The 243,793-nt window shown below is 36.2% G+C and overlaps 3 protein-coding genes across 6 annotated transcripts; 1 reads left to right on the forward strand and 2 right to left on the reverse strand.

The window, feature by feature from the left end:
* Nucleotides 1-114,426: 114,426 nt before the first annotated feature.
* C5H3orf38 (chromosome 5 C3orf38 homolog) lies at nucleotides 114,427-120,584 on the reverse strand. The gene is made up of 3 exons (XM_059063785.2): nucleotides 120,009-120,584; nucleotides 116,926-117,164; nucleotides 114,427-115,445 (listed from the first exon to the last, which is right to left on the reverse strand). Exons 1-3 carry the CDS (start codon nucleotides 120,133-120,135, stop codon nucleotides 114,873-114,875), a joined length of 939 nt encoding a protein of 312 aa, XP_058919768.1. The 5' UTR covers nucleotides 120,136-120,584; the 3' UTR covers nucleotides 114,427-114,872.
* Nucleotides 120,585-125,804: 5,220 nt separating this feature from the next.
* Nucleotides 125,805-221,080, reverse strand: ZNF654 (zinc finger protein 654). Of its 3 annotated transcripts, XM_059063781.2 has the most exons (9): nucleotides 220,293-221,080; nucleotides 198,146-198,291; nucleotides 160,847-160,928; nucleotides 145,626-145,761; nucleotides 142,725-142,927; nucleotides 141,992-142,131; nucleotides 135,219-135,360; nucleotides 129,094-131,437; nucleotides 125,805-128,499 (listed from the first exon to the last, which is right to left on the reverse strand). In XM_059063781.2, exons 1-9 carry the CDS (start codon nucleotides 220,479-220,481, stop codon nucleotides 128,492-128,494), a joined length of 3,390 nt encoding a protein of 1,129 aa, XP_058919764.1. In that variant the 5' UTR covers nucleotides 220,482-221,080; the 3' UTR covers nucleotides 125,805-128,491. The 3 variants fall into 3 exon arrangements, with proteins under 3 accessions (XP_058919764.1, XP_066890980.1, XP_058919763.1); XM_067034879.1 differs by lacking the exon at nucleotides 145,626-145,761 and having other exon boundaries at nucleotides 220,293-221,052; XM_059063780.2 differs by lacking the exon at nucleotides 125,805-128,499 and having other exon boundaries at nucleotides 128,866-131,437; nucleotides 220,293-220,604.
* On the forward strand, nucleotides 220,790-224,507 carry CGGBP1 (CGG triplet repeat binding protein 1). 2 transcript variants are annotated; one of them, XM_059063789.2, is made up of 3 exons: nucleotides 220,790-220,988; nucleotides 221,581-221,785; nucleotides 223,923-224,507. In XM_059063789.2, the coding sequence occupies exon 3, from the start codon at nucleotides 223,942-223,944 to the stop codon at nucleotides 224,443-224,445; it is 504 nt and encodes a 167-aa protein (XP_058919772.1). In that variant the 5' UTR covers nucleotides 220,790-220,988; nucleotides 221,581-221,785; nucleotides 223,923-223,941; the 3' UTR covers nucleotides 224,446-224,507. The 2 variants fall into 2 exon arrangements, with proteins under 2 accessions (XP_058919772.1, XP_066890981.1); XM_067034880.1 differs by having other exon boundaries at nucleotides 220,802-220,988; nucleotides 221,581-221,752.
* Nucleotides 224,508-243,793: the final 19,286 nt, after the last annotated feature.

Genomic DNA, 243,793 nt, shown 5'->3' on the forward strand with positions numbered 1-243,793 from the left:
TTTTAGAAACGCCAGAACACTTGATTGCATCAAGCTCTAATGCGCACTACATATTTTAAAGGCATAACTAGCAATCCAGAAAAACAATTATGCATAATTATAAGTAATTTAATAATCATATGAGTCAAATCTTTCAAGTTTCCTTACACTCGCTTGTCTGCATTTGAAACTTGAAAGAATTTTGCATTTAATTTTTATGACTTGAAAGAAGATAAGCTAAAATGCATCTACCAACTAATGAAATAGAAACAACAAACTCAGGCACTAAAAAAGAGCCAGTAAGTATAATCTCATAAATAATGAAGTAAACATGTGTTATTTATTCATTACTAAGCTTTAGTTAATAAGTATAGCCTTTACTCTGTTATAGGCAAATACATATAATTTTATATAATTTTTAAAATTATATATGTTAATTATGCTTATCTCCATGAGGTTATTGAGGCTCAGAAAATGTAGGCAACTTTCCCACGTTCATGTAGCAAACCACAGTGGGAAGTCAGGAGATTGATTCCAACAGTGATGTTCTTAGTCACCCTTCTAGAATCCCTCACATAAGATTTTGAGAAATAGAAACTTAAAATAGCTGTAACACTTTCTGAATATGTATGTGTGACAACTAGTAGTTCAAGTTCTCAGTAACTTTATATCACCAAAAGAAATGTATAGTATAATTTATGAATTGATAAACTAGATTTATCAGATATCCTTGATTCTACAACATATGTGTTTAAGCTCCAGCATTTTCTGTATTTTGCCTTGTGGTCGAAGTCAAAGGAACCTTCCCATCTCCAGACAGGGTATTTCTCTAGCTTTTGAGAACTTACCCAGTATAAGAGGCATCTGATTCTTGTCTTCGGTAGCACAAGAATGTGGTTACATTTTAACTAAAATTTGAACTACTAATTATGAGGAAATTATCCCAAGAATATTTAATTTTCATTAAAAAGCAGCATTGAAATAAAAATCATCTGTTTCCTCATCTATAATATGTTATAGGGCAGTTTTCATCAAATTGTTACAAAGATTAAGTGTAAAGGCTTAGAATGGCGCTGGGTGTGTAATAGGTACTCAATAAATGTTTGCTGTTCTATGACATTGCTAATTCTGAGACAGAGGAGGAGGATGCAGAAAAGCATGGAAATCAGCTGCAGGATATAAACCTATGAAAGAGAAGAAAGAACATTTCAGCAGAGGCATAAGCTAGTTAATTTTCTGTATGGCAATAACCAAGTGCTTTACGGGACCTAGAAATGGGTGATACTTCCAAGGAAATAAAACTGTTTCATATTGAAATTGAAACATATCCAAAAATGTCATCTCAAACTCATGTAGTTTAAAGTACGACTCAAGTTTTCTCCCCCCAAAGATCTTCCACTTACTCCCTTTTCTCAAAGAGCATGGTACCTACACCATTCCCTGTGCTGTTAGCACTTACAGCAAATTGAATAGTGTCCCCACCCACGTCCATATTCATGTTCACCTCAGATTGTGGCCTTATTGGAAACAGAGGCTTACAGATGTAATTAGTTAAGATGAGGCCATGCTGGATTAGCATGGGCCCTAAATACAATGACTTAGGTCCTTATTACAAGAGGAGAGGATGTACAAAGGCACAGGAAAGAAGGCCATGTGAAGACTGAGGTAGATTGGAATGATGCAGCTATAAGCCAAGGAATGTCAAGGAATGCTGGGAGCCACAAGAAGCTATGAAGAGGCAAGGAAAGATTCTTCTCCAGAGGCTTCATAGGGAGAGTTGCCCTGCCCACACCTTAATTGCTGACTTTTAGCCTCCTGATCTGTGAAAGAATAAATTTCAGTTGTTTTAAGCCACAAAGTTTGTGGTATTTTGTTACAGCAGCCCTAGAAAACTAATACACCACCTCTGCATGTTCACTCCAATGGGTATCCTGCCTAAACACTCTCTTCTATCCCAATGGATTCATCCAACCCCTCTCTGAACCTCAGTGCAGACCTCATTGACTTCCCCTGATCTCATTAAACGTCTCTTCTCAACAGCTAAAGCCTATGAATCCATCCCTCACAATTTAGCAACACGTTGTCAACCCTTTAAGGGGAGAACCAAATCTCATATTTGTTTAGCACCACAGTGTCCAGCACTTACACAGTGCTCAACAAAAGTGACTAAGTCCAGGACACAGGCTCTGAATAAGATTAAGAGCACAGTCTCTGGGACCAGACAACTAGGGCTCAGATTTTGGCTTTGCCGATTATAAATCTATCATGTCGAACAACCTCTCATGTGTCTTCTCTGTGCCTCACTTGCCTTATGTGTAAAATGGAGATGATAGCAGTACTTATGTTGTAAGGTTGTTCTAAGAGACTGAGCAAGTTAACACTACAAAGCCCTTAGAACGGTTCCTAGTGCATAGTAAGTACATGAAGCTATTATCTTTTTTATTAGAATTATTAACATATCCAGAGAAAATACATATTAAAATGCATCTGTTTTAGACTGGGTGTAGACAGATGGCTGAAAAGGAGCCATAAGTGAATCAAGTAAGCATAAAGAATTAGTCAAGTGTTTTGCTCTTCAAAACTCCCAATTATTTCCTGTTATAATCAGAAAAGGCATTGTTTTTGGAGGAATCAACTAAAACATTTCTTTTCCTAGGAGTGTGATGGTTAATACTGTGTCTTTCAATTTCACTGGGCTAAAGGGTGTCAAGGTAGCTGGTAAAAACATTATTTCTGGGTGTGTCTGTGAGGGTGTTTCAAGAAGAGATTAGCATCTGAATTGGAGAACTAAATAAAGACCTTCACTAATGCACATGTGAGTTTCATCCAATTCATTGAGAGCCTGAATAGAACAAAAAGGTGGAGGAAAGCCAAATTTGCTCTCTTGGCTTGAGCTGGGATATCCATCTTCTCCTGCCCTTGGATATCAGCACTCCTGGTTCTTGGGCCTTCAGATTGGGACCGGGATTTACATAATTGGCTCCCTGCTTCTCAGGCCTTTTGACTCAGACTGAATTATACCACTGGTTTCCTGGTCCTTCCGCTTGCAGATAGCACAGATAGTAGCACTTCTTGGCCTCCATAATTGCATGAACATTTCCTACAATAAATCTCCTCATTCATAGATAGACAGATAGATAGATCCTATTGGTTTTGTTTCCCTGGAGAACATTGATTAATACCTTGCCCTTCTCAGAAGATATTAGCCAATATTCCAAGTATCCTCATATAGCTTATTAATGCCAAGACCGCTTGTCTCCACTCAGGAACTGCCCTTATCTATAATATCTTCTTTCCCACAGGCAAATCCTACTCCCTCTCCTAATGCCAATCTCCTACCTGGACTTAATTACTTTCCCAATTACTCAAGCCCACCCTAATCCTTTCTTCCTGTGAAGACTTCTAATACACAATAACACATAATTCAGCACACATATACTGATAATCTATAATTTTATGTACATATATTATCTTTCCACTAAACTGTAAGTTTAAGAGAAGAACCAGCAATTTTAGCAACAGACTGATTCTAAAGTCCATTCTCTTGATTATATTCATGTGTTTAAATCTGCATTTCTTACATAGTGGTAAATGCTTTAATACAGTAAGAACATTCTAGACATTACAATATTTTTCCTAGGCCACGTAAGTAAACTTTGCTTTTTAAAAAATTGGGAAGGAGTAATTTATTTGCTGTATTTGACCCAAATAAAAATTTTGTTTGACAATATGTACAGGCTGATATTTTGCTATTTGATAGCTATGTTTATAGAAAAATAATGAGAAAGAGAAGGTTGTAAGAAAAATCCCAGAAGGAAAGTTTCAGAGAAATGAAATCATTTAGACTAAAGAAAGGAAGTAAGATGGATGAAATAAATAAGGTTAGTGTTATATTTGGTAAAAACTTGAGCTTAAATTTCTGCAGAAAGGATAAGAAGGTAAGATATAAGAAAAAAATTTATAAAGATGTAAATTTATAAAACATAAAACCAAGAGAGAAAGAGACAAAGATTCTCATCTTTTAAAACTACTAAGGAGACTAATTATCTGAACAAGATAGTTTCCTGTTCTTCCTAAAAGCCTGGGGATGGGTAAGAAGCTCTATTCTGTAAATCCTGAATTCCACTTGAAAGAAACATATATTAAACATGTTTGGTTTTTAAAATAAAACTATCATCTGTAATTTTATTCCTGCTGCTTTTCCTCAGAGAGTGATGATTACAATCAATTCTTTAACCTTTTTAATTACAGGAAAATGGGCAGCTTAATTACATATCACGGGGTAAAGTTCAGTGGGAAAGCAGCCGCAGTGGTTGGAATTCAGGTAAAAGAGCAATAAAGGCATTGTAAAGAAAAACAGTACTCATCAAGTCAAGTAAGCTATAAGAAAAGGCAATCAGACAAGTAGAAAGGGAAAATATCCATCTATATTTGTTTAATTTGATATTTTAATTAATTAACAAACTTAGGGAAAGACTCAAAATATCGCAAAACCTATCAAATTTTGAATAGAGTAATGCTTCACAAATTTTTGACGACAGAGATGTTGTCATATTCCCTGTTCTACTCTCATCCCCTAGCACAATCCTTGGAACTTCTGCTGCAGCTAAAGAAAATTCAGATGCATGGTAGCCACATACAACCTAAATCCATAGAGGAAGCTTGGAAGCGTCAGTGCAGCAATATAGAGGTCATAAAAACAACACTCTTAAAGCTCAACATTTTACTCATTGGCAGCCCTTGAATCTATGTCAACCAAGGAAGGAGCGGATTTCATTCACTCATTTATAAGTATTTGTTGCATTTAAACCCATTATGCACCAAGCACAGCTCTAAGTACTGAGGATACAACAGTGCACAAGTGGAAGGGCTAGCCTTAGGTACAAGCACAAAACATTCATCCATATTAACAAGAGGGATAGCAGAGTTTATGGGTACAGATGCTGGTTGATTAGCTGGTGTGGAGATGAGAAATAGCTCTTCAACTTGCCTTTGTTTTCTCAGTGAAGTAGGAGGCAGATTCATCAGCTGAAAGAAGAAGAGAGGGGAAAGTATGGAAGGTTTAGGAGAGAGGAGAGTGTGAAACAGCCATCTTAGAGAGTAGAAGAGTCAATGTCTAGGAAATGAAGTCCAACTGCAGGCTGTGCCAAGGGCTCACAGAGTCATGAACTAATGAGAAATCACTCAGCATGGTTGGGTACTTTCTTCCAGCTACATTCAGTCATTCAAGAGGAGGCACAGAGAGCCATAGTCAGATTTAACCAGAATTTTGGTTTTATCAGACAAGTACTGCAAATGGAGAGAGGAGTAAAGAGTCCATGTATAAGAAAAGGAATGAAAAGGAATAGCTCTAACATTTATGTGTAAATTCACTTAATAAACATTAATTAAAATTAATTGTATTTCTACTTTTATTTATGTTTATTTATTGTCTTATTAACAATATTTTTGGTTGGTACCTGACACTTCCTAGAGTATGATGGAACTTTGTGTATACCAAAAAAAAAAAAAAAACTTAATACACTATGTGAGGCAGAAGATAAGCACAAGAATAGCTGGAAAATAAAATCGGACTTGGGAACAAAGGAAAGATCAGGGCTGACTGAATGGCAGGAGGTTGGAGAAACTATTGTTTGGTGGAAAATTTAAGAAAAATGATTAAGTCCTATGTGATTCAGAAGCACACATGAGAGAGGGCAAGGTGACTTCTCATCAAAGTTAGTAGGGGCAGGAAATCAGAGCCAGAAGTGAATTTGATAATTTACAAAAACCTCAGGCACACTAATGGTCTTCCTACAAAGAGCGAAATGACAGTTACGTTAAGCGAATGAGGATCATAACACCCAGGATGACTATTTTCCCTGGAGTTACATGGTTAACATTTATGAAACTGTTTTCTTGACCCACAAAATGAAGGTTATTAAACCAGACATTTAGGTTCACTTTCAGCTCTTATTTTCTGTAAAACTAAGGTTTTCCAGGAAAAAAAGAGAGTTAATTAGCCCTTAGTCCCTACCCCCAACCTTAAATCAACAAACTGAATATAACCCAACTTGAGTTCATTGCTACATCCTTAACTGCTCCCTGTTCCCGCTGGGATATATGTCTTAATGGAGAAAGGGCAACTCTCCAGCTGTCCCTATAAGCTTGTTTAAAGTGATTATCACTGAGTGAAAGGGGCATCAGGAGGCAATCACAATCAGGAGATAGTTCTCCAAAAGACAGGGCTCCTGGAATAAAGTCACATGGCTTTGTGGGCAGTACACTCTGCTGGCCCTAACCAGTTATTTCTGCCTTGTAAGTATAATTTTCCTGCCTTGAGTGATTAAGTGAATATGAATGTTCCAAAAGGTTAATTGTATGGTACAGGAGTAAATGTTACATCACTAGCTCTTTGTTTATCTTAGAATTCTAACACCACTTCTTGAAAATGTAAAGCTGCATATTTTCTATAACTAATTAACAAAGAAGCTGATTAAAAGTCATGTACTTCATCTACTAGATGCAACATCTGGGTGAAGGATTTAAGAATTAAGATAGTTTCCAGGTGAAATGAAACAGATTCTTTACAGAAAAGAATCTTATACAGCTACAATATTTACAATGCTTTTATCAAGACATTAAAACAGAAGCAGATGCTTCTCTGTAATTCTAAAATATTAGTTACACATGGTATAATGCATTGCAGAAAACATAATAATAATAATGGATGATAGTAGGACAGAGCAGTTTTCTCCTGGAGTTGGATACAAAACAGATACCAGATATTTTTGATGTAAAACTTAATACAGATGGGACAATCATAAATGTGTTGCAAAGTAAATATCACACCAGAGAGATAAGAGAAAGTATCTTTTTTTTTTATAAACACCAATGTTGAGGAGGATGGTATAATGCATATACTTATTCTTAATAAGTATGAATTATTTTAAGCATTAATCATATAACTATTCTTAAAATAGTCTTGGTGATGTGCTTATATACTACTTATACTTAAAAGCCTATTCTAAATCTGTTTTGTGGGTTCATGTCATGAAACGTCGTATAGCTATGACTGAATTAAGAGTGGGCTCCTTATTCTAAGTACTTGACCCCAGTGCTTATTATCCATACAAGTTGAAAACCAGTTCTGTGTGAATGTATGCGCATGCTGAGCGTAGCCTCAAATTTGAGCAAAAAAGTACTACTTGGAGTAACCTACTGTTGGAAAAGTCAGTCTCCTTGTGTGCAGTCTTTGACCCCAGAGGGCCACATAAGAATGGACCTTGGATATATGTATAACTGAATCACTTTGCTGTACACCTGAAACTAACACAGCATTGTAAGTCAACTATACTTCGAAAGTAAAATAAAATAAAATAAAGAGTGGACCTTGGGCATGGCACACTTCCTTACCAAGATATGACAAACCCTCACTGCCTGTGCCGGGCAGATCACTTTGTGTGGGAATAGCTTTTCCCATTGTAGACTCAGTGTATGCTCCTCTGTTTTGCTTAAGCACTGCATCTTATTGCACCCGCCCAACCCCATAACTATACCTGTCCTCCACAGGGAGGGAACAGGCTCTTCCACTGGAGCTCAGGAGGTGTAGGTAAATTGCTCTGCATGGGTTGCCTGGAGAGACCCACTGGCCTTGGGGGACCGACACCCACCACTAAAGGTGATCTTACCCTGCCTCTTCTCTCTGTAAGTAAAGCATTGCTCCATCCAGTGCTTGATGCGTTGTATTTTCCTCAGTGACCTCAATACCAAGAGGCAATGAGCAGAAGTATATGAACTTCTCTTCCTGTTGGTTGGCATAGTGATGAGCATTGCTGTCTTCCATATAGTTGGAGTCCTCCCCTGAGAGTGGTAACCCATGTGTGGTGTTCTGCTCAATACTATATATCACATGTCAGGCAGTGTCAGTTAAACCCTCTTTGCCCAATAAGATCTATATAATATTGCCTCAAACCTTAAATCCACATGCTGTGGGTGAACTTTGTGTAGAGCCCTACCCCAATTTCCTAGTTGTTCTCCTGAGCAACTAAGCCTCCAGTCTCCAGCCTTTACATTTTCTTCCATGTCTGATATCAAACTCAGACCCTTCCTTGATTTCCACAAAAAGTCCCATTTTACACAAGCATCTGGGAGAGATTAGACTTTACTGAAGGTTTAGCAGGAAGATAAAAAGTAAGTTTACAGCATGGCAACACCAACATTTAAATCAAACATTAGACATCCAAGTTCCCAAATGGATCTTTGGTAAACCCACTACTGGGGAATTTGCACTGGCCCTTAACTGTAAGCAATTCCTTTCTCACAACATCTCAGTGGACCTGTCCTCTCACTCCTTTTGCTTGCCTCTGCTCCCATGTGGTAGTGCAGAGCAGATGAAATAGCTCTTGATTCTTCAGTTTTCTCCATTCATGCCACCATTTCTCATGTTCTACCTTGAGTGTTCTCACAAACAAAGACAGGTCCTTTCTAAATAGGAAAATTGGTGTAAGTTATTAGTACATGTTAATTTCATATATAGGCAAGTTTAATATCAAGTCATGTCATAATTAGAGATCAACAGTATCACTTTTAATGACTGCATAATATTTCACAATTAGTTATTCACCCAATCACTTTTTATAGCTATATAATTTATTTTCCATCTGTCCTTACTTCAATTAACATCTTTGAACAAATATTGCAAATATTTTCTTAGGTTATTTAGAAAGCAGATGAAAATTTTTACTTGATAAATTCCTGTCCTAAAATAGAATAGGCAGAGGTTTATTCCTCCAAATGAAATTATCTGATCAGTCACCTCTGCACTCTGATTTTAAAATATACACCTCTCTCTTCCTTCTTCCCATGTTTAAGAATATTTATTGACCTCCAAGACCAGGCAAACTACCTGTGAACAGTAGTCTATACTACCAATATTTCCATTGAAACACTGGTGATACGTATTTCTACAACTCTTCAATTAATTTTTCCTTTGAAAACATGAAACATTAATAGTTGCACAAATATTTAAATATTAACCATTAAATCTGTTCAAATGAAATGAAACCCCTTCTATTCAAAATGGTAAATTGATCTTCTTAAATGTCAACCATTGTCAATCACTGCTTAATCCAGGCTTGGGTTTTCCAAAGTCTAAGTTGCTTTCTTACTTTACTTTTTTTCAAATACACAGAACTTTCAGGGCCAACCTTAGCATTTTTATTAAATGACCTGTATCAGTTAGGGTTCTCCAGAGAAAAAGAACCAGTAGGAGATATACATATATTCCTATATATAGAGATGATCCTAACTTCTTCAGAAGTCATTATAGATCCCATATCCACTTCTCCATATTCACTTTTGTTATTAGTTTGAGTGTTCACTTTTCACATTCCTCTTTAAACACAGACTGCAAACTTTAAATAGTCAAAACACATCACAGTTAATAAATACCAACAGTATATGTTTTAAAATTCCAATACAGAAACTGTTTCATAGATTTAATGTTTGTTTCTTTCTTCTTCTGCATTTTAGATATCAGTTGAGTCTGACATCAGTATTATCCCAGCAACCCTCTCAATTCTTTCTGATTTTGAAACATGTCTATTTCATAAAGAGGCTTTGTAGAAAAACACTGAGTCTGTTTTAAATTTTTTCAATCTTTGAAGACCAAAGGTCTCAAAGAAGTTTTCTAAAAACTGTTTATACAATTATCATCTTCCTAGTTACCACAGCCCAAAAGTCAAAAGAAGCGTCCCTTTGCCAATTACTCATAATTAGTTCCAGGATCCACAGTAATCTCAAATCCAGAATAGAATCAATCTCTTGCCTCCTCATCCTTACTCCTTTTCCAGTGTTCCCATGTCTGTGAAATGCACCACCACTTACATTTGACCAAGACAGAAAATTGGAAATTGCCCTGGATTCTGCCGTTCCTTAACCACCTTACTCACTCACTCACCAATAAATGCTGATTACACTATTTCAAGACTCTAAATCTCTTTTCTTTTTCTAATCCCACAGTTACTGTCTTAGTTCAGGTCTTCATTGTCTTTTGCCTATATTTTAACACCAGCACCTGGCCTCCTTGCTTCTGATACTTATGCACTGTCCCCATCCCATCTCCCATCCATTCCCCACCCAACAGGAAAGGTGATTTTTCAAAAAATCAAAAATGAAAGGAACAAACAAGCAATGCAGTCAGATGATGCAATTCTATTTAAAATTCTTGAATTCTTCTCCATTTTCCACAGACCCAAGGCCAAGCTCTTCAGCATAGCAAGAAACTCCCTCATAACTTTGCCACTATGACACCTTCAGTCTCAACATTCATTATTATCCATTTCAATTCTTGATCTACCATTAGAGAGAAATCCATGGCCAAAGATCAGTGATGACTCCTTTATCCTTTCAGACTCTAAAATTAATAAATGATTACATTTATAAGCAAAATTTAAATGTGTGTATCAGTAAAAGTGTTACCAACCAAGCCTTTTATTTTATATATAAAATAGCCTTAAGTAATAGGTTTTAAATGACTGCTTTCTCGGCCTATTTATTTAATATTTTTTTCTCTTAAATTATTTCAAAAGTCAAAAATGAAGTTATCATTTCCTCTTGCATCATCTTAAAAGAGGTGGAGTAAGAATGTTGGTTCACAACCGCAGGAGTTTCCCCAGTGAAACCTTAAACTAGCCCTGTACACAGAGAGTAAGGAGAGACTGAGGAGAGAGGCGGGTGACTCCACATTGATAGGTGGTAGTTTTAATAAGTAAAAGAAATTACATATGAGGCTTGTCTTGGGTGGCTATAGAACAAGTAGATTCCCACACCCACCCAGCAGAATCTTAAAAGTTCAAATAGAGGCTTTAACTGGGTTCAGTCACATATACCATACAGATGGTCTCAACACCACATTGCTCTCTCAAGGCCTCAAGGCTGCATTCTTGAAAACAGCTTCCACTGTGGGAACTGTGGACAGAAATTACACTTTAAGGACAGTGGGGGAGTGAGAGGAGCCTCCAACCGCCCAGGTCCAGCTCACAGGTCAACCAGCGGTTATGTCTTTTAGATGACCTCCTCCAACAAAGAGATATTCTTCACCTGGGTATTGCCCCAAAAAAGGTCTTAAGTGGCTTTTCTCCATGTAGTATTCTGATTCTCTTGAGACGGTATGTGGCCCCAGAACTGAGGTGTAAAAAAGGAAAGTCTTTGAGGTTCTCTCAAGGTAGTACCACCACAGAAAATTATTTCCTCTTGTTAACAAACACATTTAACTTACACTTGAGAATTATATATATAATATATATAATTATTTATACATATATATAAAGAGAGAGAGATTGTTGACATTTAGACACTATTATAGCCATTTGATAGAGTTTAATATAATTTTTAAATAGAAGTTTAAATTTTCTAGCAATTAATTTGTATTGTACTTTACAAAAGTATCAGTCCAAGACAGAATGGACATATAACATTAAAAAACAAAAAAAAAAGCAAAGATCTGGACTTCACTGAAGATGATAGTTTGAGAAGCTCTGTTCTAACATGCTTTTAACTCTGCCAACACACCAAACACCTAGAGTTTGGCTTTGCGTCTACTCAATTATCATTAGCATTTGTTTCAATCTACTAATAAACCTCTCCAGAATGGTCTCTTCCATAGGTGAGTGTCTACCACAGATACTCTCAATGGCCCAGGGTCTACCACAGATACTGTCCAAGTGTCTTATTGGGTGTTATGAATTAGGAGTCCAATCCTGGGCTCCACAGACAGCCCATCTCAGAAGGGGTGATCAGTGTTGTTTAGGCTGTCACCTACAACTGCAGAAGAGCTTACCAAACATGTGATAAATTGTGTCAGTTCCCACCAAAAGAAATGATATTAAATTCCAAGTCCTGCATACTACTGGCAGGGATAATTTGGAAATGAATTTGTAACTCTAGCCCTGAAAACCAACAGTCATCATCACAGTCATCATAGTATTAGATGATCTATTCTCAAAAAGAAAAATATCAAAGGCTTTTTCATTCTAAATGACTGCTGAGTCTTATAATTCTCACTTACCCACCCAACTACCTATACCATACTGCTTGAGTCCTTTGCCCCTTCTTCTCCCTTTTCTGGCTTTACTCCCCAGAAGTTAACCATCACAATTGGATTAAAGAGAGTTTTTATTCACATTAACTCTTTCTGGGAATGTCACCAAGATGACAACATAGGAGTCTCCTGAATTCCCCTCCTTCCATGGATGCACCAAATATACAGCCACACACAAATCAATTCCCTATAGAGAAGTCCAGAAACTACTTGAGTGGTTCCTACACATCTGGCAACTGAGAAAATACCCACAAAGGCTGAGATACACTCTCATCATGAGCCCCACCTCTGGAACAGTGCCTTACAGTCAGAAGGGAACTCACACTTCCAGATTCTCCCTGGGAACCAAAGGGTTTGGACCCCATATCTAGTGTTCCAGCTATAAAGCCTGCCACCAAGGGACTAGCTCCAAAATCACCTAGTCTGAAAGCCAATGGGGATTGCATCACAAGTCTCACAGGACTATAGCAAACAAAGAAGCAGTTGTTAACAGTCAGGGGACACTCCCCATGGCTATTCTCACCAGGCTCAGTGCAGAGGGATCAGACAAAAATTCCCTCTCCCAGTTTTTACCTGAAAGGGGTTTGACTACATATTTCACCAGCTGCCACATGAGGGTCTAGCTCCTAATTAGCCTGCAACTAGGTACTGACTGAGATCCTCCCCAGAGCCGGAAAGAGCAGGTGGGCACTTCCCCCACCTTCTCCCTCTGGTTTACTCCAACAATAAAACAGAGTCACCAGCTTCTTCTTAGAAGGAAGGAGTTTGTCTAGACATCTAACACCCCAGCTTTCATAGCCACCACCTGAGGGATTTGTACCCCAAATCACCTAGCTCTGATAGTCAACAGGGACTTGCATTCACAAGTCCAATGGGACTCTAACAAACTAAGAAGCAGTTGTTAAATGGACTTATGAACACTCCGCACAGCTATCTCCCCTAAGCACAGAGGGAGCAGGCAAAAACACCCATGTTCCAGTTTCCTGGAGCGGGTCTGACTGCATACTCTTCCAGGTGCCACCTGAGGACCAGTGTGTAGATCCCTGCTTTCTTCCTCTGCTCACTCCAACAATAAAACCCAGTCACCAGCTTCTCCCTGGAAGAAGCTTGTCCACACATATGTTTCCACAACTTTTCCTGCTGCCACCCAGGGACAAGTCCTCAAATTCCTTAGCTCTGATAGCCAACAGGAGTCAGTATTTATGATCTCATAGGACCACATTAAACAACAGAAAAGCAGCTTTCAAATGGGCACTCAAGTACTTGCTACGGGATGTACCCTGGACTCAGCACAAAGAAAGCAGACAAAAATGTCCACCTCCATTTTCTCTCTAGAAAGGATTTCACTGCATACATTCACAGCTGCTGCCTAGGGTTCTGCTTTCTAATCAACCTGCATATGAAAGCTGACCGGGATCCTCCCGGGATAGAGCTGGTGAGTACATCACCCTCTGTCTCCTCCTTACTAGTTCCAACAGTACAATCAAGTCTCAAGCTTCTTCCTGAAAGGAGCTTGACCACACATTTAACACCCCAAGTGTTACAGCTACCACCTGAGGGACTGGATCTCACATAACCTAGCTCTGGGAACTAATGGGGCTCAGCATGCACAAATCCCCTGGAATTATACAAAACAAAGAGGCAGTTCTATTTGTGTGCACAAGCTCTCCCAGCAACTATTTCCCCTGTCTCAGCACAGAGAAAGTAAACAAAAACACCCAGATCCCAATTTCTCCCCAGTGGGGGCTAGGATATATATGTAACCTTCTGACTTTCCCAGCTGCTACCTGAAGATAGGACTTCTAATTAGCTTGCATCAGAGAGCTAAAAGAGCAGGGGATTCTTAATCCTTTAGGGGCAAAATCAGTATACAAAAATCAATTGCATTTCTATACACTAACAACTAACTACCTGAAAAAGAAATTAAGAAAATAATCCCATCTACAATAGCATGAATAATAATAAAATACTTAGAAATAAATTTAATCAAGGAGGTGAAAGATCTGTACACTGACAACTGTAAAACACTGATGAAAGAATTGAGGAAGACACAAATAAATGGAAAGATATCCCATGCTTATGGATTGGAGGAACTAGTACTGTTAAAATATCTATACTATCTGCAGTGATCTACAGATTCAGTGTAATCCTTATAAAAATTCCAATGGCATTTTTCACAGAAACAGAAAAACAAGTGCTAAAATTAGTATGTAACCACAAAAGACCCCAAACAGCCAAAGCAATCCTGAGAAAGGAAAACAAAACTGGAGACATCACACATCCCGATTTCAAACTATATTACAAAGCTATGTAATTAAAATAGTATGGTATTGGCATAAAAAGCAACACAAAGATCAATAGAAGAGAATCAAGAATGCAGAAAAAAATTACAAGCTTATTTGTTCAGTTTTTACGAGGCTTCTGACTATATACGATGGAGAAAAATAGCCTTTTCAACAAATAGAGTTGGGAAAACTGGATATCCACATGCAAAAGAATGAAAAGTGGATCCCTATTTTACATCATACACAACTCAGCTCAAAATGGATTAAGACTTGAATGTAAGATCTGAAACCATAAAACTCCTAGAAGAAAACATAAGAGGCAAGAGTACCTTGATATCAGTCTTGGCAATGATTTTTTTTTTATTTGACACCAAAAAGAAAGGAAATAAAAGTGAAAATAATCAAGTAGGACTACATCCAACTAAAAAGCTTCTGCATAGCAAGGGAAACCATTAGCAACATGAAAGGCAACCCATGGAATGGGAGAAAATATTTGCAAACCACATAGCCAATAAGGGGTTAATATCCACACTATACAAGGAACTCATACAAAGCAATAGCAAAACACCAAATAATCCAACTTTTTAAATGGGCAAATAGAAATATCTGTACTTCCATGTTCACTGCAGCATTATTCATTATATGAAAGTCAAGGTATGGAAACAACCTGTGTCTCCAGAAATGAACAGATAAAGAAAATGTGATATTTGTGATATAATGATACAAATATGATACAACAGAATATTGCTTACCCTTATAAACAAAATAAATCTTGCAACTTGCAACAACGTGGAGGAAACTGGAAGACATTATGCTAAGTGAAATAAACCAGAGAAAGAGACAAATACTACATAGTATCACTTATATGTGGAATCTAAATTTAAAAAAAAAAAAAGTTAAACTCATGGAGTAGAATGGTGGTTGCCAGGGGATGAAGGGTGGGGAAAATAAGGAGAGGTTGGTAAAAGGATACAAACTTTCATTAACAACACAAAAAAGGTCCAAGGCTCTAATGAATAATGTGGTGACTATAACTGATAATACAGAACTATTGATATATAACTGAAATTTTCCAAGAGAGTAAAACTTAAATGCCCCCCTTACAAAAAAAAATGTAAATATGTGAGGTGATGGATGTGTTCATTAACTTAATTATGGAAATCCTTTCACAATATATATGTATATCAAATCATCACATTATATACTTTAAATATATTATAATTTTATTTGTCAGATAAAAAATATATCTGTCTGGTAATTCTTGAAGATATAAATTCCTGTCCTGCTTTAATCAGTGATTTTACATCAAATTGTTACCCTAGATTTTTAATAAGAATGCATTAACTGATTTTATGTTATTTTTTAAACTAATGGTTCCCTTCAAGTCCAATAAACAAGGCAAATTGGCTTCCATCTCCTTGTGTTTTAAAAATGTAAAAGAAGTTCCAGAGTGTCTAATGTCCATTTTATTGGGTGCCTTCGTGATAGGTTGACCAAATATACTAGTATATCTGGCCCATTTATTGGCTAGATGTCACTTATGTTCTGTTTTTCTACCCCATGAATCTATCCATCATGGAAGATTGTAATGGAAGAGATAGCACCATTAATTGAAATCCAATCAAAAATCCAGATATTTATTCTTATTGTACCAACTTAGGTCCCATGCCCACAACTAAACCAGAGAGATGGAATGCAGTGGTTAGTTTAATATCAGCTTCCCCTAAACATCATGGTTCTACAAATCTGTACTAAGAAAAGAGTGGAGACAACTGGGTGCTAGGGAGGCAATTAAACAGTGTCTGCTACTCAGATATTTCCTAAATGTGGACTGTAAGTATCTTGAGAGCAGATACTTGTCTAATTCACTATCACATTTCCAGATCATGGTACAGAGCATGTAACACCGTAGGCCTTCCATAAATGTCTTACATTATGTAGGTATGCTGGTGTGTATGGATGGATAGATGGATGATGGAATAATGAGGTTAATTATCTCTATCCCTGGTAAAATGTTTTTCAAAAACCTAGGATAAAGAGACTTGGTGAATCATGTTTCATCATTATAATTAATTGACCTTCTCAACTACTAGGAGAAAATAATCAAAATGATGCATTTTCCATACATAAATTTAGATATAAGTTAATTTAGAATTAATGTCCCAACTCAATAGTTTATACAGGTTAACATTAGCTGAGGTCATGGTCCATGATCCTACTTATACCTTACCTCATATTACATTCTTTTACTTAATTATCATCAAATGTCTGACTAAACAAGAGACATGAGCCATTCCTTGGAACAACCTGTGGTGAATTAAGCAGTTTCCTTATGTGAGTACTATCAGTAGAAAATATCCTGCTTTTGTGACAAAGGAAGAATGATATCTGAGGAAGATCAATGATGTATTTTGGTTGATTTTAATTGTCATAAGATTATGTAATGTAGAAATAGGCAATTCCATTTTCATTAGAGGATCAGACTTCTGTTTGATAACTAGATATTTGGCAAAATAGATTTCTCTGGGCCACATTCAGGACCCCAGATATCTTCAAGTAACTTCAGAACATTGGGAACCAGAGAAAATGCCTATGTGGGGACTGTAACACTCTTGTCTCCTTAAGTTCTCATTAAAACTGAAACCTTGGTGAACACTGTGGTAACCTCCATACATAACAAAGAGATACGGCAGTAGATTCCCAGATAATTGGTTTAGAAACAAGATGTCAAGCTATTGGTTTTAATATCTTATTTAAGATTTCAGTACCTTGCCTGAATAGAAGCAACTGTTGAATTGAACGTAATGTAAAATGAACATAGCGAAGCACTTCTCTTTAGTTTTATTTTGGATATACCGTTGAAACAGAAGATTTCATATGGAAGGCAGTAAATTATAAGGTTAGTTCTGAGCTCTAACACCAAGAATATCTAGTTCCCGGGCTTCCCTGGTGGCGCAGGGGCTAAGAATCCGCCTGTCGATGCAGGGGACACGGGTTCATGCCCCGGTTCGGGAAGATCCCACATGCCGTGGAGCGGCTGGGCCCGTGAGCCATGGCCACTGAGCCTGTGCGTCCGGAGCCTGTGCTCCGCAACGGGAGAGGCCACAACAGTGAGAGGCCCGCGTACCACAAAAAAAAAAAAAAAAAAATAGAATATCTAGTTCCCAACTGAGGCACCAGTTTGGAAAATTTCTGCGTGGGGCAAAAGGAATAGACACAGTGGTGTGAATGTGGGGATTTCATATTCCATTTAGACAATTTTGGAGCTCTCACAGTGTTAGGAATGTGGAGTTATGTTACATAACCAACACTTGTAGAACTTGTGTGGCCCTAAGAGCCCTATGGTAGACAGACAGGTTACAGAGGAGGCCTATAAGACCCCAAAGACCCTCATCAGGTGAGAAAACATTTCGAGGCCTTACCCAAAGAGAGGGCCCCTCCAGAGTTTAAATAGGCTGCCGATTAAATAGTTTATAGTAGGCTTGATATTATGCTATCTTCCTCATTGACAAACCACTCCACATTTAAGATTCACCTTCATGAATCACCTAATAAATGCTATTACCTCTGTGATAATCTACATGTGATTAACTTAATTTACACCTTTAGACTTGACCCAGGCTCCCTGTGAGAAATAAAAAATAGTGTAGAATTCTGTCTGGGTTTAGAGCCAAGGTTAATTCTCACACTTTTGCTTTGACCTCCAGGAGTAGGGGAGATGTTAGTTGAGAATAGGAGAATCAGGATTAGAAGCTCCTCCAGTTTCCTGGGTCAAAGTCCTTCTGGCCAGACCCGCTTCATCCGAAAATTCAGTGCTAGTGCCATTGACTCCAAAGCTGGGATAATTGCTAGATTTTACTATTTGTGTTCCTACTCAGTGGTATGGCACCTCTTCTCCTTTAGTTTCTTGACCTAAAATTGTCTCTAACATTCACTGTATTGGTGGAAATCAAACAGCTCATTACAAGGGGCAAACCGGCAAGTGATTGTTATGATCCTTCCACTATTAGTGCCTTAAATTTCACCATGGGGGCTTCCCTGGTGGCACAGTGGTTGAGAATCCGCCTGCCGATGCAGGAGACACGGGTTCGTGCCCTGGTCCGGGAAGATCCCACATGCCGCGGAGCGGCTGGGCCCGTGAGCCATGGCCGCTGAGCCTGTGCGTCCGGAGCCTGTGCTCCGCAACGGGAGAGGCCACAACAGTGAGAGGCCCGCATACCGCAAAAAAAAAAAAAAAAAAAAAAAAAAAAAAAAAAAAATTTCACCATGGGCACAACTTGATCTCCATCCCATGCAAGGCAGGCTGGGAGCTAAATCTCATGACTACATGATATTGAAATAACCTCAAAGTCATTATTAGAATTATAGCATTAAGTTATTATTAGTTAATATTATGTGTATCATATGTTTCAGAAGAATAGCATCTCTTTTGCATTTTATCTATGTGATTTCCATTTCTAAGAATAAATGAATGATTTACTTAAATGTCATTTTTATTCATTCTTACACATGAAAATGTTAAATTAGTAGTGTGTATTATAAGATTTCTATATTTAGCAGATACATAAAACATTAAAATCTATAATACCCATATACAGCAAAACAACATTCTGTCCTAAGTTGCAACTCTAATATCTAACTTTATCCCTCTTGATATTTATGACAGAAAATTTATACTGAATAAGAGCTGTAAGTTTTTAAACAGAACAGTAACTCTAAGTGTAAGAAAATATGTAAAATCATTCATTTCATTTGGTTGGAAACACTATGGAAAATCTTCCCATGAGTACTTAATCTGAGCCTGAGGAATTATGAAGTCAACCATCCTCATTAACATAGTTTTTAAGGGGTGTGTGTGTGTGTGTGTGTGTGTGTGTGTGTGTTTGTGTGTAAAGAAAGTATGGTCAAGAAAATGAATAAAAGATTCATAAAATCGTGGAGAAAAACCTAAAGAAATTGGTCATACTTTTTAAATTGAAACAATAAAATTAACATTTATAAATGACCTGTTATAAAAAAATAAAATACATAATCCCTATGTATCTTCCTGCTGCAATATAACAGAATCAATGTAGCTATGCCAAATCCCTTGCTTTTGACTAAAAAATAAAACAGCCTTTTTAAATGAATAGGATCAACATCTTGAAGAAGTTCCACAGTGATCTGCTGTGTGCCTTAATTTTAATTAAAAAACCAAATGAATAGCATAATCGAAGCGAAGAATCAGCATTAATCTTTAAATCAAAAGGATTTACAATGAGATTATAATTAATTACATGCCAAAAAATATCTTATTGAATAGGGTGGTGACCTCAGTTACTTTGTTTAATCACTGAAACAATTCAATCTCCAAATAAGAATTTGGATCAATTCCAAACATATCCAATTAAGATTATCAATTCACTAAGAACAATGACAATAAACCTCAAAAATAAACTCTTTAAAAACTTTTCTTTTTGATTAATGTATCTGTACCAATTTATTTAGGTCCTTAAGGAAAACAATTTTGGCAGTTGGACCCTGCTGTCCCCAGAATGCCTGGGGGCAAACATTTCCATAAATAATCGTGTTGATTTTCTGTTCTATTACTGAGCACATCAGTTGTCACTCATTAAACCCATGTGCAGCAGACCAAAGTAAAAAAATGCTATTCTTGTTATCTTGAACGCATTCTGGACAGCAGCAGATTAACAGATTTTTATCCTAAGGATTTGGCAAAAGCCTTTAGAATTCTGATATGTTCTTACATGCATGCTTCTAACTGAGACTTTTGTCTCTCAAGTTCTACAACAATACCATAAGGGTTCTCTGGGAAAAAATTGTATTGCCAAAAGATTATAATTCATTCCTCTGGACACCTGCAGGACTGTTACATACAGATGACTCAGAAACTGAAAATAAGAATGAATCATTTCTGGCATCTTATAAATAAAAATGTGTTTTACTAATGCAAAGCAACTTTCCACTTACCATTGAATGACCCTGAAAAGACATTTATGAGAAGACATTTTATTTTTTCAAATGTCTATTTTTTTTTTCACATGAAATGACAAGTGCTTCTAAGTACTCTAATTGCAAAATGCTGAATCGATTACAGAAGTTTCCAAGCAGCCCCATTCAATGAACTTCAGAGGGAAACCAAAGCAAGCATTTTCTAACCAAGACAGGGGATAAGGAAGCCAGCCTATTTTTCTTAATTTTTGTACTTGCTGATACAGTTATATATCTTTGAGACTGAAACTGTTTTTTAAATCATAATTAGTATCCTCAACTAGTCAAAAAGTAATATTTCTTGAGTTCCCCTCGATGCACAGTGCTCTCATGATGCACTGACTGTCAACTTCTCCCCAGAATTCTGCCCAAATCATCTGACTTTAGCTTCAGTCTTGGCATTTGGACCATCTTAGAACTAAAGCACTGCTGGCATTCCTGAAGTTGTGCCTGATCAATGACAGGTGTTTGACATATCTAATCACTATAACAATGTCAGTAATGTAAATAAGACGTGTCATTCAGATTTACTGTCATGCTCTGAAAATTTATGTTCAAATATAGATAAAAGCATTCTAGATGTAATCTGAACAAAACAATCTTAGGTGCTTTATATGCTGAAACTCTTGTCACTCAGTTGAAGTACAGTTCATTAACATTGTCAAAATTAGTTGCAAAAATAATAGTCAATGATAATAGCTGACAAATTGGTTTTAAAAGGTTAAGAAGTTTCCTCAACATCCATTTATGATCAAAACTCTCCAGGTGGCCTTAAAAACCTAAAAACACAGCTACCATATGATCCATTGAGATTGTCATAATAAGTGAAATCAGACAGAGACAAATATCATATGATATCACTTTAAAAAATGATACAAGTGAACTTATATACAAAACAGAAACAGACCCACAGACATAGAGAAAATAAAAAAAACTTATGGTTACCAAAAGGGAAAGTCAGGGAGGGATAAATTAGGAGTCTAGGATTAACATACACACACTACTGTATATAAAGTAGATAACCAACAAGGACCTACTATATAGCACAGTGAACTATATTCAAAATTTTACAATAACCGGTAAAGGAAAAGAATCTGAAAAAGAATATATATATATATATATATATATATATATATATATGAATAAAACGGGCATCAATTCACTATACACTTGAAATTAACACAACATTGTAAATCAACTATACTTCAATCAAAAAAAAAAAAAAAAAAAAAACCCAACCAACCAACCCAGCTCTCCAGGCGGGACTTCCTGGCCTCCTCTTCCCAGCAGCCATTTTGCCACTCTGGGTCTGTTCTGTCGTCCTACCCACCCACCCACCCCCGCCCCCGGACTGGGTCTGGACTGGTGTGAGGAGACTGAGAAAGTGCCAGAGGAGCCAGCTTCCCCCCTTCCCCACCCCCACAGAGACGGGTCTGAGGCCAGGAGACACAGCCTGGGGCGCCTGCTCCAGGCCAGTCCCTGCTTCTTTCCCGCTGCTTCAGCCCCACCCCACCCCACAGATTCCGATGGCTGCGCAAAGGGACCCGCCTCAGGGAAACCCTTGGCGGGACATTCACGCCTTCATCCCACCCACCAGACACTAAAGCCCACAGTGCGGGTCGCCTGCTCACGTGCCTGCAGCCCCGTCCCAGTGTCCAGAACAGTAAGGCAGTCGTAGATGGGACCCTATTTGTGACAAACAGTGTGACGGTGCGTTGGAAAGGGTTACAGGCAGAGAGACTTGCACGTGTAAAGGTTTGGAGGTCGGACTGAGGCCGGAGGATTAGGGAAACCTGGATGCATCTTGTCTACAAGAAACAGAGTGAGGCCGAGTGGCACCGGATTGGCAGAGAGGTTATTCCTTGGGAGAGCCTTGGAGGCCATGGAGGGTAGTGGACACATAATGTGTTAGGGTTTTAAAAGTTATCAAAATGCTGTTGGAAGAGGGGATAGACTGGAATGTGGGTGCTGGGGACAGTGAGGCACAGAGAACTAGAGTCCTTGTTCAAGATCAGAGATATGGTAAGAAGCAGCTCTGAGGACTGAAACACAGAGGTTAATAAATTAACTGGTGGTCACCAGGTTCCAATCATGGATGAGGATACAGGAGAGTCCTGCACACATGGAGCCCAGCCATAGTTACCTTCCTTTTCCCACAGGTGCCAAAGGTTGAAAAAGCACTTAGGGATCCTACACAAGGCAGGAGAGGGTGTCTCAGTCCCTCACTGGTAATGACACTACCAGTAGGGTGTCTGGGTATTGTGGTGTCTTGAGACTCTTCCCTTAATATATTCTCAGTGTTTGGATATGGGGGCCCTGAGGGTGTCCCCAAGCCCTGGGTCCTGAGTGCAGGACAAGGTTAAATAGAGGTATTCCCATTCCAGACAACAAGTATAAACTGGTATGGAAGGTTATCCCAGGAACAGATAACAGCATGTGCAAATGCTTGGAGGTGTGACCGAGCTGGGTACAGGGTACAGCAGGTCTCCATCTTTCTTTTAAGTATGAAGAGCAGGGGATCAGTAATCAGGCCTTTGATGTGGCTATCTAAGAAGTTTGGCATCATTTATGGAGGTGATGAGAGGTTTGGATAACAGGAAGTAGGTGGTTCTAACCAGGTTTTAGTAGGCTCCATCTGGCTGGAGAGAAGAGAAAAGTCTATGGAGTTAAGGAAGGAAGCAGGGAGCCCAGGAGGAGGTTACTGTTGTAATCCAGATGAACGTTGAAGGACCAGAATTGTGGCCGAGGTGATGGGACACAAGTTGGGATCCTAGGTACATTTTTAATGAAGACCAAGTCGATTTTTGAATGTCTTAGATGAGAGAGAAAAAGAGAGAGGTTAAGGAGGACTCCATAGTTTTTGGTTCTAGCAGCTGAAGCAATGTATCCTTCATCAACTTGGATGTGGCAGTTGTCAATAGGTTTATTTCCTTGGGAATATCAGAAGTTTTGTTTTGGCGCTGTTAAGTGTCTGAGATGTTTCAGAGAACAGTGAGTGGAGACATCAAATGGGCAGCTGGACACACATGTGAAATTTGGGGTGAGGCTCAGGATGGAGACTTTGAAAAGTGATGGCTATTTTAAGAACCAGAGTAGAGCTGTGGGTGACATTTCAAAGGTGGAATGCAGGTTATAGTGTTAATGCTATTAGGTCAGAAAGACCAGGGTGAAAAAAATAATCTAGAAATAGAGAACATACCTCAACATTATAAAGGTCATGTATCACAAACCCATGGCTAACATCATACTCAACAGCAAAAAACAGCTGAAAGCATTGACTCTAAGACCAGGAACAAAACAAGGATGCTTGCTCTCACAACTTTTATTCAACATAGTTTTGGAAGTACTAGCCACAGCAGTCAAAAATAAAAAGAAATAAAAGGAATACAAGTTGGAAAGGAAGAAGTAAAACTGTCACTGTTTATAGATGACATGATACTATACATAGAAAATCGTAAAGACACCACCAGAAGACTACTAGTGCTCATCAATGAATTCAGTAAAGTTGCAGGATACAAAATTAATATACAGAAATCTGTTGCATTTCTATACACTAGCAATGAAATATCAGAAAGAGAAACGAAGGAAACAATCCCATTTACCATCCCATCAAAAAGAATAAAATACCTAGGAATAAACCTAAGGAGGCAAAAGACGTATACTCTGAAAACTATAAGATGGTGATGAAAGAAATTGAAGATGAAACAAACATATGGAAAGATATACCATGTTCTTGGATTGGAAGAATCAATATTATTAAAGTGACCATACTACCCAAGGCAATCTACAGATTCAATGCAATCCCTGACAAATTATCAATGGTATTTTTCACAGAACTAGAACAAATCATTTTAAAATTTGTATGGAAACACAAAAGATTCCAAATAGCCAAAACAATCTTGAGAAAGAAGAATGGAGCTGGAAGAATCATGCTCCTTGACTTCAGACTATACTACAAAGCTATAGTAATCAAAACAGTATGGTACTGGCACAAAAACAAACACATAGATCTATGGAACAGGATAGACAGCCTAGAAATAAACCCATGCACTTATGGTCAATTAATCTATAACAAAGGCAAGAATATACAATGGAGAAAAGACAGTCTTTCCTCAATAAGTAGTGCTAGGAAAACTGGACAGCTACATGTAAAAGAGTGATATTAGAACATTCTCTAACACCATATACAAAAATAAATTCAAAGTGGATCAAAGACCTAAATGTAAGACTGGATACTATAAAACTCCTAGAGGAAAACATAGGTAGAACACTTTGACAAAAACTGCAGCAATATTTTTTTGATCTGTCTCCTACAGTAATAGAAAGAAAAGCAAAAATAAACAAATAAGACCTAATTAAACTTAAAAGCTTTTGCACAGCAAAGGAAACCATCAACAAAATGAAAAGACAACCTATGGAATGGAAGAAAATATTTGCAAATGAAGTTACTGACAAGGGATTAATTTCCAATATATAAACAGCTTATACTCAATATAAAAAAAAAGAACCCAGTCAAGAATGGGCAGAAGGCCTAAATAGAAATTTCTCCAAAGAAGACATATAGATGGCCAACAGCCACATGAAAAGATGCTCAATGTCACTAATTATTGGAGAAATGCAAATCAAAACTACAATGAGGTATCACCTCACACCAGTCAGAATGGTCATCATCAAAAAGTCTACAAATAGGGCTTCCCTGGTGGCGCAGTGGTTGAGAGTCCACCTCCTGATGCAGGGGACACGAGTTCGTGCCCTGGTCTGGGAAGATCCCACGTGCCACGGAGCAGCTAGGTCCGTGAGCCATGGCTGCTGAGACTGTGAGTCAGGAACCAGTGCTCCGCAACAGGAGAGGCCACAACAGTGAGAAGCCCGTGTACCGCAAAAAAAAAAAAAAAAAAAAAAAAAAAAAGTCTACAAATAATAAATGCTGAAGAGGGTGTGGAGAAAAGGGAACCCTGTTGGTGGAAATGTAAATTGGTGCAGCCACTATGGAATACAGTCTGGAGGTTTCTTTAAAAACTAAAAATAAAGCTATCATATGATCCAGCAATCCCACTCCTGGGCATATATCTGGAAAAGATGAAAACTCTAATTTGAAAAGACATATTCACCCTAGTGTTCATAGCTGCACTATTTACAATAGCCAAGACATGGAAACATGGAAGCAACTTAATTTTACATTGACAGATGAATGGATAAAGAAGATGTGGTGTATATATATAAAATACTATTCAGCCATGAAAAAGAATGAAATAATGCCATTTGTAGCAACATGGATGGACCTAGAGATTATCATACTAAGTGAAGTAAGTCAGACAGAGAAAGACAAATATCGTATGATATCACTTATATGTGGAATATTAAAAAATGATACAAACGAACTTATTTATAAAACAGAAATAAACTCACAGACATAGAAAACAAACTTATAGTTACCAAAGGGGAAAGGAGGGTAGGGGAAGGGATAAATTAGAAGTTTGGAATTAACAGATACACACTACTATACATAAAATAGATAAACAAAAAGGACCTACTACATAGCACAGGGACCTATGTCCAATATCTTGTAAGAACCTATAATGGAAAAGAATATGAAAAAGAATATATGTATATAAATTAAAGTCATATCAATCTGATTTTGATTGTAAGAAGAGATTCATTATAAGAATTATGAAAATGGGGCTTCCCTGGTGGCAGAGTGGTTGGGAATCCACCTGCCAATGCAGGGGACACGGGTTTGAGCCCTGCTCTGGGAAGATCCCACATGTCACAGAGTAACTCAACCCGTGCACCACAACTGAAGCCCGTGTGCCTAGAGCCCATGCTCTGCGACAAGAGGAGCCACCACAATGAGTAGCCCATGCACTGCAATGAAGAGTAACCCCTGCTCACTGTAACTAGAGGAAGCCTGCAAGCACCAATGAAGACCCAATGCAGCCAAAAATAAATAAATAAAATAAATAAATCTATTTTAAAAAAGAATTATGAAAATAATGATGTGATATAGGAATTAGGGCTTATATGATTAAAGAAGGAGTTGGGGAGTAGACATCTGCAAGGATGAAGCCAAGACATCAGGAACAGTTATTCATTCTGTCATCCTGAAGCCCTGGAGTATGAAGAAGCTGCAGCTTACAGGGAATTTTGAGACATCACTACACCATGACCATGAAAGGAGAGCTCATAAGTCTATCCACAAGGCCACCACATTAAAAGAATCGTACACCATGATCAAGTGGGATTTATCCCAGGGATGCAAGGATTCTTCAATATAAGCAGATCAATCAATGTGATACATCATATTAACAAATTGAAGAATAAAAACCATATAATCATATCAATAGATGCAGAAAAAGCTTTTGACAAAATTCAACACCAATTTATGATAAAAACTCTCCAGAAAGTGGACATAGAGGGTACCTACCTCAACATAATAAAGGCCATATACAACAAACCCACAGCAAACATCATTCTCAATGGTGAAAAACTGAAAACATTTCCTCTAAGATCAGGAATAAGACAAGGATGTCCACTCTCACCACTATTATTCAACATAGCTTTGGAAGTCCTAGCCACAACAATCAAAGAAGAAAAAGAAATAAAAGGAATACAAATCAGAAAAGAAGAAGTAAAACTGTCACTGTTTCCAGAAGACATGATGCTATACATAGAGAATCCTAAAGATGCCACCAGAAAACTACTAGAGCTAATCAATGAATTTGGTAAAGTTTCAGGATAGAAAATTAATGCACAGAAATCTCTTGCATTCCTATACACTAATGATGAAAAATCTGAAAGAGAAATTCAGGAAACACTCCAATTTACCATTGCTACAAAAAGAATAAAATACCTAGGAATAAACTTACCTAGGGAGACAAAAGACCTGTATGCAGAAAACTATAAGACACTGATGAAAGAAATTAAAGATGAAACCAACAGATGGAGAGATATACCATGTTCTTGGATGGGAAGAATCAATATTGTGAAAATGATTATGCTAACCAAAGCAATCTACAGATTCAATGCAATCCCTATCAAATTTCCAGTGACATTTTTTACAGAACTAGAACAAAAAAAAAATCTTAAAATTTGTATGGAGACAAAAAAGACCTCGAATAGCTGAAGTAGTCTTGTGGGAAAAAAGTGGAGCTGGAGCAATCAGACTCCCTGACTTGACTATACTACAAAGCTACCGTAATCAAGACAATATGGTACTGGCACAAAAACAGAAACATAGATCAATGGAACAAGATAGAAAGCCCAGAGATAAACCCACGAACCTATGGTCAACTAATCAATGACAAAGGAGGCAATGATATACAATGGAGAAAAGACAGTCTCTTCATAAGTGGTGCTGGGAAAACTGTACAGCTACATGTAAAAGAATGAAATCAGAACACTCCCTAACACCATACACAAAAATAAACTCAAAATGGATTAGAGACCTAAATGTAAGAATGGACACTATAAAACCCTTAGAGGAAAACATAGAAAGAACACTCTTTGACATAAATCACAGCAAGATCTTTTTTGATCCACCTCCTAGAATAATGGAAATAAAAACAAAAATAAACAAATGGGACCTACTGAAACTTAAAAGCTTTTGCAAAGCAAAGAAAACTATAAGCAAGACAAGAAGACAACCCTCAGAATGGGAGAAACTATTTGCAAATGAATCAACAGACAAAGGATTATCTCCAAAATATATAAACAGCACATGCAGCTCAATAGTTTAAAAAACCAAACCCAATCCCAAAATGGGCAGAAGACCTAAATAGACATTTCTCCAAAGAAGACATACAGATGGCCAAGAAGTACATGAAAAGCTGCTCAACATCACTAATTATTAGAGAAATGTGAATCAAAACTACAATGAGATATCACGTCACACCAGTCAGAATGGGCATCATCAGAAAATCTACAAACAACAAATGCTGGAGAGGGTGTGGAGAAAAGGGAACCCTCTTGCACTGTTGGTGAGAAGGTAAATTGATACAAACAACATGGAGAAAGTATGGAGGCTCCTTAAAAAACTAAAAATAGAATTACTATATGATCCAGCAATCCCACTACTGGGCATATACCCAGAGAAAACCATAATTCAAAAAGACACATACACCCCAGTGTTCATTGCAGCACTATTTACAACAGCCAGGTCATGGAAGCAACCTAAATGCCCATTGACAGATAAATGGGTAAAGAAGTAGTGGTACATATATACAATGAAATGTTACCCAGCCATAAAAAGGAATGAAATGGGGTCATTTGTTGAGACGTGGATGGATCTAGAGACTGTCATACAGAGTGAAGTAAGTCAGAAAGAGAAAAACAAATATGTATATTAACGCATATATGTGGAACCTAGAAAAATGGTACAGATGAACCAGTTTGCAGAGCAGAAATTGAGACACAGATGTAGAGAACAAATGTATGGACACCAAAGGACGAAAGTGGCAGGGGGGTGGGGGTGGGGGTGTGATGAATTGGGCGATTGGGATTGACATTTATACACTGATGTGTATAAAATTGATGACTAATAAGAACCTGCTGTATAAAAAAATAAAATAAAATTCAAAAATTTTTTTAAAAAGTAACTTGTTAGACACTTGTTAAAGATTAAGGCTCTTTTAAGATGTCTTAAGTTCATTTTATAAAATGTAACTATAAAACATTTTCTTGAATTATATTCTGTTGGATACGAAAAGATTAATGATATTGCTAATATGCCAGTTGAAAGAAAGTATGTATTTAGTACCTAAAACATGGCCAGTGTGACTAAATGCGCCATCTGATAGTTAAGAGGTTAGAGAAATTACCATTCTGGTTCCACAATGTTGAACTTTTAAAATTTGACTCCTAAAGATTTTAATAATCATAATAGTAAACATTTAAAATAAAATTTCATTTATTCTTAAATTTCACAAGTTCATTCTATTATGGTGATATTTGCATTTGTCCTTGACTTTGGGAAATTATAGATCTTATCACCCCATCATTGAATATTTTGCAAAAAATTGCATTTTAGCGTACATCTGTAAAATCATATCAACACAGTTCAACTAGATTTTTTGGTGCTTTATGTGGATATAAATATCCTACATCCTTTCTTTTTAAAACAGAATTATTTCTTCAGTGTTACCACGTTCATGATACCTCCCCACTGATCATACAGCCAGAGCTTTCTACTTTCAAAATTCTCTTTTCTTATAATTATTTATGTCTATCTTCTCATCTCTCCTGCTAATCAGAAGGTGGTTTGATGGCAAGAACATTACTTTTGTCCCATTTCCATCCCCAACAGGAGTCATGAATCAGCAACCTGCATGGCAAATTCAGTCTGCAAATACATTTAATTTGATTAGCATAATGTGTGTGTGTGTGTGTGTGTGTGTGTGTGTGTTCCCATACAATTGTTTTCAAGTATATTCAAGGCATTGTGCAACCATCATCACAATCTAATTTTTGAACAATTTCATCACGCCAAAAAGAAACCTGTATCCATCAACAGATATCCCCTTCCTTTCCCCCACAGACCTAGGTAACCACTAATTTATTTTCAATCTCTATAGATTTGACTCTTCTGGTTATTCCATATAATGGAATCCTACTATGTGGATTCATCTGTTACTGGATTCCTTTACTGAGCATAATATAATGTTTTCAGATCCACCCACATTGTATCATATATCAGTACTTTATTATTTATATTGCAAAATAATATTCTGTTTATTAATATACCACATTTTATTTAACCATTCATCAGTCAACAGACATTTGGGTTGTTTCCACTTTTTGGCTGTTATCGATAATGCTTCTATGAACATCTGTATACAAATTCTTGAGTGAACATGTTTTCATTTCTCTTGGGTATATTCCTAGGAGGGGAACAGCTAGATCATGTGGTAACTCTATATTTAACCTTTTGAGAGACTGCCAGACTGTTTTACAAAGTGGTTACGTCATTTTTACATCCCCACCAGCAGGGTATGAGTGTTCTAGTTTCTCTAGATCCTCACCAATTCTTGTTATTATCTGACTTTTTTGATTCTAGCTATCCTAGTATGTATGAAGTGGTAACTCACTGTGATTTTAATTTTCAATTCCCTAATTATTAATAACGTTAAACATGGTTTCTTGTGCTTATTGGCTATTTATATACGTTCTTCGGAAAAATGTCTATACAGGTACCTTGTCCAATTTTTAATGGATTTTTTGTCTTTTTTTCAATATTGAGTTATTAACAATTCTTTATGTATTTCTTTTCTACATGTAAGTCTCTTACCAGATACATGATTTTCTCCCATTCTATGGGTTGTCCTTTCACTTTCTTGATGGTATTATTATTATATTTTTTTGAGGTATGCGGGCCTCTCAATGTTGTGGCCTCTCCCGTTGCGGAGCACGGGCTCCGGACGCGCAGGCCCAGCAGCCACGGCTCACGGGCCCAGCCGCTCCGTGGCATGTGGGATCTTCCCGGACCGGGGCACAAACCCATGTCCCCTGCATCGGCAGGTGGACTCTCAACCACTGCGCCACCAGGGAGCCCTTGATGGTATTATTTGTAACACATTTTTAAAAATAAGGTTTAGTGTACCTATTTTTTTCTTTTGTCACTTATGCTTTTCATGTTATACCTAACCCAAAGCCACAAAGATTTACCCCTATATTTTCTTATAAGAGCTTTAAAAGTTTTAACTCTTTCATTTAGGTCTATGATCCATTTAAAGTTACTTTTTGTGTATAATGTGAGGTGGGAGTCTAATGTCATTCTTTTGCATGTAAATATCCAGTTAGTCATCCCAGCATCCCTTGTTGAAAGATTATCCTTTCCCCACTGAATTTTCTTGGCACCCTTGTCAAAAATCAATTGTCCAAAATGTGAGGGTTTATTTCTGTACTCTTAATTCTATTTGATGATTTAGATGTCCATTCTTATGCCCATACCACACTGTCTTGAGTACTGTAGCCTTGTAGCAAGTTTTTAAGTCAGAAATGTGAGTTCTCAAACTTTGTTATTCTCTTTGTTATTCTTTTTCAAAATTTTTGGGCTACTCTGGAAATCTTGCATTTCATTGGAATTTTAAGATTAGCTTGTCAAGTTTGCAAAGAAGTCAGCTGGATTTCTGTAAGTCAGTTTGAGGAGTATTACTCTTTTAAGAAAATTAAATCTCCCATTAGCTTGTGGTATCTTTCCATTATTTAGGACTTCTTTAATTTCTTTTTTTCAGTTCTCATGTACAGGTCTTGAACTTCTTTTGTTAAATCTATTTCTACATGTTTTATTTTTTTGATGATATTGTTAAGTAGAATCATTTTCTTAATGTTATTTTTAAATTGTCCAGTACAAGTGCATATAAATACAAATGATTTTTGTATATTGATCTGCATCCTGTAACTTTGCTGGAGACTCATTTATTAGTCCTAATAGTTTAATTTTTTAGTGAATTCCTTAGAATTTTCTATATAAAAGAGTATATCATTTGCAAATAGACAGTTTTACTTCTTTTTTTCCAAACTGTCTGCCTTTTGTTTCTTTTCCTTGCCTAATTACCTTGGCTAGAACCACCAGTGTAATGTTGAATAAATGACATACTATTTTAAAATCAAGAAGTTTCACATTTAAAAATCTGATATTTTATATTCTTTTGAAAAACCAGAAGACCTGAAAAGTACTGCACTTAACAGGAGCTGAGTAGTGGCTCCAGTTTAAGTGAGACATGTGCTTTCCACCTGACCAAGTCCCCACCATTCCCTATTGCCTAATACTTGACCAACTTCACTAATCTGTTCATTGCCTGATCCTGTAGGCATTGGAGTTTGTAAATTCTGCCTTGTAAAGATTAATGTTGTACCTTATTCATATTATACATTTAGTGTATATTTATTAACTGAAGCACAGAAAGACTCATAAATGAATGAACAAATGAATTTTTATATCTGAGTGAAAGAATTCCTACTTCCCTTAGCTGAAGTTTCCCAAGCAACTAGATCCAATTGTTTATAATTCCCCATTTTTCATTCTACCATATATTTCTTGTCAGATCCATAGATCCATTATGACTGTTTTTGTTAGTATCTACTCTTTGCTTATATTATTAGAAAACTTAACTAAGTTAGTATCTTTTTAAATATAAAATTCCTTTATTTTGAAATTGAAACGGTGCAATGAAGTGGTTTGCGGCTGAAACAACCTTCGTGGGAAAGAAAAATGGAGTGCTCATCCATCGAAAGAACAAACCCCCAAAAGTCTGACCCAGCTGCCTCATCTTCCCAGGACAAGGCAAAGAACAGATTTTAAAAAGGAGGAACAGTCCAGTCAAAACCAGACTGCTGATGGCCAGCAGCTTTCCAGTAAAATTCCATTTTCAAAGTTGCCACAATTACAGAATAGTGTAGCACTTACTTTTAAAAACAGTCAAAAGCAGGAGTACCCCCTCCCACCTTCACCCTGATTCCCATTTTAAAAAATAAAATTTTCACTATCCTGAGTAATCAGGACTGATTACTAATTCACTTTGCTTCAGGGGAGGAGGATCTTTGACTTATTCTGGTTTCTGAGATCTGGATCAAGATTCTGGAGAAAGGGGACAGTCCAAATACTGATACAGGATATTTATTCATTACGCTAACTTATCACCTGCTGAAATTCATTTTGAACATCTTTGCATAGCAGTGAGTTACATAAAATTTTCATAGAAATGCTACAAGTGGCCCTTCAACCCCTAAAGGGAATGTGATGAGTCAACTTAAGCACCCCCAACACACACAAAGCCTTGGTTCTTGGTGGGGGTGATTGAAGTCACCTGGTTGGGAGGAGAAAGGGGTGACAAGCACAGGTGGTTCTTACAGCAGGAATAGGGTTGGAGTGAGGCAAGTGAGGGACAGACTAAAAGCTCTACCTATTAGAATAGTGCATTATTTTAAACAAGTGAAAGAAATTGCCAATGAGTGAAACCTATTTACAAGGAAAAAAAAGAAAATTTGGGGAAATTAAAACAATCCAGTGGTCACTGGGAAGGTTCTTTTTTTTTTATGTTTTGAAAGTAATGCAAAAATTTTAAGGAAATTTCTTTTTCCTTTGAAAAAAGAAATCGTTCCCTCCATCCCCCAACCTAAGCAAGTGGAGTTGTCACTACTAATTTATTTATATTGTTCATTTGCTAAGGGGTAGACAAAATAAAAGTGAAATGGGGTTTCTATGAAGAGGTCCATTAGAGGCTGGGGAGGGGCTGGGTTTGCCCAGTGGAACTCCTCAGCTACAAAGGTGCCTGAGCGAGTCCAGAAGACCTGGCCCTCAGACTCTCTCAGGGCAAAGTCCTGCTCCACTTCTTCTAAAGTGAATTGTCCCCTTGAAGACTAAGAGGGGGTACAGTGGAGGTGGAGCATCTCAAAGAAACCCTGTTGAAGTGGTCTTAGCTCTGGTTTCCCCAGGCTTCAAACCCCAGATTTCACCTCCTCTGGGAGAAGAGAAGGGGCAATTTCTTCTCTCACCCTTTGGTCCAACAAAGATATAGTACATGAGAGATGGACAACGTGGAGGGAAAGGGGTGAAACATAGAACCCCAGGGCAAGGAAGGTAGAAAGGGTGGACCTAATGGCCAGCCGTCCCACCAAAACTAATGTGAGAGGGGGATCCTCGAAGGTCTGTCTATTCCCAAAGGATGAACATTTTGTGGTACAAGCTTCAACTTACTTCTCCTGGCTGGGAGTCACACCCTCTACACCAAGTGCCTCTCCTTGGTTCTAATGTTATTATAAGGATTGAGGTAGTTAATTATTTTTACCAGTAGTGTCCATCACCTGTGGTTACTCAAAACACATGCTCCCAAGGAGCTTTCTGCTATCACATTTAAGGGGAAAAAAATTCTTTATTTTCTTTTGTCCTGTCTAAAGTTTAGATTCAACCATATTAAGGTACCAGTAATGGCGCCATCAGACTGTGCAGCAAGGAGGTGCAGAGGGCCCAGGGTCAGGTTTGGGGTCTTGGTCCTCACCCTCTAAATCCACCTTTGGTCCTCAGGCCTCCTCTCTCTCCCATGCCAGATAAAGAAGCCGTATGAACCCAAAGGAAGGAAACTGAAGTTTTCAGCTAAATATAAAGGGAATGTTCTGCATCTAAATCATCAAGTTATTTGGAAGGGAAATAGTTTTATGTCCCCTGGCATCGATACAGATTTTTTTTCAATCTTCCTACAATTACTGTGTCAAGCTGTGCTATTTTCCACCTACCAGTTGTCAACAAACACGCAAACAGTTGCATGGTTTCAGGACCTCCCCTTAAACACTCCATGGGAAAGAAACGATGAGAGGTAGGAGGAAAGGGTTGACTTGAGGCACCAGCTCCTCCTGTGAATGAGAAAGCTCAGGTGGACCCTCTGGGGCTCTGTGAGGTCCAAATAAATTGCTGCTGGTTCCCAGTTTGGCAGGGGGTGTGTCTGGGGTGGGAGGAGGGGAGGGCACCCTTGAGAGCGAACTAATGCCTCTCCTCACTGGACAGGATCATTTTTATTATTTGAGCAGAATCTTGCCAGTAAGACTACACATGAATACCATTTTCTCAGACAAGCTACTATGGCAATCCTCAGATTGCCTTTACTGTCCGGTTACCCAAACATGTGTTTGAAATTACTGTTTCATTCCTTGGGGATAGGACAAATTGTTCACTGTAGATTAGACACTTAAAATACATTTGTTTTACCTGCGTCACATCTTTATGGAAACTTTCCCAGGATTGAATTTGCAAGAATCCATGACTGGCATTTATCATAGTTATCAAGCATAATGAAATCTAAACGAATATGACTTCATCTACCATATCAGTCCCAAGGGCTCTATTTCATATTCTGAAGGTCCAGGTTGTGAATACTGCTTGTAGCTGCAGCGCAGTTACTATCGGTTAGAGATTCCAGTTTGAGAGAAGTCAGTTTAGTTTATTTCAAGGCCATTTTAAGTTTGGTTGATCAGTTTCTGCTTCATTTAAAATAAAATCTCTTCAAAACCATTTAACTTTAAATCTTTAACGATTTTATTTTCAAGGAAAGAAAATGGTAATGATATAGTTAATAAAGTTATTTATTCTAAGCTTATTATTAAAAAATAATACTTCAGAAGGGGGAATTGCATGAAGGCAATCAAAAGGTATGAACTTTCAGTTACAAGACAGTTACTAGGGGTGCAATGTACAACATGATGACTGTAGTTAACACTGCTTGTACGGCATATCTGAAAGTTGTGAAGAGAATATATCCTAAGAGTTCTCATCACAAGGAAAAAATATTTTTTTCTTATTCTTTTTTTGTATCTATACGAGATGATGGATAGTAAACTAAACTTATTGTGGTAATCATTTCACAATATATGTAAGTCAAACCATTACACTATACACTTTACACTTATACAGTGCTGTATGTCAACTATACCTCAATAAAATTATGGGAAGAGAAGAATTGTACTTCACTATTGAGACATAATCTTATAAAGGGTTGGAAATCCCAAAATCTGAGCCAGACCAATACTATGCTTGAAATCTGGGTTTCCCAACAGCAGCAGCATCGACATCTTTGCTGTGAGGGGCTGTCCTGTGCATTGTAGGTGATTAATAGAATCACTGGCCTCTATGCATTAGATGCCAGTAGCACCCTCTGCTTAGTGTAACAACTAGACATGTCTCCAGACTTTGGCAAATGTCCCTGAGGGGTCAAAATCATCCACAATTGAGAACCCTGTCTAAAGAAAGAGCTAAGATGTTTTCAGGGTAGAAGTGGGAGCATCTGCATGGACTGCGTTCCACATAAAAGGCCTATCCTTCAATAATCCTAGAGTAGACACATGTGTCCCCTGTCTAATCTGGGTGGTTTCACGCAAGTCCAACTTCATTTACCACTGAGTCTACTAGTTTGAACAGACTCTAGGAAGATGTAGTTCAAGATCCTCACCTCCAAGGCAAAGTTAGAGGACACTGACCAAGGTACGTGCTTTTCTTCTGAGGAAAGCTATTCACCAGATTAGAAATTGTTCTTATACTTTGTGTTAATGGGCAACAAAGTGTGCATTCATTGTGTGAGCTAAAGCTGGGTACTGCATTATGAATCTTTTCATTCATCACACAGATAGAGTAGTTCACAGTGTTTTTTTAGGTGTCCTGCACTGTATAATGTGCTAACAAACAAAAAACAGAAAAATCATCAGAAATTGTCACTACCTTCAAGAAGCTAATAATCAACTCAGGAGCTATTCTGGTCTGGTTTCATTTCAGCATCACTCCTGCTAACCACCACCCTCCACTGCCCTTGTTTATAGATCCTGGCCTCACACAGGGAAACATATACACATGTTCCTGCGGCAGTTGTCCGTTTATTCTGAAAGGCAGAGTTCATTTTTCTGACATCTCAGTCCTGCTTGAATTGACCCCCACAGGTCCCTTAATTTCACAGAGCTATCCTGATCATGCACTTACTTCAACTCTTCTTACCACTGAAGAGTGATTCCCTCGCTTTGTACCAATCTTTTGATTTATGTTTTTGTGAAACCATGAGCATAGAGAGCAAATGTTAAAAAATAGAAAAAAGGGATTGTTCATAATAGTCAGAATCCACCCTTAGATTGTAAATTCACATGCTGAACAGTTAAATGTTAGTAGGTACCTGGAGTACTGTGTTGAAAAGGATTCTCTGGCAAATGAAACATGGATTTGGTTTCTGGCATATGCAGAATGCTATGGGAACTCAGAAGAGGGAAGTCCTTTTCTCTGCAGGAGATGTGAGGGACGGTCTTTAAAAAAAAAAAATGACATTTCGCAAAGTTCCAATTCTCTACGTGTTACTGGAGAACATTATAGGCAGAAGGAAATGCACTGCAAAAAGTTGCAGCAAGTTCAAGCAGCAATTCAAGGCATGTAGGTTGGGTCTGGGGGCAGGTTGAGAATATTGTGGGAAATAGGGCCAGAAAGTTAGAAATTAAAAAGGAGGGGGACTTCCCTGGTGATACGGTGGTTAAGAATCCACCTGTCAATGCAGGGGACATGAGTTTGAGCCCTGGTCCGGGAAGATCCCACATGCCACAGAAGAACTAAAGCCCGCATGCCACAACTACTGAGCCTGCGCTCTAGAGCCTGGGAGCCACAACTACTGAAGCCTGCACACTTAGAGCCCATGCTCCGCAACAAGGGAAACAACCACGATGAGAAGCCCCCGCACCACAATGAAGAGTAACCCCTGCTTGCCGCACCTAGAGAAAGTCCGCATGCAGCAACGAAGACCCAATGCAGCCAAAAACTTTTTTTAAATAATTAATTTTTTTTTTTTAAAAAAAGGAGGGGACTTCCCTGGCGGTCCAGTGGTTAATACTTCGCCTTCCAAAGTGGGGAGTGTGGGTTCAATCCCTGGTCAGGGAGCTAAGATCCCACATGCCTCACAGTCAAAAAACCAAAACATAAAACAGAAGCAGTATTGTAACAAATTCAATACAGACTTTTAAAATGGTCCACATGAAAAAAATCTTTTTAAAAAAAGGAGGAAACCAGATTTTGTAAAAATGTATCACTCAGGCAGCAGTGTAAAGAATGAGCTGAGGAGATAAGTTTTCTTGTCTGTAATGACCATGTTACCTTCTTCAAGAGAGTCCATCTGGTAGCGTATTGCAAAGGACTCAGAAACTGAAGATCGGCATTTCAACAGCATCTAAATTGATATAATTTCTTATTTACATATAAAAGAGATAACAACATAAAACCCGCTCTAATGGCAAGAGCTAAGTGTGAAGATGGTGCTATTTACGCCTATGATGAGAATGGTAGATAATATTTAATTCAATATATAGCCATCTCTGATTCTAAGCACTTTATTCTCAGAACTACTAACTCACTTCATCCTCATATGGCAAATTTCAAAAAGGCCACAAATTCCACCCATCCTTGAATGTATGCTTCTTTGTGTTGTGAATTCCCACTCCTCCTATCAAGGGATAGAGTCTGTCTCTCCACCCCTTTAATTTGGGCTTGACCAGGTGACTTTCTTTAATCAAAAGGCATTAGCAAACATCATGCAAGCAGAGGCTTAAAAATGGACTTGTTCTCTTTTGCTGCTCTGAGAGCACCATGTGGAGAAACCTGGGTTAGCCTGTTGGATGATGAGACACATTCTGACGCGTAAATAAAACCACCGTAAGCCATCCATGTTCAGTCAAGCCTCTCCAGATCAGAAGAACCTTCTAGCCAATCCATAGAGTAGTAGACATAATAAATGTTGATTGTATTGAACCATTAAGTTTTGGATAGTTTTTTACACAACAGAAGCTTACTGATAAACCTCACTGCAATCCTGGGAGATGGGTACTAATATTTTTGAAAAAAGTTGAGACATAAAAAGACTAGGTAACCTGCTCATGAGTATAGAGCTAACAAATGATAAAGACCAGAATTTGAACCCAGGCTCTAGACTGATGTATACATTTTTGGGTGTTTGATCTGCTTGGCTAGAAGAATCTGCGTAGTGTTTTCTTAATTAAAGAAATTAAGATTTTGCTAGTACTTTTAAGTAAAATGGGGGTGGAGGAGACATACAAGACATTCTGGGATAAAATAATCCACTAGGTTTGTCATCAAGGAATATATGAGTTAACGAGAAGATTGATAACTGTATTGCTGCAGTTGTCAAAAACAGTAATTCATAGCCTGTCAGTCAACTACAAGACTCAGTAGTCTGCAGGGTCATCTATGTGGGCCATTGTCAGTCCATGGACCTATTAACATTATGATATTACAGTCTGGCATGGATGTATTTATTATATACCTCCATGAAATGTTATCAAAATGCCTCACAGTTCTTCATATTCACTCTTTCTTTCTTTCTTATTTGGTGGTGGCAGGTGAGAGGGATTTAGTACCATGCCACAGTCCTAGACCCTAAGTGATTGAGACACACTGCAACCAAGGTACAGCAAAAAATCCCCCCCCCCAATCTAAACCTGATGGAACGGAAAATAAGAAGTTCCATGATAATTAAAAAGATAGCAGTAGGAATGCTGTAAAGCATAGGCACCACAAAGAATGCAGAGTTATACCATAAAGGTAAAAAGGAGCAAATTTTGATTTATTGAGCTATAATTCCACTGAGGGTTTCTGGTGACTCCAGTTTCACACTTGTGATTATAGTAGTCCCAGAACCCTTCAATAGAGTGATTTCCTGAAATGCACAGCTGCCTCTTATTTATTTTATTAACTTTACATAAAAACCATGAGAGCACAGCTTTTACTGTATTTGACTATGATTGGCCTTGTCTTTTCAAGTTTGGGGTGGAAGGGGAAAGAAAACATAAAATGCAATGAGAACATTTAAAAACTAAAACTTTCAAAGGAGTGATAAGTAGAAAGACTTTTTGCTTGAGGTTATAATTTAGCAGTGAAATTTCCTCAGACTAGTATATGATAATTGATTATATTTCAAAACAGATCAAAATCTGGATTTTATACCATGAAGGACAGTTGTACAATATGCAAACACCTAGTTGAAAAGACAGGAAAATTGCTGAACTTCTTGGTTATAACCTTGTTATTAAGGAGTAAGGTAATGTAATTTGTTATAGAATCTATTGTGATCCACTCAATTTTTTTCAAGTGTCTAGAATACATCTGAAAATATTTTTTGAAGTAATCATATTCCAAAATGTCACTGCAAAGACTATTATCTTTAAAACATAAACCATTAGAGTCTGATCCCAGACTCTGGAGCTAAAACAGTACACTAGAATGGAAAAATCAGTTCACTGAGAAGAAAAATTTAAATTAAAAATATATAACTATTCACTAAACTAGTGACACTTTTTTTATAGTTTTGGGATAAATTTGCATCTTTTAATAAATCCTAAAGAAGCTCTTTTGGATAAGATCTCTAGCCATGCAATATAATTATAAAATAATTAGTGCAAGTAAACCATGATATAGTGTTAATGCCAGAGTATTTTGTTGCTTAACTGAACAAGGGTATAATCAGAAATTCTTCAGAAAGTCCAGCATATGGAGCTTATAGCTCTTCAATTATGTCAACATTTATTAGTTAAATAGAAATCACAAATCTTCTTTAAGGAAGTGAGCCCAGATGCCTGCAATTAATATTTCTCAGCCCCACAGAAGATACTATAACTTAATTCCCAATGTCTTTACTTTCATAGGCTAAAAAATCACAAATTATGTCATTAGAAACAGCAATGGTTAACCAGAATTTCGTTGTAATGTATTTTTGTTAGCTGAAGTTAATTGGAGCCAAATGAGTAGAGCAATGTTGTAAGGGCACAAAGTGAGATCCTGTGTCTTTAGGAACCGAAATAAATGAGGGTAATCAGTGGTGTATGCAGACCATACTGCATTCAATTAATATGAATAGGATGGCAGTCAGCTGGGAAGTGCCACAGATCATAATGGGTTCTGGTGGGCAGCAGATGTCTTATTACGCTGTATAAACACAAACAGTGTGCCAGACTGAAGCAGATCAAATAACGGGAAATCAGGGAACCAGGAGCTCAAATGGAGGGTGTTACAAATTTCTCTGTTGCAATTTTACAGAGCATGGTCTGGTCTAGATTGTCAATTTGTGTGTGTGTTGGGTAGTAGGATGCCCAGAAGTCATCTTTTTCAAAGATGAAAAATGTAGCTCAGGTAAGATAAAACTACTACTGTATTCCAACCATGGCAACAATTATTTTCACCCACATACCTATATAATTAGCATAAGAATTATTTTAAGCTTGTATTTGATTTTTACAATAAATTTTGATCTAAAATATAACAATTTCTGGAAGAATTTCTTGATATATTGGCATTCAGTTCTTAGGGGATAAAAGTTATAGCTTGAGTATCATTAGCACAGTATCTTTCGGAAGTGTCTCTTTTTATAATGGACATTTTTGTTGAGTTCCCTTTTCAAAATGAAACAGCATTAAACACAATTTGAAGCTATTTTGAGCACAACATATTTAAATTTGTCACAATTATGTTGGAATTAAGATGTTTTCTCCTATTTTAAACATTCCGACTTAGAGATGCCAACCCTATTGTCATCATTAAGCATGTGTCTGTTAGGTATGTATGTGTTCCAACAGCCACTGAATTAAACAATGAAATTTCAAATAAGTTCATATTGTTATCATTAAAGCAATCTTAGATTCACCACCAACTCTGTGACTTCTTGACTGAGTGTCAGCCTCTCTGGGTTTCAGTTTACTCCCCTTAAGATGAGAGACTAGTTTGGATAACCTCTAAGGTTTTTCCAGCTCTTGGAGTCTGTGTAAACTGAGAACCAGTCAAGCCGTATGAAACCACTAATAATTCAGGCAGAATGGCCTTTTTTAATTTTCATCTTTATAGCTGAGAATATTTCTGAGGCTTCTAAAGCTCTATTCATGAGTCATTCCAGGAAGTGTAAGAGTTAGAGAGCAAGCCAAATTATATATAATTATTACAGAAAAATTACAAAATACAGGCGAGAGAGGAACATATAAACCAGCCACAATCTTAACTCTAGAATAGTAACATTCTTAAGATCTTAGTGAATGGAAGAAGGGAAGAGGGTAGAAGAGTGGTGGAAGAGATGGGGGGGAAGAAGAGACAGATGGTGAAGGCAATAAAGATAATAAATGATGTAACTGTTATAGATGTGTATATAGATATGACACGTATAGACACAAGTGATGTAAGATGATATAGATAGAGCATACAATTATCATTTTTGAACTTGATTTGACACTTAAATATTTTCTTATGTTATTAAAGGTTTTTCAAAAGCAACAAAGGACTGGTAAACATATATATGCTATATATAGATATATTCCATGTGTGAGAGTTTATATAAATGTATGTATATTGACTTGTGTGATTTTTTTTTCCTTTTTTTTTTTCTTTTGGCCACACAGCATGTGGGATCTTAGTTCCCCTATCAGGGACTGAACCCATGCCCCCTGAAGTGGAAGCATAGAGTCTTAACCACTGGACCACCAGGGAAGTCTCTGACTTGTGTAATTTTATAGCAAATATCCTGTAGCTAAATTTTTATATATATCATAATTTTAGGTTAAATTCCCAGACATAAAAGATAGTATAGGAATGCTATGTAAAATTTTAAGACTTGACAGTTCATAAAAGCATTAATGAATACCTTATTAAGGATCTGAGGGACAGTTAGGATAAAATTATGTCATCCCTAATACAAAGGGAAGTGGGACATGAGGAAGTCTCTTGTCCTCTCTTGACCTTAATGATTTTAAGGTTAGAGGTCTGTCTCCTGAAGAGAGCTTCAGGATAGTTGCGCTGAGGTATAAGAAGTTGAGGTCACTTGTGACATGTCCTGATCCAGGGCAAGAGCAGCCATCCTCACCTGATTCATCCCCAGTCAGTTCTGGATGGAAAGGAAGCAGGACAAGTAGAACAGGGCCATGGAGGCCAATCTTCAAGATCATTTTAGCAGTTCTTCATTTATTCCAAAGAAGAAAGCAACAAAGCTAGCAGAAGCAAGAACTGCAAGAATGTAGACAGGTCTTTCAATAAACTCATAAAAGTAAACTACACTCTTGATTTTTAATTTCCAGGCTCCTTGCCCCAACTGAAAAATGAATAGCTTCTCAAATTCACCTCCTGATTTTAGTGTTTCATCTTTGGAGACTTCCATGACTTTCAAAGGGTTACATTCACTGACATTTATTTTTCTGATATTTAAAAATCAAATTTCAAGATATTTTCTGATCAGAAGGTCATCAGTTATGACATTTTGCACTGCAGGGTTGAGAATGGAAATGGAAAGCATACCCCTCACCTGGGGGCGGCTAGGTGAGGCCTTCTGGTTTCTAGGGTTTATGACCCCATCTTGAGGGGTTCCTTCCTGTCACCCCCATCCCACTAGATATCTAGGGTCTTGCCTTCATTTTCTTAGACTAACAGTTATCCTTGAGCACCTGCAGGGGAGGGGCATTGAAGGTGAACAGTAAGAGGAAGTTCATTTTTTTTGTCCTCCTCTTCTCCTGCCCTCAAACCTTATCTAAGTTCCGAATCCTACTTCTTTTGGGGTAAACACCAAAGAGTTAATATTCTACATTAAGTGTTTGAGCCTTCCTTTCCTGTAAGGCAGTGATTAATTTTAGTAGTAGCCAGACTGCCTCAGTAGGTCCATGAGAAAGCATGAATGTCATTATTCACTAGAAGACATATACGGGTTGGAAGTATATTCATGCAGGTCACCAAATCTGTCTGGGAAAGGACCCAGTGATGCTGGGTCTCCCAAAGCCCAGAATAGAGGCAGTGCTCTAAAGGAGTGTGGAGAGAGCTGATTTGTGAGGAAAAAGAAGAAAAAAAAAGAACCAGAGCATGGAGAAGATCTCAGCATTAAGAGACAGAAGAGCAATAGTCAGATGTATTATCTTATGCCTGGATGGGGTGGGATGGGTGAATTGTTTTAAGACCTTCACTGTTCCACAGAAAGCGTTATGATCACTGGCTCCAACTGGACAGGACCGATGGTACCTAGAGTGCTGGACGTGTTTCTGGAGGAAGTTTCAAAGAAGTCACAGTAAGTGAAGGAAACTCCAGGAACCACCCATGGAAAAGAAAAAGGAAAGTAGCCATGCAAGTACAGGGTAATTAGCAGAACACACTCGCAGAAGCCACGTGTTCAGTTTCTTCCCTGCAGCCTACCCCTCTCTGGAAAGATTTCTTTTTAATCAAGGATGAAATTTGTAAGAATTGTTTTGGGCAATAGAATTTAGAGTGCTGTATTTCTTTTTTTATTTCTTGTATGTGTATATATTAATTCTAAATACAGACTTACAATGAAGCATTATACCCAGCCGCCTCCCTGTAGAGAAGTCGGAAATCTGCTGAAGTGTCTACTTTCCAGAAGACTATCCTAGATTTCTGAGAAAGAACTGCCATTTAAGAGGGGTTTTAGCCTCCAAAAAAAAAAAAAAAAACCACACAGGTCTTTCGTGTCAATGGCTTTTTTGTCATAAACACTGATAGAAACTCAATCAGAAAGGAAAACTAAAATTTTTTTAATGCCTATATAATTTTATGATATGAGGGACCTGAATATGTGTAGCAGTGAAAGGAAACTAAGAACTTTATAATAGTGAATTTGTTAAGCAAGATGGGTAATTCAACCTAATGACTGAAAAGAGTAACAGTCGATGTCATCCCTTAGGATTGCCAAGAGACAATGTGACTACTTGAAAATAAAACCCTTTAGAATAATGATGACTCTAAACAAGGGAATAGCACATATCTTTGTGTACAGCTTTATGCTACAAGTAATTGGAATCTTAAATTTGAGGGTATTTTTTGATCCCACCTTACATAAGAAGTCTGCAGGCTGGTTGACTCAATAACATGATGATGTCATAAAAAATCCAGGTTCTTTCTATTTGTCTTTTCCCATTGGCCAAAAATGCTGAAGTTCCAGGGGTTACATGTATTAACATTCAGAGGCAGAAAAATGAAGCATAAATTAATTTTTGCTTTTTATGAGTGAAGATACGGTGTCTCAGTAACCCCCTGTAGCAGTCTGTACCTACTCAAAAGAGACATCACCCAGTAGGTTAAACATGGGAAGTTTTATATAAGAATTATTAACTAAAATAAAACAGAAACTATAAAATATAAGGAATCTCTATATGGTATCCTAGCACTAAGGGGAAGCCCTCGAGGAGCTCCAGCCTTGCTGAAGAAGGCATGCTTCAGGACAGCAGGGAAATTGGCCCATCTGGAGCTGCTGGTCAAATCATAGGCAGCCCTGCCCAGTGCAGGCCGGGGAGCAGGGGGTCACTTACCCATGGTATGGGTGGCCAGTGGGGGTCTGCGCTCCCTTGTGTGGGGTGGGGAAAGGCAGCTAGAGAAAACCTTCAAAGGGCAGGGCTGGCAGGGAGGGGCTTGCAGAGGGAGCTTTCTGTATGCATTCTCCCCCTCCCAGGACCCACTCTTTGGGTCCCAGGTAGCTGCACACAAGCCAGCCAGGTTATGGCCAGACGGAGGCTACAAGGACACAGAGAGATGGTGTTCTGGGCCTGGGGTTCAGGCAGGTCTCACCCAAATTCCCCCCACCCCCAGTTCAGGCTCTAAATTGCAGAAGCCTCTTTCTCCTGCAATGTCTCTCCAGCGGCCTCTACTGAAAAAGCTTATGATCATACTCACTTTAAAGGGGAAATGGTTACAGGAATTCCGTTATTATAGAGTGAATGTCCAAGAGTGCGTTCAGAGCTGAGAGACAATAAATTAGAAACTGACACAGCCCCGGATGGCTTTCCCTCATATCACCCTGGCCAGAAGTGCATGACATGCACATGCCTAAACCAATAACTGGAGGGAATTAATCACCATATATGGCTTAGGCTAATCAAGATTTACCTCCCTAGGGCTGGAAGGGAGCTTTCTTTCTGGAGCACAAGACCCACAAGGCCAGTCAGGGCTCTGCCTTCAGGAAGAAGCCTGAGATCGGACATGGGCAGACAACCCACAGTGTGTGCTATCCCATGCACCCCTTCTGTTTCAATGGTTTGGGATACCCCCGGTCAGAAAATGAATGGCAGAAACCTAGAGTCTATTTTTTTTTAATTTTTAAGTGGTCTCTGAAACATAATAACTATAGCAAAAGCAGATGATACCCAAGAGCAGAATCTTATAGTATTTAAGGAGCTGAGTTAGAAGATTCTATGTAAGTTTTTCATGATGTGAAAATTATCATTGTCTAGAAACTAGAGGCTTGTTATAAGAAGCAAAAATGTTAATCTTTGCTTGATATGAAAGGAGAATGGGAGAAACTTCAAGTATCCATCAAAAAAGTCTCTAATTCTCACTTACAGAATCTCCAGAAACTATTTCATTATCCAACCACCATCATCCTAGCCCTCTGATAGAACTTGGTTTTTCCTTTTATTACTTGCTGATCTCGCTGCTCTGTTGCACACTCATTTGTCTTGAGTGACCTCATCTTTCTCTTCCTTACCCTGCTTCCTCCATATGTTAAATTCACATTTACCACCATACACTTTTATAGCCATACCTTCTGTCCCCATTCAAAGGGAGTTGCACCAAAGGCACGCTTGATGGTGAGAGTGTTGTTGGTCACAATGTTACTATTCTAGAAATTACATCTGCTCAATCTGAAACATTATTTGGTGAATAATGCTCTTACCTGTGAAAAAGAATTAAATATATGGAGAAACAGACATTGTAGTCCATACACAATTTCATTTTTTAAAAGGGACTTTTTAACTTAATATACTACCACTTTCAATGGGATAAAGTTAACCTTACATTAAAAAATTCAAGTTGCTTTTCCTGCTAAAGAATTATCTCCTGGCAGCTCAATCAGTAGTCACCTCTAACACATGATAGGAATAATCCATTTAGAGAAAGCTACAAGAATTCACCACTGAGAGTCATATTTCTGGATGACATGTAACAAAGCTTTTGTAGCAGGCCAGTGTCATTTCCTTGAAGGCTGATGTGGGATATTGTTGCAGAAGAATATTCAAAATCTGCCAAGACCTTCCTGAAGAACAGTATAACACCTTTATTTCAGTGATTACACCTACTTTGGGAGAAGGGACATTGTATTTATTCACAAATATTGAGTATTGAGTTGAGTATATTCAAGACTTCAAAGCTTAACAATTAAGTTCTATTTGGATGTGTGACAATATTCAGACCTCATTTAACACATAACTAGAAAGTGTAGGAAGTTCTAAGTAAAATTTGGCTTAAAGATCTTATATTGGAACAGATACAAAATCTTAAATGTATCCTGCAACTGACTCAGGCTCAGCACCTCAATTTCCCCGGTGCAGGAAGAGATGAGTGTCAGATCTAGGCTGAGATATGAGAGGGGTTCATCCCTCTGAGCAACCACCTTCTTCCCTATAGGCGCTCACTATTACACCTGGTCTGGGACGTGCTCTCAGTTACAGAATTTTCCTTCACTTTCCTCCCATCTTGATAGTCAAACACTCCAATTACCATATCCTTTCTCAAACAGAAGTTGAGAAGAAAGGACCCAAACAATATTGGGGGGGAGTGAAGGTGGAAGAAAAGATTGTCCCTGCTTCACGGTAATCAGGCAGCCTTTGTCATATAGCTGAGCAGCTAGAAACACAAGCTCTGGGGCCTGTGACTGCCTGGATTCAAATTCTGTGTTTGATCACATGTTATCCATACAACCTTGATGGTATTATTTAACTTCTTTGTGTTTCAATTCGCTCTTCTTCAAAATGCAGATAAAAATCATACCTACTTGGCATGGTTATTCTTAGATTAAATGATTTGATACACAGAAAGTTCTTAAAATAATGCCTGGGACAAAGTAAGTGTATATCAAGTCAATGCAGAATAGTTTTCAAAATGGGGGATAAAAAAGTTGCTTGAAATATACAAGAAGTTTACATAATTTGAGTGTAAATAATTTATGAATATAAAAGTTTTCATTAATTTTGACTAGTAAGGCAAATGAGCAATTAAATGATTGAAATACTGAATTATATATTAAGAAATTTTTAATTTGCACATAATTATTTGTCCAATTTTGACAAGTGCTTTTGTAAAATTTTAAATACATTGCATTTTGCGAATTGTGCTATTCAATTAAATGAATATTTATTGAACAACTACTGTGTGTAAAGTTATTCCAATTTTCTATTATCATTGGAAAAACCTCCTCAACACTTAGTGACATTATATAGTAATTAATTTATTATGCTCATTATGTTGTGGATCAGGAATTTGGGCAGATCACAGTGGTAATGGTTTGTCTCTGCTGCATAATAGCTGAGGTCTCAGCTGGGCTGAGATAGTTAAAACAGCTCAACTAAGGCCATATGTCTAGAGCCTTATTTCTGGCTGACTGCTGGGTTTCTCAATTCTCCTCCACATCACATCTGCTAAGGTTGCAGTGTTCAGGTGGCTTCTTCACTCAAGTCCTATTCCTGGCACTGGGATGGCTGAAATAGATGGGGATGTCCAGGTATCTCTCTCTTCATGTAGCCTCTCCATGTGACTAGCTTGGGCTTCCTTAGAGCATGGACTTCTCATTCTTAGACTTCTCATTTAATGGTTCATGGATCTAAGAGCAAGTGTTCCAAGAAGCCAGACTAGAAGCTGCAAAGCTTTTAATGACTGATCTCAGAAGCCCCAAGACATTACTTTGGCCACATTCTGTTGTTCAGTAAGTCACTAATGCTAGCACAAAATCAAGGGGAAGAAAATTAGAAATGGGGAAAAAAAGCAAATAATTTGTATTTTTAAATCCATCTCAAGTCAATAAGTCATTGACTTTATATATTTTTCAAGCTACTGCCCATGACAGTCAACCATCTCAAAAGCATTGTTTACTAGGCTGTATCTACTCACTCCTTAGTAGCCCCCATTATACCACTAAAACTTTTCATGAAAAAGCCATTAATGACTTCCATGTTCTCAAATAAACTGGAAAATTTCAGTATCATTTATGTTGATTTCCAAGTCGTTTTTAACACAGTTAACACTTTCTTCAAAGATTCTCTCCCCTAGGTTTTTTGACACCATACTCTGGTTTTCCTCCTATTTCTCTGACTGTTTCTTCTTAGTGTTTTTACTTCCTCCCTTTTTTCCACTCGTGTCCCTCTTCTTCATCACCATCACCATATCCCCACACACACGCATGTAAGTTGTTACTTCTGTTTTAACTAGTACTCAATCCATTTATGTATCTTTATTTCTACTGCTCCTAATATAGTCAAAGCCCAAACTTTCTAGCACCTGATTTCCTGCATCCTAATTGGTCTCCCCCAATGCCTTCTTCTGTCTTTTAATCTGTTTTTCAAATTACACTCTGAATGATGATTTGAAGATTGAAGACCCTTGGATTATTTCCCAATGAATTTAAAATACAATTTAAAATCTTACAAAGTCCTGCCTCACCCCATTTCATGACACTCTCCCCTTTGCTGACTTTCTTTCATTTCTTCAACCTACCATGCTCTTAACATCTTAGGATCTTTCTCCATACTCACCTCTCCAGGTGGAAAATGCCATCCCTCCCTCCATTGCATTTGTGTCCTGGCTAACTCCTACTCACCCTACTCACTCCCACTCACCAAGATCTCAGCTTACATATCATCACCTCAGAGACAACCTCATCTCTCTACCTAAAATAGGTCTTCCCACAATTCTTTATCATTTTTCTTCATAAAATATTACTAATTGTAATTGAATAGTTGCTTATTTTATTTCTTTAATATTGTCTCCAGTAAGTAGGATGTAAGTTTGATGAGGGCAGGAATACTATTTTTTTTCTATAATTATTGATATAATAGTGATAATTTTTCTCTCTGGATTCACATTACTTGATGTATATTCTGGATATAGGACTAGCTATGACTTTGGGTAAGTCATCTAATTTCTTATGCTTCTGTCCTCTTATCACAAAAATGTGGATAATAGTAAAATCTGTCTAATAGGGTTGTGGTAAGGACTTAATGAAATAATACATGTTAAGATCTGGCACACAGCATAATGTGCTCAATAAATATTTCCATTGGTATTTCTATTATTATCTCTGGCACAGTGCCTAGAACACAGTTGGTGCTCAATAAGCATTTAATTATGGGATGAATGGTGAAAATTAAACATTGTTTTAGAGAAAGTACTATATTTCTATGTGATGTTCTATATTTTATTTATATACATTTTAGATATTTTAAAAGATATTTTGGAAGATAAGGTAGTAGTGTGTAAAAGAACTAAGGGAAAATTATTCTTTTTATATCAGGCTAAACATTTCCCTTTTTTCAATGCCTGCTCTGTATAAAACTAAAATATGTCTTAATTATCTCTTTACAGATCATGTAAAGGTTAATTCCAATTAGTCCAAGTTGAATATTTACACATTTTGAATTAATGGCATTCTGATGGAGTTTTTCTGTATGTGTAGTTTATTCTAAACTAAAAGTAAGTTATATGTGCTGATAAATCATTAAGTTTGATTCATTTAAACATTTTTAATGAAATAATTGAATAAAATTTCTCATGAATAGAGTATCTTCATGGAATTATATATTATGATAAGACAAAAATTGACCTGTGAAATTAAAAGAAAAAAAAGTTACCTATTTAAAAATGAAAAGGGAAAGAAGGAAAAGGGTTCATTTCTCCATGGCATAATTAATGTTACTAATTTATAATATAGCTTGGTTTTAATATTCTAGGGAAAGATTCATAGATGATAATCAGACTAGATTCATAGGGGCCAGTATAATAACAATATTAAATTAAAAAAACAAAAAGCACTAATGCTTATACAATATTCCTTAAAAATAGTAAATTGAATATCATTAAAATTAGTTTTACATTATAATCACAGGACACTCATTATAAGGCTCTTCCAATAATCCATAATTTTCCAACTCTCATAACTTTTAAATAACTTTTGTCCCTTTCCCTTACCACCAAATTTCCTATGAGAAAATAGAAATGGGAATTCACTCAAATTACAGCTCAATATCTTAAAATTTTTCAAATCAATTATTTATCCATTACTAAGCAGAAAAAATAATACTGCTATTTATGGTTAAATCCAGAAACAGATTTACTCATACATTTTTTAGTCAGATTTACTCTTTTTTTTTAGTAATTCAATTTCATATTTTATTTCAGAATTAAATCCATTAATATTTCTGAAGGACATATTCAGGGGATTGAATTCATGTGTATACATTTGAATGTGTCTAATATGAAATTTTGTTCAAGTATAATGGTTTATATTATTAAGCATGATTTGTCCAAATTTTGTTGCAAAAAATTCTTCCTATGAGAGTTTTTTATAGCATTCTTAAGACCACAAGGTGTGGGGCAGGGAGGTTGGAGAGGAGTATATATACATTTGGTAAGAAAATCTTAGAAAAGGTCCACTCATTTTATTAAGAAATATTTTCTTAAGTAAGCAGTATTTTCCAATTCACTGTTTTTCTCTTAAACCGTAGAAAATCATGGCAATCCAATATTTCATTTTTATGCTTCTCCTTGAGAATGTCTAGGAATGGTAAATTATTTTATCTCATTACAGCCCTTTGGCCAACATATATGCAATTTATTGGGATCATGAGAATAGTTGCATAAGATGTTTGTGGCTTCATTGTCTTCAAATTTACCAAAAATGTTTCCATATTCATTTTGTTAAATATCATCCTAAGTGATTTTTACTCTAATTCTTTGAAAATTACTGATTCCTGCATTGTTAACTCTCATTTAATCAGGGCATTCTGGTACCTGCAGATCCAATAGGAAGGACAATCCCATCCTGCCTTTCTTTCTTACTGGTTCACTCTGTGACCCACCACCTCACTACCCCATTGCTGACATCACACAGGTGTGGCAGGCAAAATTTCTAAAATGCAACCCCGCTGCCACCCCGCCTGTGGCAGACACACAGAGAGATGTCTCCCCGTAACCCCCAGAGCCTGTGAATATGATGAGGTATCATTCCTGCGATTATGTTGTGCTCTGTGGTACAGTTGACTTTAAGAAGGGGAGATTATCCAGGTGAGTCTGATTTGATCACACAAGCCTTTTAAAGCAGAAAGCTTTCTCCAGCTGATGGCAGAAGAGCAAGTCAGCGAGATCTGAAGCGTGAGGACTTGCTGTTATGAGGGTGGAAGGAGCCTCCTAAGAAGGGTTGCAGATGGCCCTATGGAGATAAGAACAGCTGCTCACTGATGGCCAACAAAGAAATGGGGACCTCTCTGTTATAACTGCATGGAACTAAGTTTTGCCAATAACAGGAATTATGGGGAGACATTGCGCTCCAGTTAAGAACAAATCCTGCGGATACCCTGTGTTCAGCCTTGTGAGACCCTGAGCGGAGAACCCAGACACGTCATCCCAGAGTTCTGACTTACAGAACTGTGAGTAATAAATGGGCTTTGTTTTAAACTGCTAAATGTGGGGTAATTAGTTATACAGCAATAGAAAACTAATTCAACTAGGAACAACCTTAATGTTCACCTAGTGATTCACTGAACTTACATGATGATTTGGGTCTCTAACAAAGTACTTAAATTTGTCATATGGTGATATCCTAACCACTAAGCCAGCATGCACATTATAGCAACTATAGATCGCACTGGTCTTTTAGGTTCCTTTTCAACAGCAATACAAATTTTATTATTTTAAAAACAAACATTGAACAAAATCTCCAGCGTTATAGTCTAACAAGTACGTAATTTATTAATATATGTCTGAAGGTTGAAGAAACATTGATTGAAGCTACTTTCTTAGAAGGGAGATTTCGTTTTCACCCCAGATAGACCCATATTAGGAATCATTTTTAATAGTTTGATAATACTGCTTGTCAGCGGCAATATACGTTCTTCTTCTAAAATGCACCTTTATCATCCAAAATATTGTTTATGATTGCCCACATGTGCCTGCCACACATCTGTTTTCAGCTTTTCTATCCCTACTCTTGGATTCCACTCTAGCTTTTCAATGCATTGATTTCTTAAAATTTCACCAACCACAAATTAACCACCCATCCCCCCCTCCTCCCATTTCCAAATGATTATCCACACCTGAAGACTTTACAACTTACAGTACTTCTCTGCTTGTCTGGCATTTCTTTTAAGACTATTTTCAATAATCCCAGCATCTTAAAGCAATTTAAAAAAATAGAGATGGATGTGAACGACTTATTAGCAGTCCAGATGAAAGAAATTAACCATTGATTTAATGTGAAAGATGAATAGAAGGTGAAATAAAAAATAACACCAAAGTTTCAAGAGTAGATGACTTGAAGGAAGAGTATGCCAGTAACAATAACCAAAAAAAAAAGGAAATGCAGAAGAAAAAGCAATTCTGGAAGGAAACAGTGAGTTGATTTTGGATATATTGGGATGTTTATTCAAATACTAAAAGGAGAGATTTGTACCATAAGATTTAAAATGTAACCTTATTTTACAACTTTATACTAAATCCTAATCTCCTCTCCCAAACTTTGGATTCTTCAACCCTTTATTATTAAATAAATCTGTATTCTTTACACCTAGAAACTTATTTTCATTTGTATATAATAAACTATTCTTAAACTATACTTAATGTGAGTATAAGCCCATCTGCTCATTTAAGAAATCATCTTCTATTATATTTCTCTTTGTAATTCAGGGAGTGACAATCTTCTTTAGGGAATATTCTTCCAAACTTTATAGCTAGTTTGCTATTGTGACCAAGCAAGGAAATTTCACTTCCAAGTGTAACCACAAACCCAGCTACTTCCCTCTGTAAACTATTGTTCCAACATATTTCAGCCTGAAATTTTCCAGCTGTGCTCAAGGGCTTGTCACAACCACATGGAAACTATTTATTGGGGCTTATTTTTAATTACAGCCTTTACTCTTTTTTGGTTCTTCAGATATTTCTGCTCCCAAGGTTACATGATGCTCTAGAGACATAACATTAGTGACACCACCACTGTATGATATTCTACAATAAGGAATATCATTGGACAGATGGAAGCATTACCATAGAATTTGGATTTGTTTTTGTAGTTTATTCAGAAAGATGTCCATATTACCATTAATGTGTGTGCTTTGAACTCATCAGATGTTATTCATCTGGTTAGATGCCTATAAATATGCCACACAACTAGGATCCCACAAACTGTCATGCTAAGCAAGATCCATACCCTTAATGACAGAAGTGGTAACATGCATTACACAGCCTTCCATCAGGAAAATGTAGTAAAGAACATTGTGTAATATGTCTATCTTAAGAAGCAAGCTTCTAATGACTGATGCATCTTACTGGCAAAGCTTTCAAGCAGACTCTCAAGTGAAGTCATGTTTATTTCTCATAAATGACCAAAAATAACCAGAAAGTTCAATAAGGCAGATATAAATGTTTTCAGTTCAGTCTAAAATAATCATAGTGGATATATTCTTAGTTATACCTCAAATTATTAGAATCTCAAAAGTTCTGGTTAATTCTAAAGTAAATCTAGAATTTGTGTATTCCAAGAAGGGTTAAAGAGATTCAAGATGTAATCTATCCAATCAGGACTCAGGGCCCACTGTACTTCTTAAGGACTATTCCAGAATTGACCAAGAAGATTAAAATGATTACTATGCTCCAGATATCCCAATAGAGGATCCGCCAGTGACATTTGCCTTAACTGTTTAGAGCCTTTTAGTTAAAAGTGTCCATACACTATCATCAGCATATATTTTTTTTTCAGTGAAGTGTGTATGAGGAAAGAGGTGGAGTGAAAATAGTGTTTATTACTGAAAATTAATTAATGTAGAAGTGTTGCTTATACAAGGTAGTTAATCATATAGGGTAATTCCCTTTAGGGTAATTCCCTTTCTACAGATGATGAATCTGAGGTTCAGAAACACAAAATGACTTTCCAGTAAGGGTTGAGCAAGACACTTGAAAACAAGTATCTTGTTTTCATTTTGATTCTAATTCCCATACTTCTTCAACTATAAACCACAGTGCTCTCAAACTTATCACATTATTAATAGAATTTTTGTTTGAAAAATTACTATTGCCAGAGTTAAATAGCATAAATAACTATGCTATAAAACAATGGTTTTCAAGGTTAGGGTTTCCTAAGTAGCAGCAGCTGCATCACCTGAGAAATTGTTAAAAATGTACACACAGCCTTAAGCTCTGGTCCTAATGAATCAAAGTCTCAGGGAGTGAGCCTTGGCAATCTGTTTTAACAAGGCCTCCAGCTGATTCTGAGACACACTCAAGTTTGAGCTCTAGAACAGTAATTTTCAATATTTGTGCATCATCACCTGTACAACTTTTTAAACTCAGATGCACTCTTTACAGTTACTTGCATCTGTGTAATTCTCACTTACACAAAAGGTTAAGTGACATTGCTATAGAATGTTCGTGAGAACAGTGAAATTCAATTGTTTAACAAAGAGCTTCATTATTTTCACATGTTTGGTCAATCTAAAGATACATTACAGCAGTGGTTCTCAACTGGCGGCAATTTTCCACAATGTATTTCACAACATTTTCACTATTGTGAGACTGAATTTTATTTGTAAGGATTTCATGTCAGATTTTAATTAAATATAATTTTTAGGTTTGGGGGGCTGTGAGTAGAACCACAGTATGACATAATATATTTAGATTAACAAGATATATATATATATATATATATATATATATATATATATATCTTGCCTTCTAGATATATCTAGACTTGACTTCTATCTATCTAGGCTCTACATATGGTTATAGAGATATGAAGTCTTTGAAGAATAATATGAACAAGTGTAGGGTAAAACACCAACCAGAGTGGAAAAGCCTCATTGAATATACTGGTTTCATGGACTGAATTGTGTTCCCCCAATATTCAAATATTGGAAGCCTAACCCCCAATGTAAGTGTGTGTGGAGATAGGACATTCAAGGAAATAATTAAGGTTTAATGAGATCATTTAAGGAAATATTTAAGGTTAAATGAGGTCATAAGGGTGGGACCCTAATCCAGTAGTACTGGTGTCCTTATATATAAGAAGATAGGAGACACACTAAAGAGTTCAGTCTGCCTCAGAACATGCACAGAGAAAAAGCTATATGACAACACAGTAAGAAGGTGTCTATTTACAAGCCAGGAAGAGAACTCTCACCAGAAACCAACCCTTTCAGCACCTTGATCTTGGACTTCTAGGCTCTAGAACTGTGAGAAAATAAATCTATGTTATTTAAGCTACCCAGTCTGTGGTATTCTGTTATCACAGCTCAAGCAGACTAATACACTGGGTGTCTATAGGGTCTCCAGAAAAGACTACTTTTTATATTGGGGATAAACTAGTCCTAAAGAATGGCTACATTTACCCACTCAAAAATGACTTAAAAGCAGGGTTTGAATGAACCAAACTTATTTGTAAGTAATGTAACTTGCCAGAACAAAGTACAGAACTTGTTAAAGGAATGCAACAAAATCTAGCACTCAACAACCAGAAATTGACCATGTCTAGCATCCAATCAAAAATTACTAAATGGGACTTCCCTGGTGGGTGGCTCAGTGGTTGGGAGTCTGCCTGCCGATGCAGGGGACGCAGGTTCATGTCCCGGTCTGGGGGGATCCCACATGCCGCAGAGTGGCTGGACCCATGAGCCATGGCCGCTGAGCCTGCACGTCCAGAGCTTGTGCTCCGCAATGGAAGAGGCCACAACAGGGAGAGGCCCACGTACCACAAAAAAAAAAAAAAAAAAAAATTACTAAATGCACCAAGAAGTAGAAAAATATAAATCTTTTTTTTAAGCGTATGTTTAAAATTGCCTAGGCTTTTTAAAATATTTATTTATTTATTTATGTATTTTGGCTGCACTGGGATCTTTGCTGTGGCATGTGGAATCTTTAGTTGCAGCACACATGCAAGATATAGTTGCCTGACTAGGGATTGAACCTGGACCCCCTGCATTGGGAGCATGTAGTCTTACCCACTGGATCACCAGAGAAGTCCGAGGAAAACATAAATCTTAACCCAGAAGAAAAAAGGAATCAATCAATATAAACAGACCAAGGAATAACAGAGATGATGAAATTAGTGGACAAAGACTTTAAAGCAACTAAAGACTTTGTAAATATGCTCAGAATTTAAAAGAGAACATAAATATAATAAGGAAAGAATTGGAAGATATAAAAAATACTCAAATGAGACTTCCAGAAATGAAAAATGCTTTGTCATGAACATTTCACTAGATGGGTTGTCAGCAAATTAAACAGGAGAGAAAAAGAAAAGTAAATGGAAGACATTGCAATAGAAACTATGCCCCCGAAAAGCACAGAGAAAAAAAAAAAGGAACAGAGCCTCACTGTCCTGTGGGACAATATCAAGCAGCCTAACCTCTGTTGATCGTATCTCCAAGTAGGGGAAAAAATGTGAAAGAAAAGGGTAGAATAGAAAAAATATTTGAAAAGAATGACAATTTTTTTCCAAGTTTGATAAAAACTGTAAACCCACAGACTCAAATAGCTGAATAAATCCCAAGAAAGATAAAGAAAAAAGGAAACTATGCTGAGAACATCATAATTGATGAAAACAAGTAATAAAGAGAAAACCTTAAAAGCAGCCAGAGGTGAGGAAAGATTCATTATGTATAGAGGGCAATGATAAGAATGATTTTAGACTTCTCATTGTCAAAAATAAGAATGAAGCTACATTTTAACATCCTGAAAGAAAACAAAAAGTCAACCTAGAATCTTGTACCCTGAATAAATATCTTTTAAAACTAAAATTGAAATGAAAAACTTTTCAAAAAAGCTGAGAGAATTCATAGTTAACAGTCAGGAATTAGGAAGAATGATAATGGAATAGAACAGGCAGAAGAAAAATGCTACCAGATGAAAACTTGAATATACACGAAAGAAAGAAGAATATCTCAAAAATGATATGTGGGCAAATGCAAAAGACCTTCATCATCAATTTTAATTTATTTAAAATGTCATTTTAAAAAATGTTAAACATGGGCTTCCCTGGTGGCGCAGTGGTTGAGAATCCGCCTGCCGATGCAGGGGACACGGGTTCATGCCCTGGTCCGGGAAGATCCCACGTGCCGCGGAGCGGCTGGGCCCGTGAGCCATGGCCGCGGAGCCTGTGCGTCCGGAGCCTGTGCTCCGCAACGGGAGAGGCCACAACAGTGAGGCCCGCATACCACAAAAAAAAAAAAAAAAAAAAAAAAAAAAAAAAAAAATGTTAAACAAATTTATCACTCCAAACCTGTATGTTTTTGAAGCAAGTTTCCCATGCATTTATTTCTGTAAATTTTTTACTTTTTACCCTGAGGGTGGATTGCAAGTAGAGTCAATTTGAGAGAACTCTGTATCTTAATTTCATTGCTGTAATTATTATCCACTCTTTATCATTCTGTTTCTTTTTCCTTTATGTTGCAGCTTTGTAGCCTGTGAGTGTGGATGACATTTAACTATTTTAACATGTAGCCAATTCTGAAGCACCTTCAGTCACTTCAACACATAACAATCACTCTCCAAGACACGCTGTGTGGTAATGTAGGTGCTGGAATTCTCCGCCGGCAAAAGAATGTAAATAGTTTACAAAGAGTGACATAGCAAATTCATTCAATAGGGAAGAGCCTAGGCTTTCTCACTGTCTGCCAGAAGATACTCAGCTCAGTTTTAAGGATCTACATTCCTGCAAATTATGTACTGAACACCATCGTTGGGAATTTTTTGTTCTTTTTTTTCCCTGAATAATAAATTCAATGAACATTGCTAAAATACAGTTTAGTAGTTTAATGATCCAACTGTTTTTCAAATAAAGGTAAAGTCCATTCAACTATCAAATTACACAAATTCATGGCTGAATGGAGAATTATGTTGTAGTAAAAAAGTGAAATATTATCACCAGAATCAAACATATTTTCAAAGGGATTTTTTTTTTTAATCCAAAAAGCTCTAATCCTTAAACTTTAAGCATCTCTTGTGCAAGGTATTTTCTGGGAAAATAAATATAAAATTGAAGAAAGAAGGAAACTAGTAAAAATAAAAATCCTTAAAGTTTTTAATGTTCAGTGTTAGAATTTACATAGTATAGCAGGAAGCAAAAAGCTAATCTTCTTGTTCTCTTTCTTATAAACCCTCCAGTGGCGTCCCACAGAATCTGGAACAAAATCTACTAATCCTTGTCATTTCATTCACCAGCCTTAATGCTCTGGCCTCTGCTGACAGGACAGGTCATCTCCTGCCATTCTCAGCTCTCCATGCTCAACAGGTTCAAGCCCTGTTGACCTAGTAACATCCTTTCAGTCTGTTGACCTTGCCAAACTCCTTCCCCCTGAGGACCTCCCCAAATGCTGTTCCCTCTGCCTGGAACACGTTCCACCTGGATAACTTCACCTCCCTCCTTCCTCTCTTCTCATTTGTATCAATTTAAAATATTTTATTATATTATTTATTTTCCCTTCATTATGTTTAATTCACATAGTAATTATGTCTTTTTATATCTTTGCAACGGCGTTGTATTCCAGTAGGGAGGTATCATGTTTTTGTCTCTCCCTGAACATCCAGAAAGTATGCCTGGCACAGAGTAGGAACTTCATGTTTGTGAAATGAGTGAACAGCTTGATTTGCACATGAATTCATGAATGCTTTTTACCACAAATGCCATTTCATTCTTAGATGAAACCCACAAACTGTGGTGGTATTTGCTATTATTTTATATGCTCTAGTGGGTCTTTCAAGAACACTCTATATTGAAATTGATTCATTTGGCATTACATGGATTCCTAGTTGTAATAGGGAGGAACAGTTAAAAGCATCATATGTGAACATTTAGGGGTACCAGATGCATAGAAATTCTAATGTTCCTTCCCAAAGTGTGCCATACACATGTGAACTTACACTAGAAAATGGAAGCACTCGTTTATGATAAGATGTTATAAAGTGGAAAGGAAAATCGGAGTAGGTAGTGGAAATCCCGGTTCAATATGAGAACTCAGCATTCCGCTGGCATGGCAAGGCGAATCTGTGTCACAACATCTCCACACTGTGGCCAAATCCAGAATCATTTACTACTCTGTGGGAACATAAGCTTTTCATGCTTAAGTAAGAGTAATGCACCCAAGCATTCATTTAATATTAAACGGAACTAATTTGAATAGTTTCTTGAAAATTAATCTTTCAGAATTTTATTAGTACCCCTTAATCATCATGGCTTAATGTCACACTGGCATAGTTTACTGTGGCTGCTTTTCTAATGGCCCACTCCTCTGTCTTTCATCCTACTCATATCCAAAAGCAATTTTTTAAAAAAACTCAAATACACGATTTAGAAAAAAATTGGAACTATATTATATCTCTCTTCCTCTATTTTAACAGTAATTTCCTTTATTAACCATTACTCCTTTCCCCCAAAATTATCTACTATACAATAACCTGAGTTCTGAACTTAAGCTTAAATTTTATGGTTATTTCAAATCTTTGTGCCATTACATTGAATATTTAAGATCTACTGTTTTCATATATACTCACTTCAAAGTGCCTTTGTCCACACCCCTCTACTTCTAGTATTGAGTGAGAAGTAAAGAGATATCCTAAATGAAGGGAAAAGGGAGAAAAATCTAGCTAAATTTCCCAATCCTGCTTGGTCAGCCTTTCTGATGACAAAAAAATTTGAGTTGAAGTGAACTCTTAAAGCATCTGGCACTTGATAATGAGTTTGACTGCTTTGTTTAAAAATATTAATCTATAGGGCTTCCCTGGTGGCGCAGTGGTTGAGAGTCCGCCTGACAATGCAGGGGACGCGGGTTCGTGCCCCGGTCCGGGAAGATCCCACATGCCGCGGAGCGGCTGGGCCCGTGAGCCATGGCCGCTGAGCCTGCGCGTCCGGAGCCTGTGCTCCGCAACCGGAGAGGCCACAACATTGAGAGGCCCGCGTACCGCAAAAAAAAAAAAATAAAAAATAAAAAATAAAAAAAAATATTAATCTATAAAATCCCTTGATTGGCTTGTCTGTTAGTACTTTTACTACATAATAGAGAAAAGGCATTTTGTTAACTAAAATTCCTCATTCTTCCTTCATCCAACATTGACAACTTTCTATATTAGATTCTGTAGATGGCACAGTAAAGATTTTTTCCAAGTATGTACTCCTAGAGGGATGGAACAATGCTATCACCTCCTTTTGTTTCCTATAAGCTCCTAATATAATTTGATATCTATAGTGGAAATCTAATAATATTAGAATGACTAAACAGGCCGATAATTGTTTAATCATTTTGTTATGTGTTGGTCTTTGTAACTGAATCATATATGATGTGTTAACATGCCGTGTGACTTTTACCTAGTTTCTTAATTTTTCTGGGATTTTCATTACTCATATGTCAAATTTAATTTGGTTAAATTAGGTTAATTTTCTCTAAGGCCTCTTCCAGATTTAAGATGCTATGGTGATTCTGCATGTGAAAATAATAATAATTTTATTAAGAATTATAAGTAATAACAAATATAATTTTTTAGCCAAATGCCTAATATTTAGGATTTACTATGACATTTTTTAGAGAAATACTTGAAGGAGAAAGCTACTGTAAGTCTGTAAAAATATGAACTGGACCATACAAATGTTATTGATAAAAGACTTGAGTACATGGAATACCAAAATTATATTGTTATATCCGAGGAACTGGTTGTGTCATATGCTGACAGATTAATTAGTTAAAAAGAAAAACACAAACTAACCCCATTAATTCAATGGATGTAGCTAAAATATGTGAACATAATAGGCATTATCACTAAAATTCCTGGCACAAAGTCATTTTTAAAACCGTAGGGCTTTAGGGGACTTCCTTGGCTGTCTAGTAGTTAAGATGCCACACTTCCACTGCAAGGGGCACGGATTTGATCCCTGGTCAGGAACTATGATCCCACATGCCCCGCGGCAAGGCCAAAAAGTTAGAAAACCAAAATCTTAGAGCTTTGGACGACACTTCTGTCAGTGGGAACAATGAAGCTAGATTGTTTGACTATACTTCATTCGTCCTGTAACTGTTTCTGGAAACTATTGTTTGGTAAATGCCCTGAAGATGAGAAAATCCCTACAAGAGTGATAAATAGGAAGAGAAGTAAGAAACAATCAAAGAATTGGAATCAAATTACATAATTAGTTAAAATAGCATTAGAAATGCTTTAAAACTAAGTTATAATCAGAACTTCGTTAGAGTTTTTAAACAATGCATTACATTTTTAGCCTTTCTTTTAAAACTATTCTCTCAATAGGCACCGGTGACCTATGAATCTTCAAATTCAGTTCTAGTTCCTTAGCACCACTTATGCAGCTCTACCTGGTTCTTTTTCAGCATCCTAAAAATAGTCATTCCCGAAGGTTCTATCCCACCAATATTTCCTTGTTTTTTTAGGATGTTACATGTGTTTTAATATCATCATTGACCAGATACATGGTTCTCAGCTGCCTTCTCAATATCTCTGTAAGGAATATATAAAATTCAATGTGTTTAAAACTGAACTTTCTTTTCAAAACCAGCACATCCTTCTGATATTTCTGTTTCTATTACTGTCCTTGTAGTTATCTGTGAATCTTACATGGCATCCCCACACCCCATGCTCAATCAGACTCTGAATCTTTTCATTCTTATCTTAATACTCTTTCTCACAACGATCTCTTCTTTCCCACTTCCAGTGCCACCCTCCTAGCTACAGGTACCTCTCTATCATCTCTTGCCTGGAATCTTGCAGTGGTTTCTTAAGTATGCTTCACATATCAGATTCATCATTTTTACAATACAAGTCTTGATTTATTCTGTACCATTTTAGTATTTCTAAAGCACACAGCAAATCTTATACTTTCCTGCTGAAAAGCCCTGTATGTATCTTTCCACTCTATGGGAACAATATAGAAAACCCTAATGGTCAAAGCTTTTCCTGAGCTTCCTAAATTACATTTCCTCCTGTTCTCTACCTGTCTCCATGTTCAAGTGGAACCGAGCCATCTCCAGTTCTCTACGGTTGCTCTTGGTTTCAGGCAGAAGCTCAAGGTGTTATCTTCCCCTGTAGTGCCCTCTTCACTTCCATCCCAGCCTTTCACCCCTTTGCTGCTTTGACCAGCTCATTACCTTCCTTGATTCCGTCTGGTCAGAGTTTACTTCCCCACCCTCCTCCAATTATTCCTTCAGAAAATTCCTTCCAATATTCATGTTTTTGAACTGTTTCAAATATATAAGAAGATACAGAGAAGAATATAACTAACAAAGAATTGAAAACATAGCTGAGGATCTCAGAACGCTTTCCCAAAGGAATTCTTCTCCCTCTCTCTGAGGTAACAATAATCATAATCATAATTTTGGTATTTTTCATTCATGTGCATTCATTATAATTTATATGTATATATGTAAATATATATACACATACATAACAAATATTTATATATAAATGTATATTTCTAATATATTCTAAACAATATGTAATACAGCTTTTCATTTTTTAAAATGTATTACAATGATGTCATGTTATTCATCTTATCCTATGATTTAGGGGGATTTGGTGGGATGGGGGTGATGAACATTTAGCCTTGCTGATACATGTAATCCTAACTCATTTATTTTTATTAATATAGAGTATTCCATCATCATTATATACAATTTTTTATCCATTCTCCATGTTGACATTCAAACTTTCTCTGCTTTTCTTTTAATATTAACAGAAAAGTTGTTAAAACAATTTCCTTGTACATATATTCAAGAGGTTTTTTTCTGAGTTTATAGGCCTAGAAGTTAAATTTTGGACTTGTAGGATTTGTTCCAATATTCACTTCCAGCATTGTTCCCTTTGTTCCACATTCTCACCAAAACTTGGTATATTCAGGGTTTTTCAACTTTTGTTAATCTGAGAGATGCAGCTTCTTTCTTATTGTGGTTTTAATTTGTACCCTCCAGATTATTAACTAACTTTAACAAATTTTTTTCTTTTTATTTTAATTAATTTTTATTGGAGTATAGTTGCTTTACAATGTGTTAGTTTCTACTGTACAGCAAAATGAATCAGCTATATATATACATATATCCCCTCTGTTCTGGATTTCCTTCCCATTTAGGTCAACACAGTGCATTAAGTAGACTTCCTGTGCTATACAGTATGTTCTCATTAGTTGTGTATTTTATACATAGTATCAATAGTGTATATGTGTCAAATCCAATCTCCCAATTCCTCCCCCTCTTAGTATCCATACGTTTGTTCTCTACATCTGTGTCTCTATTTCTGCTTTGCAAATAAGATCATCTATACCATTTTTCTAGATTCCACATATATGTGTTAGTATATGATATTTGTTTTTCTCTTTCTGACTTCAGACCATATGACACTCTCTAGGTCCATCCATGTCTCTACAGATGACCCAATTTCATCCTTTCATTGTGTATATGTACCACATCTTCTTTATCCATTCATCTGTTGATGAACACTTAGGTTGCTTCCATGTCCTGGCTATTGTAAATAGTGCTGTAGTGAACATTGGGGAACATGTGTCTTTTTTGAATTATGGTTTTCTCAGGGTATATGCCCAGGAGTGGGATTGCTGGGTCATATGGTAGTTCTATTTTTAGTTTTTAAGGAACCTCCATACTGTTCTCCATAGTGGCTGTATCAATTTACATTCCCACTAACAGTGCAAGAGGGTTCCCTTTTCTCCACACCCTCACCAGCATTTATTGTTTGTAGATTTTTTGATGATGATGATTCTGACTAGTGTGAGGTGATACCTCATTGTAGTTTTGATGTGCATTTCTCTAATAATTAGTGAAGTTGAGCATCTTTTCATATGTCTGTTGGCCATCTGTATGTATTCTTTGGAGAAATGTCTATTTAGGTCTTCTGCCCATATTTTGATTAGGTTTTCTTTTTTTTTTTACATTGAGCTGCATGAGCTGCTTGAATATTTTGGAGATTACTCCTTTGTCAGTTGCTTTGTTTGCAACTATTTATAGTTGCAAACAAATACAACTATTTATAGTTGTTTGCAAACAACTATTTTTTGTTTGCAAATATTTTCTCCCATTCTGAGGGTTGTCTTTTCATCTTATTTATGGTTTCCTTTGCTGTACAAAAGCTTTTAAGTTTCATTAGGTCCCATTTGTTTATTTTTGCTTTTATTTTCATTCCTCTAGGAGGTGGGTCAAAAAAGACCTTGCTGCAATTTATGTCAAAGGGTTCTACCTATGTTTTCCTTTAAGAGTTTTATAGTGTCCAGCCTTACACTTAGGTCTATAATCCATTTTGAGTTATTTTTGTGTATGGTGTTAGGGAGTGTTCTAATTTCATTCTTTTATATGTAGTGTCCAGTTTTCCCAGCACCACTTATAGAAGAAGCTGTTTTTTCTCCATTGTATATTTTTGCCTCCTTTGCCATAGATTAGGTGACCATAGGTGTGTGGGTTTATCTATGGGCTCTCTATTCTGTTCCACTGATCTGTATTTCTGTGTCTGTGTCAGTACCATACTATCTTGATTACTGCAGCTTTGTAGTACAGTCTGAAGTCAGGGAGCCTGATTCCTCGAGCTCCATTTTTCTTTCTCAAGATTGCTTTGACTATTCAGGGTCTTTTGTGTTTCCATATAAATTATAAAAATTTTTTGTTCTAGTTCTGTGAAAAATGCCATTGGTAATTTGATAGGGATTGCACTGAATCTGTAGATTGCTTTGGATAGTAGAGTCATTTTCACAATATTGATTCTTCCAATCCAAGAACATGGTATATCTCTCCATCTGTTTGTGTTGTGTTTGATTTCTTTCACCAGTATCAATTTTCTGAGTACAGGTCTTTTGCCTCCTTAGGTAGGTTTATTCTTGGTATTTTATTCTTTTTGTTGCAATAGCAAATGGAATTGTTTCCTTAATTTTTCTTACTTTTCACTGTTAGCATATAGGAATGCAAGAGATTTCTGTGTATTAATTTTGTATCCTGTGACTTACTAAATTGATTGATTAGCTCTAGTAGTTTTCTGGTGGCATCTTTAGGATTTTCTATGTATAGTATCATGTCATCTGTAACCAGTGACAGTTTTACTTCTTCTTTTCCAATCTGGATTCCTTTTACTTCTTTTTCTTCTCTGATTGCTGTGGCTAGAACTTCCAAAAGTATATTGAATAGTAGTGGCAAGAATGGACATCCTTATCTTGTTCCTGACCTTAGAAGAAATGCTTTCAGTTTTTCACCGTTGAGAATAATGTTTGCTGTGGGTTTGTCATATACAGCCTTTATTATGTTGAGGTAGGTTTCCTCTGTGCCCATTTTCTGGAGAGTTTTTAATCATAAATGGTGTTGAATTTTTTCAAAATCTTTTTCTGCATCTACTGAGAAGATCATATGGCATTTATTTTTCACTTTGTTAATATGATGTATCACATTGATTGATTTGTGTATATTGATGAATCCTTGTATCCCTTGGATAAATCTCACTTGATCATGGTGTATGATTCTTTTAATGTGTTGTTGGATTTGGTTTGCCAGTATTTTGCTAAGGATTTTTGCATCTAAGTTCATCAGTGATATTGGCCTGTAATTGTCTTTTTTTGTGATATCTTTGTCTGATTTTGGTATCAGGGTGATGGTAGCCTCATAGAATGAGTTTGGGAATGTTCCACCATCTGCAATTTTTTGGAAAAGTTTGAGAAGGCTAGGTGTTAGCTCTTCTCTGAATGTTTGATAGAATTAACCTGTGAAGCCAACTGGTCCTGGACTTTTGTTTGTTGGAAAATTTTTAATCACACTGTTAATTTCAGTGCTTGTGATTTGTCTGTATTTTCTATTTCTTCCTGGTTCAGTCTCAGAGGTTGTGCTTTTCTAAGAATTTGTGCATTTCTTCCAGGCTGTCCATTTTATTGGCATATAGTTGCTTGTACTCATCTCTCATGATCCTTTTTATCTCTGCAGTGGCAGTTATTACTTCTCCTTTTTCATTTTTAATTCTGTTGATTTGAGTCTTCTCCCTTTTTTTCTTGATGAGTCTGGGTTAAGATTTATCAATTTTGTTTATCTTCTCAAAGAACCAGCTTTAATTTTATTGACCTTGGCTCTTACTTTCTTCGTTTCTCTTTCATTTATTTCTGTTCTGAACTTTATGAATTCTTTCATTCTACTAACTTTGGGTTTTATTTGTTCTTTTTTCTCTAATTGTTTTAGGTATAAGGTTAGATTGTTTATTTGAGATTTTTCTTGTTTCTTGAGGTAGGATTGTATTGCTATAAACTCCCTCTTAGAACTGCTTTTGCTGCATCCCATAGGTTTTTTTTTTTTTTTTTTTTTTTTTTTTTTTTTTTTTTTTTTTTTTTTTTTTTTTTTGTGGTACGCGGGCCTCTCACTGTTGTGGCCTCTCACATCGCGGAGCACAGGCTCCGGACACGCAGGCTCAGCGACCATGGCTCACGGGCCCAGCCGCTCCGCGGCATGTGGGATCTTCCCGGACCGGGGCACGAACCCGTGTCCCCTGCATCGGCAGGCGGACTCTCAACCACTGCGCCACCAGGGAAGCCCCCCCATAGGTTTTTGGTCATCGTGTTTTCATTGTAATTTGTTTCTAAGTATATTTTTTTTATTTTCTCTTTGATATCTTCAGTGATCTCTCAGTTATTTAGTAATGTATTGTTTAGCCTCCATGTGTTTGTACTTTTTACCATTTTTTTTCCTGTAATTGATTTCTAATCTCATAGCATTGTGGTTAGAAAAGATGCTTGATACGATTTCAGTTTTCTTAAATTTACTGAGGATTGATTTGTGACCCAGGCTGTGATCTGTCCTGGAGAATGTTCCATGAGCACTTGAAAAGAAAGTGTATTCTGCCACTTTCAGGTGGAATGTCCTATAAATATCAATTAAGTCTATTTGGTTATTGTGTCATTTAAAGCTTGTGTTTCCTTATTTATTTTCTGTCTGGATGATCTGTCCATTGGTGCAAGTGGGATGTTAAAGTCCCCCAGTATTATTGTGTTATTGTCAATTTCCCCTTTTATAGCTATTAGCATTTGCCTTATGTATTGAGGTGCTTCTATGTTGGGTATATAAATACAATTGTTGTATCTTCTTCTTGGATTGATCCCTTGATCATTCTGTAGTGTCTTTCCTTGTCTCTCATAATAGTCTTTGTTTTAAGGTCTATCTTGTCTGATATGAGTATTGCTACCCCAGCTTTCTTTTGATTCCCATTTGGATGGAATATCTTTTTCCATCCCCTCACTTTCAGTCTGTATGTGTCCCTAGGTCTGAAGTGGGTCTCTTGTAGACAACATATATATGGGTCTTGGTTTTCTATCCATTCAGCTAGTGTGTGTCTTTTGGTGGAGCAGTTAATCCATTTACATGTAAGGTAATTATAGATGTGTATATTCCTGTTACGATTTTCTTAATTGTTTTGAGTTTGTTCTTACAGGTCTTTTCCTTCTCTTGTGTTTCCCACCTAGAAAAGTTCCTTTAGCATTTGTTGTAAAGTTGGTTTGGTGGTACTGAATTCTCTTAGCTTTTGCTTGTCTGTAAAGCTTTTGATTTCTCCATCAAATCTGAATGAGATTGTTGCTGGGTAGAGTAATCTTGCTGATAGATTTATTTCCTTTCATCACTTTAAATACATCCTGCCACTCCCTTCTGGTCTGCAGAGTTTCTGCTGAAAAATCAGCTGATAACCTTATGGGGATTCCCTTGTAGGTTATTTGTTGATTTTTCCCTTGCTGCTTTTAATATTTTTTCTTTGTATTTAATTTTTATTAGTTTGATTAATATGTGTCTGGGCATGTTTCTTCTTGGATTTATCCTTTATGGGACTTTCTGTGCTTTCTAGACTTGGGTGACTATTTCCTTTCCCATGTTAGGGAATTTTCCTACTATAATCTCTTCAAATATTTTCACATGCCCTTTCCCTTTCTCTTCTTCTTCTGGGACCCCTATAATTTGAATGTTGGTGCATTTAATGTCCCAGAGGTCTCTGAGACTGTCCTCATTTCTTTTCATTCTTTTTTCTTCATTCTGCTCCTTGGCAGTTATTTTCACCATTCTGTCTTCCAGCTCACTTATCTGTTCTTCTTCCTCAGTTATTCTACTATTGTTTCCTTCTAGTATATTTTTCATTTCAGTTATTGTGTTATCACTGATTGTTTGTTCATAGTTCTTCTAGGTCCTTGTTAAACATTTCTTGTATCTTCTCAAGCCGTGCCTCCATCTATTTCTGAGATCGTGGATCATCTTTACTATCATTACTCTGAATTCTTTTTCAGGTAGATTGCCTATTTCCTCTTCATTTATTTGGTTTTGTGGGATTTTACCTTGTTCCTTCATCTGCAACATATTTCACTGTCTTTTGATTTTGTCTAACCTACTGTGATTGTGGTCTCCCTTCCACAGGCTGCTGGGTCATAGTTTCTCTTGCTTCTGTTGTCTATTCCCTGGTGAGTGAGGTTGGACACGGGACTTGTGTAGGCTTCCTGGTAGGAGGGACTCATGCCTGTGATCTGATGTGTGGAGCTGAGTCTTTTCCCTCTGAAGGGCAGGACCGTGTCAGGTGGTATGTTTTGACATCTGTCAGCTTAGTATGACTTTAGGCAGCCTGTCTGCTGATGGGTGGGGCTGTGTTCCTGTCTTGCTGGTTGTATGGCATAAGGTGTCCAGCACTGGAGCCTGCAGGCAGTTGTATGGGGCCAGAGCATGGTGTTGATATGGATACCTCCAGGAGCACACACACCTATTAATATTCCCTGGGCCTTGGAATTCTCTGGTGGTCCAGAGTCCTGGACTTGAAGTTCCCACCCTGGAGGCCCAGGCCCAACCCTGGCTAGGGAAGCAAGAGCCCACAGGCCACACAGTGCAGCCAGAGAAAAAAGAAAGAAAAGGAAGAAAAGAAAACAGACATATGAAACCCAAGACAAATAGCAAAATGGCAAACAAACAGCAGCAACAACAACACACACACGCAGAAAAAAGAAAAAGAAACAAGCAAATAAGAGAACAAATAAACAGAAGAACTCAAAAAGAGAACAGTCAGTAAGGACTAAACTAAGAAAAACAAAAAATGAGGACTAAAACAAAAACAGAAAGTAGACAAACAAAGAAAAAGCAAAGAAAACATAAAATATATACATAAAAAGAATCAAAAAAATAAAGAAAAGAAATAAATTTAAAAAATAAAATACAAAGAAAAAAGACAAGAAAAAACCACAAAACAACTAAAAAGTTAAGTAAAAATAGAAAACTAAAAAATAGATATTTTAAAAAATAGAAAAAAATCAAAATTAAAAATAAAAGGTAAACAATAATAAAGCAACAACACCAACAACTGAACAAAATGAAACAAACAAAAAAAGAATAATAGTAATAAGAATATTTTCCTGGGGCCTCCTCTGTCAATGTCCTTGTTCCCACAGTGAGCCAAAGCCAATCCCCACCTCCCCAGGAGGTCTTCCAATACCTCTAGGTAGGTCTTTGGACTGGCTGTGGGGACAGCTCAGACTCTGAACTGGCCTGACTCCTGTGTGTACTTGCCCTCCAATGTCCACTGCTACAAAGGCTAAACCTGTCTCAGTTATGGGAACACTCATTGTCTATTCAGGTATTCCACAGATGCAGGGTTAACTAAGCTGATCTCAGGGATTTAATCTCCAGTTTATGCAGCTGCACAGAAAGATTCCTGTTCTCTTCCTTAGTTGCATTGCCCCTGGGGCTCAGCTTTGGTTTTGACCCCACCTCTGCATGTGCACCACCCTCAGGCATCTGTTCCTTACCCAGGTGAAAAGGAGCAAAAGCAGCAGCTTCTTGGGGCACAGTTACTCACTCAAGACAGGGAGGGGTGTGGCAGCCACAATTGAGGTTTATGTGAGTTGCCTGCAGGGGTGGAACCAGCAGATAGTTACAACAGACTGTGGTGTGCTTGCTCTAGTGGGAGTCCCTCCAAGTGCCCACAGAGGCAGGAGCTGGCGTGTGGGGGCCATGGTGACCCCATCCCCTGCGTACCTTTCAACAGTGGCACCTCACTTTCCAGGCAGACCACACTTCCTCTAGGGGAATTCCCAACCTCACATCCTCTCACTCCCATCTCCTCTGCTGTATCCACACAGCCAAGAGCACTCCTCTCCCTAGATCTGTTCTCCCAACTCCACACTTTAGCACTCAGCCTCTGCCACCATCGGCGGACTCTCACCCCAGGCAGGGGTACCCAGGGCTGATTCCCAAGGAGGCTTTGGGATGGGCGACACTCAGGATCCCGGAGCCCATACGCAGAGGAGATCCCGGCCCAAGGGGTGGGCAGGTCCACTCAGATGGGAGCCCCTCCCAGTGCCCATGGAGGAGGCCGAAGGAGCTGGCAGGTGGGGAGAGGGGTTATAACGGCAGCTCCACCCCTTGAGAGCCACTCAACAATGACACCTTGTTTTTATGGTGTCCCAGGCTTTTTCCAAAGACTTTCCCAGTTGTGGAGCTCCTTACTCCTGTCCCTTCAGGCTATATTTTCACAGCCAACAGCTGTCCCCTCCCTGGGTCCATGCTCCAAACCCCACTTTCCAGCACCCAGCCCCCCTTCACAACTGGCAACTAATGACTCAAGCTGGAATGTGCAGAGCTGCAGTGTAGACCATGTGTGCAGTTCTTACTTTGTCCTGTCTTCCACAGACCATCTGTGGTGTTCTCCTTTGATCCCCCAAAGGTCCTTTTCTGTCCCAGTTAACTTCCCCACTGTGAGGGAGATTTTTGAATGCAGAGACCTCTCCTCCCCTTCAGCTTCCTGCCAGGGTCGCTGGTCCCTTTTTTGATTCCTTTTTTCTTTTTTTCACCCTACCCAGTTGCAAGGGGATTTTTCTTGTCCTTTTACAATTCTCAGGTCTTCTGTTAATGTTCAGCAGGTGCTCTATGAGAACTGTTCCATTTGTAGATGTATTCTTGATGTACTTGTGAGGAGCGACGAATTCTGCATCCTCCTATTCTGCCATCTTGACTACTCCCCTAACTTCAACAAGTTTATTAGTCACTTGTCTTCTCCTAAAAATTGCCTATTCATCAATTTTACCAAGTTTTCAATTGAATTTATCTTTTCCTTAAGATCTTTTAAAATTCTGGATGCTAGCCTTTATCACTCTTTTACTTTCAAATATCTTTGCTCAACTTTAGCTTATCTTTTTAGTTTTTTATATTTTCATTAGATAAACAGAATTTTTAAAATATTACTATAGCTAATATTGATTAGTGTCCAATAATGCCTCACATAAATAATTGTATGTATTTGTAGTCAATTTAACCATCTTCTCCCTTGTGGTTTGTGCTATTATGCCTTGTCTAATAAATACTTCTTTATTTGTAGTTAAATGTGTTCTCCTTTATTTTCTTCTGAGAGATTGAAGTTTTTTCTTTTCTCTTTTGTTTGGTTAAACCATATGGAAGTGACTTCTATAGGAGTTAGAGTGGTCGGTCATTTGTTTTCATATGGATCATCTGTGATACTAATAGCTAAAAAAAATGTTTTATCAAGTCTGAACATCTTTTACTTTTAACTGACAATTTAATCCATTTACATTTATTATGGCTATTGATATATTTGGACTTATTGCTAATATTTTATTTTGTGATTTCTAATTGTCCTGCTTTTCTCTTGGATTTTAACCTCACTTTCTGTTGACTTCATGTGTCCCCTCATTTTACTTCATGAAAATTGTAAATTAAATTCAATTTAGTTGTTACCCTTAAAATTGTAACATGTATAATTACATGAATTCTAAAGTTAATCAATATTTCTATTCTCCTCCTAAAAAACTAAAGGATTTTAAATGTCTTGTTGGCCATATTTCCAGAAAAGAAACGCTGAAAAGTATTTGCTACTTCTTGTATAGCTAGTACCTTAAACTTCCTAATAGTATAGTTATTTGACTATATAGTATCCAATAGATTGTAAATTCCTTTAGAATATATATACATCCTCATTTTTTTCTCCCTCTTAGTACCTTTAAAGACTACTTGCATAAAGAAAATGTCCATAATATATTTGCTGTTGAAGATTTATGGCTGGCTGTCCTAATTCTCCCTGGAGGACACAAAACCTAAAATGTGCCAAGCTTTGGGTGATATAAAAATAAAATGGATTAAACATATTAGGTTGTTATCATTAATATATTATTCACCACATTTACCTACAGTAGAAGAAGTATGAGAGCAGGATGTCATAGATTTTAAGGGAATAAAAAGTTTCAAGGAAGTTTTCCAACTCTACTAAGTCAGCAAAAAGATCTAGTAAGAGAAAAAAATCTAAACCTTTTTTAAAATTTGCAGTTAAAATGGTCACTGATGACCTTGTCAAGAGGAATTTTAAGAGGAATAGTTAGAAGACAAATTGCAGTAGGTGAAGTAAATGCAAGGTAAAGAAGAAAAGGAAAAAATACAGAGTATGGTTTCCAGAAGCTTAGGTGTGACAGGAAAGAAATAATGAGGTAGCATTGAGAATATCTAATAGCTTTTTTTTCAGATATTGAGAATATTTTAAATTCAGTAACTAGCATATTTTGTGCAACTCTCTAGGCATGGGAGATCATTTGAAGTTTACTTATGTACATATGATATCTTGCTTACTCACTTGTAGCATGAAAACAAGATTCATGTGTTTTCATCTTTGCATACTCCATATACTAACACAGTATCCTATACATAGATAGTGTTCAATACCTATTTGATGAAGAAACCAGTTTCCTGGATGTCCTTAACCCAGATGATTCCCAAGCATAATGTTTTATACGCTTTGCCAATTATGACTAGAGTTAGTTCCTTCAGGTTTTTGATCCAAGACTATTATGAAGGGAAAATTTCCTTCAACTCTGTGAGTAATATAAAAGTGAAAAATGCACGTATCATTTCTAAATTATATTTTCACCTATATCCTCCAGGCTGAGTAAGTGAGTTTCTAGGAGTAAAAGTGCTAGCAAATATAACAGGCACTGAAATGATTATGGTGCCTATGGAGGTGCCAACCTTATCAATCCAGGAAGATCTTACCATCCCAGCACAATTATTTATTCCAGCTAAACACAGATATCAGAATAATTGAGTTTTCTATATGAGTAGAAGTATTTTAAACTTTAATTTGCATGGTAAAAGTCATATGTTCACATATAGAATTCATTCTTATACCTAGTTCAAAGCTCAGTTCAGGTGGGCAGGTTGTATAAAGTTTCTATGGATCTACATTTGGAAATGTAAAGGGATGTATGAGAACATGGTATAGAAGATGACTTGCTGCCCATTTCTTATTTAAACACCTCAAACCCTAACATTATCCTCTATAGCTTTTAGTAATTATGTCATCAGGTACTAGGGCCATACCTTGGGCTCCAATAGAGTTAACAAGGGTCAGAAGTTTTCAAAATGAGTCCCTAGATAGACATCTTACCCTAGGTAAGACAGTCTTACCACAGAACTAAGAAATCCAAATTTCTTCGGGGACTGAGTGAGGCAGCAATCTGTGTTACAACAAACCATCCAGATAATCGAAATGCACACTGAAGTTTGAGCACCACTGCTCTAGTGGATGAAATGGGTTTTAATTACAAAGTGGCAGATTTCCACTCAACATAAAATTTTTATAACATATATATAACTTCTAGTAATATCCTTTAAATAAGTTCATTAGGAAAACGTCTAAACAAATTCAAAAGTAGGCAGGATAATAATCCCCATTTACCATTCACCCAGCTAAAACATCCATAATTTTTTCAATAATTACCTAATCTATTCTGTTTAATCTTATTAGATGTAACAATAGTGTAATTGTTTTGTTAGCAAATTCCCCCTCCATAAAAAAAAAAAAATTACAGTAGTTCCCCCTTATCCATGGTACTGATTTCTGAGGTTTCAGTTACCCATGTTCAACTGTGGCCCAAAAATATTAAATGGAAAATTCCAGAAATAAGCAACTCCTAAGTTTCAAATTGTGTGCCTTCTGAACAGCATGATGAAATCTGCAGCCATCCCTCTCTGATGGTGAAACATCCCTTTGTCCAGAGTATCCCACCTGTTAGTCACTTAAAAGCCATCTCAGTTATCAGATCAACTGTCACGGTATCTTAGTGCTGGTGCTAAAGTGACTTAGTTTACCTAATAATGGCCCCAAAGCACAAGAGTAGTGATACTGACAATTCAGATATGCCAAAGAGAAGAGATGAAATGCTTCCTCTATGTGAAAAGGAAAAAGTTATTGACTTAATAAGGAAAGAAAAAAATTGAATGCTGAGGTTGCTAAGATCTACGGGAAGAACAGATCTTCATAGACAACATGAACTCGTGAAGAAAGAAAAAGAAATTTGTGCTAGTTTTGATGATGCACCTCAAACTGCCAGCCATAGTGTGCAATAATTCCTCTTCCATCTTAACCAAGCACTTAAATTTATACAATAAGATATTTAGAGAGAGAAGGAAGGAGAAAGATCACCTTCACATAATTTTTATTGCAGTATATTGTTATACTTGTTCTATTTTATTATTAATTATTGTTGTTAATCTCTTACTGTGCCTAATTTATAAATTAACTTTGTCATAGGTATTTATGCATAGGAAAAAACATGATTTGGTACTATCCACTGGGGGGTCTTAGAACGAATCTCCTGTGGATAAAGGAGGACTACTGTATTTGTTGAAGTATTTAAGGGTGAAATGATATATGTGGGATTTGCTTATAAAAGAAATAACTTATAATAATTATAGTTGCCTGCACATTAAAAGAGCTATCTAAGGATATAGTGACTTCCCTTTTACCAAATATGGTCTAAGAAATTTGGGTGACTATCCATAAAAAATGCTGTAGAAAGAATTTCTGCATTACTTTTTAGGGGGGAATAGATAATCTCTAAGACCTCTTCAGACTCTAAACCATATAATTATATGATGAAATACATTATTTATATTAAATGTGATTTTAATTAGAGATATTTAAATTACCAAGATAAGTTTCTCATTGAAATCACAAGTAATAGAAAACATAAACAAATATCTATTCAAATGTAAATGTTAGACATAAATAATGACATTAACTAAAAAGTCTATTTATACATTATAATTATATTAGAAATACAGTTTTCAAATTATTAAACCAAGTCTTACATAAAATCACTATAATCATGGAGGATTTACTTCATAAATAATCATCTCCCAATACCAGAGGCACTATATAATATATCTACATTACAAACTGTTGAAAGATACAGACCACATTCATGAAACACAATAAAATTTATAGTCAAATATAAAACACATGTTACTGAATAATTGACCATATTCACAAATGCCAACTTTGTGGTTCAAGGACATGGCCCCCTTTGAAGAACATAGCAAGGAGATTGCATTTCCCATGAAGCACAAAAGACATCTAGATCTGAGATGATGGTTGGATTTTACTTCTCTTTCTACCGTCAATTGATTAGGAATGGTGCCTGGAAAAATGTATTCAAGAATGTGTGACCTCCTTTGAGCTCAGTGGGAAAGAATGGGAAGATTGATTACTGGTGTCCACTACAGGTTGGGGGTATAGGAGGGTGGAGGAGTTTGGAATCAAGTATTTGCCAATCCTGTTGTAGACCGTTAAACATTTACTTTCTATAAATCTTCTTTACCCACCTCTATCACCTTGACCAACTATAAAATCTCTCACTCATATTTAAATTGTTAGCCATTCTTCCAGAATAATCTTATTCCAGCAAAGTAATGGTTATTTTGAGTGGGCAAAATCCTTTTTTATTTTTCCTTGAGATTTGCATAAAGCAGGGTGGCATTCCAGAGCTTCCTTTCAGCAGATAGCCTGCATCCGTCATCAGTAAAACACAGAAAACCTTAATTTGGAAAAGAAAAACCAGAATGATGTGGATAATAATAGTACCCTCCCCCTACAAAAAAATGCTGATTCAGTCTCTCTCCTTCTATCTGGGTCCCATGATGCCCCTTGACTTCTCCTGAGTAGTGATTACAATTTCCCCTTGTTGCAGCCACCAGTGCAGCTGTTAACTCCCACTGCTGGCATCTGCCCCAGCACCCCCTCTAGTCCTTGCCCAGCTAACCACTTCTGGCATAGATGACTCCCCTCATGGCAATCATAGTTATTCCTTGTGGCAGACCTGTCAGTCAAAAGAGAACATGGGAAATCATGTTCAGAAAGACATGGCACAACACAGAAAGACTTATCACTGTGTTGCTTTAAATGATAAACTCCCATACTGCACTTATTTTCTGACATTCTAGTTACCTACAATTCCCAGAAACTGAATTCTTGATAAAAGAGAAGTCAGAAAATAAGGCAATTCATATATAATTGTGAAAGCAAGGAAGGCCAAGACTTTCTGAGTTAAGATTGACTGATCCCTCAAGATTGATCCCTCAAGTGAAGCTTTTTGTACTTTGGTAAATAAAATTTTGCTTTTTTTGGTAAATGTCTTATCTGGCCTCTGTTATGAATATTTTCACTTGAACTTCATGCTCAAAGTCTACCTGAAAGATGTTTCTTTACAGCCTCATCAAAAAGAACCTACTTTCTCTCCTACAGTTCTCTTATCAGTCAGCATGAAGATGACCATTCTCCCTCACTCCTCCCTGAAAACACTCAGCTCTGAATCTCAAGCCATTAAACTATGCAAAACAATGCCCTACTTGTTGCAATGATCTACGTATCCTAAGGCACTCCCCTTCTTTAATAATTATATTTTTATTATTGAAGTATAGTTGATTTACAATATTGTGTTAGTTACAGCTGTACAGCAAAGTGATTCAAGTTTTGGGTTTTTTTGTCTGTTTTGATTTTTGCAGATTATATTCTATTATAGATTAACAAGATATTGGGTATAATACCCTGTGCCATACAGTAAATCCCTGCTGTTTATCTATTTTATGTATAGTAGTTTGTATCTGTTAATCCCATATTCCTAATTTGTTCCTCCTCCCCTCCCTCTCCCCTTTGGTAATGACGGGTTTCTTTTCTATGTCTGTGAATCAGTTTCTGTTTTGCATATAAATCCATTTGTATTATTTTTTAGATCCCACATATGAGTGATATCATGTAGCATTTGTCTTTCTCTGACTTATTTCACTAAGCATAATATTCTCTAGGTCTATCCACATTCCTGCAAATGGCAATATTTTCTTTTTTATGGCTGAGTAATATTCCATTGTGTGTATATATATATATATATATATACCACTTCTTCTTAAGTCAATCATCTGTGGACAGACACTTGGGTTGCTTCCATGTGTTGGCTAAATATTGCTGCTATGAACATTGGGGTGCAAGTATCTCTTCAAATTAGAGTTTTACTTTTTTCTGGATATATACCCAAGAATGGTATTGCTGGATCATATGGTGGCTCTACTTTTAGTCTTTTAAGGAACCTCCATACAGTTTTCCATAGTGGCTGCACCAAATTATATTCCCACCAACAGTGTACAATGATTCTCTTTTCTCCACACCCTCACCAGCATTTATTATTTGTAGATTTTTGTTGATAGCCATTGTGACTAGTACGAGGTGATACCTCACTGTGGTTTTGATTTACATTTCTCTAACAATTAGCAATGTTGAGCATCTTTTTATGTGCCTATTGTTCATCTATATGTCTTCTTTGGAGAAATGTCTATTTAGGTCTTCTGCCTACATTTGATTGGATCGTTGGCTTTTTTGATATTGAGTTGTATGAGCTGTTTGTATATTTTGGAAATTAACCCCTTGTCAGTAGCATCACTTGCAAATATAATCTCCCATTCCATAGGTTGTGTTTTTGTTTGTGTGAAGGTTTCCTTTTCTGTACAAAAGCTTTTAAATTTGATTAGGTCCCATTCATTTTTACCTTAACTTCTTTTGCCTTGGAAGACTGATCTAAGAAAATATTGCTACAATTTATGTCAGAGAATGTGTTGCTGGTGTTCTCTCCTAAGAGTCATATGTGGTCTGAAATTGTTCATCAAAGAATTTTTCTTCCTTGTAGTGTCTTTGTCTGGTTTTGGTATCAGGGTGATGGTGGCTTCATAGAATGAATTTATGAGTGTTCCCTCCTCTTCAATATTTTGGAGTAGTTTGAGCAGAATAGGTATAAGATCTTCTTTGTATATTTGGAAGAATTTTCCAGTGAACCCATCTGGCCCTGGACTTTTGTTTGGAGGAAGTTATTATTATTATAGATTCTAGTTAACTTCTAGTGATCAGTCTGTTCAAATTAAATGTTTCTTCTAGACTCAGTTTTGGCAGGCTATATGTTTCCAGAAACTTGTCCATTTCTTCTAGGTTGTTCAATTTGCTGACATACAACCATTCGTAGTATTCTCTAAAGATTTTTGTATTTCTGTGGCATCAGTTTTTATTTCTTTTTTTTCGTTTCTTATTTGGTTTATTTGGGTCTTCTCTCTTTTGTTCTTGGTGAGCCTGGCTAGAGCTTTGTTTATTTATTTATCTTTTCAAAAACCAGCTCTTGGTTTCATTGATCTTTCCTACTCTTATTTTTTTTTATCTGTTTTATTTATTTCCTCTCTGATCTTTATTTTTTCCTTCCTTTAGCTGACTTTGGGTTTTGTTTGTTCTTCTTTATCTAATTCTTTTTGGTGGTAGATTAGGTTGTTTATTTGAGATTTTTCTTGTTTCTTTAGAAAGATCTGTATCACTATGAATTTCCCATCCCATAGATTTTGTAGTGTTATGTGTTCATTTTCATTTGTCTTGAGGAATTTTCTGATTTCTTCTTTGATTTCATACGTATTCCCACTGGGTTTTTAATAGCATGTTTTTTAGTCTCCATTTGTTTGTTGTTTTCCCATTTTTCTTTCTGTGGCTGATTTCTAGTTTCATACCATTGTGGTCAGAAAAGATGCTTGAGATAATTTGTATCCTTTTAAATGTGTTGAGGCTTGTTTTGTGACATAGTATGTGGTCTATCCTAGAGAATGTTCCATGCTTGCTTGAAAAGAATGTGTATTCTGGGTTTTTGTGGGGATTTTTTGAAGTAGTGTTTTATAGGTATCAGCTAAGTCCAACTGATCTATTGTGTCACTTAAGACCTCTGCTGCCTTATGGATTTTCTGTTTGGATGATCTCTCTATTGATGTCCTACTATTATTGTAATATTATCCATTTCTCCCTTTATGTCTGTTAGTATTTGCTTTACATATTTAGGTGCTCCTGTGTTGGGTGCATATGTTAATGAGCATAATATCTTCTTTTTGCATTGATCTCTTTATCACTATACAATGTCCTTCTTTGTCTTTTTTTCTTTTTTTAATTTTTTTTTTTTTTTTTTTTTGGCCACACTGCGCAGTATGAGGGATATTAGTCCCCTGACACCAGGGATTGAACCTGCTCCATGCAGTGGAAACATGGGGTCTTAAGGCTGGACCACCAGAGAAGTCCCAAATGTCCTTCTTTGTCTGTTTTTATAGCCTTTGTTTTAATGTCTATTTTTTCTGATATGAGTATTGTTACCCCCACTTTCTTGCCATTTCTATTTGTATGAAATATCTTTTTCCATCCCCTCACTTTCAGTGTGTGTGTCTTTTGCCCTGAAATGAGTCATAAAGCTTCAAACACATTCTAAAGGATCTACATTTTTTATTCCCCTCTCCCACATTTTGTGATTTTGATGTCCTACTTTACAGCTTCGTGCTTATTCTTTTACGGTTAATTGTAGATATGATCGCTTTCATTTTTTCTTGTTAATTTCAGTTAAAATCTCTGAACTTTTTTTATTAAAGTTGATTTACAATATTGTGTAGTTTCAGCTATACACCAAAGTGATTCAGTTATATATTTTTTCAGATTATTTTCCATTATAGGTTATTTCAAGATATTGAATATAGTTCTCTGTGTTGTACATTAAATCCTTCTTGGTTATCTGTTTTATACATATATATTGTACTTGTTATTACCATACTCTTAATTTATTTTGCCGCCCTTCCCCTTTGGTAACCATAAGTTTATCTGTAATGTCTGTGAGTCTATTTCCATTTTGCTTTTGCAATTTTATTGATTATTTTTCAAATATATGTACTGGCTTATTTAAATGATCTTCAATCCTTTTTAAAAAAATTTATTGGAGCATATTTGATTTACAGTGTTATGTTTTAATCCTTCTCTATATTTGCCTTTCCTATTGTGATTTTTTTCCCTTTTCTATAGATTTTTGTTCCTTTTCTATTTAGAGAAGACCTTTCAATATATTTTTTAGCATAAGTTTAGTATTGATGAATTCTTTTAGTTCTTGCTTGTCTGAGAAATTATCTCTTTCTATTCTAAATTATAATCTTGCTGGGTAGAGTATCCTAGGTTGCAGATTTTCCCCTTTCAGGACTTTGAATGTATCATGCCACTCCCTTCTGTCCTGCAAAATTTCTGCAGAGAAATCTGCTAATAGCCTTATGGCAGTTCCTTGTAAATGACTCTGTTTTTCTCTTGCTGCCTTTAGAATCCTCTCTTTTTGTTTAACTTTTGACATTTTAATTACAATATGTTTGGTGTGGGTCTGTTTGGTGTCATCTTCTTTGGGACCCTCTGTTCTTCCTGTACCTGAATATCTGTTTCCTTCTTTAGGGAAAGTTTTCAGCCATAATTTCTTCAAATACATTTTCAATCCCTTTTTCTTTCTCTTCTCCTTCTGATACTTATTTTGGATTGGTTGACAAGGTTTATATCATCCCATAGATCTTGTATGTTGCTTTCCTTTTTTGTTTCATTTGTCTTTCTGTCTGATGTTCTGATTGAGTGACTTCCATTATTCTATCTCTGGGTCACTTATTCATTCCTCTGTGTCATTTAGTCTGCTATTCATTGCTTCTAAATTGTTTTTTATCTTGGCAGTTGAATTGTCTAATTTTTATTTGTTAATCTTTATAGCTTCTATTTCCTTGTTACAGTGATCTGCATTTCTATCAATAATCTTTCTTAATTTCTTTAGCATTTTTATTACCTCCTTTTTGAACTTGGGGTGTAGTAGACTGAGTTCTGTTTCACTATTTGTTCTTTCAAGGGATTTTACTTGTTCTTTCAATTGGCAGTAGTTCCTCTGGCTTTTCATTTTATTTAACTTTCTCTGTCTTTATGAATTTAGGAGAAACGGTTATCTATTTTGGTCTTGAAGGGGTGTTTTTATGTGGGAGCATCTCTGTGTTGCTGTGTGTGTCCAATATTTTCTACATGAGGGCTCGTTTTGGTATGGATGCCAGCCACATCTTTCCTCAGTGTGATGGACACTATCCCCTTGATGGGTGATTGGTATTGTGGTGTTTAGAACCTGAACTGGATGTGAGGCCAGGCTTCATCTTTCCTCTGAGGCTGTCACCACCCTGTCTAGGGCAGAGTCAGCTCCCCAGCTGTTGGGGTAGAAGTCCTGTGGGTGGGCTGGGTCAAGCTCCATTGCCCTTGACTGCATGCCCCACCTCAAAGGAGGTGATTGGTGAAGCAAGTGAGGCCCGTGAAATCACAGCAAATCTACGCACCACTGGTATAGGCATCTGCAGTTTTACCCAGAAGCAGCCTAAGGTTGCACCCTTTTCTGTTGTGTTCATCCCAGATCTAGTGCAAGGCTGAGGTGTAGATTAGGCTGGGTGTCAGGGTGTTGTGGCTGCAGAAATTGAGGTGGCTGTCCTGCTGCCTGGGCTCTGGGCTGCCTCTGTGACAGATTTCTTCCATGACCTGTCTACCCCAGAGCTAGGGCTAAGCTGCAGAGTGGAGTAGGCAGAGCCAGGATGCTCTCACTGGGAAATGAATCTCTGTGTATGCCTGCCCAGGGACTGTCAGGCTGAGATTCAGTGGTTATTTGCTGCACATTCTTGTGGCACTGCCCAGTGTTCATGCTGACAATGGGCTCTGTGGCTCCACCCAGATCACATCCTAGGCACTTTGGCCTCTTACTGTGTAACTACATAAAGTCCTCTGTCTTCCTGACAGTGCTTAGCCACTGCATGTTCTATGGCACTACCCAGCGCATGCACTGACAACGTCTGCCTGGCTCAACCTGCCACCTCCATGTGTGGGCTGATCATAATCTCTAGGGCTCACCCCAGGTGCCCCAGTCTCTCTGTGTAGCTAGATCAAACTTTGCCCTGATCTAGCACCAGGCTGTGGTGTGGAGTAAGCAAGGCCAAGGCATTTGCTTCTTTGGGTTGGGAAGTGTGGTGAGGTGGCAGCCACCAGTGCAAGGCTCTTTCTGCCTTGACTGTTAGCAAGCCAGCATATGCAAACTCCTTGCAAGTAGAGTCTAGGCTTCTCCAGCCCTTCTATTGGTCTCACCAGATTTCTCAGTGGGCAAAGGAGCTTTGTTCCTCCATACAGGACCCCATTACTGGGATGCCTAGATTATGGGTCTACATGCCCCCTTCCCTGGGCTAGGGTCTTCCCATGTGGACCATCTCTTCCTTAGAGATACCTCCCAGGGGTGCAAGTCCCAACCTGATGCCTCTTTTTTTTTTTTTGTCCTACCCAGTTACATGAAGATCTTTCTTGCAGCTTTGGTTGTATGGGAGATCTGCCAGTTTGCAATTAGTTTTCTGTGAGAATTGTTCTACATATAGGTGTACTTTTAATGTGTTTGTGGGGAGAGGTGAGCTCCACATCCTCTTACTCTGTCATCTTGATGACATTTTTTTGTCTCCTTTGTTCACTGCTTTCATTCACCACCAAGAATAGTGCTTAGATCATAGTAGGCACAGAATAAATTCTTAGTGAATAAATGATTTAATAGATGACTAAGTTAACAACATTGCATTCAAGAGGGGAATGTTGTGATTGGTTTGTTAATTTCACATTTGGCGAGGTGCCTCATTATAAACATAGTTCTGTATAACAGATTTGGGTCAAATAATGTGTACTAGACCTGGGATAAAATTCAGATTAAAATATATTTAATATTATATTACTATTAGTTATTAATAATAAGTACTAGAGTTAATTTTTTACATTTCTTTTCATTCCCAAATCACCACTGAGCTCCAGATACACACTACCTTATATTTATACCATTGTTTTAGTCTTCTAACTTGCTCCTCTACTTCAGTTGTTAAGACTGTATTTTAATCTATTTTACATACTGCTGCCAAATTAATCTTTCTGAAGAACACTATGACAGTCATTCCCTGGCTCAGAAAATTGCTGCATCATCACAATGCCTAATGTAAAGTCTCTCAAGCTGGCCCTCATCCACCTCTACAGACTTTTCTTCTACTACTTATACTTCATCACCTTGCACTCCCACCACTGAGCCTTTGTGAGTGTCAACAAGTCAGCCTATAAAGTTGATTTTCTACATCAGAAATAGGCAAACATTTTGTATTAAGGATCAGATAACAAATATTTTAGGCTTTGCTAACCATATGGTCTCTGTTACAACTACTCAACTCTGTGCTGTAGAGCAAAATGAGCCCAACAATAAATGAATAACCATAGATGTACTCCAGTAACATTTGAATTTCACATAATGTTCATGTGTTACCAAATATTATTTTTAATTTTTTAAAAATGAGCCCAACAATAAATGAATAAGCATAGATGTACTCCAGTAACATTTGAATTTCACATAATGTTCATGTGTTACCAAATATTATTTTTAATTTTTTAAAACTATTTAAAAATAGTAAAACCATTCTTAGCTTGAGGTATTATACAGAACAGATGTTGGGTGAGCTTTGGTTCTGGGGCCAGTTTGCCACCCTCTCTTCTACATGGATGTAAATCCTGCTGTTCATTTACAGTTCTGTCTATTCTGTGTATGCTTCCAAATTGTTAGTACCAACTGTGCTATCTTCTCCTTATTAAATTTTCTTCTGCTTATATAACAAAAATGACCATATAGTATACCTCTGTGTAACCCCAGCACCACATTATGCCAATACTAGGCACTCAGCATTTGCTGTTTGCTGTCACTACTGATAATAACTTTGATGAATGTTAGTCACATCACACTTAACCTTGCCACATTAAAAAAATATAAAACATCTGTTATTTTTAAAAACTATTTTTATATGTAGCTTATTTCTTTCATCTTAAGACATTTCCTCACCACACACACACACACCATTATGTAACATTTATGACTTTAATTGTTTGTTTGTTTGTTTTTTTACTCTATATATCCATTGAGTGTGATGCCAGTTTTTGGCATCAAAAAGTAATTGAATCAGTGGTGCAGCTTACAATCAATGGAATCTTACAATCGGACAATTACAGGACACTCCAATTCTAGTCAGAAAAATAAAAAATCTTCTTCTTACAAATTTTTTTTGTTTTGATTTTGAGCTTAGCAGACCACAGCTTCCTAGACTTAGGAATATGGTGTTTTTTGTTTTTTTTTTTAAACATCTTTATTTGAGTATAACTGTTTTACAATAGTGTGTTAGTTTCTCCTTTACAACAAAGTGAATCAGTTATACATATACATATGTTCCCATAACTCTTCCCTCTTGTGTCACCCTCCCTCCCACCGTCCCTATCCCACCCCTCTATATGGTCACAAAGTACAGAGGTGAACTCCCTGTGCTGTGCTGCAGCTTCCCACTAGCTATCTAATTTACATTTGGTAGTGTGTATATGTCCCTGCCACTCTCTCACATCGTCACAGCTTACCCTTCCCCCTCCCCATATCCTCAAGTCCATGCTCTAGTAGGTCTGTGTTTTATTCCCATCCTACCACTAATCTCTTCATGACATTTTTTTTTTTTAGATTCCATATATATGTGTTAGCATACGGTATTTGTTTTTATCCTTCTGACTTACTTCACTCTGTATGACAGACTCCAGGTCTATCCACCTCATTACAAATAACTCAGTTTCATTTCTTTTATGGCTGAGTAATATTCCGTTGTATATATGTGCCACATCTTCCTTATCCATTCATCTGTTGATGGACACTTAGGTTGCTTCCATGTCCTGGCTATCGTAAATAGAGCTGCAATAAACATTTTGGTACATGACTCTTTTTGAATTATGGTTTTCTCAGGGTATATAGGAATACGGTTTTGATTTGAAATATTCTATAGAGTACTCAGATTTTGTCCTACTTTTAGTTTCAGAAAATATTACCAGTCTGAAGCACAAGTGAAAGTGGTTTTCCTCCCAAACATCTCTGAGTCAATGAAATGAAAGCCAAGTAGAAAAGATATAAAGTCCTGCCCTTCAAACTTGTTTGCTTGTATATTCCCTAAAAAAAAAAAATGCTTGCAAAATTTATTCCCTCACAAATTTTGAGTTGACATCTGAAATATTTCATTATATTAAATAGTTGAAAAGATGTAATTTCCATTTTTGAAATGTGTTCATTTTTTAAAATGTATCCAACTCCATTGTGTTCTCTACCCACCAGTATCTATTTAAACATTTACAAACAAACTCCTTTAACAGCTAGAAATTTTACTTGCACTATTTTAATTTGTAGTTTTTTTTCTACTTTCCTGTATTGAAGTATAGTTGATTTATAATGTTTCAGGTGTATAAGAGTGATTCAGTTATATATAAGTATTCTTTTTCAGATTATTTTCCATTATAGTTATTATAAAATATTGAATATAGTTCCATGTACTATATGGTAGGTCCTTGTTTATCTATTTTTCCCTGTACTATACAGTAGGTCCTTGTTGTTTGTCTATTTTATATATAGTAGTGTGTATCTGTTAATCCAAAATCCCTAATTTATCCCTATCCCCATTTCACCTTCAGTAATCATAAATTTGTTTTCTATGTCTATGAGTCTGTATCTGTTTTGTAAATAAGTTCCTTTGTATCATTTTTTTAGATTCCACATATAAGTGATATCATATGTTATTTGCCTTTATCTAATTTGCTTCACTCAGTCTGATAATCTCTAGGTCCATCCACGTTGCTGCAGATGTCATTATTTCATTCTTTTTTATGTCTAATATTGCAGTGTGTGTGTGTGTGTGTGTGTGTGTGTGTGTGTGTGTATATATAAATTTGTATTTTATTCCAGTTGTCCCACAGAATTTTATCCCAATGTGATATATTTTATGATTTAAAAACCTATTAATCACTGTATAACACATCTATGCAAGAAAAATATAATCACAATTTTAAAAAATTTTACTACAGTGTTTTAAGTATTAACATGTCTTCTGAATTGAGTTATTATAATTTTCAGTATTATATAATTGGTCAAAATAATATAACTAATTCACACTGGAAATCCATAATTTAATGAGATGGGTTTATTTCACATATAAATCAGTATGTCATCAATTCTATTTTTTTATATAAGCATGAGAAATCATGCTTACACTAATCAGTAAAGAGGAATGAAATTATATTTTGAACCCCAATATTCTGAACATTTTCTAAGTAAAGATTTGTACATTTTAGTGTATATAAATTTTAGATCAAAAGGAAAAAAATCAGATGGTAATTTATTGCCAAGATTCATTTTAATAAATGATCTATCAGATGAAAACTTAATTCAGTTTTTCTTTAATTTTGTTGAAAACAAATAATTTTAATGAAAGTTTAGCAACCACCTGACTTGCAAAGCTTTTGTTGAATGATAATTGTAGTGAATGATAATTGTAGTGATTTCCTTTCCCTATACCAATATCAATTAATTCAAAATTCTCTGTAGTTAGCACCCAAACGTTTTGATACCATAGGGTAATGTACTACAGTCAGGCTCAGGAGAAATGAGAAGTAGGTCTTTCTTTGGTAAAGGGGAGAATGGTAACTGTAAAAGGAAGGTTGGAAAAAAAGGAAATGGTACAGTCCCTAGACCACAGGCGCATGGTCAGTTAGTATAGGGAGAGGGCAGGAAATTGAGGATAAGGAAATTGATTGCCTTAAAACCCTTTATAACAGCTTAAATTTTGGGAGTCTTCAGGTACTCTCAGAAGTAGTACATTTTCCTGTTGAAAGTCCGCTAGTACAAAGCCAATTCTATGACATAGACATAGAACACTCAGAGAAAAGCCTTGGCCACAAGATGTCACTAAAATACCACACATTCTACTTTAAGATACTATTGCAAGCTCCTTTCCTTCAGAATAATCAGCAACAGCATTTGAGTTCTAAACAAGAGGAGGATAAAGTACCCCTGATTCCTTCTTAATTTTCCAAGGAAAAAAATGTGTTACAGAAAGAAAGGATGATGAAGACAGGCAAGTTAGTTTTGCAATATTATTTCATGCTATCTGAGCCTATACAAATTTGTTTCTGAAAAATGTAATCCAATATGTTTAAATGGAATTAAAATTTAATAATTTAAAGTAGGGTACTCTAAAATGGAACATCGAATAACATTTTATTAAAATCCTCAGAAAATTTATACATCTTATAAGTGAAAATAAACCGTTACATTAAATTTCCTAAGGTATATTTGATTTATCTGTTTATTCATCTACATAGTTCTATGCAGTCCCTAAAACTTTTTATAATTCAAGTCCATTTAGACTTGAAAAATTAGCTATAGCTTAGTTATTCAAGAGTGGTGTATATTTATAGTACTCATTATACTTTATGTATTTTGATACCTTGCTTATTGGCATGCTACGTTTATTACCAGTAAAAGTTAATCACTATGCAAAGTCTAGCAGTTGGGACCAGAAGTATTTTAAAGGTACCTCTGTGCAGTTCTTGGTACTTTCCCTAATGTGCAAGCCCAAGAATTTAAAAAGATCCAGCCTTACAAAGACTAACTTATAAAATGAAGAAAGACATCACAGCACACCATCTGAATGTAGGGATAGACATAAGATATATTTACCCATTTAATATTTATGATAATGAATGGATGCTTTATTTTGGCTAGGAAATAACAAAGAAGATAAAAATCATCTGATGAAAATATACCCTCCCACCAATACATCATGCAAAAACATGCCCTTGCTCTACATACATCTAAAAGAAAGAATGTATACTGATCAATGATGATGTTCTGAAAATGTTGGTAATCGTAATTCATAAAATGTGAACAAAAGAAAATAAGAATTTTTTGTCATTTTTAACTTTTTTATTGACGTAGAGTTTCAGTTGTACAGCAAAGTGATTCAGGTTTGGTTTTGTTTGGTTTGGTTTTGGTTTTGGGGTTTTTTGCAGATTATATTCCATTATAGGTTATTATAAGATACTGAGTGTAATGCCCTGTGCTATATAGTAAACCTTTCTTGTTTATCTATTTTATATATAGTAGTTTATATCTGTTAAACCCATACTTCTAATTTGTTCCTCTTTCCTCCCCCTCCCCTTTGATAACCATAAGTTTGTTTTCTAAGTCTGTGAGTCTGTTTCTGTTTGGTGTATAGCTTCATTAGTATTATTTTTTAGATTCCACATATGAGTTATGTCATATAGCATTTGTCTTTCTCTGATTTATTTCACTAAGCATAATATTCTGTAGGTCCATTCACATTGCTGCAAATGGCAATATTTCATTCTTTTTCATGGCTGAGTAGTATTCCATTGTATATATATACCACTTCTTCCTAAGCCAATTGTCTATTGTGGACACTTTAGGTTGCTTCTATGTCTTAGCTATTGAAATGGTGTTGCTATGAACATTAGGGTGCATGTATCTTTTCAAATTAGAGTTTTCATATTTCCCAGATATATACCCAGGAGTGGGATTTACTGGATCATATGGTAATTGTATTTTTAGTTTTTAAAGTAACCTCCATATAGTTTTCCATAGTGGCTGCACCAATTTAAATTCCCACCAACAGTGTAAGAGGGTTCCCTTTTCTCCATACCCTCTCCAGCATTTATTATTTGTAGACTTTTTGATGATAGCTTTCTGACTGGTGTGAGGTGATATCTCATTGTGGTTTTGATTTGCATTTCTCCAGTAATTAGTGATGTTGAGCATCCTTTCATGTGCCTGTTGGCCATCTGTATGTCTTCTTTGGAGAAATGTATATTTAGGTCTTCTGCACATTTTTTGATTTAGTTGTTTTTTCAATATTGAGTTGTATGAGCTGTCTGTATATTTTGGATTTTAACCCCTTGTTGGTAGCATTGTTTGCAAATATTTTCACCCATTTCATAGGCTGCCTTTTCATTTTGTTGTTGATTTTCTTTGCTGTGCAAAAGCTCTTAAATTGTATTAGGTCCCAGTTTATTTTACTTTTATTTCTTTAGCCTTGAGAGACTAACCTAAGAAAATATTGCTGTGATTTATGTCAGAATGTTTTGCCTGTGTTCTATTCTATGAGTCTTACAGTGTCGTGTCTTAGAAAGGTCTTTATACCATTTCTAGTTTATTTTTGCACATGGTGTGAGGGAGTGTTCTAATTTCATTGATTTACATGTAGCTTTCCCAGCACTAATTACTAAAGAGACTGTCTTTCCTCCATTGTCTATTCTTGCCTTCTCTGCTGTAGATTAACTGACCATAGGTGTGTGGGTTTATTTCTCAGCTCTCTTTCTGTTCCGTTGATCTATGTGTCTGTTTTTGTGCCAGTACCACACAACTGTAGTTCTTTAGTCTGAAGTCTAGAAGGGTTATGCCTCCAGCTTTGCTTTTCCCTTGGGATTGCTTTGGTAATTCTGGGTCCTTTGTGGTTCCATAAAAAATTTAGGATTACTTGTTCCAATTGTGTGAAAAATATCATTCAGGTTTTGATGGGGATTGCATTAAATCTGTAGATTGCTTTGGGTAGTAGGACCACTATAACAATATTAATTCTTCCAATCCAAAAGCATGGGATATTTTTCTATTTCTTTGAATCATCTTCAATTTCCTTTATCAGTCAGCGTTTTATAATTTTCAGCATGTAGTTCTTTCACATCCTTGTTTAAGTTTATTCCTAGGTTTACTTACTTATTTTTTGATGCAATTTTAAGCAGGATTGTCTTTCTACTTTCTCTTTCTAAAACTTCATTGCTAGTGTAAAGAAATGCAACAGACTTTTGTATATTAACCTTGTATCCTTCAACCTTGCTGAATTCATTTGTTAGTTCTAATAGCTTTTGTGTGGAGACTTTAGAGTTCTCAATATAGAGTATCATGTCATCTGCAAATAGTGGCAGTTTTACCTCTTTTGTTCTAATTTGGATACCTTTTATTTCTTTTTCTTTTTGGATTGCTGTCACTAGGACTTACAATACTGTTGTTTTTTTTTTTTAATATTTATTTAATGATTTTGGCTGCAGCGGGTCTTAGTTTTGGCACATGGATCTTCACTGAGGCATGCGGGATCTTTAGTTGCAGCGTGCAGACTTCTTATTTGTGGCATGAATGCAGGATCTAGTTCCCTGACCAGAGGTGGAACCCAGGGCCCCCACATTGGAAGCACAGAATCTTACCCACTGGACAACCAGGGAAGTCCCTCAGTACTATGTTTAATAGAAGCTATGAGAGTAGGTATCCTTGTCATTTCCTGAATTTAGTGGGAAGGCTTTAAATTTTTCACCATTGAGTATTATGTTGGCTGTGGGTTTGTCATAAATGGCTTTTATTATGTTGAGATATATTCCCTCTGTATCCACTTGGGTAAGAGTTTTTATCAGGAATGGATGTTGAATTTTGTCAGATGATTTTTCTGCATCTTACTGAGATCATGTGTCTTTTGTCTTCCATTTTGTTTATGTGGTGTATCATGATGATTGATTTGTGTATGTTAAACCATCCTTATGATACTGGAATGAATCCAACTTGATCATGGTATATGATATTTTTTATGTATTGTTGGATTCAGTTTGCTAATATTTTATTGAGGATTTTTGCATCTATATTCATCAGAGAATTTGGCCTGTAATTTTCTTTTTTGTGTGTGTTTGGTTTTGGTATCAGAGTAATGGTGGCCTCATAGAATGAATTTGGGAGTGTTCCATCTTCTTCAATTTTTTGGAATATTCTGAGCAGGATAGGTACAAATTCTTCTTTGTATGTTTGGTAGAATTCCCTAGTGAAGCCACCTGGTCTTGGATGTTGGTTTGGAGGGAATATTTTTATTACAGATTCCACTTCACTTCTAGTGATCTGTCTGTTCAAATTATCTGTTTTTTCTTGACTCAGTCTTGGCAGGCTGTATTTTTCTAGAAACTTGTCCACTTCCTATAGGTTGTCCATTTTGTTGGCATATAACTGTTCATAGTATTCTCTTATGATTTTTTTGTACCTCTGTGATATTGGTTGTTATTTCTCCTTTTTATTTCCTATTTTGTTCATTTGGGTTTTCTCGTTTCTTCTAGTGAGCACAGCTAAAATTTTGTCAATTTTATCTTTTCAAAAAAAAAATAACAGCTCTTGGTTTCATTGATCCTTCTATTGTCTTTTTGATCTCTGTTTTATTTATTTCCTCTCTGATCTTTATTCTTTCCTTCCTTCTGCTGACTTTGTGCTACACTTGTTCTTTTTCTAATTTTTTTAGGTGGTAGGTTAGGTTGCTTATTTAAGGTTTTACTTGTTTCTTGAGGGCGGCCTGTATCACTATGAACTTAACTCTTAGAACTGCTTTTGCTGCAACCCATACATTTTGTAAGGTTATCTTTTCATTTTCATTTGTCTCGAGGTATTTTCTGATTTCTTCTTTGATTTCATTATTGACCCATTAGTCATGCTGTTTAGTATCCACGTTTCTTCTTTTCCCATTTTTCTTTCGGTAGTTGATTTCTAGTTTCATATGCTCATGGTCAGAAAATATTATTGAGATTATTTCTCTCCTCTTAAGTGTGTTGAGGCTTGTTTTGTGAACTAGTATGTGTTCTATCCTGGAGAACTTTTCATGTACTATTGAAAAGAATGCATATTATGCTTCTTTTGGATGTAGTGTCCTGTGGATATCAATTAAGTCTAACTGGTCTACTGTGTCATTTAGAACCTCTGTTTCCTCAATGATTTTCTGACTGGATGGTCTATCCATAGATACAGGTAGGAGTGTTGAAGTCTCCTTTTATTATTGTTATTGTCTGTTTCTCCCTTTATGTCTATTAATATTTGCTATTTATATTTAGGTGCACCTGTATTGGATGCATATATGGTAATGAGTGTAATATCTTCTTGTATTGATCCCTTTATCATTATATAATGCCCTTCTTTGTTGTTCTTTATGGCCTTTGTTTTAAGGTCTATTTTGCCTGATATGAGTATTGTTACCCCTGATTTTTTTGTCATTTCAATTTGCATGAAATATCTTTTTCTATCCCCTTACTTTCAGTCTGCCAATGCAGGAGGTTTCGTCAATATATAATATAGATACACAGTGCACAGTAGGGGGGGAGAGGAGGCCAAAGGGCAGAGAAAAAAATTTGTTTAAACTTTTCTTGTCTTGCCACAAAATATGAATTTTATTTCACAATTTTCCCCTTTTGATCATTAATTGTTTGATAGAAAGCTGTAGGTGATCAAATGTCTGGTCCCTCAATGCCAGGGTTGTTGTTTGCCTGCCCTGGGGTCCATCATGTCCCTCCATGCTGGTCCTAATAGCTCAGTTCTCTCCTTTCGAGGGAGTTATACTAGCAGAATGTTGAGCAAGGAGTGACATGCAACTCTAGGTTGTCCAATAAGACTTAAGCCAGTTTCCCTTGTATGTGCATTGTATATGTCCATTATTTTATAGAGAACCATAGATATGATCTATTTTCAAGTTCTTTAGACATCATCATCTTTGTACGAATAGAGACACACAGTGTGAAAGGGAAGAAATTATCACTTATAAGTTCCACAAACTGTAACTTAAATTGGTAGTAGGAGCAACTATATCATTAGCAAAGATTTAAGTCATATTCCTCTGGAACCAAACCATTTTCCTAGTATTTCCCCTATCTGGGAAGAGGGTTGTTCGAAGCAGAAATTTGACACTTCTTGTGTCATAAGATGAATTAACAAATATCGTGGCCAAATGGTCATACCATTGGAAAACTGACAGAAACCAGAGAGCTCAATTAAAGATTGACATCACAGACTGGCAGGGGCTCTTTCCAAGGCTACCCATAGATAACTGTGAGTCCAACAGAAACTATGTAGCTTCCTAACCAACCTGGAGAGAACCAAGGTTACAAACTTGTTCCATAAATCCATTGGGATTTTTATTAGGAGCCACCCAATATTCAAAATGTAATTAAAAGAAGTATTTATGGCTAGACTCAGAATAGGCATCATTCATTAATTGGCCTGGTAAGAGAGTCTCACTTAGTGATATTGGTGGTAACATTAGTTTGCACAATGCTAGGGTTTCTTTCTTTTAAAATAAAATTTCCAAGGACCATCCAATTAGAGTTTTGGAAAGGAGAACTCCACCAAAGCAACCAGGGAGTACTGGACGTTGGTAATTGGCCACAAACCCAACAATTGGATTAATTTTTAAAACTTGCATATGACTGAGCCAAAGAAATACATGTGATTCACAAGCAAAACTGTGAGCAGTTGTCAAAGAAATCAGTATACAGGCCTGGTTCAGCATCTTGGGTCAGCTGTCTACTTCAGATGTCGTTGTCTTCTTGTCCTCGTTGGGTAGTGCTGTTCTTAGTCAAAGTCAGAAACAAGAATTGTAGTTCATTCAGGAGAGGCCTGATACAGTCCCTTCTGACATGGCTGTAAAGAGTCCTTTATATGATGTCTTTTCTGATATGCATAATCTCCTTGTTGCAGGTCAGAGCACATCTGATCTTCATCCAAAATTAGATTACTGTAATAAATTTTGGAAACAAACTTAAGTGTCCTTTTAAATAACTGAATTTGGGCTTCCCTGGTGGCACAGTGGTTGAGAGTCCGCCTGCCGATGCAGGGGACACGGGTTCGTGCCCCGGTCCGGGAAGATCCCACATGCCGCAGAGAGGCTGGGCCCGTGAGCCGTGGCCTCCGAGCCTGCGTGTCCGGAGCCTGTGCTCCGCAACGGGAGAGGCCACAACAGTGAGAGGCCCACGTACCGCAAAAAAAACAAAAAAAAAAAAAACAAAAAAAAATGCTTATAAATAACTGAATTTTACAAGGAGCTATCTGGGAAGTGAGTGGTGTTATCTAGTAAATACAGACCTCAACTAAGAAAATTAGAATTTAATTGTCACTGAAACATAATCTTTTTATCTCTAAAATTACCCTCATACTACCAAATATCATTAACTGACCACATAGACTCTTTTAAATTAGCTGTGTTGGAACTTTTCATAAAGAATCTCAGATTGAGCTTTTAAAAAACCCTCAAGGCTAAGAAAGCCAGGCAAAGGCTGTGTCAAGGATTCTGCCTGTGATATCCTATAGGTTTGGGTGATAGATTTGGACAAATCCTTCTCCTCTCGAGGTCCCCAAAATATCTTGAGATTCCTGAACCAGTTAGGAGGTGGCCTTCTTTATATACCTGAGAAAGCTGCTGGGAACCTAAAGTTTACAAATTCTGGAGAGATCAGGTAGAGAGAAAAGATAAATGTTTCATTTCTACTTACAGAGGTATAATTTAAAGGTTTTCTTATATCTAGAAAATACAGATTAAAAACTAGTAATATTTCAGACAAAAACCAAAAATTATAACCATACTCATACGTTTGCTCAGTCTTACATAAATAACCATTGATCTTAATCTTGTTAACAGTTTTATGAAGCCATCAGGTTTTCCACTAGAGTTCTTTAATTTCTTACCCAGTTCACTGGTATAATATGAAAGTTATCAGAAATCTGTACTTGTCAAAAATTCTTTTCTATGAATCTTCTTGAAGATGAAGCATTTTGCAAAAGTGTTGGAGTAGAATAATAACTGTCTGTGAATGACAAAATACTTTAAAATACAATGTTAAAGATCTGATTGCAATGCAACTGACAAAGAAACTTGGTTACAGCTGTGACATGAAACAATTTTTCAGGTAATTACTAAAATTATGACTGATATCATTTACCAGGACATACCAGAATTTTAGGAGTTCCATGTAATTTCTAGAATATCTATATTAATAATAATGTTTACCCATAAAATACAACCTAAGAAGTTTCATCACCAGTTATTTGACAATGCTTCCCATGTAATTTAACATACCAAATAAGTGTAATTAGTTTAATATTCCTCTGTCTTAGATGGCAAGAAAACAAATATTTTGAGGTGTTCCAGGTACCCTTTGGAAAACCTCAAAATTAGCCATAGGTCAGACAAACTTCATTTAGAATTTAATCTTTGGTAAGGCTGTCAAAAATATCAAAAAGTTTTATATCTCTTTGTTAAATAGAATCATAGGTCACTGTGAAACAATATCCATTGATTTAACCAAAGTGACAAAGATTTCAGTGGCAAATACCAATCACTTAAAGGCAAAGAACCTCACACAAAAGAAGAATTCTAAGAAAACTTTGTTCTCTTAACAGATAGAGAACTAAACTCCAGTCTTGCACCAGCCTACTCTTAATAACAAAATCTGTTTACATAATTAAATTTAATGCAATCTTAACTTATCCTGACCATGTACAAAACTGTTTTCTCTGTGTTCCTTTTCCACAAACCTTCTACAACTTCTTTTATCCATATTATTTTGTCCCTTATTTTCTTTTCCATTCAGAAACAACTAGATCTAGGACAAAACCACCTTTCTTTCCTTTAACAAAATGCATTTCCATTTCTCATACCTTCTTTGCTGAAAACACACATCCCACTTTCCTTGCATACTGAAATGTTTCCCATAAGGAAAATTCTTAACCTTAAAACCTTAATCTCTAGTGAAAATCCAAAAGCAAGTAATTATAAACTGTTTGTCACACCAGCAATTCCTGATTGGCACTTATGTGAATGTATTTTATAACCTCTAGAAACATACAACTTCTCAGAATTTCTTTCCTCAATGTGGTACAAGACATGTATGTAATATACTCAAACATCTTTAATTTCTCATAAGAAGATAAAAGTAGGTAAACTTAGACCTGCCCAGCAATTAATGTTCCAGTATTTTATCCAAGTTGAAATGACCCAGATAGTGAATGAATTCTCATAATTTAACTTAGTTTCAAGTTACCCAAATCTGGAGATACTGTCCTTAAAGCAGACATTCACAAAACACAATTATTCCTAAAGAGTTTACTTAAAAGCCCTTATCTCATTTACCTATATTTTATTTACTTAAAAGTTTCATCATATTATTATTTTTCTTGACAAATTTTGCTGACATATTTTGTAACAAGAATAATATTTGATTTCTAGTAAACGTAGATACAATAAAAGCATTATACTTAATGTTGATGGCTCTAAAGACGTCTGTACTAATTAAATTAACAAGCTTAAGCTACCATTAATACCAGACATTAATTCAGTACTGAATATTTTTCAGATTATGTGAACCTGAAATTCATTCTGGCCAGTTTCTTTTATATTTCTGAGTATTTGAGCCCTTATTTCTCTTTAAGCCAATTAAATATAGCTCTTTTACAAATTAATTTTGGCAGTACCATGCATCTACAACACACATGTATAAACACATACAAACACAAACAGACACAAGGACCTCATAGTTCACATTCCAAAAGTTCAGCCAGGAATCAGGTACAACAATATAAAACCCATCAGTTAAGAGATTGGATTCAAGTTGTGTTTCTGGCAGATGAAACAAATCAACGTCACCTGTCTAGATGGCTAAACCATTTTAAACTAGTATTTATGGAAAAGACACTTAAGATTTCTATTTGTCCTTGACCAGTCAAGATCCAAATTACCTACACCCTTTCCCCAAATTTGCATTTTAAAACGATGGTTGAGATAAGCGTTCCTGTTGAAGACCAGGTAGAAATTTTGCATCTCAAAGACATAGGAGGAGAAAGGCAAGTTCGTTCTAGGAAGACTTTCTTCCCTTAAGGTCAGAAAAAAAAATTTTTTTTTTCCCAATACTTACAAGCCTATTAAGATAGATAGGGGAGTTTTGGGGAGTGGTAAAACGATTGGTGAGCTTTAGGATTATTCCTGGAGTTACAACTCCGGTCCTGTAAAGAGTAGATTTGGGTGTTTTTGTTTGTTTGTTTGTTTTAATTTTATTGAAGTATAATTGATTTACAATGTTGTGTTAATTTCTGCTGGTATAGCAAAGTGACTCAGTTATACATACATGTGTACATATGTATGTATGTATATGTGTATATATGTATTCTTTTTCATATTCTTTTCCATTATGGTTTACCACAGGATATTGAATATAGTTCCCCTGTGCTATACAGTCAAACCTTATTTTTACCCATCCTATAAATACTAGTTTGCCTCTGCTAATCCCAAGCTTCCAGTCCTTCCCTCCCCCACCCCCCTCCCCCTTGGAAACCACAAGTCTGTTCTATATGTCTGTGAGTTTGTTTCTGTTTCATAGATATGTTCATTTGTGTCATATTTTAGATTCCACATATTAGTGATATCATAAGGTATTTGAATTTCTCTTTATGACTTACTTTGCTTACTATGATAACCTCTAGGTCCATCCGTGTTACTGCAAATGGCATTATTTCATTCTTTTTTATGGTCAGTAATATTCTATTATATATATATATATATATATATACCACATCTTTATCCATTCATCTGTTGATGGACATTTAGGTTGTTTCCATGTCTTGGCTATTGAAAATAGTGCTGCTATGAACATAAGGGTGAATGTATCTTTTTGAATTATAGTTTTGTCTGGGTATATGCCCAGGAGTTGGATTGCTGGGTCATATGGCAACTCTATTTTTAGTTTTTTAAGGAACGTCCATACTGTTTTCCACAGTGGCTGCCCCAATTTACATTCCCACCAACAGTGTAGAAGGGTTCCCTTTTCTCCACACCTTCTCCAGCATTTATTGTGTGTAGAGTTTTTGATGATGGCCATCTGAGTGGTGTGAGTTGGTACCTCATTATAGAAATGTCTATTTAGGTCTTCTGCCAATTTTTCAAGTGGTTTTTTGTTTTTTAGTTATTGAGTTGTATGAGCTGTTTGTATATTTTGGAAATTAAGCTCTTGTCGGTCACATCATTTGCAAATATTTTCTCCCAGTCTGTAGGTTGTCTTCTCATTTTGTTTAAGGTTTAAGGTTTCCTTTCCTGTACAGAAGCTTGTAAGTTTGATTAGGTGCCATTTGTTTATTTTTGCTTTTATTTCCATTGCTTTGGGAGACTGACCTAACTAAACATTGGTACTATTTATATCAGAGAATATTTGCCTATGTTCTCTTCTAGTTTTATGGTGTGATGTCTTATATTTAAGTCATTGAGCCATTTTGAGTTTATTTCTGTGTATGGTGTGATTATGTGTTCTAATTTCATTGACTTACATGTGGCTGTTCAACTTTTCCAATACAACTTGCTGAAGAGACTGTCTTTTCCGCATTGTATATTCTTGCCTCCTTCATTGAAAATTAATTGTCCGTAAGTGTGTGGGCTTATTTTTGGGCTCTCTATTCTGTTCCATTGATCCATATGTCTGTTTTTGTGCAATACCATGCTGTTTTGATTACTGTAGCTTTGTAGTATTGTCTGAAGTCTGGGAGGGTTATGCCTCCTGTTTTGTTCTTTTTCCTCAGGATTGTTTTGGTAGTTCTGGGTCTTTTATAGTTCATATAAATTTTAGGATTATTTGTTCTAGTTCTGTGAAAAATGTCATGGGTAATTTGATAGGGATTATATAAAATCTTCAGATTGCTTTGAGTAGTATGGCCATTTTAACAATATTAATTCTTCCAATCCAAGAATATGGGATATCTTTCCATTTCTTAGAATCATCTTCAGCTTCCTTTATTAATCTCAGCATATAAGTCTTTCACCTTCTTGGTGAGGTTTTCTTCTAAGTATTTAATTTTTTTTTTTTTTTTTTTTTTGCTGTGATTTTAAAAGGTATTATTTGTTTACATTCCCTGATATTTCATTGTTAGTGTAAAGAAATGCAACCAATTTCTGTATGTTAATCTTGTAGCCTGATACCTTGTTGAATTCGTTTATCAGTTTTAGTAGTTTTTGTGTGAAATCTTTAGGGTTTTCTCTATATAGTATCATGTCATCTGCATATAATGACAGTTTTACCTATTCCCTTACCAATTTGAGCAACTTTTATTTCTTTTTCTTGTCTGATTGCTGTGGGTGGGACTTCCAATACTATGTTGAAGAGAAATGGTGAGAGTGGACATCCTTGTCTTGTTACAGATTTTAGTGGGAAGGCTTTCAGTTTTTCACCATTGAGTATTATACTGGCTGTGGGTTTGTCATAAATAGTTTTAATTATGTTGACATATGTTCCCTCTATACCCACTTTAGTAAGAGTTTTTATCATGATTGGATGTTGAATTTTTTTTAAGGCATGTTTGAATATTTATTTGGTTGCACTGGGTCTTAGTTGTGGCAGGTGGGCTCCTTAGTTGTGGCACGTGAACTCTTAGTTGTGGCATGCATGTGGAATCTAGTTCCCTGACCAGGGATCGAACCCAGGCCTCCTGCATTGGGAGCTTGGAGTCTTATCCACTGCGCCACCAGGGAAGTCCCTGGATGTTGAATTTTATGGAATGCTTTTCCTGCATCTGATTGAGATAATCATGTGCTTTTTTTTCTTTTGTTGATGTGGTGCATCACATTGATTGATTTATAAAACAGGAAGAGTTGGTTTTTTCCTCAAAGAATCAGGTGGCCATCTCAATGATATCAAAGGACTGACATATCCATTCACCTGTGTTGGAATGTTTTATTTTTCCTCATTTAGCTTAGGGGAGAGCCCCCCACCCCCGCCCCCTGCCACGAAAGAAAAAAAATTCTTATCAGGCTCTGAATATCAGCTATGGTCACTTTAGTCAGATCTGTGGCCACCCATTTTGGTAATTCATTTTCAAACAATTTTGAAGATTCTCCCTGGGTTTAAGACATTCTTTACTGTGGCCCTCAGATCAGCCTTTGATCTGAAGGGGCTTCCTTCTCTTACAGCCTCATGTGGTCCCATTTCGAAAGGTAACCATTTAATAATGTCTTCAGAGTGGAAAGGCAATTGGACAGAATATTACTAGAATGAGTACTTAAATAAAGAAGGATAGAGGGGAGCAGTAGTTAAAGTTTTAAGTACCTTTTATATCATTAATTGTTCATTATAGACTTCTACAACAAATCTTTCAATGAGGCTCTTTTGGAATTTTGGAGCCTTTGGGGGCTTTCACATACCAGTTAGGATAGGTACTATAGTTTAAGATAAGAGTGTTATTGAACTCAGGTTGGGCTGCTCACCACTCAAAAGCCCGTACTCCAGAGGTAAGTGTTGGTTGGAAAGGAAAGGAGCCAGCAACCTGGGGAGAAGGCGAACCCATATCCAAAAGCAAACTCTGAAGATTAGGCTTGACCATGAAAGTTTTTAAAGGGAGAAAGGAAAGTTAATCATTTGGGGAAGGAGTCAGAATCTTCATTATCTTCCATTCAGTGCAGACTTTCTTCTGATTGGTTGGTGATGGGATAACAGTGTTCCTGGAATCCTGTGCTCAGCTTGAAGTTACCATCCTCCATCTGGGTGGGAGCCTTAGTTCTCGTAGAAGAACTCTAAGATATTGTTATGTATATCTCTTGAGAAGGAACTGGAATGCTGCTTTACCACTGAATTATTGTTTCTTGATTGTTCTTCCTTTGTTTCTGCATTCCCTCCCTTCCCTGATAAGCAACTTATTGAATCTGCTCTTTGGAACTCAGGGAAAGTCAGTGAGGCTGAGTGAAGCCTATTTCCTACAAACAAGAAACAGGGGACATGGAAAGGATTTGTACCTGGGAGGGCTCCACAGGGTCCTGCTCAGTATCAAGAGCTCTCTAAAATTTTAACAATTTAGATGTTGCACCAATTCAAAGGATCCATGGAGCTAGCCATACAAATATTTCTCCCTGCTAATCTAATTTTAGAAAAAAGAAAGACACTTACCACTGTTGTTTCCAGTAGACCCTACAGGCACAGATCCAGAAAACTGCTGGTTTTAACTGCACTCTCAAAAACTTTTTGGAGTGTCAAAAGAACCCCAACTTGACCATTTCAGGGCCCGATTTCCTTTAGTTTCCAGTTAAGTACTTGCAAAGGTACAGAAACCCAGCCGATATTCCCATAGGTGACTATTTGCATGGGAGCTGTTTGGCCTTTGAGGCACAATTTCCCAGTATTAATTTCATAGTCTAATTCAGATATGAGATATGATCTGAACAACTTTCTGAAGACAGTGTGATCGATTGTACGTGTGATGCTTCTGAATCTAGCTCCCCAGTGAGTTATATCTGGGTCAATTTGATTTCTTTTACATGGCTCAATTTCTCCCTATGACAGCCTAAAACCATCATGGGTGCTCAGAGCACTAGGTTATCAGTCTCTGTTGTACCCCGCTGATGAACAGTATTTACTTAACGGTTGCGGTGGGGTTCCTCTATAGGACCGTGCCACATCAGGAGGATTGATCCTCAGACACTTTGCTATGTCCTCAGTCTCCTGACGATGCCTGTGGCCAGAAGGGCCAAAATGTCCCTGTATTCTTCAGAGCTGAATAACTTAAATAACTTCACTTAAGTCTTAAGTGAAAACTAGCCCAAATAAAATTTTGGGGATCATCACCCAAACAGTGAGATCCAAATATTTGAGAACTCACCAGAACTGAGGAGTACCGAGAAGCCGGTTGGGCACAATGGGCCCATGCTGGTGCCGAGCACCGGTTCCGGGTAGACTCCAGGTATCCTCTGGTGGGTGTTTCTGATCTCCTGCAGGCTCCACCAAGCATATGTCAACGAAAAGTTAATCAGTCAATACAAGAAAGAAATGAAAAAATTTATTTGAGCCAAATTTGAGGATTATAGCCAGGAAGAGCATCTCAGAAAGCTCTGAGAACTGTCTGCCCGTTAGAAGTCAAGGAACAGTTATATAACATACAGTCAAGGCAAAGTTTGAGGCAGATGGCTGTACGTTAAATGATGGACTGTTGACAGTTTACACAATCCAGATCTAACTGCCATGTGGCCCCTTGCGAGATCAAGAAGGAATGTTGTCTTGTTGATGCTAGGAGAATGTTGCTCTTTATGGTTGACCAGGTATTTGCCGATGGGGGAGGTTTGGTTGATGCGTAATACAGATGCACAATGCACAGTAGAGGAGAGAGAGGAGGTCAAAGGGCAGAGAAATTTTTTTATGTTTAAATTCTTCTTGTCTTGCCATAAAATATGATTTTTATTTCACAGCCAGCACCTGCACACTTTTCACGAGTGGAGTCTAGGTTCTCCAGCCTTTCTATCTGTCCCAGTGGTTGTCCCAGCAGCCAAGGGCGATTGTCTCCTTTGTGTAGAACCCCACAACTGGGATGCCCAGTCTGACTTTTCACGAGTGGAGTCTAGGTTCTCCAGCCTTTCTATCTGTCCCAGTGGTTGTCCCAGCAGCCAAGGGCGATTGTCTCCTTTGTGTAGAACCCCACAACTGGGATGCCCAGTCTGTGGCTCAACCTGTTTGCTCCCTGGGGTGAGGGTCCACCCATGAAGACCTTTTCTTCCTTTCAGATTCCTTGCAGGGACAGAGGTCCCAACCCTATGCCTCTTTTCCATCCTACCCAGTATGTGGAGATCTTTCTTACAGCTTCGGTTGTATAGGAGTTCTGCCAGTTTCCAGTTAGTTTTCCATGAGAATTGTTCTGCATGTGGATGTATTTTTGATCTGTTTGTTGGGGAATGTAAGCTACACATTCTCCTACTCCGCCATCTTGATCTGAGCCACGAAAATAAGTTATTTAAATTTTTTCACTCCAGTACTGAAAATATTTCAAAGTAGCTTTATTTGGGTAGAAAGTAAAAGGAGATAGTGAAATGATCTCTGTCAAATTGCCAGAATATGGGGGTTATGAAAGGACAGAAAATAAGAGCATTGAATCATTGCTAAAAAAAAAATGCAGGTAATGATTTCAGTTAAATTGTTGGTGAGAAAAGGTGGTTATTGCTTTTTTTTTTTAAAGTATATAAAGTGAGGTCAGTATAAGCTTTTAGTGTACAACTAGTTGAACCTCTGTTAAGAATGATGTATAAGGGACTTCCCTGGCAGTCCGGTGGTTGAGACTCTGTACTTCCAATGCAAGGGGCGCGGGTTCGATCCCTGGTTGGGGAACTAAGATCTCACATGCCGCACGGTGCAGCCAAAAAAATTAAAAAAAAAAAAAAAAAAGATATATAAGCAATCTTATATTTTCCCACAATTCTGTTCTATATTACCATGTTCATATGAAAGAGGAAGCTTGTCACTGCTGTGGTATTCTAAGAATAGGCGTGTGATACACAAAACCTCTTGTTTTTATGATCCACATATAAAATTATTTTTTAGTCATATACTTTCTCTCACAATAATCCTCTTACCTTGAATCACCAAAAGAAAAATCTCCCTGCAGATGATGTTAAATGGGTTCCCAATCTGTCTTTTGCATTCAGCTCAGGAAAGAGTTCTTTCATGTTATATTGCAGTATTTGGATGTGGTTTTAAAGAAGTACTCTAATATACTATATTTCTACATTAAGCCAAGAAAATGAGATGGGGGCTAGGTGGGGATAAAGCTCTGTACAACTAAGCCATTTGCACAAGAGTTGTGTACTCTTAAAATAATCTGATCTCTTTGCCATTACAATTCACATTATGGACCTGAGGGATGTCTCTTCAAGATAGTAGGTCGACTGGTTGATATGCCACATGAGCAAGGCATCTAAAATCAATGAAAAGCCCTTTACTGACATTAACAGTGTCTCAAAGAAATACTTTTAACCTCTGCTCTTATCTCAAACCTCATGTGAACACCTTTCCTCTAAAAAGGCAGTATCGAGGAAAAAGTTTTGTTTAACCTCCTGCCCAGTTTTTCATGCAGTGTTATAAAAGTAAATGGTGTAGACTTAAGAGATAAAATTTGGTATATTCTTTCCCCTTCAGCACTGGATCAACATCTTGACAGTTTACTGTTGATAATTAACTGTTCTTTTAAGAAGGTGATGAGTTGTTTGGCTTTTTTGCATAACACTTTCATTTACCTAACCACCATCTTCATTGCTACCCAAATAGCTGGTGTTTATCATTAAAGATCATGATACATCCTTTCTAGTCTTCACCAAAATTTATTTTCCAGTGTAATCTTGTTTTCTATATTCACAATTTTTCAGGGATGAATATGACAAGTTGTTAAGGACTTCTCCCTTAATATATGTAACACATACACCAAATAATGATCCAGACACTGCACATCAGTGGTTCTGTCTGCAAAATAAAACATCCTCTAGAACACATATGAAAAGAATTACTCTTCCATGTCACTGAATTATGAAATTTTCTGATAGAATTTTTCCAGTAGCTTTTTTGTTCTCTGATAAATTTGTTATTAATGGTGATACTTTTTTATAACCTCTCAACAAGTTTTTTATCCTTATTATTACCTTCTGTTATAGATTTGATATTTGAATTGAGTCTACAAGTTCAGACCCACATGTAATGGATTGCTTCATGGTTGTTAGAGGCTAGTGTTATTATTATATTATTATATATATAAAAATCTATGTTATTTCTGAGGATTACATCTGATGGCAGGAAACAAGGGACAGATGGATATAATCATTAAGGGATGCTAAAATGTGCCTTACTGTCCAAGTGATTGAGCTAAGATGGGAGACCCTTCTAAGGCAGGGACTCCAGTCATTAAAGTAAGGTGGCTTCACACCACCGGGTGCTGAGTGAGCCCTGTGAGCCAGGTGCCTGGGACAGAAACTGGCAACGGTATCTTACACTGGCTTTAAGGAATGCAACTCAGGATGATGCCTCGATAATTTTGGACTCTTCTCCATCTTGCATAACAAATTTTAAACTGAGATGTATTTTTTTTTTTTTTTTTTTTTTGCGGTATGCGGGCCTCTCACTGTTGTGGCCTCTCCCGTTGCGGAGCACAGGCTCCGGACGCACAGGCCCAGCGGCCATGGCTCATGGGCTCAGTTGCTTCGCGGCACGTGGGATCTTCCCGGACCAGGGCACGAACCCGTGTCTCCCGCATAGGCAGGCGGATTCTCAACCACTGCGCCACCAGGGAAGCCCCGAGATGTATTATTTTATAATTATCCAGAAAATAAAAAATTACCTAACTAAATTTATTTATGAGAGAAATCTATGTGCTTTAAAAAGGATGTGAAAACTTTGGCGACATGCAAATATTTGATAGGCTGTGTGCTACTGACCAGTGGTAAATGGATTGCAGTCCAAAAAAAATTTAGGATGTTTATCATTGTCCTTCCTTATATGGTTCAGTTGATGGTTTGAAGACATCACACTCACAGAATCTCCTGCACAGTATATACAGATGTTTAACTCTGCATTCACACTGAAGTTCTACTATTTACATTATGGAATTTTTATGAATGGTGGTATTTGTACTATTTTATCATTTTTCAGTAGGTCGTTTATGTGAATTGGGAATAAAGGAATATCTATTGTAAAGTGCAAGTTTAATAAACATGAAAATTAATAGGAAAGTACATTAGTGAACACCTCATTGACTTCATGTTGGCTAGAGTAAATTGACCAACACAGTATACATATGTACCTAATGAATGTACATTAAGAACAGAACACCGTTTAAAAAATTGAGATTTTTATGAAAATCTTACATTTAAAATTTGTGAAATATGTGCAAAAAATTACAAAATACATGTGAAAAAAAATGTTTCAGTGCATTTTTTTCCTTCTGAACTGTGAAACTGTTTAGTAGGGTCTCCATTCTTTTAGCAGCATTGCTCTGATCTGAAGGATAGGATTTTACCTACAATTTAGATTAAGCACCAAAAGAGGACAATAGTTAAAGTAGTAAGAGTGTATTAATGAGGTATCACAGAGAAGCACTTTCTAATAGAATAAATTCTTTATTAAACAGTAAAATTACTTTATACAAGTTAAAGTGAGAAAAACATAAACTAGAAGAAACAATAAGCTACTTTATGTACTGACTGTCTTCTGTTAAAAATACCTGGTACATAGTAAGTGCTCAATAAATGTTTACCAAATTCAAAGAACATTTAAGAGAAAACACTGATATGTTACTTAAAATCTACTTGTTTCCTCAGTCTAAAACTCTTGCTCTAGTATAAGGCTGCTCTTAGAATTAAAATAATGGCTTATTCTACAATTCTCTTAATTTCTAGGAGTCTACTGTTCAGTGATTTTAATTGTTCTATTACTAGTTCCAGCATTAAAGGACCTGACGTGCTAAAATTTTCTATCGTTATCTAGTTTCTGCACTCTAAACTAATTTTATCATAAAGCTGTACTTCTCTAATCAATACAGTCAGTACAGCAAAACCTCTTATCTGCTCAACAACTGTTTTTCCATTACACTTCCTAGAATAACTTTCAGTGATTTTAAGAGCAGTGTCCATCCAGGGCCATGCTTCCTACAGAAAAATCCTACCCCAAATCTGCCGCTTGTCTCCAATGTCACTCTTAAATATTTGCCAACTCCTACTACTCAATCTCTTGGATTCATCTATATTTGATTATTTTATTAACATCTTTATTTTTACTAGGGATTGCTGGCAGTCTATAATTTGGCATTCTGTCAACCACTTTAAACTCTCCTTGACTAATACATGGACATATATTTTAACCATATGCAACAAAGCAAAAAAGTTGTACAGAACACCAATTTTTCAAATAACTTAAGCATTTCTAGTGATTAGAACGCAGGACAGTATTTTAAAGGCTTCATACTTTTCCCTTTTCTATTCTAGATATGATCTGTAATGTTTTAATCTTTTTATTTCCTCTGTAAATAGAAACACACTATACACATATCCTTAAAAATGTTTGAAAAACACATTTTTCATTCTTTGTTTTTTCAATGAGCATGATTTATGAGGAAGCAAAATAATAAAAGAATTTCCTTAATAATGAACTACAAATTCACTTAAAAGTAATATTCTTAAGTTGCTGAGAAGGCATACACTCACAAAATCGTGTAACCTGTAAGAAAATTGTTCCAGACCTTAGAAATCATCTAACTGGTTCATTTTTACATGTGAAGAAAAGAGGAATCGAGTTTAAATCCTTTCAAAATAAGGGAGTAGCAAAAGTCAGACTGGAAATAAAGTGAGAGAAAAAAATAGGCTTTGTAGTTTAAAAAGAAAATAAAACAAACCAAAAAAAAAAAAAAAAAGCCAGAGGAAAAAAATCTCTACAACAAAACGACATTAACTTCAGCACATTACTTAACTTTTTGGGCTTCAGTTTCTTCATCTTTTACAAAAGCATAAGGCTTTAATAATACTATCTACCAAAGAGTGTTGTTGATTTGAGTTCATATGTCATTATTCAGGAAAATAACTGTCTTTATTCATTGAACAAGTATTCACTGAGTACCTAATATATATGCTAGGTATTGTCTTAAGCAGATAGGCAGAGGACTAGAAATATATAAGGCTCTGAATAAAAAGTAGCATTTGTTCCCTTACTTATATCTTTAATAAACATTATTGAATACCTTGTTTCTGTGCAAAGCAGTGGAAGTACAATGAAAAGTAAACCAGCCCCTGCTCTCAGCTTAAAATCTTAGTAGGGGGGGCTTCCCTGGTGGTGCAGTGGTTGAGAGTACGCCTGCCAATGCAGGGGACACAGGTTCGTGCCCCGGTCTGGGAAGATCCCACATGCCGCGGAGCGGCTGGGCCCGTGAGCCGTGGCCGCTGAGCCTGCGCGTCCGGAGCCTGCGCTCAGCAACGGGAGAGGCCACAACAGTGGCCACAGAGGCCACAACCGCAAAAAAAAAAAAAAAAAATCTTAGTAGGGGAAATTCATAAATTAGCAATAATATCTAAAGTGCTAAAACTGAAACGAGGTGCTCTGATAAATATTAACAAGAGAGTCCAATTAGAGAGGAGAAAACATTTAAGCCAAATCCTCAAAGATGAAAATGAAGCAGGCATGCAAAACCTGGGGAAAGATTATTCTAGACAATCTACACAAAACTCCTAAAGAGAAAAAATGCTTGACTTCTTGAGAAATTTTTAGTTTTTAAACTCCATTTCTATCAGGGTCCTTTTCTTTCTTCAATATATTAGACTGTCTGCAACAACAAAAAAACTAAATTCTACAACTTTGGATACTTCCCAGTAAAAGCAAAGGGCTAAGTAAGCACAAGATAAATACAAAGACTAGCAATAGATGTTGGCTGGACCAAACAATGTGTGAAAATGAATGGAATCAAAGCTAAATAGTGATAAAAAGCAGATTATGAAATCTGGACTTTATTTTGGAGGTAACGTAACACCAATGAAATTTCTAAGCATGGAAGATATGATGAAAGCTGTAGTACTTTAAGGAAGTTTAATGTCACAAATATGCAAGAAATATTAAAGCAAAGAAATAAATTATATAAGTCAAGGTTTAGGTAGAGGGTCTAATTACAGCAGCTGAAATAGAAAATACTGCAGATATGCTACATCCAGATGTGGTAAACTGAACGTGTGAAACAAAGACTATTTCTGAGGCCGAAAGCACAATGGTGTCAAACAGGAAGGAAAGAGAACCATAGATTGGGGTAATACAGTGAGTTTAAGAAATATGATATTAAATTGTTACATACTTTTAATTTCCCAATTACCCAGTTTATTCTTTTTCATAAGTAAAACTGTCATACATGAACATTATCTTTCCTCCAAGTAGTTTTATATCACTAAACAATCAACTTGAGGTATAATTAAAAAAGGATGCAGTATATGCATGAACACTCCTACCTAATCCAGATAAACAACTCAAAGGCATCTTTGCTTTGGAAACAGTGCCAGCAAATGACAATTAAGTCAAAAAGGATTCATCAAAAAACTACTGTAGGGACTGCCCTGGCGATCCAGTGGTTAAGACTCTGAGCTTCCACTGCAGGGGGCTCGGGTTCAAATCCTGGTAGGGAAAGAAAATCCCGCATGCCTCACAACGCAGCCAAAAGACAAAAAAACACTTACTGGAGGGCTTCCCTGGTGGCGCAGTGGTTGAGAATCTGACTGTCAATGCAGGTTCGAGCCCTGGTCTGGGAAGATTCCACATGCCGCGGAGCAACTAAGCCTGTGCACCACAACTAGAGGCCGCGACAGTGGGAGGCCCGCGCACCGCGATGAAGAGTGGCCCCTGCTCGCTGCAACTAAAGAAAGCCCTCGCGCAGAAACGAAGACACAACACAGCCGAAAATAAACTAACTAATAAATAAAATTAAAAAAAAAAAAAACGAGATGAGAGGCAATATGTGTAGTAGTTACTTACCACTTGGCTCTCAGGCTCTAAAACCTGGGGGGGGGGGGGTGTTTTTTTTCTTTTCTTTTTTTTTTTTTTTTTACAAACCCTTGCGTTGAGCGCTGACTTTCAACAGATCCGCAGCGAGGGAGCTGCTCTGCTACGTAGGAAACCCCGACCCAGAAGCAGGTCGTCTACGAATGGTTTAGCACCAGGTTCCCCACGAACGTGCGGTGCGTGATGGGCGAGGGGGCGGCCGCCTTTCCGGCCGCACCCCGTGTCCCAGGACGAAGGGCTCTCCGCACCGGACGCCGGTCCCGGCGCACGCCGCGCCCCCGGGGACGCGTGCAGCGGCCCGCCGGCGGGGACGGCGGGGGACCGGCTATCCGAGGCCAACCGAGGCTCCCGCGGCGCTGCCGTATCGTTCCGCCTGGGCGGGATTCTGATTTACAGGCGTTCAGTCATAATCCCACAGATTAAAACCTGGGTTTAAATCTAGGCTCTACCATCAGCTATGAAAGCTTAGGAAGTTACTTCAACCCTGTTAAAGAGTGATAGCTGTCCACAGGATTAAATGAATTAATACAGGCAACATGCACAGAAAAGTAACTGCCATATAATAAGCACCCCAAATTTAAGCAATTATTTATCCTGTGCAAAGCCCAGTGGGGAAAAGACTGAGAAATAAGTAGGAATCACAAGTTCTAGGAACAACTTAGGGAGGCAAAAGTACCTTACACGTAACAACTTGAGCACAATTAGTATAGTAAAAGATCAGAGATAGAAAAGGCTAATTCAAGTTTATGAAACTAAATGCTTCAAGCAAAAAGGCTTTCCTAAGTAGGTACTGATTTTTTTCTTCAGAAAATATCACATCAGACAAGTAACACAGTTGGCAGTGGACAGCAGGAGATTCCTTCAATCCTTAAATTCATTAATTGAAATGTAACTAATTTCATACTTGAGATTTAGGGTGCCTAAAAACTGAAGATGAACACTGCTAACCAAAGAACCCTCACTAAATGACTCACTGAAAAGGTAAATAAGATTAAGGCCAGTGATTCTATTAACATTACATGACTAACAGAAGTAACTCTGGAGCTTCTGGTTTAATATTTTGGAGTACATTATAACTCACAGTAAACATCATACTCAATTTTAATATTAACACTTTACTGAAAGACTACAGGAAAGGTTCAAACTAGAAAAAGTGAAGCTGAAAGGATTTAGTGCACTGACACAGTTCTGAAATCATTTTCCTTCCAACTCTAGCAAAGGGCCTAATGTAGTTCTCATTTTAAGACATCTAAACCCAGAGATTGAGATTTGAATTCAACATGAGAAGTTGAGGTAAATCAACTTATTGATGTATTATTTCATCTTATGCTTGATTCAGTGACTTACAGATTGTAGATGCTCAATAAATATATGCATAGAAACTTAAAGAGAACCCAGATCCATAAGTCTTATTTCCCAGCATTACAGCTGGGCTGTGTACCTTCAAACTGGCTATATACAAAGGTTATAAATAGGGTTGGGGAGGAGAGGGGGAGGGAGCTGATCACAAATATAGACCCTTCAAAAGAAATGTTCGTATTTTTAAAATCTTTCATTAGAATTAGCAATATGCAATCATTACCAAATAAACATCTACTTAGGATAAAGTTTTATAAAGATCTTGAGAACATTATTTAATGTTTTTTTTCACATTTTTATCACTTTCTCCAAAGCATGTTCATTGAACTTGTCTTGTCCAAATAAAATGAATTCTGCATTAATGTTTCACTTGACAGTACTGCAGTAGGTTTTGCCTTAATATCTAACATCTACTGAAAAACAAAATACAAACAACTATCATAAACTGACAGACTTTCTAGAGATTCTTTCATTAGTAAGATTTAGTCCTCTAGCTTAAGGACTCTGGCAAGGGCACAAAAGTTTCTAAAATTAATTTTAATTTTTAATACAGTAGAGTAGTAGTCTGGGGGAAATAAAATTATTATGGCAGGATTTGAATATGGAGCATAAGGATCCCTGTTAGGACTCACAGATGTGCTTCAGGGAAGTCCAAGAACTCAATGAAATATGCAAAAATTGTAATACTATATGCAAACTTATTGTTTCTAGAAAGAATAATATAGCTCTTTTTCAAAAGGTCAATGACCATCCCCTGCAACCCCAAAAAAACAGTGAAAAGGGCATCTAAATTTGTGAAAATAGATGCTGAGAAAAACATCAAGGTATGGTTCACTCATTTTTATGACCTTTTAAGCCATTTTGTTAAAACACAATGTTTCTGATTATCTCGTTTAGTTAAACCATTATTCTTTAAATCCTTTTCTGGGGTGCTACTACAATTTCTTACTGGGACTAAGTAACTAGCTTTCCTTTAGCATAAAAATGTTGCCTTTCTGAAAACCCAAGAATGTTTTCCTGTGTTTGCCATTTTCAAGTTGATTTAATAAATTAGATATGGCTTTTTTTCTATTATTTGGTATTTCAGTAAGACACATGAAATACGTTTTTTGGTATTTTGGATATTAGTAAAACATCCCAATACAACTACTATTTTTAAGTTTTTAACAAAAAAGGATATTGCTGTATACTGTTAGCTATAGCAAATCAGCCTCCAGTAAATAAAGACCGGGTGTCCCCTGGTTTGACCACCCAATTACTATGAATTATGTGTGGAGTTAGTTGTATTCTTTACTACTTGACTCCACAAACTTCACAAATACCAGCTGAATATAATGAAGTAAGAGACAAAGCTGTAGTCTTTACTATTCCCTAACATAAACAGAGTAGTGAGTGGTAGTAAAAGTAGCATTCAATCTGCACTGTGCTTTTTGGACCTTCTCAAAGGCCTGACCAAGCTTTAAGCTTCATGGGCAAATTTCAGTTCTTCTAGGTCTTCTTTCTCTGAACAGGAAGTATACACTTTTCCCTTATAATGGTTTCTAGGTAACTTAGGGCTCTCCAGTATATCCTACTCTGACCTTGGGCTTTTGAAAGTCAGTAAATTTTAATGGAAAATTAAAATTATCCTAAATCTTAGTTTGGGGTCTAAAAGTTTGTGTATTCACGTACTAAAGTCAAACATGATATAACCCCAAAACCAAGACTAATGACTAGAACCAAAGACAAAATCTACATGCAAAAATGTCTTTTATACAGTATATAAGCTTCTTTTGCTCATTCATTCACCCATTCACTTAGACATTAGGTCCTACTGTGTGCCCAGCTGTGGGGATTCAAAGGAAATAAAATATAGCTCTAATTCTCATTTGGTCCAGAAAGATTTCATTTTTAAGGGTGATTAAAAGAACATGCAGATTACAGCCTTCCTTGGGCATTACACATTCAAAAATTCAATACTGAACATATCTACAGGTAATTTCTGTCCATCCTGGCCATCTTTGGTATTATTTCTTGATAATAATACTTGACATCAATAGCACAAAGAAAACAAATGGGAATAATCTCAAATTTTATCCTTTACTTTGTACATTTATCAATTACACATTATAATGATACTTCAAACTTAAAAAGATAATGGGTTTAAATCTAAACCAAAAACTATGCTTACAGCAGAAAAAGGGATTTCCCTCCTTTATTAAGTTCTTATTTTAGGACATATCAATTTGTACTCCTCGTAAGAGGCACAGGACTAAAAAAAAAAAGATCAATTTTTTCCTCCTGCTTCCAAAATTTTATCAGTTACCCTAGATGATCATGAGCAGAGTTAAAGTTTAAAAAATTAATATGAACAATACCTCATCACATTTCCCAGTTGAATTTTTTCCAAATGGCATTTTTGTAAATTAAAATTACTAATTAAATTCAGATTCAGCAAGTAGCTGCTGGGTGATGAGGAATTTAAACTTGAAACCAACTGTGTAAGCTGGCAACTTAACCTTGTAACTCAAACAAAGTAAAACAAATTAAGAGGTTAAAAAAATCCTAATAATTTTAATTCATGATGTGGGAGTATATCTCAATATATGTATTAATTTTTTTGTCACCTCGTCTAAGATCATTCAAGAGAAAACTCAGTAACTCATTTAAATTAGGAACTGGGCAAACCTTTAAAAAAATGTCAATAGTATGTTTCCTTTATATGCTATTATAATAAATGCTCTATAAAAATGTTTGCTAAAATTTTAGATAAAGAAAAAAGTCTGTTTTGAGAACAGTACTTATCATTGCCCAAAACTGTTCAGAAAGTTGCAGATTTTAAGATACTTAGCTTGGACAACAGCAGATAACTCTGAAAAATGTTCCTCAAATATCTTAAAAGGAAAATTAAATTTTTTTCCACCAGCTAAATTACTGGACTTTTTGTATAAGAATGTCATTAAAGTTTTCTAAAATGAGAGGTTACTCATTTTAGAAAGTGAGCTTACTCATTTACTGAGTTTACAGTAAACATCTCTAAAATTTGTATTTTTTAAGCAATACTGTCATGAGATGCATTTGTAAAATTACCCAGATTTAGACAAAAGTAAATGAGAAAATTAAAAGGGAAAGCCTTGAACACTATTTATTTTTTCCCGCATGACAAGTACAGATATTAGCAGAATATCCACCAAGTAAAATGAAAATTTTAACTGGTTTCTAAGGCACACAGTTAGTTACAACATCTAAAGTGGGATTTATTTGATGAATTGCATGAAGACTTCAGAACATTTGCTGCAACTCACGTAGAAAGAGGCAAGTGTTCACATAACATGTTAGCCTGTAGTCAAGAAAGACTTTTCAACTAAAATGTCAATCCCCGAATCTGAAATCAGTTAGACATTACTGATGTAGTATTTGGAAGAAATTCTGTATAGATTTTTCAGACTGAAATATAGTACTCAATGCTTCAAGGACTAGGTAAAATTAGTTCTCTTTTGTTCAACAGTGCCTCATTTCCACTAGATAAAGTTTGGTCTTCCAGTCCCACTATCCAATGCCTGCCTTACATTGAGTCATCCTTCGCTGGACCACACAAAGTGTTTACATTATAAAAGGCTTCTAGATCACTTGGTTCAAGTGTAATAGCTGGTTTCATTAATGTTCCAGGAGCAAGGGAATGCTCTCCAATAATTCTCAGGTTGATAAATTTGATTTTCCAAGTATTCTCCACAAAAGGGCAGCGGATGAGCCCAAAAATTTGTTCAAAAATGCCCAAACAACTGTTCCCTCGGTGGACAGTCCCAGCAACTCCAACCATAACTAGACCATGGGGAGAAGCAGCACATTTCAGTCCATTGGAATCTAGGTTAGGACTGAGAAAAAGATATTCTTCTTTCACTAGTGACAGCAGACGAAGGCTCACAATTTCTGCTCCATGGTAGTCTATCACATTTTGTTCAGATGTGTTGTAATAAAACCTAAGCTTGACATCATGCCAGAAGTGCTGTGGCCCCCATTCATCTTGAGGTGGTCCCAGAAGAGGATTCTGAGAATTAAGAAGTTCAAAGAACCACTGACAGAATTCTTCACCTAATCGACGAAAATCAACATTTTCAGCTTTTTTATCTTCTTTCTCCTGTTGATTAATAAAACCAACGTTTATTCTTGTATCTATTTTCTGTCTTGCCTGTTTCATAGCTAACTTTTAGGGTACTAATTATAGCAGAAAGGAAATGAACTACCTGTGAACTCACTGAACCCATCTTGCACAGTAAATTATTTCTCAAAACAGGGAGGTCATTTTAGAATTTCTCAGCTTAAACTTCTGAAAATTCCTCTAAGAAAGTAAGGTTCAAATTCTCTTAAAATATCAGCATGAATTAAGAGCCAATAATAAGGATTTACATAAGCATTTTCTCTTGATTGTGGCAGTGATTTCACAGGTGTGTTATTTGTCAAAACTTTCAAACTGTATGCTTTAAATGAATACACTTCACTGTGGTATATTTTATATGCAGCAAAGTTTATAATAAACACATCTTTAAACAGACATTTCTAATATGATTGAAATAGCTTATCTTCTATGATTGGGATTATTTTATACTATTTCTTTCCACATGAATATTGCAAAAATACACCTGATAGGCTAGATTTTATTCAACAATGTATTACAGAACACAGTACCTCATCTAGATGGTGAAAGATCTTGTATTTACTGGGCACATGCTATTACTGAATGTACTGGGCACTGTGCTTGGCACTTAAGTGCTATTTACTTCTTTTTCCACAAGCTTTATAACACAGATATTATCGTTATGCCCGTTTTATAAACAAGGCTCACAAAGGTCCTTACTTGCTCATTTACAGCTAGTATACAGCAGAACCTAATATAAAGTCACATCTATATGATTTTAAAATCAACATTCTTTTCAGTACATTAAGGAAAGCTTAGAAGTTCCTTTCCTAATGTGAAGGCAAACCTCTCTCACTGTAAAATACCATTATTTCAATATGGGTATGTAGTTTAAAAACTGCAAGTTACCTAAAGGTTCAATTGATATTTAAATATTCACACAATATTTAAGATGTACAGTGGAGATAAAAATAAATATGATTAGCCAATATCAGCTGGAGGAAATTACTAAAACAGGACTTTTTTCTAGCTAACAAATAAAAAAATTTTTTTTAATTTAAGTTTCTTTCATGAAATTTTTGCAATTTAATACCAAAGAAAGTCTTTCAAAATGAGAAAGGGCTTACAACAGCATTCTTCTAAAGTGGAAAAAAGAAATTGGAGAAACAGAGGCTAAATTAAAATTAAATTGATCCTGTAGTCTATCCATTCTCTTTAAAAATCAACAGTCCCCATTTGATAAAGGGATACAAAACATTTTTTCTCACAAATCAATAGAATATTACATATATATTACTAAATATCAAAAATACTTTGTCTCAGGTGCTTTACTGCTCTTTCTTTAGGATGCAAAAGATAGAAAGTAAAGCTAAAATTATTTAAAAAAAAAAACAACATTAACCACATCATTCCAGATCTAGGATTATCTAAAGATTTTTACACAGAACTACAGTTCAGGATATGACTATAGGGTCTGTTTTACCTGTTCAAAGAGTCTAATGTCCGCTGCCTTAACTGGCTCTGGCGTTTCCTTCAATTTCAGTTGTGACTGCTTTTTCCAGTAATCCTTTGCATGCTGAATAAGATTGTGTTTTTCAGTAGCTGGAGGTATAATAACCCCCTGTGTTACCAAGTACTTGAATATGATTTCTCGGTGGACTTTTTTACGCCTCAAAAGTTCTTCTACACTTTGACTGTACACTAATATTGCATGAATGGCATCTAAAAGAAAATTATGAAGATTAATAGAAAATCATGAGTCACTTGTAAATTTGTCCAAGGTCAGCAGAAACTCTATCAAATAATATTTATAAACTCTTGTCATGGCATTATTGCTTTTGTACAAGATGGTTATCATTTCTAAAAACCAGGAAGTGAGGGCTTCCCTGGTGGCGCAGTGGTTGAGAATCTGCCTGCCAATGCAGTGAACACGGGGTCGAGCCCTGGTCTGGGAAGATCCCACATGCCGCGGATAAACTGGGCCCGTGAGCCATAACTACTGAGCTTGCGCGTCTGGAGCCGGTGCTCCGCGACAGTGCGAGGCCTGCGCACCGCGATGAAGAGTGGCCCGCGCTTGCCGCAACTAGAGAAAGCCCTCGCACAGAAACGAAGACCCAACACAGCCAAAAATAAATAAATGTATTATTTTTTAAAAAAACAAAAAACAAACCAGGAAGTGGGTTGTCAAGTTTGGGATTTTAAAAAAATTTCTTTAAACTATAAATTTCCCCACCTAAAATTCCTCCTTCCTTTCACTTCTCATACGAGATTGTGAATTTAAGCATTTTCTTTTCAAGAATGGTTGTATTTTAAGAAAAAATTTTAATAAGGTCAGTGGAACTAAATTCATTTACAATCCTTAAAATATAGGTAAAATTACAATACTTTTCAACCTCCTCACTCTACAGATAACGAAAGTCAGGGATACATGAGGTATCAACAATCATACTTCTAAGAAGTGGCAGAACCAAGACTCTTAATTTTAAAGAACTTCTATTAAACAACAGACTAAAGATTATTTTTACATATGTGAGGTATACAGAATGGTAATAAAATGAACTCCTATATACACACGACACAGCTGAAGACACAGGAATGAGGCCTCATTTTACCTCTCCCTACTGAATGCTATTCCCTCTCTCTCCTCGCTCACCTCACGTGTAGCTACTCTCCAAAATTTTATCATTCCCTCGATTTTCTTTTATTTTTTCTTCTATTTTTCTTTTTTTTTTTTTTTTTTTTGGCCACTCTGCCGGGCTTGCAGGATCTTAGTTCATTGACCAGGGATAGAACCAGGGCCCCCCAGCAATGGAAGCTCAGAGTCCTAACTACTGCACCACCAGAGAATTCCCTCGATTTTCTTTAGAGTTGTACAGCATAACTATGTATCCCTACAAAATATAGTTTGGTATTTCTTTGAATGTTCTATAAATCTAATCCATCAATATATATAGTCTTCTATAATTAACTTTTAATGTTTCTGAGATTAATCTATGTGGCTAGACACAGCTGTAAATTCATTTTCAGAGCTGTACCATAGGTAATTATAGACTATACCACAAGGTATCTGTCCTTTTGTTTATAGACTTTTATTATGTGTATCCAATTACAAATACTATTACTTTGGACATTTCCACACTTGTCTCCCAGCCCAGACGGGCAAGCAGCATGAGCATCACCTGGAGCTTGTTAGAAATGTGGAATTTCTGGGCTCACTCCAAAACTACTGAATCAGAACCTGCATTTTAACAAGATCACTGAGGGACACATAGGCACATTCAAGTTTGAGAAGCTCAGGTAAGTAACCTTCCATTTTAGGAGATAATATCGAACTTGTTTTCCAAAGTACTAGTTCTAATTTACACTCCCCCAGTAGTTATCAACGACATACTTCACAAGATCAACAACACCTGAAGTTTTTACATTTAGTTTTTGCCAACTTGGTACATGTGAAAGACACCATGTAGTTTTGGTTTTCATTTCATTGCTTTCTAAAGATGTTGAGAATCTTTCAATATGCTTATTATTTTTTCCTCTCTGAGAAATAACTTCAAATCATTTAACATTTTGGTACTGGGTAGTTTCCTTTCTTGTTTGCTTTTGGATCCACCATCAATTAAATTCAGCAATTTTATCTATTACAATTTTAAATTCACATTCACCAAGACTGTTAGAAGGCGGTTAGCATGTAAAATATATAAATGCCAAAGAACTAACATTAAGTTTAAAATTATTTTCAGTCTAAATTCTTAGAAATTTATTCACTTAGTGTTCCTAGTTCACTTTCAAATTAATGACCTTAAATGGCGGAAATGTTAAAAGCAGAGAAAGACAGTTTTAAAAGACAGACTCTTCTGTAGATACTTAAGTCATATGCTAATACAGGAGGAGGACATTTTCTCATTTTAAACTAAAATTCAGCAAATTTAAAATAAAACTAGCCAGGTAATATACAACATCATAAAAGCTTAAGCTACTCATTACATTACAACCAGACTGAATATTTATAATCCATGAAATCTACTCTACCGAAATGTTTATTTGGCTCTGAAAGTAATGTAGTCCTAGTACACAGAATCATCTCTGAAAAACTCTGGATCCAAAAAGAGACATGGATTGATCCTATCTGCTCTTTTATCACGGTAATTATTTCACGGAGCAGACTGATAAAAAGTGTTTATGATATCCTCCCCCAAGCTTGAAGAAAATGAGCAGCGGCTGACACTCCTCAGCTGATCGAAACTGAAAACGGAAAACACCCTGGCTCCCCGGAAATCTTCAACAAACAAACAAAAACACTATTCACGTACTCTGCATCTTCGAAACAAGCATTTGCCCACAACGTATAATGACTAAAACCTGGAAGCAGCGCCATTTTCAGCGTGCATCTGAAGCAACAGAGCAGCTATAGGGCCCGAGATTCCCGAGGGTTCCGCACAAGCGCAAACCCGGACGGGCTGGGAAGGAGGCCTACCAACGGCCTCCACTCACACGCTCCCGCCAGCTGGGGGCCGGGTGAGGCCTGGGGAGGGACGGCCGCCCTTGGGGAGAAGGGTCTATCTTTACCTTGGCGGTCCTCAGGCTGCACCAGGCGGTTGGTGATGGTATCGCATAGGGCCATGATTTCGTCGTTGTCCAACAGACCGAGCAGGTTACGACAGCCCTCCATCTCTGGGTAGCTGAGCCCCGACATCTCTACCCCCAGAAATGGGGGAGAGGACGCCAATAACTTCGCCCCCTTAGGCCCACTGGGCCGGAGCCGTGGCAACAGGTACCGGAAATGCACTTCCCGTTGTTCGCAGCCAAAGGGCCTCGGGTATTCCAGAGCCGTGGGCGGAAGTGATCGTTAATGAGGGAACTAAGGGAACGCGGTGTGGTTCCGGGCTCTCGGGGACTGAGTGGAGTCCCACGGATCTCACTTCAGGGCAACTCTGCATTTACACCGGGAACATCGACCTTTCACAAGGGAAAACGAACCCTGAACTCCTCAGGAGTCCCTCCTCCGAAAGAACGCCTGGGAGGGCTGCACAAGGAAGGTGCGCGGAAAGCCGGCGGCGGCTCCAGCGAAAGACAAGCTCCCGTGATGCCGCGGGGCCGACCAATGGAGGCTCCTCCTCCCCGCCTTTGGGCCGGGACCTCGGGAGCGCTCGAAAGTTCTCTACGGCCACTTCTGCGTTGGGAGCACCTGTAGTTTGATATTCTTTAATTACGTAGTTCTGTGTTAAAACAGTTTGGTTTTGTTTAACATTATACTTGGAAAAGTTAAGTGGAAAAAAATCACCTATCCTGTGCCACGCCTGCCCGCCTTGCAGCTGACTTAAACTCCCCAACAAGCTGCGGTCCGCTGTTGCTTCCCTTCTTATCCTCGCCGGCTTGGCTTTAGGCGAGGCAGTATCGCGAATAGTTTAAGGTTGGAGTCTTTGAAAGCCAGATTACCAGCGTTTTATCCTGTCATTTACTGTGACCGAGAGCAAGCTCTTTGGTCTTCCAGTTTTCTGTCTCGAAACGGATCTATTAGAGATACCTACCTCATAGGGTTGTTGAAGCGCAGGGAGGGGGTGAAGAACTGTGCCTGGCGCCTAGAAAGAGCCCAGTATATATTAGCTATTGTTACCACTGTTGTCGACATTCACGAGAGGGAAACTTCAGACTTCACCGCATTTTCAATGGCTTCTGTCTCCTTCCATTGTTTTAGCCCTATTTTAGATTTGTTAACATTAGATTATTGCCAGTTAGTAGCTGAAATGTTCACACCCGCAGATACATGTGAGCAGATTTAACTTTTTTAAAAAATCACAGCTAAATATCAGTCAAAATGAACTGTAAATACAGTCTTTAAAATAAGGCATTCCAACCATGGTTAAACTGATTTGCCAGTGGATGTTATTGGGGGTACCATGTACTCATCAGATACCAATTCTTCATTTGTCATTAAGCATTGAGTGCCTCCTATGCTAGATATTGAAAATTCCGAGAAATGACACAGACCCTCCTTCAAGGAGCTTTTGGGAGTGTTGCAAATAAAGAGATAAGTGCTCATAATACTGGTGTGGAACCAAATGGAAGAAGACATGCCCAACTTTTTCATTCGTTCATTTTTTAAAAATGTGTTTACTGAGCATGATTTGCCAGACACTGTTCTTTATGCTGTGAACAAATCCAAGTCCTTTGGAGCTTGTATTCTAGTGGAAGGAAATAATAGACAATAAACATAAAATAAACTATATACTATGGCAGGAAATTCTATGGAGAGAAATCAAAAGAGAGGGATGGAGGAGAGGATGTTGCTGTTTTATACAGGCTGTGAAGAAAGGCTTCTCTAAGTGATATTGAAGGAAAGACCTGAAAAAGTGAGAAACTGAACCACAGAAGAGTGTTCTAGGAAGAAGCAAAAGTAGAGGTTCTGAGGAAAGAACAGAGTGCTTGGCATGCAGGAGGAGGCCAGGAGGCTGAAGCAGCTTGTGCAAAGAGGAAGCATTGAGTGGTGAGGTTGGAGTTGTCAAGATTGATCTAGAGCAGGGTTTCTCAACCGTGGCACTACTAACATTTTGGGCAGGATAATTCTTTGTTGTGGGTCTGTCCCACAACATTGTAGGATGCTTCAGCATCCCTGACCTCTCCCCACTAGATGCCAGTAGCACCTCCTCCCCGCTACCAAAAATACCTTGTTCCTCAAATGTTTCCTGGGGGGGGGGCAAAATTCCCCAAGTTGAGAACCACTGATGTAGAACCACTTGTCCAAAAGTGCTTTCTGAGATGAAAATATTCTGCATCTGAGCTAATACAGTAACTATCGGGCACATATGGTTATTGAGCTCTTGTAATGTGGCTAGTAGAGCTCAGCTGACTTGTGGCTAGTGGCTACTGTATCAGTGCAGTCTAGAGTCTTGCAGCCCATTGTAAAAACTTTGGCTTTTATCTTTTATCTCTCTCTGCATTTCCTATTATTCTCTGTCTCTCGCTCCAGACCAGTGGTTCCCTTGCTATTTTGTTCCTTAAACTTGCCATGCAGATCCTTGCCTCAGAGCCTTTGCTCTTGCTATTCAGCCTAGCACATTTTCCCCTCAGATATGAGTGGCTCTCTTTCCTTTACTTCATTCATTAATTTCCCTGCTCAACAGTTTTCAGAGGTGGTATCATCATATCTTAATCATCCTGTTTAAACACCACCAACAATGCCATGCTTACTTATACTTTCCCTACACACTTAATTCTTCTGTATAGCACTTATATTGTACTTGTTCCCTCTCCCTACCCCCCCGGTAGAATGTGAGTTCTGAGATTCAGGGATTTTTATTTTTATTTTTCAATTGTCTATTACAGAGGCTGGCACATAGTAGGTATGCAATAAATATTTGTTGAATAAATGAATGAATTGTAAAGCCATTGAAGGATTTTAAACTGAGGAATGGCATGATCTGACTTGTTTCAAACTATCATTTTGGCTGCTGGTGTCTAGAACAGACTGCCAGAAGGGCAAGGGTAGAGGCTGGGAACCCAACTAGAAGATTAATACAGTAGTCCAGGTGAGAGTGAAGGACACGATAATGAGTCAGGGATGACTGCAAGGATTTAGTTTGGGCAACTGGAGTTGCTGTTTACTGAGAGGAGGAAGACTGGGAGAAATAGGTTTCAATAGAGAAATCCAGAATTGTCAAGAGATTAGGCTTTCTGGAGAGTGCGGTGATGCCCAAGAAGATTAAGCAAAGAATGAGGAGTGGGGCAGAAAAAGAATTATAGGTCAAGGGAGCAGTAGCGAAAAATGCATGGAATAAAACAGCATGGCTGTTTTTGGCTGGAACCAAGAGAAAGTTAGTAAAATCATTAACAGGAAAGCCTCAGCACCAGGCCCTTCAGGAGCTTAATTCTTAACCTTGTAAGAACGGCTCTCCCCTTTTAACAGATGTGGAAGTCTGAGCTCAGTGGGATACACTTAATTGCTTTAAAACTATCATGCTGGAATTTGAATATAGCTAATCTCCACACATCTTTGAGCTGTTTTCATTAAATTACATTGTGGTCGTTTCAATCACTGAATACTTTGAAAACAAAGTTCTCTAGATTAGAATAGTTTGGGGGTATTAGATCTGTTAAAATATCTATTCATTCAACAGTAGTTATTTAAGTACCTATTAATAGGGGACTTCTTTAAATGTCCTGGAAATTGAGTTTCTAAGTCTCTATAAATTTAATACTTTCTGAAGAAACTTGTTGCTTTAGATCTGTGGTTTTCAAACCTTAGTGTGTATCAAAACCACCTGGAGGACTTGTTAAACGACAGATTGGTCCCTCACCTGATCAAAAATTTAGCATTTTTTTTTGAGGGGGGGCGGCGGGCACGCCTCGTGGCTTATGGGATCTTAGTTCCCTGATCCCTGGGGACATAGCAGTGAAAGCGCAGAGTCCTAACCACTGGACCGCCAGGGAACTCCCCCAAATTTAGCATTTCTAACAAGTTCTCAGGTGATAGCGATTCTGCTCTTCTAGGAACCACACTCTTAAGAATCATTGCTAGTAGAAGAGAATGGAACATCAAACAGCCATGTCTGTTCCAGACTTCATCCTTTGTGAAATCACTGATCCTTAGGCAAGACTAACCCTCTCCATCTGGATATATTAGATCTACTCATGCTGTACAATTTGTAGGGAAAACTGCATGGCAGAATGGAAACTGCATGGCAGGATTTTAGGAGGAAACATCGACTTTTCAGTTCTACCTCTCCATTTACTAGCTGTGTGACTAGTCAAGTTATATAACCTTTCTGAACCTTGGTGTCTAAAAAGCATTGTTCATATCTACCTTTGGGTTGTTTTAACAATAAGAGGTATCACATATAAAGTAACCTGGTACACAATAATTTCTTCTCCAGTTGCAGCACCCATAAATAAGGCATGAACCTCTCTTTTAGTTTTTATTCCATGTAATATTGGATTGCCTCCATTTTAAATATTGAGATACAGCCCAAACTTCTGGCCTTGTTATCAGTTGATTCTTGAAATTAGTATGGATCTTATGCTACGAAAGCAATCTAATTTATCTTGGAAGTGTATTTAATATTTGATTGCTTCCCAGCATTTCTCAAATTTCAGAAAAAAAATGGAAAGTCTAGATAACCCCAATGACTTTATCTAAATACCTCAATACATTTATTTGTCTAAGATCATATGACCATAAATCATAGATGGAGAATTCTAGATCTCAGCTCTAGAATGTTTCAGTAACTTTCTCATAGTTTTTCAAAGCATAACATTTGTAATATGTACAAATCACCATAATTAACACAATATCTGTTCATTTGCAGTGCTCTCATCGCATCAAAGAGTTTCTCTCTACTTCAGCCCCAAGCTGCAAGTTATAGCAAAAAGTGTAGGAGGTTTTCCTTTGTTAGTGAGCCAGAAGAGTAGGAGCCCTCATGCCCAAGGACCCCACTTTTAGATACAGATTACTAATTGGCTTGAACATTTTCCCATTGAAATACTTTGTAGGAAGTAATTTTCATAATTTACATCTTATTTCAAAGCGACTTCACAGTCTTTAAGTTCCACCAGAGGCTCTTCATCTCTGAAGAATTACCAGTGCAGATCAGTCCATCCACTGTCTTGGAGAGTTCTGATATTTGTTTTCCACCTACTAAGTTTCCAGAGGGTACTATTTCACACTGAAACCACTTACCTGAAATGACTTTAGTAACTAGTGTTCTATCAACTTGTAATTCCTGCATATGGACATTAGTTTAAACAATATCTAAAAATATCTATTTTTTGTAGACTTTTAGAGTTTGCTATGTTCTTTAAAATCACTCAATAATCTGAATATGGTAACATTAACTGAAATACCTCATTCTCTTATGAAACATAATAGAAATTTCTTATTTAACATATACCTTAAGCCTAATTCCTTTTGAAGTAATGTGCTACATAAAACTGAACAACTTCATTACCAACAAGGACAATGTTTTATTGAACAAATCTATGTACAGTACAAAAAATTTCTTGAAATGAGACACTATTGTTGATTTATTGCAGTTCAATGGCTCAGTTTTAATTTGTAATCTTATAAAATGCAAAGTAAAATAATTTAATGTTCAACAAGGAAGCACAAATTTCCTTTCTTGCTGAATCTGTAATATCTTTCACATATTAACAATTCCAAAATGCATATGCAGCATTTAGTCATTCTGAAATGGTGTTTTACAGTACCAAATAAATTAAAAAATAAACACTACCATCCCTTTTAGGTTTTTCACCCATACTACAGTTTGAACCAAACATAAAAGGAGTACAGATGAACCTTCAAGTGTGATTTAAAAAGAATCACAAGTTCAATGTTATGTTTTCACTATATAATTGGTGGTTTATTAAAAAAAAAAAAAAAAAAAAAAAAAGAATATGGCTGAAGCCCAAAGTACCAGTGCCCCTGTCCACAAAGGTTCTCCTTTTCTATCTTCTCCATAATATCTGAGCAGCAAAAATTCAGATTTGCTATTTTTTTGACCTTACTGAAACATAGCAGAAAGTTAATATTTAATGTTTCAAAGGAAATTTTTATTTGAAAATGAAGGATTGAAACTTGGTCCATGTAAGATAAACACATCCTTAAAATAGGAGTAGAAAAGAAAAAGAGAAGAATCTGAGGAACAAGAAGAAAAGCTTCCTTGTCTTCTGAATCCCACATTGGAACTGTTGTAAGTTTATGCACCCCGTAAAAGCAAAATGATGTAAGTTTATGTTTTATAAGGCATACATAAGAAAATGTACACATTCCTTCAATAGCAATTATTTGATAAGTATATAAAGAGGTTAGAACAATGTGGTCACATAGAATTTTATAAAACATTCCTTGATCTAGTTATGTATAAACCAATTTCATCTCAGTCTTTCAGAAAGTTTTCCCTTACCAACACGAAAGTAGAAACAAAGCCTCAAAGACAAAAAAATAACAAGTGGAATATGTTTAAAACATCTTGGTATGAACTGCAAAATGAATGAAAATAATTTGCAGACATGGATTTATGTCAATAGTTACAACTTATAAAAAATAAAAAGTTAAAAATGTGATAAAATGTTAAGCTGTGATTTTAAACATCTGGAAAATGTACAAAGCAGAAATATTTCAAAATAACTTCATTGTCCATATGATCTAGTTTCCAAATACTTTTAATTACATGATGTATTTTAGACTGAACTGAAATAGAACTCAAATATTATATTTTTAGTATCAGGAAGTATGGAAAACATTTTTTTCTTTAGTTGACCTTAAAGGATTTAAAAGCCTTATGGAGTTGTTTACTTATGTTATTTAAATGTAAATTCCACAGCCTAATGTAGGCTACATAACAAAACAAAAACCTGATTTGATTGATATGGACTTATGACTATCAATTGCATAGTAGTGAATGCCTATGATAAATAAACTAATAAAATTGGGTAGTTTTTTAGATATCTGATTTATCATGACCTGCAAATCCTAATTTAATAAAGCCTGGATGCTACCCTGGAAGAAAAGTCACACTTCCTTAGTAACTTCATTCAAGAAGCTTTAATATCCAGAAATTTATAATAGTAGGGTCTGATGAGATTATATACTTTGAACAAGAATGTATCAGTTGGAATAACTGGAATATCTGGTTGACATTGGTACATTAATAGCTCTGTTTTTGAGAATTTGCCTTTGCATTTTTGTTCATTTTACCCCTGTTATAGATTAACACACTGTTAGGTAAAAGGAAGTCTTTAAGCTTCCTCTTTTAAAGACTATACAAGTGGAACACATCTGAGAGGGTATTTTTAAAAAGCTTTTTGTTTTAACGATTTATTAAGTTAAAATCTTCCTTAGGAAAATTACTGGTCATCAAAGAAAATAAATGCATCAATATATCTTACTGTGTTCTTGCTGTGCAAATTTTTGTGTAAATATTTCTTTTTATATATAAAAATTACTATTCAGACCAAATTCATCAGAAATAAATAAGAAAGCATGAGTAATATGGCTTATTTTAGAATTAACTCTCCTAATTGAATAAAACCAATGAATTCTTGATCGGATTCTTAGCTGCATTTTTTTTAATAGTCAGTTATTTTTATAGGACTGTACTTAGATAACTCACATTAATGTCTAAAGGACCTTACTATGAATCATCAAGCAATGTCCTAACACTACTCTATATACAAACAGAAATATCCCAGTGTGCTTATACCATTATTCACATTGAAGAATTTGCAATTCAGTGTTTTCTTTCAACTAAGATAGCCTTAATGGTCTTAGATCCTCCCATCTCTTCCCAGAGTTACTGATAATATGTTTTCTATTGACGCTGCTGCCTTTTAAATATAACTCATTGGTATTATAAAAATGAAAAGTGGAAGGTTCTGTCAAGAGCTTATTAGCAAAGCACTGTTGTTTTGTCTTCTTTTGTTTGTTAATTTTAAATGCTGGCATGTCATTCATTGAACTTTGACCTAATCAATCATCTGGAAACAAGGTACAATCTTTTATAGCTAGGATGGTGATAAATCGTTTTACTTTCATCTTATCAATCAGTTTCTAAGTAATAATAAACCAAACAGAAATGGTTCCTTAAAGCATGTTTGACCAGAAAGGAGGAATAATCTGATTAGGCATGACAAGAAAACAAACCCTATTTGTGGAATACTTTTGTTTATTGTAAACCACCCCCCCCCCTTTTTTATAATGGGTTTTTCCCTTTCTGTAAGGCCATAGCTGGTTATTCTTTTTGACTAGTTGCCTGCATATGTTTCTCACATAAGCGAAACTGAACATGCTGCTGTTAATCATCATCGACTTCTTAAAAAAATGTGGTTTTTCTGGATAACTGGTACTTTGGGAGTTTTGTAATAACCCTTTTGGAGTCTAAACCAGCACATCTCTGTGGGTTCATTCTAGAAAATGTGCTTTGTCTTTATCTTTAGTAATCCAAGACCGCTCTAAAATTAAGGCCATCAGGGAAATAGCAAACTGATGATGCATTTTCTTGTAGTGCTTTTTGCACACTACTGCTTGATCGACAGATCGCTCTGAAACATTTTTATCAGGCACCTGTAAAACAGAACACGTCTGTTAATTCATATTTATAGATGTTCATCTAGTATTCTAAGTTAGATTTCCTGTTTATTTATACCCTTACTCATTTAAAGAATATTAATATTAGTAGAAAGGCAAACTCTTCTTTTGCTCAGTTTTATTTTTCAATTATTTTCTGGTTCTTTCTTATTTTTGTTTTTGTAATAGAGGCTCAACTTGGTTTACATCTCTGGCATGCAGATGAAAAACATTTCTATCATAATTACTTTGTTTTTAGATCTCTAATTACATAAAACTTGGAATGAAGAAAAGCCTCAGATACAGTTAAAAAGTATGATCCAAAAGTATGAAAAAACTGTGTTCAAAGTTCTGGCTTCCACAAGTTCAAAGGTGTATGCCTATGCAAATTACTTGTGAATGTCAGTTGCTTGATCTATAAAACAGGAATAGTGATAGCACCTCATGGTGGTTGTATGGATTAAAGGAAATAATGTATGGGGTAGTGCTTTATTACCTGTGTTATATAAATGTTAATTTTTTTAACCTTACAAAGATTTATGGCATTTTCTATTTCTATAGATATACCTGCTGAGAAGACAGAAGACTTACTTTCATCATCTGAATCAAATCCAAAGAGTGTCTGACATTTCTTTTGTGCAAGGTGAGCCTCAAGTGCTTCTGCATTACAGTAGGTGGTCAGGCATTTGCCACATCTTAATCTTTTCACTGATTTTTTACAAACGTTATCTTGATCAGAACAGGCATCTACCCTATCAGTCAGAAATTTTCTGCGTTTTGGCATACTAAGGTACCGTTCATCAAGGTAACTGGGAGGCAATGGTCTGACATATGGCTTTGTTAAAATTAAGCCATATGAAGTATGTTCACTCGTCTGATTTGGTTTGGAAGGTGCCTGAGGTACTGGCAGGGTACTGTGTTCTTGTGGTACAACACTAGGTAAAATGGAACCGTTTTCTGTCCTGATTCTATTTGTATCAATTTTCAAAGCAGGATCTGAGGAAACTAAAGGTGTTTGCTCTATTCCACTGTGTCCATTGACTAAATCACTAATACAGTTATTTTCAGAATTTGGCTCTATGTCAGGCATCTTTTGGTCTGTCAAGCTTATATCAGAAACAGTGTGATCAGAATGTTCATTTCCATTCTGAACTAAATGGTCTGTTTTCTTTTCCATACTTTCTATACATGTCTTTGGTTCTGTAGGATCTTTCCTTGATTTGCTAGTAGAAATTGGTAGACTAACAGTTTGTTTCTCATTACTAGATGAGTCTTTTTCCTGATGATTAGATTTTGACTCTGTTAGAACATCCCAAAGAATAGCTTCACTTGGTTGTGCAGATGATTCTGGTGTTTTACTTAAATAGTGCTGAGCTTCATGTTCATATAGCAGAGGAAGATCTTCAAAAAGCTCATGGCATTCTGGAAAACTACACTGAGCTTGAAATATCTTGTGACTTTTTGTGTGCTGAGCAAGTTGGATTGGCAGCTTAAATGACTCATTGCAATTAAAATGCAAACAAAAGTACACATTTGGATAGCTGTGTCTATTAAGGTGATCTATAAAATGTTGAGAATCTTCAAACTGCCTTTGACAAAATTTGCATTTTCCTTTGCTCCACTTCATTACTGTTTGCCGCACATTTAAATCAGTTGGATGTACAGTCCTTGCATGCTTATTTAGAAATCCAATTCTTTTAAATATCCTGACACAGCCAAGAGCGGGGCACTTAAAGTTTCCTTCTTGATCTGTCGCATATATGTCTTTTGGATGGCACACGGTTCCATTGATTTTATGAAGTACAGACGTTTCCTGATTCAGGTCGTAATCATCTTCTTCATAATCACCTTCTTCGTCTTCTTCCTCCTCATAGTCATCCACACATACAGGTAATGGCTCTGAGACATTATTTAAAGAAGTATCAGGATTGCCATTTTCAGTAATATTTTCAATAACATCTTCCAATACACTTCCGGGAATTTCAATGAATTCACCCACATGTGAAGGGATGACATCTTTGTTTCCATCACTGGAACAGGTAATAGTCTCTACTTCCAAATCCTTATTATCAGACTTCCCATTTTCAAATGAAATGAAAGTATCAGAACAATTGATTTCTTCCAAAGCAGGATTTTCCTGATCCTCCTGTTGAGCTGCAGCAAGTTGCTGTCTCTGTATTTTCTTAACATGATTCTTTAAATGCTTCTGCATAAGTCCTCTGTTTCTAAATTTTCTACCACAAATCACACATGAAAAACTGCCCTTTTTCTGATGAGCCTGGGCATGCCTTACAATGTGACCACCTAGAAATTCCTTGTTACATAACATACACCGATGCCTTGGGACATTGTGATCTACTCTGGAAGCGTTAAGAGCTGTGAGGTTTTTCTTTGCATTAATATGACCTTTTGGTTGCACTCCAGATATGTCATCAGGATCAAGCTCTCCAGTGCTCTGATCTGTAAGAGAGTCAAGTCCTTCATCTAAACCTTGCTGTTCCACTGCCTTTTTTACATTACCTGTAGAATTTTCCAGTGTACTTTCATTTAGAAATCTAACTGCTGATTTATCACTCAGTAATGCTACACAGTTTTTCTTAATCATTATGAAGTTCCAGAATTCAGGATCAAAAAACAATCCCTTTTTCAAAATTGGAAGTAATTCAAAACGAACACGATTTTGAACACTACTTGTGCCTTCATTATATTCTTCATCTGGACGTTTGTAAAGCTCTTCAACAGTATGATAAGCTTCCAAGGAGCGCTCAAGAAAAAATATTGAGAGTGCACAAATCCTGAGAATCTCCAAATCATTTGGCAAAAAATGTGCAATTGTTTTATAAATTAGACATTTAGTTTTGGGATCATCATGAAGGTCTAGCTGTAGAGCACAACCACATATTTCAACACAAATTTGTAAGCCTTCTTCTTCAACCTGTAAAAAGAAAAATATTACTGCTACTTCTTAAAAAAATTATTAACACTTACTAGTTTATCTTTTTAAAATATTGGGCTGGCCAAAAAGTTCTATAATATCGTATGGAAAAACTCGAACAAACTTTCTGGCCAACCCAATACAACTCTGAAATGAAAGCTAACTAAACACAGTATTCTAAATGTGCAATTTTCTTCAATGGGTTAGCCATGTTTAACTACTTTTTAACATATAAATAAATCTTTTTTAACTTGAGAATAACCTGGAAAAGATAGTATTTTAGCTTCCAATTTATTTAATTTTCAAGTCTAACAAGCCCTACTGACCATAATACAAAATGCTTCATAACCTTATGGTTATTAAAATATAAAATGCTTCATGAACTTATGGTGATTCAAGTTTCTTACATATCTAGGCCCCTGTTTTAAGGTACCAATCTTACATTCTGTGGCAGAAGGGTTAAATTATATGTATTTAAAAACACAGTTATCCTGCTGTAAAATACATAGATATGTGTATGGTCAAATTTTTATCATGGCCTCATAATTAAGTATAAAACTGAAATACATTTATTTGCTTTTGTAAAATATTTTTCAAGCCCTGATGTTATCTTTCACAGTAGTCTTTTTTTTTTAAGTCAGTAATACAAATTAATCAAGTTCCTATGAACAAATGCATTTTTATTTCCTACCTGTTCAGGGAGTATTGCAGATGTTTGTCACCTAACAATTTTCAGTTATCAGTTATGATAGTTTGACTATATGGATTTTTTTCTATGTCACATATGTACCACTTTTAAATAGTAATGATCCTTTATTGCTATATTTTAAAAGCAGTTGTATTAGGAAGAACTTTGTAAATAAATACTTAAAACTCAAAAAAAAAAAAAAAACAAAACAAAACAAACAAAAAAAACACAGTTATCAATTTTTGATGTTAAAAAAATACTAAAGTAAAAAAAAAAAGAACTGCTTATGGAAACTTTCATAAAGCTGCACTAAATAATATTACTTACTGTACTTATTAAGTAACATTATTTATCCATATAAGGGGAGAAGTGTAATCCACATGAAGAAGGCAATTACAAACTTTCCAAATCTAATAAGGTATCAGAATAATGAACCTACTGGAAGTTATCTGAAAAGTATTCAAGCTTTGAAACTTTTACTGATGACTCAAAGATAACTGCATCAGCTTTTAGTTGGGAATTTGTTGTCTATCCACCTTAATTCAAGTTATAAATAATGCCTCTAGAATGATCTAAATGCTTGTTTGAATAGAAAGAGATAAAATAATAATATGTCTTTTACAGTTGTGTCTGTGTATCATATTGCCTGCATATGGTATATTACAGATGACAGGGAGGAACACTACCTTGCCAGCCTCATGTCCTCTTAGTTCCTTATGTGCTGTGCAACCCTTACTTACAGTTCCACAAGCAGACCTTAACTCTGCATATCACTTTACCTCGCTGGTAAATTCCTACCTATCTCCTATTCATTCTTTGAGAATCAATTCTGCCTTGAAAGTGTTTCTGATTCATTTTGGCCCCTACCCTGGGGTAGTTAAAAACATTCTCTATTCTTTCCACTGCAAATAATGTATACTTATTTCTAAAAAGCATGCAATATTGTTTTATAATTGTCTATGCCCCTACTTCTTGACTTGGAATTCCTAAATCACAGAGACAGTATCTCATCTTTTGTATCCTTCTGTGGTTAACATAGGAGTTGGCATACAGTGACCTTTGAATAAATGTTTGCAGAATGAATGAGATCAGATATATTCCACTGAGTTAGTCTCCTATAAATCCACCATTTCCAGCTTGGAATCCTTTTCTGAATTCAAATTTCTCATTTCTATAATTGTCAGTTATAAAACCTACCTAGATTTTCCAGATATAGCAAATTCAAATACACTGCTTCAAAACAATTTATTCTCTTTGTCCAATGTTCTATCTACATCCTCTCTTTCCTTATGAAATTATAATGTACTCACAGTTGCTGAGGTTTAAAAATTTCAGGATCATCACAAAAGGGAACAGGCTACTTTCTTACCTGAAAGCCTTTAACAATTCCAGTATATTTATGGACTGACATTTCAATTTTTAGAGTAGCATTCAGTCCCTTTAGGATCTATAGCAACCCCACCCCCAACCCCAAAGAAACTAAACTCTTCGATTAGTTTAATCATTCACACACTTCCCCATTTCTGTGCCACCCTATTAATGCCACTGGACAGTTGTGAGAACCAAATAATAAAATGAGGAGAGGGGGCTCTGTAAACTACAAAATCCTCTACAAATATTAGTATTATCCTCCTCTATCATTTAAAACCCAGCTGAAAGCATCTTCCTCTGTGAAGCCTTTTCAGATATGCTATCTGTAATGTCTCCTTCTGAACTCACACAGCATTGCCTGTGCCTCTTAGCACTGAGGCATGTGAATGATTTATTCCATTAGATAAAAATGTTTTTAATAGTGTATAAGAAATTAAGCAAATTTTAAATATTTATTTCATCTTTGAATTTTTCCTCTTATCATGTATTCTTAGGTTGACCACACATGTGAAAACGAGAGAGCTCTATGATAATTGGCTGAACTTCACCTATATTGTAAAATTTCCATAACAAATTTTTGGTACAAATGAGAATCATATGTTAAAAAAACAGAGATAGATAAATTTTTTTTTAAGTTTTACAGGTAATCCTGATGTACTTCATATATTAAGAAGTATTCTATAGCATAGTTTGTTTTTTTCCTTGTTTTTTTGGTGGGGAGAGAGGTCAACTTTGACGATGCATTTAAAAGACATTTCACTCTTTAATAATGAAGCTATTAATGCAGTCAGCAAAATAAATAGGAAATAAAACAAAACAAAACCCTCTGATATAATGCTTTTTATCACGGGAATATGATCACTACATGGTCATACATCTAATGAGTGATGTGATAATGAATGTAATAAATGCATAAATATGTAAACAAATTAAAATATATTATTTAATGGATGCCTCCTTATATATTTAAAAGTAACTCACATAAAGATTCAGTTAAATGGAGCTACCTAAAATGTAAGGTAGCTTTATCTTTCCTATCTTTGTATTCAAAGTTCTGTTAATACTTGAGGAGAAAAAGTAAAAGGATCTGTAGGATCTACTTTCATGTCTATGTAAGAATCATATGTAGAATTGTACTCACTTGCCAGTGGCCCATGAAAAACTTGCTTCAGAACTATTTTTAAAAACAGGTAATGGGTTTTTACTATTATTTTAAATAAACACTTTAAAAATTTGTCCTTAGGTTTCAAAAATGTCTCAGAACTCATTATTCCTTTTTACCTAAACACCAAATGTAAAACTATGAACTGTATTTCTCTATGATAGTGAACAGGTATTAGCTATAGTTACAGAAAGTTCATTTGCAAATTAGTTAAGATTCTACATACAGGATTTAGAATAATGTTAAAAGTGCCAGGCTTATTTAATTATAAGAAAAGAGATAATAGCTTCTTATGGAAGCAGTTGTTCCCATACTAAACTTAATGTAACACTAAATTTCTTTTCTCTTTTTTCAGTTATTTTCATTTATGCATACTCTTTGTACCATGTTGGGAGTTTGAGGTGGGGGGGGGGAGGCTATAATATATGGAGAATGTGGCCTTAAAATCCTCCTTTTCTTCAATTACATTATCAAATAAATTTTACCACAAGAGATTCAAGTTTCAGTGAACTGTCATTTAAATTTAATTTAAAATGAAGGGATAAATATATACTATTTACCTCATCTTTAATGATTTTCATGAAAGGAAATATGACTCTCACATTAGTTGCTGTTCTTAAAAGCTGGTAGCATTGATCTACAAAAACTTGTTTTGAAGGATTAGACTTTAGCTGAAGTTTACTCCATATGAAAATCAACTCCCTGTAAATGAGAAAAAAAGAGAAATATCAAAAATACAGTTTATTCAAATACAGATATTAGCTGTCTTTCCCTGATTCTGTAGTGCCCTGGCTGGGATGTATACAAAGTGGGTGTAAATGGATATTAAGTTAACTTCCAAGCTACTTCCGCTACCTATTTGGGACTTATAGAAGCTAGGAGAAAAGGTGAGATTAGAAATTGCAATTTGCTGTATGGAATGCATTCTAATTATATGCCAACAAACCTAAGGCATCTCTAGTACTTGATCAAAACAAGTTCTAATCTCAGTATACCAATATTAATGATATTGCTTAAAAAATTTAACTTTGACCCTTAATTAATACCCACTTGCAAATTTAGAAATCAATGTTGTAGAATTTCTGCAAAGAAGAAATGGTTCATACTTTTCAATCTATTAAGATACCAAAAGCACTACAGATTAAAAGTGTAAGTATATGATAGTACTGATTCTGAAATTTTATGTTTTATATCATCTACTCTTCCATTAAGATGTAGTATTTTAAACAGACAAGCTATGGACCATTTAAAGTATTTCACAGGTAGATTCTTTTCTAAAATATGGCCAAGGTTATTAGATGAACAAGGTAGGAGCAGTGGGTTTTGAGGCAAAGGAAATCATAAGATATAATTGTTACATTTGGATATCACATTTTAGCAAATTAGAATTCCTTGAAAAGTGTCATAAAAGTTACATAAAACATCATAATCTAAAATGTATTAAAATAATTGATGAAAATGTTTAAAAAAAGTGATATACTGAGAATGTACTTTGAACCCAGCACATACAGCTATTAAATCTAAGGACAGCTTGACTACTATCATGAAGGTATGCATACTCTATTTAGAGAGACAACACAGAACACAAAACAAAAAATGATGGCAAGCAACACAGAAAGTAAAACCAAAATTCCTCTTACATTTCACACTAGCTGTGTGGGTGTTCCTAAGTTTTCATCCAACACTCACTTTTTTTTTGCACACATATTCCTTTGGAAAGCTCACCAGGTTTCACACCATGTTCCCAAATCTCTAGCTCTGAATTCTTTCCTAGTTTCTATAACTAGATATTTCAACTTAGATTGATTTCTATCACTTTAATGCATTTAGACCAAATCAAATTCCTGCAATATTGATTATCTTTTCCTAGATCAATGACACTAAACATTCCTCTTACCTGTCTGGTTCTAACCTGCTTGTTTTTCATAGTCTTTTTATTTTTATTATATTTTTGCCCACAGTTATATCATTCTTTCTCAATGCTACCACGTTAGGCCCTTTAATTTTCCATATGTACTTCTATAGGGGTTGCTAAACTGATCTGCTTCCAGCCTCCCAGATTATTTCATTTAGTACTTGTTCAATATGCCTTGTGACGTTAAAAGCAACAGAAACATGGGCTTTGGTGTCAGAGGGATCAGGATTTGAATCCTGAGCATTCTTTCTAGGTTGGTTTCCTCAATGTCAGTTAATGTGCTTCATTTATTCTCATTTTTTGTTGTGCTGATTGCTCTACTTGGAAAATATTTATTTCTAAGATAAGCTTATCTTTCAGAGTCCATATGAAGTGCCTCTTCTTCATGAAAACTTTCATGAATACCCCAAACTAAAGTGATAACTACTTCAGAACAGATCTTATCTCTCTTATTGATTTAATGCCTTTCATATACTTCCTTGTTTATAAGTCCTGTTTCCCCAACTATTAATACATTGTAAATCTTCTCAATGACACATTATATAGTGGAGGTAGTGAAAAAGAACAGGAGACTGGGAATAAGAGACCTACATTTCAATAGGGCATTACATACCAACTGAGATGGTACTGCCCGCCAGTTCACAGTGAACCACCATTTTCTAAGAACAGCCCGAATACACAGGGTTGGAACCTCAGTGGCCATGCCTCGTAAGTGACCCTCCTCACTCTCCTTAAAATATTAATTCAGGGATGGGAAACTGACCCCAATTAAGTAGGTCAGAATCCCTGGAATGTTCTCAACTCTAAACTATGAAGCCTGGGGACTGTTGGCATTCTTCTGCTCTGCAACAGGAAAGACTGAAGCCAAATGGCAGAACAGAGATACTTTTAAAAAACCCCAGCAATCTCAACGTCCCTGTTAGCAATTATCTTTGAGGACCACCTATAACCCTGCCCTTTTTGTGGCTCACGTCATACCCCAGTATACATTCAATAAATACTACCTTTTCCCTGAACTAGTTAGACATAGGATGTTATCACTTGGAAACTGACTAGTATAAATTCCAACTCCATTTTGTTACTAGCTGTGTGGCTTTTATCTCTTTTATCCACAGTTTTCTTATACATAAAAAGAATTAAAGAGAGATAAGTGAAAACACCTAGATGAAATGTCTGGTATATACTGATGTTTAATAAATTGCTCAGATAGTCTTCTTTGTGAAGACCAAAGGGAAAGTTTAATGAAGCTTATGTTTTCCTTTCCAAAAAAGGGTCCTTAAAAAAGAAACAACACAGCACTGATTTGGTGTACAAACACATTTCCCAAGTAGATAACTGCTAATATAACCACCAAGTTATCTAGCTGCAGAGAGACGATAATAAGGTCTATAGCCACCCTTACCACATAGATTTTTTTTCATACTATATCCATTTTATAGTAAGTAATGTTTAATAGCAGAGGCTGCCTGGGTTTGAATCATTATTTACTAGTTGAATGGTTTGGGTATAATATTATCTACCCCATAAGATTGCTGGAGTAAATGAGATAATGCATATATAAAGCATAGACTAATGGAAGCACTCAGCAAATATAAGCAGCTGCTATTATTATAATATTCTTATTATTATCGATGGTGAGAGAACTGGATTAGTAGCTTGCTTCATTGGCTTGAGACAGAGCAAAACTGGACTGTGATCAGGTTTTGTCCTCAGAGAGGGGAGATGAAGAGTAAGCTGAAGACCAAGATGAAACAGACAACACGGACCTTAAAAGCTGGAAAGAATCCTGCTCTTCAAGTTACAGTGAAAATCAACTTTTTCGGACCCCAGCACTCAAAAATATAAAGGAGAGAGGTAGAAGAAATAAGAGGGCAGGCGATCAGAACTCAGCCTACTCAGAAGGAAGGACAAAGAAGCAGGCTAAAGAATCCTTTTCAGTTAGGCAGCTGGGAGTCACACACCCAGCTTCTATTCTTAGAAGGTGACTGGGGCCAGGAGTAGGAAAGACAGGCACGTTCTATTTTTAAAGTTCTTCCCTAAAGAGTAGAAATTGGTTAGCCAAGAGAAGAAGAAAATAAAATGTTTTCCTGGTCCTTTTTGGTTTGTTTATACTTGATTCCAGTTTACTTATGAGTGTGTTAAAATGAAAACAATGGATATTCTGTTTAAATAGTTTAATATAGCCAAGGGTAGAGAACATTCCTATCACCATAGGAAAAGATATACTATAATAGTAATGACTATATCCTGTTTCAAAATAACTACATATCAAGAAATGATAATACTTTGAAAACTATTTAGAAGTGTATGTCTTACCATCGTCTCCCGATCCTCTCCTCTATTTGTAATTTCCATTTACATGGTAAACTTCTGAATAAAAATTTGTATATTCTACGAGTACAGTCCCATAGAAGATAAGTCAACTAGTTTCTAGACTAATTAATAGTTTCTATTAATTAGCTATTTGACTCTATCTCTGAATCTGAAGATTTTAATCTATAAAATCTATAATGTATTAAATAAGTTTATCTTTAAACCCCCTTTAAGCTATTGTTTTAAGTATCTAAGAACTTAAAATTTGAAAGCATTTATTAAAAAATGTTTATAGCCCATATCATTTCATATTATGATGTTAGGCACATGAAACCTAGTTTTCTCTTAAGAATTAATGACATGTCAAAGTGGTAGGGTTTTTTTTCTTTTGTGTGTGTGTACTGGGGTAGGGGAGGCAGAAATTATTAGAATCTTTTCTAATTATTATTCATAATTTCATCTAATAGCACTTAAGGGTTGGTACTAAAAATACTCTCAAACCACATTCTAAATTACATGATTGCTAGATAAATTTGATGCTTCATAATATTCTGCTCATAATTTTTTTTCTACTAATAATTTTTAAGTGGTATTAAAAATGCTTAGAAAAACTAATAGTCACATAATACCATTTATATTAGTGTCTCCAAAATGAGTTACTTAGGTGTAAGTCTAGTAAAATATGTATAAGATTTACATGAGGAAAAAATCTAGCAAAATATGTATAAGATCTACATGAGGAAAACTACAAAACTCTGATGAATGAAATCAAAGGACTAAATAAATGGAGATATATTCCATGTTCATAGACAGGAGGGCTCAATATTGTCAAGTTATTCATTTTTCTCAACTTAATCTACAGATTCAATCCCAATCTAAATCCCAGCAGGTTATTTTATGGATATGGACAAACTGTTTATGTGCAGAGACAAAAGACCCAGAATAGCTAATACAATACTGAAGAAGAACAAATTTGGAGGAATGATACTACCCAACTTCAGGACTTAATATAAACTAACATAATGAAGACAGAGTTGTACTGGTGAAAGAAGAGACATATAGATCAATGGAAGAGAACAGAGAGCTAGAAATAGACCCACATAAATATAGTCAACTGTTCTTTGACAAAGGAGCAAAGGCAATACAATGGAGCAAAGATAGTCTTTTCAAGAAATGGTGCTAGAACAACTAGACATCCACATTAAAAAAAAAAAGAGTCTAGACACAGACCTTACACCCTTCACAAATATTAACTAAAAATGGATCATGGTCTAAACAGAAAACACAGAACTACAAAACTCCTAGAAGATAACATAGGAGAATACCTAGATGACCTTGCGTATGTTGATGCCTTTTTAGATATAACACCAAAGACATGATCCATGAAAGAAATAATTGATAAGCTGGACTTCATTAAGATTGAAAACTTCTCTGTGAAAGACAATATCAAGAGAATTAAAAGACAAGCCGCAGACTGGGAGAAAATATTTGTAAAAGACCCATCCAATAAAGGACTGTTATCCATAATATACAAAGAACTTTTAAAACTCGACAATAAGAAAACAAACAACCCAATTAAAAAATGGGCCAAAGACCTTAACAGACACCTCACCAAAGAAGATATACAGATAGCAAATAAGCATATGAAGAGATGCTCCACATCATATGTCATCAGGGAAATGCAAATTAAAACGAGATACCACTACACATCTATTAGAATGGCCAAAATCTGGGACACGAATAACAAATGCTGGTGAGGATGTGGAGCAACAGGAAATCTCAAACACTGCTAGTGGAAATGAAACATGGTACAGCCACTCTGGAAGACAGTTTGGCAGTTTCTTACAAAACTAAACATACTCTTACCATATGTTCCAGCAATCGTGCTCCTTGGTATTTACCCAAAGGAGGTGAAAATTTATGTCCACACATAAACCTGCACACAGATGTTTATAGCAGCTTTATTCATAACTGCCAAATCTTGGAGGCAACCAAGATGTCCTTTAGTAGATGATGGATAAATAAACTGTGGTACATCCAGGCAATGGAATATTATTCAGCACTAAAAAGAAATGAGCTATCAAGCTATGAAAAGATGCAGAGGAACCTTAAATGCATATTACTAAGTGAAAAAGGCCAATCTGAAAAGGCTACATACTGTATGATTCCAACTATATGATATTTTGGAAAAGGCAGAACTATGGAGATAGTAAAAAAGAAAAAAAAAAATCAGTTGTTTCCAGAGGTGGTGGCAGGGGTGGGAGGGAGAGATGAATAGGCAGAGCACAGAGGATTTTTAGGGCATACTCTGTGTGATATTATAGTGATGGATATATGTCATTATATATTTGTCCAAATCCATAGAAAATTAACACCAACAGTGAACCCTAAAGGTAAACTGTGGACTCTGGGTAATTAACATGTGTCAATATAGGTTCATTCTTAGTAAAAAATGCACAATTTGGTGAGTGATCTTGATAATGGGGGAGGAAATGCCTTTGTGGGGGCAGGGAATATATAGGGAATGCCTGTACCTCCCTCTCAATTTTGTTGTAAAACTTAAAACTGCTCCGACAAATGAACTCTTAAAAAAAATTAAAAATAACACTCTAAATTTAATTTAAAACATAACTATTGGGCTTCCCCGGTGGCATAGTGGTTGAGAGTCCGCCTGCCGATGCAGGGGACACGGGTTCGTGCCCCAGTGTGGGAAGATCCCACATGCCGTGGAGCGGCTGGGCCCGTGAGCCATGGCCGCTGAGCCTGCACGTCTGGAGCCTGTGCTCTGCAACGGGAGAGGCCACAACAGTGAGAGCCCCGTGTACCGGAATAAAAAAACAAACAAACAAACAAAAAACATAACTATTTTATTGTAACACATTCCTTAAATATCAACACTATCAATTATTGGTACGTGATCATTTAATTTTTTAATCCTTATAACAGGTCTTACAACCTATCATTTTTTGCACAATAAATGTGGGGGGAAAAGTGGCTTAACATTTTCACATAACTTTAAAAAATATATAAAGTACAAATTCTGCTAACCAATTCTCCTTCTGTACCCCATCCCACCATTTCAATTTATATATTAGGAACACTTACCAGATGCAGTACATATCCCCATTCTGGAGCTGTGGAATAAGAAAGGATTCACAGAGTTGCAAGGCTAACATAGTCTTGCCTTCTTTTTCAGTGTTACAGATGATATCAATTCCACTCTTACAATCAGTTTTCAGTAAATGCTATAAGAGAAAAAAAAAAACCAGTTTGTATCATTAAAAATATCTAGAAAGATAGGTGTAATAAATGTTTAAATTAAACATTCAGAAGAAATTAGATTTCTAGTTTTCTTCTACAAAGACAATGATGAATTGTACAGAGATATTTTCATGTTTTCATAGTTTCACTATATAGAACCTACAGTTTACAATGACTACTTTTAATCTCAATGTCCACAGCTTGTAGGTATGTAGGGTCCATATTCGAAAAAGGGTCTTTCATCTTTAAAAAAAACAAAATAACAAACATATGCATTTAATTTCTTAGGATTTTATTTAAAATGCAAAATCATAATGCTTCTCAGTTTTTATTTAACCTCTGTCACACCAGAAGCTCACTCAACATGAATAATGCTTATCAACAAAAATTTTAATTTCATCATGTTAATATCAGACTCTAATTCAATATGAGCTTAAAGAATGGTGCCAAAGGGAACATCTAGATAATGTAATCTTAAAACCTTTGATATTACTGTAAAAGGAATTTAACAAGAATGGGATACTTTTATTTTGGTAAGGTTAAAATGTTAATAGGCAAACATAATCTCAAACAATACCTCCCGGAATAGGTGATCTTCTACAGGTGACATAAACAGACATGTGAAGAGTGCTTGATGGAAGTACAAGTCTTTACTGATTTCTGGGTGATTTACACAACATTTAATAAGAGCCATTGCTTCAGGTATGCGTTCACAAGCAATTAGATATCTGGCACGTAGTTCAAAGAATAGTGGATTTTCAGAACTTAAATATTTGTTCACTATATTAAAAAGAAAACAGACTCTTATTACTCTCATGAAAAGACTGTCTCAAACTTTGTTGACACCTTAGCGCTAACGTGGTATCTAATTAAATCAACTATTTAATTATATAATATTTTTCTTATTAGGAGTTTATTTGTGAAAAGAACGTTCAGTTAAATAAATGGAAGTAAGAGACACCAAAACTGTGCCCAAGAAATATTTGCTGATTCTTTCTCAGTCTAAAAAGTAAGCAAAATTTAAAAAACAAAAAAACCCATGAAATATTCTTTTTTTGTGTTCACTAATGTTAAAATATGTTTCAAATGACATGGGATCTGGAATTTCTTTCTAGTCTAAGATTATGTACTTTATCTTCTTACTGACCAATATTTTCATTCCTATAAGATTAAAAGGCTAAATTATAATTTGTCATTAAACCATATTAATTCAGATTAATTATAGAGAAAGATAATCTGAATTAATGAAAAAGTTCAATCATAAAAGAAATATATTTTATTACTTTCAAACAAAAAAATTAAGTTACAAGTAGTGCCAAACAGGACTGCTTATTAATATATGCCCATGTGTCACTAAGGATAATTACTAATTAATACTTGCTTTTACACAATTTTAAAATATATAAAAACCTTTATCTATATAAGTTCATTTAGACCTAACAACAACCTCATGACAGGTATAATATTAATACTTGTTTTACAGATCACAAAACTGAGTCTCAGAGAGGTCAAATGACTTGCCCAAGGACACAGAATTAATTAAATAAGTGGCAGAGCAGGAACTGGAACCCATATTTCATGATTTCAAATCCAAAAATCTTTTAATTAGTTATATATGTTTAATCAGTAGCTTCTGAAATGCCTATGAATAATGTTTTATTTGGGCTTCAACATTTGCCTTGCAATTCTGTTTATACTATATGATAAGCAGACAATGATTTTGTATAATTAATGCAAAGATAAACTTCAGACTGATCTTTACCCTGATGATCACCAACTAGAGTACAGTCATCTACATTAATGAGGTTCTAGAGCAACTTTTCCCAAAGTGAGGTATGCTAGTGTAAGTATAAAAGGAATATGTATGAAAGGACTATATACATATTATAACTGTATATATTGAGGCCATCAGCCCTCACACCAACAAGCAACAGGTTTCTTCTAGCTCCTACTGAAAGGAGCCTAAAAGCTACCCTAAAATCCCAAACTCTCCTCCCCTGTTCTCATTCCCTATGATTGTCTTTGCCTAGCTCCTGTCCCCTCTGGCCACATTCTCCAGTTTCCTCAGATTCCTTCAAGGCTGTCACCCTTGCCTTCCCTATATTTGTTGGTTCATACTTTTCCTCAATGAGCTGAATCTTCCTCCTCTGATCTAACTACTACCTCCCTCTTCAGTTTTTTTCTTTTGTTTTTATTCCTTTCCAAGACCCTCACATCAAGTGCTAGTCTCCTTTGTATCCTTTATATTTATACCACACTGCTGTCACATATACCTTAGCTCTTTCCTTCTAGTCTTGTTCTACCTCCCATCTCATTCCACCACTGCTTCTCCTGGTCTTATCTCTTTTTTCATCTTCTCTAACATCTCTTCTAGTCCTCTACACTTGTATCTGGGGTCAGCTTGCTCTTAAGCCCTAGAATCATAGCCCCTTCTCCATTCAGTTCTACTCACAACCCACCCCACTCCTTTACCTGGGACAAATGGAAAGATCCAAACCTGCTCAGGCAATTGATGGTGTGAAATGTCTTCTCACCAGACCAATATCTGAATGGTTCCAGCTGGCAGGTCTTGTCTTTCCCTTTGGCCATGTTATAACTGCACTCCATAGGCTCTCTCCATGTTCTTAAATGTGTCCACACTTTTGTGCTTATTCACTACTGCTGAGCCTACATTCTAAGTTTTGGTGACCCAAATGTTCTGGGGCTCAGGAATAATATGGCAAATGTTTTTTTTAAAAGAATTAACTAGAAATAGTTGACAGAGCTTCCTGCCTTCAAAAGCAGATTTTGGCTCACAGGAACCACTGTGTATCTAGGTTGGAGAGGAAGTGATGTCCAGAAGGTATGCAGGTGGTAAGGGGATGAGATAAAAACTTAACTTCTATTAATGAATGAAGTTTGGGAAATATTGTGCTAGAGTATTTGGAATCGAAATTTACTTACTCATTTAATTAGTCACTCATTCACTTATGCATTCATCATATGGTCATTCATTCAGTAAACAAATATTTATACTGAGCACTGGCTAGGTGTAGGATATATGGTAGTGTATATCAAAACAAAAGCTGAAGGAGTTCCATCCTTCACAGAGTTTCCTGTATAAGGGAGATTCCATGTGCTTAAGCAGGGTGTGTTTTTTTTGTTTTTTGTTTTAAAGGGTGTTCCTACTTAAATAGATTTTAAAAAACATAACTGAAGTAAAAACAAACTCTGTAAAAGGCATGGGGATACTAAATATGTTAACACTCTGAATTCCCAGTTTAATAGGAAATTACTAGAAATAATTGTACCTAATCTTATGTCAAATCACTCTTGGGCTGGGTTAATATAACAAATTAAACACACTTCATGTGAAAATACATTACTCTTATTCAGTATTATAAAATAAAGAAAAATCACTATTACTGCTCTAGTTAGAAAATGAAATTGTATTTGCTTCTCACAAATGTTGGTTTAGAGTTTGAGTCTCCTGAAGTACCTATCTCCTGAGATGCTGGCTGGGCTTTTAGAACAGCTTGCAACACTGGATCTTCCCATGGGCCACCATCTCTAATGATTCGAGTCACCAGTTCCAGATTCACATTTCCATATCTGCGGAGGTGATTCTGGCATTCCTAGGAGAGAAAAATCATTTTGGCTTTGTGAATTTAAAGGGGTTAAAAACTAAACTTGATCATCATTGTCAGTAAAATGACTGATGGTCAGTGAGGCAGCTGTTAAACTACAGAAGAGAAAGGGTTGCTTTAGTAACCTAATTAGGGTGCAAAACCCCATTAGTACACAAATAGGCTTTAATGCCAAAGGTTACACAGTTTATACATAATTGGACTTAGAAAATCCCATTATAACAGGGATGAAGTGTAACCTAAGGGAAAAACATATGGGATGCATCATTTCTAGGAAAAGAACCAGGCTGCAAAAACCTAATGGAAAAACTTACAGGATGCATCATTCCTAGGAAAAGAACCAGGTTGCAAAAATGTAAAACATGTACGTTCAGTTATGTGAGGGTTCATAAAATTTCTGTTAACAATGGCAGGCCTAACAATAAGAAGGTAATAGAGAGGTCCCTGTCCAATGCAGATTCTGGTTGGCAGGTAGGTACAGGTTTCTGTCCCTGATCCCAAATGTAGAATCTTAGGTGTAGCAGAAGGCTGGAAGATGGAAATTCTATTCCACTTTGTTGTGTAAGTAGATTTATAGTCTTGGGATGAGAAATGACAGGCTGAGGGAATGAATCCAGGCTATAATATTAAGACTTTGTATTAGGTTTAAGATAAAGACACTATTGATAAGTTGAGCATTAACTGATAATTTGTCTATGCATTTTGGGGGATTTTTTAAAAAAAATATTTGAAATGTTTTAGAGAATCTGTTATCTTAGACTTGTGATTAAAATATGAAATATGTAACAAGTTTGTAAACAATGTTTAATATTTAGGAGAACTTGGTTTACTGAATTTATAAATTTATTAGACTTAGATTTACAAGATTTAATCATTTGATTATGATGCTTTGATTCATTATATACTTTGTTAGGTGTTTTTAAAAATGTTTCATGGAATTTAATTTGATAATTTAAGAAGATTAACTGAAGGCCTAGTGAAGGTATGGATAGATTTATTTTTTTAATGAATAAATTGAGCTTAAGTCCTTAAGAAAAAACTAGATATTAAAATTGGCAATGCTAAAAACTGGAATAAACTGCATCAATTAAAATACAAGCAACTGTCAGAATTTCTTTCTGTGCTAAAAAATCCCTCAGACATGAAAAACTTAGTAACAGTTATAAAGTGAAGCTTCAGGATAAAACCATATATATTTACAAATTTTATTTATCAGATGAATCATTAGGCTACATATTCAAAGTGGCAGTGAACACTTTGCTTTTATTAAATTGTCATGCTCTTTCATCGTTTCAACGTTCCAAAGTGATATCTATATGCCACTTTTCATTCATTGTTAAAATACATGAAAGAAGTTTTGTTTTATAAGAGAACAAGGCAGTAGAAGAAATCAAGTTTCAAGATGAAGAATCATTCAGAGAAGCCAAAGGATCATTAAGTCAAAACATGAAAGTAAGTATCTTCTAAAAGTTACTTAGGGAATTCCCAAATTAAAATAAGCAAGCAAGCAAACAAAAACCCTATAACCAAATGGGCAAGTTACTTAACCTCTCTGCTCCTTCAGTTAACTCCTCTACAAAACGGACACTAAAAACACCTACTTCATAGGATTGTTGTGAGGGTTAAATAATACACAGTACTGAAAAGTGCTTAGGACAATGCATAAGTACTTAATAAATGTTAGCTATTTTTTTCTATTTTTTAAGATTCTGAATAAATATTTTTAGGACACCCAACTTCCTTAGCATAAAATTAATTTCTACATTTCCATGTGTCAGCATATTATATAGCACTCATAAAAATATGGTATAAAGTTATTGATCAGCCATGATTTTTTTTAACACATGGAACATAGTAATTATCTGTGGCAATGACTTCATGGTTAAAAACAATCATAGATTTCAAATCTCAAGGTAAACAAACTCCTAAATTACTCTAGACATAAATATTGCTGCCCATACAAATTAAACTACTGCAAGCTGGCTTTTGGTCCAGTCAAAGAACAAGAAATAAAGTGAGCTGGATGCCAGCCCATGAATCACTGATGAGGCTTTAGCTCTGATGCTGAGCTCTTGGACAATCTTTCTTTCTAGCTGTGTTAGGATAGCTGAGGCACCAATCATACAGCCATTAGTGCTGTGAGACCTAGAACTAGACTTGGGCCTTAAGTCAAGATATGGTGAAATAGGTCTATTGCTAATTTCTTAAACTTGGCTGAAAATAAGAAACTCTTGGAGGTCCTGTTAAAAAATGATTCCCAGACCCCAATTCAAACCTACTGAATCAAGGTTTCTAGGAGAAAACCCTGATAATCTGTATATTTAACAATCCCTACCCCACAGTCAACTCTGACATACTTTTTGATTGTATTGGGTTGGCCAAGAAGTTCCTTCGGTTTTAAAGTAAAGACAAATTTTTCATTTTCACGAAGAACTTTATTTACCATTTTATTCCACTACCTTCTGACATTTTTCAGGCAACTTCATAATTCCATTTTGCCAAAACTTTTTATCTTTTTGAGCAAAGAACTGTTCCAGGCGCCTTTTATAGTCTTCCAGGGACTTGAAATTTTTTCCATTAAGAGAATTTTGTAAAGACCGAAATAAATGGAAATCCAAAGGTGCAATGCCTGGTGAATACGGCAGATGAATCAGAAATTCCCAGCCACTGTAACAGTTTTTGCCTGGTCATCAAAGAAACATGCAGTCTTGCATTCACCTGATGGAAGATTATGTGTTTCTGTTGACTTTCTGGATGCTTTTTGTCGAGTGCTGCTTTCAGTTGGTCTAACTGGTAGCAGTACTTGTTGGAATTAATCGTTTCGTTTTCCAGAAGGAGCTCATAATAGAGGACTCTCTTCCAATCCCACCATATACACAACCTTCTTTGGATGAAGACCAGCCTTTGGTTTGGTTGGTGCTGGTTCATTTCGCTTGCCCCACAATCTCTTCCGTTCCACATTATTGTACAGTATTCACTTTTCATCGCCCATCACAATTTGTTTTAAAAACAGAACGTTTTCATTACATTTAAGTAGGGAATCACATCTTGAAATACAGTCAAGAAGGTTTTTTTTGCTTAACTTATGTGGAATGCAAACATCAAAGCGATGAATATAACCAAGCTGGTGCAAATGATCTTCAACACTTGATTTGGATATTTTGAGTGTGTCGGCTATCTCCTGCATGGTATAACGTTCATTGTTCTCAATTAATGTCTCAATTTGATCGCTATCAACTTCAACTGGCCTACCTGACCACGGAGCATCATCCAGAGAGAAATTGCCAGCACAAGACTTCACAAACCACTTTTGACACATTTGATCAGTCACGGCACCTTCTCCATACACTGCACAAAATTTTTTTCACATTTCAGTTGCATTTTTACCTTTCTTGAAATATTAAAGCATAATATGCCAAAAATGTTGCTTTTTTCTTCCATCTTCAATATTAAAACGGCTATACAGAAATTCACCAATTTTGATAAGTTTTTTTTAAACACACGATGATATGACAGCTGGCACAATACAAGCTAACAAAATTGTTTCAAATGAAGTTAAAGACAACTAAGCACTACTAGCTACTAGAGCCATCTTACAGAAAAAACTGAACTTTTTGGCAAACCCAATCTCTCCTACATTTGGAGTGCCCTTTCATAATTTTTTTTTTTTTTTTTTTTTTTTTTTTGCGGTACACAGGCCTCTCACTGTTGTGGGCTCTCCCGTTAAGGAGCACAGGCTCCGGACGCGCAGGCTCAGCAGCCATGGCTCACGGGCCCAGCCGCTCCGAGGCATGTGGGATCTTCCTGGACCGGGGCACGAACCCGTATCCCCTGCATTGGCAGGCGGACTCTCAACCACTGCGCCACCAGGGAAGCCCCATAAATGTTCATACTGTAAATTATATACCTGTACTCTTACCAATCCTTCTATTAAAGATTAGTAAATTAGCTTAAATTCATTTTTCTAATATAAAAATTAAAAATGAAAGTTTTGTTTTTTGTGTGCGTGCACTCCTTGAGTCAAGTACACCATATTTTGGAGACAACTTCCATGGGGAAATAACTCTGGATAGGAAATAGAGATGAAAGAAAGGTTTCACTTTTGTCTATTTAAAAAGACACAGGATGAAAGAAAAGTTTCTAAGTATCTTCTGGGGCTTATTTTTCCTTAAATAGTATGGTGGCTTTTTTGGATGATATTTAATTTAAAAGCCTCCCAAGTGAAAAAGGAAACACTTAAATCACTGTAGAATTTACAACTTATCTTTTCTAGAGTATATTCATATTGTGTTTTTTTAGAATGTTTACTTAATTAAATTTGGACCTGTATATTAACCTCATCCTTTATTTACCCACTGCACTGTGCTAAATATAATTTCCTCAGAAACTTACATTCAATCTTGTGTCTTTGCCAAAGGCAGAGAGAAAACATAACTACCTCACTCTTCTTTCAGAATCAGTTTAGTTCCAGAAGATGTTTCTTCCCCACACCTGCTGCCATTTTAGATTTGGCCACCACAACATGTCTGTGAAGCTGCAGGTCAGTGTTCTGGCCATTATACAAACTTGATATGAACCCTTTCGCTTATCACAGGATAAAAGATCTTAATGCCCCGATTTCATATTTAAGGACCTCTGGATTTACCTACCTACTCACTCACCTATTATTGCACATCATGACTCCTTTCCTCCAGCCTGGTCTCCTCCATGTCTCCCAAACTTATCTTGTCCTTTCTTGCCTATACCTTTTCTCGTATCATTCTCTTTCTCCTAAAACTTTTGGTAAACCTATCTAAATCCTTTCTTAACTATTTTTCCACAGAGAAGCCTCCACTCGCCATCTCAATCCATAATAATTCTTTCTCCTGCAGTACTGAAAATCTGTACCACTCCACTCTTCTGGTACTCACAATACAGGAGGAAGGCCTTGCATTACTAATTAGGTGTTGCCACCTTACTTCCTAGGTAGTTAAAAGCTTCTTCAAACAGTCAGAAAAGGAAAGGTATATCAGAGAAGATGTATTTGCAATAATAAATAACTTTTAAAAGTTATCAAAATAGGAATCTATAGAAATCTGTGTAAGTAGAAGCACTATGATATGTCTTATTTTGAATGAAATGCAGATTCCAGAAGAAAAGTATAAAATGCCACATGTCAAATTCATTCATAAGCAAGCTACTGCAGCAAATCAAAGCAAAAATACAAAAGGTATTTAAAGTGGTTAATTTATAAAAACAAAGCCTTAAAATACAGTAAAATCTTTACAATACTTTGAAATGAGAATGATCATGGTATCTTTTATTATTATATTTTCATGTTATCTTATGGCAAATCACTTTAAAAGTGGTAAAATTCAAAGATGTAAAACAAAACCTGCAGTTTTGTTTTACAAAAAGACAATTCTCACAAATTTGCTGTTCATTTCTGTGATAAGTTCCTAAGAAGTATTTACCTGATGTTTTTGAAAACATAAACATTCTGAGTTTGCTCATATAAAGAGAACAGTATACAGTGAAAAAGTTACTGCTTTGTAAAAGAAAGCTTTTAAGGAGAAAACCATTTAAAATGGATGTTTGGACGTATTTACATCATTATATGATTGTTGTTGCCCAAAGTCGATATCACCTATAATGCTTGTATCTATGTCATTAAAAAACTTAAACTAGAATTTTCTGTTTAAAACAATCCCTCAATAAGAACCTGCTGTATAAAAAAATAAAATTCTAAAAAAAAATTCTTCACTTGGAGCATTTTAATGAGTTATTTTGTTTAAAAAATGGTTGCTATTCAAGAAAACAATGACTGATTTCAGAAACAATAGAAATTTACTAGTCAAATTGCAACAAAAAATTGCAGATTTGCAAAAAGTTGCAAATTTTTTATTAAAAAAATTATGAATTTGGTGGAAGGCATTTAAAACTGAGTATCAACATTTAGAAAAAAAAATTTTTCCATTTGGATATACCAAAGGTATCTTTTTCACCTATGACAACTATTAAAACCAAGTATCAAAGCAAACTGAACTTAAAAAATCAGACTTTGAAGTACTATATGAATGGTTAAAAATTTTTCAAAAATAAAGCACATTCAGTCATATTGATGTCATTAAAGTCTTACACTGTTAAAATATTTTACTATGTATTTTTATGTTTTATAATGTATTATAGTATTAGTGCACATACATAAATAAATATACATATATTGGGGATATGTGCTCAAACTTAAAAAAATATCTGGATGGGTATTATATCAGAAGTCTGGGGATTCCTGGTTTTAGGTATTGTTTTTATGTTTGTGTTTGGAATCAAATATAAAACTCATCTGCTTCTATTGATCCTAATGTCATGGCAGTTTTCTTCAACACCTCCTGATCTGCTTCTTCCTTGCCATTTCTATAATTTGCACTGTAGTTGATGCCTTCATCTGCTATCACTCAGGTAACCAAACTAAAGTTTCTTCTTCCTCCCTCTCCTGGATAAGGTGGTCTTGAAAAGGCTTTAAAATGTTAAGACCATGAAGTATTTAAGATGGTAATATAAATAAAAACATTTCTTTAAACCTATTCTTTTGACATATACATTATTGCAAACACATGGTTACATCATTTCATATAATAGATTAGGGAATACTGGAAAGGATACTGGGTTGAGAACAGGATTTAGGCCCTTTTTCTGCTTCTATAAACCTCAACTCCACTGGAGCTGAATTTTCTGATCTATAAAATAAGGGATTATTGGATTAAATAATTTCTAAAGTGACTTTCAGTCTTAAAATTATAAAAATCCATTAATGCATATAAATTACACATATTTGGATTTTTTAAAATAACTAGAATCACGTACTTAGTGAACTATTTAAGATACCTCTTTTGGAGCTTTTGAAAACAACAAATATTTAAATATGAGTAATTGTCTCCTGTTTAATAAACCTGATTGCATTTTTGTACATTTAAAAAATTTTAGGTAACAATGTAAATGTTACTTAAATTAGCAATCAGTTTTTTTCTGAAGTGGAAGCCAATCATAAATACAGTAAAACTATCAACTGAGAGTATAATCAGATATCAAAATTAATTGGTGGTTGCCATGCTAATGAAAGCACAATCCTTCCCAACTATCAATATTTTTAAATAAGTAATGAAATATTATGGCCAACAGAGAAGTGCTATTGTTACAGTTCTAGCCTCTAAGATAGACCCTGAAGCAGAATTAAAGTATATGCAAGATTTATTTGAGCATAGATTCCTACATAGAGAGCTAAATGTAAAATACGACTCATCAGAAACAGTACTGGAGTCAGTCAAGAGAACAGGTCACTACGGGCTATGCTATAAATTGAACAAGTTACTTAAGCGTCAGTAAACACTGCTGAATGAATGAATTAATGAATCTCTCTGGTCTTTGGTTTCATCATTTATTAAAAAATTAGATTGGACTTAATATCCTCTACAGTTCTTTACAGCTAAATTTTCTATGAGCTAATATTTTATCTGGGAAAATATAAACTACTTCAAGCACTAATATGTTGATAATTCTAATTATTATGTATTAAAGACACTCTACAGAATCAGCTTTCAGTGAATAATAAGTGCCTCAATGATCCTGATATGCTTTTAGAACTATTTCAAATTTAAGTCCTATCACTGACTTTAAAGGCACTTATATGTCTGCTCCTGACAACACACAGATTGCAAGATACTCAGGATATTAAGATCTTCATTTATGTTGGGTACTATGGTGTGAATAACTATCAATGTTCATCTCTTTTGAGATGACTGCTCTTCCATATGCCCAGGTATACTGGCCTTTCCTGAGATATGCAACTTAACTGATGTTGACAGCCCTATCTTTTGGAGGCTTGCTCTTGGTCCCTTGAGCTTAACTATCTCAAGTTTATTTATTATATATTTTATGCTTGAAATAATTCTGGGTCTTTTATCTCTTCAAAGTGACTGCAGAACTTCAACAGTTGAACCAAAGTAAAGTGTTTCCTACTCAAACAGATTATTTAAAAAACAGAGAAAGTGAAAACATTTCTGAGGTGATGATATATAAGAATTATTAACCATGAGTAATAATTTCAAGATAAATGCCAGAGGAAAAATATCAAAGCTTTTACCTATTTCAACACAAGATTTATCTAAGGAATACAATCTTTACAAAATGATTTCAGAATCTGAAACTTTAAATTTAACCTCAATCCCTCTTACTACCAGTGCTAAATATGTGTCACACTTGTCAAACATGTTTCTTTCATAGATAGTGAAATCTTTTCCCTTATACTTTTCTCACAATTAAACATACTTCAGTTTCTCTTTTTTCCTATACATTGTCAAAGTATAATCTACAAGTAAACATTTGATGGTTTCATCCCATGAATACATTTATTGATGTCTCCCCCATCTTACTGTACACAGTGGTAACCAATGGACCATGAAGTAAACAGCTTCAGACAATACACTCATTGTTTCTTATTTTTAAGAGTTCAGCAAGGATAATACATCTCTAAGTAGAATTTTTTTAAAAGAAAGAAATGGCTAGACATCAGAAATGTCTATGGACTTATTTATCCTTCCTTTGTACTGGCAGACATACCAGTCCCCCTTAGGGGACTTAGACTACCAAGTGTTGGAAACAAAGGGATGAAAGTTAGTCTTTGCCCACCAAATCTAATTATGTAGTTGGAGAGACTATCAAACCACAGACAGAATATAGATTAGTGCTTTGTAACAGTGGAAAAACTTAGGAGGGGCAAATCATATGCAATCAAGATGGAGTTTCTCCTGCAGAAACAGGAGAGCTATGGGAACACAATTTTGAAACTGCTTCTCACTTATGTCTTGTTCTTAAGCTGATACAGTTATATTTAAAAATCTTTTAACCAGCAATACAAAGGTGGTTTTGAATACCAAGATGAGGAATTTGCCAAATTAAGTATTTGGGAAATTTCTTCCAAGTAGCCTAGGGAGGAGGGGACATGATCCCAGTTTTGAGAAGGTTTTAGTGGAATGTTAATAGTTCTAAACTTATTCCTATTAGCTAAAAATAATAAAATCTGGGAGATGTGCTGGTCTTATGACCACGATGAATATATACTCTAACTTCTCAGGGGAAATCAACACTTGCCCCAGTGAAACAGGGTGAGCATAACGATCTATTGTGGCTGGTTCTTTTACTGCTGATTATTTTTTGCTCCTTTTAAGATGCTATTGCGGTAAGATAGCCTTGGGCCTCCTCCTGTTTGGAAGTTTATGTCCCCTACCTCCTCCCACCTCCTTCCTCTATTTCCCCAAGGAAGGTCAAGCGGATTTAAAAATAGGGTGAAGTCCCAGGAAAAAAAGCTTAAGGAAGGCCAACTTCTAGTCTGAACAAAAAAGATCTTTGTGGTTTATACACTGACCCCAAAGGATGGGGACAGAGTTTTCTCTGAGATCAAGGTAGGCTCATTAAAACATCTGTAGAGCTCTAGCAGTAACGCTTTTAATTACTGGTTGGCATTTTGTTGACTACTCCAGGGTCTCTCTGTTTTTTTTCCCCTAAATTAAACAAGTGAACAAAAATCTTTATAACATCGATTTTTCTCTTGATTAATAAAAATTATACATGTTTTTGGATTAAAAAGAAACAAATTAGGAAGATACATGTATAGACCCATGAAACTAAACATTATTGCACATCATCAGTACTTGGATGTTCCAAAGATATTTAAAACTCTTGTGTCTAGAATGGAACTAATCTTCTTTCTATATCCTCCTCTTCCCCCTATGATCACTGCTCACTTAGTGAATAGCACTACTCTACATGGTTACTTCAGCTTAGATGCCCAAGAATATACTTGATTCCTCCCTATCTTCCTTACCTCCATCCAATCAATAACATAATCTGAGATTTTAGTTCCTGATTATTGTGTGTGTGCTTTTATTTAAAACTTGTATTTTCTTTTTTTCAGAATCATTTCTGATATTAATAGGATTTTCATAATAATGATATTAACAATAGTGTGCTAATTTTTACTTGTTTCTTCAGGTCGGTCCTATTTTTTTTCTGTAACAACTCGGTGTAAATTCTTTGTTTTGATCACTTCTAAATCAACTGGCATACTTCTTTTATTTGTTTTCCTGATAAAAGATGTAGCTGGTTTGTTTTCCAAGTATTTGGACTATTTATTTCTATTGCCCTCTCTCATAGACTATAGGGCCTGGCAGCTGTATTATTAAATAATATTTTTCCCCTTTAAAAATTCCAGACATTATTTATTTATTCTGGCATTTGCTACAATGAAGAAGTTCACTGCAGACCTGATTTTATTCTTTCCTTTGTGAGAATCCTGTTTGTTCTACAGGAGTCCTGCATCTGTAGGAATTTTTCTTTATCCTGAAAACTGAAATAAGATACAGCTGTATGTAATTATGAATTGAAAATTAATTTTAAAAAAATTATTTCCTTCACTGATTTGGATTTTCCTGGAGCTAATCTGCTGTTGATCGCCTTCACTACACTTTTAGTTTAGTAGTTTCATCTCCATACAACATTTTACTTCCATACATTCCTGAGGTTGTCCCTTCTTTACAATTTCACTTCCAGTTTCATGGAAGATACCACAGACTCAACCACAGCAAGAACATAACTGATTCTTTTTTAAAAAACTGTCTTATCTTACAATGTAACTGATGATAATTGGTGTTAGTCTCTTTATTCATCTTTACCTAGAGTATTTAGAACAGAGAGCTCTTTTACTAATGGGTAAACAGGTCTCTGTCAAATCCTTCAAGCCCAAACAGAGAAGGTAAAAGTTTATAAGTTTGATTTGTTAGATGAATGGCCCATGAGACAGTAAATTATGAGGAAGCTACAGTGGGAGACAAAACTTTACAAAACTTTCTGACCTCTGGGTATTGGGGCAGGCTGCATTTAGTTTGGGTCATACAGTCATTCTCTCAATGGAAGGAATGCTCTCATGCAGAGCCATACATCCCATTTTTAATGTAGGTATAACACGATTCCTGTTCTGTTGGTTCTGCTGCACACCTAGTGCATTTTCAAGAAGCACCAACAAGAATGAGATTGGTCACATACCAAGTGCCCCACCACCTGCTATTTCCTCCAGCCCCTATTGTTACAAGCTGGAAGGGGGAGTGGCGTATTACTGGATAGCACTGGAAGGTCTCTCTTTTATCTCTCTCTCTCTCATTTCCCTATTTAATCACATTCAGTTAATCGACTGTTAATAAGTCCTCATCCTAGTTAACAGCATTTACAAGGAATTTTTTCCAAATTTTATATTATTTTTGTCATTTCATTAGGAATCTAAAATATTTAATTTAATTAATGGATGTTGGAGTGTATGAATTCAATCATGAGCCTATGGAAAGCTCACCAATGAACAGATTAAAAATAATAATAAGAAATGTGTCAACTTCTTGTGTTGAGGTAAAGAAAAATTACTGGAAGCCAAGTGCCAAGTAAGCAAGGTCTTAGAAGCTAGCATAGATCTTGCTCAACTTACAATGGGGTTAAGTCCCAATAAACTACCATAAGTTGAAAATATAAGTCAAAAATGCATTTAATACACCTAACCTCCCAAACATCATAGCTTAGCCACACCTACCTTAAAAATGCTCAGAACACTTACATTACAGTTGGGCAACGTCATCTACCACAAAGCCTATTTTATAATAAAATGTTGAACATCTCATGTAATTTATTGATGATACTGAAAATGAAACAGAATGGTTGTCTGGGTACAGAATGGCTGTAAGTGTATTGGTTGTTTACTCTTGTGATGGCATGGCTAACTGGGAGCTACGGGGAGCTGCAGCTGCCCAGCATATGAGGCAGTATCATATGGCATATCACTAGCCTGGGAAAAGATCAAAATTTAAAGTACAGTTTCTACTGAATGGTATGCTTTCACACCATTGTAGAGTTGAAAAATCTACGTTGAACCATCATTAAGTTGGGGACTATCTGTATATGGAACATCTGGCTCTAAGAATAAAGTTTCCTCTTGGAATAAAGCAGAGGAAAAAATATAGTCAGTGGATAAGAAAAATTAATAATTTCTACTTGAACAACTCAAGGTTTAGGAAATCTGAAATTCATGGAAAAACAGAATAAGCTTAAGAGGTAGGTTTTGATCTCACTGTGAAAAACAGAAATCCGAACAGTATGACTTCAGAGTTCACACATTTCACCAGACAGGTTACAGGCCTGTCTTACGCCTTAAGCCCGATCATTTTGCTAAGAACCATGCCAAACCGATGAACCTATATACATCAAGTACGATCATTATCCCCATTTTACAAATGATAAAACTGATACAGAAATTATGTAATTTGCCCAAGATGACAGAGTGGCAAGCTGGGATACTCACAGTTGGAAAATGGGAGGGGAAGAGGTGGGGGAACAGATGAGCGATTAACTCAAACCCAGCAAAGAATGTTAGTCCCTTGCTAACCCAAAGAGTGATCAGGGACCGGCACCATCAGCGTCATCTCAGAGCGGGTTAGAGATGCAGACTCTCAGGCCTCACCCCAGAACTACTGAGTCATAACGTGGACTTTAACAAGATCCCCAGGTGATCTTTATGTACATTAAAGTATGAGCAGCGCTGTGTTTGTCCTACTTCTTGTAGAGGAGAAACAGCATGATCTTAAGCTGTATGAAAGATGGATAGAAATGTACGACTTGGGAACTAGGGCTTGCATTAGTAGAAAGTATTAAAAAATTCAAAAGGTAACATTGGGATTGTCACTGGGTTATCAAAGGTCAGTCAAAAGCCTGGAGAATTCACAGAACTGAGCAAATGTGAGGTTTTAGAAGAGTATACATGATGGACTACGTGTTGGCCTTTCCTGGGTCCCGTAGGGCACATGTCTGGGAAGCACCAGCAGCAAAGCACCACGAGCAGCAGTTCTGTTAGAAAATGGAAGACTACTCTCCAGATAAAGCTAAGATGGGAACAGAAGGTGAAATCTCTCCAAGGAGGCAGGAGTTAGAGGCCCAAGAAAATAGTAGGAAGAAGCAACAGCAACAAAAGCAGTGGAAATGCAGAGATTAAAAACAAACAAACAGAAGGGGTGGGCTTTAGAATTTGAGTAGGAGATAGAAAACAATACAAAACCATGAACTCTCCCTTGAGGGATTAATTATTTTGATAACTGAATGGAAACCCTGTTCACAAGAAAAAAAGAAAAGGATATATCCCTTCACAAATGCTATGATTTCACACATTTAAAACAGAAGTCAAGTATTGTCGTCTCTCATCTACTCTAAAAACACTTCAGTAGTTGCCACTGAAGTCATTTGTCACTTTCTAAAATACTCTTACTTTACAAAGGTTTGACTTCTTGTTTTTCTGTCTCTACACTAGAATTAAACTGCACAATAGCAGGGGCTTTTTTGTTTTTGCTTATTTTGGTTTTTTCCAGAGCTTAGTGCCTAGCACACAATGGGGACTAAATAAATATTTGCCGAAGTAGAAGTTCAAGAATAGATTGCCAAGAACACAGTGTCAAAGGAAAAATGGAATGGAAAATTAAGAAGTTTTAAATACTTGAATATAGACTCTAATTAGAATGCAAACTCCATGAGAACAGGTATTTTTACCACTTGTTGAATGTAAGGATGGATAAAATAGAAAGTTCAATATAATGGACCTAATTTCACTGATTCTAAGATACATTTTTTCATATTTTTATAACTCTGAAATCAGATTATGTTCTTCATTCAATGCTATCTTTGAATCCATGTCAGCCTGGTAATGGTCATGATGTAGTTGTCATTTTGCATGCACGGACATTCAGAGACAACATGAAAACTTGCAAAAGGGTATATTGGTGACGCAGAATAAAATCCAGGAGACTAGCAGAGCACTCTCTTAACTCTTGGATATCAGATGGTATAGGAAGGGTTTAGGGTAATTAATCTAATTTAACAATACCCCTGAAGCAGGAGTCAAAAGTTGATTAAATAGAACTTATTATAAAGCCAGCTTAAGCTTTTAAAAGCCCAGTACCAGTAACTTTTAGTTCTTTTATTAATTATTTTAGGAAATGCTGCATCACCAACACTTTTGATGCCACTGAAGACAAAATGGTGTAGAAAAATAGACACTGATGACTGGAAAGGAAAAGTAATTCTAGAGTAAGCTTCTGAATGTGAAGAAGTTTTAGATATACCTTAGCCAATTAAGTTTGCTTATAGTTTTCCTATTTTATGTATGTACCAGAGTGATCACTCATAAAAATGTTTTAATTCAGTCTAAAAGTTATTTAAATAAACATGAAATAAAAATTCTAGGTGAGAGAAAGCACTGCATGACTTTTCTGTTACTCTGATGACTTCCTTCCTCAACGTAGATTGCAATACATTGTCTGAACAACTATACCCCTAGGGGGAGCTCAAAGTACACTTTTCTTTATTCCACCCCAAAAAAGGGCAATGAGAGACTGCCAAGGACCCATTAGTGAGCCACGGTACCTACGTATTTCTTCCCACAAAATGGTAAAAACATCAAATGTTTTTGTATCTACAGGTGAGGTCTTAGATCTTTTGTCATTCCCTTCTGGATTTACTCTTCACTCATAGAGCATGTGCAAAAAAAAAGAAAAAAAAATCTGCCTCCTATCTTGGGAAGGCTATTAAGAAAACAGATGAGAAAATCAGGAGACAACCAAAGGAAAAAGTGGCATGGGACAAACAGCTTGCTTCTAGTCTAGGCAAAAAGAGTCCTTTTCCAGGGCTGAGTTCTACATGGGGCTTTGGAACAAAAGCCTTTAGCAATAAAAAGCAAGTATATGTCCAAGATGCGCTTGGGAATTTATAAGGGTGGTGGCATCAGGCTCTAGTCTAGCAAATGTGGAATTAGAATCCTCTGTATGAATTGCTTAGAAGTACAGTTAAAGATTAATTTTAAGAACTTTCTTTTTTGCCAACATAACAGAATCTTAAGCATTGCCACCTTAGTAAATATAAAAGCTTATAATCAATAAATAGTCAATATACTATTTTTAGGGGGAGAATAAAGGCCTGTTTTAAATGTAGACAAAATGTAAGTAGTAAACTGTTTTACCTGGAATGATCCAAGAATATCCTTTAAGGGCTCTTCATAAAACTCATCTCTTCCAAAGAACAGCAGCAACTCAAAGAAACTCCTAGAAAGAATAAGTGAATGATAACTTTCATTGCTTCTCTGAATTTTTGCCCCAATTTAAAAGTCTCAAGAGATAACAGTTATATAATATCAGATATTTAGTTTTAAAATAGTTGGTTTTGAAAAATTATATTGATCATTTAGGATTCATGTTATGTTTTCAGTAAAATTATAATAAAAAGAAATACACTGAAATTCTGTACCTATAGAATGAACAATTATATTACTTATGTCTACCAGTGTTCACAGTGGGGTAAAAAATGCAATGGTATACCAGGTGGCAAAAATGTGGCTATACATATAACAATGATTCAAAATGGGCACATAGTCCAGCTTCACCCCAGTACAATGGACCCCAGAGAAAACTCAAAATCTGATTTTTTTTCAAAGAGATACAAGGGGTGGTAAAATTGACCCACAAATATAAGAGGCACAATGAAAGTCTCAGCCAACATCTGTATTATAGCAATATCACCAATTTTATACCTAATAAATGACATATGGTCCTCAAACCCTAGGCTTACCTTGATTATCCCATTTATGATAAGTTGTCCAAACTCTGTGGTTCCTCCTTTTTAAATAAATTATTTGGAAAATACTGTTACTAAGTACTTTATGTGCTTTTAACAATTCATGAGTTCACACAGGAAGAAATATAACTTATTTCCTAACCATAAGCATGGAAAACTATTAAAAATTATTTAATATTATTTAGTAATCCTAAAGTATCACAAATGACGAATCCCTGAAAATTTTAAATTTTATTAATCTAGAAGACTCAACTAGGAATACCTGAAGTTGTATTTTTTAAACACTTCTGGCACCTTTTTTTGAGGCATAATTGACATACAACAATATATTAGTGTCAGGTGTACAACATAAGGATTCAACGTTTGTATATATTGTGAAATGATCACAGTAAGTCTAGTTAACATCCATCACCATACATAGTTGCAATTTTTTTCTTGTGATGAGAACTTTTAAGATTTATTCTCTTAGCAACTTTCAAATACGCAACATAGTATTAGTAACTAAAGTCACCATGCTGTGTATTATTACTACATACCCATGATTTATTTATTTTATAACTAGAAGTCTGTACCTTTCGTCTCGCTTTGTGCGTTCTGCCTACTCCCCGCCTCCCAACTCTGGCAACCACTATTCTGCTCTCTGTATCTATGAGCTTGGTATTTGGGGGGTTTCTTGGGGGGGGGTTGTCTTAAAATTCAACATATAGGTGAGCTCATACAGTATTTGTCTTTATCTGACTTATTTCACTTAGCATAATGCCCTTAAAGTTCATCCACACTGTCACAAATGGCAATACTGCATTTTTTAATGGCTAAATAATGTTTGATTGTATATATATATACCACATCTTCTTTATCCACTAATCCACTGATGGGCACACTTACGTTGTTTCCACATCTCAGCTCTTGTAAATAATGCTGCAATAAACATGGGGTGCATATGTCTTTTTGAGTTCATGTTTTCATTTTCTTTGGATAAATACTGAAGTGGAATTGCTGGATCATATGATAGTTCCAATTTTAATTTTTTGAGGAACATCCAGACTGTCTGCACCAATTTACATTCCCACTAACAGTGTATAAAGTTTCCCTTTTCTCTGCATCCTTACCAACATGTGTTATTCCTTGTCTTTTTACTTTTTGCCTTTAATCAAAGCAAATCACTAATAAAGACAACTTTTTAAATACAAATGCAAATGCAGAATATAACTGATAATTTTAAAATCATATAAAAGACCTAGGTATTACACAATAATTACAAAGACCCTTCTAAATACAGTATAGTAACCATACTCCATAAATTAATATATTTATAAATTTGACTACTTAAAATTTTAAAATGTCAACAGAACAAAACCACATAAAAGCAGTCAAAAGCAAAATGATACACTGAGAATCTTTGCTGATTTCCTTAATTAAAAAGCTTACACAAGTAATTTTTGTTTTTTTTAAAAACAGTTAACAACCTAGTAGAAAACTGGGAGAGAAGACTACAGAAAAGAAACGCAAGTGGATTTTTTTTCAAATATGAAAAGATTCTCTACTATAATTAAATAAGTGAAATTATAAAGATGAAATGTCATCTCTCCTATCATATTTACAAAATAAAAATGTTGATATATCCCATGATGGTTCTGAAGTACAGAAATAGGCTCTGCTATCTAGTTGGAGGGATGATAAGTGTTACTACTTTTAAAGGCAACATAGTAATAGTCAACAAAATTTTAAATGCACACATACCGTTAGACTTACCATTTCCATTTATAAGAACTTAATCCTCCAAATAATACACACATAAGTTCAAAGACACACATATATATGGATATGCATCCACAGATGGTTTGTAGCAGTAAAACAATGGAAACATACTAAATGTCTACCACAGGGGACTGGTTAAATTAATTATAAGATACCCATGAAGTGAAATATAATACAACTATTAATGAGAATATTAGTGAGAATATATTTACATCTATATGAATAGGTAAGAGAAAAATTCCAGCATATATTGTTAAATAAAGATGGAGAAATCTATTCATTACATTATCACTGGTGTAAAGGAAGGGAGAGAGTAGAAGGCACATGTACACCAATGCATATTGCCAGACTACTAGAGGGATATGCAACAAACTGGTAAAAGCAGTTGCCTTTACATAGGGGAAACAGAAACTAGGGGTCAGGGATGAAAAGGAGAATTATTTTTCATTATCAACCATTATGTCTTTATTTTACCATCAATAAATAAATATAAAATAGCACCATCAATGTACTTCTGGAATCTTCTCTATCCCTATTAATAAAGCATTAATTCACATCTATCTCATCTTTAAACCTCTAATAGATCCTATCTCTTGTCTTGCTGTTCCACATTTACGTAAAATCCATGTTCAACATGGCTGCCATTGTTATCTTCCTAAAACACAGAATGATCTACTTACAGACTTAGCACTTGCTGTGTAGATTTTACCATCTAAAGCAAAGACCTTCAGCTGACACATTTGTTTTATATAGATCAAATATTTTTAAAAAATATTTTAGTTTCCAATATTTAAAAACTGTGGTATTTCAGATTAAATGTAGATTTCTCTGAGCTCTTAATAAAGAGGAACCCCTGTAACACAGGGCTTGCATCTCTCCATAGCAAAATAAGCTGAGCAGCTACTGCCTTTAGTCAGGGCATGGTCCTCTTTTCCAATTTGCCAGTCTCCATCCATCTCCCGTTTCCCCAGCACACTGCCTACTTGACTTATTTATTACTTATTTCTCATCCTATTTTATTTAGGTATTTGAGATCACTGATGAAGAGGAGGAAATTTAGATTCCTTATTTTGACATAAGAACCTTTATGTCTGATCCAAAACTACTTTTACACACATAGCTATTACCAAATTCCATGCTCAAATTGCAGCAAACTTTCCTACATAGCCTAAAACTCCTGTGTGCTTAAAGGTGTTTGGATCTGTTGCTTCCTCAAGACCTATTTATACGATTCCACCTAGGAACTTAGCCTAAAAACTCCCTTCCTTCTCTCCAGACTAATATATAGGTGATTCTTCTGTACTATCATAATACTGTACTTTGCATATATCACTATTATAACATGTTGAAACAAGGAGGTGTTAACTTTGTACTAGGTAGAATGGGGTAGAAATTACATCATTACATTGAGTAGATAGTACTGACTGGTAGACCACTTAATTCTATTAAAGGAGGAAGAGATACAAAGGTTTTCAGTAGAAATAAAATATGCTATGGCAGTAAATTTAGAAATGAACGTGCAGATTATAATGACCTTGTAGATAATCTAAATATGCAGAATTATGTCTGTATTATGTGAATATAAAAGGGGAGCCAACATTACAAGAGATCTGTATATGCCTCTCTATCAGCTACCTCAATAACAAGGCCCAAGTCCATTATAATGACATTAAAATGAGAATAACTACATGCAAAATAAGTAGAGTAAATAATGATAAAACAATATGGTCTAGCTAACTCTGCCTGAGGGTAAGATTCAGGAAAGTCAACAAGTATTTACACAGTAGTGAAATCACTAAGGGAAAAACCTAGAGTATATGTAGAAGTAGAAACTTCTTGTGTCAGACCTGTTGAACTTCCTATAGCCTAATGTAAAGGATTAACTAAATGTTTACAGCTCAAATTGTCTAGCCCTCAAGGAGGCAAACTCTACAAGGTGCAAGGTAAATGAGTCCACAATAGAACAAGGTAGGACCCCAAAATATATATAGCAGTCTAGAGCAGGAAGGCCTGTTGTTGTATAATACATAAGAATAGTTAGCCATATTTAAATTGTTAAAAAACAAAGACAAAAACAAACAAACAAAAACCCCAAGAGAATAATATTTCCTAACAGGTAAAAATTACATGAAATTTAAAGATTACTGTCAATAAGTACATTATTATTCAAACAGAACGACACCCATATATTTACATATTGACTATGGTTGCTTTCACGCTAAATAATAGAACTGAGTAGTAGCAACAGAGACCTTATGAGTTAAGCCTAAAAATACTTGCTATCTGGCCCTTTACTCACCCATGGTCTACAGCCACACTGGGTTTCAATCTCAGTTCCACCATTTTCTTGATATGTGACCCTGGGCAAGTCACTTAATATCTCTGTGCCTCGGTTTCTTTATTTATAAAACAGGAACAATAACTGTAGCTACCTCTTGTAAAGCACTTAAAACAATCCCTGGGGGTGCTATAGGTGCATGCTAATAATAATATAGTACTACTATTTCTATTATTAACATTGCCATCAAAGTTTCCTTCAATAATCTAAGAAGAAACCTGAGGTCTCCACAGATTTGTTCTTCTCAGCTCTGCATATGTCAATTTTGTTGAGATGTAAGACACCAATTTTTCCTCACTTAAATTATGAAGATTTTTAAAGATATCTAACTAAATTCATCAAAATGTTTCTTTCCAAAAATTTATTATTGTATAATGTTATATTGGTTTTTAATGTTGAATATGTTTCATATAGTGTTTAATGTTTGTGTAATAAAATAGATATTTAGTATAATGCTTAATATGTCATAGTCTGTACATTAACCAATTATAATTAATATTAGTCCAAATTATGGGTTACCTACAGTTCATTCACCTAAATTGAAATACCTAGGTAAAATGTTATATATAGGGCTTCCCTGGTGGCGCAGTGGTTGAGAATCCGCCTGCCGATGCAGGAGACACGGGTTCGTGCCCCGGTCCGGGAAGATCCCACATGCCGCGGAGCAACTAAGCCCGTGAGCTATGGCCGCCAGGCCTGTGCGTCCGGAGCCTGTGCTCCGCAACGGGAGAGGCCACAACAGTGAGAGGCCCGCATACCGCAAAAAAAAAAAAAAAAAAAAAAAAAAAAAAAAAAAAAATGTTATATATAAAAACATAAATTATTTGCAGTGGGACAAGTATATTATAGATGGCATGCCCTTTGAATTTAAAAAATTATACCTTTTACCATCATTTTTATTTGACTTTCATCAATCAGTATATTCCTATTAGCTATGTAAGTTTAAATAACTAGAATATCACTAAAGTCTCCATTTATGAAACAAACTATATTCTATCCTTGGGTTGCTTGGAATTCAGACCATATATTACAAGTGTTTACCAGACTTCACATATACTACAAGTGGTAATAAGGTACCAGACTTCTTAAAATACAAAGGCACACATAAACAGATTGGTAATTATGACCAGAATTACTTTTCATTTTTGGGTCTCTGAAGCAGATACGTAATTTTCACACTAAAATACAAGAATGTGGATTTGTGCATTTATCTGCCATAGGAAAGTTCCACTAAATTAGATGCTTAACTATCCAAATACAAGAAATCCACTTACCAATTTAAGCCAAAGAAAATTAGGTCTGTTCTACATGAATTAAATAAGAATAGAATAAAATGTTATTGCCCACATTTTAAACACTCATTTTTAACAATCTCTTCTACACTTACTAACTCAAAATCTTTCATCATATAGATGTTTCAACTCAGCAGTACTTAATCTTTTTTTTTTTGCTTTGGCCACACCCGTGCAGCATGTGGGATCTTAGTTCCCTGACCAGGGAACGAACCGCACCCGCTGCAGTGGAAGTGTGGAGTCTTAACCACTGGACCACCAGGGAAGTCCCAGCACTACTTAATATTAACAAAGAACATTTACTTTGTCATATTCAAGCATTCCAATGCATTTATCTTCAAAATACTTTCTTCAGTAATGTCTTTAGTGAGGAAGAAGAGGGTCATAGTTTTTTATTTTCAACTATATACTGATAAACTGTACATTACTTTCTCTACAGTATGACAGACTAGTACCCTTAGCGATTCACCCTCTGAAAACAAGTAAACTGCTGGATAAAATAGCTGGCTTTTGCCTTGACTAAAACTTCAAACAGCTATACCAATATGCTCCTCCCACCAACTTCACCACATTTCTAAGATTGTTAAGGAAAACTGCCTGGTTGCACTTTGAACTACCCTGGCAAAGAAAACAAAAACAAAAACAAAAACACATCTAGTTTTAAAATCCTCTCATATAGGTTGTCACCTGAATTCATATTACGTACATGGTCCAAAAATTCTCAAGCCAAGAATTTAGCTAAGATTGGTCCTGGACTAGTAATATTTCCAGGTCCCTGCCAGAAACAAATGTAGATCCTTTCTGAATATCCACTTCAAATTCAGGCTTCAATTTTTGCAAATAAATGTATTCCAAGAAAATACAAATTCACAATGTAAATAATAATGATGATAATAAAAAACCACAGTATATAAGAAAACACAACAGCATAAGCAAGAAGCAAAAGAAAGTCCATGAAGACTTTATATATTTAAACCAGACCCAGAATATAAAATGAGGATAATATTAAGGAATAAAGGAATATTAAAATGATAAAAAAGCAGTCAAAAAACTTATAGAAATAAAAAGTAAAATCAATGAAATTAAAAGCCAATGAACATATTTAATTGCAGATTAGACACAGCTGAAGAAAAGAACTGGTAAACTGAAAGATCTGTAAAAAAATAAAGTGCAATACAGAGACAAAGAGATGGAAAATACAAGCAAGAGTTAAAGACATGAGGAATAGAATGTACAAGTCTAACATGCCTAATCATACTTCAAAAAAAAAATGAGAGAATGAAGCTAAGATAAAAACTGGGTAAGAATTTTTCATAACTGATGAAAGACACCAATCCTCAGGTACAGGAAGCCCAGGAAATCTCAATAATGATTAATAAAAATAAATCTATACCTAGCTAATCACAGTAAGCTATAAAATGCCAAATACAAAGAACAATATATAAACAACCAGAGAATAATAGACTGTTTACAAAGACACAGGAAATTAAATTAGCAAAAAGAGTCTAAGATGCAAATTAGTAAGCATATAGGCTAAAACATTTGATAGCACGAAGCAATAATAATAATTTCATCTGGGTTTTTAAAAGTCATAGCAAAAATACATGGCATCAATAACATTAAAGTTGGAAGGAGAAGTTTCAGCCTTAGTGTTCCAGTGTTTTTGAACTGGAGGAAGATAAAGAGCATATAAAATATGTACTTCAGTAAGTTAAGTATTAAATTCTCTTAATTTATAAATTTACATATCTTCAAGTTTTTCTGAAAGTAGAAAGTTGATTACAAAGTTAATATCTAGCAAAACCATGAAATAGCATGAGCAATGAAAAGGAACTTGCCAATATTAAAACATTTTGTAAAGCCTTTATAATTCAACTGGCATTATACTGACACATCAACAAATAGCCTAATGAAATAAAATGGAAAATCCCAAAATAGGACAACTGCATGTGAAAAATGAGTATATGACAAAAACAGCATCTCAAATCAGGGAAAATGTTTATTACTCCATATCAGATAGCCCAACATTAAAAGACAAAATTGATTCACTCCAACTTCCAAACATAAGAAAAAATTCAAAATGGATAAAAAACCTAAATATAAAAAATTAAACACTACAAATATCAGAAGTAATCACATATAACTTGGTTATAGAGAACTTTTTCTTAACTATGGCTCAAATGTCAGAAGCAACAGAACACTGATAAATTTTAATTACATTTTAAAATGTCTGAAAATATAAATTCCATAAGGAAAGCAAAACATAAATGAAAACATATACATTTGTAACTAACATCAGAGGAAGGGGTTAATATCCCTAATACATAAAGAGTTTATAAAAACTGAGAAGAAAAAGTCCAACTAACTTATAGAAAATGGGCTTGAGATAATATAAACAGGTAGCTCATGGAAAATGAAACAAAATGGTCTCTAAGTATATGCAAAAGGGTATTTGTTCACCTTCACTCACAGTAAGAAAAATACAAATTAAAACCACATTGAAGTGCCATTTCTCTTCTATTAGCTTAGCAAAAAATCAAAATTTTGACAACACAAAACTGTGGTGAGGTTGGAGGTAAAGCTTTATTTTATGGGTGAGAATGCAAAATGGTAAAAGCTGTATAAAGGGAACTTTGAGACTACTTAACAAAATTACATATCTATTCATCCTTTGACACAGATTCTAGGAGCCTATCCCAAAAATCTACTGGCAAACATACAACAAGATGTATGCCAATGGATATTACTCATAGCACTATTTGTAATAGGAAAACAATGGAAGCAATCCAAATACTTATCATTAGAAGGCATGTTGAATGAACTATGGTACATCTACACAATACTGTTAGATGTAAAAAGGAATTTGGACTATCTCTGTATCACTATTGAGTGATCTCCAAGATATAATATTAAGTGAAAAAAGCAGAGTGTAGAAAAGTGTGTACCTGTTTATCTAAAAAAGGGCACAGGGGTATGGATATATATCTGTTGGAACTTGCTTTTCTATTCAACCAATTTGTCTTTTTTAATAGGTTTAGACAATTTATATATATTGCTTGGATTAAAACCTACCATGGATTTGTGCTCTGTTCATTGCTTCATCTGATGCTTCTTCCACCTTCTTTTGGATTGAGTGATTTTATGATTCCATTTTATCTCCATTTTTGCTTAATATATCCATCTCTGTATTCAATGTTTTTAGTGATTACTCTAGGGTTTAATATATATATAAGTCCTAGCCTACCTTCAAATGATATTATGCTGCCTTAAGTATAATAATCCTTGTGCTCTTTTTGTCATTCATTTAAATTTCACATGCTACAAACAATATTTCACTACAATTTTTGCTTTAATCTCAGCACTTAGAAAATATAACCCACAGGCTGGCTGCCAGTTTCTGTAAAAGTTCTACTGGAACACAGCCACATGCATTCATTTATGTTGTCTATGGCTACCTTGGTGCTGCGAGAGCAGAGTTGAGTAGTTACTCTATGATCTGCAAGGCTAAAGTATCTGGCCTTTAAAAAAAAAAATGTTCACCAACCCCTGCATTAGATAGTTATGTTTCACAGTGACTAAAAAATTTTTTAATTCAATTTTATATTTACAGTTGGCCCTTAAACAACATAGATTTGAACTGTGAAGGTCCACTTATTCGCAGATTTCTTTCAATAAATATGTACTAAAGTACTATGCAATCTGTGATTGGCTGAATCCACGGATGCAGAATTGCAGAAATGGAAGCCTGACTGTAAAGTTCTACATAAATTTTCAACTGTGTGGGAGGTTGGTGCCCCTAACCCCTCCACCATTCAAGGGTCAACTGCATCTTCAAGCTTGTACCATTTTCAGATCTCTTCATTTCTTTAGGTAGATTTTCTGTCTGGCATCATACTTGTGCTACTTTTTTTGTAGTTCAGGTCTTCTGGGAATAAAGTCTTTCAGTTTTTGCTTCCCTGAAAACATCTTTATTTCTCCCTCTCGAATTGATAGTTGAAAGAATTGTTCTTTCAGCACATCTTTAAAGAGATGTCACTTGACTGTGTTCTGGCTTGCATAGTTTCTGAGATGCCTGCTGTAGCTTTCTAAATTAGGTAATGTCTTTGTCTCTGGTGGCCTTCAAGATTTTCTCGAGTTTGAATGTGATGCATCTAGGAGACCTAGGTGGTAGTCTGAGAGAGAGAGTTTGAAATTATTCTGTTTGTTGTTCTGAGTTTCTTAGACCTGTGGTTTAACATCTTTCATTATATTTGAAAAATTCATGGCTACTATTTTGTACTTCTTCTGCTTCTTTTTTCTTCTCTTTCTGGGATTCTAACAGACATATGTTATACAATTTTATATTTTCCCAAAGCTCTCAGATGCTCTGTTCTGTTTTCTTCTCTTTTTCTCTTTGTCATTTAGTTTGGGTAATTTCTTCTGACCTATATTTGAGTTCATTCATTCTTTCCTCAGTTGCGTTGTGTTGACTCTACTGATGAGCACATCAGAGGCATTCTTCATCTGTTACTATATTTTTTATTTCCAGCATTTCCATATGAATCTTTCTTAAAAAGTGTCCCAGCTCTCTGCTGAAATTCTCAATATGTTCAACCATGTTATCCACTTTTCCCACTAGATCTTTATATCTAAATTTGATTCTACAAATTGCTTTGTCTCTTGATAGTGCATTTTTTTCTTTCTCTTCTTTATGTGTCTATAATTTTTGACTGAAAGCTGGACTTTATGATATATGAAAGTATAAACAGATGTTAATAAAATTGGTGCCTGGAAACAGACAAGCCTTTTCTTCTGCTAGCCTTTACTGTTGGGCATTTAAATAAATCTACTCATGAGTTAAGTGAGTTTGTGTTATTGCTATCATGTGGGTTGTTGCTATCATGACCTTCAATGCACCACTGTCTTCAAATTCCTCCACTGTTATATTGTGTTGAGGGTGGAGCCTGGGTTGCCAGATAATATTTTAGGCTTTCTGGGCCACATTAAGTCTCTCTCACATTTTTTTTAAACACCATTGTTTAAAAATATAAAGACCAGTCTTAGCTTGGGAGCCATATTAAAAAAAAAACAGAAACAGCCATGGGTAGCATTTGACCCCATGGGCCATAGTCTGACAACTCCTAAGGTAAAGAATAATCAGGTTAAGCAGAGAAATGGAAGACATAAAAGACCCAATTAAAACTTTTATAAATACAAAAATACAATGTCTGAGATGAAAAATACACTGTATGGGATTAATGTCAGATTAGACTCTTCAGAAGATAAAATCAGTAAAAACAAGGTATAGCATTACTAAAACAAAACACACACAAAAGAAGACGGAAAAAAATGAACAGAACAATCAGTCAGGTGTGGGTCAACTGTGGATTCCCTTCAAGTGGTGTCCTTTAAGAAAACATAATGGTGATTCCTAAAAAAATTCTTTTTTTTTTTACAACTGAAAATAAAATTTATTTGTAATATTTATTTAATTCATTTTAAGAAAGGAAATAAATTTCTACATATTCTTGTGAAATATCTATAGATACATGTTTTTTCTTAGCTTTCTTATCAGTTGGCTAAATAGCAAATTCTGAAAATTCTGACAAATAAGCAATGTAGGATATAATTTATGATAATCCTGTGAAAGACCTCCATAAGTTTCCACCTTATTTCTTTAGTTTTCCTAAAAAAATTCTTGACAGAATTTCCCAAATTTGGTAAAAAAGTACAAATCCAAAATTCCCAAAAGCTTAAGAGTAAGAAATGTGGGAGATATTACACAAGGAAAATTGTAATCAAGTTTCTTAAAACCAGCAACAGATTCTAAAAGACACCAATACGAAAATGAAAAGACAAGCCACAGAATAGGTAAAAGTATTTACAAATCATAGATCTGACAAAGAATGTGCAACCAGAATATATAAAGAACTCTTAAAACTTAATAAGGCAAACAATCCAATTTAAAAATGGGCAAAGATTTGAACAGACATTTTACCAAAGAAGATACGCAATAGCATATAGGTACATGAAAGGATATTTCCATCAACAGCACTGAGGAAGTGCAAATTAAAACCAAAATAAGATACCACTACACAACTACTGGAATAGCTATCATGAAAAAGACAAATAATCACAAGTGTTAGTGAACATATGGAGACACAGAAACCTTTCTAGATAGCTGGTTAGAATTTTAAATGGTGTAGTCACTTTGGAAACAAGTTTGGCAGTTCTATGTTAAACCGAAGTTAAACATAAACTTATCATAGCATCTAGCAATTCCATCCCTAGGTATCTACTCAAGAGAAATAAAAACATTTGTACAAAAATGTTCATAGCCAAAAAACTGCAAACAATCCATATATCTATCAACTGCTGATCATAAAAACAAAATGTACTATATCCATACAATGGATTACTATCCAGCACAAAAATGAATGAGCTACTGATAAATGCTAGAACATGAATGAACCTCAATAACATTACTCTAAATGTAAGTACTCATATGTAAAAGCCTACATGTTGTGACATATTGTTTACATGAAATGTCTACGTATAGCAGCTCTATTAAGATAGAAAACAGATCAGTAGTTGCCTTGGGCTGGAAATTGTCTGAAAGTATGAGGGATATTTTAGAGGTGGAGAAAATGTAGTAACACTGGATTGTGGTGACGGCTGCACAACTTTATAAATTTACTATAAATCATTTAATGATACTTAAACTGCATGAACTTAATGACATGGAAATTATGCCTCAATACAGCTATTAAAAAAAGATAACTAGCAATGGGTAAAGAGTGTGGAGGTACAGATGAAAGAAGACTGATGATATATTGATAATCATTGAAGCTGGTGATGGGTAAGGGCAGTTCATTATACTATTCCTTCTACTTCTGTGTAGGTTTGAAAATTATAATAATTTTAAAAATTTATAAAATAATGCATTGACAAAGATGTAGGGAAACAGGTCCTCTCTTATATGGCTGGCAATATTGTAAATTGCCTCAACTTCTACAGAGAAAATTTGGCACTATCAAAATGACAAACCTAAGACTCTTTGATCTAGCATGTCTACTCCCATGATACCTGTACAATATACAAAAATCCTTGCACAGGTATACCTCAGATATTGCAGATTCAGGTCCAGATCACCGCAATAAAGCAAATACTGCAATAAAGACACATGAATTTTTTGGTTTCCCAGTGCATATAAAAGTTATGTTTACACTATACATACTATAATCTATTAAGTGTGCAATAATATTATGTATAAAAAAGTATATACCTTAATTTAAAAATGCTTTCTTGCTAAAAAGTGCTAACCATCATTTGAGCCTTCAGTGAGTTGTAGTTGTAACATCACAGAGATCACTGATCACAGATCATAACAAATGTAATAATAATGAAAAAGTGTGAAACATTATGACAATCACCAGAACATGACAAAGAGACATGAAATGAGCAAATTCTGTTGAGCACCAACAGACCTGCTCAACACAGGGTTGCCACAAACCTTCAACTTGCAAAAAACAGTTATCTGCGAATCAAATTAAGGAGAGTGCAACAAAACAAGGTATGCCTGTACATATTCCAAGTGCCACTCACATGTGGCAATTCATTAAAATTCAAGATTCATTACTGTTGATAACAGCAATAGATTGGAACATAATCTAAACACCCATTAATGAGTATCAGTTAGTTAAAATTTTTATATATCCATAACAGTTAAATACTCTACAATCATTATAATGACTGATGATAGTTTTTCTATGATGGGGAAAGATATATGAATGAAGATATCTGAATGAAGAAAGGGTACAAGACAGTGCGCACACTACACTAGCATTTTTGTAAAATGGAGGAAAAGGAAACATGATTTTTTTTCTTGTACATGCATAAAATATCTCTGGAAGGAAACCCAAGAGAACAATTACATTGTTTGCCTATGTAAATGGAAATGAGCGTTTCCACTGTAAATGAAATTGAAGGATGTAAATTGAACAATATCTCCTTGTATGCTCACCATAATTTTTGAATTTTGAAACACGAACATGTGTTACCTACTCAAAAAAAAAAAGTGATAGAGAAAAATCTTAAAAGCAGCTTCCCAAAAGGGCACATTATATACAGGGAAAAAAAATAAGGACGGCAGACTTTTCATCAGGAAAACAAAAACTGCGCAAGCCAGAAAACAATGGATGGACACCTTTTAAAGTACTGAGGATAAAAATCCTGTCAACCAAAAATTCAATAATCAGTGAAAATATCTTTCAAAAACAGAGGTCTCTGACCTCCAAGACAATCAGCACACCACAGAATCATATCCATCTCACTGCTGACAACCTTGTGATGAACCTACAGGATGAAAGTTTCACCCAAGGAAGTGACAGCTTTATAAAGGATAAGAATTGAGCCTAGTGACCAAGAACTCCTCCCTCAGAGAAGAAATGAATCTCTTTCTCCCTTGGTGTTTGAGGAGCCAGGTTGGGGTCCAGCAAACCCCACCCTGACCCCAGTATCGTGTGATGGTTCCCTCTGCTCCAGTCCTCCCAACCCTTCCTAGATGAACGAAAACTGACCCATTTTCAGGGGAATGACTTTCCTCCTCACTGTGTTGGCCTGAGGTGTTGCGACAGTGTGTGATTTTTCAGTGGTTTCCTACACTGTTGGTTCCTCCCTCGAGGCTGGGAGGCAATAACTACCATCCCAGAACTTCTCAATACATTTTTATTACCTAAACTGATGGGGGAAAATACCCCAGAGATATCTGTCAGTTATGCAGAAGCCAACTGGTTAATGGTTAAGTTTGATCAAGGGAGGCAATGGTAGAAAACTGAAAGTTAGGAGGAAAGGAGGAATAAGCGGTTTTTTCCCCCTGCCCTTCTTCTTCTGGGACCTCTTTATCAGTAATAATATTTCTTCCGAGGTCTCCTCACACACAAGTCAATGCTTTTTCCCCTCATAAACCATTTCCAGTCTCTGAGTTCTAGTATTCCAACCTTGTGCCTTTGTCCTTTTATTTCCAGGACTAACAGCAACTTAACTACTAGTTACTAAGTCTAGGTTCATCATCCTCTCCTTGGTCTATTCTTTCAGATCTTCTAACAACTAAGAAACTGGTTCTATAAGTTAAATTAAATTCTCTCTACTGAATTACCTAGCATGACTTACATTTCCCTAAAGAGATATTGATTTATATAACCTATAAAACTTATCCATAACTTATAAACTTATCTCCACCTATAAACCTATCTTAATCAAAAAGAAAGTAAAAAAGGAAACAAAAATAAACTTACTTGTGATTATTCCCTATAAGAACAGCAGGAAATTATATTCCATCCCCCCAGTTCCAAAATTAGAATGGAAAACTTTTTCAAAAGTCCATGGCTTAAGAAAAATATAACCAATAAGCTACAGCCAAGGTGAGTCACATATTTATTTTTATTAAATATTAAAAAAATGTTTGCCTTCGTACCTTCATCCTAGGAAAAATTTTTAATTGCAATATAATTTATATATAACATATTAGTTTCAGGTGTACAATAATTTGATACTTGCATATATTCCAAAATGATCACCACAAGTCTAGTTAACATCCGTCATCACATTATAGCCATAATGTTTTTTCCTATGATAAGAGCTTACAAGATCTACTCTCTTAGCATCTTACAAATTTACAATACAGTATTATTAACTATATAGTCACCAAGCTATACATACATTCAATGACCTATTTATTGTATAACTGGAAAGTTTGTACCTTTTAACCACCTTCACCCATTTGGCCTACCCCCAACTCCCACCTATGGCAACCACCAATCTGTTTTCTGTATCTATGACTACAGTTTTGTTTTCTTTTCTTTTAGATTCCATATATAACTGAAATCGTTAGAGTACTTGACTTTCTCTGTCTGACTTATCTCACTTAGCATAATAACCTCAAGGTCCATCCACGTTGTTGCAGATGGCAAAACTGTATTCTCTTTTATGGCTTGTAATAGTCATACATATATATACACACACACACACATATATATATACACACACACACACACACACACACACACACACACACACACACATACATACATATCACATCTCTTTATCCTTTCACCTATCAATGGACACTTAGGTTGCTTCCGTATCTTGGCTACTGTAAATAGCAATGAACATAGGGTTGGCAATATCTTTTTAAGTTAATATTTTTACTTCTTTCATATTAATACCCAGAAGTGGAACTGCTGTATCATATGGTAGTTCTATTTTTAATTTTTTGAGGAACTTCCATAGTAGCACTTTCCATAGTGGCTGCACCAATTTACATTCCCAAAAACAGTGCACAAGGATTCCCTTTCTCCACATCCTTGCAAAGCTTACTACTTCTTGTCTTTTTGATAATAGCCATTCTAACAGGTGTGAGATGATAGCTTATTGTGGTTTTGATTTGCATTTCCCTGATGATTAGTGATGCTGAACACATTTACATATACCTGTTGGTCATCTGTATGTCTTCTCTGCAAAATTGTCTATTCAGATCTGCCCATTTTTTAAAAATCTGATTGTTTTTTGCTATTGAGTTGTATGAGTCTTTATACTTTCTGTATTTTGGATATTAACCCCTTATGAGATATATAATTTGCAAATATTTTCTCTCATTCAGTAAAGTTGCTTTTCATTTTGATGGTTACCTTTGCTGTGCAGAAACTATTTACTTTGATGTAGTCCCACATGTTAATTTTTCTTTTTTGTTTCATTTGCTTTTGGTGTCAAATCCAAATAAATTATCACCAAGAACAATGTCAAGGAGCTTGCCACCTATGTTTTCTTCTAGGAGTTTGACAGTTTCAGGTCTTACATTTGATTCTTACAACCATTGTTAGTTGATTTTTGTGTATGGTTTGAGATAGTGGTCCAATTTCATTCTTTTGAATTTGGCTGTCCAATTTTCCCAACACCATTTATTAAAGAGGCTGTCCAATCCCCACTGTATATTCTTGGCTCCTATGTCATAAATTAACTGACCATATATGTGTTGGTTTACTTCTGGGCTCCCTATTCTTTTCGAAGACCTATGTGTCTGTTTTTATGTCAGTACCATACTGTTTTGATTACTATAAGTTTTGTAATATACAGTTGACCCTTGAATAACTTGGGTTTGAACTGCACAGGTCCACTTATACCTGGATTTTTTTCCCCTAAATATGTACTATAGTACTACACAATCTTCAGTTGGTTCAATCTGTGGATGTGGAACCTTGGATACAAGGGCTGAATGTAAAGTTATACACAGATTTTCAACTGCACAGGGGATGGGAAAGTTGGTGTCCCTAGCCCCCCATTGTTCAAGGGTCAACTTAGTTTGAAATCAGGAAGTATGATGCTTTCAGCTTTGTCTTTCTTTCTCAAGATTGCCTTGACTATTTGGGGTCTTTTATGGTTCCATACAAATTTTAGGAGTTGTTAGTTCTATTCTGTCAAAATTTTAATGTATTGTCGCATTCAGTTTGTTAATATTTGATTGAGGATTTTTGCATCTATGTTCACCTGGGACATTAACCTGTAATTTTCTTTCATGATATCCTTGTCTGGTTTTGACTTTAAGGTAATGTTGGCCTTGTAAAATGAGTTTGGAAGTGTTCCCTTCTCTTCTGTTTTTTGGTGAGTTTGAGAAGGGTTGGTATTTAATTGTTTGAATGTTTGGTAGAATGTGCCAGTAAAGATGTCTGGGTCCTGGATTTTTGTTTTTTGAGAGGTTTTGGATTACTGATTCAATATCTTTACTAATAATTGCACTGTTCAGATTTTCTATTTCTTCATGATTCATTCTTGGTAGGCAGTATATGTATGTAGGAATTTATCCATTTCTACTCAATTGTTAAATTTACTGGGGTATAATTATCCATGGTATAGTCAAATCTCTATATCAGTATGTTCCGCATCCATGGATTCAATCCACCACAGATCAAAAATATTGGGGGGAGGGGCAATTCCAGAAGGTTCCAAAAAGCAAAACTTGAATTTGCTGAGCACTAGCAATGATTTACAAAGCATTTACTTTGTATTTACATTTACATAGCATTTACATTGTATTAGATATTACAAGTAACCTAGAGATGATTTACAGTATATGAGAGAATGTGCTTAGGTTATATGCAAATACTAGGCCATTTAATATAAGGGATTTGAGCATCCGTGGATTTTGGTATCTGTGGGGAAATCCTGGAACTAAGCCCCCACGGATAACAAGGGATGAATGTAACCTCTTATTATCCTTTGTATTTCTGTGGAATTGGCTATAGAATCTCCTCTTTTGTTTCTTACTTTTAGTCCTCTTTTTTTCTTGGTGAGTCTAGCTAAAGGTTTGTCAATTTTATTTATCTTCTAAAAGAACCATCTCTTAGTTTCATCAATCTTTCTTTTCATCTTTTTAGTCTCTATTTCATTTAGTTCCACCCTGATCTTTTGTTATTTCCTTCCTTCTACTAACTCTGGGCTTCATTTGTTCTTCTTGTTCTGATTCCTTGAAGTACAAAGTGAGGCTGTTTATTTGAGATCATTTTTTTTCTTGACGTATTTATTGCTATGAACTTTCCTCTTACAACTGCTTTGAGACTTTCAAGATGGCAGAGGAGTAAGAAATGGAGATCATCTTCCTCCCCACAAATACATCAGAAATCCATCTACATGTGGAACAACTCCTACAGAACACCTACTGAACCCTGGCAGAAGACCTCAGACTTCCCAAAAGGCAAGAAACTACCCACGTACCTAGGTAGGGCTAAAGAAAAAAGAAAAAACAGAAACAATGGAATAGGGATGGGACCTGCACCTCTGGGAGGGAGCTGTGAAGGAGGAAAAGTTACCACACACTAGGAAGCCCCTTCACTGGCAGAGACTGGGTTGTGGGGTGGAAGCTTGAGCCACGGAGGAGAGCACAGCAACAGGGGTGCAGAGGGCAAAGCAGGGAGATTCCCACACAGAAGATCAGTGCCGACCAGCACTCACCAGCCTGAGAGGACTGTCTGCTCACCTGCCAGGGTGGGTGGGGGCTGGGAGCTGAGGCTCCGGCTTCAGAGGTCAGATCACAGGGAGAGGACTGGGGTTGGCTGCATGAACACAGCCTGAAGGGAGCTAGTGCGACACAGCTACAAATCCCGGAGGGAGTCCAGGAAAAAATCTGGACCTGCCTAAGAGGCAAGAGACCACTGTTTTGGGGTGCACGAGGAAAGGGGATTCAGAGAACTGCCTAAACGAGCTCCAGGGATGGGCACAAGCTGCAGGTCTCAGCATGGACACCACAGACGGTCATGAAACACTAAGGCTGCTGCTGCAGCCACCAAGAAGCCTGTGTGCAACCACAGGTCACTATCCACACCTCCGCCCCCACCCCAGGAGCCTATGCAGCCCGCCACTGCCAGGGTCCCATGATCCAGGGACAACTTCCCCGGGAGAACACACGGCACACCTCAGGCTGTTGCAATGTCATACTGTCCTCTGTCGCCGCAGGCTCGCCCCGCATTCTGTACCCCTCCCTCCCCCAGGCCTGAGTGAGCCAGAGCCCCCTAATCAGCTGCTACTTTAACCCCGTCCTGTTTGAGCGATGAACAGATGCCCTCACGTGACCTACATGCAAAGGCAGGGCCAAAGCCAAAGCTGAACCCCAGGAGCTGTGAGAACAAAGAAGAGAAAGGAAAATACTCTCAGCAGCCTCAGGAGCAGTGTATTAAATCTCCACAATCAACTTGATGTACCCTGCATCTGTGGAATACCTGAATAGACAATGAATTATCCCAAAATTGAAGTGGTGGACTTTGGGAGCAACGACATATATATTTTTTTCCTTTTTCTCTTTTTTGAGTGTGTATGTGTATGCTTCTTTGTGTGAGTTTGTCTGTATAGCTTTGTTTTTATCATTTGTCCTAGGGTTCTGTCTCTCCATTTTTTTTTATAGTATAGTTTTTAGCGCTTGTTATCATTGGTGGACTTATTTTTTGGTTTGCTTGCTCCCTTCTTTTTTTCTTTTTCTTCTTACTTAATTTTTCATAATTATGTATCATTCTTCATTTTAATTATTTTATTTTCCCTCCCTCCCTATCTCTCTCTCTTTTTCTTTCCTTCTTTCTTTCTTTTTTTCTCCCTTTTCTTCTGAGCCCTGTGGCTGACAGTGTCTTGGTGCTCCAGCCGGTATCAGGCCTATGCCTCTGAGGTGGGAGAGTCGAGCTCAAGACATTGGCCCACCAGAGACCTCCCAGCTCCACGTAATATGAAATAGTGAAAGCTCTCCCAGAGATCTCCTTCTCAATGCTAAGACCCAGCTCCACTAAATGACCAGCAACCTTCAGTGCTGGACACCCTATGACAAACAACTAGCAAGACAGGAATACAACGCAACCCATTAGCAGGGAGGCTGCCTAAAATCATAATAAAGTCACAGACACCCCAAAACACACCACCAGATGTGGTCCTGCCCACCAGAAAGACAAGATCCAGCCTCATCCAACAGAACACAGGCACTAGTCCCATCCACCAGGAAGCCTACACAACCCACTGAAACAACCTTAGCCACTGGGGGCAGACACCAAAAACAACGGTAACTACGAACGTCCAGGCTGTGAAAAGGAGACCCCAAACACAGTAAGTAAAGCAAAATGAGAAGACAGAGAAACACACAGCAGATGAAGGAGCAAGGTAAAAGCACACCAGACCAAACAAATGAAGAGGAAAGAGGCAGTCTACCTGAAAAAGAATTCAGAGCAATGATAGTAAAGATGATCCAAAATCTTGGAAACAGAATGGAGCAAACAAAAGAACGTTTAACAAGGATCTAGAAGAACTAAAGAGCAAACAAACAATGATGAACACCATAAAGGAAATTAAAAATTCTGTAGAAGGAATCAATAGCAGAATAACTGAGGCATTAGAACAGATAAGTAGCCTGGAAGATAAAATAGTGGAAATAACTACTGCAGAGTACAATGAAGGAGAAAGAATGAAAAGAATTGAGGACGGTCTCAAGAGAACTCTGGGACAACACTAAACACACCAACATTCGAAATATAGGGGTGGCAGAAGAAGAACAGAAAAAGAAAGGGACTGAGAAAATATTTGAAGAGATTATAGATGCAAATTTCCCTAATATGGGAAAGGAAACAGTTAATCAAATCCAAGAAGCACAGAGAGTCCCATACAGGATAAATCCAAGGAGAAACACGCCAAGACACATATTAATCAAACTATCAAAAATTAAATACAAAGAAAAAATATTAAAAGCAGCATGTGAAAAACAACAAATAACACATAAGGGAATCCCCAAGGTTAACAGCTGATCTTTCAGCATGAACTCTGCAAGCCAGAAGGGAGTAGCAGGACATATTTAAAGTGATGAAAGGGAAAAAACCTATAACCAACATTACTCTACCCAGCAAGGATCTCATTCAGATTTGACAGAGAAATTAAAACCTTTACAGACATGCAAAAGCTAAGAGTATTCAGCACCACCAAACCACCTTTACAACAAATGCAAAAGGAATTTCTCTAGGCAAGAAACACAAGAGAAGGAAAAGACCTCCAATAACAAACCCAAAACAATTAAGAAAATGGTAATAGGAACACACATATCAATAATTACCTCAAATGTAAATGGATTAAATGCACCAACCAAAAGACACAGACTGGCTAAATGGATACCAAAAAAAGACCCATATATATGCTGTGAATAAGAGACCCACTTCAGACCTAGGGACACATACAGACTGAAAGTGAAGGGACAGAAAAAAATATTCCATGATAATGGAAATCAAAAGAAAGCTGCAGTAGCAATACTCATATCAGGCAAAATATACTTTAAAATAAAGACTATTCCAAAAGGCAAAGACGGATACTACATAATGATCAAGGGATCAATCCAATAACAAGACATAATACTTGTACATATTTATGCACCCAACACAGGAGCACCTAAATATATAAGGGAAACGCTAAGAGCCATAAAAGAGGAAATCAACAGTAACACAATCATAGTAGGGGACTTTAACACCCCACTTTCACCAATGGACAGATCATCCAAAATGAAAATAAATAAGGAAACACAAGCTTTAAATGAAACATTAAACAAGATGGACTTAATTGATATTCATAGGACAGTCCATCCAAAAACAGGATACACTTCCTTCTCAAGTGCTCATGGAACATTCTCCAGGATAGATCATATCTTCGGTCACATATCAAGCCTTAGTAAATTTAAGAAAATTGAAATCGTATCAAGTATCTTTTACGACCACAACACTATGGGACTAGATATCAATTACAGGAAAAACTCTGTAGAAAATACAAACACAGAGACTAAAGAATACACTACTGGGCTTCCCTGGTGGCGCAGTGGTTGAGAGTCCGCCTGCCGATGCAGGGGACACAGGTTCGTGCCCCGGTCCGGGAAGATCCCACATGCTGCGGAACAGCTAGGCCCGTGAGCCATGGCCGCTGAGCCTGTGCGTCCAGAGCCTATGCTCCGCAACAGGAGAGGCCACAACAGTGAGAGGCCTGTGTACTGGAAAAAAAAAAAAAATACACTACTTAATAACCAAGAGATCACTGAAGAAATCTAAGAGGAAACCTATAGGGGTGGGATAGGGAGGGTGGAAGGGAGGGAGACACAAGAGGGAAGAGATATGGGAACATATGTATAACTGATTCACTTTGCAGAGTCTGTGCTCTGCAACGGGAGAGGCCACAGCACTGAGAGGCCTGTGTACCGCAAACAAACAAACAAACAAACAAACAAAAAAAAACTTACGGGATGCAGCAAGAGCAGTTCTAAGAGGGAAGGTGATAGCAATACAATCCTACCTCAAGAAACAAGAAACATCTCAAATAAACAACCTAACCTTACACCTAAAGCAATCAGAGAAAGAACAAAAAACCCCCAAAGTTAGCAGAAGGAAAGAAATCATAAAGACCAGATCAGAAATAAATGAAAAAGAAATAAAGGAAACAATAGCAAAGATCAATAAAACTAAAAGCTGGTTCCGTGAGAAGATAAACAAAATTGATAAACAATTAGCCAGACTCATCAAGAAAATAAGGGAGAAGACTCAAATCAATAGAATTAGAAATGAAAAAGGAGAAGTAACAACGGACACTGCAGAAATACAAAGGATCATGAAAGATTAGTACAGGCAGTATATGCCAATAAAATGGACAACGTGGAAGAAATGGACAAATTTTTAGAAAAGCACAACCTTCTGAGACTGAACCAGGAATAAATAGAAAATATAAACAGACCAATCATAACCACTGAAATTGAGACCGTGATTAAAAATCTTCCAACAGGGCTTCCCTGGTGGCGCAGTGGTTGCTAGTCTGCCTGCCGATGCAGGGGACATGGGTTTGTGCCCCGGTCCGGGAAGATCCCACATGCCACGGAGCAGCTAGGCCCGTGAGCCATGGTCCCTGAGCCTGTGCCTCTGGAGCCTGTGCTCTGCAACGGGAGAGGCCACAACAGTGAGAGGCCCGCGTACCGCCAAAAAATAAAATAAAATCTTCCAACAAACAAAAGCCCAGGACTAGATGGCTTCACAGGCGAATTCTATGTAACATTTAGAGAAGAGCTAACACCTATCTCTCTCAAACTCTTCCAAAATATAGCAGAAGGAGGAATACTCCTAAACTCATTCTATGAGGTCACCATCACCCTGATACCAAAACCAGAAAAAGATGTCACAAAAAAAGAAAACTACAGGCCAATATCAGTGATAAACATAGATGCAAAAATCCTCAACAAAATACTAGCAGACAGAATCCAACAGAACATTAAAAGGATCATACACTGTGATCAAGTGGGGTTTATCCCAGGAATGCAAGGATTCTTCAATATACACAAATCAATGTGATACAACATATTAACAAACTGAAGGAGAAAAACAATATGATTATCTCAACAGATGCAGAAAAAGCTTTTGACAAAATTCAACACCATTTATTAAAAAAAACCTCCAGAAAGTAGGCATAGAGGGAACTTTCCTCAACATAATAAAGGCCATATATGACAAACCCAAAGCCAACATCATTCTCAATGGTGAAAAACTGAAACCACTTCCACTAAGATCAAGAACAAGACAAGGTTGCCCACTCTCACCACTACTATTCTACATAGTTTTGGAAGTTTTAGCCACAGGAATCAGAGACAAAAAGAAATAAAAGGAATCCAAATCAGAAAAGAAGAAGTAAAGCTCTCACTGTTTGCACATGACATGATACCATACATAGAGAATGTTAAGAGGCTACCAGAAAACTACTAGAGCTAATCAATAAATTTGGTAAAGTAGCAGGATACAAAATTAATGCACAGAAAACTCTTGCATTCCTATACACTAATGATGAAAAATCTGAAAGAGAAATTAAGGGAATACTCCCATTTACCACTGCAACAAAAAGAATAAAATACCTAGGAATAAACCTACCTAAAGAGAAAAACGACCTGTAAGCAGAAAACTATAGACAATGATGAAAGTAATTAAAGATGTTACAAACAAATGAAGAGATATACCATGTTCTTGGATCGGAAGAATCAATGTGAAAATGACTATACTACCCAAAGCAATCTACAGATTCAATGCAATCCCTGTCAAACTACCAATGGCATTTTTCACAGAAGTAGAACAAAAAATGTACGATTTGTATGGAAACACAAAAGACCCTGAATAGCCAAAGCAATCTTGAGAAAAAAAAAAAAAACAGAGCTGGAGGAATCAGACTTCCAGACTTCAGTTTATACTATAAAGCTACAGTAATTGAGACAGTATGGTACTGGCAAAAAACCAGAAATACAGATCAATGGAACAGGATAGAAAGCCCAAAGATAGACCCACACACATATGGTCACCTTATTTTTGATAAAGGAGGCAAGAATATATAATGGAGAAAAGACAGCCTCTTCAGTAAGTGGTGCTGGGAAAACTGGACAGCTGCATGTAAAAGAACGAAATTAGAACACTCACTAAAACTATACACAAAAATAAACTCAAAATGGATTAAAGACCTAAATGTAAGGCCAGACACTAGAAAACTCTTAGAGGAAAATACAAGCAGAACACTCTATGACATAAGTCACAGCAAGATCCTTTTTGACCCACCTCCTAGAGAAAGGGAAATAAAACCAAAAATAAACAAATGGGACCTAATGAAACTTAAAAGCTTTTGCACAGCAAAGGAAACCATAAGCAAGATGAAAAGACAACCCTCTGAATGGGAGAAAATATTTGCAAATGAAGCAACTGACCAAGGATTAATCTCCAAAATTTACAAGCAGCTCATGAAACTCAATATCAAAAAAACAAACAACCCAATCCAAAACTGAGCAGAAGACCTAAATAGACATTTCTCCAAAGAAGATATACAGATTGCCAACAAACACATGAAAGCATCCTCAACATCACTAATCATTAGAGAAATGCAAATCAAAACTACAATGAGGTAACACCTCACACCAGTCAAAATGGTCATCATCAAAAAATCTACAAACACTGAATGCTGGAGACGGTGTGGAGAAAAAGGAACCTTCTTGCTCTGTTGGTGATAACATAAATTGATATAGCCACTATGGAGAACAGTGTGGAGGTTCCTTAAAATACTAAAAATAGAACTACCATATGACCCAGGAATCCCACTACTGGGCATATACCCTGAGAAAACCATAATTCAAAAAAAGTCATGTACCACAATGTTCACTGCAGCTCTATTTACAATAGCCAGGACATGGAAGCAACCTACATGCCCATTGACAGATGAATGGATAAAGAAGATGTGGCACATATATACAATGAAATATTACTCAGCCACAAAAAGAAACGAAATTGAGTTATTTATAGTGAGGTGGATGGACCTAGAGTCTGTCATACAAGTGAAGTAAGTCAGAAAGAGGAAAACAATACTGTATGCTAACACACATATACGGAATCTAAAAAAAAATTGGTTTTGACGAACCTAGGGGCAGGACAGGAATAATGACGCAGACAGAATGGATTTGAGGACAAGGGGAGGTGGAAGCGTAAACTGGGACGAAGTGACAGAGTGGCATGGACTTGTATATATTACCAAATGTAAAACAGATATAGCTAGTGGAAAGCAGCTGCATAGCACAGGGAGAGCAGCTCAGTGCTTCGTGACCACCTAGTGGGATGGGATGGGGTGGGTGGGAGGGAGACATAAGAGGGATGAGTTATGGGGATATATGTAAATGCATAGCTGATTCACTATGTTATACAGCAGAAAATAACACACCATTGTGAAGCAATTATACTCCAATAAAGATGTTAAAAATTTAAAAAAACAGCCACTTAAAAAAAAAAGAACTGCTTTTGCTGTATCCCATAAGCTTTGATATGTTGCATTTCCATTTTCATTTTTCTTAAGGTATTTTAAATTTTTTCTTTGACTTGTTCTTTGACCCACTGATTGTCAGTAAGAATGTTGTTTAATCTCCTCATATTTGTGAATTTTCCAGTTTTCTTCTTGTAATTGATTTCTATTTCCACACCACTGTGGTCAGAAAAGATGCTTGATATGATTTCAGTTTTCTAAATGTACTAAGACTTGTTTTATGGACTAACATATGATCTATCCTATGCATTTGAGAAGAGTGTGTATTCTGTTGCTTTTGAATGGAATATTCTGTATGTCTGTTAAGTACAACTGGTTTAAAGTGTCATTCAAAGCCAATAGTTCCTAACTGATTTTGTCTGGATGATCTATTCGTTGATGAAAAGTGGGGTATTAAAGTCCCTTACTATTATTATATTGCTTGTCTATTTCTCCCTTTAGGTCTCTTAATATTTGCTTTATGTATTTAGGTGCATCTGGGGGAATCTAAGATTTCTGCATAAGAAGCAATGAGCAAAATGTCAAATTTTCAACAACTACAGATGTATTTCATATATGTTTTTGTTTTCTTTTTCTTCTTACTTCAGTCCACAGTGAAAGCTGACAGTATAATGCTGTAGTCTAGTTCCATGAACCAAAGTTAGTGGGGGAAGGAAGGAAAAGTTAAAATGTTCAGATCTGTAGTTTTTCAGGGCTCTGACTGAGCATAAAATTAAGACATTCAAATATTAGAAAAATTCAAACATTTACATCCTTCATAATGACTATATACATGTTCTTCTAAAGAATATCACTGATCTTCCTGATAGCAGCAGAAATAGTAACACCTTTTAGTCTACTGCTTTTTCACTCTAGTTTAGTGTATCCACACTGATCAAGGCAATTATCAAGCTTTCTTTCCTTTAGTTAGATCAGAAAAAAATAAATACCATTTTTAAAACTACACACATACATCCTTCTAGATTTTGATATGTAGTATGGGTGAGAAGAGAGTATGTCATCATCTGATCACTTTTCACTTCTGCCAATACAAATATACCACTTACCAATCCCTGTATCTCTTTGCCAGTAAAATGACTATAGTCTCAACTACTTCACTCCAAAATTAACAAAAGGAGTAGTAAAAAACAAAATTAAAAGGAAAAAAGATGCCAGTCCACAACTAGCACCAAATGAAATGTTGAGGATCTAAATAAACATGGCCAATATAAATAAATGCACATAGGTTTGTCTAATTTGACTTTAAATACAACAAATCCTTAAAACAAAATATTGTAATGAAATAGTAACGAAAAACAAAGTTGAGAAAAGTTAGTAAGGGAATTTAATTAAGACCCCCAATGGCCTCAAAAAGGAAGACATCTTTTCCTTAGAGAGAGAAAACAAAGAAATAGGCTAGACAGCCTTGATTTCTCTATAAAATAAACAAGGTTCACCTGCCACAAATGATTAGTAAAGATGATGGATACAAAATTGGAGACGGTTTTGAATAAGTGTTGGTCAAAATAACTGAAGAGTCTAAGGTTACATCTAAAGGAACTAGAGACAGAAGAACAAACAAAACCAAAAGTTAGTAGAAGGAAAGAATAATAAAGATCAGAGCAGAAATCAATGAAATAGAAACAAAGAAAACAATAGCCAAGATCAATAAAACTAAAAGCTGGTTCTTTGAGAAGATAAACAAAATTGATAAACCATTTGCCAGACTCATCAAGAAAAAGAGGGAGAGGACTCAAATCAATAAAATTAGAAATGAAAAAGGAGAAGTTACAACAGACACCGCAGAAATACAAAGCATCCTAAGAGACTACTACAAGCAACTCTATGCCAATAAAAAGGACAACTTGGAAGAAATGGACAAATTCTTAGAAAGGTATAATCTTCCAAGACTGAACCAGGAAGAAATAGAAAATATGAACAGACCAATCACAAGTAGTGAAATTGAAACTGTGATTTAAAATCTTCCAACAAACAAAAGTCCAGGATCAGATGGCTTCACAGGTGAATTCCATCAAACATTTAGAGGAGAGCTAACATCCTTCTCAAACTCTTCCAAAAAACTGCAGAGGAAGGAACACTTCCAAACTCATTCCATAAGGCCACCATCACCCTGATACCAAAACCAGACAAAGATACTACAAATAAAGAAAATTAGACCAATATCACTGATGAATATAGATGCAAAAATCCTTAGCAAAATACTAGCAAACAGAATCCAACAACACATTAAAAGGTTCATACATCACGATGAAGTGGAATTTATCCCAGGGATGCAAGGATTCTTCAATATATGCAGATCAATCAATGTGATACACCATATTAACAAATTGAAGAAAAAAACCATATGATCATATCAATAGATGCAGAAAAAGCTTTTGACAAAATTCAACACCCATTTATCATATAAACTCTCCAGAAAGTGGGCATAGAGGGAACCTACCTCAATATAATAAAGGCCATATACGACAAACCCACAGCAAACATCATTCTCAATGGTGAAAAACTGAAAGCATTTCCTCTAAGATCAGGAACAAGACAAGGATGTCCACTCTCACCACTATTATTCAACATAGTTTTGTAAGTCCTACCCATGGCAATCAGAGAAGAAAAAGAAATAAAAGGAATACAAATCGGAAAAGAAGAAGTAAAACTGCCACTGTTTGCAGATGAGATGATACCATACATAGAGAATCCTAAAGATGCCACCAGAAAACTACTAGAGCTGATCAATGAATTTGGTAAAGTTTCAGGATAGAAAATTAATGCACAGAAATCTCTTGCATTCCTATACACTAATGATGAAAAATCTGAAAGTGAAATTACGGAAACATTCCCATTTACCACTGCAACAAAAAGAATAAAGTACCTAGGAATAAACCTACCTAAGGTGACAAAAGACCTGTATGCAGAAAACTATATATAAGACACTGATGAAAGAAACTAAAGATAATACAAACAGATGGAGAGATATACCATGTTCTTGGATTGGAAGAATCAATATTGTGAAAATGACTATACTATCCAAAGCAATCTACAGATTCAATGCAATCCCTATCAAATTGCTAATGACATTTTTTACAGAACTAGAACAAAAAAATCTTAAAATTTGTGTAGAGACACAAAAGACCCCAAATAGCCAAAGCAGTCTTGAGGGAAAAAAACGGAGATGGAGGAATCAGACACCCTGATTTCAGACTATACTACAAAGCTACAGTAATCAAGACAATATGGTACTGGCACAAAAACAGAGATATAGCGCAATGGAAAAGGATAGGAAGCCCAGAGATAAATCCACGCACCTATGGTCAACTAATCTATGACAAAGGAGGCAAGGATATACACTGGAGAAAAGACAGTCTCTTCAATAAGTGGTGCTGGGAAAACTGGACAGCTACATGTAAAAGAATGAAATTAGAACACTCCCTAACACCATACGCAAAAATAAACTCAAAATGGATTAGAGACCTAAATGTAAGACCAGGCACTATAAAACTCTTATTTGAAAACATAGGAAGAACACTCTTTGACATAAATCACAGCAATACCTTTTTTGACCCACCTCCTAGAGTAATGGAAATAAAATAAAAAATAAACAAATGGGACCTAATGAAACTTAAAAGCCTTTGTAAAGCAAAGGAAGCTACAAGCAAGATGAAAAGACGTCCCTCAGAATGGGAGAAAATATTTGCAAACGAATCAACGGACAAAGGATTAATCTCCAAAATATATATGCAGCTTAATATTTAAAAAAAAAAAAACCCAATCAAAAAAATGGGCAGAAGACCTAAATAGATATTTTTCCAAAGAAGACACACAGATGGCCAAGAAGCACATGAAAAGCTGCTCAACATCACTAATTATAAGAGAAATGCAAATCAAAACTACAACGACGTATCACTTCACACCAGTTAGAATGGGCATCATCAGGCCTCATCAGAAAATCTACAAACAACAAATGCTCGAGAGGGTGTGGAGAAAGGGGAACCCTCTTGCACTGCTGGTGGGACTATAAATTGATACAGCCACTATGGAGAACAATACGGAAGTTCCTTAAAAAACTAGAAATTGAATTACCCTATGAGCCAGCAATCCCATTACTAGGCATATACCCAGAGAAAACCATGATTCAAAAAGATACATGCACCCCAATGTTCACTGCAGCACTATTTACCATAGCCAGGTCATGGAAGCAACCTAAATGCCCACTGACAGACAAATAGATAAAGAAGATGTGGGACATATATACAATGGAATATTACTCAGCCATAAAAAGGAACGAAATTGGGTCATTTGTAGATATGCGGATGAATCTAGAGACTGTCATACAGAGTGAAGTAAGTTAGAAAGAGAAAAACAAATATCGCATATTAACACATATATGTGGAACCTAGAAAAATGGTACAGGTGAACCAGTGTGCAGGGCAGAAATTAAGACAGTTATAGAGAACAAACGTCTGGACACCACGCAGGGAAAGCGGCGGGGTTGGTGGTGGTGGTGGTGTGATGAATTGGGAGATTGGGATTGACATGTATACACTGATGTATATAAAATGGATGACTAATAAGAACCTGCTGTATAAAAAAATAAATAAAATAAAATTCAAAACAAAATAATTGAAGAGTCAGGAAGTACTAAGAGTTGTTACATATTGTAGAGAAAGGATATACGTACTGATTGGGGCCTACAAGACTAACACATTTTGTGGGGCCTGGCACCACTGAAAAAAAAAGACACTTTAGAATTAGCCTTTCTTCCTCTGATTTCTAGGCTGTCTCCTAAATTAGTTGAAGCCTGGACTTAAGTTATAAATGTAATCAAATAAAACATGGTTTAATATAGTAGAGCCTGAAATTAGGCACAAATTCTATGAAATATGGTACAATTCAGCAACATAATCAGAAAGGGTCACTTATCTCTCATGTAATATGTGTGGCCCATGATTGTCTAGTCACTCTAAACAAGAGGCTGAGTATACCCACTTAGTTCCATGAAAAAGAAGGTCCTTTGGTCTTCTCTCCCTATGCAACTTGACATATATACTTTTAGTGTTTGCCACTGCATATACTAAATGCTACTAGTTGAACTAGTTCCCTCCTCCAGTGGACTATGTGGGTCCTTGTGGACCTAATGGCTGTCAGGCAAATTACTATTTCCATTACTGAACCCTGCCTGGACTGCTGAAATCTATGAACGTTTATATTTTCCGCCTGGCTAAAAGAGGCTAGAAAGGCAGCATTAAAGCTTGCTTTTATGTAAAACTTATAAAGTCTATGTTCTCTGCCTGAAGGTCCGCTTAGTTTCAGGGTGTTTGGCTTTGCTCTACCTGGAAAACTTAGAAATCAGTATTTAACCAATCTAAAACAAGAAACAACAGGAAAAATAAACAGTCAGAACTTAATTAACTCGGATTTGCAAAAGCCCCCTAACTTCTCAGGCCTCAGTTTTCTTATCTATAAAAAAGGAATTAATTTGATGTCCTTTTTAGTGCCAACACATACATATATACACAGCAAAATCTTCATTTCTTTAGAAAATACAGCTTACAAGGAGAGTCAACCCAGGTAAAATTATAATTAGTCAATTTAAGACAATTCTCTACATAACTATTCATTTCCATAAAATTTAAAAAAACACTCAGGTATGAATAAAAACACAATCCAGTTTCCCTCTCTGTAAAGAACATCTTGGAAAAAGTGTAGTTTTTAGAATCTCCCAGTCTACAGAAGGCAGATCTTCACATACGTATTAATTTACAAGGTGGGTATAGGTTTTTATGAAGGTAGATATACAGACCAGACAAAACTACCAGAGAATATAGTAGTTTTATGTTTAACATATAACATATATTTTATATGCATATATTGTAAATATATATATTAGCATGAGACAGAATGTTATAAACATTACTTCTTTAGCTCACCTATATATTTTTTAAGTGAATAAAACTTTTAAAATACACTATATATATCATAAACAAGAATTCTACAAATAGATATGAGTTATAATGAAATCCATTAATAACCTGACATCCTGTCCAGGCACCTTGAACATTCTGTTTGCCATTCCTGGGAGTCTCTTTTGCTCCTTCATCTAATTTACTCCCATCATTCCTTCAGAGCTCAGCTCAAGTTTTAGTTCATCGAGCAAATTTTCCCTGACACAGAAAGGTCCCCTGTTAAACTCTCTCATTGAACCCTACAATTTTTTCATACTTAACAATACGTACTAGTGGAGCTGCTTGTGCAGTCTTTTAGCTCTGTAAGGTCTGTAAAACAAGGACTCACCAATCTTATTTTCTATTTTTTCTCTAGAACCAAGCACAGAAATTTACAGAATGAATGAATGAATGATTATGGAATAATTGTTAGAAGAACTTTCTAGCTTAAATATTTCAATAAAATAGAACACTGTTCCAGACTCACTAACTCTTTCAATGGCACCACCATATGGCCATTTCCCCATTTTTCTTCTGGTATTAAAAGTACAATTATCTTTTCCACTGAAGTAAATTCAAATAATGCTGAAAGTTTTCTTTATAAGAAACATTACTATTTAACAAACCACTAAGATAATTTACTTTCTTTTGCCCAGCACTGTCCATCTTAGATAAGATTTACCTTTGCTTAATACATTATTCTTTTCATGAGCAGTAGTTTAAAAAAAAGCTAGCAAGCAGTGAAACGTAAATCAACAAATGACTTTTTTTTTAAAGTACTTTTGAAAGCCTTAAAGACATTTTCACATTACAACACAAAAATTAACAAGATTATACAGATGAAAAGGGGGAAATATCCAAATGGGCACTGAATCAAGAACAATACTTCTTGCTTACAAATAATGTATTTCTTTCAATACTTATTTATTTTCCTCAGAAATCAGCAGAGAATAATTGAAACAGCTTCGGTAGCTTTCAAAATATCATATAAAAATATTCTTTGTAGTGACATCCATTATTTTTGTCTACTTAGCCAGCTCTCCTTCACGCTACCACATTCACTTCTTGAGGAAACTGCTTATCCCCCCCAACATTTCTATGGTCCTCACAGGGCTGCCAATGTAGTATCCTCCTTTCCCCTAGCCATGAGGTGGGCTTGCTAACAGATAGCCAAAAATCTTACCATACTCTTCTCAACAGAGTGATTAGTTCAAGCAATGGGCACATAACCTCAGCCAGGCCTGAGTTCCCCCAAAATTTGGGGGAATAGAAGTGGGAGCAGAGGGTTTCTTCTCCCTTGGTTAATAAAGTAAACTTAATCCAAGAATTGTCAACAGCCCTGAGAGAATGAAGCCAAAAAAGGAAAGATGGAAAGGAAGAGAACAAGTCTAGATATTTTATTCTCTAGATTCGGAAAAATCCTGAAACTAGTTCTAGTCTTTGCTTTTCCATGATTTAGTCATCTAATAAATCCCTCCAAGCCCTTCTTTTTTTGTTTAAACTAGGCTGGGTAGGATGTGTCAATTATAATCAAGAAGTCCTAATACTTCCCATATTCATTTAGGCATCGCAAAAATAAATCTGTTTTTTAAAAATAATACATATATTTTTAAAACTGCTGTGCTCTTACAAGTCTAAATAACGTTATATTCTAACCTCTTTTCCCCTCCCACAATTTTTTTCAGCTTTACTAGAGTATAATTAACAAATAGAAACTGTATATATTTAAGGTATACAAATTGATACATAGTGAAATGATCACCACAATTAAGCTGGTTAACATATCCATCACTTCACATAGCTTCTACAACTTTAAATATATATAAACTTTTAAAGAAGCACAGTGTACATGCGCTCTTTAACATTTTTATACATATATATAAATCAAAAACCATAAAAGTTCACATATATTAAATTTACACATCTTCAATATTTAAAAATGCTAAGTGCATAGAAAGGCTTCAACACTCTCTCTCACTGCCAATGACCCAGAATTAACAACTTTCAGTATTTTTAATAGCTGGTGATAATAAGTTTTCCTAGTATTTCTTGATTTACCAATTTTAAATATTATCTCTTAACTTCCTGCTGTGATAGAAGAGAATTAAACTCCTCACACAAGTACATCCTCCCAACAGTTATTCATTATTATTTCCTCTATTATTTATCTTTGTAACTTTACTTACACCTTTATTTATGGTTTCATGTACTGACACTCCATTTTGTAAAATAAGAATTTTAAGGAAGGATATTAGTGCCCTTGTCCTTCACTTTCAACTTGTAATTTCCATCAAATAGTCTTATATTGAAAGGTTAATAATTTTCCCTGGTTCTGTAACTAAAATTATTTTTGTTCTTTAAAAGTTTGAAGTCAATAGCATCATTTACATGAAGAAAACTATATAAAAATAACATTCAGTGCATATCTAAGTAGTTAGCTATGACTCTGTATCTTTTCCTGTTTTAATTGCTTTTTTTTTTTCCTCGGTACGCGGGCCTCTCACCGTTGTGGCCTATCCCGTTGCGGAGCACAGGCTCCGGAAGCGCAGGCTCAGCGGCCATGGCTCACGGGCCCAGACGCTCCGCGGCATGTGGGATCTTCCTGGACCGGGGCACAAACCCGCGTCCCCTGCATCGGCAGGCGGACTCTCAACCACTGCGCCACCAGGGAAGCCCTCTAATTGCTTTTTTATTTCCTTTGCCTTGTCTACTTTTATCACTTCCTTAAATGGTTACAAATTCTCAAGGTAAGTTTCAAGTCTCCATTTTTACTGGATATTCCCCTCTTGGAGGTGACATATCTGTAAGACTTACTATTTAGCAGTGACCCTGGAACTTCTCTTCCGTCTATCTTAAGTAAAAGCTACTGTTTTCTAGATCCATTATCATCTGATCTTTTTATATTATACCCCATTTTCTGGAGTACATTCTCTAATAACTTCCCAAGAAAGAGTATGTGGACAAATCAATCTCCTAGGTTCTTACATGCCTGGAAATATTGTTTCTACTCGCACACTTCACTGACAGTTTGAATGAGTATAAAATTCTACACTGAAAATAATTTCTCTTCAAAACTTCAGAGACATTGATTCATTATATTCTACCACCCACTGTTGGTTGTATGAAAACCAATATCAATCTGATGTTTGTTCCTTTGTAGGTGACCTAGTTTTTTCTCTCTAGAAGGTGTTCAAATCTGTTTTGTCATTCTTGTTATTTTCAAATTGCAAAATGATGTATTTACCTGAGTATTTTTTATATTCATTGTGCTGAGCACTTCTTGGGCTCTTTTGGTCTGGAAGTTTACGACTATTAATTCTGGGAAATTATTTTATTATATATTTATTTGAAAATTTCCTCCAACATATATTCTCTAAATTCTTTTTCTGGAACTTCAGCTAGTTAAATAATGAACCTCCAACATGAAGTCACTGTATCAGTTTTTTTCTGCGCATTCCTTCACTTTGGTTTTGTTTTACATTCTGGATTATTTTTTCAACTTTACCTTGCAACTTTCCTACAGAATTTTAAATTTTAACCATCACATTTTTAAAATTTCCACAAACTCATTTTTGGTATCTCTTTATTCCTTTCACACAGCATGATATGTTGATGTTTTAATGTCCTACAAATCTTCTTAACTCTCTCTGAAAATGCTAATTATAGATTTTATATTTCTCTTTCAAATGTTTTGTTTTCAACATTAACAGTATTTCTTCCAGAATTTTTTTTTCAGTTTGTTTTCACTGTATTTTTTTCATGTTGAAGGCATTCCCCAAATGTCTGATGATTCCTGAATATCCATTAATATGTAAGAATAAAGCCACAAGCAGGTTAATTGGGAGCCCTGTGAGCATGTGTAGTTTGGTGACTGGTAAGTTTTTCTTTAGGGTAATTAAGTGATTAGGTAGCCGTCTCAAGAAGAACCCTTAACTGCCAGAATACAAAGGTCACTGCTCCAAAGTCATTTAATTTCATTAGAGAAAAAAAAGAAAGTATCAATGCTGTTTCCCCACCCTACCCTGGCCCTAGGGTCTGGTGAATGGCCTGAATGGAAAAACTGCAATTAACTCCTTTATCTGTATTCTCCCAAAGTATCTCATTCCCTACTCTCTATTTCATACCTTTAATGTTCAAATTCTATACCTCCCTAGGATTCCAAGAGGAAGGAGGCAGGACAGATGATCTTCCTCCTATCTTATAAGGCAGAGGATAATTTTGTTTTATATGCTACCCACAGTTTCAAAAAATGTTTTACAAATAATAAAGTATACACATACATAAAAATATATAAAACAAGAGTTTTACAAAATAATACTTATCCCATGAGACACACTCTGATATTTCCTATTGTATTTTGTAATGTTGATAAATGAATTCACAATCCACTAATGTGATGTGAGTGTAATGTGAGGAACAACAACAAAAAATTAAGTTGTGACTTGCTCCGACACTCCTCTATCTGTTTTCTTTCCAAAAAGAAAACTGTTGAAATCTTTTCATTCACTGATGACTCTTCTCTATTTTCTTTTCACTGTATTTCCCTCTTTTACTTCTTTACTATTTTAGTAGGATCTACGAGGGCAAAAAGGATAAATACAAATGCTCAGTTTGTGATCTTTAACTCAAAGTCCTTTACAAGTATTTTTAAAACCCAAAGTTTCCTAACCTCTTTCTGGCCTGATTTAAGATCCCTCTGCTAACTATGATGGCCTCAACTGCTGCTGGGATTTATCATTAAAGTTTGCCAAGGGAATCTGGGGAATTAAAAAGGAAAGGAAAGTGCTAGTAGTAAACCTAAGAATCTATATAACAACTCCACTTAACTCTAAAGCTAAAAGTAAAATTGTGGTTAAATGTTCAAAATTAAACCTAAACACTTAAATGAAGAAATATAAATCTTTTTGAGGGAAGACTTTAGGAAAGGTTCCTTCTGCAGAGAGAATAATCAAAAACCAGTTCTCAAATATATCAAGAAAATACTTTCATAAGAAGTAAAGAGTACTTACAAAGCAAGGCTACTCAAAACATATTGTACGTGCTCACATTCATCTGGGAAGGATGCACTGGCTGATGTAAAACAGCAAAGTGCAGTCTGAAGAACCTGAAGCTGTGGCAAAGGGACCTGCCATCTTCCAGCATAATCTTCAACCACCTGATAGGGAAGCAATCCCAAAAGTACATTATTAGAGAAAATGTTAAATTTGGATAAAACTTACCAGATAAATTAAAACATTAGTTCAGCATGAACACATGATTTAGGAAGGGGAAAAAGTTCTTTATTGTTTAGTTTCATGGTATACATCTGAAAATAAAATGAACTATTATTTGAAAACGTGGAAAAGAAATATAGTATATAAATGACCACACAGTTCAACTGCCAAATCTTGACCAAATGTTGTAACAAATGCCTTCATATCCCATATCTAGTTTTTTGTCAAAATGCCAATTATCAAATATTAAAATAGCTAAACAGTAGACTATAGTAATAAAGAAAATTAGAAATGAGCATGCATTATTATTACCATTATTATTTACAAGACTGAACTCTAAACATTCTGGCAACAAATGAGTATTATAGTGGTGTGATACTCTGATTAGGAAAGTTTAAACTGTACCATACTGAGGAGAAAAGAATACATAATATAATCAGTCTTGGCTCTGTCACTTAACTAGTTTTATGAATTGGGTATGTCATCTTCCTTCTCTATGCATTACTTGCCTCACCATAAAATGGAGATAATAATGCTTAACTTGCAGATTTACTCTGAAGCTAAATTGGGAATAATTTATGAGAAAACATTTTAGAACTATCAATTGCTACAAAATGTTAATTATGACCTCTCATATGCAAGACTGCTGTATTAAAACTATTATATTATAGAAATTCATCTTATAAAATAGGTTGGTAAACTATGGCATATAGGCCAAATTCAGCCTGCTACACATTTTTGCATGACCTACAAGGTAAGAAATGGATGTTACATTTTCAAATGGTTGAAAAAATCATTTTGTGATGTATGAAAATCACATGAAATTCAAATTTCAATGTCCATAAAGTCTTACTGGAACATAACCAGGTTCATCCATTTACATATTATCTATGGCTGCTTTCCTGCTACAACAGGTTGAGTAGTTGTGACAGAAATCATATGGCTCACAAGTCTAGAATGTTTAATATCTGACCCTTTACAGAAAAAGTTTGCCAACTCCTGATTTAAAAGCTGGTAAAACTAGAGCAGAGAAGAAAAGCCAAGAACATTCAGAGCTCAAGGACTTTTCATACTAATCACTTCCTGTTGGAGATAATTTTCCATGAGTCTCTTGTATTTCCACAGTTTTTTAAAAGAGGCCCTGGTTGCCTTTCAGCCTTTCAAAGATGTTTATAGGGAAGAGCCTTGAAAAACAGAGATGATATCCATGATGCCCCTGTCCAAAGCAATGTGTCTCTCTGGAGCAAAGGTCAGGCAGATATGCTTGCACACCATTATAAAAGATTATGAATCCCTAAGCTTGGGGTTCGTAAGCTGTGATATAAACTTACTATGAGCTCAGGATCCACCTGGGCCATTCACATCACCTTTGTGACACTTGAGGGGCAAAGGGAACCATCATGAACTTGAAGCACATGCTGCTTGCTGTGCCATGAGTAACAGAGTCTGCTATCTCTGACCCAGGAGTTTCATGTCTTGGGCCAACATTTGTGAAACTGTGGCAATCTACCTTAGATAAAATCCCAGACACTTCACACTTGTTTGACAATTCCAAATTGCATTACCAGGTGTCTAGCATGTCTCCAATGTTTCTAGGAACATGTATGGATAAAGAAGAAAGCTAGAGAGTATTAGCTCTGTGAACTTGTATCCCCCTTCTATATCTAGTAGTCCTTACTAGCTGGGAAGTAAAAACTACTAATACTTATGATGACTCCAAGTAGGACAAATTTTTCCAAACCACCACAGGCAAAAAAAAAAAAAAGAAGAAGAAGACGGAGAAGAAAGTTAGATAAATGGTGGTTTCCTGACTTTAAATTTTCTCTTCACTAAAGTGTTAGACCACCTTTATTGCCTCTTTTTGGCCCCCACACCACCATTCTGGTGCCACATAAAAAACAGATACCTAACAGACTCACATTTTTTCTACCTTTAATCCAAAATAGTTTGCCCTAATACATTTCTACTTACAACCTTATTCACTTCCTATTTATGGGCTGGGTTTATCGGCTTAGAAGAGAAGCTTTCTACTTTCTCAGGTTCTATTCTCATTGTAGCTTCCCTCATTCACCAAGATTCGGCTATTAATACCCTGCCTGATCCAGCTGAGCCCAAACCTAACACAATAAAAGTACTTGTGCACAACACCTCCAGTAGTTTCCCACAATATCCTTGAAGGGACATAAACAAAACTGGCTGAAATTTACATACAGTTCGCCCTCAGTATCTGTGGAGGATTGGTTCTAGGATCCCCCACCCCATACCAAAATCTGCAGCCGCTCAAGTCCTTTATATAATGTATTTGCATATAACCTATACACATCCTCTGGTATACTTTAAATCATCTCTAGATTACTTAAAATAACTAATACAATGTAAATACTATGTAAATAGTTGCTGGCACATAGCAAATTCAAGTTTTGTGTTTTGGAACTTTCTGGAATTTTTTTCCAATTTTTTTTTTCCAATTTTTTTTTGCGGTACACGGGCCTCTCACTGTTGTGGCCTCTCCCATTGCGGAGCACAGGCTCTGGACACGCAGGATTAGCGGCCATGGCTCATGGGCCCAGCCGCTCTGCAGCATGTGGGATCCTCCCGGACCAGGGCATGAAACCATGTCCCCTGCATCAGCAGGCGGACTCTCAACCACTGTGCCACCAGGGAAGCCCTCCAAATATTTTTGATCCAGTTGGCTGAATCCACAGATGTGGAACCCACAGATACAGAGGGCTGACTGTATCTTCTTATACTGTTTAATGTCATGCCAGACACTAATAATTCACTATAACATTCACTATAGCACTACTTTTTAAATATTTTCCTTAAAATATGTAAAACTATACATTACCTTGTCTTTTTACTTTGAAAGTTTTCTCCTGCATTATAACTGTTATCATAAGCACTCAGGTAATGAGAGCTGATACCATGACATCATAATCTGAATGTGCTCTACCAGGTCACTGTGTGGTGACCAACACATCTTACATTTGTCATTTTCTTTGGTATTCTAATAAGTAACAGTTTTTACTGTTACTATGTAAAGAACTGCTGTATAATTACATTCTTTACATTCTTTACGTAAGAACACGATCCAAATTACTACAGACTGAAATGTGTCCCCCTAAAGTTCATGTATTGAAGTCTTAACCCCAGTGTGACAGTATCTGGAAATAGGACTCTTAGGAAGTAATTTAGGTTAAATGATGTCATAAGGAAGGGGTCCTAATCAGATAGTACTGGTGGCCTTATAACAAGAGGAAGCGAGGAGAGATCTTTCTGTCCCTCTACATGCATGCACTGAGGAAAGGCCATGGTGAGGCCACAGAGAGAAGGCAGCAGTCTGCAAGCCAGGAAGAGTGTCTTTGCCAGAACTCGACCATGCTGGCACCCTGATCTCAGACTTCTAGCCTCAAGAACTGAGAAAATAAATTTCTATTGTTTAAGCTGCCAAGTCTGTGATATTTTGTTATGGCAGCCAGAGCTGCCTAATACACAAATGTATAAAAATAATACAAACGTAGCAGTTTAGGAACCCTTAAAATATCATATAAAGTAATTGACTAAAATACGATTATCTGTTTCTTAACTGAATTCTCCTTTTTTCTAATGTAACAATGAAGACTACCAAACACTAGTTTGTCACTGAGCAAACAATCCTCTTGATTTCTAAATCCAGGTAATAGTAGACTAGATCATTAACACAGTTATCACACATGACTTTACTTCTGTTAGCTGGCCATTCACATCCCTGTCATTTTCCTACCTGAAACCTCCCATTGGCATCAACTTTCATTATAGCAAACACTTCACAGGTGTCAGTGGAGCTGTTCACTAATGTTAATTTCATTACTTGTTTACAGTGAATCCACCCACTTTTAAAATCTGATTTACAAACCATGGCCATTATCATATGTGATTAGCCACATCACAACTACCTTCCATTCTAAGAGCTTCAAAAAATACCTATAATACATGCCAATCTATGCACTGAATAAATTTGTTAATCTTCTAAATACCTAAAATAAACATTGTAAGAAACATTAAGTTGGCCTTTTCCCCACCCCCTTTCAGTATGATTAGGTTATTCATTTGTAATATACCTACTATATATATATATATATATATATATATATATATATATATGATTTCCTAGCTCTGCCCATTGAGAGGGCCATGGAGCAATGACACCTCAGTAGCAACATACACACTTAGGGCCCAAATCTTGGTTTCTAAACACTATTCTCAAATATGAGGAACTTGGGGCTCCTCAGGCACAAGGAACTTGGGCTGCTTAAGCCCTCCTCCAGCAGGGATGGAGAGGGAAAATAACATGATAGGATTAAGTAATGAAATGCTGAAACAGTGATGGAATATAAGAACATGGGAGCCAACCTGAAGGTGCTCCAAGCACTTAAAGCTAGAACAATTTGAGCAACAAAATAAATGATGATAGTATTTGACTTTAATACATGAAACCAGATAAATATCCATGAGTCCCTACAAATAATCAAATTAATCAATATGTGTAAGAGACAGCTCTTCCTCACAGAAGAAGACTAATTAATAAACATAGAACAAAAGAGAGAAATAGAGAACTACCATTAGGCAAATACTGTACACAGCAATGAATATTGCAGACAAGATCCATGGAACAATGCTAATATTAGTGGGTGAAAAGTTTGAGGAGATGCAGGATTTGCAGTTTCAAAGCATCTCCCACAAGACTGTTATCAACTACAAACAGATAGCAACTTTAGAGTGGAGAAACCCCACAGACACAAACTTAACCAAGCCATCAAGGTAATATCACCAATAAGTAATAAATCATATTATTATCATAAATCTCTTGATATGAAGCCCCAAGAAACACAAAAGCATTTTTGTGGTACTTTTGCCAAAAATGCATAAACTCATTCCAATCTTGACAAATCATCAAACAAACCCAAACTGTAGGATATTCTACCAAAAAAATTGATCAGTACTCTTCAAACATGTTAAGGTCATGAAAGAAAAAACTGAAGAACTGTTACAGACTGGAACAGACTAAGGAGAAATAACAACTAAATACAATGTGAGATCAGAAATAACACTCTGGAACAGAAAAAGAGCATTGGTGGAAAACCAGTGAAAAGTATCACTCCCAGAAGACTCTCATCTCCCTTCTTGAGTATGTTGCATCCATATGGTATGAGGCAGGCCAGAGTCCTCCCTTGTGGCTGCCTGAGTATCAACTTAAAGACCCAACTTTTCTCTTAAGTAGGTCCAAAGGTAAGTAGTAGGCTCATTTCAAAGGCTTCAGATCAATTTTGGTACCTGTCAATTTTTCCTTTGATTCCAAACTCACTAGAAAGAATAATATACTGAATGTTCCCTGTATAAACATTAAAATTGGCACACAGACAAGGGAACCCCAAAATATATGGAAATGTATATGAATATCAAATGAACATGTTGGGTGAACAAATATCTTCGTTTGCCTGCAGCTGGTGATATCCACAGATGTGTGTGCACATGATGTCTTAACTAGCATGGGCTAAGCAAAAATCTGCATCTGACTTCAATTTAGCATGGCCACTAAGGCAAAGGAAATAAAAGCAAAAATAAACAAATGGGACCTAAACTTAAAAGCTTCTGCACAGCAAAGGAAACCATCGACAAAAGGAAAAAACCTACGGAATGGGAGAAAATATATGCAAATGATGCGACCAACAAGGGGTTAATATCCAAAATATACAAACAGTTCATACAGCTCAATTAGAAAAAAAAAAAAAAATCCAATCAAAAAATGAGGAGAAGACCTGAAAAGACATTTTCTCAAAGAAGACATACAGATGGCTAACAGGCACATGAAAAGATGCTCAATATTGCTAACTATAAGAGAAATGCAAATCAAAACCACAATTAGGTATCACCTCACACCTGTCAGAATGGCTATCATCAAAAAGACTACAGATAACAAATGTTGGAGAGGATATGGAGAAAGGGGAACCCTTCTATACTGTTGGTGGGAATGTAAATCGGTGTAGCCACTGTGGAAAACAGTACGGAGGTTCCTTAAAAAACTAAAAATAGAAATACCATATGATCTAGCAATTCCACTTCTGGGTATATATATGGAAAAAAGCCCACAAAAACATTAATTCGAAGATACATGCGCCCTGATGGTCACAGCAGCACTATTTACAATAACCAAGACACGGAAGCAACCCAAGTGCCCATCAACAGATAAATGAATTAAGATGTAGCATATATATATACAATTCAATATTAGCCACAAAAAAATTTAAAAATACTGCCATTTGCAGCAACATGGATGGACCTAGAGAATATTATGCTTGGTGAAATATGTGAAAGACAAATACTATATGATATATGTGCAATCTAAAAAATAATACAAATGAATGTATATGCAAAACAGAAACAGACTCACAGATATAGAAAACAAACTCGTAGTTACCAAAGGGGAACGGGAAGGGGGGAGGGACAAATTAGGGGTGTGTGATTAACAGATACAAGCTGCTATATATAAAAGAGATAAGCAACAGAATATACCATAAAGCACAATGAATTATACCCATTATCTTGTAATGACCTATATTGGAATATAATCTGCAAAAATAATGAATCATTACACTGCACATCTGAAATTAACACAATATTGTAAATCAACTATACTTCAATTTAAAAAAAAAATTAGCATGGCCTGGCCACAGATTGTATTACAGGTGTGGCTGAGGCAATAATTATATTATTGAATTTTTTAAATGTCCATTAGCCATATAGGTTTTTTAGATATTAGTAGGTGGAAATCCTTTTTGTTCCTTCTGTCTGGTTTCTCAACAAAGGCTACAGCCAGAGGATTAAACTGAAAAGCTGGTTAAGTTCTATATGGGTCTTATTAGCACACTAGTGTGTGAATGTCTAGACTTTAAATTGTTAATACTAGTCTTAGATCAGCTGACTTAATTCTGCCCCTCTTAATTTTGTTCTCAGAGAACAGCTCTTATATTCATGTGACTTGTCCAAAGGCTTCTAGAGTCACTGTCATAATATAATCTCCAGTAACTTCTGAGATTGATATGTACACGAATTGAATCAAAGCTATAGATGTCAAGATTTTATCTGAGTTCAGTGAGGATGTCCAGTGGATTTTATTAAGTGCAGAGATAAAGAAGGGTCAAGGTTCTTTATTGTTTAGGGCATAAATCATTTTCCTAGGATGAGGAAGAAGAAAAGCTCAATGGAATTATTACAAAGTCAAAGCCAAAAGGGAAACGCGGGCCTCTCACTGTTGTGGCCTCTCCCGTTGTGGAGCACAGGCTCCAGACGCGCAAGCTCAGCGGCCATGGCTCACGGGCCCAGCCGCTCCGCGGCATGTGGGATCTTCCCGGACCGGGGCACGAACCCGCATCCCCTGCATCGGCAGGCGGATTCTCAACCACTGCGCCACCAGGGAAGCCCCAAAAGGTAAACTTTTAAAAGGCCTATGCCTCAAAAACTAATTTTAGGTACCAGGTTTGCTTAGTCTCGAGAAGAACTAAATTTGTTTTAAAAAGATGATAAACTTTCAATGAAAATAACAGTGGAAGAGTTAAAATAAATAAATAAAAGGTGGTCATGTTAAGATGGAAGAAGAGAGGGACTTCCTTAAAAGTAAGTTCAATCTCAGAAGCTAGACTAGTCAGATATGAAAAAAGACAAAGGAAATATATATACCAGAACTATGTGTTCCTAAAGATGGAATGAGGGAAAAAAGTATTTTAGTTGCTACTCATCAGAAAGGAAGGGTGACTGATTCCAAAGGTATCTAACAGAGGGATAGCAGGTAACTGTAGGATGGAAATCTCGGTGAACTGAACTGGAAATTCAAGTATGGTAAGATGGTATTTTAAAGAAATAGATAGAAAGTACATAATAAAAGTGAAAAAAAACACACCATGAAGACTGCAACTGCTATACAGTAACATAAAATAGGTACAGGTTTGAAAGGTTAAAAAAAGCTGAGAGATTACCTTTAAATACCTGAAGAATTTCAGGTGCATTTCAAATTACTAGTTATTACAGAGGGTAATGTATGGTATGGCATGGTGTCACAAAGAAAAGTGCCCCAGGAACTCAAAGTTAGGCCTCAGGGAGTGGACAAGGAAAAGCAAAACTGAAGAAAAACAAAATAAGAGGTCAGACCTAGGTTTTATGTTGAGCTGGTAAGACTTCCTTAAACCTGGGAGAAGAGAATGGGGAAAATCTGTTTGATAATAAATGCTTTTTGATAAACTGAGAATTCCTTGACTTTCATCTCTGACATTATGGCAGATCTTACAAGACATAATTGAAGAATAAAAAAACCTAAGCCCAAAAGCAAAGAGAAAAGGAAAGGAAGACAAGAGGGCCCAACTTAAGCATAGGCTAAACATAAACAAAAACAGAAACCAACTATGTTTATCTGAAATGGCATATCCTATTATTATTATTATTAAGGAATGTGACAAAAAGGAATGTTTACACTGCCAATGAGGTAGAACAAATTATGCAAGGCCTATAACAGTTAAAAGCAGAATAAAGAAAGGGTCTAGAGAAGCAAGTGGCTGAAGAGATACTGTCTTTACTGGGCTCCTATGAGTGTAGACATCAGAAACATTAAAAGTAGCTTCATTTCAGGTACCCATTTATGGTTATTATCCAAATAATACAAGTATGGGACACAAGAGGAGTGCTTTGATGATTTTAGCTCAATAGGCCTAAGAATTTCAGGGGAAGTGGCAAAAGCCAAGGTAGCACAGGGCTAAAAATGTCTTGGCATAGGTTGGGGATGGAGAAGTCCAGAGACAAGGGCAGAACACTAGAGCTATGGAAATTGCAAAGCTAGAGCCTTGTGGGGCCTTGTAGAGATTATACTTTGAGCTTTACATACTATAAGTAAGTGATACACTCTTTACAAGAGGCAGTATAGAAATTGTGCCACGAAACAGAATCTATACTCACTGTAGCACAGGAGTACCAGGACAACACAGAAAAAATGGAAGTAAAAGCTTTTAATATAAAGGAAATCTAAAGGAAGAGACATCAAGTATGACCTGGTGCCTGTGGCTATAATCCATGGAAATTTATAAACTCTGCAAGACAGAAATTCAGACACAGCTTTCAAGGAAGTAGAAATGTTCAGATAAAGTGCTTCCACCCCTCAGAAAAATATCATAAGCACACAGTGGCACAACCACTTGATGAATTTTCCCAGTAAAACTTTACAAGTTATAGACACTGGCAGTTGCCATAACTGACTGGCACCCTGGTAAAGTTGAAACCAAAACTGACTTGGTACCCTGTTTTTTGTGCACCCATCTTTTCTCTAATATCCATCTTTAGTGATATCACTAAATCCTACTGGCGAAAAGTGATGTGAGTCAACTGTACTAAGTTCAAGGAATTACTAGTGTTTCTAAATTTAATTGCTGTTGGCTGGTTAAAGTATTAAGTGTTTGCCCAATGACCAGGAAGGCAAGAATTTTGTATCTTAACCTCTTTGGGACTCTAGTTTTTAATTTCTCTTTGTGAACTTGATAATGGGAAACAATTTATTTGATCCAAATGAAGTGTTTCTGGCAGACAAAACAAAGGCCAAGTGGCAGGAGAATAGTTATTCAAGTCGAAAGAGGGGGCAAAAACACTAGGGTAGCTGAAGGTAAGTAGTGGACACAAAGAGTAATAGGGGACAAGTCAAAGAGCTAGACAGGGGCTGGATCACGAAGCCCTGCAGTCCATGGTAAGAATTCTGGCTTTGACCCTGAGATAGAAAAGCATGGAAGGTTCAGAAGAGACCTCACTCTTATGTCTTTAAAAGGATCACTTTGGCTGTGTGGAGAATAAACTGAGAGAAACTAAAAGCAGGGAGATAAAATTGTCCAGGGGAAAGACAACTGTAGCTTGGATCAAGTTCATAACAGCAGTTACAGTGGTCAGATATACTTTTTCTCCCTTACTAGATGATTCAGTTCCTTGAGGGAAGGGGTTGTGAACTTTTCCTCCCTAAATACCCTGTAATCATTAGGATGAAGCTTTCCACATAGTACACAGCCAATGTTTTCTTTCAGGAATATCTTCTACAACACTTTTATGTATCTAGATCTATGCCTAAGATAATTAAGGATAATTCAATTGATTGATATTAAGAAAAAGTAAGTTATGTATATATTGTCAGACAGGCACATATGCAGCATTTTATGACCACCTATTAAGTTATGAGCACTTAATAGTTGTTGAAGTTAAATTCAAAATATAAAAGAGAGGATAAAGAATCTCAAGAGTTAAAAGGCGACTTCCCTGGTGATGCAGTGGTTAAGAATCCACTGGTCAATGTAAGGGACACGGGTTCAAGCCCTGGTCCGGGAAGATCCCACATGCCACGGAGTAACTAAGCCAGTGCGCCACAACTACTGAGCCTCCGCTCTAGAGACCACGAGCCACAACTACTGAGCCCATGCGCCACAACTACTGAAGCCCACACGCCTAGAGCCCATGCTCCGCTACAAGAGAAGCCACCGCAGTGAGAAGCCCGTGCACCAAAATGAAGAATAGCCCTCACTCGCCACAACTAGAGAAAGCCCACGCACAGCAACGAAGACCCAATGCAGTCAAAAATAAATTAATTAATTAACTAATTTTAAAAAAGAGTTAAAGGGCAATATATGTGGAATCTAAAATATGGCACAAATGAAACTATCTACAAAACAGAAACAGACTCACAGACATAGAGATCAGACTTGTAGCTGCCAAGAGGAAGGGGGAAGGGAGAGGGATGGACTGGGAATTTGGGGTTGGTAGATGCCAACTATTACATTTAGAATGGACAAACAACAAGGTCCTACTGTACAGCACAGAGAACTATATCCAATCTCCTGGGATAAACCATAATGGAAAACAATATTTTTAAAAGAATATTAAATAAAGAATCTATATATGGTGAAACTAAGTCACTTTGCTGTAAGCAGAGATTGGCACAACACTGTAAACCAACTATACTTCAATTTAAAACAGGCTAACTAGTAACTCAAAATAATAAAATTTTAACAATAATAATAAAAAAAGAGTTAAAGGAAAAAATGGCTTCAGTTAATAGAGTTTTTAAGAAACTATCAACTGAATAACAGAATAATTTATTTTTTTCAAAAAAATCAAATTAAGAAAGGACTGCATAAGAGTTAGGTCCCATAAAGAGAAGCAGAAATAGCATAGCTGCTCTTTACAAACACAGGATGAAATGTAGCAAATCAAAATAATAAAAAAGGATGAATGAGTTTTAAGATTCTCATAACTCAGTTCTATCTAATTTTTTTCCACAACTTTCTCCCCTCTTGATTATGTTATGTACACTCACTATAGTGAATCTGGATACTTAAAAAAATCATCCATCATTTGCTGCCCATTGTGCCCACATATAACCACGATTAACATCTTGGTAATTTCTCTTTTCTAGCTGTGTGACTTGGGGTTAGCTGTTTAACCTCTCTGCGTCTCATCTAAAATGAAGATAAAAATAGTATCTATCTCACAGGGTTGTTGAAAAGAAGTAGGACATGAGCTGACATACTTTTTTTGAAAGGGCCAGAAAGCAGCTTATGGGCCATACATTCTCCATCTCAACTACTTAACCCTGCTATATTATGAAAGCAGCCATAGAAAAATACAGAAGTGAAAGGGCAAACCCCAATAAAGTTTTATTTGCAAAAGAAGGCAGTGCTGCTTGTGTCACAATGGCTTACAGCAAAGGTTCATAACCTGTTGGTGTGTTTGGATGATTGTGGTCTGTGTTTGTTTAGCAAGTTTTGAAATTCTTAAGAGAATGCGATAAAAACAAACAAAAAACCTTAGACCCACTCACCAAGGAAATGTAAATACAACTTTTTTTGCAAATAATTTCAGCGTTCACAGACTTCCTGAAGTACACGAATGGCCTCTACAGATTATCATCAAGAAATCCTGTTTCTAGTGAAATAGCTCATTTGATTTTTCTTTACAGCACTTTCCCCCTCTAGTATTTTACAGTGGAATGGACCAGCCTATATTTAAACTATAATCCTGCTACAAACAAATTTTTCCACCTAATTTTTTTGTCATTGTACTTTATTTTCCTAGATCATTATATAGTCATTGAGGACATAATTTTTTAAGGTTGAATAATATTTTAGTTTATGAGGGTTGAAAAATGTTCAACTGTTTTAGATGTTCTGGTTGCTTTTCCATTTTCAACTCATTCCTTTCATTAATTACAATTAATGCTATGATGAATCTCTTTAATCCAAATTTATATTTCCTCAGAAATTAATGCTATAAGTCAAAAAGTACAAATTATTTTTAAAGTTTCTAATATATTTTGATGAATTATGGTTCAGAAAGGTTGTGGTGATTTCTGTTCCCACCATTTGAAAATGAGATATCCATTTCACCACACCCTCATGAGCATGGAATATTAAACTTTACTAACAAGTTCTATAATCTGAAAGATCTTTGGCAAAAGCTTTCAAAACATGGTAAAGGATAGATAATAAAGTCTAAAAATGCACATCCACTGTGCTCTGGGTTAGAAAGATTTCAAGATATTCAAGGTTGAATCTTAAATAATATGGAGAAACAAAGTTTAAAATTTTAATCATTAAGAAAAACATCTAAAATATATTCCATACCCTCCAGCCTTCAAAACACAAGGTAATAACATAAAGTAACAGGTCTGTAATCATCATAACCCTTGCATTTAAAAAATAACCATTATAGTGAATCACTGCTTCAGAGTGAAGCATATCCCACTCAGGTAAGTTGGGGGAAAAAATAAAAAGGTTGAGAATCACTTCTTACAGGGAACCTCTGATAGCTTAAGTTCGATTTTTTTTTCTCTCTTTTACATTCATGAACATCTTTAGTTTCTGCTGCCTTGAGTCTTTTTAAATCACTACTTTTACTCCATCAATAATTGCTTAAGTATGCTGTAGTACATATCAATGCATATGCACAGATGCTATAACAGATACCAAATGCATACTCCTAGATACAATATATGTGTATATTGGAATGGTTAAGTACACCTCTTGATAGATGGGCCAGGATTCCAGCCCAACTTAATCAAACCATTTAACCTCTCTTGGTCTTAAGTTTCCTGATCTGTAAAAGGAGAATAATGGCACATACCCTGTGGGGTAGTAGATTAAATGAGACAGAACAGGTAAAAGACTTATCACAGTACCTGACACATGGAAAACACTCAAAATATAAGTTATATACATATATATAGCACTCCAATAAAATAAATAAATCGTCCAGATACTAAAAATATAACACACACATATCAAATCACTGGCAACAGTGCTTAGCGAATATTTAGAACATTTCAACTTTAGGGTAACCAAAACAGATATGGGTTAATTTTGGTAAACTTTAGTTATAGAACTATACATTAATAAATTGTGTACATGTTTTATTGGGGTATCATATGTGTATGCATATTTTCAAGGTACATAGAACAATGTTGTACACTTATCTATTAATATCTACTGATACAACTACTTTTCTAACTTCTCCTTCTCCTTTCACTTCTGTTTTACCACAGTTGTAGCCAGAAAATGAGGATATCCCCTTCTTTCTCAAAGTTAATTAACTGATCAATTACAGTATATCACTCAACTCTGAATAACTACTCCAGTCTGACTCCTGCTCCCATCGTTACATCAAAACAGCTCTGCTTAAAGTCACCAAAGACCTGCACGTTAATTCAATGGTTGGATCTCATTAGCTTTTGATGCCAGTTACTATTCACTCCATTCTGAAATATTCTCTTTTCTTGTCTTCTGTGACACCATAGTTCCCTGGTTTTCTCCAAGCTCTTTAATCCTTCTCAGACTTCATTTGAAGACTCAACCTCTTCTACCAGGCCTTTAACTATGGAGTTTCTGAAGCTTCACTTCTAAGTCCTCTTCTTTACTCACTCTATATTATCTCTTTATGTGAGCTCATTCACACACACAGCTTCAAATACCATCCACACAACTATGATTGACCAGATCTCACTTCTGAGCTCTGGATTATGTAAATCTAGCCATCTTTAAGATCTCTTCTTTGGTGACGATACGCACCTTAAATTCAACAAGTTCAAACTAAATCAAAGAATCTCAGCCAAGTTCAACTTGCCCAAGAATGCCTTTTATTAGCCTGCATTTTATAGTATTATACCTTATCTTCATAGAACTTATCAAAGTTATACCTACATACAAAAACAGAGACAATGCCTGTTTATCACTATATGCCCAGTGCCTTATACAGTCATTTGTCAGGATCTGGGAGACTGGCTCCAGGACCACCCCCAACCCCTACCCCCGCCCACAGATATCCAAATCTACAGGTGCTCAAGTCTCTCATATAAAATGATGTAGTATTTGAACCTACACATATCCTCCCGTATACTTTAAATCATCTCTAGACTACTTAAATACCTAATACTATGTAAATAGTTGCCGGTGTGCAGCAAATTCAAGTTTTGTTTCTTTGGAACTTTCTGGAACTTTTTCTCCCAATATTTTTTCATGTCCAGTTGGTTGAACTCGGGGCTGCAGAACCTGCAAATATGGAGGGCCAACACTATAAACAACAAGCATTAACCCTAACATCAATGACTCTTTTTTCTACTGTTTAAATGGAAAGCCTTTCAGCTATTTTCACATTCATGGCTGCTTTGGAGAATTGAGGGTATTAAGAGGTTGGTACAAGAGTGTCAATGTAGTGAACTTTAGGATTTTATGTAGCACTTTATACAGATTGACCTCCTCTCATATTTAGTTGCCACCAAGTGTTCCACCACAGCTCTAACCAGGTGATGTTGACTGGGTCTCATCCTAGAGAGGAGACCCATACTGAATAGTTTACTGCTGAAATGATGAACTGACCTGTCAGAGAAATAAGGAGCTAAAAAATAAATGTGATATATATTACATGAAAACTGAAGATTACCTTGTATTGGATTCATTCGAAATTACAAACCTTAAAAATGCTCTCCAAAACAGACTAGGTACTGCTGTATTTACAGCGTAACTAGAATTAATATTTAGTTAAATAAATTACATTAGATCTTAAATGATCTAACAGCCTTTCCATTACATTTTTTTAATATAAATTTATTTATTTTTTTATTTTTGGCTATGTTGGGTCTTCATTGCTGTGCACAGGCTTTCTCTAGTTGCGGCAAGTGGCGGCTACTCTTCATTGCGGTGCACGGGTTTCTCCTTGTGGTGGCTTCTCTTGTTGTGGAGCATGGGCTCTAGGGGTGCGGCCTTCAGTAGTTGTGGCACACAGGCTCAGCAGTTGTAGCACACAGGCTCTAGAGCGCAGGCTCAGTAGTTGTAGCACATGGGCTCTAGAGCGCAGGCTCAGTAGTTGTGGTGTACGGGCTTAGTTGCTCCGCAGCTTGTGGGATCGTCCAAGACCAGGGCTTGAACCCATGTCCCCTGCGTTGGCAGGAAGATTCTTAACCACTGCGCCATGAGGGAAGTCCCTCCATTATATATTAATATACATTTTAAATGGCATATTAATTGACCATATTTTATTGATCATGTTTTATTTTTTCAAATACCTCACCAGACACACATTTTACCATAGCTTTCTTAAATTTAATTTAAAGTTTTCTTTTTTGCTTTTGTTTGTAAATGCTAAGGTATAGTTTACCACATTTTGGCAAGAAGATCAAAAAGATTCTGTGCCAACAATAACAGTACAATTGGTACCTTCTGTTTGGCAGAACTGCAAAATAATGGTATCACTAAAAATTTTAAAGCAATGAACTTCATTTAAAAATATTTTCTTTGACCATCTTATCTATAAAAATTGAGATAAATTTCTTTAAGCCAATGTCATGAGTGGTTATTAAAAAGCAGTAATGAACATATATTTTAATGCAAGGCTGTGTATAAAGAAGTTACATAAGTTTAGGATCTCACTGATTAACCTAAAATGACCTTCCTAAGTTCACTTAACCAACTCATTAAAAAAAAAAAAAAGCATTTCACTTATTTTTGAGAAACAAGGAGTTAAAATTTCATCATGCTCAAAATATTCTTGCATTTATTCACAGAAAATAAGCAATCTGTGAAACAGGGAGAGAAAAAAATAAAATGTATTTTTTATATTTTATTTTTGCTGATTATAAAGATAGTACGTTTAATCAAGAAAACATAAAAAATAAATAAATGTAAAGAAAAAATTTAGCTATAAACATATCACTAATAAATTATCCACTGTTAATGATTTGGTATATTTGTTTTCAGTCTTTTTTATTTACAAAAGTGAAATCACCTGTCATCTGTGTCTTTTCAGTCATTATTATACCACTAACAGTTTCCCATATGAATAAATATTCTTTAAATTCATGACTGTTAGGAGAACATAGGGTTCCATTATATGTAACAATTCCCCTAACTTTGGTCTAAAGGTTGTTTTCAATAATTTGGTATTACAAATAATGTCATTATGAACAATTAGCACTATTCAATTCTGAAAGTCAACATAAAAAAAGCATAAATAACAACAAAGCATTAGCTCTCCAAACACAGCCAACAAAATCTAGGGTTCATTTTGTTTTGTTTTTCCTTATTATAATAATTATAATAAATAAATAACATGGAGATAAATATCATACTTGCTAAAAGAGCTGCAAGTAATTGCCTCTGGGGAAGAAGCAGGGAAGAAAAGGGACAGAGAATGAATGCTATTTAAAAAATATTATATTATATAATAAAATTATAACCAGTGTCAAAATAGAAAATCAAAAACAAAATAAAAACACAAACAAACAACAATTGCCTCTACAATATCTTCTTGGTTTCTTCCTTCCTTATTAATAGAATCATAGACATATGTATATCAGGGAAAAAAATACAAAAAAAACCCAAATCCTAACATTCTTTTCAAATGGGAATAGCTAACAAGATGGAAATGGAAGTTACTGAGTAGAACTTAGGGCAAGATGTTTTTGGCTTACCCCAGAGACACCCTGTTCCTGCTACATGGAACTCAGAAGTGATGGCTGGAACTTCAGCAATTATTTTGGATCATGAGGCAAACTTGAGATAGGAAGATAAGGATGACTGATAAGCAAGAGTGAATGATGGTAAAATGATGATAAAGCTACCATGTCATCCTTACACTATCCATTCAAGACTTTTCATGTGAGAAATAAATGTGTACTATTGTTTGAGCTGTTTAAGTCAGGTCTCTACTAGCAGCAACATGCAATTCCTCATATTTAAGTTTTATATGACATTAAACCAAGTACATGTAAAACACATATAAAAAGTAACAGCAAATCAAAAAATAATTCCAATTAATTCCAAGACTAGTAAAAATGTATTATTATACCCTAAGAAACTGCTCAAGAAACTTTAAATATTAGGTAAATTGTATACCAAGACTAAGAGATAAAGCATGTATTTTCCTAAAACAAATTTTAATTTCTCTAAAGTAAGAGGCATTAGCATGTATTTTATAAAACTATGAAGTGAACCCTTTTTCTGTCAGATTATCTCTTTATCTATTAAAGTGCCAGGTACCCAGTAGCTGTTTAAAATTATCTGAGGATCATTAAAGACTTTTTTTAAGACATAAAGTATCCACTAAGGGTTCCAAAGTAAGATTATAGCAGGGATTCTCAACTCTGGCACTACTGATATTTTAGACCAGAATATTCTTTGTTGTTAGGGCTGCCCTGTGCATTGCAGGGTGTTCAACAACATCTCTGGCCTCTACGCACTAGATGCCAGCAGCAACCCCTCAATTAAGACAATCAAAAATATCTCCTGACACTGCCCAATGTCCCCTACAGGATATAAAATCTGAAAAAAAAAATGTAGTTGTTTTTGCAAATCATTTAGTGCTTCATCAGGAACATTTGGCTTTTCTAGTTAAATAACAGAATTTTAGAATTGTAACATTTCTAAATTCTCTCTAAAGTTGATTGTGGTATACAAACTCAAAGTGACCTACAGATTAGGTTATCTCTAATGTCCCTCTTAAACCTTCAGAGGATTTCACATGAAAGAAATATTAATAGCTTCTATCTATTTAAGCCTATCTATGTGCTAGGTATAGTACTGAGCACTTCATGTTCATTCTCTCATTTTATACTCCTGACATCCTCGTGGAATGGCTACTTAACCCCACTGTAATAAGAAATAATTTTAAAGTCTATTTTAGTCAACAAATCAAAGTGCTTCCAGAAATAATTATTTATCATTCATTATATTCATTCTGGCACTGAACTAAGAAGGTACGTTTACTTGCTTAATTTATAATTTATGATAAAAATATTTCAATATATCTAGCAACAAAATTAAGTTGAATTACCACAAACTTCAGGAAATGAGGAAATATTCACAGCCCCTAACAAGTCAGAGAAATAATAAACTGTTTCTTGGAATATTTTTTATACTGTGGCATAATGAAAGAGTACTTTTTAAATTTTTCATCCATGATTCCCTGAGTTCTTCCAGTAACCCTTTTTTTCTCCTTTGTACAACTTGACAAAGAAAAAAAAAATCACTTTATAATTATTTGAGGATTCATCTGTTATTTCAATCTGTTCCTCAGGAGAAATTGAAGGCTGGGTCCAAAATCCCAGCTTCTTCACCTGACAAATTAACTTGTTCAGGCCTCAATTTCAACTATGTAACTTGTATAACAGACGTATCTGAAGGCCTTAAGAGTTAGTAGGTCCTCAATAAAAATTACATTCCTCTTCCTTTCATCCTGAAATTAAATATCAGCTAAGTGCCAATTCTATTTAAGCAATTGTTGAGAGTCCACTAATAAGAGCCAAGGGAGGAGATGATGGGGCAGTTAGTCTAACATTATTCAATGTAACTGGAAATGAACACATTCAATCTCCCAAATCCATCATCTCAAAAATGCTGTAGCCTAAGCCCTTAGTTTGAGATTTTTAATCACTATACTTGTATTGTTTCTCAAATAGAAAAGTATATCATCAAATACACTGAGTACATGCATAATTTTTCACTTATATTATCTAGTCTTCCGTTTTACTTTTCCCTGTGGTAAAAGACACAGAACCATTTTTGAAAAGAAGTGTTCCTTCCTCTCCCTTCACCCACACAGCTAACTGCCAAGAAATTTTGATTCATATTTCTCTCTAAAAGGAGGAAGATAAATTGGAGCCTTTCTTCTCAACTTCACAAGGCTGTGTGTATAATTCATATATTTAGTTAACTGTCACCAACCCAAGTGCGTATTATCCATTTTATGGATTACTCACAATTAAGTCATTTACTAATGAAGGTAAGTTACCCTTACAGAACATTAGGAAACCAAACGTTTAAAAAGAAACAATCTTTAGGAATTAGATTATATAATCTACTGCTTCCCTTACGGGCAAATAAAACAGAATTACTATACTAGAATTTTGTTAATCAGTCAGTAAAATTCAACTTAATACAGGTAATCTTTTATTCCATCTAAAAGTTTTAATACAAAAAAGAACTTCACAAAGCTCACCTACAAGGTGGAACCAGGACAAGAACCCTAAGAAGAGATCATTTGGTAATCTGAGTATTATAAAATATGTTATGAGGGTTCAGGTAAAAGTTGGTAACGTGAAAGTATATCAGTATAACACTCATAATTTAGCAATATAAAATAAAAGTTCATTAAGTTCTTCCTGTTTAGTTTTGCTTCTTTGGATATTTTAGGAGGTAGTAGAGTTTTATAAAACAGTCAACTTCATTTGTTCTTAAAATAATTTACTGTCACTATTCAGACACCGCATTTCACAAACTAAATTTATTCATTTGTTCTTAAAGTTGATTTCAAAAAACAGAATAAGAGTAATTAAGAATTCTCCAGGGCTTCCCTGGTGGCGCAGTGGTTGAGAATCCGCCTGCCTTTGCAGGAGACACGGGTTCGTGCCCTGGTCCGGGAAGATCCCACATGCCGCGGAGCAACTAAGCCCGTGAGCCATGGCCGCCAGGCCTGCGCGTCCGGAGCCTGTGCTCCGCAACGGGAGAGGCCACAACAGTGAGAGGCCCGCATACCGCAAAAAAAAAAAAGAAAAAAAAAAAAATCTCCAAAAATGTTCTGGCCCTCAAATTAAATTTCGCATTCTACAGAAAGTAAGGGTTATCTGTTCAGGTAAATTTACAAAGCTAAATGTAACCAAAGCCAAGTTGCTCATTAATGATATAAAAAGCAAAATACAGAAAAAGATAAAAAGACTTTCTGCCTATGACTATATTAAAAAGAGTAACTGTAACCTAATTTTTCAGAAGTTTAAAACTCCTGTAGATACAAAGTCTACTGATAACATGGTTTCTAGATATAAAACATAGAAGACAAGCTCTGTAAAGACACTGAACCTCTAAATCAAGAATGCCAATACCAACAAAAAAATTTTTAAGAAAGTCACTAAATAGAGAGCAATACCAAAGAAAATTGACATACCCTTTACACTAAGACAATTTCCACTGTCAAACCAACTTATCTATTGGGGGAAAGGGGGATGAAATCAAAAAACAGTTTAAAGTATTAAAAACGTACCTGAATGTCAACCCCACCCTTTTTTCGTTCAATGCTTGGAAATACGTAAAATCAAATTTCAGCAAACATTATGCCCACTTCTGCTTAACTTTATTTCCTACTTGTTACCGGAATGAAATTAATGGCTTACTTTAATTAATATGTAAAGGATCCAAACCCTTAAGGATCCAAACCCTTTACATATTCATTCCTTTAATTACTATCCCTATTTGACAGAAGAGGAAAGAAACTAAGGCACAAAGAGGTGAAGTAATTTGTTCAAGATAACACAGCTAGAAGTAGTAGAGCTGTGACTTGAACGCTACATAGCCAAGAAAATAAACAAATAAAGGAATGGGGTGGAAAAGGAGCAGTTAAATTTTTTATCCAAAAGAGTTTGCAAAGTAAGAGTGTTGTGAAAGAGAACAAAATGTTTAAACTATAAATATATGTAGATGTGAATGTAGATAACACAAATTTTACCCCTACACAAGTACTTTGGTGCTTTAATATTTGATTATGGTCAAACATTCTAAACTACATCAAATTTTAGTGGCAGTCGACCAAGTAAACAATTTACTGTCACTATTCAGACACTTTTTTTTTAACAAGCTAAATAAAATACACTATAATTTAAAGGAAGGGGGTTGGTGGTGATGTAACTGGAGCAACAGTTTCAGGAAAGCTACTTTCTCTATTAGCAGTTAATTAGAAAAGAGCTTGCGTGTATCGGGGAAAGGGGTAAGAAAAGGAAAGATGACAATGCCACTGCCTTAACCCCACCTCCCAAAAAAGTAACTAAGTCACTGTGGGTCAGCGCCTAAACCAACTGGAGAACCGGCCCAGCGGGGTCTCGCGAAGAGATGACAGGAGACCCTAGCAGAGGGGGAGGGGTGGAGATGACAGAAGAGGGGGCGGTAGAGAGATGGCAAGCCTCCCATCTCCGGAAAAGCGGAGAATACGGGGGCAAGGGGCGGAGAAGGGAAGGCAGGAAATGTTGCCAGAGATTCCAAATGAGGTGACAAGAAACCGGGTAGGAAACACAAGAAAGGCGGGACCCTCGGGCAGAAAGGGGTCTGTTTGGGGCAGGGGAGGCTTGTCAGTACAGAGCTTTCCTGCCAGCTGGCCCTCCTTCTCTCCAGCCCCTCCACCCCCGACAAACTCTCACTTTCTCAGCAACCCTAAACCTGCGCAGGTCATCCCCGTCCCGCTCCCCGCCCCCCACCCCAAGCCGGATAGGTGGAGGGGGGAGCTTCAACCTCACGCTCCTTGTTGGGCTGGTGGCGCGAGCGCTGGACACAGCCCAAATTCGGGGACGGGAAGACCAGGAAAAGCAGGGAGGCCCAGGACCTGGCTGACAAGTCCTGGCGGCCGATGGGCGCCTCACCTGACAGAAGCGTCGGCAGTAATCCCGACTGCTGATCCCGACGCCGCCGCCACGGCAGCTGCCGCCGCCAGCGCCGACTCTGCCTTCGCCCGTAGCTCTAAGCCCGGGAGGGCCTGGCGGGGACTCCACAATGGCCACGAGCTCTTCTCCGAGGCGTTCGGCCTCTTGGTCGCTCTCTTCCTCCGCCATGAGGCTCTCTCCGCCCAGCGCGTACCAGCCCCTGCGCCTCCGCCGCTGTAGCTGCCTCGGCTAACCTCCTCCTCCTCCTCTAGTTCCCTCCCCCTTCCCTCCTCCCCAGCCGGACAGGGGCCTCTCGGCTGGCTCTACTTCCGGCTCCGCCCACCCACGCCCCCAGTTTTCATTGGAGAACTCTAGCTGCCAATCATGCACATGTCCGCCCTTCCACTACTATTGGACAAATCAACCGTCTGTTTGATAGATCCGCGGTCCGTTGGTCAATGTTGCTCGGCGGTTGCTGGGGACCGCCTACGAGCTCTCCCATAGGCGGCGCAGGAGTACTGGGCTCGGCGGGGGACACGGCGGCCGCTGCGGGCCTCGATCGGGCAACGGTGATAGCGGTGGCGGCGGTGGCGACTGGTCCTCCTCCTTCACCCGACTGCACCTCCTTTTCTTCCTCTTCCTTTTCTTTCCGGCCGCGTTTCGTCCACTTCCCCTCAAGGCGGCCCCTATCCTACGGTACCAAGGAGCTAGGGAGGCCGAGGGTGGGCCCGGCCGTTGGTGCGGGCTTTGGGCCCGGGGCCTTCCGGCCCGAAGAGGGAGCCGGGGGCGGGGCTGGGGCGCTGTTGTCGGCGGGAGGAAGAGGGAGGGGACGGGAAGCCTGACAGCAGCCGCCTCCGCCAGGCGCCTGCTGCCCCCTCCCTTGAGACTGCCGCCAACTCGGCTGTCGAGTTCCCGGGCCCACGGCCGGCAGCTGGGACTCGGCCCTGCCCAACTAGCGGGCAGGGGCGGTGGGGCGCCGGCGTGCTGGGCTCCGCGAGGGAGGAGGGAGTCTAGACGCCGGGCGCGTCGCGAGCCCCGCCTTTCCCTCCTCCCGAACCCTGGGGCTTGGACGCCCGGGGAGGTGCAGATCGGGCGCACCACTGTGGAGGGACTGGGATGAGGAGAGTTGGGGTAAACGTTGGGATCCGAATTTGTGGTGTGGACCTAAAGTGATTTTAAGCACACCTGTGTGGTGGCTGTTGTGGACATTCTTGTGCGTTTTTTCATCCACCCTTTTTCCTTCCCCCTCCCCCATTTTTTCTTTCCATTTGTTTTTCGTGTTTTACAGTAAAGGCATGACTTTCCAGCACCTCAGGGAAAATAGGGTGCAAGCCCAGAAACTATTTCCACACCACCACTTGTTGAAAAACTGATTCGAAGGCATCTCCGGGTTTGAACAAACTGAAAGTGCCAGGATTTCATGCGTCTTTGGTTTTGCGCTGGAGACCCTTCGCTACTAGGTATCAAGACGAAAAAAACTGGAAACTAATCTGGTAAACATTTAAACTTGAAAACTTCTATTGAGTATCTAGTAAATGATTTGCTTCTTTTGTTGGCCAATTCCTGCTCTTAACTTTGTAACTTCCTCGTTTAACATATCTTTACTTCTATGGAAAACACTTTCCGTTCTTCGTTTCTGTAAACTCGAGCATCCTCTACTGGGTGGATATTTACCTCTGCTGTAACACAAATATACTTTAAAACATAAAAGATTTTGGAATGTATAGGACTTTCATATTAGCACAAGTGATTGCGCGTTTTATGCTTCAAAGAATAACGAACATGTTAATTGTTTTAGAGTATGAAATCCAAAGACAGAAGGCTTTTCAAATAGAATGATTTAAGCATTACTGGGCACAAATATGTAATTTTTTTTTTTTTTTTTTTTTTTTTTTTGCGGTACACAGGCCTCTCACTGTTGTGGCCTTTCCCGTTGCGGAGCACAGGCTCCGGACGCGCAGGCTCAGTGGCCATGGCTCACGGGCCCAGCCGCTCCGCGGCATGTGGGATCTTCCCGGACCGGGGCACGAACCCGTGTCCCCTGCATCGGCAGGCGGATTCTCAACCACTGCGCCACCAGGGAAGCCCATATGTAATGTTTTTCATAAATAGCTTAGAACCATTAATTATAATTGGGACTGACTTGCTATATGATTATAAAACACATACCATTAACTTAAAATACAAATATGTGTAATGGTAATTCACTATTTAGTAAGCAGGAATTGTCTTACCTGCCATTGAAAACCTATAACCTAAATAATATTTGACACGAGAGCCTTGCGTTAAACACATTTTTAATGGGAAAAAAAAGAATTAAACCTATTAAAACCTAAACTTGATCATACTTCCCGAAATTTCTGTGGAATGTTGAGTTCTTCTTTGAGGTTATGTCCACAGGTGTCTAATACATAAATTCTTTTGAGAGAGATTTCATGATAACCAGCTATGAATTCTGTAACATAGATTAACGGAATACTCCATTGTTTCTGATTACACTTATAAAGTACAGTTCTTCAGAGCACACCGGGGAATTTTTCTCTAATGTATTTAAACAGAACAGAATTCCATCTTGAATTCTATCAAATTCACTTCAATTTCTTATATCTAGGTTAATGTAAGAGCTTAATCCAATGGCATTGCCTCAGGGAACAAATGGTTATCACTTACAATTTCTGTTATCTCAAGTTTTCAGTGCCCATAACCTTACGATTTTGGCAATGATCACAAAAAGTTGTTTTGGGGTTAAATTGAGAAATTATTAAGCTGCTTCTGAGTTAAATATTTGGAAAAATAGTGAAGTTAATCACTTATTCCATATCAACAAATTGTGATTGAGCATCTGTCATGTACAAGATACTGTTTTCTTAGTTTTGGTCTAACTTAATAGTTAAATAAGTGAAATAAATATTAGCAAATGTAAATATTATTCTTTAATGAAAAAAAGTGTTAGATAAGGCACTTTGCATAGCTTGTCTATCACCTTTTGGAAAGGTATCTTAGTAGAGGTGTATATGCATTAAAAAAAATGACTTACTTTGAGCTCTGTATTTTGACTAAAATTTAACATCATTGTTGCTACTTTTAATTGCATTTGGCCTTTGTTCTTTCTTGGTTTTTACTTTCTTTCTTCTCAGAACAATTTTGGAAATTATATTCAACTTCATATAGAATTAGGCCAGTTTAGTGGCCCACCTGTTTTAACAAACTTTGTACACAGTTCCTTGCAGTTGTTTTCCTAAAATCTGTTGCCCCAGAACTGTGAAGGGAAAGAAGTTCTTTTAAACTTGAACACATATCTAAATTGGACGAGATTAATACCATAAATGTTGACCTGTAGTTAGGTTTTTCTAAAGGATAGTGACATCTGGGATAGTATCTTTTTTCATACTTTGAATTTATTTGAATTTCTCAAAATCAAGGAATGGACCTAGTTGTTACTAGTAACTTGCTTTGGTTTTGCCTTCCCTTAACATATCTCAGGTAAGTTAAGACTTAATAGACACACAGTCTATTAATTGGAATTAAGTTTTCTGAAGACTTTAATCTTAAAATGTTTATACCTGCCTTTTTATTATTCCTTCCCTCATGAAGTATTGTTATAACACTCTGTTTCTCTTGTCTTGAAAGAACCCTATTCAAAGTCAGAATGGAAAGATTTGTAGTGACAGCACCACCTGCTCGAAACCGTTCTAAGACTGCTTTGTACGTGACTCCCCTGGATCGAGTCACTGAGTTTGGAGGTGAGCTGCACGAAGATGGAGGAAAACTCTTCTGCACTTCTTGCAATGTGGTTCTGAATCACGTTCGCAAGTCTGCCATTAGTGACCACCTCAAGTCAAAGACTCATACCAAGAGGAAGGCAGAATTTGAAGAGCAGAATGTGAGAAAGAAGCAGAGGCCTCTAACTGCATCGCTTCAGTGCAACAGTACTGCGCAAACAGAGAAAGTCAGTGTTATCCAGGACTTTGTGAAAATGTGCCTGGAAGCCAACATCCCACTTGAGAAGGCTGATCACCCAGCAGTCCGTGCTTTCCTGTCTCGCCATGTGAAGAATGGAGGCTCCATACCCAAGTCAGACCAACTGAGGAGAGCATATCTGCCTGATGGATATGAGAATGAGAATCAGCTCCTTAACTCACAAGATTGTTGACAAGGAGGTTACCACCATTGTGATCAAGATAAATAATGTGGAGTATTAAAGTTATGTGTTGATTGTGTGGTTCATTTTTATATTTATTTCATTTTAAATCATGTGATGCAGAATAGTTTTGCAATGTATATATAGTTGCAGGCAAAAAAAAAGAAGAAAACATAAAAAAAAAGAAACCTCACTGCAAAACATATTGTTAATTTTAGTCACCAATGGTGTAAAGCAAAACTTAGGGTTTAGAGTGTGCTAGGATACCTGAAACCTGATGGTTATCTTTAAAATTGATGGTTTTTCTCCTGAAATGTTTGTGCATGGAAGAACTGCCCTGCTTTTTAACCCCATCGCCATGTATGATTATTCCTTGTGAGATTACCTAATTACTTGGATTGAAGACTAGCCTAGGAAATTGAAGCTGCTGCCAGGCAATACCACTCATAGTAACTTAAAGGAATTATTTCTGATTAGAGGATCCTCAAAAAGGAAGGGATAGTGGGAAACTATTCTTATATCTTCAGATTCCTAGCAGAAAATGATTGTTTATTTCAGACTATGCTTTACTCGTATATGATGTAGTTAACTATCTTTCAGTTCCTCACTGTCTTTTCTCCGTTTATTTTTTTAAGGCTTATTGTACTATTTAGTAGCAGCTTCAAGTGACCAAAAGACTAAAATCTTTTAATTAAGTCAGTGCCAAAAGCCACCGGGAATTTTGCAGTGACACGATTTTAGTCTCGTACTATAAACACAAATTTTCGAACCATAGCTTTCATTTCAAGCATCATCTTGAATATGCAAACTTTTTTTTTATGTCATGGTGTTAAAAGACTTCAAGATTGGCATTTTAATTTAAACAGGTAGACGTTTTACGATTGAGTTTCCTGTTTTTACAGAGAAATTAGTAATTACTTTTTGGCTGACAGATCAGATGATAAGGAAATTACTTTTTATGCATTAATTTTTCCACAAGATTTTATAAGAGTTTATTTAGATAGACTAGAAACAAGTTTACTTACTTTCACTTTTATGTGCTTTGCCTCTGGTGGTATAAGGTTTTTAAACATAGATGGTAAACCATTGTCCAAAAATACTGGCAAGATTTTTGTAATGGAGATCTGGCAGTATCCTGCATAACTGATTGGGTGAGGAAATAATCAATTCTGTTAAAGGTCAACCATGTTCAGGAAATGATCTCTATCTGAATTCCACTATCCTGTAAGGTTATTAAAGTGGCTTAGCCCAGGTATGTCCTCTTTGTTGGATACCCAAATTATATTTTTTAAAAATTAAACATCTGAAAACTTGGAGTAGAGCTTTAAAAAGTCTTCAAGTCTTTGAAAACATTCAAGTTAAAAATCTTTATAAAGTATATTTCTATTACAAAGCACTGACGAAAGATGCCCTATGTGACTTGGAGTTATCTTTGAGGTCATTTTACCACAAGTCTTCATTAAAAAACAGCCAAAGTGAATAAGAAAAAGATTAGATATTATGTTTTTCAGAATCAGCTTTCCATGTCTAAGTTTTTTGGTGGACTTAAGTTCCTAGTATGAGGTGTCAAAGTGCCCATCTTATTTTAGATTTTATGTGGGCTTTTTTGTTGTTGTTTTCGTTTTTAAATAAGTCGGCCACCCAAAAATAAAAAAATCACTTGTCAAAATTTGAGCTACCAGTTTTTCTCATGTTCAGTTAAAGTAGCACAATTAATGCCCAGAATAGTGCTCTCATTTGTTAAGCACATGCAAGAGGAAACCAGCGGCAAAACATAACCAAAATGTACTTTGCTTTTACTTCCTCTAGTAAAGAATTTGCAGGCAACCATGTTTAATTTGAATTATCTAAGATGGTACAAGATCTAAGAAACTCAGAAAGTAATTGATTTTTATAGCAGTATTTTCAGAATACAAAGATAAGGTTAGATATACCATCATTCTAATTTTTTCAAAACTTTCATGTGATTCAGACTGCTCCCTATTTGGACATTAATTTGCACTAACAGCAAACACATAGTGGCAGAACGGCTTTGAGTAGTCCTAAACAGTAAACTGGATGACGTTGTACTAGAAAAATACTGATAATTCACATTTGAGTTTCTAGCAGTTATTACTAATTTGATGATCATTTAGGTCCCATATAGCTTAATGTATTTCTCCAGGCTGCTAACTTTTCGTATATCCAGTATATCTAGGGGCATAATCCGTCCTTCTGTGTTAGGATTATATCATGTCCTTAGAAGCGTTTTCCATCCTGTTTTGGAGGTTTAATGTGTTTCTTTACTGATTATGAAACTTTTCGTTCCCTGAAACTGGTTAACTTTACTTCATAGTTAAAAAGATAAGGCAGAATGATTGTCTTAGCCTGCTCAAACTGGTACAAATCTGTGAAACCATGGTTAGCATACGTTGGGTAACAAATGGAGAATGTCTAAGAGGCATATGCTGCTGTGGAGGTGTGGACGTGTGTACAGAGCTCTCAATCTTAACTATATAGTGTTAGTGTGATGCTATACTATTGGGAAAAATAGCACATTTTTTCTATTTTATAAGTTGTATGCATAAACATAAGATTTGTAATGTTTCATTTATAAACTGCCTTCAACACATGCTTACCTGTTAATAGTGTTTTCTCAAAGTATGATAGTATGTCTTCCAGAATTTCACTATATGCTTACAGTAAATAGTTCCTAGCTTGCTGAAATGTTAAATTCCTTGTTGGTTTCTTTTGATTCTCTGGGGCATATAGCAAGCCTGAAAGACATTATAATCATTTCTTACAGGGTGGAAATTTAGAAAGATTGTGTATTGGAGCCTAAATAGTTATTTTATTCATTATCATCTTTGAGTAAGACACTTTTTCTTTTTCTTTTTTTTTTTTTTTTTAAACAAATGTTACTTCCAGTTAACGCATTTGGCCCTACTGAATTTCAGGGACCAAAATACCAATACTTAAAAAGTTCTGCATCTTACAGTTGTAACCAATTAAGTATCGGCTTGGGATTGTTCTGAAGTTTTCATTGCTTAAAAACTATTGTAAGTAACAGTTGGCAAGATCTCTAAGCAGAAAGTTCCATGTTAAAATCTTTTGCCTGAAAGAATTTGTATGTAAATGTTAATGGAAAACACATTTAAACAAAATAAAACGTAAGGTGGCCCCAAACAAAAGCCACAATTTGTCATTTGGTGCTTAGTCTTTGTAAGGGCTCTCTGTGGTTTGACTTGCCCCAGCTGCCTTTAAATGAGTACAGATCACCTTAAAACATGTTTATTAAATAGAAGATTCATTCTATAATTTAATTGAAAATCTTAGCCTAAAATAAGTTGCTTTGGCTTCTAGTCAGCACTGATTAAAATGTGAATAGTGAAGTGACTATCCTAAACCTGGTTTATCTCAATCCATTCTACCATAGACTTTTGAGGTAAATACAGTTCTTATGTAGTGGTATTCTACTTGTATCCAGAATACTGTATTCATAATTTTACTATGTTCATTTTTGTATTCCCTTGCTTATTTTTTTTGCTCACGCATGTATCCTTAGTATAAATGTGTCGCTTTTAAAGTTTTGTCTCTGTGACTTTTAGAAATAAATTTCAAAAATTGTTTCAGAAGTTTTTGAAAGCATGTTTTGTTTTGTGGGTCAATAGCATATATTTCATAATTCCAACAGATTAATAAAACTTTACTAATTTAGATTTATTTTTCTACTAGTTATATCTCTGTAAGATTACTAGTCCTTATGTTCAATGTAAAAGCATATATATTCTGTCAAACCAAATTTACAGCATAGCTACAGATAGCCCCTTTCCCCTAAAATTATATAGGTAATATTTAAATAAGCTTAATCAGTGCTTTTAATTGGAAACATACTCTAACTTTCTACCTTTAGAAAGACTAATTATAGAAGACAAGGACCTAATTTGCATCTCGTAAGTTTTATTGGGTTTTTGAAAGATTTGCTATACTCTTATCAGCACTGGGGAGAAAATGCATAGAAGTGGAAAATTGTCTTTTATTGTACATAGTTTTGAGGACAGCTATTCCTCCTTCTATTTACTTCTATTTGGAAAAAATTAATGAGTTTATAAAGTAACTGACTTGTTTTTTTCTGAAATCAAAACGGTAGAAAGGACCTTAAGAAATTAGTCAATATTTCTGTTTCCAGCTTAATATCTCCAAACCAACAGAGGCTTGTCTTCATTTTTCCTAAAGAATCTCATCATAACCTTTATTAAATGTAAACCAATTGAATGTGTGTGCCTTTGGGTCTCATAATAGTTCCTTTTTTTCTTCTGTGTGTAAAATGAGTTGTATTATGCACCTGCAATATGGTATCTCATGATGCAAAGATGTTCCTGGGATCAGACTAGCTAACCTAGCCCAGTAAAGACTAAAACTAGGAAGTAGACTAGAACTTAAACTTGTGATGTGATGCATTTGATACGTATGGCATGACTTCCATCTGATTACCCCTTTAATATGTTACTTGATTTCATTTGTTTTATATGCATACTATTTAGAATGAATGCTTAGATCTCTCTTATTTAAATGTTGGAATCAAATAATTTAAAAGTCCATGGCTTCAAGTTCTTGGTTAAATTTGAATAATATGCAACCAACTAGTACTTACTGAGTTCTTATCATGTGCTTGACGCTACTCCAGCCACGCTACTCTAGTGGCTACTCTAGCCACTCCATCACATCTACTTTACATCAGAGAAAATAAAGATGTTTTATTGTCATTAACACAGTGATGGGGGCAGAAGAACGGGAGGGCACGTATTGTTGTCTTATCTAGCCAACTTCTTTAAGCATTCGTTGTAAGACTAGTAAGTTACCAACAAAATAGTTATCACTGGTTTCATCTTCACTCTCCAAGTCTTATTTTGTACAGGAAGAGCAATAAAATTTGAAAATTTTCAAATTAAACGGTGTGCATATCCTTTGAAAATCTGGTAGTATATGTTATGCAGAAACTATCCATTTCCAGATTAAATTCTGTTAAACAATGGGATTGACCAATGTAAATAAGAACCTGCCACACATTTTAACTGCAATGCCCATGATACATCAAGAGCTTCATAGAATACTGAATATCAAGATAGTCACTGGTGTACCTAATCAATTAGACATTAACTAATGATGATCATAATCCAAACCCCTGAGCTGGTATGTATATTAAATAACAGATTCTACAACCTTTTCTGTATAAGCATACAAGGAATCAGTATGTAATAGAACACATTGATTAAAAAAAATTTTTTTCTTAGTATGCTCATGTAGTACATATTCAATAGTAATAGTAATAATAATTTTATGTATTCCTTTTAATCTAACAAATTCTACTTTTATGAATATATCAGAAACAAAATGGCCAATATATAAAGATATATGTAAAAAAGTTCATTTTAATATTATAATCGTAAAAAAATGCAAATACTGTGAATGTCCAGCAAAAGTGCAATGGTCCAAAAATTATGACACATCAATATTATGGAGTTATTCAAGTGCCCTAAAAGTGTGGATTAAAAGAGACACCTACAAGGTTGTTAAGTTTCTCTATATATACATTTATAAATATATATAGTGTATTTTGAGGAAAAATAAAAGAACAGTGCTATGCAAAGTACAATATGTTTGTATGTGGTAAAAAACACACACTAAATGGTTAAGATTACTGACAAGTGGTGATACTGAATGGGGTGGGGGGCAATATTTGCCTTGTTTTATATACTCCCATATGTTGACTTACAACAAGCACATGTTATCTGTGTCACACACACAAAATATGAATTAGACTTTTATTGAAACTTGCTCCCACAGTAGTTATATCCAAACTATAAAGAACAGCAATATCACATAATTCATCTACCTTATTAATGAGAATATTAAAGAATTTTAATTGCTGAACAAATATTTTAAAACATCTTTTTGAATTCTTTAAAACTTATCTTTATAAAATTTAGTTGCATATTTACAAAGTGAAGTCATTATTCTTCTCCCCAAGTTATTTATTACTAAGTATGTAATGGGGAGTCAATTTCAAAGCTATGACTTTAGTATCCCTGTACTCTATAAATAGCCTAAACTTTTTCTAGTTTTTTATAGTAGTTGTAAGTACTACTCCACAATGCTTCAATAATACCTATAACAAACATAAATCTAATAACTGCTAAAACCTTGTAGGTGTTTCCTAATCTGTCAACTAATGAGAATAAAACAAATGTCATAAAATATCATCAGGTAGTTTTTCTATCTAACACCTTAATTTCCTATTTCAGAAAACCAGCATTAGATCAGGATTGGAACTCCATGTCTGGTAATCATTTGTCATTTAATTCTGTTCCTCTCCATGAAGGTTGCTATTGTGGAATGTACACTCTTCTGAATACTCTTTTCCTACTGGGGGATCACCTAACATCACTTTGCTTGCTGACACAACAGCAGTTTCTTTACTACTTAGTATAGTAGTAACACAAAACAATTAAGGTGCAATCTTTCCCTGTTACCAACGGCCATCTGTCCTTAATCTTTCTTTCCTGATTTCCTTCTTTCTCCTCTAATGCTTCTTCATCTTCTCCCCTTGTGGATTTTTAATGCTATTACCTTCCTTTGACTAACACAAAATATCAACTCACTGTGACAGCACAAGAGTTGTAAGTAGCAAATTCATGTCTAAAATCTGTGTAGTCATTAATCCACATTTTTAAGTGTACCACTGTATTGAATCTACAGAAAAACAGGTTCATATTGGAGCAAAAGGAAAGAGGGCTGGGAAGGAAGGTCTCCAGGGAAACAAATGGAATATATATTATTTTATATTCTATTATTTCTTTGAGAATCTCTCCTACATTTATTCCATCCTGCTTTTGATTTCTAAGACCTCTTTCTTGTTTTCTGAACACTTCCTTTTCATAGCATCCCATTTTAGTTTTATGATTGCAGAATTTTCTTTTATCTCTGTGACAACTGTAATTTTTTAAAAGCTTTCTTCTGCTCCTGCACTGTCTCTATTTCCTCCAGGCTCCTCTATTTCTGACTGTTTAATTTTAATCTGTCTCTTCCTTATTGGAAGCATTATTTAAGTATCTAGTGATTCATAGATGCTGATTCATATTTAAGAACTAAATAGCTGATTGGAATCCCTATGTGCATGAATGGGACCAGGCAACAGGTAATCAGAAATAAAACACAATTTTTGAAGAACTCCAGAAGTAAGTTGCTGAAAATCTTTTTATCTAAGTGCATTCAGTTTCTTCAAACTCACAGGGACAAATGTAAAACATTAATAAACAGAAACCTCAATCAAATAGAGTCTGGAGACCAGAAGGGGGAGCTCTCATGCCCTGTGATGATGGCAGAACCCAACAGGAAGAAGAAAGACTCCTATTCTTTCCTGGCAAGGACTCAGCCAATGAAAAGCCATGGGTCTGTTTATGATAGCCCTCTCAACTTCCTTTTCCCCTTTATAAAAACATTCCCCCATGTGGGGACTTGCCCATGGCTTGCCTGCACGTGGCTTGCCTTGGTTGCAGACCGCAAGTTGCAATTCTCGCTGATCCTGAATAAACCCAACTTTGCTGGAGAAATATCTGGCAGTCTATTTGTTTGGTCAACACAAGAATGTGTATAATATGCCCAATTACTGGAATTCTGAGAACAGGATGAATAAGAGAGCTATTATGAGTTGAATTGTGTCCTCCCCCACCAAATTTGTAACTTGAAGTCCTAACCCACCAATACCTCAGAATATGACCTTATTTGGAAAAAGGGTCATTGCAGATGTAATTAGTTATATTGGAATAGGATGGGCCCCTAATCCAATAGGACTAGTGCCTGTGAGAGGGGAAATTTGGGCACAGACACAGACACACACACACACACACACACACACACACACACACATACACCTACAGGGAGAATGCCATGCTAAAGTAGAGCTCTAGGTGATGTGGCAGAAGCCAAGGAATATCAGAGATTGCCAGCAAACCATAGGAAGCTAGGAGAACAGGTCATAGAACAGGTATATAGAACATAGAACATAGAACAGGTGCTTCCTCACAGCCCTCAGAAGGAACCAATCCTGCCTACACCTTGATCTCAGACTTTTAGCCTGCAGAACTGTGAGACAATACATTTATGTCGTTTAAGCCACCAAATTTGTGGTTTGTGGTACTTTGTTACAGCAGTGTGAGGAAATTAATACAGGAGCTTATGGTTCAATATGTAATAATTCTTTTAATCCCATGTTGTTAGCCCTGTGCCTCATTACAACCCTTTATTCACTGGCTTTCCTGAACCTGGAGCTTCTCTAGTTCAAATTATCCAGAGAATAAGCTTCTGATCCCTTGCTTGGTGAGGGGTGTGGATGTGAATGGAGAAATAGTTGCCTACTGGTGTGGTCTAGGGAAGTGGGCCTGGAGCATGCCAAGAGCTTCCTTGCAGCCTGCAAGTGCTGAGCCTCTGAGGGGTTCTGTAGAATGAATTGACTGGCTCTGTGTACTTGTGTCACTCAGTTACTTACTACCTACCCAACTACACTTCATGTTTTGAAGGTTGAGGAAATTTCTCATACGTTATGTGTCCTTTACCATTTCATTTGTCCCTAAGTTTTAAATACACACACACACATACACACACATATACATACATATATTTCTAATTCATGTATTTTTTAGTGAAGTTTTATGAGATAAAGGAGATAAATACATGCTAATCCACCATTTTTAACCAGAAGTCTTTTGCTTCTGATCTCAATATACTACGTTTGAACATCAAAGCCAGAGACTGGATAGACAGGTCAAAAACATGCACTTCCTTCCCTTTATGCCTCAAACCCCTTAAATTCTGAGAAGAAATTCATAGTAGCATTATAAAATAAGAAAGGGTTCATGAACGCATAAGACTTCTTGAGGAATTCCTGGACGATGGAAAAATTGATTGTATGGGATGATTAATTGTATCGATGATGGAAAAACACAGTTAACCCTTGAGTAACACAGGTTTGAACTGTGTAGGTTCACTTATACATGGATTTTTATCACTAAATACATACTACAGCACTACACAATCCAATCCTTGGTTGGTTGAATTCAAGAATGTGGAAACTCAGATATGAGAGCCAACTGTAAAATTATACTCGGATTTTTGACTGTGTGGCGGTGGGGTCTGTGTCCCTAATTCCTGAGTTGTTCAAGGGTCAACTGTAGTTTGTATTAGACTGATTGAGAAGTGACACAGCTAGAAAAACCAAAGCTCAAATGCTTTGAAGAAAACCACATCCTGCAGAAAACCACTGCTGAATTCACAGCAGAACCAGAAAAACAGCAAGCTCAAGAACAAATATGAAGAATAGGAGATGTTGTTTCTGAGTAATTATCAGGGTAAATGACTAATAAGGCCAGCTATACCTCGCAGGATGGAGGCAAGATTCTCCAGAAGGCTGTATATAGTCTGAATCAACATCCGATATACAGTGCTACTTCTCCCATAGCTAGTGTACAGGAATCATGGGATGAAAATGGGAGTGGCACCAGTCTCTATTACCCCTAGTGATCACTAGCAGAATTTGTGCTTCCTGTTCTCATGACTTTATGTTCTGCTGGCCTAGAGGTCTTAGTTCCAAAGGGAGGAATGCTTCTACACTGAGACACAACAATGATTTTCGATTGAACTGCAAGTTAAGACTGCCATCCTGCCACTTTGTACTCCTCATGCCTCTGAATCAGTAGGCCTAGAAGGTAGTTACTGTGCTGACTGGAGAGACCGATCCTGACTACCCAGGGGAAACTGGACTGCTGCTCCACAATGGAGGTAATGAAGAATATGTGTGGAATACACAGATCTCTTAACGTCTCTTAGTATTACCACCCTTGTGATTAAAATCAATGGAAAACTACCACAACTCAATCCAGGAAGGACTACCAATGCCTCAGACCCTTCAGGAATCAAGGTTTGGATCACTCCCCCAGATACATGACAAGGCAAGGTGCTTGCTAAAGGCAAAAGGAATATAGAGTGGGTAGTGAAAGAAAAGTAAAACTACCAGCTACAACCACATGACCAATTATATATATAAGGACTGTAACTGTCATTGAGCATTTCCTCCTTATTCTGCTATGAATACATTTGTGTATCTATATATCTCTATCTGTATCTATATGTCTTTGTCTTCTTTCCTCTCCTATTACCTTATAACATAGGTGTATTGAATTTATATTGCAGTATTTAAGTACTGTTAATTTTACATCATAGTATTGAAATTATAGGATATCAAGAAGAAGAGTAAACATCACTGAAGGATTTTATCTCCTCTTCTAGGGAAGGGGTTGGTACATTTTCAGTTGTACACAGGATAGTTGTTATCATGTTAGATGGAACTGTGGTCTTAATATTGTTTTTATTTGAGTATTGTTTAATGAGATGAATATGGGTGCCACGTTGACAAGGGGTGGACTTGTGATGATCATTTTATGTGTCAACTTGACTGCACCATGGGGTGCCCAGATATTTAGTTAAACATTATTCTGGATTTGTCTGTGAGAATGTTTTTTGGAGGAGATTAACATTTGAATGAGTAGAATAAGTAAAACATATTGTCCTCCTATCCAATCGGTTGAAGGCATGAATAGAACAAAAGGCTAATACTTCTTTAAATGAGAAGAAATTTCCTCTTGCTTGACTGCCTTGGGCTGGGCATGGGTTTTTCCTGGGTCTCAAGCCTGCAAATATTTGGTCTGGAACTACAACATTGGCTGTCTAGGGTCTCCCTTATGTCTCCAGCTTGCTGACAAGTTCTTGGAACTTGTCAGCCTCCATAGTGTCATGAGCAAATTCTTTATAATAAATCTCTTCTGGGACTTCCCTGGTGGTGCAGTGGTTAAGACTCCACACTCCCAGTGCAGGGAACCCATGTTCAATCCCTGGTCAGGGAACTAGATCCCACACGCATGCCACAACTAAGAGTTCACATGCCACAACTAAGAAGCCTATGTGCCACAACTAAGGAGCCGGCAAGCTGCAACTAAGGAGCCAGCGAGCTGCAACTAAGACCCAGCATAACCAAATAAATAAATATTTTAAAATAATAATAAATAAATCTCTTCATATATAATATACATATAATATGTATTGGTAAGATATATAGTTATAGATAAACATCTATATTTATTTACCTACATCTATATCGATATCTATATCTATCTACCTATCTATCTATCTGTCTACCTATCCATCCTACTGGTTCTGTTTCTTTGGAGAACTCTAATACATCACCCAAGTAAAGTCTTCCTTCTTTTGGCAAATAGGGAGGAGTTGATGGAAAACAAATGTAGGCTGCCAGATATTTCTCCAAGAAAGAAGAGTTCATTCAGATCAGCAGAGAATTGCAATTTGGGGTCTGCAACCATGGCAAGTCACATACAAGTCCCCACAGGGCAAGGGAAGGAGAATGCTTCTATAGAGGGGGAAAGGAAGTTGTAAAGTCCATAGTAAACAAAGAATCTATGTCTTTTCATTGGCTGAGCCCTTGCCAGGAAAGAAGAGTAGACTTTCTTCCCCCCTGTTGGGCTCTTATTGTCACAGGGTGTGAGAGCTCCCCCTTCTATTCTCCAGACTCTATTTAATTGAGTTTTCTATTTATTAATTTTAAACATTTCCCCCTTTTGATCAAGACCTTGCTCTGAAAGCATTGCTGATCAAGCATCAGGTTTTTACAGTTTTAGTGGCTTTCTTTTCCTTAGTGCCAGGAAGGACCTTTCCTGGGTGTAGTGTCCCACATATGAGGGAAAGTGCACAGGTTGAAAACCTGTTAAAGTCACATTTGAGTAACAAGGAGGGGTAGGAGGGAGAGCTCTCAGGCACTTTTTATCTAAAATCCATATGTTGTCAAGATCATAGACATTGGTGAGGTCTGATCCAGATAACTTTGGAAAGCTGTCTCATCAGATTTCTTCTGCTTCTATTCTAGAAAATCTTTACTTTCAGTCACCAGATTATGTGCATGTTCAGTCAGAGTTCAGTGCTTTCTTTTTTCATAAATCCAAGAGTCTATTCCTTGGAGTCTGGCAGTATCTGATGGAAGCCTTATGCCATTAATGTGTTCAACATAGAATTGAGGGTGGTAAGCATAGTGAGAGTATTGTAAAACTGACCAAACAGCATAGACTTTTTGACGTACCTGTCCAGCAAGATGGGTTCTTCAAAAGTTCAAGAGGAGTTCCCCAAGTAAGGATAATCTCTTCCAAAATGGGTTTAGAAGAAACAGTAGCTTGTCTGCAAAAGAAGGCTTCAGTCCAATGTGAAAACATACAGACCAAGCCTAAAACATATTTATATCCATGAGACAGAGGAAGTTGTATGAAATCCATTTGCCAAACTTCAAATGGTCTGTTAGGCAGTTTAAAATGTCCAGGAGCAGTATGAAGAGGATTCCCTGGGTTTTGGAAAGTGGGATAAGAAAGGTAGGCATTTTTGTGGCCTTGTTAATGTTTCCCCACCAACATTATTCATGAAGGTTATCATTTTGTCAATAGATCAATGATTTAATGCATGTACAGTGGTTAGGAGTGGGAATTTGAGTCTCCATTGAAACTGGGTTGTTATTTGGTCCAAACCAGAGCTTTCTCTTTTTATCAAAACAACTAATAGTTGTTGATGTCTAATCATGTTTTTCTTTTTCTGAGGCCAACTATTGGGCTTTTCTAGCCAGTTTTTCTAAGTTATCATTTGGGGAAATATGCCTTTGAACCATGACAGAGATTTGGCTGTTTCTGGTTTCTTTAACAGCAGCATTCCTTGCAAAAATACCAGCAAGGTGGGTGATTTCCCTTAGCTTCCAGTGAGTCAAGTTTATAATGCCCCAGAATCTTAATAATAGCCAAAGCAGTAGGTAAAAGTATTACAACCAATAATTCCTGAACATAGGGGCCATTTTAAACTTTATTTCCACTGGAAGTAAAGGAAGCCATGTTGCTTCCTTGACATTCCAAATTCATGAGCTACTCTGAAAGTGTACTTTCTATCAGTATAAATATTGGCAGTTTTGTCCTTGGCTAAAGTACAAGCTTATCTAAGAGCTTATAATTCAGCCTGTTGGACAGAAATAGCCATAGGTAAAGATACTACCTCAACAACATCATAAGGAGTTGCAACAAATGAACCTATCTACAAAACATAAACAGACTCACAGACATAGAGATCAGACTTGTGGTTGCCAAGGGGGAGAGGAGGAGGGAGAGGGATGGACTGAGTTTGGGGTTGGTAGATGCAAACTATTACATTTAGAATTAATAACTAACAAGGTCCTACTGTATAACACAGGGAACTATATCCAATCTCCTGGGATAAACCATAATGGAAAGGAATATTTAAAAAAAAAGAATGTCTGTATGTGTATAACTGAATCACTTTGCTGTACAGCAGAGATCGGCACAACATTGTAAATCAATTATACTTCAATTTTTAAAAAATGAAAAAAAACAGAGGAGTTTTAATAGCATACCCAGCACTACATTTGCCATTGTCAGTTTTTAAATAAGAACCATCAGTGAACCATGATCAAATCAGTGTTACCCAAAGGAATTCCCTATAGATCACCATAAGGGGTCAGAAGGTGGTCTATCAGCATTAAGCAGTCATGAGGGACCTTGCCTATGTACCTCTTTATCTGGCTATTCATATATATTCTTTATAGTATCCTTTATAATTAAATGGCAAATGTAAGAAAATGTTTCTCTGAGTTCTGTGAACTGCTCTAGCAAATTAATAGAACTGAGGAGGGGGTGGAGTGGGAACATTTGATATACAGTTAGATTGGTCAGTCAGAAACACAAGTGACAGACGACCTGGACTGTGATTGGCTTCTGACATGGGGGCAGTCTTATTGGACGGAGCCCTTAACTGGTTGGATCTAATGCTATCTCCAAGTAGATAGTATCAGAATTGAGTTAAATTTGTAGGATACCCAGTCATTGTGAGCACTGGAAAAATTGGTGGTGTTGGAAAACACTCCGGAAATACCTTCCAAATGCTGAGTATGAACTATTTCAAAAACACAAGTATACACTTAACCAAACTAGAATTTAAATGTGAGGTCAAAATAAATAAATGTTTTGACTTGCAAAGGTCAAAAGTTACCACCCACAGAACCTCTCTGAGATAATTACATGAGAATCATAATAGAAAACTGTTAAATATAAAAGAATGTTAAATATAAGAAAAGAGAAAACGTGATATACAAGAAAGGGCAACACACAAATATACAGTTAAGTCTTAATACTATTGATATATAATGCTTAAAAAGGTATTTTCTTTTATCAGCATTTGAATAATCAACAGAATTCATCATATTACTTAAGGGAATATACCTTTTTTTTGAGGTTTTTAGCAATGAATTTAATATAGGCAAGGGAACGCTCCAAATATAAATACATCTCATCTGTTCATTGTAGCAGGCCCATAAGTAGTCTTAGAAAGGATCTGGAAGCTCCTACTTCAAGTTGTGGGTGTATGGCCATAAATTAGTAAAATCACATTAAAAAATTCCAAGGTTAAAGATTTTCATTACTTTAGACTGATCTTTTTCCAGTTAGTACCAAAAAAGGTTCTTACATTATAATGATGAGAGAATGAATTTATTTCTTAATATTATTTATGTATGTGTGAATTGTTCTTTTGTGTGTATGCGTGTTTAACAAATTTCTAATCATGGGTGACCCATACTCACTATCTATTAAGTTCTTGACTAATATCTTCTGATGTCACTTTCATTTATTCAACACACATTGCTGGGTACAAACCAGTCAGGTGTTGTGAGAAACACTCTTTGCTCTAGACCTGAGGGACCAAGACTAGGCTCCTATTCTCAAGAAGCTCTAATAGGGGAGAAAATGGAGAGAGAAAAAAATTCCAGTATAGTACAATAAGTTCACTGTAGTCAAATAAATGAAAATTGAAATATTAGTGAGATAAGTTATTTGGGGCTGGTAAAGATGACTATTATTTTTTTTTTTTTTTCGGTATGCAAGCCTCTCACTGCTGTGGCCTCTCTCATTGTGGAGCACAGGCTCCGGACGCGCAGGCCCAGTGGCCATGGCTCACGGGCCCAGCCGCTCCGCAGCATGTGGGATCTTCCCGGATCGGGGCATGAACCCGTGTGCCCTGCATCGGCAGGCGGACTCTCAACCACTGCGCCACCAGGGAAGCCCTGACTGGGAAAAATGGATATCTCATACAATGCTGCGAGAATAAAAATTATAGATTCAGGATACAATTTGGGAATATGCCATAAAAGCCTTAAAATGTGCAAACCTTTGGCCCACAGATTCCATGTCTTTGATTCTGTTATGAAGAACTATTCATGAAGGTATGCAACCAATATGCTTCTAGGATATTCATCCAGCATTACTATTATTAGTAAAAAAAATTATAATTAACTTAAATGGCTAATAATCAGTACATTTTTATAAACCAGCCATAGGGTAGAATGCTGCACAACTTTTAGAAAAAGATGCTGTAGAAGAGGATTTCGACATGAAAAATTTTTCACATCCTATTTTTGTATTAAATGAAAAAATAAATTACAAATATATCCATCCTTAGGTGCATACTGCCTTACACTTATCTCTGGGTAATAGAGTTGCAGGGATTTTTATTTTCTGGTACATGCATATTTATACTTTCTAACCTGGAAATGTCCCTCGAACAAACAACTGACCATTGGGAAATGGGAGCCTATCAAATCCATTACAAAGAGACTCTGTTATATATGTGCTGCTTTTTTATGAGTATGAGAGGTGCCCAAAGTATGGTGGTCATATTAATTTAGAATTAAAATCTTGAGGATCTGTATAAAAGGTGTCAATTGTTTCACTATATGCTTGATAATCTGAAAATTCAGGAATCACTGATACATTTTGGCATCCTCCCTCTTTACCCAGCTGCTATTATGACACAGTAGCATGTGTATGGTACTTAATAACCCTGGCAAAATGGAATAGTGTGTTTATTGCTTTCTTTTTAAAGAATTTTGTCTACACTTCCAGTGTTACAACAGCTAGAGCTTAATGATAGTGGTCACATAAAATAGATGTTATATCCTCAGTGATGAGAACAGGCTACAGGAAAAGTATGTAAAATATTTTTAAACTTGCTTCTGCAGTTTGAGAGAGTTGGTTGTCACCGTGACTGAATGAGCTTTATAATTTCCTTGGGGTGAGATTTCTTATAATGACTGAATTTCTCTTAGTTATTTATAAAATCAATTAAATGAATAAATGCATTAATTACAAACCTAGGTGTTATAATTTTATCTACTTAAGCGCTATTTATCACTTATATCCTCAACACCAGGCAAGCAGTCTGAGGAAGTTCAGGGAAACTATGTTTGCCAATAGTTTAAGATGAAATCTAAAGTTGATTTGCCTTTCATAGGTTCTTTAAGAGAGGTAAATTTTCTACCGGATATCCGAGATGGGGACTGACAAACTCGTGGGTTTCTATGGAAGGAAAATGCATTCTATTTTCCACAAGACATTATCTTGTAAACAGTTAACAGTCAGTGGTCACATTAGACTAAAGTGACCAGAACTATCTCAGACACAGGAAGTCTCTAACTGGGTAACCAGAGGAAATTCAATCATTTCTATGGTTTGGTATTCTGGATTTGGTTAATTTAGCACTGAAAAATAGTTTTTCCTGTACAGCACCGAGATCTCTACTCAGTACTCTGTAATGACCTATATGGGAAAAGAATCTAAAAAAGAGTGGATATATGTATATGTATAACTGATTCACACCTGAAACTAACACAACATTGTAAATCAACTATACACCAATAACAATTTTTTTAAGATAAAAAGGTTTTCCTTTTCAGTTTTCTAATAAAATTCCATTTGAAAAAAATACCAACACAAAACACATATGCCATCTGTACAACTGAAGAGGATCAATGAGCCCTCAATGTTAGTTCAGGCTCACCTATAAATTACTTGCATGATTTGGACAAGCTTGTACAGACTTCTCTGAGCCTTAGATTTCACTTCTGTGAAATGCCGTTTGGTCTATGTGGTTCCCAAAATACTTTTGGGGTTTATAGTCTATCATTTAATGATAATGAGAAAGTCTGTCCACACTAAGATGCTGGTAACGGTATCACATTCAATCTGCTTTAGAAGAGCAAAGAGTCTGGAAGTATTTAAATAGTTGGAGGCCAAGAAGGAAAGAGTGGGGACAACAATAAGCATTATGAAATTTCTGCCTTTTCATTCATATTGGTATATAAACAACTTGGGCATAAATGTAAAAATATCTTAGTGTAGACTAAGTGGTGATTAAATATAGAGTAGCATAATATAAGGTATTATGTGATAGCTATAGCAGTAGTAATCTGAGAACAGAGAAGAACAAAAAGTTTCTTTCTTTTGGGTACCAAAAAAATATATTGAAGAATATCATTTGTAAGCAAGAATTGCTGAATGGTAATTGGGCTGTTTGGTGGATTAAAAATGACCCCCAATTCTTTGACATTTCTCCCATCTAGGAGTGAGGGTCTATGTCCCCTCACTTTAAATCATTGTGGGCTCCAGGCCTGCTTTTACCAGAAACAACACTGTGCAGTTTCCAGGACCAGAACATTAAGAAACTGGCAGTTTCTACTTCCTGTTTCTTGAAAAACTCTTTCTGGGAGCCCTGGGTTGTCCTGTAAAAAATCCAACCACCTTGCAACTGTCATGCTACAAAGGTCACATGTTGATACTCTGGTCAATAGTTCCAGCTGACCTCTGCCTTCTAGATCCTCCTAGAAGTAATAGCAATAGTCATGTGAGTGAAAGGTCTTGGACCTTCCAGACCATCCCATTCACCACTTTATATAACTTGATGATGCCAATCTATGCCACATGGAGAGGAGTCTCTCAGCTAAAACCTGTTCAACTTCTTTACCCACAAAATTGTGAGATACAGCAAAATTGTTTTTTGACACTCCTAAAGCTCCGGGTAAGCTGTTATGCAGCAATGGGTAACTGAAACAAGATGATAAAAGATTCTTAGAAGTAGGTCTTTTTTCCCCGAAATTTTATTTGGTTTGTGGTATACTGGGGAGACAGTTTATGACATCAGACCTTCTAATCTTGGATGACTCCTGGAGTGTTACATCTAGAAAGAGAATTGCATTACTTCTATACACCTTTTTGCTCCTTCTCCTTTATATTCTTGGTTGGCTGCCTGCCAATTAGAGGACCGGAATTCCCTTGTGTCTGTTGAATGGTAATCCAAGCTCCATTAGGTAAGATTCAACAACCTCTTATTCTAAACTGGGAATTCCTCCCCAAATATTTCTGCCTTTCATGGTTGATACCATATTGGGATTGAGAGAAATTCCCTATCTACTTTCTATCAACTAGATTTAGATAGAAGAGCCAAGACTTTTGATAGAGAATTTTTTGCTACTTACACTAATCCTGTTCAACTCAGGCAAATTACTCAAACTCTCTGAGCACCAGATTTGCTTTTTTTTTTTTTTTTTTTAATAAAATGAGGATAATAATTCCCTCTTTGTTGTGAGGTTGGTAGCAAATATACACATACAAAGTATGAAATAAAATTCATATTTTATGACAAGACAAGAAAAATATTGACAAAAAAACTCTGCCTTTTGACCCCCCCCCCACTTTGCGTATCTGCATTATGCATTGACCAAATCTCCCCCACCTGCAGAAATACCTGCTCAACCATAAAGAACAACATTCCCCTAGCATCAACAAGATGACTCCTTAAAGATAACATTCCTTCTTGATCTCACAAGGGGTCACATGGCACTTAGATCTGGATCATATAAATGTCAATAATATGTCATTTGAGGTACAGCCCTCTGTCTCAGACTGTGCCTTGACTGTGTGTTATATAACTGTGCCTTGACTTGTAATGGGCGGAACAGTTCTCAGAGCTTTCTGAGATGCTCTTCCTGGGTTATAATCCTCAAATTTGGCTTGAATAAAATTTCCCATTTCTTTCTTAGATTGACTGACTAGTTTTTCATCGACAAAAGTATATTCCATAAAATAACCTGGCCACAAAATATGACATATAGTATAGAATAAATTTGATGATTAGAATAAGTTTTTCCCAGATTCCAGTCCCTGAAACTGCTTCTCTTTCTGTTCGCTACAATTACCAAATGCCTGCCATATTTCAGGTTCTGATCTATATACTGGAGATACAAAGATAGATAAGTTACAGCCTCTGGCTTTGTGGAGCTCAGAGATCAAGAAGGAATTTGGAAATTAAATCAGACAATTAAAATCGGACGGCTCACACCTAAGGAATTGTAAGGGCTCATTTCCACATCATGGCAGCTTAC

This window comes from Kogia breviceps, chromosome 5 (assembly GCF_026419965.1).
Source record: "Kogia breviceps isolate mKogBre1 chromosome 5, mKogBre1 haplotype 1, whole genome shotgun sequence".
NCBI classification, from domain to species: domain Eukaryota; kingdom Metazoa; phylum Chordata; class Mammalia; order Artiodactyla; family Physeteridae; genus Kogia; species Kogia breviceps.

Bases quoted from the DNA above. Each gene is read 5' to 3' on its own strand.
- C5H3orf38 (XM_059063785.2), bottom strand. From the start codon at position 120,135: ATGTCGGGGCTCAGCTACCCAGAGATGGAGGGCTGTCGTAACCTGCTC. The intron at 117,165-120,008 runs GTAAAGATAGAC...ATTTTCTTTTAG, and splicing joins GCAGCCTGAGGACCGCCAAG to ATGCCATTCATGCAATATTA. The intron at 115,446-116,925 runs GTAAAACAGACC...ATTAATCAACAG, and splicing joins ACATTAGACTCTTTGAACAG to GAGAAAGAAGATAAAAAAGC.
- ZNF654 (XM_059063780.2), bottom strand. From the start codon at position 220,481: ATGGCGGAGGAAGAGAGCGACCAAGAGGCCGAACGCCTCGGAGAAGAG. The intron at 160,929-198,145 runs GTAAGTACTCTT...TATTCTTTCTAG, and splicing joins GTTTTGAGTAGCCTTGCTTT to GAGTTTCTTTGAGTTGCTGC. The intron at 131,438-135,218 runs GTAAATAGTATA...TTCTTTTTACAG, and splicing joins TGAAAATCATTAAAGATGAG to GTTGAAGAAGAAGGCTTACA.
- CGGBP1 (XM_059063789.2), top strand. From the start codon at position 223,942: ATGGAAAGATTTGTAGTGACAGCACCACCTGCTCGAAACCGTTCTAAG.